At 42.4% G+C, this 285,439-nt stretch overlaps 11 protein-coding genes and 2 non-coding genes across 16 annotated transcripts; 8 read left to right on the plus strand and 5 right to left on the minus strand.

Annotated features, from left to right (window-relative positions):
• The first annotated feature begins 6,018 nt into the window (after positions 1-6,018).
• Positions 6,019-7,023, plus strand: XCR1 (X-C motif chemokine receptor 1). The gene has a single exon (XM_066571871.1). The coding sequence runs from the start codon at positions 6,019-6,021 to the stop codon at positions 7,021-7,023; it is 1,005 nt and encodes a 334-aa protein (XP_066427968.1).
• Positions 7,024-22,729: 15,706 nt separating this feature from the next.
• Positions 22,730-59,436, plus strand: FYCO1 (FYVE and coiled-coil domain autophagy adaptor 1). Of its 2 annotated transcripts, XM_066556070.1 has the most exons (18): positions 22,730-22,844; positions 24,789-24,895; positions 26,008-26,133; positions 29,332-29,438; positions 30,300-30,443; positions 31,172-31,265; positions 31,685-34,315; positions 35,124-35,216; positions 36,244-36,362; positions 37,250-37,417; positions 37,851-38,000; positions 39,429-39,634; positions 39,978-40,122; positions 48,874-48,957; positions 51,800-51,895; positions 53,549-53,759; positions 55,076-55,185; positions 55,614-59,436. In XM_066556070.1, exons 1-18 carry the CDS (start codon positions 22,790-22,792, stop codon positions 55,687-55,689), a joined length of 4,722 nt encoding a protein of 1,573 aa, XP_066412167.1. In that variant the 5' UTR covers positions 22,730-22,789; the 3' UTR covers positions 55,690-59,436. The 2 variants fall into 2 exon arrangements, with proteins under 2 accessions (XP_066412167.1, XP_066412174.1); XM_066556077.1 differs by lacking the exon at positions 48,874-48,957.
• A 3,575-nt stretch (positions 59,437-63,011) lies between these two features.
• LOC136561528 (C-C chemokine receptor type 9-like) lies at positions 63,012-70,697 on the minus strand. The gene is made up of 2 exons (XM_066558263.1): positions 70,218-70,697; positions 63,012-64,175 (listed from the first exon to the last, which is right to left on the minus strand). The coding sequence occupies exons 1-2, from the start codon at positions 70,695-70,697 to the stop codon at positions 63,012-63,014; spliced, it is 1,644 nt and encodes a 547-aa protein (XP_066414360.1).
• Positions 70,594-112,068, plus strand: GLB1 (galactosidase beta 1). Its single transcript, XM_066556087.1, has 16 exons — positions 70,594-70,749; positions 80,469-80,650; positions 86,308-86,458; positions 86,749-86,809; positions 87,617-87,711; positions 88,928-89,108; positions 90,684-90,742; positions 91,625-91,746; positions 91,828-91,868; positions 92,331-92,443; positions 95,603-95,677; positions 101,166-101,255; positions 102,368-102,481; positions 103,482-103,613; positions 106,901-107,140; positions 110,606-112,068. The coding sequence occupies exons 1-16, from the start codon at positions 70,696-70,698 to the stop codon at positions 110,864-110,866; spliced, it is 1,971 nt and encodes a 656-aa protein (XP_066412184.1). The 5' UTR covers positions 70,594-70,695; the 3' UTR covers positions 110,867-112,068.
• Positions 70,690-77,864, plus strand: TMPPE (transmembrane protein with metallophosphoesterase domain). 2 transcript variants are annotated; one of them, XM_066556098.1, is made up of 2 exons: positions 70,690-70,749; positions 73,423-77,864. In XM_066556098.1, exon 2 carries the CDS (start codon positions 73,512-73,514, stop codon positions 74,826-74,828), a length of 1,317 nt encoding a protein of 438 aa, XP_066412195.1. In that variant the 5' UTR covers positions 70,690-70,749; positions 73,423-73,511; the 3' UTR covers positions 74,829-77,864. The 2 variants fall into 2 exon arrangements, with proteins under 2 accessions (XP_066412195.1, XP_066412204.1); XM_066556107.1 differs by lacking the exon at positions 70,690-70,749 and adding an exon at positions 72,842-72,954.
• A 13,688-nt stretch (positions 112,069-125,756) lies between the features above and the next one.
• On the minus strand, positions 125,757-129,050 carry LOC136571475 (C-C chemokine receptor type 4-like). Its single transcript, XM_066571885.1, has 2 exons — positions 128,888-129,050; positions 125,757-127,599 (listed from the first exon to the last, which is right to left on the minus strand). The coding sequence occupies exon 2, from the start codon at positions 127,581-127,583 to the stop codon at positions 126,507-126,509; it is 1,077 nt and encodes a 358-aa protein (XP_066427982.1). The 5' UTR covers positions 127,584-127,599; positions 128,888-129,050; the 3' UTR covers positions 125,757-126,506.
• Positions 129,051-140,881: 11,831 nt separating this feature from the next.
• On the minus strand, positions 140,882-152,756 carry LOC136571480 (CX3C chemokine receptor 1-like). 2 transcript variants are annotated; one of them, XM_066571909.1, is made up of 4 exons: positions 152,509-152,756; positions 151,178-151,249; positions 147,342-147,418; positions 140,882-142,491 (listed from the first exon to the last, which is right to left on the minus strand). In XM_066571909.1, the coding sequence occupies exon 4, from the start codon at positions 142,475-142,477 to the stop codon at positions 141,416-141,418; it is 1,062 nt and encodes a 353-aa protein (XP_066428006.1). In that variant the 5' UTR covers positions 142,478-142,491; positions 147,342-147,418; positions 151,178-151,249; positions 152,509-152,756; the 3' UTR covers positions 140,882-141,415. The 2 variants fall into 2 exon arrangements, with proteins under 2 accessions (XP_066428006.1, XP_066427997.1); XM_066571900.1 differs by having other exon boundaries at positions 147,331-147,418.
• Positions 152,757-162,485: 9,729 nt separating this feature from the next.
• On the minus strand, positions 162,486-164,523 carry LOC136571490 (C-C chemokine receptor type 8-like). Its single transcript, XM_066571922.1, has 2 exons — positions 164,459-164,523; positions 162,486-163,565 (listed from the first exon to the last, which is right to left on the minus strand). Exons 1-2 carry the CDS (start codon positions 164,510-164,512, stop codon positions 162,486-162,488), a joined length of 1,134 nt encoding a protein of 377 aa, XP_066428019.1. The 5' UTR covers positions 164,513-164,523.
• A 4,571-nt stretch (positions 164,524-169,094) lies between these two features.
• On the plus strand, positions 169,095-177,802 carry SLC25A38 (solute carrier family 25 member 38). The gene is made up of 7 exons (XM_066571932.1): positions 169,095-169,295; positions 170,296-170,417; positions 171,023-171,107; positions 171,613-171,792; positions 172,226-172,394; positions 173,020-173,186; positions 174,055-177,802. The coding sequence occupies exons 1-7, from the start codon at positions 169,113-169,115 to the stop codon at positions 174,175-174,177; spliced, it is 1,029 nt and encodes a 342-aa protein (XP_066428029.1). The 5' UTR covers positions 169,095-169,112; the 3' UTR covers positions 174,178-177,802.
• Positions 177,803-182,143: 4,341 nt separating this feature from the next.
• RPSA (ribosomal protein SA) lies at positions 182,144-187,417 on the plus strand. Its single transcript, XM_066556121.1, has 7 exons — positions 182,144-182,213; positions 182,475-182,642; positions 183,578-183,696; positions 185,563-185,808; positions 186,644-186,772; positions 187,012-187,180; positions 187,278-187,417. Exons 1-7 carry the CDS (start codon positions 182,144-182,146, stop codon positions 187,370-187,372), a joined length of 996 nt encoding a protein of 331 aa, XP_066412218.1. The 3' UTR covers positions 187,373-187,417.
• LOC136567601 (small nucleolar RNA SNORA62/SNORA6 family) lies at positions 184,295-184,452 on the plus strand. The gene has a single exon (XR_010785139.1). It is a non-coding gene; the product is annotated as a small nucleolar RNA SNORA62/SNORA6 family (small nucleolar RNA).
• On the plus strand, positions 185,969-186,127 carry LOC136567522 (small nucleolar RNA SNORA62/SNORA6 family). The gene has a single exon (XR_010785124.1). It is a non-coding gene; the product is annotated as a small nucleolar RNA SNORA62/SNORA6 family (small nucleolar RNA).
• A 13,222-nt stretch (positions 187,418-200,639) lies between the features above and the next one.
• TMC2 (transmembrane channel like 2) lies at positions 200,640-231,329 on the minus strand. Its single transcript, XM_066571940.1, has 20 exons — positions 231,284-231,329; positions 230,924-230,971; positions 228,622-228,973; positions 227,743-227,895; positions 225,452-225,542; positions 224,448-224,529; positions 224,054-224,160; positions 222,146-222,244; positions 218,775-218,917; positions 217,170-217,317; positions 216,554-216,742; positions 214,895-215,074; positions 213,948-214,100; positions 212,456-212,584; positions 210,185-210,252; positions 209,492-209,731; positions 207,799-207,924; positions 203,385-203,463; positions 202,167-202,287; positions 200,640-201,058 (listed from the first exon to the last, which is right to left on the minus strand). The coding sequence occupies exons 1-20, from the start codon at positions 231,327-231,329 to the stop codon at positions 200,805-200,807; spliced, it is 2,808 nt and encodes a 935-aa protein (XP_066428037.1). The 3' UTR covers positions 200,640-200,804.
• Positions 231,330-285,439: the final 54,110 nt, after the last annotated feature.

The following is a 285,439-nucleotide window of genomic DNA, read 5'->3' on the forward strand; positions in this document are numbered from 1 at the left end:
TACATCTCCCTCTGCCTGCACACACAAATGCTGAGGCTGCCCCCATCATCTCTCCCCAGGCCACATCCCAGGCCTGCAGTCAGGAGCCTCAGGAGCAGGGCATATCGGTCACATCAATGGCTGTCAGCACAGTTTCCATCTGTTTCAGCATCATTCCTGCAGCAATGGGCCCAGCAGGAACACTGGAAGTCCCACCCAAAATGTTGTACACAAATTCTTTAGACATATGGCTTATAATCCTCTTGGGAGAAAAAAAAAAGGGTAATATAGATTAACTACACCAGTAGAATGGAATTTTGTAGAAAAATACAACCCTATTGTTCATGTGGTCTCTGAGCTATAAAAAATGAGTTCATGAACTTTATGTGAAGGCTTGAATTTTGCTACGCTTTAGAGAAAGACATGATGTTATTTCTCCCCAAACTGTGATGTGCTCCTTTGCCTTAATAATTGTCTTTGTTTTTTGTCTATAAGAACCTGTGAGGGAATAGAGTAAGCTTCTTTACACACATTTACTTAACAGACTCCTTATTCAGCTCTAAGATTGTTGTTTAAATGTAGTGCAGTGGCTGGTGAGATCTCTCAAGGACAGCCCCATCTTCCAGTATATTGTCAGGAGGGTATGTGTACATCTACACAGAGAAACAAGGAGGGGTCAACATTTTGTTGGCAGCAGAAACCTGCAGATATGCTCTGCTTTAGCAAGAAAAATAAGAAGTGGTTTTGCTTGGTTTCAACTGCCAAGAAACACAGCTACTAAGAAACAAAGTGATGTTTTTTTTCATGGGCAAATAATGGAGCATTTTTATTCTCTATGGAGCAGATGGGAAAGTGGTATGCCATGACACTGCTGCCTGGAAAAGAGAAATGGGCTGGTGTTCTGGGCCTGGCAGGAGTGCTGCTATGAAGAAAAATCAGAATTACATATTAGACACAGAGATCAATGCAAGCTCTTTGCTTGCAAGAAATGCATTTAAACTTGCACTCGTCTACACTGTAGAAAAAAATTGACAATGTCTCCACTCAAAAAAACCCCAGAAAGCTCCTGTTTTCTGTTTCCTCACAGCCAATTATTACAAAAAGGATTACTTCTTATCATCCTGCAGAATTGCTTACTCATCCCACCCCTGCATTAACTACCAGGAAAACCATGGCCAAACCCTACCTGACTGCAAGCAGGGAGCGATGCTCTCGTTTGCACCATCCTGCAAAAATAAGGGGCTGGATTTCTCCTTGCCCTTGCCCTAGGGGAGAATAGAGAATACCCAGAGCTGCAATCCTGCTGGCTCAAAGCCTGCTGCAGGAAACCACAGGCAGGATACCAACCACCTCCACTTCCACACAAACCTCTTTAGCCAAGGTTGCTCCTGCCTGTGCTCTGTTGAACAGCTGCTGCCCAGCTGCTGCCCAGCTGCCGGCACCACATCCGTTCTGACCAGCCTTAGCACAATAAAAATACAAATTTGCTAATGGTAGTCTGAATCCCCTCACCCAGATCACTGGGTCCATCACAACTCCCTGGGGGACACCACTAGTGACTGGATGTGGCACTATTCACCATGACTCTCTGGACCAAGCCATCCAGCCAGTTGTTAACCCAGCAAATACTGCACATGTCCAAGCCATGGGCTGCCAACTTAGTATGGATATTTGTACTCAAATGTGTTTTTCAGGATGGGTTCCAGACTCTTCATTTGGGATGTTTCTGCTTCCATAGATTGTGGTTATCACAGGGCTGATGGCCAGGACTGAGAGTCAGAGCTCAGGGGGAACAGGAGGCCACCAAAATTCCGGGCTGACTGTGCGTGTTGTACCTGCCTTGTGAAACCCATGGGGCACAAGTGGAAGCATTGGTCTCAGAAAATGATCCCAACCCAAGAGAATGTGTTGCTTTAAAAACTGGATAAGAGATTCCTTGATGAGCTGGGCTTCTTGAGGCTTTTCAAAACTGAATTGGACAAAGGAATTCCTACTGACTTTTCACTTTACCTTGATCTTTTGCTTTATCCCTGTCCTGGAAGAGTTTGTTACCACATGCAAATTTCCTCCGAAGCAGACAAAAAGTTCATCCACCAGCACAGACCACACTGTCCAGAGTACACTTGTGCTTTGGACCAAGTCTACCTGCCAGTTATGACTTCCTGTCCATCTCCCACATGTGACTCTGAGGCTGTGCTCCAAGACAGATACCAGTCATAGTTAGTGAAGGAGAAATGTTATTTATTGTATTTTAATTTCCTTAAATTAAATGGCTGCTCCACAAACATGCTTGAAAAACTAAAGCCTTTTCTTGCCAGAAAAGGTCACATCTGGAACAAGAGATTGGCTAAGGAAGCAGCTACCAGATAAATTTAGTTTAGGGGAACAGAAATTTATTTTATGTGTCAATGCTTGTTGCCTGTGTAAACCAGTCTGCAAAAACATCTAATTTTTTTTTCCTGAGAAACATGGAGAACAAGTTGTGAAGTCCAGAGGCTTCTTAAATAAAGTGAAAAAAAAAATGCCGTCAGTGCATGCCTTATGGCAGGGGGCTTCTCTCTACTGTACTCCCTTTGTCTTTTCCAATTAAGATGAGATTAACCTCAGCTTGTCTGTGTAAATGCCAGGAGTCTTCTTAAAGGGGGCTGTCTCAGCTGCCTCTGCCTGGCAAGGAGACTGGTAGAGCACAGAGTGGGGATGATGTGGCTTCTGCCAGTGCCTCTCTCTCCCTCCACTGACTGCAAAGTGAGCAGACAACTCCTCCCAGCCACTCTTTCAAATATTCAGTTTGAAAATGAAATAAACTGATGAATAATATGTACCTTCAGCTGACAGAAGTCAAACTGAATTTTCAGAGAAAAAGAAAATTGAACTGGAGGTCACTCATAGTATCGTTTCCCAATTTCTGTATTAGAATCTTTTTTTAATATGATGCTCCAAGACAAAGCACAGCCCTGCTAGAAAATGAAGGCTTCTGGAGAAGCAGTTTTTCTGGATAAAAGTGAAATGAATGTTGAATGCCTTGCTGAGTGCTCTTCAGAAGGGCAGGAATGACTTTAAACTGTATGATGTGTTTCCCTAGTACTATTTGTCCTGACGACTGAAATTAAGGTAATTTCCTCCTTTCAACCAACTTCTGCTCTCACTTGTACTGTTATATATACATTGAAAACAGTTGCATGATTTGTATTTCTTGTGTGACACTGACATATTTTTCACCTGTTGATCCAATCACTTAATTTTTTATCTCCTTTGATATTTCTTAATTGAAAATCCATACACAGCTTTTCTTACTTGTAGAGTTGAAATGGAGAAGATAAAATACAGTAGAACAAAAACACAGGTTTTGATTTAAGGGGTTTTGAGGTAAAAAGAAAAATATCTAAGTGCCTTAGGTTCCTGCAAGGTTCTCCTTACCATCACTGACCTGATGGAGGGCTCCTCAGCTGATATAAACATAATATCAGAGCATATAATCCTGATCAACCATCCACAAGGTCTGATACTTTGTAGGCTGGAGCCTCCATCTGTAATTCCATAGTCTGTACCAGGTAAGATGTCATAAGATGAAGGAACTTCTTTTGTGAAATGTGGCATTATCCAAGGGCTAACTTTGCAGCATTAAAAATCAACCAGGAACAAGCTACCTCACAGAAGTATTTTCCTACATTCTCTGGAAATGCTGGACACAAAATTAAAGAGAGGACGCCTGTCCCCCTGTAACCAAGCATTCCTCTGGCTCCTCCCAAAGTGCAAGACAGAACCTTTTGGGTCAGGTGGGTAAGATTCCGTGGCATGTGGAAATTTGGAGATAGAAACAGCAAGAGTTACAAACAGGGTTTCCAATCACAGCTGTCTGCCAGCATGAATCAAGTGCTGCACACTCAGCACGTGTCCTTGGGGAAGATGGAGAAAAATAGAGACTTTTTGGACTGCTGAAACTATTTACCATCTCCTGTCATCTGAACTGTGAAGAAAATAGATGTGTTGGTACACTTCTTTATTTTGGCAGTTAACTGTTATCCGACATAATCTCAAAACACCTTTGTAAAATGGTGCTTTCTGCCTTGCAAGCATTGCTTAGCTCCTGACAGCAAGCAGAAGGGTGAGCAAAGCTCCCCAGCAGATACCTGCTCTCTAACCACTGCCTGCCCTGCAGCAAGGATGTGAAGAGCTGAGTGGCGTGATGTGATGAGGGACAGGACATGTGCAGGTCAGAATACTTCCCAGGCAGAGGCAGTGATCAGGGCTGAGGTCTTTGTGAGAAGGTTCGTGTGTCAGGGGCCAGCAGCAATTGTGGCAGAGATCAGGAGCAGCCCAGGAGCAGCCCTGCTGTCTGTGAAGCCCCTGGCCTGTGGGCAGACCTGCTCTGGGGCTTGCTGTCACTGAGTGGTCAGCATGAAAGGAGAGAGTTAGTGGTGAAGACACAGATTAGTACTGTCCTCTCATCCCTGGAGATCCTTGGTTATTCACAAAGAGGCTTCTCTGCTCCCTTAGGACAGCTGCTAAGGAGCAGCATACCCCAGCCTGAGCTAAAATAGGACACAGTGATGGCCAGGACCTCAATCTAAACTATTCATTACTTAAATGTTGTCTGTGCTATCATGTAAAACCAGAGAGGATGACTGCCTTTGCAAGGACTTACCCTGCATGCCTGAAAACTGCAGCATTGTACAAACTGAGGCCCACAAATATCTTTCCAGATAGAACTGAGACTCTGGTGGTAAATGTTCCAGGGCCACTTGCTGTCACAGTACTGAATCCTACACATCTCTTGCCTCCAAAACTCGCTGATCACAACCCACTGGATAGATGGTCCCTGTCCTGTGCTGCCTGTGTCATGTTCTGGCTGACCTGAACCACCTACCCCCACAGATAGCATTAAATTCTGGCAGCCAGGAGTGCTCCCTGATATGCTTTCCTGGTGTAGACATAGCTCTCCTGTCCTCCAAAGGAGGACAGCATGTCTTTGTCTGGCTGTAGAAGGCAGATTCTTCCTTCACTAATTAAAAAAGGAAAATGTCACCAGCAAAATTTGGCCTGAGCTGTGGGGTTTCTTTGTAATTTGAAGGAACTCAGTGGCAGGTCTCTCACTGGCTTCAGTCAAAACAGGATCCAAACATGGTGATGCAGATAAGCCTTTTTCTAGGATAAAGTGTATTTAGACTTTAAACCACTGGTCAGAGGCATGACTGATTGTTCTGTGTCTACTTTTAAGCTTAATTTAATAAAGAAATTAGGCTACTGTAGCCTGATTGTATGCCATCTTCCTAATCCCACTAACTTTTGATTCTGTTGGCCAGTTTCAATTCACTATCGACCTGGGATTAAATTCCTGCCTGCATATAGACAAAGAGGCACCACTCCCAGAAAAGGACTGTGATGTGATCTCTGCTTCTGTTGCATCCCTGAGAATCACCAGGCCAAAGAGGTGCACAGAGCACCCAGCATGATGACACTTCTGCCACAGCTTCAAGATGTTTAGATATCAACAAACCTCAAGATCAAAATCTGTAAGAAACCTGACTTTTCCTGCTCATAGTGCTTACAGTGGTTGCTACCGGTTCTGCTCAACTTTTTAGGTTTACGCAGTGCAGAACTGCCGTGACCAAGGATCATCTATACAGTGAAGTGCTTAGGAGCTGGATACCACTCCAGAAAACTGAAAAAAACACTAGCGTATTTGAAAGTCTTGGCACCTGAGACATTTCTATCAAAAAAAAAATGCACATTCATACAGTAGAAACTTGGTAATTGAAAGTTGTCACCAAACATTTTGGTTCAGAAACTGAATTTCTGACTTATGTATTTGAGGGCTTTGCAATAAGTCTTTGGTATCTACCTGTTCATATTCTAGTCATAAGAAGAAATGAGTCCTTTGTCTCTGCAAATGAAGAGTTTCACTGCTGCTTTTTCTGCCTTAAAACAGAAACCTCCACAGCGGGATTTTAGTTATTGAGTTGATTTTCACCAAAGATTTGATTTGCTGCAGTCCTTTGAAGCAGCTGCTGGAGAACAGCACAAGATTTGCATGGGAAAATGGATGAAGGATTTTATTTAGATGATAATTCCTCATATGAATACCTTTATGAAACCAACGTCTGTGAAATGGGTGACTATTTCACATTTAACATCTATCTCACTGCTGTCCTCTACATTCTGGTATTTTTCCTCAGTCTGCTAGGAAACTCTTTGGTGTTATGGATCCTACTGAAATATGAAAAACTTACATCTTTAACAAACATCTTCATCATGAATCTCTGTATCTCTGATTTAGTCTTCTCCTGCATGCTGCCTTTTTGGGTAGTGGACCAGACCTTTGGATGGATTTTTGGTGAGTTCCTTTGCAAAGCATCAAATGCTATTTTCTCCATTGGCTACTACAGTGGTGTTTTCTTTTTGACTCTCATGACTATCCTGAGATACTTGTTTGTGGTGAACCCACTTTCAACTCTGAGATCCCAGACGCAGTGCTGTGGTGTTCTTGTGTCCTTGGCTGTTTGGACTGTTAGCATCTTAATTGTGGTTCCTGAGGTGATTCACACCACAGTGCAAGCAGACTTGGAAGAGCACAGGTTCTGTGATTATGCGAATGGGAATTGGAAAAAGGTGGACATTTATGTGAGAAATGTACTCTTCCTGTTTTCCTTTGGAGTCATCGTGTTCTGCTACTTCAAGATACTCATAATCCTGCTTAGAGCAAGATCTCGCAGAAAGCACAGAACTGTGAGACTCATCCTCATTATTGTGGTGGCTTTTTTCCTGTGCTGGGCACCCTACAACATCCTCAGCTTCCTGACTACTTTTCCACCACCTACCTGTCAGTATGTGAAAGACTCCAACCTTGCCTTTCACATCAGCCGTCAAATTGCGTTCTCCCACTGCTGCCTCAACCCTGTGCTCTATGTATTTGTTGGAGTCAAATTCAAGAGGCATTTGGCACAGTTATGCAGTCTGTGTTTACACTGCAGCAACGATCAAGCCTCCAGCCCCGGGACCTGCTATGAAGGCAAATACCAGCGTGAAGGGACATCCCTCTATTGAAGCAAGACCTAACTATTAGGACTAATCCTGAATGAACTTTCAGATTTTGCATGCTATGGATAGCGACTAATTCTTAGAGGCACTTCCCTGAAAAGACACACAAATTTATTCTTTGCAAACATGCTGTGTATGAAAAATAACAAAATGTATTTGCAGTGGGATGAAGAGATGAGAATGCCAAGAAATTACTTTACTGGCCTGAAAGTTTTAAGTTCACAATTTTTTGAACAGTGAGATGGATTTTCTCTCACTTATACTCTCTTTTGAAAAGAAAAAAATTGCTTTTTCCTTTGGGCATTAAAATATAGGTTTTAACATAAAAGTTGTTTCATATCTTTTTCTTACCTGACTTAAAATACTTGGATTGTATATAGCAATAGACACATAGGTATTTTTTGTAAATTTTAATGCCTTTCAATGTTCACCATTTCACTCACTGGTCTTTTTTTTGTGGGGAGTGATGTCTCTGGATTAACTGTTCTGACAAAAGCTGCAAGACCTTAGAGTTTCTGAAGTTCTCAGGGCAAATGTTATTTTATCTTTTGATAGATACATAAATATAAAACTAGCTTTGTGTAAAAGTAATCTTTTGGATCTGAAATTGATAACTTTAGGAGAGCCCTAGATGGAACACATATGCTAAACAGATACTTCACTAGGATATCAGTTTTCCTTCTGTTACTGCTCTTTGCCACAGGATTCTTCCAGTCTTTGAATATGGTTTCAGATGAAAATCAACAGCTCATCTCCTGAGCAGAGAGGGAGCATATTTGCCTCTAATTGCTCTTTCCCTCCTTTTCTCTCTTTCCCATGGTGCTGAGAACACTTAAACTTATAAATAGGTTATAGTGCAAGAACAAATGGCTTTTTAAATAGCAGGATAAAAATGGTTTGCTTTATTTGTAAAATTGATTTTTGGGGTTTTCTTTAAGATAAACTGATACCCTTCTATCTAGCTCAATAGACATTTTTAACCCCAGGCAGTGTAACAAATAGTGCATACTCCAGTGTAGCTGAATGACAAAGTCCCTGCAAAGAAGAATATTTAATTTCCCAGCATTTATATAGAAAGCCAAAGTAGTTTTGCAGTGGCACCAAGCAATGGTTTAGTAGCGGTTCTAAGCCAAAATTTGGCTTTTTAGGCATCTGTCTTAAAATGTCTATGCTGTTTCTACCCAAATTCATTTGACCTCTAAAGATTATCTGGAGCAGACAACAGATTCTTCACAGCTGCTGTGCAGTTTACAAAAGGAAGAAATTCAGATAGGCCCATAATACAATATCCTATTTCTGATTATACCCAGAAGCAAGAATACCTAAGGAAAACCATAAGAATGAGGCGAACATATATGACATAGACCTATACAGTCTTCCTAGGGCTTGTCCATAGTTTCTAGTTTGTTTAGTTGCCAGAACAAAGTGTTAGTATCATGTCCCTTATCATCAGATGCACCTTTCTGAACAGATCAGTCCTGGTATCTCACTTACTACAGTAACGGCCTATAACGTAAAAAATTGAAAAGGGGATTTATTAATTCTACAGAGTTCCAATTCACTTGTGTTCAGACAAACCATGGAAAGATAGAAGTTGTCATTTTTTCTGGCTGTGGTGGAGACCAGCGTTTGGCTATTGCTTCCTGACAAGAAATGAGTTTGAATTTCATTTGAAATTAATGTGGCTTCAAGAGACTTTGGGCTGGGGACTGAATACGTCAATTATTGAAGAGATAAATTATTGAAGGAAAAATTAGTCCAATTTCTTATATTCTTATATTCTATTATATTCTATATATTATAGTCCAAATTCTTATATTCTGATAAGCCAGGACTACTTCATAGCAGCACATCTCCACAAGAGGAAAATACTGTGACCATGAGTACAAGAAGGTCTCATGCATCTACATAATTTCAACAAGCTGTCATTCAACTCATTGTCCTGGAGCCACATGACTGTGAAATTTTTACTGTTCATATATTTTAGATCTATCTAAAACAAAGTTGAGAATTATAATAGAAGTACAAAGTCTGAAATAATCCTGCTCTGCCCAGTTTTTAGCAAATTATTTAAATCTGCTTGTAAGTTCAGCATATTTTGTTATTTTGTTTCAGTGTATCTGAGTATGTAAAAAGAATTCTTGATATTACCCAAATGTATTGCTGCCATAACCAAAGTAACTCCGAACATAGATATGCTGCCTCCAGATATAATGAAGTAGTACTAATAAACATTCAGAAATCCAATGGAATTCTACCCTGTGACTATTGTTCTCAGCCTCTGATAACCACCTATTAAGGTATTTTCAATTGAAGAAATAATTGTAAATTGTCGTAGGTTAACTTAGCATGGAAGAGACTTCTGGAGGTGATCCACTGCTCCGTGCTGCTCACAGAAGTTTTATCTGCCTGATCAGACAAGGTCACTCAGGGCTTTATCTGGTCAAACTGATAATCTGCAAGAATGGGGACTCCAAGTCCTCTGAGTCCTTGTTGCAATGCTTAATGACTCTTATGGTGGATGTTTTTGCTTCCACACAAACAAAATTTCTTTTGCTGCAACCTGGTGATGTTGCTTTTTCCTTGCCATCTCTGTGTCTTCACATTAGGGAATGGAAAAGAGCTATCAGATCTCCCCTAAACCTTGTTTTTTTCCTGGGGCTAAACATATCCCAGCCAATTTAGTGTCCTCATACATCATGTGCTCCAACTCCCTGTCCATCTTGGTGATCCTTCATTGGGCTGGCTTCAATCAGTCAATGTCTCTTCCTTACATTGGTGGCCCCAAAACTAGATACTCCACTGCAGATCACGAGACCTGCAGTACTGAGACATTGTCAGTGACCACGAGAATGTCAGACAGAGCGGAATAAAGGTTTCCCTCAGCCTGATGGCAGCACAGGCCCATAAACAGTTAGTCCTCACTGCTACAGGGCCACACGCCTGTGCTGTGTTCAACTTTTTGTCCACTCGAAATCCAAGATCTTTCCTGGCAAAGCTGACCCCTAACCCCATGTTTAAGGAAACATCCTGTTTCCACTAAAATCAATGAAAATTTTGCTTCTGATCATAATCAGAGCAAGAATTAGATGCATAAATGTGTGCAATTTTGGCAAAGCACAGCCTTGTACTTCTTTACTGCCACAAGTGTTTTCACTGAGAGTCAGGAAACCTTCATATTCTCAATACCAAAACATATTTGAGTTTGTTTCATTCCTCCAAACAGCACTGCTTTCATCCAACAAAGAGAAGCAAAAAAAAAAAAAGAAAAAAAAAAAAGTTCTTTATCCCTGTGCCACCCATATAGATGTATATAAAAGACTCTGTTTCATTTAAACTGCACAGTCGAGTCTATGTCTTGGTTCTCCCACATTGTTGTTGGTGCAGTTGAACCAGCACCAAATCAGATAAAATACTTGGTACCTACTTTGTCCACCCAGGAGTGAAATGCAGCCAGTTCTGATTACTTTAGGAACCTGATGTGCTCTGGTGGATGTCAGTCTCTGACCTGATATTTAGCGGAATATTCTTCCAAGCTCCTCAGCCGCTTTGTCTAAAATGCCATATTTGCTTCTAGATGTTTTCTAGAGCTTTGCTGGTTCTTTTTATGTTGCATGCTCCCAGCTTTATACCTAATGACAATTATTTGTCCACCTATTCAAAACAGCATGCAAACAAATGCAAAAAGTGCTTCCAAAGCTTTCTCCCCACAGTCACAGAAAGTTTCTGATGATGAACAGCAGCCTGTTGTTCAGTCTAGCTACAATGGTATGTTAAGCCATTGAGGGTGACCAGGGGAACTGGAGTTAACTACTCTCATAAAATACCTCAAGTGCTAGTGGAAGCAAAGCCCTTCTGTCATTATAGAACATCTATTAACTCTTGCAAAAAAACTTAAAGAAAACATGTAGCACATATAACAATAATGTCAGACAGATGGAAGGAACACCTTCTATGGACACATACTCAGAGACCATCATAAAACACTCATCTGTAGTGCACAGAAGACCACTAAGCAGCAATTTAGTTGTTTTAGTTGATTGAGTTGGCTCTCTCTTATCACCCAGTGAAAAAACTTTTCCCAGCAAAGGCTTTCCTTTTGGGGGCATGACTGACATTGCCTTTCCTAGGTAGTAAAACTGAAAATAATTCCCATCTAGGCCATCATGGTTTATGAAGAAGTTAATCAATAAATTTTATCAGAGTAAACATACAGGAAAGCAACACATGTTGAGCAGACAATGTGGGCTTTTTCTAGTGCAGCTTCCAAAAAAGAAAGATCTCTCACATCTTCTATTGCTATGAAATATGGAAAATTCTAAGGAAGTGTTGGTCAGCTATGGATCTAGTTGGAAACAGCATGTTTTTGTCTGAAGAACTTGATGAATACATAAACAGGCAATACTTCAATAATTAAACATTTCTGAAAGTAGCTTGTTACTACATAATTAAAAAGAGGAACAATCCATTCTAATTGATTATTTTCAAATGAAAAGTAGAATTCCACACAGACTTTTTGAAAATTTGTAAAATAAAATCCATTGCAGTGAAATTCTATGGGATTTGATTTACCATTATTTGTGTCTGATGACCCTGAGATTACTTTTGGAAGACACCCAGTTCCTAGAGATCAATGGAAAACACTCATTTTCAGCAGATGCTCCTGGGACTGCGGCATGATTCAGCAAAGTGTGCCAAGAAAAGTAAGTCTGAGGGTTGCTTCCAAACGGTGTAAGACATCCCACTGCATCCCATGCATCCCAAAGGCATATAACCTGCATTTCTGAGGGCACTAAAATGCTTTTGAGCTATTCAAAAAACATACATTAGATGAAGATTAATCATCAAAACCTAAGGTCACTTAGTCATTCTTATGTGTGAAGGATGATGATGACATGTCAGTGACCACATACTACACATATTTCCTCAAGACTCTTGAAAATTCGATGCTTTGATCTTCAGCTTAAGCTGATGTTTATGACGCTAAGAAAGTCACAAGCATGGCAGCAAGAACTGATGACAAACTGCTTGCTCACAAGTTTAATTTAAAATCTTTTGTTTACCAAAGCAATGTGGGAAAAAAAGCAAAGGAAGTTTTTCAAGTTCACACTTCAAGTGCAAAACAAGAGTAGCCTATTTCAGGCACTGGGAAAGAAATGTCCTTTCAGAGAATCCTTTGCATTGTGGGAGGGATAAAATCTGAAAAGAGGAAACAGCCTGCCTGTAGGAGCCTGGAGCTGGGAGTGTTAGGAACCCTGTGCCCCTGTGCTCCCCACACCCTGTCTCAGGAAGCAACCTCTTGTTCCAGTTTCACACCTGCTTTCAGCCAGTCTCTGATTTTATGTGGACATAGTAATCTCTCCCTACATCTTTCACAGAGTCACAGAATCAATTAGGTTGGGTAAGACCTCTGAGATCAAGTCCAACCCATGACAAACAAACACCACCCTGTCAACCAGACCATGGCACTGAGTGCCATGTTCAGTCTTTCCTTTAATACCTCCAGGGATGGTGACTCATCGACCTCCTTGAGCAGTCCACTCCAATGTCTAATCACCCTTTCTGTGAAGAAATTCCTCCTAATGTCCAACCTAAACCTCCCCTGGCACAGCTTGAGACTATGTCCTCTCATCCCTTCAGTTCAGGGATGAGGATTTTTCTTTCATCAACTAGCAAGAGCAGAGAGGGGAAATGTGCTGTATACCAGATTTATCATGCCTGACTTTTGCATTTACCTCAAGTATTCCGTGCAAAGAGCTTGATGAACTGATGTGCAAATGAGGAAAAAAAAAAAAACATTAAAAAAACCCCAGATACTATTCTGTATCTGTATGTACCCCATACAGATACAGAATAGTTGTAAAAGCAAGTCAGTACTATACTAAAATGTATTAAAACAAACAACAAACATTTATTAAGGTTTTTTTTTTCCTCCGTGGTGCCCAGCAACAGGCCAAGGAGCAATGGCCAATAAGTCTAAACACGGGGAAGTTTCACCTCAGCGTGAGGGAGAACTTCACATTGAGAGTGGCAGAGCACTGAATAGGCTGCCCAGGGAGGCCATGGAGTCTCCCTCCCTGGAGACATTCCAAACCCACCTGGACGCGTTCCCGTGTCACCTGCTGGAGGTGACCCTGCCTTGGCAGGGGGTTGGACCAGGAGTCTCCAGAGTCCAACCCAACCCTAAGGACTCTGTGATTCTTTAAAGAGCGACCTTGCGTGAGGCCACCAGAAACACCAGTCTCCCCGAAAGGAAACCACCCCAAAAGCTGCAGCTGTAGCCGAAAGCGACGATTTCTCCCCCAAAGCCGCTCCAAACCCCTCAGCTCGCCCCGCGGCGCTCTGTCTCCGCCACCTCCGGGCACCCCCGGCTCCGCAGCCAGACACCGCCCCGGCTGTGGGGCGGCCCCTCCGCGGCCTCACGGGAGTTGTAGTCGGGCGGGGAGCGCCGGAGTCTCACTCCGGGCCGCCTCTGCGCGACATGGCGGCGGCGGCCGCGCAGGTACCGAGCGACTCCTCCCGCACACCCCCGAGGGAGCGCGGCGGGGCCGGGGGCGGGGAGGCGGTGGCGGGCGGAGGGAGCTGGCGGGCTGAGGGGGAAGTGACTTCGGCGGCTTCCACTTGTTGCTTCGCCGAGCTCGGCTTCGAGGGGAGGAGCCCCGGCGGGGCGAGAGTTGCCGGACGCTTTAGGGGGGGCCCGGGTCGGCTCAGCGGCGGCGTGAGCGCGGGCATGGCGGGGGCACATCAGCCCGGGGTGGGCTGGATGCTGGCTGGCATCGCCTGGGAGCCCCCGGGAACGGGGGGTCCCCGTCCCTCAGGGCCACCACCTAGACCCAGTCCCCTGAAGTGTCATCATGTCCCGCGGTGAGCGCTGACTTTAGGCCGACATCAGCACTGCCCTCTGTTTTCTGCCCTCCTGCAGCTGCAGGGGGAGCGGAGTCACCCTGCTGGAAACCAAACACCCGCCCGCGTCCGTGCCCTCACCCCAGTGTAAAGTGCTGACAGGCAAATATTTGCTGCGGCCCTAATCCCACTTTGCCCTTGTGTCGGCAAATCTGCGGCGGATGGATAGGGAGAGGGTTTTGCTGGCACACGGGGCAGCTGGGGCTGTCTCCAGAGCAGATGCCGGGTTTGCAGCCGGCCCTCCTCCTCCGGCTTATGTTGATCCTGGTAATCCAGAGTGAGCAAGGAGAAGGAAAAAAACCCAAGGTTTTAGTGAAATGGTTGTCTGCTGCCTTTGGACACGGGATTCCACTCGGGCAGAGGTGCTGCGGTGGTGAGTCGGGCTGTGGAGGGGCTGTGCCGTGTTCTGGAAGCTGGTGAATTCCCTGATGCTGCAGCTGCCCCAGCACAGGGCCCCGTTTTCTGTCCGGGTCACTGCATCCAGCCTGCTGCTGACTTTTGCAAGGTTGGTTTGGCACACAAAGTTGGTCAGCTGTAGACTTCACTCTCCTGGTTTTGCCTGTCACTTGAAACCAAGCTTGAAGTTTTAAATTTGAACTTGAACAGTGGAAGAAGTACCAGGCCTTTGTTTCTTTAATGCTGAAGAGTGAAAGTGGATGATTTTATCCAGCTCTGACTTTGTATGCTCATGAAGGCAAGCCAGGGTGAAACTTACAGGGTAAAACATGTTCTCTATCTGGTCAGTAGCATGGCAACATGTTCTCTCTTACGGCCATGCAGTAGTGTGTTTTATGTTTTCCAGATTTTATGGTGTGCAAGACAGTTTCTTGGAGTCTTCCAATGATCCTCGTGGGAGTGCTTGAATTTAAAAAATGTTCTAGACATTCCAAATATTGTTTCCCAACATTCACATTTAGGAGGCTGTGCTGCAGTTAAAAAGTTGTGTCTTAAGATACTGTGGTGCAAAACAACTGATAGTCAATTTCTCTCTGCTTGTTGTAGTGTACATATGTAATATCTGTAGTATATATATCTGACAGCATTTGTTATAAACCTGGTTTCACTACTACTTCACAAGAACCTGTTAGTTATGGAGCCTGATTTTCATGTATGAAGGAGTCTCTTATGTACACCATTTGATAACAGTGAAAGAGTGTATTATGTTTGCAGTCCCTCTCTCCACTGCTAGAGGGTTACGTAAAAGAATAGGAATTTGTCCTAATATCCTGGAGGCTAGGTTCCTCTTGTTTGGTGCATGATGGAGACCTAAAGAAACAACTAGGGAGACAAAACTAGTCAAGATGTAGTCTGTGAAATTGCAGAAATTATGCAGTAGACTCAAGGAAAAGTAATACTGATTTTTTTTTAACCCAGATTGTTATTTATTTTTCTTAGTTGATCACATTTAAAAATTAACAATTGTTTATTTGTCAGATAAATGTCAAACTCTTCAACTATTCTTTACATGTTTTTGAGATTATTAAGGGAACTGTAAGAACCCTAAGTGTTTTTATTGTTACACATTATCATTTTAATGTATTTATTTGTTTCATTATCATTTTAATGTATTTATTTGTTTGTATTACCGTGTGTTTATTTGTTTGGTTTTGCCAACGCAGGGACACTTACACAGCTTGTATCTAGTCTAGTTCATATTTTGATGTAGTAATTCCATTTTGTTCGTGGAGGGGTAGCTGTTTGTGTCCAAAAATTCTCTAATAGTTATAATTTAAAATCCTTTGCCCAAATGTATTCTGAAGAAGGTTTTACAGTTTGTAACACTGATAGAAAGAGCAGAACTTTTTATGCAAAGTGCCTGGATCTCAGTGCAGGCACGGGACTTTGACTTGTATGCCCTTCCTTTGGCTTAATACTTTTGCCCATGTTGGTATTCTGTGTTGATTGGTGGTATAGTGACCTCAGGAGATATTTACAAACAGTTAAACTCTGAATGAGTCCTGCTGGGAAGAAGGATGAGGACAGGAAAGGTCTTGCTACTGCTACAAGCTAGTTTAGGTTTCGAAAGTGAACTGGTTGGATCAGGATATCCCAAATAACTGGGCTCATGCCAAGCCTCTGTCATCTGTGAGCCTTTATCCTCCCAGCCACCCAGCATGACAGTCTCATACAGGCATCTCCTCCAAACGCTTCTAAATCTTTGGAATTTTTAACTCTCAAATTTCCCCTTTCCCCCAAAAATGGTGACCTTCACTGGAAAACACAACAAAAGAGGGAGAGAGGAAATACTCCATTCTTCCTGCTACAGAGGAAGGAAAACAAGAATTCTTTCTGTTGACTCTGGGCAGCATGACTCACTCAGTGGCCTGTCAGTTTGGGTTGTCTCAGCCTGGTTTTTGCTTGCCTCACCCTCTATTTGGTCCACATGTGTGGTCAAAACCTGTAATTTTCAGTGTTGCAAGTTGGTATTTCACTGGGAACTGCATATAGGCCAGGAGTTATTCTGGGGAGCTGCTGGCTGGAGGGAGGACACATGAGGTGCTACAAGAGGGCAAGGCTCAACACCCGTCTGCCAGACTTCCCAAAACCATTAGCTGGAGGAAGCCTTTTCAAGTACTTCTGAAACCTCAGCTTGGAGGGACAGTGTGCAACAGTAGATACAGAGGTAAAAAGTGCTGCTGAGGAAGGGTCCCATTAAAATCCAGGATTTAATTGTTGTTGGTTTTAACTATCCCGAAGTCTCAGACGTGGCTGAGATACTTTAGTCAGCCAAGCTTGCTGAGGAAGTGAACAAGGCTCAGTGACCAATTTTGGAGACTTGAAAGAGATTTTGACATCTCCAAGCTTGTACGATGAGCAAGTTGAGTTTCATGAATCACCAAATGCTCCTCTGCAGCTGGAAGTCCTCTGGTGTTTCTGTTTCTGTAGGTGTCTACGTGGTGCTCCTCAGAGTAGCTCCTCCTGAGTGTCATGTGCCTGGCTTGAAGGATGTGTAAGGCATTTAAATGGTTGTGTGAGTTGTAGAGAGAAAGAGCAGATTTTGTGGCAGGGAGGGACACAGGGAGAATTGTTTAGGAGAATGAGACCATGAAGGGGGAAAAAAACCTTTGCACTTTTGAATGAATTCTGTCTTTTCAGCTCACCATACAGGCATTGAGACAGCAGGGGGAGTGAAATAGGATGGGAGCAGTGTGGAGAAGCAAGTCTCTGGGAAAGTTATGGTTGGGTTAATTGATAGATGTTAGTAAACAAGGTGTAGCTTTCCTGACATGGGACAAGGTGTGGCGTGTCCTAAGGGAAAAGGGCAGACAAGTTTGTTAAAAGCAATACTTGTAAAATTCCTGTTATCAGAAGAGAGCTCTTCTCTTTGTAAACTGACTGCTTCCTCAAACAGGGAAGTTCTGTCATCATGAGATAGGGCTGAGACAAGGTTGTCTTTGTGAGATGTGTACTAGGTCATCCCTGTGGTGTTGTTTGAAGAAAGTGGTCATTTGAGTTCATGTTGTTCAACAGTTATTGATGTGAAGGAATATCAGAGGCAAAAAAAATATTCTCCAAGTCAGGAATTTGTGTCCCTAGTCTGATGCATCTGTCCTGTTTGGCAGAGTACAATGTAAGGTTTTAAAAGGTTTAAAGCCAGGTATTAGAGTGGAGATCCAATTTGATAGGTGCAGCATTAAAAAAATTTGTTAGGGTGCCAGCTTTGTCCACTCAAGGTTAAAAATTAACTCAGTCTCATGGAGTTCTTATCGTGCCACTGTATACTCTTGTGTGTTGCCTAGTTTTGATCTTTTTCTGAGAAGAGGTTGCAAATACAAGGAATAGGGATGGAATGTAGGTCAGTTGTCCATAGAATAGAGAAGATTGCACAAAAAAACCTTTAAAAACTTTAAAACTTTACTGATTCTTTTGTGTCAGTCTCTTCTGTCACGTATGGGGTACAAGCCATATTTTATTAATGTTATTAGTTAGTGTTCTTATGCTGTAAAATGCAAATATTCCTAGAGCACTAGAGCCTCCCCACAAAAAGGCTTTACTGTAAGGAGTCCTTAACTATAAAAATGCTCCTTTTCTGCCAAGCATTTGTTAAATGTGAATGTTTTTATGCTTTTCATCTAGTTACTCTCTTCTGCTATGTTATGATCCTCTGAGAATTTGTTTTTCTGGACATGTGTTTTCAGCAAGATGCCTTTTATTGCTAATTGTTTATATTCCCAAACCATGTTGTTGTCACTGAAATGTGAAGTTTTGTTGGTGTAGAAAATGAAGGGGAATGATTGATTTGAAAAGAAAATTTCACTTCTCGGAATGGAAACCCTAGCTGTCTTTCAGGCTGTGCCTGCCTTTTGCTTTTAATCCTCCTATTTAATATAGTCCAGTGTGTGTTTTTATCAGTCACATATCTTTGTATGCAGTGTTAAAGCACAAAGGGTTGAGTTGCCCTATAAAAAGCACGTGTGTGCATGACAGAAGAATCACGCTGTCTCTTTTATACCTCAGATCCTTACTTTCAGCAAATAGCTCTCCAGCTTTATGAATATGTGGCTCTATGTGCCTGCATGGTACAAAATAAGAAAAGCTGCAACACAGCTACTGTGAATTTCACTGAGGCTCAGTGAAATTTTTTCAGACAATTACTGGAATGAAATTATTTAACTAAATCAATGCTGTTGCAGTTTTGAGGGTTAGGGACTTTTTTTTCCCCAGTTCTTCCTTCATCTTTGCCACGAGTTTTGCATTCAATGTCTTTTGTCAGTGTGTCCTGTAGCCAGCTGGATGACCAGGTAGGCTGTTTGGAGTTCTTTTCCACTGTGTGCCTTGCAGTTATCAGTCAGTATCTGCTTTTATAGAACATATCGTGTTCACCCTACACAAAGAAATAATGCAGGTAAAGTTATGACTTACAAACATAGGATTTTTCTCAGTATATTCCCTTGCCTGTTTTGTTTCATATAGAATGTTAGAAACAGTGTAGGATTGTGGGCACCAAATAATTAAAGGTCTTGTGATACCATCTGGGGCCATGTGATGAAGTGTCCTTGTTTGGAACAACTAGATCAGAGTAATCATATTAGCAAGAAATATTTCCATAAGAAGTAGAAAGTAGTGGATCTTGGTTTCCAATGAATATTTTTTGCAAATCTGATTTACTGTTTACCTGAATTACACCAAGTCTGCAGTGTGAGCTCTGCTCTTACTGCACATGAAAACACATTTGGGTGGGGAATGGATTCACTGGTATCAGGCTGTAATGGAGATCTCACTGTAGCATTTTTAACAATGCAGAGAGACTTTGCTCATGGACATTCTCCCTGCTTCCTGTTTTCATTGCACATGGAGAAGTAATATTTTGAAGATGTAATATTTTGAAGATGGCTACCTTCTGTCAAAGTTGCCTAAAACTGACCAATTGATAAAAAAATTAAAAGCTAGCTGCAGGAGATGCAGACATGATGTAAAAAATGAAGATAGATAAATTTTATAGAATCAGATTAAATATAGGTCATTGTAGCTACTTCATTAACCAGTTTAATTATAGTCATTATACTTTGTTGCCTGTTTTATATGTGTCTCACTCCCCTTCAGGTAAATCTTTCCTTTTCTTGTATGTGGGCTATTTCCTTTCTGCTTCTTTCTTTAATCTCCAGGATATCCTCCTCTGTAAAGAAGATTGCCACCCCCACACTACCACTTATGCCAGCAAGGAAGGCAGGAACCACCTTCAGAGATCAGCAGGCACGGCCCAGGAGTGTGAGGAGGGAGTGGTGGCTTGCCCTGTCTTGCCTCCTCTGTGCCAGGTCCTTAGTGTTGCTGTGCTGGTGTCATTGCAGCTCAGCACCTCTGGGCAAGTTAATGCCATCAGCCTTAGTCCAGTGCTGTTATATAAGAGGTAACAATGCATCATCTAAAAAGCTCTCGACCCACAGCAGGTCACTCATGCCTGAGGAATGTATCATGCTGTTTTCACAAAGCAAGTATTTACAGGTGTGCATAGTAGGATAGGAAATGCTGGAGGAACAGAGAATTCTGGAGGAACTAAAGAATTCTGGGCAAAATGTTCTGTGATCAGGAAGGACTAGATCAGGTGTCTACAGAAGCTCTTCCTATTTTGAAACCTTGAGAAACCAGTTAAGATACATTATCAACTTTCTTTGCCATGGGAATTGAGAGCTACGCACCTTTCTGTGGGATGAGCTGTGCTTTCTAGGAATACCTCTGGAAGAACCATGGAGGGGAGAAGAGCCTTTCTCCCCATTTTGTAGAGGAGAAGACAAGTAGAAGTTTCAGCACATTTGCCCTATGCCATAGTCCAGGTCAAAAGATCCTCTTCACCTCTGGGAAGAGAAGGGGATAAATGCATGTGTCATCTGTGGGAGCTGATGCAAGGAAGGGGGAAGCTGTGAGACCTTGCTCCAGGTATTGAGAGGCGACAGGGAGTAGGAAGAGGAGTGGGCTGTGCAGCTTCATGCCTCCAGCTGAGTTGTGGTTTCTTTTCAGGGTTCTCACATTCTAACTAGAGATCCAAACAGGAATAAAGATGTGTATCTTTGGCTGTTTTGGCTCAACAAGATCAATCCACTGGGAGCACAGAGCCTACTCTTGCCCTGTGCCACTGAGCTGTTGTGCACCCAGTAGTGACTTATTTGTGGCTTCTGGGCATACACACTGTTTTAAGCAGTGCTAATGGGACTGGGGAAACTGAACAGCCTTAGTCCCCAGTGAATGTCTGCCTGTGCACCCTGCTGGGAATTAGCACTTGACAAGGTCCCATGCTGTGCCTGGCTGCCATAGGATGCCCCGGGTCCCACTCCCTGCTGGTTATTGCTAAATAAAGGCTCAATTTCCAACTTCCTACTCTCTCTGTAGATGCCTGCAGTTGATCTGCTCGCTGTTTTCCTGGCATGCCTCTTTCAAAGCCTTTGTGTCTCTGGAGCCTTGAATGGTAGCTTATTCTGTCCTTTGGGAAGCACAGGCAGGACCCCTTGTTGGTCCTTGTTCTTTTCCCTCTTTGTGTGAGGAAAAGGTTTGGACGCACTTTTTGTCTTTCATTGCCCACACGGCAGAGTCTTCCCACTTCAGCTCCTTTCTGTAACAGTTGCCAAGCTGAGCAGATAGGCTGATATTACTGTGAGTGCTTAGAAAAAGAAACATTGACTCACTGAGTTTGTTACTCTTGCTTTTTTTCAGTAGTACCCAAACTGGTCCCAAGAAGTGTGGTACTTTGTGTGGTCTCCGGGTAGCATCGAAATAGGAATCTTGGATATGTCACATTGTTGATTTAAGGTAAAAAACTGTGTTTGGCACCACAGGTCAGGTAGTCTATGCTGTTCTGGTCTCCTGTCCCCGAAGCAACTGGTTGTGGTGGGGATTTTGCAGGCAAAAGCCTTTCCCCAGACAGCACGTGGTCCACGTAACACTTGTGTCATAATATAACAACTAACATCAAAACATGGAAATGGAAACTAGTATGTAACAAAGTGCAGGCATGCAGAGAAACTCAGGAGTAAGCCTAGTTTCAGCCTTCTCTTTATACTTGATGTTCTTCAGTCTCTATGACTTTGTTAATATTTGCTTTGTTTCAAACAGAAAAGAATACAGGATCACATTGGGATCACTTCCTAGCAGTACCTTAATACATAGGGTAGGAAGGATGATATGTTTGATTAATTCAGACACTTACTTCAGCCATGCCAATGTAGCTCTTTTGGGAGTGAAAGAATGGAAAGGGAAGGGAGATGTAATAATGTGACCTAATCACATTAGATTCAAAAGTTTGCAAGATTTTAATTATAACTTAATTTCATTGTAGTTCAGCTTGAATCATAACAAAAGCACTGATATGTAACAGCAATTTTTCTAAAGATTCAGTACTTTGGGTGTTGTCTTTTCTTGAAACTTTGGCTGTACCTCTGCAGACAGAATTCTGAACAACCTTTGAATAGGATGCTTAGTATAGGTTCCCTATACAGTTTCTATGTGGCTTTTTTTTTTGAATGATTGTTCCCAGATTAGCATTGGAAAGATTACATCCCCAGGCATGGTTGTTTTATTAAAGTGTTTGAGGCTTTTAATTAATTTTACCTTAAGAAAGATTTTCTGTGAGTGCCAAGTATAACTCATCCTAAGCAAAGAAGGTGGTGCAAGGTATGTTGATCCAGCCAGGGATGCTGTAACAGAGCTTAAAATAAAGTGGTGTCATCTTACATGTGTAGGGAACAGTGGGTTCTGAGAAGGGGTTGTGAGGTGCTCCTTGTGCTAAAATCACACTCCAGTTCTAAATATTTAAGTAGTTCTTGCACATTAAAAATATGCTCCAGTGTCAGAGAGTCAAGCATGTATCATTTTTGACTCCTTGGCTTGTGCCTACTCTGTGTCTTGAAAGTCCTTCTGAAATGGAAAATTTGTCTTACCTTTTTACTCTACAGCCTGTAGGGAAGATCTGGCAGAGAGTTTGGGGAGGGAAAATCACATGTCATTGGAACCTTCCTCAGGGTCACAAGATAGATTGAGTGAAATGCCAGCCAGAGCTGAGCTGTACTACCAACTGTGTTGTAACTCCAGCCAGAGAAAATTGCTCTCTGAGGTTTGCTTGGTTGTTTTGAAAGATATAACTGAAGAAATAACTGAAATGGAAAGTGAAAACTAGAAGAAAACATTAAGGAGATTCCTGGAAAAGGGTTGGCCTTGGAATTCATTACTCAACAGGATCTAAAATGTCAAAGCATCTCTTTTCTACTTGTTTGAGCTGATAAAGACTTCCATTTTATTTTTGACTTTTACAATTGCAGGTGTCACAGAGAAAAATAATCATCATCAACCCAATGGTCTTCAAGGATATGAACTCTGCAGTTTTTATCTAGATGGATGAAAAGGTTACCAGCCCAGGAGGGGAGTTCCTTTTGTTTCCAAGATGGCAGCCACGAGTGGCGAAAGCCAGCTGCAGCGGATTATCAGAGACTTGCAAGGTACACTGAGAGCCATGTTGGCAGATACCGTCTGGAGGCTGGACTGCATCCAGCCTGGGTTTAGATAACAGAGAGTAGGAGTTGTGTTTTCTATTGTGTAACTTTTTCCTGCAGCATTGTAGCAACACAATTCAAGGTGTGCAGTGTGACTGATTTTTTTTTTTGTGAGACAAGTGTTGTACCTTCTGCAGGACCCTGAGTTCTTAAATTCTGTAAATTTAAACATGTAAGAGAAAAAATAAGTTTTACAATTTAAAGAAAGGAGTGTGTGAGGTGTGCATTGTGAACTAGTACTTCATCAGCATGCATAAAGCTGCGCTGCTGCTGCTACAAGACTTCATGTGAAGTAAAGAGAAAGGGCCTAAAACTCAGCCTTCCTTAGTGGGAAGCTGGTGTGGAGTTGATGCTAATATGGGAAGGGAAAAAAACAGGATGTAGTATTCACATTCTCTGAACAGAGAGACACATAATTTTCTCTCCCAGGATTTTTCCTGGGGAAGGCAGTGAGAAACTTAGAGAAGAAGAGAAAACAATTCTCATCTCTATTACTACTCTTGTTGTTTGCAAATGTAAAATGTGTTATAGAGATTGTTTACCTAAAGTGATTTGTTAATTAGACACCAGTGAAAGCTGTTTTGATTCTTTGGCCAATTGGGTCAAAGCTGTGTCTTGACTGTCTCCAGACAGTCACAAGTTTTTTTTTTAGTATCTTCGTAATATAGTATTTCTTTAGTATGTAATTTAGTATAGTATTAGTGTTATATAATATAACTTAATAAAACATTGTTCAACCATCTAAAATCATGGAGTCAGAGCACATTATTCCCTAGTTAGTCACCCTATATCGATTACATTGATACCAGGAGGCCAAACCTAGCTGGGAAAGGAGACCCAGAGGAAGGGTGCTGGAGAATTACACCTGCTGTTCTCGCTGCAGCGGAACCTGTCTTCCACTAGAAGTAGCCAACTTCATTTAAACAGTTCTGTTGCAGGCAGAATTGTTACCAGACTCATAACAGTGTTTCTGCTCCCTTTCTGTCCTAATCAGCTGCCTCTCCCAAGATTCTGATATTTTTCCTTTTAATTTTTATTAAAGAAAAGGTATATGCACCAAAGCTGAAAATCTGCATCTTCCTGTAACATAAAAAAGGAGATCTATGTGACTACTAACAAGAAGAAATTTTAATTTGCAAACGGTTATTGAGTGGGACTGGGACCTAAAGCTCACTCAGTCACCTGAAATAAATATAAGACCAAGGGGAAAGCAAGCTCAAAATCAGTAATTTCTGATGCTGAGAAGTACATCCTTTTGGGGCTAGACTGTCCAGGGGGACAATAAAGTATTTGACTTGAGATTTCCTTACCCACTATGGGTGTACATTTCAGGGAAATGGAGCTGCGGTATGCTTATTTTTTATGTAAATTATTTTTTCATTTGTGTTTCTAACCAGCACAAGCTGAACCTTCCTGAATAAAGCATGGAGAAGATAAATGTGCTGACTGAATGACTGTTCTCGTGTTACTGATCCCCTTTAGCAGATTACATGCTTTGTCCTTTCTAATCAGAATTCTGTTTGTCCTGTGGCAATACCTTAATGTGCACATGAGACAGCAAAAAGTTATTTCTCTTCCCTCTGCTGAGGTAGCAATTAACAATTGTCTGTTAGCAGGTTTTGCTAAGTGTCAGAAGTGCTAGGTGTGTGTTTTAAGAAGAAATAATCCATACAACAGATTGTCACAGTTTGAACTCCTATTTTCTTATGGGTGGTCTCAAATTACAAGCTTATCAGTCATTTCTTCATATTGTCATTAAGACATTTCAGCTAAAAGAAAATGAGTCCACATGCACGAGTGTCCGTGAAGAAAGCATTTATTTAGTTGTTTATGGATTCAGTGCTATATGTCCTCTGCATTAGTTAACTATTTTGCTGTCTTGTTTTAAAGATGCAGTGACTGAATTAAGTAAAGAATTTAAAGAAGGAGGTGAACCGATCACAGACGACAGTGTCAACTTGCAAAAATTCTCCTACAAGCTTGAGTACCTCTTACAGGTAAAAAGTGATTTGTGTCATTTGTAATCCACCAGCAAAACTTGGCCTTATTTTCTCTTGCTGGCTTTTCACCCTGTGGATTTTAACTCAAATAACCATAAATATCCAGTTGAGTCTCTCTTTCTATTGTATTTTGGTGTGTGTAATAAGAGGACTGAAATATGTGCTGCCTATTATACTTATTTCAAGTGAAAATTAATGTAATCAAAAGGCAGTGCTGGAAGTTTGACTTGAGAAAAGTAAGGCATTTCTTTATTGATATGAAAGATCTGAGCTTGATTTGAAAGATACATCTTGCTAAATTATCCTGAAAAAACTGTGGCAATGATATCTTGACATTTTAATGAAAAATAAATACTGGATGTGAGTAATTTATAGAATTTTCAACAATTTTGCTTTAGAAAGCTTTTTTGATTGAATGGACTGCTTAAAGCAAAAGGCTGATTTTTAATCTGGACTGCTGCTTTTTGTCCACCCTTAAGGTTTAAGTAAAAGAGGATGCTGCTGGGCAAACTGAAATTCAGTTTGCATAGTGTGGTGTCCACATATACCGTAATCATGCCACTGATTGCAACAAACGCTAATTTGCAACAAATGCTAATCTAGCCTTAGTCTAGGCAAGGGAGTTTTAATAGGGTTGCAGAGCAGAAACTGGAAAATCCTTTGGGATTTGGATGGTCCAGGGTTCAGTCCATACACTTGTTGCATTGCTGCTCTGAACATGATTTAACTAGAGCAGATTTTTCTGGTACATACACTCATGCTACTGCCACACTTAATTGTAGGTCTCTGAGCAGCTGGTTGTTAGTGCCTTGCTCTTGAACAGATGCTGAATCTGCTGCCAGTCTTTGTCTCAGGAGTTTTGAATGGATGTCTGTATTTTAAAGAGACCCAGAACATTATTATCTCTTACTGTCAGTTAAGTAGCTTTTGTAACTGCTGGATTGCAGTGGTACAGTGCAGTGTCTCTTTCCTTTGTGAATGCACTGGCTAAAGCTAAGAAGAGTTACAAAAGCACATGCTGCTGGGAGAGGAACAGGATTCCAAGTAGCTATATATAAGTATATTTCTATTTGAATTTTGCTCATTGTATTTTGTTTTCCTGCTTTAAGTTTGACCAGAAAGAAAAAAGCACATTGCTGGGGAACAGAAAAGACTACTGGGATTATTTCTGTGACTGTCTGGCAAAAATCAAAGGAGCTAATGATGGAATCCGCTTTGTCAAGTCTATTACAGAAGTAAGTATATCAGTTGAGCATCAGAATATGTGGTTTATGTTTTGCCATGTTTTTTCAGAGAGCAGTAGCAACAAACCAAAAAAAAAGAAAGCTTTCAACATATAGCAAAAAAACGGGATTTTTTTTCTAATTTTCACATGAAGTATCAAAATGCAAGATTACTTTTTTTACTAGGGCACTAAATTATGTAGGATTCAAAAGCATGATTCCTGTTTCAAATACCACTTACACAAGTGAATGGACTTGTTTGTCTCTGGTTGTGCCTTGTGTTTTCATAAATTTATGTCGTTTTCTCTAAAAAGAAATGAAAAATCAAGTCGAGGGTAGAGCCTGCCATCTTCAGCAAAGCTTAGAGCAGTATCTGGCTCTAAGTGTAAGATGAAAGGTTCACCATATTTGACTTTTGTTAAGATTTTTTAAACTGGTCCGTAGAGTTGAGGAGGACTGACTGAGAGCAGCAGTTTCATCTTCTGTCTGAACTCTGTTCCTCTGTGTGAAATAGCATGATGAAATGACTAGGGGTGATTGTTATTATTCCCTTGGGTAAGCTGTCCGGAACAGCACAAAAAGCCTTGTTCCTGTTAGATTTAGATTAGTAATAAAAGCTTAATCTTGTAAAAACCACGTTATGTCTTCAGCTCAATGCATGGGTGAAATAAAAGCTGTGAGAAGCTTTCTGTGTTGATCCTGTCTGAGTCTTTAGAATTGTTTGAAGAAGATTTTCCTTGTGGATAGAAGAGGCAGTGGTCTGACGATTGCAGATTTCTCTGCAAAGGTGGCTGTGCTGTAGTCAGCAGTTTGTTGCCTGTGGTATCACCTGCATATTGCCACATGTAAAGGCTGCTCTGCTTTTTCCTTCTTCAGTATCTCTGGCTGTTAAATTGTTAGTACAATGTCAGAAATTATAGTTTGGAAGCAGGATATTTTCTACTTCAATTTATGTGCAGCCATTGAAATTAGCGTATAGAAGGCTTCCTTAATCTTTATTAACTTGTGGTTTAGAAATATAAACTCTTAAAAAAAGAATCAGTGATCTGTTTTGGGTAAGTGAGCTGGCAGACTTGGGCCCAGAAATTAGATGACACATGGCATAAATATATATTTGTTATTCCCCTTCATTACAGGTAGAAATCAGCAGCAAATTTTTGAACCTGGCTGGATAGAACATAGAGGTTTCCAAATGTCCTTTATTTGCTTACTGAACAATACTAGTTGACTTTCAAACCTGGAAATGAAAAAAAAAGGAAAGAGTAATAGCAGTTAACTTAAAGAACAGTCAGACATTCAACAGCTTCTGCTCTGCTTGCAGTGCTTCTAATATTAGGGTGCATGATATGCTATAGAGGTGGAGCAAGGAAGCAAATAAGAATACCCTGGAAGCTGTTATCTGTTAATTAAGTAGAGGGCCTTATTCTTGAGAGCAGTAGGTGGCAGTGAGTTCTGGTCATTCCCCTTTCCCTTTCCAAAGGTGATTACACTTAATACACATCTTTCCAAATGTTTACAGCCATACACTGCACCTTAGGTACAGTGTTTGCTGGCAACATGGAAATATTGTCAATTCCAGACACTCTGCCTCCCTGATTTCTAACAGGGCTCCAGCAGGAGGTGGCATGGTTTTGTTTCCTAGTCAAATAGTCTTTGGCTACTTTTAGCTGCATATATGTAAATATTTTCCTCTGGTTCTCATAATGTACCTTTTTTTCTGATGTCTCCATATTGCTTATAGAAAGTATCAGAATTTAAATTGATAAACCAATGGGAGTAAGGATAGGATTAATTCTGTGGCTTCCAGGGTTTGGAGGTTTTTTTGACAGTTCTTAAGATATTCACTAAATATGCCTAGTTAGGAAAAAACACTTGTAAGCTCCTGTGCACAGAGTAGGGATAGCATCTCCCTGAAGAAATGTTCAGATACCTGCAGGGTGAATGAGGGTGAAAACCAGGGGGTAAATTAAATTTGCTGTTTCTGGGATACTTAGTGCTTAGGGACCATGGCATTTTGCACTTTCCATCCTGTAGAATTCAAAACAAAAATCAGTAATAAGTGTTGCTGTCTTTGCTTCACATTTCATTCAGGTTCCATTTATAAGGAACATTTTTGTATGTAGTGGGTTACTGAACTAAATGAAGAGCTTGTGTTATTTCAGAGCAGAAGCCCAGTAACAGCAAAAACAGGGAAGCTCTCACTTCAGCACAGTGGAATACTGATGGCTGGGAAAGAAAGCTTGTGTGGCCTTTGAGCCTTCTTTCACACTAACCTTTCAAGCAAAGTTTACAGTAACCTACTAACTTGTGCCTCAGCCTCTCTATTATTTGTCTTGGCTTCTATTTTAAAACATAAATGTGTTTGCTTTGTTAGTTAGATGAGCAGTTAGGTGAGAAATTCTTTCATCCTTTTCCATTTCTAAATTGATTACTGACTTTGATAGAAAGAAGAAACACCACTATTCAGTGTTTCACTATTTTGCAGGACAGAAAATGCTTCAGATGTAAAAACAAAGTATTGATTTTTCAAGTCAATAGCAATAAAAAAATTCAGTACTGAGCTTTGTGATCCCCCTTATGTTGATTTAACAGCTGTTTTCATTAAAAGAACCATTAATTTTGGTCGTGCAGCTGTTCTTGGTCTGAAAAAATAATTAGGTTTTAATCAACTTAGAAGCTACATATTAAGAAAGGCTTTTTGCATTTATGTGGGGTTACTGTGTCCATGGGGATGTGTATTTGTATATGTGTACATCTTTGTTCTATGACTTAATCTTTCCTAAAGATCTTCCAGCTGTGGCCATACACATCTTCAGTAACTTAAGCTGTCACTTCCATCTTGGCTGGGCACATTGAGATTTGCCTTTTATTTTGAAATGTTCTTAGCATAGTCTGTGCTCAGGTACTCAATATATTAGATGATTCATTGGTCCTGTGGTGCCTTTTATATTATTATAAAGTGAACAATAGCCAGCTGTAGAAACAAATTCATCATTCTGAAAAGATTCCACCCAATGACAGACTTAGGAAAAGGTGTTTCTCAGTGGCAGTTCTTACTGGCTTCCTTTACAACTTTTTCCTTTACAACTTTTTGCTTTACAGGGGCTTATTGTGAGTATTTTTGTGCTGCTTTGTAGGCTGTTCTGGCCATGTCTCTACATGATCACAAATGATATTTAACTTTCTTTTCTTGTGGTTTCTCCCTTCAAGCTACGAACCTCTCTTGGAAAAGGAAGAGCATTTATTCGTTATTCTCTGGTTCACCAAAGGCTAGCAGACACCTTGCAGCAATGTTTTATGAACACCAAAGTGACCAGGTGAATAGCAAAGGGCTTTTTTAACTAATGGGGTGTTTGCTCAATGTGATCAAGCAACATCACCTAGTAGTTATTGAAAGAAGTTGAAACACTTCCAATTGTTTGGCTTAGAGAGCTGGTAATAGGATATGAAGGATCATAGACCTTTTGGCCTGGGTCACTGGTTCATGCCTATCTTGGGCTTGTAAAGATTGAAAGTTATTACAGCTTAATATATGTGGAGTGGGTTGTGCTGATGCTTCTGTACGTCACTTTGAAAGGTCATATATTTGTAAGTATTGAAGATCCTGGGTTTGATGGACTATTCATCATGAGAGAAGAATAATTTGAATGTGTTGCACAAAGCCCAGAAAGCATTTACATATATCTGTGGGTGGTCACACAAAGGACCAAACTTGCCCTTGGCCAGGAAATTCCAAAGATAGTTTGCATTTGGTTGGAGGGGCACTGCTAGGGCTTTAAGAAAAAGCCAGCTATTTTCACGATGTATTTATCTCTGGATGCTGCTTTCTGTTCCTCATTTTTGATGTATTAAATGTATGCTTTAGTTACTGTGTGATTATCCAGTGTATTGCAAATATTTTTTATTGTCAGTGATTTGCCCAAGCACTTGAGGAAAAAACATTTTGTGCAGGGATTCCTTTAAAGATGTGAAATTAATTAAATTTGTTTCATTTCATTGACATTGAAGGGATAGAATATTGTTTGGTGGGTCTAATTGTTTTCATTTGTGTTTAAAATACTGTATCATAGTTTTTCTGTGGTGGAGTGAATAATGATGTAGGGAGTTTTATGTAAGAGAAACTGCTGCTTCCCTTTTGCCTATGAATGAGTATTACTTCTCTTTTGTTTGTTTTCAAGTGACTGGTACTATGCAAGAAGTCCATTTCTGAATTCCAAAATGAGTTCTGACATTGTGGGTCAACTCTATGAGCTCACTGATGTTCAGTTTGACTTGGCATCAAGAGGCTATGATTTAGATGCTGCTTGGCCAGCATTTGCCAGGTAAGATGGAGCCACATTGTGATTTTGTATTTACAAGGCCATAAAACACCTGCTTGCTAAAGAATCTGTAAAAGCTTCTGCTTTTGTGGGTAGGAACACTTGTGTTTGAGCAGGTATATGCTTTTTCCATGACCAAATTGTCCTGTTTGTCCTTCAGTATACTGAGAACCAGGGATCAGAGATGGTGCTCTGTAATATGGCACTTCAGTAGCTGCAGTTTTGGCCCAAATCCCAAGCTATTCTCATCTATACACGCACAAGAAGAAATCTTCTTAGCTTCCTCTGTTTCAAGAGCTGAGACATGTAGTGACTGCACAGCCAAGCCGTGTGCTTCACTTGCAGCCACAGAGATCCCACCTACAAGTGGGGGATAGCAAAAGCTACCAGGTCTGGTCCAGAGCCATTTGTATCCATGGGGGTTTCCGAGGGCCCTTTGCTGCCATCCTCTGGTTGAGCTGCCACCACACAGCGATGTAATTCCTTAGAGCAAGGCTGCGTAGTTCTTGTGGATGAGGGAAGTGACAGCTGCCAGCCTCATCACCTTTTATAGATGTCTCCGATATCCCTATCTTATTTTTCATCAACTTCAGTGGTTGCTGGCCGAGACTGCGGGTGCAGTTATATCCTTTTTTATGTGGTAGTTACCACTAGATCAATCTTACATATACAAGTAGAAAGATACATATATATGTGCTTAGACTTACCTTAGATATTATTTCTCTAAACAGGAGGACTCTGTCCTCACTTGGATCTTCAGCATATTTATGGAAGCCCCCAAGTCGCAGTTCCAGCATGAGCAGTTTAGTGAGCAATTATTTGCAGGTAAGCAAATTGCAAATAAATGTTTATATGTCATGGTAGGTCCTTCGTTGACAGTTTCTGAGAACTTTTATGATGGTTATGAGTCTTATAATCTAAACTGCAAAAAGCATTTTAATTAAAAGTAAAGGGAAGCATTTTAATTAAAAGTAAAGGGGATTGTCAGCTGCTTCAACTTAACATGCAAATCTTGTAAAAGAAAGAAATATGATCATAAGACTACCTGCAGACAGGCATGTTTTCATTTATTTTTTGAGAAAACAAGCTTCATTTCCTACAAGTTGATATCTTGTAGTGCTATAAAGGCAACACATAATGTCACTGTACATTAAGAACCTGAACTTGCTTTCATTTGAACACACCATTTGAATGAATGTTTAATGCTGCTTAAACTTTCTGATTTTCTCCTTCTGTTCATTTAGGCACAAGAGTTTCCTTCCAGCCCTGATGTGAATAACTCACTAAATGTTGAACACCTTGAGGGCTACGAAGAGATGCGTTTAGAACTTGACCAGGCTGAGCTGAGGCAGAGGGAACTTCAAGATCGTATTCACCAGCTAGAAATGGAAAACCAGGAGCTCCAGGCAGCTGTCAGCCTTCAAAAGGAACAAGTACAGGTAGAAAAGGAGAAGAGCAATAATTACAGTGAGGAGAACTCCCGGCTGACAAAGATGATCACAGAGTTACAGAAGCAGTGTGAGGTCTCACACTTCACTCAGAGCACTGTGCATGACCTGCAGAAGTGCCTACAGTCACTGGAACTGAGTGCAACGGAGCAGCTGAAGGAACACTCAACAAAGGTGGAGCAGCTGTTGACCAGCAAGGAAGATTGTGCCTCAAAATTGCAGGTTTCAAATCAGGAGCTGGAGACCTCTAGGGCTTTGATTGCTGTGAAGGATCTTTGCATTGATGAGCTTAAAGCCAAGCTGAGTTCCACAGAACAGAAGAACCTCAACCTCCTTGCAAAAGTTGATGCTGCCTTGGACGAAAAGGGACAGCAAGCCACAGCCCACTATGACTCTGCCCTACAAATACGGGCACTGCTAGAGAAGCTTCAGGAGATGGAAAAGGAAAAGGCAGATATGCAAAGACTCAATGCTGAACATGCTTCTCAGCTGAAAGCAGCAAGGGAGGAGCTGATACTGAAAGAACAGGCACAGAAGGAACTGGAATCCAGATACAGTAGCCTCACTGCTAACTCCAAAGAAGAGAGTGAAAAGCTGACTGGGAGCCTGGAGACCATGGCAAAGGAAAAGGATGCACTTCAGGAGACCCTGACTCTGAAAGGAAAGGAGATGGCTGAGCTTCAGACCCAGGTAATGGGGTCGCTGGCTCAGGTGGGTTCACTGGAAAAAAATCTTGAGGAAGCCAGGAAGGAAAAAGAGAAACTTGAGGAGGAGTATGGTAGGAGAGAAGGAGCACTGAAGCAGGAAGTCCAGTCACAAGCAGAGCAACTTGAACTACAGGAGGGTCGCTTAACAAAGGTGAGTCAGACTGTGTGTAGCCTTCAGGAACAAAACCAGAAACTCATGTCTGAGAAGGAGCATCTCAGGCAGAAAGTCAAGGAGCTGGAGGAGCAGATGGAGCAGCAAAACTCTGCAGTGAGTGAATTGGATGAGGAGAGCAGGAAAATGAAAGCAGAGAATGAGAATTTGCAGCAGTCTAAGAAGAAGATGGAAGAGAAGCTGAAAAATCTGGAAGCTTCTAAAGCTTCCCTAGAAGCCGATGTAGCCAAGTTGAGAGCCTCTGAGAAACAACTTCAGAGTGAGATAGATGATGCCCTGGTGTCAGTTGATGAAAAAGAGAAGAAGCTCCGGAGTGAGAACAAACAGCTGGATGAAGACTTGCAGAATGCCAGGAGGCAAAGCCAAATTCTTGAGGAGAGGCTGGAGGCTCTGCAGTCAGAATATGAAGAACTAAAGCAAAGAGAAGAGACCTCCAAGGAGTCTTATGCCTCACTTGAAGCACAACTGAAGAGTGCCAAACAGCATAGTTTACAAATGGAAAAAAGCTTGGACACCTTGAAGGAAAGCAAAGAGTGTCTCCAGTCACAGCTCACACAGAAGGAAGTAGAACTGCAGGGCATGGAGAGCCAATGTCAGCAGCTAAGAGCAGAAGCTGAAAGACACAAGAAGAAAGCAGAGACTCTTGAGATAGAAAAGCTCAGTGTTGAAAAGACATGCCTTCATCAGACAAAACTTATAGAATCTCTCACATCAGAAAAGGAATCAGTGGAAAAACAGCAACTACAGCAGGCAGCGTCCCTGGAGAAGGAGGCAAAAGAGTTGGCCTTCAGACTGACCATGAGTGAAGAGCAGCTGGAGGTCAACAGAGGTGAAGTGTCCAGGCTGCAGGCAGAAGTCCTGGATCTGCGAGTCAAGCTTCAGCAGGCCACTGATGAGAGAGAGAGGATGAGAGGTGAGCTGGCAGTCACTGAGACTGTCTTGAGTGAGCAGAAGACGCTTGTCCAGCAGCTGAAAGAGCAGAGTGAGTCTCTCAACAGAAATCATGTGCAAGAACTGGTGGAATGTAAAGAAAGGGAAGAAAAGCTGAAAAAAGAGCAGGAGAGAGCAGCCCATCAAAAAGCTGAGCTGGAAAATAATTTGATGAACCTAAAGGAAGAGCTGTCTAAGGTTAAGCTGTATTTGGAAAATGCTAGAGTGGAAAACGAAGAAAATAAAGATCTCCTCCACAGGACCAACACTGATATGGCTGAACTTGGCATTCAGATTTGTGCCTTGACCTCTGAAAAAGTGGATGCAGAAGAGCAATTGGCCCAGGCCACAGAAAGGTTCAAAGAACTGGAAGAACAGGCAGCAGAGCAACAGGAGAAGCTGAAGCTTGACGTCTCTAATCTCAGAGAGGAGAACAAGAGCCTGCAAGAGAAATTAGAGGAGGCTCAAATGTGTGCCGCAGCTGTCCCAAGTCTGCAATTGCAGCTGGAGACAATAAAGAAACAGGCACAGAGTTTCCAAGAGACCAGCCAAGAAGAGCTGTCTGCAATAAAATTTCAAATGAGCACAGAGATTCTAAATTATCAGACAAAATTCAAGGTAAATTAATGTAATTATTATAGCTGAGGGAGCTGCTTTACCATCTGCTACAGCAATTACTGCATGAAATCCTGAGGTTTGTGTGGGTCAGGCTCTGAGACTAACTGCAACCTGCCTTAGCCTGGGAATCTGAAAATATCTCTGTGCTCATGACCTAGGCCTATCTAAAGTAAAAGAGTGATGATTTCTTACACTGGCGGTGAAGGTGGCATCTTCTGTCCCTCTGGTCACAGCTGTGGTTGTTTCCTTTTTTCGTAGGAACGTTTCAAGACCTGTTCCTCACACCTATAACACTGCCTCTTCTAAGAACTCATTTTTATGAAAGGAAACTTAGACACTGAGACCAGTTGCTTTTGCATTTAATTTCCTCATGTATTTTTGCTCTCAGCTGCTCAAGGTAGCAGCTGGGAAGATCAAGTGTTGCTTCCAAAAAAGCATGAGTCAGCCCTGTGTATATGAAACCGCTCACCTAAAGGCTGAAGATTTCATTGTGTTTCCTTTGCTATTCTGATAAATTGTCTAAGATTGGTGGTTGATCAGAGGCTTATGCCACTGCATGGGTTTTACCTTCTTTTTGTTGAGATTTGCAACAGCCAATGCAAAGTAACAGTAAAACACAGTCAATGTGCCACCATAAAGTGAGTTTGCTTGATTCTGAGTGTGTCTTTTAGCTGTCTTTTATGAGCCAGTGGTGCTGCATTTTTCCCATGCATGGCAGTAAAGCACTCATAATTCACAGCTGGGAATTTTATAGGTGAAGGGGTGGCTGCTGGAGGATTATTAACTACTGGCTCAATCTCTCTGCCAGGCTGTCAGTGAGGAGTGTGGGAAAGTAAGAGAGCAACTTGAGGAACAGAAGCGACAACAGCATGCAGCGGAGGAAGAGATTACAGAGTTACAAGTAGGTGCTTGATCTGAATTAAAACTAGAGGTATTTGTGTCAGCAGGCATTAGTGTTACAACTGGGAAGGTGAGCAGCATTTCTGATGACTGGCTGTGAGTCTGCAGACAAAATACCGGGCAGGTGCTGCAGACAAAATACTGGGCAGCTGACAGCCACTGAAGCAGAAATTATGAAAAGCATAATATCACTTAGGATTTGTCCTGCCTTGAAAGCTGGTCAGGTTTTATGTAAGACCTGGCTGTGTGTTCTCTTCCTAAATGGGGGTGTGGGTTTAAGATGTGTTTTTCTTAGGCCCTGCATTCCCATACAGCCACATGTATAGATCCATCTATTTGCAGGCTGCAAAAAGCACTGAATTAGAGAATTAATGTGGCTGAGAAATGACCCAGCCAGAAAAAAACAGAACTTTTGCAATAAGTTTGTCAAGTGGTTGGGTTAGAAGGGTCATACTGAGTTGTAAGGAATCCAGAAAGAAGAAATTTAAGATTACTGGATGTGGCCTTGCCTGCTAGGAGAAATACATATCTTTAGATGTGATTAGCTATGTGCCCTGAGGACTCCAAATTTGGCAGACTTCTCTGGAGAGTCTAGCTGTGAAAGAAGTTGGGTTGTTTTCGATTGTCCTTCCTATTCAATATGGGCTTTAATAAACAACAATTTCCTCTTATTTAATTTTTATCTTTTGAAGCTTTCAGGTGGTGAAAAAGCTTTCAGGGTGCATTCTTTTACCATTATTTTTGAGAGATTTTTCTTGATAAGGAGGCAAAACTTCAACTGACATAGACTAACAAGAATTACAGGCTTAACACTGTGTCACTTTAGCGTGTATCCCTTATTCAGTGTGACAGAAGTAATCAGTCACTAGTACACAACTAATTACTGCCTGCTTATACAATAATATCTTAATTGGTCATTTGGCTGTAACTGATTTTTTTAAAACATTGTTGGCTGTCTTGGTAATTGTCCTGTGCATGGTAAAATCTTGTTTTTATATGTAAGGAAATACTGTAATTCATTTTACTAGGCTGCAAACACGAGTTTGTGTAGAAAGTTGGATGAAGCTAGAGAACAACTGTCAGAATCAGAATCTGCTCGGCTGCAGAAGGAAGAGGAAGTGACTTCTCTTAGAGAACTCTTGGAAAGGTGAGAGTTTGGATTCTTTAAAGAAGCTATTAATTTGTAGGCCAAGCAAGAGGACAATAATCAAAACATATTGAAAATCACCATGGTTTATGAAGTACCATATCTCACAGAACAAAGAGCTCATGGGCACTGGCAGGGAATATCAGATTGACACTTCACATAAGAAACGTGGAAATTATACAGCACACGTGAATGCATGGCTTCATTTTTACTGTATAGTTAATTTAGCTGATATAAATTAATGAGAGACATTTTTATAACCTCTTTTTATCTTACAGGTTAAGCACAAAATTAATACTGGGGTTCTTTGTAAGAAATGGAAAATTTGTACTTTTGGACAGTTTCTTTTTTCTCTCCTCTTTGTGAAGTTTCAGGGAATCAGTAAGGATTATCTGAATGGGGCCACATCCTGCATGTCTTTGTCAGGTTTCTTATCAGCTTTAATAATTTAACTCAGGATGTGTTTTCAAAGTCGGTAACTGTGTGAAGCCTGTGTGGTGTGGATAATCTGGCAGTCAGAAATAGATCTTCATGGGTGTGTGGGCTCACACAGAGTCTAAAGGTTAGCCAAAGCCTATGTATTTTTATACATTTGTGCTGATATCATATGTATTATCTCTAGTTGATACCATCAGAAGCTTTACTGTAAGCAGGGCATCCAAGAAATTTCTGGTTGCTGGCTGTGTTCACTAGATAATGGATCTATGTGCATTTTCAGTGATGCAGAAAACTGGGGAGATTCTGCCTAGCTCTAAAAAATATGCACACTAAGAAAAATTTCACTGAAACTACCTGCTTATTGGGGTGGAAGAGCCCTTCCTTCCACAGGGAAGACTTGAATTTACATGAGCTAAAAATGATTAATAATTGCCTTTGTATTTGATCAGGATCCAAAAAGAAGCTGATGAAGCAAAAGAGAAGATCCTGGATTACACTGAGAAGCTCAGCAAGGTGGCAGCAGATAAAGATAGCAGTGACCAGAAGTTATTTGCTGAGCTGGATGACCTGACAAGAACAAAGCAGTTCCTTGAAGAACGTTTGATAGAACTTATAAGGTTGGCATCAAAATAAACAGCAAGCAGAAATTAAAATCCTTGCTTAGGTTGTTCAGGGATTCTGCTTAGGTCATCCAGGTTTATATTCCCAAATTGAAGATACAAGTGAAGGCCAAATTCATCAGCAGATGAAATTTTGCATTTCCATTATATAGTCAAAAAATGTAACACTCAATAATATCTCCTTAATTTCCTGTCTGTTTTGAAATAATATGTAGTTCTCTGCATGGCAAGTGTTCTTTTCCCTATCTTTGCAGAGGCTTCAGTAGGTTTTTTGGTCTATCTTTATGTCTGAAAGCTTCTCAGAATTTTAGGAGCAAAGGAATTTTTACTGTGAAGCTTTCACCAGCATTCCAGTTGAGGTTGGTTAGCAATAAACCAACACTGTGACAACTTCTATGTGTTTTTCTTTCTTTTAACTGTGTCACTGCAGAGATAAGGATGCTTTGTGGCAAAAGTCTGATGCTCTGGAGTTCCAGCAGAAGCTTAGTGCAGAGCAGAGGTGGCAGGGGGACACAGAAGTTAATCACTGTCTGGACTGCCAGAGAGAGTTCTCATGGATGGTGCGCCGACACCACTGCAGGTCAGTTGTTGAACTGTATTGCACTGTTCAAAAGCAAAACTCAGTATGGTTGTCTGTGTGGAGGAAATATTTCTTGATGTTCACAGTTCAGTGATCAAAATTGTTGATACGTGACATTGTAGAGGCTGAAAGAACACGTGAGCTTATGAGGGGATAAGACATTATTGGAAAGATCCCTTGACATATATTAAGACAAAGATCAGGATGCAACTCTGACTTGGAGAGTCTGTTAATTTCTCATTTCTGGAAACAAAGATAATCAAACCCTGTATAGTGTGTTGCTTTGAAGGACTGTGCACTGCTCTGTTCTTCTCTACACAATATTCACTAGGATGGCTTTGCTACTGTGGTGGAAGTATTCCAGAACATGTTTCAACATGCTGTGCAATTATAAATTTGTTTACTTACACTAGGTATGTTCAGAGATAATCAACTATTGCATGGTAATTTTTTTTAAGTAGATATTAAATTATTTCCCCTACAGTTAGTGTTAGTTATCCAATCTAGATTTATTAAAAAGTACTTAAATGGATACATTTCAGGGTCCTAGTGATATGTTTGGTTTGGCTCTTTACTGTTCCTTAGCCTCATGACCTGATTTGTCATGTAAGGAAAGAAGGAAGCACTAGAACTGTTTCCTTTTCACGTGAATGTAAACAACATTCTATAGGGATTAGTGAATGGTGAAGTCATTTTGGGTAACAGCTTCCAAATTACTCATTTCTGCTAAGGTCTCTGAAAGCTGCTTGTGTCTTCACCCAGTAATGATTTAAATGATTAAGAAAAGCAAAACCATTAAAATTTCCTGAGTAGCAGTCATCCCTGTTGGGTGCTTTAATTCATGAAAATCTCAACATTAAAAAGTAGTTGACAAGTTTAATACTGCAAGACTTCAGACTGGAGAGGGCAGGAGGAATGTATGTACACATATGTGTCCAATACTGGATTTTTTTCCTTTCTGAAGGGAGGAGGGGTCATTATGAAGCAGAGACATACAGATGTGTTTTTAAAGTTCTTTTAATCAAATCAAGTTTTGTTCTGCCTATCTGTGAGATTTGGCCTGTGTAGTATTAAGTTAATTTTCTTCTTACATACTTAATATAAATATAATTTGTTTGCATTGTATATTTGTGAACATTTGATTGTTTTATATTTTTATATTTATTTTTTGTATTTTTAGTTTTTTCTGTTTTACCTGTTTATTAAGGTAGCAAAGCATGAATGTGAATTTCTATCCTGTGCTTGTCAAGAAGACTTGCTTCACTTCAGAAAGGAGTGTGGTCTGTTATGAATTCTTCCAATGGGTGTAGCTTTCATGCTTTTGCAGAAAATAAGACCATTATGAGAGAGCCCCAACCTCTGTCACAGAGATATGTTCTGGCTGTGTGTGGTATTTTTCTAACACCTCTGGTTTTGAATCATTTCTAGAATGTGTGGCCGCATTTTCTGCTACTACTGCTGCAACAACTACATGGTGACAAAGCTTGGTGGAAAAAAGGAGCGTTGCTGCAGAGCTTGCTTTAATAAGCCTAGAGTGATTGTGGACAGTACAGATGACTCTGGATCCAGTGCCAACCAGGAAGGATCACCAGCTTCATTGGAATCACCTGTGTCACCATCTGAGAGGGCTTTTGGTTAGTTTATTGTTTGCATGCTGTGGGGATATAAGTACTGTTCTTTGACAGTCTCCAAGAAACCACACGGTCACCTCCTGCTCCAATGACCTGCAGGAGGTCATGGAGAGTTTTCAGGGTGGGACTGACTCTGTCTTTGAACTTAATTGATATTGAGAGAAACATTAATGTATTAAATGAGTGTCAGTCAGACCAAGATTTTCCATTAATTCTAATAGTTATCTAAAGCTTCTGTAAATGAAGAGGAATGGCCCAGGCTTGCCCCTTAAGGGCTTTGCTCGTTTGTTTTCCAGACAGCCGGCTAAGAGTGTTCATGTTTCTTCTCATGTTTTTTTCTGCACAGTTGCAAGTGAAGCCTCTAAACCACCAGATGATGCAGCTTTTGATATAATCACTGATGAGGAGCTGTGCCAAGTACAGGAATCAGACTCTCTCCACAATGAAAGTCAGATAGAAAGAGACTCTCTGGATCAAAGTGTGACAGACCTGTGAGTAAACACTGCTTCTCAAAGAGGAGACTCTTTAGGATTTGTTTAGAATGTTCTCCTTTTTGTCCCATTCAGTGAGAGTAGTCAACCTCTGTGTAAAGTGAAGATCTCTGTTCCCAGGCCACGTGTTCAGTAGAGCAACACAAGATCATTTTGGTCTATTTGCACAGCCAGCATTCAATCTAGTAAATCTAAACCACTCCATGCTCTCTCTCCACCTGCTTCACCACAACACAGGGGAGTAGTCCCAGCTCTGTGCTGTCATCAGGCCAGCTTTTCACCATTAAAGTCAGCATTCAGGCTCTCTGTGTCTGTAGACTTCCTTACTACCTTAGAGATGACAGCTTACAGAAAAGAACAATTGTGTAACTACATCTGGCACAAGTTTGTTCTTTTTCTTTTTGAAGAAAATGGGAGTGAGTGCAGATTTCAGTAATTTTTTAATATTTAATTCTACCTAAATTACCAATGAAAAGGATTTAAGGCCATCTGAATGTCCAAATACTTGGTTTGCAAATGACATTGTATTATTATAGTTTAATTTGTATCTTTATTTATTTATTATGTTTAATTTGTACAGTTTAGACAAAATATTGTTTTACTATTGTTCAGATATTTTCAAATGTTTTACAAAAATTCTGTTCCTTAAAATATATTGTCTTTTGAGTAGAAAAAACAAAAAGACAAATTTCACCTTAATTGTGTACTTGCTTTTCTTCCGAGCAGAAAAATAGACAGCATAAATATAAATGCTGAAGTGAAAATACTCATAGAGTAAATAGTCTGCTGCTGAGAAAGCAGACCTAGACTGTTTTACACCCAACAGACACATTTCCGGTATAAACCACAATGACTTGCAGTTTGGGTTGAAGACAAACAGTGCAGACTTGTTTATTTGGTAAAAAGACTTTTCAAGATTCTACATATTTGTTTCTTGGTAAATACCTTAAATGTGTTCTGCCTACTTTGTAGACAGTTAACACTGACAGTGTATTCCTGCTTATCATGTGCTGGAATGAGCTGAGCTTCACACTGCCCTTGTGAATTTAGTGTTTTGCAAAAAGACAGTTTTTGGTGGGGAATTTTTGTTTGTTTGTTTTGTGAAGAAAAAAAGTGAAGTGTACTACTTCTTTTAATTCATGCTATCTGTGGGAGGTATGTTACAGGTGAGGTAGCTCTGGAGAAAACAACCAGGAGAAGAGAAATAAGTGTGTGTCACCATTTGTTTTAATTTGAAGTTGGTCTAAATTCATCTTGTCTGACAAAGTATTCAGGCAGGAAGGAATGATTGTCACTAACAAGAGGATACTATTCTTGAAGAGCACCCATGGAACAAGTTACTTGCGCTATGTAAACTTTTATAGGTTGTCCAGCTTCCCTTGTTGTCAGATTATAAGCAGGAGAGCCAGGAAATAGTGCTTTATGCTCTGTTGTTTTTTGTTATGAGTTTCATGAGCAGGTGGATGAGTCTTACTGTGGCTGTACTTGGAACTTGAGACATTCTTTGCAGAGAACACAAATGACACCTGCCCTTTCCCATGACACCTGTAATGTTTGGAAGGCTCAGGCTCACTAGCCTGAGCAGTGGAGAGGAGAATGGCCTTCTTGCATTGCAGATGACTTGTTGATTGTGGGTTTGTGTTATGGGAGAGATCTAGAAATTGATATGTGAGTCAGATGATGGTGTGGTGCATGTTAAAGAAAAACAGCAGGGCACAGTGCTGACTGTGACAGCACACAGGTCTTCTCACTTGTTTCTGTGGTGAGGAGTACATGTGTACCTAAAGCTTGAGTGTCACTTAGCACAGGAAGGAGCAGGAAGTGCAGCATGAGATACTTGGGTTGTTTGTGAGTAAATGTGCCAGAGCCACTGTATTGTCTGTTCACCCTCTGTCCTATCTTTGACAGCAGCCATTGAGGCATGTACTGAGAATTTTCCACTGTGTTTTCTCCCACAGTTCAAGGACCTGCAGTTTAGTGACTTTCTGAGCTACTGGTTTGATTGCTGCAGATTTCTTGGCTGTACTGGGCTGACCACCTTGAACTTCACGTAGACTTATCATCTTTATTCTTTCTCTTTTAAAGAGTCCAGCTAAATGTGGCCTGATTTCTAGGTGGAAACTTCACATAGTCTCCACTGGCATTCCAATAGTGTTCTTTTTGTATTAAATTGAATATTTGGAGTAGAATTTGCTTAGATATAGTGTCTGGGGAACACACAAAGGATCCAAGATTGTAGTTGCTGGATGCAGGTCTGAGGAAGGCATACAAATAAGTCAGTTTTCAGGCTAAACTTCTTTATTGAGATCTGCTGAAAATAATCCAAGCTATTTTGGTTTTGCCAGAGATTTGAACTAGCTGGTGGAGCTTTAAAAATGAAGGAGATGAGCAGCCAGGAGAGGGAAGAGAAGGGAGGTTTTCTGTCCAAGTAGAAGATCTGGAATTGACATGCTCTGCTGACATAGTTTCTTAGGATGTCTCTCTGGCTGACAGCAGAGATTTTCACACTGACCATACCTAGAATACTAGGTGTGAGTCCTTGCTGGACTAAAAATGCAAGTTGGTCCTCAAAGCAGTGAATTATCTTAAAGGACATTCCTGTTCCTATTTGTCCCGCTTTTGGTGCCTACTGTACATTTACTCTATTTTTCATTTGGTGTCCTAGCCCTGCCACTGTTGTTCTTTCCTTGAAGTGACATGAAACAATTACAACAAAATTATTTCATAACAGCAAATCTTGAGAGTCTGCCTTTATTGGTATAGATCAGTTGAGAATCAATTAAAACTCACCTTAGTCACCAGCTGCAGAGGTGTGTGGCAGAATAAGAGAGATGACTATACCAACATAACTTGACTGACCTTGAAGTAGCTATTTCCTAAAGGTTAGGATTAAGCAGCAGTTATTTCAACCTTTCAGGTTTGTTATTTGTGTTTGGACCAACCCGATCAAAATCTTGAATGTGAGGAGATGAGATTAATTGTGCAATTGTGATACATCCTGCTACTTCAAGGAACATGGGTTTTCTTTTGAAGTGTTGTATTTCTGAACTCTTATTTCTAAAGCATTCACATATGCAAATTGTGTTCTAAAACAAAGGGCCCCAGGATAAACCAGTGCACTGTGTTTCCATTTTTATGTGTTGTAGGCATAACATGCTTGTAATAAATGTTGCAGCAGCAAAATCAAGATCACAGACAGCAGAAGACTGAAAAAACCCCAAAGTTGCCACTAGCCTGGTACAGGAACAAAGAGTTTATTCACACCTTGGTAGTGGTAGAAAGAACATCTCTGCCTGTCTGCACAGTGGTTGCTTTGGTTTGGATTGGATTTTTCTTGATGACTCATAACACTCTTGGCTGGCCTAATTACAACTCGCGTGGCTGGGCAGGGTGCAGTGTTGCCGAAAGGGGGAAGTGAATGTGGTCTGAAGAGTGCCCTGCCCCACGCAGAACCAGCCAGGAAGGAGAGGGGACAGCAGCACCACTTGCCACCCTATGCTGGTAAAGCCTGCATTGCAGGTGTGTGTTGAGATGGCACCTTTACACATGCAGTCACACCACATTGCTTCATAACTTTGTTTTTAAGGATATTTCACTGTGGGAGAAACAAGAAATTGTGTAGTAAGGAAAGGATTGCCTAAGGAGCTGTTTCCTAAAGGGAAAAGTGGTGAGATGGGCACACTGCTGCCAAAAAGGGTCAGGTTCCTCTGAGCTGCGAGGCTCTGATAGGAAGGCCCGGGTATTAATGGGGAGTAAAGGAACATCCAGGCAGTGTGGTTTTTGCAAGAATGGTTTGAAGCAGTTAAAATTGGTATTTCAAAGCTGTAATGCAAAGGACTTTGACCCTTTGGGCCGGACCCAACGCTGCCTTTATTGCAAGCAGCCCACAGCTGTATAAAGTCCTCCCTTTGCTCCTCTGCAGCATCCCTTCTTTCTTTTCCCTGTTCCAGTCTCCACACCTGCTCTACTACTTTGTGCAAGAGCTTTTGCACACTTTTCTTCCCCCTGCACATCTTTTTCCCTCCAGCTTGGAAGTGAAAAGACCAGAGGTGGAAAGGGAGAACTGGTGGAACAAGGTTGGAAAACAACCAAGAAATCTGCAGTTTCATGACAAGGGAACCAAGGTGCCAGGAAAAACAGACTGGAAAGATGTCATGATGCAAAGAATGTGTGGGGAATCAGGGTGTGAGAGTTTGCATCTACAGAAACACTGCTCAGTGTTGGAGCCCCTGTGTGTGTGATATGATATTCCTGCTGTTCACATGGGCCCTGGTAATCTGGCAACATGAGCTCTGTTATCAGATATAAGATACAAATATGTGTATGGGACATTCTGACTGTGAACCTGATAGCAGGTGAAAGGCAGATGAAAATGCTGCTTTATTACAGAAATTTTAGATGAATGCTGAAGGATTTTGTGTACAGACCTTGTCCTAGATGGAAAAAAAACCCCAAAACATCCAAAAAAACCCAACCACACATGAAACCCAGCATGAAGATTCAAATATATATGCTTAAAATTCAGCAAGTCTCATGAAATGAATGGGCTGAAGGTATTACATAAAATATGTAATATATTTGAAACAACTCATAAAAGCTTTCAATAAAATAAACACCATTCATAGAAAACCAGCAGGCCAGAGGTTTGGGAGTCAGGAAATTTAAATTACCTTTATGAAAAGTGGAATTTTATCTCATTGGTTTTTATACTTTCTGAAGATCTTCTGCACTGTTAACTCAGTTACCAGCTTGGACTGAAAAAGCAGGAAGCAATGAAGTATCATGATGAAAATAGGTTGGTTCTAAGCTGATCACAGTGTTTTTACTAATGGTATTTCCTCTTTCACTCAGACTCCCTACATCAGTATTTGCTAACAAAACAAACAGAAAAAAAGAAGCTGAAAAAGAGTTCCCAGATTTTCCAGGCAGTTTTATAGTGGGTACATGTTTGTGGCATCTGCACTATATAAAGCAGTAAAAGATTTAGAGTCTTCCTCTTCGGTAGTTTGCCACTGTTGAGCTGTAACTTGCCATTTGGCACATCGTGATTTTTTAATAACTTTGTGTTAGTACTCCCTGATTTTCGTTCCCGTGAAGAAATAACAGGTTAAGACAGGCATAAAAATAAGCAAGAGCTTTTGTTATGGTAATTGCATATTCAAAGCTGCTGTTCAATTTAAATCTCCAGTCTGTGATTTTTATCAATCTGAAGACAGTATAGGGTATCTGGGTAAAAATAAAGAGGACAAGTACAGAAAATATTTTTTATACATTTGTTCTTTTGAAGACTTCTAGCACACAGTAAGGTTTTAATAATTAGTGACTAGCAGATGATCATGGCTAGCATGGGAATAAAATAAGCAAGAGTCACTTGGATTACTTCAAGAACCAGTTCCGTGCGACAGTTTGGGTATTCTTCCTGACATATTGCCTTATCAAAATTAACACCTCCTAAAAACCAAAGTGTGGTGCAGCAAATGCTTATGAGATCAAGACAGAGATTCATTTGCCCCATATCATTTGTTTGGTTTGACACATGTGCTTGGGTGGCAAAAGTAACAGCAATAAGCTGGTCAAAGGTGACAGACATTAGAGTTAACATTGAAGTGTATACAAGCCCCATGACATGCCACAGTGCCTGAAATCCACTCTTGAGCAGCAGAGTATTCCCAGAGTGGCTGCATCCAAAGAAAAATGCACTTTGCTGTAGCCAAAAGTACTATCAGTTTCTGTCAGTGTGTTCAGTTTCATGTAGAAACTTAGTATGACAAAGACCGGTGCATTTCCTGCTAGGCCAAGGATGAAAACAACAAAATACATATTTGGCAGGAAGACTCTTATTAATATGAAAATTCTCATTTCTGTTTTTATAGGGGTCAGTGATGGAGAAGTTATAATAAAAGTCAGCAGTATCTGTAGTTGCCATGTTGCCATCTTTTTAAAGGCAGCCTGGAAGGAGACATATTGGGATTTTTTACTCAGCAAATAATTAAATCCTAATGCATCCAGGAGACAGACAAAATCCTAAGTGCTAACAGATAAGAGTTGTAGTAAAGCATCCATGACAGACAAAAGCAAATCAATTTATTTGCTGAAGAGGATTGTCTTGACAGTCAAGACCCAAGCACAACAGCTGGGGGATTTGAACACATCATCTGTTACCAGATTTATACTGATGGGGACTCAAAAGCATACTCAAAAGACAATTACAAAGAGGCTTCTGAAAACAGTATAAGGATTAAGCTTTCTAATACATCCCTGATTTAGTGCTTGGATTGAGGTTTCTGGGGAAACCCATGAGGGAAATAAAATTTGTTTTGCCAAATTTACCATTTAGGCTCAGGTTGCATACTCTGAGCATCAGCGTTGTTTGGCTTGGGTTGGACCTGTCCCAAAAGGCAGGGTTTGAGTCTCAATGAGTACTTTGGAACCTGTGTTTCAGTTGAGCCTCATCTTGTTCTTCAGATATCAGTCACATATCAGATGGCAGCACTTTTTCCTTTCCCCATTTCAAGTGACTTACCGAAAGATGGAGGATTTTCGTTAATGCACTACATTTATATTACTCTCAGAGGAAGGAGTGACCAGTCCTCTGTCAGCCCCTTCCATCACACTCCCTCTCAAGGGCTGATGGTGTTAACGCCTTAAGCCTCTCCTTAACTCAATTTAACTGCAGTCAGGGCTGATGCTAGCACATAAAAGTAACAGCCCTAAGACTACTGATCTTTGCAAGCTGTTTACCTGGTAAACTAAGTCTTTTGTAAGATAGGTTTATTGGCTTTTTAAAGATTTAGCCCAAAAGCTAAATGCCCTCTCTTTTGAGCTACAAAAACCATGTTTCTGTGAGATTAATCCTACTACAAGATACTACCCACCATAACATTAGCAGAACTCACCTCTGATTCAAGATTGCCTTAAAGGCCTCACCCAGTGAGTTCTAATGTACAGCAGTTTGAGTGTCCCTTGGTTCTGCAAGAGAGGGAAGCTCTATTAAGAGAAAAAAGCCCATGCAGGCGGATCTTTGCAGCAGCCTGTGCTACCATAGCTGTAGTGCTTCTGGGACTCTGATTTGTAGAGCAGTGAGCTTGTATCTCTGGCTGCTTGAGTTTGGTACCTGGAAATGCATATGAAGAAAAACAGCACCGAATTTGTCTTACTTCTGCAGCATCATTTATTGAAAGAACACTACTGACACAAGAAATGTAAGGCTGTGTAATGCTTTTTAAAACAGTTCTCCCTTGTGCTTCATTGCATGTGATAGAAATTTCTCTGCCTCTAAGAAACAAACTGGGAGCAAGGTGCTAAATATTCACAAACTGTTCCTGTCAAACAGGGGAGCTATACGTTGTGATAACCACCTGCTTTTATCAGTCATTTTGAGATGCAGAATAAGGTATGAGGATGACACAGCAGTGGCTAAACTGTGTGGTAACATCTGGATTGTATGAATTTATCCCGTATAGGGAGTAGGCTGAGAGACTAGCTGTTACTCCTGGATGAGTCAGTCTGAAGAACATTTGATTGTAGAGCTGTGAAGGACCTTGGTTGCAGAAACCACCCTGGCTGCATGGAACCTGCAGGCTCTGGGATGGAGCAGCCTCTGTGGAGCTACAGGCTGGGCAGGGAGGGTTGGGCAGGAGCTCTGCTGAAAGGACATGGGGCTCCTGATGGATACTGGTGTAAACTCAGGCCAGAAACTGCTTTTGCAATATCTCTCCTATAATTCTGCCTCAGTTTCCCTTAACAGCCTCTAAAGAACTGTGTGAAAAGAAAATTCAAAGGTATCTTAACTAGTGTTACCCACAGAGGTGGTTGTAGCCTTGGTGATCTACAGGCTGCAGTATTTGGGCTATACTGGCAGCAGCTTGTCAATATTTTTAATGTTGATTTCCAGTCGTCTGCTGCCTCCTGCTGGGAAGGGGACTTGAAAGCACCTTGGTAATCCCTAACTGCTTGTTCTGAACATTTTGCAAATGCAGTGTTTGAAAGCTATCTTCATCTCATAGCCTTTGCCAAACATCTTCCCTATCACAATAAAAAAACCAAAACAAAACAAATTAAAAAATAAAACATACTTTGCATGTTGTCACTCGGAGCACAGAAAGATTCCTTTGTCATGATTGTTTCCCTAGCTTGCTTTCTCTGTATTGTTTCTTGTCTTGAAGATAGAGTGTGTCCAGTTTTAAGGCTGGGGAGTCCTTTTGTATTGTTTGTTGGTTGTTTTTCTTTGTTTCATACAGAATGTGGCATAGCTAAGTCATAGATACTTTTTTGAGAAATAGCTGAGATTTCATTTATAGCAGTAAGCATCTCACCCATTGTACACAGTGATGGATCTTCATGTCCATCCATCTTTTTCTGTGTAGTTTTGCAATTGTCTGTGTGATGCTTTCCCATCTCAACATATGCCAGGGTTTGCCCTTAACACTTCCATCCCTTTCCCACCCATACAACTTCACGCAAGACACTGTCTTGCACCCTGTTAAAAACTCAGTGAGCTCTGTATCCCCCTTACTCCCTCCCAAATCATTCCTCTTTTCTTGCCCATGTCAAGGGCTGTCTGTGGTATCCTTTCTTCTGATCCTTTGCTGTCCTCTGTCCATTTTTACTGCTCTCTGTTGGGTTGGAGAGGAAGGCTAATAACTAAGTTAGGGTGCCTGGGGTGGGTCTGACCTGCTAGATAACAGCAGGCCCAGGGAATCATTGGTGCACTTCAGCATAATGCCTTTGATTGTTTCTTTGCATTTTCAGATGTGTTTGCTGGGCTAAGCAGCTGTTAGGGGCTCTGTACAGCCTCCAGTCTCCGTTTCAGGTTTCTGCCTTTCACACAATTCGGTAAGACTCTCACCTGGATGACAGAAGTTCTCTCCAGAAATCACTGGACTGCTGACAGGCAGATGGCTTCTGGGATTTCACTGCTCAGCCACATGAAGCCAACACCTCTGACATGTAGCTACAGCTGTCAGAGCTCAGGTGTTTATGAAAACAGAAAATTGCTGAGTCTAGATTTGAACCATCTTTTTTCCAAGTTTTAATTCTAAAAGTGACTTCTAACTTTTAACTCCCCAAGCCATTTATGATGTTTGCCACAGTATTTTCAGTATAATTTGTAAGAAATGCTATCCATGTATAAGAACAGGCACAGTGGGCAAGGCTTAGGGACCTTAGGGACCGTGACCAACAGCAGGTGCCTGAGGAATTGCATAAGAGCAAGACCAGCATGAAGCAATAATTCTTCGAAATGCTCTATCAGCTTCCAACAATCTGTATCTTGAGGCTTTGCTGAATCAGAGCTGTTCTCTTCTTGCTGTAGTGTCTTTTCCATGTTTCACTTCTTTCTGCTTTTAGTCCCACTTCATTTCACTTTTAAAAAGAAGAAGTGAAAGAATACAGACTGTTTAAATAGATACACCAGAGGCTGCATATTCATAATCTGGGGACCTGGCAAACTGTAGGAACATCCTTAGTACTAACACAAAAGGTGAATGGGTCATGCAAGAATAAATTCTCTTGTCAGGGGAAAAATGCTCCACTTGAATCATGATACTGTTTCTTATATTATAGCCTACCAGACCTTAGTTTAGACTGTTAGACTCAGTGAGATATCATAAAGAGAAGGAGGATTTTCTTTGTGATTATAAGGCATTTTGGTTTAATACACAAATCAGGAGACTTAGCACTCCCTTAACCTTAGATGTGTGGTGAATATATTGGTTGGTAGAGCCAAGTGGCAAGGTAACCACCTAACCATGTACTGGGTTACAGCAGGAATAAGGAAAATCTTGTGTTAGAGGAGAACACAAACATATATTGGTCCTGGGATTTAATTTACGTTTCAGGTTTCCAAATGAAAGATGAAATTAATGGACTAAATCAAGAACTCTAATGGCATTGTGTAGTAAATCACGGAGTTTGACACTTCTGAATTGTGTAGTTGCCTGTAATTGTGTAGCTCTCTTGCTCTGCATGAATTCAAGGCTGTGAAATTAGCTAACCTGGTGGGATGGGAGATTTACATGGATCACAGCATGAAGCTGGTTGCTCTTCCCACTCTGCAAGCAAAATGTATGTGTAGGTTTACAAGCTATAGTTCAGTTTTCTAGTTTGTTGGTTTGAGGTTTTTTTTCAGAATCAGTTTTCTTATCTGGTTATATAAAGATAGTTAACAAGAAGTTATTTGTATCAGTAAGTATTTGCACAGATATTATACTAACCTTTATGGACCAAGACGTTGTAAGTACTTCATGCCTACATTCCTTGTGTCTGGGTACAGCTCAGGTTTTGGCACTTATTACAGCTTTGAGTCTCCCATGCACATCCCAGCTGTCACTTCAGGGTATTAACAGTAGTGGTGTGACTGAAGAAGTCAAGAGTTAGTCAAGAGACTGCAAAAATAAAAGAACGGGAATATCAAGATAACAGTTCAGGAAATGTATAGACAGTGGGTGCAGTTTAATTTGCAGTAAATTTGTCCTGTTTCCAAACCATAATGTCACTGCACTGGCATGTGATTGCATGTTGTTGACACAGTATATTCAGATGCTGCTTATGACCACCTGAAGGAGATATTTTCTCATGCTCTTCTGCTCAGCAATGCTGCTTGTAGAGCAATATCACATTGGATTTAAAAGAAAATGCTGAACTGTGCATTAGTTTTGAGAATTGGTCAACAGCGAATATGGCAATTACGCTCTCTTGGGGCATTACTGCACTTGATGGTTCAGAAGCAGATATGGTATTAACATTTTATTAGATTCCACTGATTTTTAGAAGGAACCAACCAGCTGGTTCCCTGTAAATAAGAATCCTTGGCATTTTTTCTGGGAACAACAGCTTAATTTTCTCAAACTGCTGGAATGCAGAGAAACAAAAGAAGAATCAGTCAGAGAAGCTCTAACTTGGAAACTATCAGCGTTTGTTTCCTGACTCTCAGACTCATCCTTCTCTCTGTGTCCAGCCCCATAATTCATACCTAGTGCTAGTCCAGTGTTCACCTTGAGCATACACCTTTTTTGAGGTAAGGAATGAATAGCAGGTTCTTCCCTCTGCTTCACTGCTCACTGGGACACATCATGGTGTGGAGGAAACATACTGCTTTGTCATCTTGTAACAGTATCTTTGGTGTATTTGTGTTTGAATCATGCAGTAGTTTTTGTAGGAAAAGAAGACACATGGTAGCAATTCTACAGCCATAGTCTATGTTTTGTGTACAGTTGTCAGAGTAAGGAACTGGATAATATGACTGTAAAACACCTCCCAGATTAAATCCAGGGAGACATCTTATCCTTTTGCAAGCTTTGTTTAAGGTACAAGTGCAGACTGTTTTGCTTGTGTCTGCCCCTGAAGTTCCCACCTGCCAGAGAATCTTCAAAACCTGTCATCATCTCAATAAGAAATTTATGTTATAATTGCAGAAAATATTTTCTGGATGTATATATGTATTCCCCTTAGCTCATGAAACCAGGATAAAAACAATTTTATGTTTGTGCACAGTCGTGAGCAGAAGGGGGCTGTGGTTTTGCCCAGTTTTCTCACTAGAATGGGCCAATTAAGAATCCTAGAATTTGGTATCAGGACTATCAAAACATTTCTATTTTAGGAAGGCATCAGCATGCAGATTCTATTTGATCACATACTGTTCAGAGAGTCATGATTTTCCTTCTTTTCCTTGTTCTAGAAACAGCACGTGTAATTCTTCAACTTTCGATGAATCTGAAGACTGGCAAGTTGCTCAAGATGCTGAGATATGCTTGTTGAAGTCAGGAGAAATTATGTAAGCAGAACGATTTCATTGCTATAGGTGAAAGCATAAAGGCTGAGCTCAGATAGCAGCTATGTGAGCACAAGCCTTGCAGGCTCCTGGAAGAGCTGCTCACTTGTGTCCCATGGTAGAATTTGGTCTGAGTGGGATAAGAGGGTGTAACTCAACCACACAGAGCAGCAATGAGCCAGGTCCTCTCTCTTCAGTCCCAGTGCAACGGGGAAATAAGAAGGAAAGATGCAGGTCCAAATCACATGAGAAAACATTTCCTATTTTTATTACAGGAATTGCTGTCAACACGAAGGGGGTTTAGAGAAAAGGCAGTGCAGTTCTAACAGTCTCTGAAAGAAACTGCAAGGGCAAGTCAGGGAATGCAGCTCTAGCTGGACCTTTGCCAAAGGGAAGGAATTCATGGCCTTTTGGAGCATGTATCTGTTATTTATTGGTGGCTTCCCAGAATCTGTTTTGCCTGCTCTGGTTGATACATGCCATGGCATGAATCTTCATCTAAGCCTCAGCTCAAGCTCTGTGTGCGCGCAATTCTCTGCAGGTGTCCTGCTCTGAAATTCCTAATTACATGCAGTAGTGATACAGCATGTCTTGCACAGCCAAGAATAGAATCCAATGTGGGGAAATGCACATGACTTAGAGAAATTCACTTTTGCTCACTGTCCCCTTAACCTAGCTTTGAAATTTTGCCTTAGTTATGGGAAAGGTTTTAAACTTTTGACTGCAAGGAGATAAATCAGTCCATGTTTCAACCTTGTTGCTGCTGTTCAGAGATCCAGGTAAATTAAGCAGTAACTAGAATCATAGCTGGGCTGTAAGGCAAAACCAAGAATGATATTTAGTTTATTAAAATCAAAGATCACCTGAGACAGGACAGGACTGTGGTTTACACTGATCTCATTGATTTGCAAACAGTTTTTTTGGCCTGAAAAGTGACAGATGAGATTAGTTTTAGTTAGGGTAATGTAGGTGAGATCCCACAGATCTTAGAAATTGCAGGTTTCCCCTGAAGAAAGCAACCAGTGTTCTCCTGCTTCAGGGCCTCACTGATCACAGTCTTAAACAGATACCAGAATGAAGTCAGCTCATCTAATGCTGTAGGACTCAGCATCATCTAGATGATAAGAATTTCCTTTTTAACTGGAAGTATTTTGCGTCAGTTTTTTTGCAGCTTAGTTGGGTAAAACAGACTCAGATGTGTTAAGCATTTCAGAACAGAACTGCTGTTCATATTTCATCCACCTGTAATCCTGATCCCTCCTGTTTTCCTGTGCAAATTTTTATATTCAACTAGGAAGGTGAATAAACCAGGTCACTTACTTTTTGTTTAAAAAGAACAGTAGAGGGCGGCACTCCTTTCTTATCAGTAGTAATTCTAAAAACTTTATTCCAGCACTGTTTTTCTTCAGTTGAAATGAGATAAATAAGTGAACAAAATCCACTTGTGCCAGAGCAGTGAAGGTTCTCAATATCAGTCAGCTTTTTTGTAGCTTTTACCTTCATCTGAGGCTGATTTTTCATGCATTTTCTGGATGTGTCCCAAATACACTGTGGAGTCTACCTGAAATAGATGGAAAATAAAAATCAATGATTAGTGGTTTTGTCTGAGTGAGTGGATTGGATCTCTTCAAGTAATCATATATTTCTCCCTCACAGGGTGAAATTACCCCTTACAGTAGAAGAGATCATGAATTTTGGAGAAAGCAACAGAGAGCTGTTCATCAAATCCAGCACCTACAGTATAATTCCCATCACTGTTACAGAGATGGGACTAACCATCAGCTGGATCTTCTCATCAGACCCCAAAAGCATATCCTTCAGTGTTGTCTACCAAGAGGCTGAAGACACGCCGCTGGATCAGTGCAAAGTAAGGCCTTTGTCTCCTTACTACCTCAGAGGTTCTACTGCTCTGCACTCATCCTGCCTACAGGAATTGACAAGTATTGCTAGGAGGTCTTCACCAGAATGCCACTTGCTAATGCATTTAGGATTTGTTTCTCCAGTTAAGCTGCAGTTCTGCTAAAGGCAAAGCTACATCTTTAATGTTGCCAGCAAAAGTTGAGTTGAAAGGCCCTGTAGCTTCTGTTGGTTGCATCTGAAATTCACCCTGTATTATCAAGCAGAATTGAACATCCAAGTATGCAAAATTCTCTTTTTTTCTCAATTTCACTTGGTTTGTAAACTCTTTAAGGCTGGTTTTGCCAGGCTCTTGAGAAGAAGCCACAGGGAAACAGTTTCATTTCTTGGTTTACCTACATTTCTTACAATGAAGCATATACTTAAGTGTCTGGATGGTGTGCAAAATCTACTTAAGTGTCTGGATGGTGTGCAAAATCTCTTTGCCAGTGCCCAAGGTACTCAGTTTTATATGTGCTGTCCGTATTTCATGAGTATTACAGATTAGGTGAATCTATTTTACTCAACTAATTGCAAAGTTTTGCTGAAGACAAGGCAGCTGTTAGTTTAATTCACCGTGGTAGGGTGAACTCTATGGCTGTGATTAACTGGGGGAATAAGACATTTATATAGCTTGTGTTAATTCACTGCACAGTTATTAACTCCATGTAACATATCTCTTTTTCTTAATCTGAAAGCTGAATGAAGTGTGAATGCTGCTTTTGTCTTGTTATATTTCTTTGGTAAAACTTTGTGTTGTATAGGGTCATCCTTGATCTATGTCAGCTGCTCTTCTGGCAGCTGTGCTAGGGTTTTACAGCCAGACTCACATAGAACCACAGATACACACATTTTTTGCTGTAAGCTCAGATAAAAAATACAGATTTGCTGAGAAAGCTTATTTTATAACACAGGGAGTATAAAAACGTATATCAAAAGATATATTTAGCTAAATCCTGCTCTTGGATATATGGATTTAACATACCACTTGATTAAGTTATTAAAGTTTCTTAGATTAACATTTAAAAGTTCAGGAATTTATTTTATCTCTAAAGCAGAGATTAATAGCTATAGGTTAGTGCTGTAAAGATATAATCCAAGGAAAACAGATGTCTCACTGTGAGATTTTAGTTTCGGGGAGTTCTTAATGCTAATCAGAGTAATTAGTTTTATAGGCATAGATGCACTTTGGGACTTTCAAGGTGGCTGAAATCAAGGCTTTATGAAAGAAAATGCCAATTTATAGGGTAAATAGCAAACTTCATTTTGATTTGTATTGAATTCCAGGTTCTTATCCCTATGACTCGCTGCAACTCTCATAAGGAAACTATCAGAGGACAGGTGAAAGTCAGAAACACTGGAATCTACACCCTGATATTTGACAACACATTCTCTAGGTAGGTCCTAGAAAGGCATAAAAGGTGAAATAAGCTTGGTTTTACAGGCTGTGGAACTGATCATAATGTGTACCATTATTCTGCCATTCAGAACTAAGTATAAGAAAATTTTCCTCGCTTGCCAAGAGGTCTTCAAGACTGAGTTTTGGTTCTTGTTCTTGTTTGGGTTTTTTTTCCTACCCCCAGAGCAGAATTCTGCTCTTCTTTCTGAACCTCTGGGAGGGTTAACAGAAGTAAGCAGGTCATTGGTGACTCATTCCAAGACAGTTCAGTCAGGATTGTCATCTTTTTAACAACAAGCCTGATGGCCCTTGCACAGGCATATTTTTGACAGCAGTGAATTAAAAGACTAAATACATTTTTAAGGCTTCCCCTCTTTGTTGGCTTCAGCTAATGTGATCTTTTTGCTCTGTTTCTTTCCTTAATAGGTTTATCTCAAAAAGAGTGTTTTATCACTTGGCTGTTGAGCGACCTGTCATCTATGATGGAAGTGATTTTCCATAGCCTTTACTATACTGTGTATTTTTAATTAAATTTTTAAGATATGCTATTATTTATGTACATGTGTAAGCATTCTGATTACCACTGTGTTTGAAGACTTTGAAACTATGCAATAGTTCTAATGCACTTAAGAGGAGATGTGTACACTAAAAACAGAAGCCTTTTCAGGAACACTAATGGTTCTGTACTGTGTACAGATTGCTGAAAAGCCATGTTGTTTGGTTTAACAGGTCAGTAATAACCAATTTTTTTTTCCGTGAGGAGAAAAATAAGTGTGTGGGTATCTAAATGCAAACTGAAATTCTCTGCTGAAAATTGAGTGATTTTCTCTTCCAAAAATATCCTTCAAAAGGAAATGTAAAGAAAAATGCCTATTTTGACCTCTTCACTGAGGTGTAAACATAACCATCTCTGTTCTGCTGTACTGCTCTTACAGTCAGAGCAGCAATTATGCAATACTTCAGTCTTCACAATTATTGTAATCCATCTAGAATTTTTTATCTTTTCCAAGTTTTATAAGCACCAAACCATAGGAGTTTTATATATTTTGGGCTAAGATTTGGTAAGTCTTAACTGGCTCTTTCCAATGCTTTGGCACTGAATACCAGTTACACAAGAATAAGCACGAAGCAGCAACTCCTTTCACTTTGGCTCACCGTGCTCTGTACGTTGGCCCACAGAACCCAGTTCCTATCATGAGCACCAGTGGCAGAACACAGAACATCCCCTGTGGAATAAAGTTCTGCTCACTGGGTGATACTGGGAAGAGGAGCATTCCTTTTTCCTGCCTTAGCACCTTAGTCATCAGCCTTCACAGGAAAGCACAGTTTCTGAGGAGATCAGCAACGTCTCTCTCTCTAGACCAAGTGGAAGGCAGCAATAATGTTTGAACAGGTCTCAAAACGTCCATCCAAAATGGAATTCATATCCAGGCCCGGTGAGCTCTCCACCCAGTGGTGTTAGTGCATTCTGTCCGTTTCCTAAGCCTTGCACTTGCCCTAACCAATTGCTAGCTTTCCATCTCAGACTTGTGGGCTGTTACACTGCCGTTTAAGGGAAGACTGCGTTCTTGCTTATACAAAATTTCTACGCAAACCATCTGCTTTCCATATAGAATTTCAGCTTCTTGTCAAAATACCCAAAAGTGGATTTTTCTGTACAAAAAAAACTGTCTTCCAATAGAATGGCAAAACATTTGGCAGGAGAAAGAAGAAAAGCTCTTTCTCCCAACCAGCCCTCCTCGTAATTAAAGTGTGTCTGATTTCTCATATTACTGTTCTCCCAAGAAACCTCAGACCTGAAAAGTTTTAGTGCAGCAGTTGGTAGAAGACCAGCAAAACCTGTGAGGAGCCCTGTAGAGACTTGATGCCAGCTGTAGCTGACATACAGCGTCCTGGTGGGAGACAGGAAATAAAGCATGAAGGGAAAAAATAAAAAGGGCAAGCATAAACTGCAGCAAATGGCTTGGGGAGAGGAAAGGGGCAAACTTGTAAAAGCAAGGAGAGGGAATAGGAGGGATGAGCTCAGGTAGGGAAGGTGGTCAGGAGAGGCCGGCTGGTGTTTATGTTTTGCTGGTCCAATCCAATACCCATAAGGGATCTCCCACCCCAAAGGACTGGTTGTTTAAAAGGTGGAGATCACCAACCAAGTGTTGGACATTTACACAGGAGCAGCTGAGGCAGAGGGAAATTTCTGATCATAGAAAAGAAAATAATTGCAGTTAAAGCTAAAGGTTGCTCATCCTTTATTCCACTTGTTAACAATCTATAATACAGTGATCCTGAAAAAGATTGTGAAAAATGACTACTTTTCATGGAGCACCTAGGATTTAGGTCTCTGGCTCATCAATAGCGTTCCCTTGCCTTCAGCTGCCTTTTTCCCCATGGTGGTGGTGTGCTCCCGACCCTCTGCCAGGCAGAGTGGTCAGTGGAAGGTGCAAGCCCCTGAAGGCTGCAGTGTAGTTAAGCTCTGACCTGGTTGTGTGCATGAAAATGAGATGGACAAGAGGCTGACGTGGGCAATAAACAGCAATAAATGGTGTGGATCAGTTCACGAATTACAGGTTATTTCAATCTTGAAGCTATGTTTATATTTAATTAGGCAAGTAGAGATTATTTATTGCTTAAAAATGGAGTACTGTGTACCATATGCTATGCAATTTCACTGAGCTGTTACTGAAGTCTGCTGCAGTTTTCTTTTAAGCTTTTAGGTGTGGTTTTTAAAAACATTTTGCTGTTGTTTACTTAGAATACTAATTTTACTTAGAATCCCTAACACCAAGGATATCTTTCTAACATGCCAAATGTAAGGTAAAGGGACACTGTCAAGTATCTTCAGCCAAAATATGACATCTCTGTTAAAAAGTATTTGAAGTCTCTCTACTAAAAATAATTTGACAGCCTTGCTTCTTGATTTCTCTCCGCATCCAGTTCTTGACATTTTTTTATCCTGTGGCAAATATTTTTAAGCCCCTGTTCATGTAGGTTTCTAAATAATTGTCTCCATGTAGTAATCCAGATGTTTTTCTGGAGGTCTCTTATGTAGGCAGTCCTGAGACTGGGTGAAGTCAATGTTTGAGAGAAGGGGAGTAAATCCACTGCATTGTTCTCGTTTAGCATTTGAGTCTTTGTGGTCCCTTTTCTTCAGGTTTTCCTGCCCTTTGAGAATAATTTTGTTGCTTTTTTTTCTCTCTCTGAAAGAGGACTAAGAGTGGGAGTCAGAACCTGTAGTTTAAAGATGAAAAGAAAATGTTTGTTTCTGACCAAAGACAATCCTTAAGGAGAAAAAGTTTCAAATGATGAAATATCAGGCTGATAAGTTGCAAGTGGACAGGAGTGCAGCTGTTCAAAGAAGCTTCCCAGGAGCAGTAATCCCATCATAACTGCTGGAAGAGACTGTGCAGCGACAGTAATGGACCTGACATTAGTAGAGACCTTTTGTTTAAATGTCCCAGATAGTTCATTTCTGGAATCATGGAAACCCAGTAAAGGACTTTGCACAAGGGCAGGCTTGTACAAGAGATTATTTCATTCAAGCACTTAATTCTTCCATTCATAAAATTCTTGTTCATGTGAGCTATGCCAGCAATGCTGAAAAATCTGCTTATTTATAGGTGCTCAGGTGATTTGTTGAATTGGGCTTTTTATTATCTGCAGGAATGCAATAAAGAGAAAAATATTTTTAATTGATCATGAAATTAATTTAAGGAGATGTCACATTCATAGGACATTGAGATTTTGCATTGTGGTTAGCATAAGTAATTAGATGCTTTTCTGGGTGCTGGAAAGGGTAAGGAGATATGGAGGGTAAGATTTTTTATTACAAAGAGGTTTATGCAAAGGAAAGAATGTAGTTTCTTCAAGAAAATGACAGTGTTCCTTTACTCAACATTACTCAATGTTTCTTTATGAAAAATGAAAGAGGTATTGCACAAGAGTGTACCACATTAAAAAATAGCAAAGCTACAAAAGCCTGACTTCTTTCCTAAAACTGAAATTGCACTATAGTTTTAATTATGCTCAATCACTGAGGTTGTAACTTGTTCAGAAGCATCTTTTGGTCTTAACTGCCAAAGAATTGCAAGCCCTGTTCACATCAAACTTCCTGCTCCAGATATGGGAAAAATCATGTATACCAGTGTCTGTACAGTTACAGAAATGTTAATGGTTGTGTTGGAATGTTTTTCTTGATGCTTTTTTTCTCCTTTTTTAACCTCAGGAATTTAAGAATAAAATTCTTTATCACTGCGAATGTTTGTCCCTTTTTTGCCTTGTAGAGATAGCATTGTATGGAAGATAAATCTGATAATTATATAATCTACTTGGGGGTTTTATGAAATTTATGTTGTTCCATCCCCTCATTTCAAAGCTAAAATTACCAATAGAAGGTTCAGAGCATCTCCAGAGGCATCTGGAGTCCTGGCTCCACATTCAGAAGCTTCCCTCTAGGAGAGGCTCCAGCAAAGCCTAATCTGGAGTATGAGGGACCTGCAAAGAGTGAGTTTTACATATAGCCAGTACATGTGTAAGCGACCATACCTTGCTGTACCTCCTCAGCTCTGCAGGGAACTGCTGCAGCTATTTAAAGTCTTTGTGTTCATCTCCAGTAGTGCATTTTTATCCATCCTGGGTAATATCCCCTCCCTTGGTGCAAGGGAAAGGCTCTCCCAACCCTACTTCTGCCTTATTTTTCTCGGTCTGTGCCCCAAGAACAGACCTTGGCACACACAGGATAGCATTTTTCTGTGGGGACAACATGAAGCTGCTGCAAGGCTGTCATATTCTCTGCATTAGTCCTTGAAGTGTCACAGGGATGCTTTGAACTCCAAATATAGTAATAATGCCTGTACTTTCACACCCTTCCATTACTTCCCTGCTCTCTGGAAGAGGTGCTTCTATAAAGACATTTCTGTTTTGGGAGAGCAGGCAGCAGGTAGGCAGGTTTGCCTGCAGAGAGTGGAAGTTGCCCATGGCTCTTCCAGCTTCCTCCCTCTGTACCACAAGCAGGCTGGTGCTGCGCTGTGTGACTGCCTGCTCCACGGTGACAACGCAGCGCTTGGGGCAGGGACGAGCCCAGCTGCCTCTTCGAGGAACAGCAACAGCATAGGAAACTACAGCCCAAAAGTGGGAACATCTAGGAAAAACTGGCCTCAAAGAGAAGGGAGGGGACCCAAGCTATGAAGATCTCAGGCCTCTCCCAAGACTTCAAGCAACTGCTGGGTGCCCATCCTGCTAGAGCTGTGCATAAAACATGAGCAGAGTCCCCTGGGACTGCTCATGGAGCAAGGGAGGCTCCTTTGCCTGTGAGGAAACCTCCCATCCTGGAAGAGAGGGTCTGGTGAAGATTGGGGACACTCTAACCAGCCACAAGAGGGATTGTGATGGGATAAATCAAGTAAAATATCAGGGTAGAGGGAGAGAGGAGCCCAAGAAGGGTTTGACTACAAGGAGCTGTGCTGCTGGCAGACGGAGGCCCCCAGCAGATGCAGGAGGGAGTAATGGCTGAAAACAACTCTGTGACTGAGTCCCTGCTGTGTGCTGACCAACAAGAAGGGTTGCTGATGAGGCTGCAGACAGAGGGGTGCAGGGAGGCAGCTTCCCCCCAAGTTTGTGGTGTGAGAGCAGCTTGGGGAGCCACCAGCAGCTGCTGGACTGCAGGCAGCCTTGGTGGAACCAACCCCAGGAGGGAAAACCACCTCCAGGGAGGTTGGTTGCCAGCTTCCCCTGGCACAGTGATGGGAGCAGCCTGACTCAGAGCAGGATGTGCATGACCCTGGGACAACCCTGTCACCCCAAACTGCTGCAAATTGCTGTTTTACTACCCTCAGCAGTTTCACCTGCTGATTGAGCATGAATGTTCCCCACTGCGTTTTGGGGACTGAAGAAGCTTTATTTCTGTGAGATGGCCACAAAGTTCAGTTTCCTGGGGTTGGTGAGATGTAGTGCACAAAAGAGGAGCTTGCAGCAGCTAAGGTTTGCACACTAATTTGTTTGCATAACTCAAGGGATCTTTGGGAGCCAGGAGAACCCTCTGAGAAGAGCCCTATCACCCCCAGCCTCAGGAAGGGGTAGTGGGGCTGAGCTGCTGTGGGGAAGCATCTGCCCCCAGTGTGCTCCCCCATCCCCTACTGCAGAAACCTGCCCTGCTTCCCCAGACTGCACCCCAGCCCTCGCCTCAGGAGCCTAAACCTGCTCTGGTGCCTGCAGGGTTATCAACTGCAGCTTCCACACCACAAGGGTTAGATATTTGAAAGAGACCCTCTTAGCAAAGTTTTCCTTTGGCCTCTTTTGAGAGGGATAAATGCTGTGATTGCAAACAGGTTATGTGTATGGATCCAAACTGGGAAGGATGTGTGGGCAAGAAACAATCAGTTCATCCCTTTGGTGTATGTGGCAGTGCCTTTATTTAATTTTGGCTTCTGTTTGCTGAGCACAAATTACAAAAACCCCCCACACCCTTCTTATACATACAGTGAAAACTATATACATCTTTGACTATTTTTCTTTCTAAGGAAAAGGTAAAAAAAAAAATCCTAATAAATGTATATGAAACTTGAACCCCATCTGCCTAGGTATACCCGATTAGCTAGAAAAGCAGCACCAAACTGTGCAGAAAGCTCTTGTTTACCAACATGCTTTAATGATAAATGCACAATGAAAACCCTTTTTCCCTGGAAGAGCTAAGTACCAGAAGGCAAACCAGATTAGATGAGATTATTTAAAACAAAGCCTCCTGAGCACTACAACCTGCAATTGAAGAGTGGGAGGTGCAGGCTGTGGTCAGGCAGGACAGGTGAGGCCATGTCCCTGGGAGGGGATGAGCAAGGGGGAACAGATAAATGATGCCCTGTGGGCTCAGTTTTTGGGATGCATTACAGCACACCACTTCTGGGAAGGGCAGCCTCCACAACCTGATGTCTCATTCCAAATTTCATTAGGTTTGACGCTTAATTACTCCCTGTCTTGCTGGTCCTAGGTTAAATACACTTTCCAAAGATATCGGTGCATTACTGGTGGTCAGCTGAACCATGGGTTTGGTTTTTCTGTTCTGGTTTATGACAGCTTTGCACCATACAGCAAATATCCCAGGACAGAAAACTCAATGTCTCCAAAGCCCTTATTTATTATTGTGAAGTGTGATTTCTTTCCAGTATCAAAACACCAGCCATCATACCTGACATCACACAGCTAAAATACAGGAGAAAGACAGACCACATTCTGCAATGCCCATTTTATGTACATGAACAACTGGCTTTTCTTTGCAAGAAAAAACACCTATGCAGCCAAACAGTGTTGCATTTGCCCAGGCACAGAGAGTAGCATTTGGTCACTGCTACAAACCAGTGTCAGAGCTAAAGGCCATTCTCCTTTACACAGGACGGGATCTGGTGTAGGAATCTGGCAGGGCTCCCAAGTCAGGCTACATTCATAGGGGAACCTGGTGTGAAAGCAAATTAAGGCTGGGCCCCCTCTTGCTGCTTCCTATGGACAGAAAGCTTCATCTGCCTGTGTTGCAGCCGTAGCTGGGTTTATCACCTGCTGCGAGACTTGTTATTTCAGGTTGTGGTCTGAGCTGCAGATGGGCCAGCTGTCACAAAGATATTTTTTGTGACAGTTCTGTTTATAGCATATAAATGTTTATATGGTTCCATTTTGCTCCCATCTGCCAAAGGTTTCCTGTTCTCCCAGCCAGCAACCCTCAGTTGGTTCCCACACATCAAAGGCAGGTCCCCAACCCTTTCTGCACCTCTGGGATAATCTTTGGGGTATACAGAGGGTTTCCAAAGAGCTTGGTACTTCTCTGGAGAGGAGAAGGTGAGGACTAACTTACAGGATGACTTTGCAAGGAGGGGACATGACAGAGGAGGTCCAGTGAGTGTTGAGGATCAGGGAGTTCCTGACTCGCCGCCCCCCCAGCATGGCAAAGGACCAGTTTGAGCTGTGCTCCTGGCTGTCACAGGCAGAGGTGTGCTCCTGGGCCCTGCTCCAGCAGCAGCCACAGCTTTGCATCATCCTGCCCAGTGCCATCCTGAACCGCTCACCAGCAAAGACATAGAGGAAAGGGTTGAGGCAGCTGTGGAGGAAGGCAATGATCTGGGTGACCTGCAGCCCTATGTCCAGCTGGTTGGCAACCTGACAACTGTGCACCACCCCCGTGTAGGTGTTGATGGCTTTGACCAGCAAAACAATATTGTATGGGAACTGAGAGAGGAGGAAAGCAGTGAGGATCATGGTGATGATCTTCAGCGACTTCTGCTTTTGAAATCTTTTGGCCTGTAGGAGGGTGTTGATGATAAGGGCATAACAAATCACCATGACAAGGAGCGGGAGGAAGAATCCTATGATGACTTTCAAGGCCAGGACCGTAACTCTGAAGATCACACTGACATTTGGTGGGTACATAATTTTGCAAACTGTTACGTCACCCACCTGTGTGCTCTGGCTGTAAATGAGTTCTGGGATGCACAGGCTCACAGATGTCAGCCAGACAGCCAGGCACATGAGCCTGCTGTGCAGGAGCCACCTTCGCTTACAAGTTTTAGCTTTCATCGCTTGCACTACAGTGATGTACCTGTCAAAGCTGATGCAGGTTAGAAGCAAGCTGCAGCCATAGAAATTGATCTTATACATGCTGTTGACCACTTTGCACATGAAGTCCTTAAAGATCCATCCGTCGGAAGCAGCCTTGGCCCAGAAGGGGAAGGTGAATAGGAGCAGGAGGTCAGCGATGGCCAGGTGCAACAGGTACAGATCCATCATGCTCCTCCTGAAGTGGTATTTGCAATAGACAAGCACGACCAAGGTGTTCCCCACTGTGCCCACAGCGAAGATGAGCCAGAAAAACACTGGCAGGAAGGCTTGAGCAAACTGCCTGACCTGCCTCTTGTCACACATGAAGTCTGTACTGTTGTTCACTGGGTTCTCACACAGGGACAGCACCATGCTGTCATTCCTGTAGTAATCCAAGCTACTCTTGCCAGGATGTGTGACCTGCAATACGACATCTAGTAAATTTGTGTTGAGAGGCTCAGTAAAACGTACATTTGCCCCTCTCCACCAGATGCAATTAAAATGCTTAATTTATTCCATTTAAATGAAAAATTGCAAGGGATGCCAGTGAAACAGATAATTTCAGATTGCTCTGGGTGTGCAGCACAGCAGAGATTTATAAAAATGACCCACTGAGTGAAAAACTCACAAAAGAGCAGTTCACGACATCCAGCCAACTTCAATTATGAAAATGGCTGGTGGTGAAAGCATTATGTCTGTCAGAATTCAAACCATGGCTTGCTTGGCTTCAAATACATAACAAAAGGCAAAATGCCCTGCTTGGAAAGAGGTGGAGAAGAAGTCCTTGTGTTACTGCTACATTGGGATAGTACCAGTGGCTTGAAAGAGGCAGAAAACTGATGGAGACAAAGAGGGGGGGAAGGAAAAGGAGATGAACAGTGACATAGCTGTTTACTCACAACATTTGCAGCTGCCATCTTCAGCCAGATTGCTCCTCAGTCCTGAAGGAAGCTCCGTAGCCTGGAGAGGAAAGATGGGGAAAAATAACTGATTTGAAACAACTCTGAAGCAGGACTGTGACCCTCTTCCTTGTATTTCTTCTTCTTCTACTTTTAATAAAAACCTCAACTCCTTGAAACAGCTCTGGCCGGAAGATGAACAAACCACATCGAAATTGATGCTGCTGATTTGAATTATTTACTTATTTCCATTTTACAAATTTACATTTAGCCTATATTAGGTCTTGAGCTTCTCTGTGGCACTGTGCTGATTAAGTCCTTGGATGCACTACAGTTACCGCTATCTCATTTTTATCAAGCTATAGGCTCCCCAGTGTGCACATGTAAAATGTAATCTAAAAGTACTGTATCTTGCAAAAGATTCATGAGAAAAATTGAAATTTTCCTCTAAAATTATTTAGCAACTAAGAAGGAAAAGTACCTGGCTTTAGTAGTACTTAGCAGTCTTAAATACTTGCATCCTCTGCAGCAAGTGATTAATCTCTACCTGCAACTTCTCTTTCTTATCTGTGAGTTTAGGCACGGTGCTCATTGCTGTTGGCCTGCAAAGCTGATCATTGAGCCCCAGTAAACAAAAAAATATTGGGCTTTTTCTGCTGTAGATTGCTTTTCTAGTCAGTCCATCATCACAAACGGTAGCTGAGCCTGGTGAGCTCGATGCAACACAGATGCACCTAAGTATTCCACATGTTCGGCACCAGCTTGTACAGAATAATGCCTTGTGACAACACAAGGTGAGTCAGTGCTACTGGGGACCTTCAACTAGCACAGACCTTTCCTCCAGACCCGTTCAGAAGCAGCTCATGTAACCAAGAGGTTGCCTTGCAGAAACCACAGCAGAAGCGGATGGAGCCAAACCTCCTCCATGGGGAAATGGCCCATGTTCATGCTCTGACTTCCCTCTGACTGCTCGTTGTGGGCTGACAAAAAGCACCTATGGCTGTGGCTGGCAGCAGTCAGTAAGCTCCTGATTTCTCCCCAGAACTTACTTTTAACGTGTCATTGAAGCATCTGGTGAAGGGTGCAGAGCTGTGTATCCCCAGGGAGCTTTTTTATATTATTTTCTTCTAGCTGTCAAACCTACCTTAAATTGCAAACAAAAAGATCATTGTAACTGGGCCAGTTCGGTGGGGAAAAAAAAATAGGTGATTTGTAATTTAGTTCCTTTTCCATGGAGGCTGCTCATGGGAAAGAGAGACATGAATAGCGGAGGAGTGAGGGGACTCATCGGGACAGTTGCTGCAAGGGGACCAGCCTGGATGTGGCACCCAGGAGTCACACTCTGCATGTAATGTTTGCTCTTTACACCTACAATTAACCTCTTAGTAGGCTGAGCTGAGTGTGTGCTCCTGGGGCCTCAGCCTGATTAGACCTGTCACAGACTGCTTACTCTGTGGTTTTCATGTTTTAGGTGGCTCAAACACATGTGGTAATCTTCTCTTTCTTTTATTTTTATTTTGGGTTTTTTTCCTGGTAAGCTCTTTTGATACCAAAAGGACAATGTCTCATACCATCAATTTTCTGCTCATGTGCATCATCTAGCACAGTGCAAATCAGATATTGCTCCTAGGCTGTGTCCTGCTGCAGAACACTTTCACCGGGCAGAAAAAGCACCCTTGAACAAGAAGTGGGCTCCTCTGGGCAGCTTCCAGTGTCTTTTTGGGAGGCTGGGACAGGAATGAGCAGCCGGGTCTAGTGCTGCCCTCTCCAGGTTGACCCAAGGTCACAGCTTCCCACTGCTGCCTGCCAAGGCTGCCAGCAGGTAGGAGTCAAGATTGCAGGGTCTGTCTCATGCCCTGCAACACCACGTGCTTTGCAAACAACAGCAAAAGGGAGCAAACCAAAAGTATAGCCGGGCCTTCAAGAGGAAAGGCCAGGCTATTCCTGCTGCAGAAAGTGGGGAGACCCAGGGCAAGATGGCAAACAGTCCCACAAAGTCCCCACTGGTGGCACATCTTTATGTGACAACCATCCAGAAGAGTGTGGCAGGGAAGACTTTGAAAAGGCAGTGAGAAGTGGTTAATAAAAGCATGAACTTGCACCTCTTATGTCTTCTTTCTGGTAAGCTGGCATGCAAATGATGCTGACTTAAGTTCCCCTCTCTGCAGGAAGTCTGAGCACCATGGGGCTTTGCTTTAATGATGGCGTTCAGCTGTGACCAATGCTCGTTTGACTGAGACTTCAAGGAAATTTCCAAATCACAGTTCAGGCTCAGTTCAAATTATGGAGAAAACAGTGATTCTGGCTAGGTTTTGGGTTGGGCTCTACTGTTACTTGGCACCATGCTCATGTCAGCAGCAAAGCATCTCCTTCCAAGGGGAAGGAGCCCAGGATGCTCAATGCTCCACTACAAAATCTCCCCTAAGGTGTCTGTGTATCTCTAATAATTGGTTGTCATCTTGAAACCCCTCATGAAACTCATGAGCTCCTCCTACAGGCATAGGTCTTTATGATGCTACCACTGTACAGGACTTGGCCTCTTCTACCTCCTGGGCCATCCTGCAGAAAAACAGAAGAGGGGGAATAGATCTCAGCCAAACCCCAGGGCACCTGCTAAGGAAAGCACATGTGAAAACACAGGCATAGACTCTGGGATTAGGGACGAGTTACCCTGAGCTTCCAAATGGCTGCCTGATGGTGGATCCACAGTAATTATCTGTAATTCAAGCTCTCTTGGCCCTTGGTATAATGCAAGCTGATTCAGCATTGGGAGAGGTACATTAACTGCAGTAGGGTAAAGGCATGCCCATGAGCAAAGCCTCTGATGCAAAGGATCTTCACATCCTTTGGTCTCTCCTTCGTGAATCTGAGCCCTCACATTCAGGATTTAAGTGACTTTAATCAGACTTAGTTTAATTCTCCCTGGAAGCAAAGTAATAAGTATAATTTAACCCACCACTTTACAGAGCCAGTCCCACTGTACTAAAAGCCCTCAGGGTAGATAAACCTCCAGACCAGAACACAGGCAGCTGCTAATCCTGTTCATCACTTTTCTGCCACATGACATTTATTAAGTGAGTGTTGCTGACAACAGCAGCTTTTTTGCCCCCAAGAATGCGAACAGAAGCAGAACAGTGTGAATGTTTGTCCTCTTACCAAATTTCTGCCAAACTGGTTCCTGATTTGTATGCTTACTCAATGCCATCCATAGTTAGATCCTTTCAAGCAAAATCAGAGACAAGGCAGTCAGCTCTTGCAATATCAGCGTGCACTGTGAGATAACTTGTGATTTCCCTTCAGCTCATATTGGTGCAAAACTAAGCACCTCTGTTTTCCTTACAAATATATTGCTTTCATGTTCATCAAGAGAACTTGCAAGTGAAACACTGTTTTTTGTTTTGTTTAAAGTGAGAAAACTAAAGCCACCGGCACTTCTTCTGTCTTCTTTTTAACTTTGAGGTGCTTAAGCATAATTTGGGGATGATTTTTAAAGCTCTTCATTTATTACAGGTACTATAGGCAGAGAAGTACTTAGCTTGACATTAGCTTTTACTTAACTGGAAAGATTTCGCAGAAATAAAACAAAACTTAAGGTTATATCCTCTTCTGAGCATGACCAAGAAGTTTCCTTTTTTCACAGTGAAAATTGCACCATGTTTGCAGTAAATCTGTATCTTTTAACATGCCAATTTTCCTTTCCTTGGGTAAAAAGAGGACATCAATCTGCTTCATTCCAAGCAGGCTGCTTGAGAGGTTCAAGAACTCCTCAGACGATCCGTTTAGGGGAGAAGCTGTGGCTGCAATTCACTGTCCTCTATGAGATAAGTGAGTCAGTGAAATCAGTGCCTCTGATTGCTATTTCAGACAGGTTACTTGTTTATGTAGATTACACGCAGGGGTCCCTGGGGATTTCCATAAAGAGGAAAAAAAAGGGTCTTGTTCCAGCATGGGTTTACAGTCATTAAACTTTTCCTTCTCTTCAGAAGGGTGGGGAGTTAAGAGTAGAAAACCAGCTTGAAAACTCTCTGACTGCCTCTGGCAATTAGAACACCCATCACAAAAATGCATCAGCCCAGCCAGGTAAACTTCTAAAAATAGCTGAAATAGTAGTTTTGGCTGTAAGGATGGGTTGCAAACACAGAGCATGAAGGAAAAAAAAGTATTATTTACGTTACCCTAAGTGTAGCAACACTTTTCGTCCACAAAAATAGAACAGGTTTAAAGTCTAGGTACTGAAGACACGCACTTACCCAGTTTTTACCACTATATATATATATATATATATATACATATTTCTGTGAACCCAATTCCTGTTTGCTGGCATGGAATGTTTTAGCAATTCCTGTAAAGAGCTATGTCACCAGCAGCTCCTTTTACAGAGCTCTTGGTAAGCAGGGACAGACAAACCAGACCCCAAAGGCTGGTGTTAAACATTCTCATTTCTGTTAGGTCTTCATATACCTGTGCTGTGTATTCTTAATTAAATTGGGAGCTGCCTGTGCCTGCCTGCCTAGTTTGGAGTACCCATTTTAGAGTAAACATTCTTTTCACTGCATCTGTTCCCAAGGGATAGAAAAACTTTATAGGTCTCAGGTCCAACTACTATTTTAGGAGAACCAATGGCTTTGTTACTCACACTGCAGGCTGGCTCATACTGTGACTTTTAACTCTTGAGTTAACTCCCTGCAGAAGTGTGCAGGGCAAAGGGATAAAATGAGACTCACCATGAATGAGCAAAGGAATGGCACACCAAAGATTGAGAGGCTGTGTGCCAGTGAGATTCTTAGTTGGCTACATGCAGCACTGGGTACCAAGAACTGTATTTGAAGTGCTTCTACACACAGCATGAGGAAAAAGCAAGAGGAGCTTAAAAGCCTTGGCTCAGCCCCAGAGATGCACAGTCACTGGCATAAGAGAGCCTCCAGGTAAGGATTAAAGGACAAACAAATAAAGTGGGTGTTATTGTGGGAGGCTACTATAGGCCACCCAGCCAGGATGACAACACCAACAAATTAGTCTTTAAGCAACTAAGAAGTACCTGTAAATCAACATAGCTGATAACAGGTCCATAAGATTCCTGAAGCACCTATACCTCTTGGTGCAGGTACTATGAGAACTGACTGGGAAAGGTGCCCTCCTTGATTTGTTGCTTATTAACAGAGAGGGACTTGTGGGCAAAGTGATGATTCGTGACTTTCTTGAGTGATGATTTATGGCTTTTTTGGCCAAAGCAACCATGAGGCAATCAAGTTTAAAATCTCTGCTGACAGGAGGAAAACTGCCAGCAAAACTTCAACTCTGGATATGAAGTGAGCAAAATTCAGGCCGTTCTGGGAACTAGTTAGTGAGGTCCCCTGGGAAAATGCCTCTTTCTGCCCAGCCAAGGCGGCAAAGGCTGCGGCTGTTCTGTCATTCCTCTGGGGAGCTGGGGCAAGCCCTTGGCCTTGGACCAGCCGGAGTGTGTGTGCTGCTGCAGATGATGGTCTGAGCACTGAGCACAAAAGGCCAGAATCAGCTTTCTGTCCCGGCACTTATTGTGTGGGAGCAATCTTTGGAGATGTACTCCGCATTGGCGGCTGTCTCTTAGTTTAAGTGCAGGGCTCTCGAGAAAGGATGACAGTGCTTTAACATGGGAAGGAGAGCACCCAGGCCCCGTGCTTCCCGTCAGGATGATGGGCTGCCCTGGGGAGACAAAGGTCAGCAAGACCTTTCCATCTAGGAAACTTCTGTGCGGGAGAAAACCTTGGATGTATTCAGCATCGGAGGTTGGATCCCGAAGTCTCCTGCGAGCTGCTGACACAGCACGGCAGTGCCGGAACACGGCAAGCAGCGCGCCCAGCCGCGGGGCATCAGGCGGGGCTGCCGGGGGGCGCGTCCCGGCAGGGGAGGGCAGGAGGAGGCCGGGCTCGGAGGGGTGGAGCGCCGCTGCCGCGGTGCCGGTGCGGAGGGAGGAGGAGGAGGAGGAGGGATGCCCGTCCTGCGCCGGCCGTTTCCCGGCGGAGCCGTCAGCTGACGCCGCCGTTTCCTGGCTGCCGCCCGCCATGCTGCGGCTCCTGCTCCCGCTGGCCGCCCTGGCCGCGCTCCTCCGGGCGGCGGTGAGTGCCCGCCTCGCCTCCCCCTCCGCCAGGGACACCCGGGGGCAGCGGGGGCCGGCTCTGAGGGGCGCGGGGGCCGCCGTGGCCGAGGGAGGGCTGGCAGGGGCCTCCTGCCGCCGCTGGAGGAAGGCGCTTCGCCTCGGTCCATTTTTAAACCACGAGCGATTCAGGGCTCATGGGCGGCGCACAGGACGCGGGTGCCGGGCTTGTGGCTGCGCCGAGGCGGGGAGAGCCCGGAGCCGAGGCAGGGAGGGGTCCGTGCCCTTCTCCCGAGCAGGGCGGCCGCTCCCGGCCCGCCGGAGGTGTGGAAGGGCTGGCGGTGCCGCCCGGCCGGAGCGGTGCTGCCGGCGCCGGGACTCCCTGCGCGCCCGGGAATCGCGGAGGCCTCGCTGAGCAACCCGGGGCCGTGGGGAAACCGGTACCGACACTGCTGGTAGATCCCGTGGGAAAACGTGCTCATCCTGTGCTGTGTGAGGGGAGGGAAAGAGGTTTTTCCTGTTCTGCATAGATTCTGTTGTAGCCGCCTTGTCCCGGGGGACACAATACCACAGCCTAAGGACGAATCCTCATGCTCCACAGGTCTCGTGGTTTATGCCTCGAGTTGAAGGCAGAGTGATCCTATTACCGTGGTAGATGTTGTAGTTGGATGAGGCACAGGTGGTTAAAGATGTTTGAAAAATAGAACAACATCATGCGAGACCTTATGGAAGGGAAGATTGGGCCACAGTTAGTTGTGCTTTCTTAAGGATGAGGTTGCTGAGTCTTCCAAAATTTTGAAGGTGGCAGGCAAGAACAAATACTCTTCAAACTTGGTAGTATTAGCACTTATGGGGGATTTAATAGGTTCGTTTTAAACAGATAAAATACTGTAAAAATGCATCGTTGCGAGAATTTGCTGCCATGGGAGGTTGTAAAACCAGATAGTACTCAACAGATTTAAAAAAAATGGATTTGCCAAATTCAAATACCTCATGCTCATAAGCAACATCCAAGACTTTCCAACATCCATTTTCACAACAAATGACTGTGCAAGGATTTGCCCTCTAATATCCCTAGTGTAGCAGCTGTTTCAGCTGAAGGACTACGAGGGAGCAGACCACAGACTGTGGCCAGGGTCCTGTCATTTATTTAAACAGTGTTTCTTACTGCTGTTGTCCAGACAGAGTATTGCATGGTGCCTAGAGGACCTATGGACTTGAATCAGTAGGGCATTTATTGTGCTCTTATCTTCCTAGCTCTGTGTGTTTTCTGTAGAGACATACGTGCAAAATAGCACTATTTCTTAAGAGTAGTTTAGTAACAACTGAGAGGGTTTGAGGAGCTGAGGCTGACAGGCACAATTTCCTTTATCAGCCCACAGTTCCCTGACACAAGCAGTAAGGGAAGGGATTTTTTAAAAACTTGGTCTAGTCCTCAAAATAGATCAGGGTCCTGTCATCACAGATGTGCTAATATTCTTTTAAATTAGCTTGAGAGGACATATGCAGCAGATAAGCAACCGCAAACTGGGGTTTGCAGACTTCTGGGCTTAGGCTCACTGCTGAGCCCTACAATGCTGGTTTTGTGCCCTAGTTCTGAGATATTTTTGGCTGTAATGATTGCTTGCTTTCTCTAAGTGTGGCAGGAAGTGTTTTGAAAATAATTGTGCTATTATGGGGCTGTTATGTCAGACATGGTCTCTGTTGTATGTTATGAAAGACTACCCAAACTTTTTTCATCTATGATTAAAATAAAACAATAGGTTTCTTCTAAATAGAAATGTGCAACCCTGAGCATTGATAGAAACACGTGACTGAGCAAAATACAGAGCAAACCAGGGAATACTGCTACCATTCAAACATAACTGATCCTTGCTTGCTTGTTTCCAGGCTGTGAGCAGTCATGCATTAGATTCTGTGCTCCCATCTAAAGGAGCAGGGTGTGGTATTTTAACCTGGTTGCATCCTGTTAGACCAGGATATACTAGAACAGGTGTTGAGTCTTGGAAAACTCTACATGTAGTGGAAGTGAGCTGGAAGTGAGTAGCAAAACACAGTGTGAGTTTCACTGATCCTACTGATTTCCAGGGCTTTGGAGAAATCTGATTCACAACGGCAGGCGAGGATATCTGCTGATCATCTGCAGTTTCTGGGACCACAGTTACATCTGTTCCAGTGGGGATTTCACTGCTGCTGTAGCATGTGTTAGTAGAGCCTCTTGCATTTGGTAAGAATGATGTAGGGTGATGCCTGCTTTTCAGATGGAGCCAACTGCTTGGCAAGAAGAACAGAAATCATGTATTAAGTTAATATCAGAAGCAGTCCCAGAACATGTATGGGATTTACAAATGCTATAATGTTTTTTCCCAGGACTCATTGCACCCCTGTTGCGATGCATTGCCGTATACTATTAGGAAGTCTTGATGAGAAAAAAGTGTTTAAAAGAAAAGGGGGTATGGGGGAGAAATGATTGAGGGAGGCAGACAGGGAGCTTGGAAGGAGACTTCCAGCATCCAGTCTTTTCTGTTGTCTCATTTACTCCACTTCAGGACATCTCCTCTATGTCGTTACAGCAGTGATTCTGCATGACCCAGCATCTTGTGTAGTATCTAGAGTAACAGTCCTTTATTGCAGTCTGGGAAAAAGGGAATGTATATAATATTTTAAAGCGGCTCATACTGGTTCCTGGTTGCAGGCTTTGTTGACCCAAGGCACCCCTTCATAACCACATTATTGACTTCTGGAGACTTCTGCAGAACAGAAGAGAACAGACAGGAAGCAAGGATGATCTCCTTCAAGCAACTGCCCATTGAAGCCAAGGCTGCAGTGGCTGCAGGAGTGGTTTTCTTCTCCATGATGCTATCACGGAGTTACCTGGCGGAAAAACTCGATTTCAGGACACGGCGCTGGCTTCTAAGGCTGCAAATGGCACTATTTGCTAATACACTCATGTTGATGGGATCTCTTCATGTTTGGAGAAGCACAGTCACCACGTTCACCAGATCTTCAGCTGCCAGCTCCTTCTGTTTCATGCTGTGGAAAATAGCTGTGTTCATGTTTCTAGCTTTGGCTCACTCAAGCTTCTTTACATTGCTATTTCTTGTTGCAGAAGAGCCCTATTTCTTTTCTTTAGCTGCCTACACTTGCTTGGGGGCCTATATTATTCTCATCTTCTTCCTCTTCACTCTAGGCTCTGTAGAGCAGGCTTACAAGTTCTTGGCTGGGAGAGGCGCTAAGGCAGGCACTGGCAACAAGAACAGAACAGCACTGAAACCAGTTCTGGCAGTCTTGCTGACTGTTGTGCTGACTGTTATTGGGCTGTTAAATGCTTCCCAGCCCCCTACTGTGAATTCAGTGGAGATTCCAGTTCATAAGCTGCCCTCAGCAATGAATAACCTGAAAGTGGTGTTGCTTTCAGATATCCATCTGGGGCCTACAGTTGGGAAGACCAAGCTTGCCATGATAGTGAGAATGGTTAAGGCTTTAAAACCAGACATCACCGTGATTGTTGGGGACCTGTCTGATGCTGAGGCAAAGATCATACGACCTGCTGTTGAGCCTCTTGGAGAACTTGATTCTCCTTTGGGGACTTACTTTGTCACAGGAAACCATGAGTACTACACCTCAGATGTTAGCAACTGGTTCGAGCTGTTAAAATCATTTAACATTCAGCCATTGCATAATGAGAATGTGAAGATTGTTTCACCAAAGAGCACTTCTGACTGGTTCTGCCTGGCTGGCGTGGATGATATTGAAGCAGATGTGTTGCGCTATTCGGGACATGGCATGGATTTGAAAAAAGCTCTCAGAGGTTGTAGCAGTGAGCATGCAATAGTGCTCCTAGCTCATCAGCCAATTGCTGCAAAGTGGGCCCTTCAGGAGAGACCAGACATAAATTTAATTCTCTCTGGCCATACTCATGGAGGGCAGATTTTCCCTCTAAATGCTGGAGCTTATCTGCTGAATCCATTCTTTGTTGGCTTGTACCAAGTTGGGCAGAATACCTTCGTCTATGTCAGCCCGGGGACGATGTACTATGGAATACCCATGAGGCTGGGCAGCAGAGCTGAAATAACAGAGATTATTCTACATTCTCCTTGAGGAGTTTTTTTTGGTTTTTTGGCCAGTATATTGGCTCTTCTACTATGAAAGCAAATCCTTTTTTGGGGAAGCCGGAGAAGATGCATTGGGCTGAACTTTAGAAGGTTCTGTTAAGTTTGAGCAGAAAACACTAATAGTGTCTTGGGCCTATGAAACAAATTTGGGACATGTTAAATTACTGAAGTAATTATGTCTTTGACTTCATTATTTTTGAGGTTCTGCACTTAAAGATAACACTGATGTCATGGAAATAATGTGTGTCCTGTGCATGTTTAGTAATACCTGTGTCCTGCAGCTACTTCATGTTCCACTGTTGGGTGTCCATCAGGCAGCTGCCTTACCAAATCTCAGGCAGATGAAGTTCTGAGCTTGTGCAATGAAGTCACTGATGTGTCCTTTGCAGAAAGGCCTGCAAGAATGTGCACTGAGTATGTAAACTCTGGGAGGCTTATGCTAGAGTTGTTGTGGGAAAGGAAGAGTTTAGGGTTGCTTTTTTTTTTTTAGTTGAGACTGGGTATTTTTATCCTGCTAGCTCTCTGCAGCATGCAAAAAATTTGGTGAGACTGACACCAAAAGGTGAAAGTAGCTGTCTTTCTCAGGCATTTTCCCCAGAATAGTTGGGCATCCAGTAATTGTTTACTGAAAATAGCTCTAATAAAAGCAAATTAGGAGAATTCCAAAATTAACTTCTTTTGCTGTCTGACCATACAGTACCTCCTTATATAAAGCACTAATTCCAAAGCTGAAATACTCAGAGTCTTTTGTCTTCATTCTGTATTTTTTTTCTTTCTGCCTAATTTCTCCTCCATCATTTTTCTCTTGCAAGAGTAAGTAGATGCTATTTCAATACAATGCAAATAAGTTAATGCTTGAAATTTGTTAAAGGCTTTAATATTTAAGTAAATTATGCCCTCTTTTAATGAGACTAAACTCTGCAGCAGGTGACTTTCCCTAAGAGCATTTGCATGTCAGTGTCCTGGTTGTCTGATGGGCACATAGGAGAGACACTGCTATGCGATAATGAATAGAGGATTTCTTTCCCTCCTTCATAGGAGGGCTTATCATAAATTAACATAATTGTGGGATTTTTGAGGTATTAGAGAATAATTGATACAAACATTCTTGTTTCTATATCTTTGCATTCATGTAAGAAAGCCAGAATGTAAAATAATGTGTGACTTTTGTCCAGGCTGATGAAACACTTTACTTTTGTGCATCTTCACTCTCCTCCTCTCCCACCTCATTTCTGCTGCATGAAATATCACAAACCATTAGAGCCTGGGAATCCTGCCTCTGTAGTCTGCAGCTGTAGCCACAGGGTTTTCCTTGCTCTGCCTTTGTGGCCAGCAGTGCCCGTGTTCCCCTCAGGCAGACCCACAGCATGGGGCAAAAGAGAGTGGTTCTTATTCAGGAGACTGAGGATAGGAGACCAGAGCTGTGGTATTCAGTCTTTTCTTGCCTTCCTGTGTGATTCTGAACGAGACAACCACAAACACTTGGTTTCATTCTTCAGCTTCTGTTCTCATATTGAAGGAGATGGGTAGGGGTGTGTTTGAAAAGTACCGTAGTCTTTGTAAACTTGAGGGTTTTTGTAAGTTAAATTTTGAGGTTTGACTTCATCCACTCTGAACATCTCCAGGCAGAGCATCTAATTCCTAGGCTGGTTTTGAATCCTGCTCCTCTGTACAAACATCTTACATTTTTACCTAGGAATAATGAGAAATACTCTAAATGTGTCACAAAGGTTAGTGGAATTGCTGGAGAAGTCAGTCCTCTTCTGAAAGACTGAACATCTTACCAGCCATGCTCTCTGCTTGCCAGATTAGATAATTTCTGTTTCTCACCACCTATAATTTTGTAAACTTTTTTTTATGATTGTGTGATTATTTCTACTTAAGTATCCTAAAGTTTCCATGTGTATTCAACACTGCTTTTTGCAGGTGGTGGCATAGGAGGGAATGAGGAAGGAATTTTGATTGCTTGTAACCCTCTGGTTACTTGTCACCTCGCCTTCAGTTAAGAGCTGTGTTCAGGGTGTAGAGGTGCAGAGTATTCTCACCTGGCCAGTAGTCCAGGAGGCTTTTTACACTTTTTGCACTGAATGTTCTTACCATGTTAAGAAGGCCAATTGTTAAGCCAGTTTCCTCAACAGGAGGCATTTGTGGGACTGATTTTAGATCGTGTCAGTTTCTCAGCGAGATGCTAGTATTATTTACTTTTTTCTCCCTGCCCTTTTTATTTCTCTCTTCATTCTGATCAAGTGTGTGCAAAAACATAGCTAAAGGGGTCCTTCTATCTCAGAATTTTATCATTACTTTGTATGTGCCTCTCTTAGAAGATAATTATGTATCCTTTCAGAAGCAGATATGTATCATTTTAGGAATGGTCATTGTCATTTCATACGTTCGTTGAGTTCTCCTGATGTAATTTAGTTCTTGCCCCCTTTTTTTGTATCTCTCCCTCTGAAAGGTTGTTTACTGGTGTTTACTTCTTACTTAAAATGCTTTCTTTCTGTGCCAAAAGGCTTTAAAGCCTTTTCTTATTTTCCTTTTTAATGATGAATGGAAAGTATCCTATATCAACTTTCTGTTTGATAAAAGGAATGAACCGTTTCTATAATCTCTCTAATCAGCAATCTCTAACTGTCCTTCAAAGTTCTTTCTATACTTTTTCCAGTTTGATTTGAGTGTACGCAATGCAGACCTGTGTTCAGTATTTCAGATGAAGAAAAATTGCTGTGCTGCTTATTTTTTAATTTTTAATTTTTTTTTGTAAATTTTATGTGTGTGTGTGTAAAGTATTTAATCTAGAGAACTTAACTAAATGAATATATATTTCATCCTTTAAAAGGCCAGTTCATTGGGGGCTGAGGAGGAGTTAATGTCAGAATTAATAACAGAATATAATAGTATTGTCACTTTGTGAAAATTATATTTATTATATAATTACTGTAGAATGGATTGGAAAATATGTAAATTGTGGTATAACAAATGCTTTAAATGTTGGGATTTAATAAAACTTTATTCTTATAATCAACTATGAGGCCTCTAGTGACCTTTTATTTTGTACCAGTATGCATTGTAGCAGTTTGTGCTGAGTAGTTTTAACACACTCATTCTATTTACCAACAAAAAGCTACCAACAATAAACCTGACTAGTTTTGTTAACTCTTACACCCTTACTGCTTAATCAGTCATGGTGGAAAGTGGGAAAGACCACTATTGCATTTGCCTAAAGCCTACTAGGAGAAAAAGGTGCAGACGGCAGGGGTGAGGATGTGATGCTGAGAAAAGGACCACTGAGAGGGCACAGAAAGGTTACTAAGAGAATATTTTGGAAGGAACTGAAGAAAATGAGTGATTTGTGGTTCTCAATTTTGATACTTAAGCTTTGAGGTGGAGAAAGAGGTGTTCTGTGACTGGTCTAAGAGAGGCTAAAAATCTTCAAAGATGGAGGATTTGTACCTGCATTTGTTTGCTTTCTAAATAAGAAAAAAAAAAAAAAACCCTGGTTTTGTAAATTTGGAGAATGAGAGATTTTTGCCACTGATAAACAGTTCTGTGTGTTGAAGATGGGAAAAAAAAATTGTGTCAAGAGGCATGCACATTATTAAATGTTGAAATAGCATTAGGGTTGCAAAAATAAACTCTTACTTGATTTAAGCAAGGACAAATTCTTTAGTTCTTCTCATTTCCATATGAGTATGCTCTGAGGGTGTAAGGTGCAACATGATATCATTGCCTGGCACTGATATGATTTGGTATGAAGGAAGTGGCACCTCAAACAGTGCTGTTTGTGTTGCTTACCAAACAAGCAGAGCCACTACCCCATCTTCAAGGGCGACAAAGTGGGAGTGAATTCCCTGCATATTCACAAGGGTGAGTATACAGTACTGGCAGAGCCAGACATAAATTCATGAGGACAGCTCTCTTGTTTTTGTTGCAAACTCTGGATCATCCACTGGCGATGAAGTAATGCTGAGGAATTGATCATGAAGGAAGTCTGTTTACAGTGAATGATGAATGAGGTGAATTCGAGGTATTCTGGTAGCTTCCTCCCTCTCCTCACCCACATAGTATCACTGTGTCACAAAGTGTATGTGTTGGGAAGGTGATTTACACCTATGGTCACAGCTTCAAAAACCTGACTTCCAAATGGTAACTGGTTCAGTGGTTACCACTTTCATAATTAATACCTCCCTTTAATTGTTTTAAGATAGCCATGGCTCTCTGCCATAAGTGTCTCTCTCTGAGGGCGTGTAAACAGTTTTTTTGACATTCATCATCTCAACAGCTCTCTGCCATGAATGGAACTAAGTGTCTTTTCCAGACTTCTTGATGTGGTTAGTCTGAATGAGGAAGCTAAAATCCTCTTACAGAAGGACACCACAGCAATTTATTTCACCTCTCCTTATTTCCAGGGATAATGGCCTTTTAATGTGTAAGGTACTTCTATCCATAGTGGTGCTTTTTTTTGGTTTCTTTTCTATGTTGTTGTGTTGGGTTTCAGAGTTCCACTTAGTCATGTTCATTTTGAAGCACTCAGCTCTGCATTAGTGCTGTGACTTGTCACAGTGCCCTAGAGTAAAAACACTTGAAGAATATGAAACAGCTGCTTGGTGTCTGTAAGGGTGTAATAGTTTCCTTCACAGGTACACATGGGACAATTCCATCCTAGTGCAGCATGTCCAGCTGTCAGGATGCAGGTTATAAATGAAAGATCAGGAAAAAGTCACATACATTTAAATTGAACAGGAAGTAAGCAGCGATACCTACGTGTACATCCTTTTCAGCAATAGTTTGCTTGAGGTCTAACAGCCTGGAGTTACTATAGCATCATAATTTCCTATGGAGAATCCTAACCCTTGGGTTACATTTATTCCAAAGCAGTTGGTTTGTATTTCTGAATTCTGTGTGGTTGTGATTTTGGAAAGGCCTGACATGCCCATACCTTTGTTGAATCAAAATTTATTTATCTTAATAAAGTTAGGTAATCTTAAGAGTGGGTCCATGTTTGTGGAAACAGAGCATAAAAAGCTTGTGCTGTGCAGGACTTAGCAGCCCCTTGCTTTTCATGTTTCCCTGGCAGCTCCTTGCTGTATCCTCTCATACTTATTGCTACACATCCACCACACAATTTCACTTGTTCCCTGTTGGCAGAATGCTTTGAATTGCTATGTGTATCTAGGACTATTTTCCACTACATTTTTTTGGTTTTCTGTAAAATAATGCCTTTGTTGCTGATGGAACATACTGTTGTCTTCCTCCTTGGAGTTTGTAGTCTTGAAATGATTGTAAAATGTTATCTCAGTTGCTGTTTAATGACAGTGTAGGGATAGGCATATTGGCTTAGCAATTTTGTCCTCCATTTTTCAGGAGGGAGTGTGTTTTCTTTGAACTATATCTGCTGGTTTCCTTGTTCTTTTATCCTGTGACACATTGCACTGGCTCCCTTTTGCTGATTTGTTGTGCTAAGACTCAGGTGGGATATAGATAGCTAGAGGAAAGTCATTCACCATCTCTTATTTTAGGACCATTATATCTTCTATTGTAGACAACCCACAGATGTTGTATAGCCTATTCTCTGTGTCTTCCAAGGCAGAAAAAAATTATACCGTGTCTTTTTTTTGTTTTGGTTTAGTTTTGTGTACAGAATGTACCTGAGAGGAGTTTTGGGATTGATTATGAATCCAACAGCTTTGTCAAGGATGGGAAACCTTTCCGTTACATCTCCGGTAGCATTCACTACTCGCGGGTGCCCTCGTACTACTGGAAAGACCGCCTGCTGAAGATGAAGATGGCAGGGCTTGATGCCATTCAGACGTGAGTAGCTGTTGATTTCCGAGGGATTTGTGGTCCTGGGAGCTATATGAGAAGTCATTAAGAGCCTGCCATTGTTATTTGTTTATTATTTTTCCAGTAATAGGTGAGGAAGCTCTGGAGAAGTGAAGGGTGGTACAGGATGACTTTTAACCACATAAATGGGAGCAGCTGGGCAGGTTGTAAGCAGCAGTCTGTTTCCCTGATGATAGGCAACTCCTCTGGCTTCACAACCCAGGGTGCAAATGTGACCTGAAATAAATTGTTGGACTATGAACTTTGGCAACTATGGAACAATTGTACATGCTCTGCCTCTGCCAGGGGCACTGTACTCTCTGGTCAAAAGGCAGACTAGGTGTGAGGAAACAATAACCTGTTAGTACAGCCGGGGTTGGTATCACTCAGAAGCCTTGAAAATGTTGGTGAATACTGCAGTAACATTTAAAAGCTATTTCAAGCTATTTCACCAGAAGCATTTAAATTTAGATAAATGGATGGGGAGCTAGGTGTACTTCTTAAAAAAAGAAAGCTTAAACAGCTTTCATTTGTGTGTGTGTGTGTGTGTGCAAAACCCTTAGTCCTTTTCTTTTCTACCTGGTCATGTACTTAATTCAACAGATGAGGCACAAATTTAAAAAAAAAAATCAGCTTTCTCTTATTTTTGCCATGGCTTCATTGACAAGGGAAGTAGTACTGTGTAAGGCACAGTCTTTTCAGGCAATTATTTTAATTCCCAAACAGGTTTGTTTTCTTTTCTTAAGTCATTGCAAGGCTTAGAGCTTCTCTTTGAAACCACCTGCTTTTGTGCTGTAAAAAGTTCAGCTTCTGACAGTGCAGAGCTTATAGGTTCAGTAGGAGTGGTTTCTCACCCTTGAAATCTGTATTGTTGTTGGACCTGCAAGTTGCATGGTTCCTTTGTACTCTTGGGGATGAGACTAGTCAGAGTTAGTAGCTGAAGAACAGACAGCAGGGAGAGAAAAAAAAGTTGAATTTTTCCAAATTTAGGGTTCTCTATTTTTTTGCATATCTTAAGACTCTTGCCTGTGTTGGGATGATGCAGTCACTCTGGTGAGTGGTTTTGTGGTTGTTTTTGTTTTTTCTATTAAGGCATCAAGTTCTGTCTTTGCTCACATTAATAAGAGCAATGGGATTAAGTAACACAACAACACAACAACTTGCTCAGGACCAGGTTGCTGGATTTGCCCAAGTAATTACTTTTTGCTGAAATAAAAGTAATTTAAAGTGGACCTGGAAATTATGCCTTTTGGTGTCTGGCTTGAAGGTCAGCCTGGGACTGACCCTATGATCAGTGACTCCTATGATCCATAGTGTCTCATACTTCCCTTATGTCTCATTAATTTTCCTCCTCCTCCCATCACCCATGTGTTTTCAATGCCCTTTGTTCATTTCCAGCTTTCTCAAATATTCAATTTTTTTTCTTTTTGTTTTTTTTAAATTGCCTTTTCATGTCTCTGATGCATCACTGGAATTGAGATAGATATATTTTTTTTCCATTCCCTTTGTCACTGTTGTTCAATGGCAAAATTGCTGCAGGGCCAGTTTGGGTTTTTTCTTGTTGCTTTCTCCCTCTTCATTTGTGATCTCCCACTAACAAGGTGGGTTTTTTCCTTCTTTCTTTTCAACTTTTTTCCCTTGTTGAGACCTCTTACTCTGCTTTGCTGTTTTGCATTAGTATCTCTCTGCTGTGCAGGAAGGAGTGAAGATTTGTTGTTTTGCTGGTGCCAGCTGATCTCTGTTGGTCTTGGGAGAGCTGAGCTGTGTCTGTTTTGGCACAAAAGGTGCTGTGCAGCTGGCAAGTGGTTATGGCAACTGTGGCTTTAGATGTTGTTGCTGGATCACATCATAACAGCTTTATTAGTCTCCTCTTGTTTTTCTAAGAGCTGACTGAGATTCTTTGACTTTCTCTCCGATTATTGCTCACATCTGGATTTTTTCTGCTATGGTGAAAGACAGATCTGAAAGTGTACTTTAGAAGCAGAAAGATAAATCTGAAAGTGTACTTTAGAAGCAGAAAGTGCTCCTGTGCCTTGCATTTTCTACAAGAGTCAAATCCATGTGTCTTTCCATTTGACACTAATCACTCTCTCTCCTGATGCTAAAAAAGCACCTCACCTACAAAGAAACCCTTTTGTTTTTCTTTGAGGTTTGTCAATAATCAAGTCTTTCTGCTCTTGATTATTTCTGATAAAGCTATGAGTATTCATATTACCCCAAAGAAATCTTCTGTGATTCTGTATGATTTTGGTAAAAAAACTGGAAATTGGTCTATTTGATTGGGTTTTTGTTTTCTCTTCTTCTGCATACTCTCTCCTGGATCAGTAATACTGCTAGCAAGGGACAGAGATACAAATTTTGTGAAGTCATTTTGGAATGAATGGGCAGCAGCACTGCCAAACTCTCTGGCAGAATGCGGTGGTTGGACTCCCAATCTTGAGGCCTCATCTGAAGACTGTGATTTTGTTGCTTGGGATTTTTTTCCATAAGACAGGGAATGGTCCTGCTATAATTTGAAATATGGGAACCTTCCTTGTTCTTATCAAGGCATTCCCAGTGAGGTTTACCACTTCAAGGAAAACAGATCCTTATATTATGGGATTGTGCTTGTAAATACCTTGTGGATAAAGCCAACCAGACATGTTCTCCTTCCTGTTCTCTGCAGCCTTTTTTCCAAAAGGCTGTCTGTGCCTTGATGCATCATTCAGCTCATGACTGAGGCAGCAGTTCCTCCTGGTCTCTGGAATAGGTGAAGTCTGTACATGAATATAATTGTCTGCGCCTGGTAACACCTTAAGCAATAACAGAACATGAGAAAACAGATGACAGTAAGCTTGATCTTATATTAAAGCCTAAGAGATCAAGGCTTACCCCTTCTAAAGAGCAGGTTTAAATTTAATGTTGTGGTTGGTGTGATGTCCCAGAAGGTGGTGGAGGAGGATGCTGAGGAGCTCACTCCTCACCTCAGCAGAGGTGTCTGGTCACACAGGCAACTGTCCTTGTTTTCAGTTTCTGACCTGTGTCTGCCAGCTGGAAATGAGTGCTGGCTGAAGAAGGCATCTGGAAAGCACGGGAGATTTGGGGTTTGTTTTGTTTGTGCAGAGCAGATAAACAATTGCCACTAGATGGGGCAGAAGATGTATACAGGATTTACTGAGCAGTGGAGATGCTTCCTGGAAGAATCTACAGTTACGTTTACAGGCTCATAGAAAGTTAAAGAATGTTGAGCATTTTCTTTGTTTTACTCTATTTGTTGACTAATGAACAGAAGAGTGTAAACCTGTACAAAGTCCTTCTATGAAGGAGCTGCTGTTTAGAATATGGAATATTTAAAATTTAAACACAAATTACTGTTTTTAAAGACTCATATATGAGTAATTTAACTAGCATGCTCATTGATGAAAGTAGTACAATTTATTCAATTTTACACTATTAAAATAATCCCACTCTGATATTACAGAGAGAATTATCTGTACATTAAAGAAGTTAAAGTGTGATTTTTTGCCTGTTGATAATATCTGAAATAGGAGAGGAAAGCTGTAACTTCTAAAGAAAGGAAGGTTATAGCATGGAGCTTAGAAATTATGTGTAAATGGAAAGTAAACTCATACAGAATAAATACTATATTTCAAGTTTGAAAAAGGATGAGATTTTCCTTTATAAGTTCATTATTCTGTAGCTAAAGCAGTACAGGATTAACAACTGACTGTAAATTTTGACAATGGTACGTAACAAATATAATCATTAAAGATAAAAATTTCAATTATTTCATTTGAGACCATCACTAGCTGTAGAAAATATATTGCTGGATTAAAGTGTCATAGTAACCATTTTTAGACCAGTGTTTAAAATAAATTTTTATCGTGATTCATTATATAAAACAATGGTTTCAGATCGGTCTTTTTCTTGTGCTTCTTCCCTTTTTCTCTGTTAGAATCTGTTTTTTTTCCAGTCTTGTGGTCGAGCATGTGACATAAATGACAACTGTTTCTGGAAGGATTTTTCTATTTTCTTCCATCTTGAGCATAAGGGAGCTGGAGAAACCCTTTCATTCTCACCTCAGACAGTATTAAATGCATTTAAACCTTAAGACTTCTTTCTGAACAAGTTCATAATTCAATGAGTGTATTTTCACATGGTTCATTATTATTATTCATATATTAATATGAATAATAATATTATTCAGTTATTAATATATTCATTAAATGCACATGTAGGTTTTTTTACAAGTGAGTTAATTGTGCTTCAGAAACAATTAGAGCAGCTTGACACAGAAATAAAATATACCACAAAGAAGAAAAATCTGCATTTTGATGCCTGAGTGCATTGCTTTGACTCCATCCTGGCACTCAAATTTGAAGCTCTATCTTTTCAAACAGAGGCTTAAAATTTTGGCATTTGAGATGCTATAATATTCACGAAGGTTAAAAGATTATAATTTTTGTATTTGATGTTCATATACTTGTCTGTCCATGTATGGCCATTTTAGCAGTGTACTCATGAGTGGGTTCCTGTTTTTCTTCCTTATTGAAAGCATTGTTTTAGGGACTTTCTTTCCCTCTTGGGTGTTTTTTGCAAAATTAAATTTGGAACATACTAACAAACCCAGGCAGTAAGGAAAGTGTTGCCTTAGAGGATCTTTGCTTGACTAGACACAGTTGTGGTAATTTTAGAAACTTTAGAGGAATGAGTTTTCACATTCCCTTGAATCCTTACTCAAGTGTACTCATCCCTAATTTTAGTCTGTCTGTGCTAGACTGCCATTTAGTACCATGGCAAACACAACACGGTTGTCAAGCAGAGTTTATCAGCTACAACACTGCTCATGATATTTGGTAGATTACTGTCTCTTTGTTGTCTTGCAACCTGGTGGTTTTTTTTTTTATTTGTGTGAGATGTTCTGTGCTGAGGCTGTGGTCTCCTGAATCCTAGAGGTAGGAGAGACGTGTTCTTTCAAATGGTGATGTGCTTGTTTGACATCTTTATTACTTAGTTGAAATTAAGCTTTACTTTGTCCAAGTTCTTGGGCACCTTAACATTTCTTAACTGAGGTGTTCTTCCAGTGGTGGTTTTCCAGGACTTGCATTGTTCTTGGTCAATGAAAACTTTTGGGACCTTGATGCAATATGATTTGAGGCTTAGGTGTTTTTCAAATTCTTTGCAGTGGTAGCAGCATAGACCCGACAGCCTGGTTGGTGTTTCCTGTGCAAGCTGGGTGATCCATTCATGAAGGGTCATGTGCTCTTTTGTGCTTGTTCTTGGCCTCCTCCTTCATGAGTGGTTTACCACATTCATCTCCTCATCAACCTCCCACCACTATACAGCTGCCAGCTGCCTTGCTAGCTTCAAAACTGTTTATTTAATTTTGGAACAGATATCATGGTTTCACAACGGCACTACCAGAACCTGTTCTTGCTCTGATAGGGACTCCTGCAGACATAACCCTAATTTCAGTGTCAATTTTAAAGCCTTCTGCTGTATGAAATACCTGGCAGAAGAAAGGCCAGAGAGTTACTCCTGTCTTCTACTGATCCAAAGGATCAGCAGCATTACTGATCTCTGGGGCATGTAGTGCAAATAGCTGTTTTCCAGAATTCTGGTTTAGTCTCAGTTTCCTAATGGAAGGTGATTTTCTCTCTTCATAGGTATGTCCCATGGAACTACCACGAACCCCGGATGGGCACGTATGACTTTTTTGGTGGCAAAGATCTAGAGTATTTCCTGCAGCTTGCCAATGACACTGGATTGCTTGTTATCCTGAGAGCTGGACCTTACATCTGTGCAGAATGGGACATGGTATACAACCTTTTGTAACAGCTCACTTCTAGGGTAAATCTAGTGCAAGTATTTCTTAAAGTAAACAGACTTACTCATTGATGTATCCTTTGACAAGAGTCTTGGTGTAATGTGTTAAAATGCACCCTAAGTGACTTCTTACCATACAGACTTACTCTGTATTTTTTTTCATTAGAAATTACTACTTTCTTGTAGAAAATCAGTTTTCCTGTCTCAGTATATGGATTAATAAGCAGCTACATTCTTCTTAGGGTTCCTAAATATGTCACTGTTTCCCTTTCTTTTCCCAGGGAGGTCTTCCTGCATGGCTGTTGGAAAAGAAATCTATTGTTCTCAGGTCTTCTGATTCAGGTAGAGGCATCAGAAAAGGCCATTAAAAATACACTGTAGCAGCAAGGCAACTTTCTGTTTGAGGCCATTACTAGATAATTCATATTTCAGCTCAAGTTTTCTTGTGAGTAAAATCTTCAATACTTTTAATTAGAAGTGTGCATTCAAAAAGTGTGTAGAACAATCAAAGTAGGGGAGAAAGTTTCCAAGGTATTGTCAAGTTGGTGCCAAGAGGGGAAACATTGTCACCATTGAAGAAAAGAATGCTTCACCTTTGAGGTTTTTGGATTTGCCACAGCCACTCATAACGGGGATCCTTCTTGGCTGGTCAGCGTGCAATCCAGAACAAGTTACAGCATTCTCATGTGCTCCTGTTTAAGAACCAGACATGGGAGAATAAGATGAGACAGGACAGGTTAATGTGTTTATTGGAGTGAGTGTAGGGGATGAATATATAGAAATCATATCCAACTTCGGTTCTGCTAACTGTGGTTAAATTATCTATTTAAAAAATAGTACATAGATCAACAGCTGAGTTTGTCTTCCTGTTGAAATGCATTAGGACAACCTGTGAGACATAATGAAGTTCTTTTGATAATTTTCCAAGTTCATGAGTATTTAAATGTTTTATTTTTTAGTAAACAGTGTTGGAAGCATTTACGAACAAGTAGAAGAGCACATTTGTTCATATATAAGAGCAAACTGTTCATTAAATGCTGTTCATAATTTACATAATTAGAACAATATGTAAAGATGACCCATATGTAATTTAAAACAAAATTAGAAAAAGGCAGAAAAGTTGTGAAACATATACTTTGTGTATCACAGATTACCTGGAAGCGGTAGAGAGATGGATGGGTGTCCTTTTGCCAAAGATGAGACCTTATCTCTATCAAAATGGAGGTCCAATCATCATGGTGCAGGTAACTTTCTGAAAATCAGATGAGCCCAAGCAGCATGAATGCTTATACTGCTCTTGCAGACACACATGGGTCTTGGGTGGTGGTGTCACAGGTATTTCTTAAGTTTCAGGTAGCTGCAAGATTCTGATGAAATACCTTATCCTAAAGAACTGAATCCACTGTTTCTAGGACTCAGAGGGCCCTCATCTGCTCTATCAAGGTTGTTTCCCACAGCTGTTTAAAGCAATAGAGGGAACTTGTGTAACTTTTTAGATCTGAGGTTTGTGGCAATTCTCACATAAAGCCAAAATGCATACAGTTGCCTGAAACAGTCTGATAAGAAAAAGGGGAATAAGAATACCCTTAGATAGAAGCAAAAGCAGTATGGAGTAAGCCTAATTTAGCATCTAACTTAAGTTGTAAATGTTTCAGAGCACAATTTTGTATGTTCATAGTGAGTAGCTTCTGTCCTAAACTCCCTCTAGATAGATGTGTGGGAGTGATTGTCCTATATTTGTAGTATTTGATCATAACAAAGCTTTATTTCAATTTCTTTTCAATTTCTGGCACAGGATGGGTTAAAAGACCCTTCTTGTAATATGTCCAAGATAATTTTGTTGACCTGTTGAGCAGAAGCACTTGGCAAAATTATCCTTTGGCAGAAATAAGATGCTTATAACATGATTTTCAGAAATAACCTTCAGGATTGGAACCTAATGTATCTGGAGCTGAAAAGTTCATCTCCTTGGAAAAGGGGCAAGATGTGTGCCTCGCAGTAGTAGCACAGTTGTTCTCCCTTAAATCCTTTTGAGTCCATTTCAGGGCTTTGTGGTTCATGTGAGCCCTTTGTAGATGTCTCTGTTCTGAATGTCCAGTTTTGTTGTAGCTTTGATCATTTCACAACCTGTTCTATGGTTTTATTGGTCTGCTTGGAAGGTGGGTTATAGATCTCAAATTTTAATAGAGACTCTATTATGATCACTGTAGCTAAACAGATACTTTGGGGGGGGGATGGAATTTTGCAAGAAAATGTCTTAGCTCTGCACAGTGATGGGTGCACTGTAAAGTGCAGTTGAGAGGAATGAGTCTTGTCTTCTCATACTCCTCACACCTGGAGTTAGTGACATTTTCAATATTGCTATCAAAAGAAGAAGAGGGTTGAATTTGTGCTTTCTGTTTTGTTATCAGATGCAGACTGAATTGGCTATGGCTTTACTGACTTGCTTTTGCTCTGCAGGTAGAGAACGAATACGGAAGCTACTTCGCTTGTGACTACAACTACCTGCGCTTCCTCCTGAAGCTCTTTCGCCTGCATCTTGGGGATGAGGTGGTGCTCTTCACAACTGATGGTGCCAGCCAGTTTCACTTGAAATGTGGTGCTCTCCAGGGTCTTTATGCAACGGTGGACTTTGCTCCAGGTTGGATACTGCTGTTTGATTCCAAAAATTCTGAGCTCTGTGTGTTTGTTGCAGGACAAACTTACTTGGCTGCTTGCCAAACTTGCCTGCTTTGTTTAAATGGGGTAACAGGCATTTATGTGTATTTGACATACTCTTAAACATTCAAGAATCACCCATGACCACTCAGTTAGAAAGTCATAATCACTTCCTTCCATCTTGGAATCATGAATAGCCAATTTACGCTGCTCATAGCACATATATCCTAAAAATTAGCAATAATAGTTGGCATTGATTCCTTGATTCTTTTAATATTCCTTTTTGGTATTGGGGTTTTTTAATGTCCTCTGTCTGTCCTGGAATCCAGCCATCCAAATACATTTCTTTTTATGCCAGAGGTTATTAGGAAAAAAATACTGTTGAAGATCATCATTAGAAATGTGCACACTGCTACAATTTGCTGTTATAGGTCTTAAGAATGGCTAAGCATTAGTAGTGTGATCAGAGAGTACCTTTTTGATAGACGAGTTAAGGATTTAAATGTTTCTATTCTGCATGGACTTGACAAAATAGGCTTAAGGCACAAGAAACAAACTCCAAGACAGATATTTTTGATTCTTTTATTACACATATTTTTTTTTAATTTTTATTTTTTTATTGGCCTCTTCTCTACCTTATTCTCTCTACAGCCAAGCACATGTGCTTAGCAGGGATCTGTTTTCTTGCAAGTTGAATGAAATTGTGGACGTCTTCATGTATATCCTTTTGTGGGATTCACATTCTCTGAACCTGAGACAAGCAGTGAGAGAAGCAGAGAAGAGAATTATCAAAACAATTCTTATCTCATTTGCTGCTCCTGTGTTGTGCCAAAGTAGAATGCAATATGGAGATTGTTTACCCAAAGTGATGCTGTTTTGTTTCCTTGGCCTATCAGGGCCAAGCGCGTGTCCAGACTGCCAGTCAGCAGACAGTCACGAGATTTTGTTCAGTTGAGTTGAGTGCTTGTGCAGTTTCAGTTTAGATGTAGTGTAATATAGTATAGAATAATAGTATAATAAAGTAATTAATTAGCCTTCTGATATCATGGAGTCCTCCTCATCATTCCTCCCACCAATCAGGCAAAATTACACCGATATCCTTTATACAAGAGAAGTTGTTTCCAGCCACTGTGGCTTGAGCCACCAGGAGTGATCAAGAGTGAAACACCTCTTTAGAGATTGCCTGGTTTCTACTCTTGCCCGTAGCCTTGGTAATGTAACCCCAGACTTAGACTTTCCAATGATCAATAGCAATTCTGACACATCTCAGACTTCTTTGTGCCAGGATGTCATTTCTGAGAAAAGCTGGGTTTTCAAAAAATGTGTCTCAAAAGCAAAGACACTTACATAGGCATACGTATGTGCATGTATATATTTAAAATAAGTTTTGCAAGTTAAACATCAGAATCAAAAGTATTGATTCCTGTGTTTGCTGGAGCAGCTCTCTTGTTGTAATTTTTGCTAGGCTGGAAGGGATATAAGACACCAATTTCAATAAAATGATGGACCCAGAAAATCATGGATATAGCAACTCAATTTTATTTCTTTCTGTTTATAGGTGGCAATGTCACAGCAGCATTCTTAGCTCAAAGGAGCAGTGAACCCAAGGGCCCTTTGGTATGTGTTTTCACTTAAACTTTTTGTATCATGTCTAATCTTGAAGTTGTTAATCAGAGAGGGATTGACAGCAGTGCTTTAACAATTTTAGGGACCTGTTGACGAAGCTATAATTTCCAAGTCAGAAAAGTGAATAGAGGAACTTCTCTGTGTGTTTGTCAAATCCACATTAACTGCTGCTCCGCAAATGCTATTTTAGTCTCAAAAAGTAATGATTTTGCTTCAGTAGTTTTCCTTGCTAAGACAAATGTTTACAAAGCAGCGGAAACGCTAAGGATGGTTAGACAAGTTAGTGAGATATGCGTGTAGGTAGAAGTTAAAAGCAGAATTTAAAGGGCAGATTAGAAGTTGTTTCCTGTTTTCAGCTACCCTAGAGGTTTTATACAAGCTATAGTGGGATGTGAGAACACTGGAAGCCATTTTGAGAAAGGGAGAAGGCCTATTGAAGGTACAAAATTATCTCTGTGCTAAGGAGTTGTTTAGAGAGCAATTTGAAATATTTTTCATTACATCCAGTTTGTATATGCTATTCTGCAGAGAATATGTTGATTCCATCATTTATTTGAATGCCAAGCATCTGAAACACATCCTTGTTGCCAGGTTCCAAGGAAATCCAAACTCTTTGATGCTTACGCAATTGTTTTCAAAATGTCCCTATAAAATTATTGAAACAATCCTTTAATTCCTTTGACCTGTAATCTGCTGAAAAGGACTGATCTAGTATGTACTTTGCTGTATTTATAGTAGTTTAAAAATGGCTCAAATTAGTCAAGATGCCTTTTTTTCTTTCCCTCTTACAGTTAGGAACCTTAATTCACATTGCATTCTGTTCTTGTTCCCTCTTCATGTTTTCCCTTCCTCTTTTGCCCTTCCTCCTTTCAGGTTAATTCTGAGTTTTATACTGGATGGTTGGATCACTGGGGGCACCGTCATTCTGTTGTGCCCGCAGAAACTATAGCTAAAACACTTAATGAAATCCTGGCACGTGGTGCTAACGTTAACCTGTAAGTGTGTGTTCAGTAGAGCTTAATTTTGGGGGGATTTCTTTTCCCAGTTCAGCAAAACCTGATTTTTTTTCTTTTTAGGTACATGTTTATAGGTGGGACTAACTTTGCCTATTGGAATGGTAAGAAATTATTTAAATTATACTAATGGTGGAGGGGAGCTGTTTTTGAATTAGGTAGTAATGTATTTTGTGAAAGAATGAGCTGTGCCTGCTTGTCCATGGCAAAAGACATGACTGCACTAGCTGTTCTTGGTTTATTGCCAATGTGTTGTACCAAACCTACATGGTATTTGTCATTTCCAAGGCTACTTCTGCTTCACTCGGTGCTGTGAAACAGTTGGAACACAAATAAATGTGTTTCTCTTCAGAATAGTTCACAGAATGGTGTAAGCTCACAAGGACATTGTCCTCCTTCAGGAACAGTTTTTTATGCCAAATCCCAAATGTCAAGGCCTACACTGAATCTAAAAGAGCAGCAGAATCTGTCTGTAATCAGAAAGAATTCTGACAGTTGATACCTTTGGGAAAAAATCCATCTCTTCCACTGTTTTTATTGCTTTTTCTTTTTCCCTTCTCCCCTAGGTGCTAATATGCCTTATATGCCTCAGCCCACTAGTTATGACTATGATGCTCCCCTGAGCGAGGCAGGAGATCTGACAGAAAAGTATTTTGCCTTGAGAAAAGTCATTGGTATGGTGAGTATCCCCAGGACATTTCTGGAATGGTTCTTTGAAACATCCTCCAAACTCTCTTGTTCTTGTGTTGGTGTAAGTTACTCCTCAATGTACTATTTTGTGCAGTTGGGTGAAGTGAAATGGAACCTGACAATTAGGCCAACTTAACTGCACCTCTCTAGCTGTTCTTTCTGCCCCAATGGCTTCCTCTTTCCTTTTAAAGGAGAGGGTACTGGTTTAGGTCTGACTCTGACATGGTTCAGATCTTCTTTTTTGCTGTGTTTGTTTTCTCTCAAGGTCAATAAGGTGAATCAGCTCACTCAGTAGGATGAGAGCCAGTGCTGCCATGGGGGGAGCAGAGGGAGGTGGGAAGGGTTTGGCTGGGAGTAGAGATGGAGGAGGAGTGTACAGAGCTTTTTCCTTGCAGCATCAGTCAGCCATTAAGTCAGCTTAGGCTGATGTCCTGATGTCAGCCCAATCTGTACTGCAGTTTAGTGCTTTGGCTGTCTATCCCAAACTTCATGTTGAGGTTTTGGGCCTCTGAGAAAGACCAGGCTCACTCAAAAGAGCACATCTTCGTTTTGTGTTTTCACAAACTGCAACTAGTGGGTGGGACCAGCTTTGCCTTGCTGTAAAAATTCACAGTGTCTCCACAAACTGGAGACTGAAGTAGAACATGGAACCTCTGTCTGTGTTTTGAATAGCCTTGCATTGGAGGCTGTTCAGATGAGGCTTAAAAACGGGTTCCATGTGAATCCCAAGGCTCAGGCTTATAGTCACTATCCTGTTGCATACCAGCAACATTCCTATGCACTAGAAGACATTTTTATTCTAAGAGCAGGTCTCCCAAAAGTGTACTACACTTTCTCTAGGGTTGAGAATGCCTTTATCTCTTGAACTGTGGAAGGCCTGCTGTGGATTTTTTTTCTTCAATTTCACCATTATCCCTAAGCCTGATGGGATAAATTGATGGGATAATTTTGATGGCCTTTCCAAGGGGAGTTTCCTGTCTTGATACAGCTTTTCTTACCAGAGAAATCCACAAACTTCCTGATTTTGAGTTGTTTTCTTCAAGGTGCAAGACCCCTCTCTGAGATGTAAGTAGTAATCTAGTGCAGTGAGAGAGCTTTGATAAGATGTGAAATGTTCACGATAACCTCAGGTGTATTGGGTCATTTTTTGCTGTGGTTGGTTTGTTTCTTAATTTGCATGTCCATAGATTTTCAGTGATGTTTTCCTGTCACTACTGTGGATTCTAAACCCGTAACAAATTATCTACTCAGTTGCAGTTTGAGGTGAAGCTGATGAACGAAAATAAAGTTACTTGTAACAAATTACTATGTTCAACATGTTAGCTGTGCTACAAGGATAACATTAAAGTCTTTCTTTACAGCTTCCATTAGTTAAAAAATGTAATGAAGAATTTCAGTCTACAGTTTCTTTCAATTGCTGATAGCATTCTTTAATTTTTACTATTGGGTCTGAAATTTCCTGCTTTTGATTTCTCCTCTTGGGTGAATACAACTTTTGTTTTCTTTAAATCTGGGAATCTTGATTGTGTTCCAATACAAAGAAGAAATTAACTTCTTACTGGAAATGTAAATCAGGCTTTCATCCATCCATGACTGACACGTGACAGGGTAGCAATGGGAATTTAGTGCTGTAGTCTGTTAAAAACAAAACACAAAGCCTCCAGCTAAATCAAATCCCTTTCAGCCCCTAATAAAATTTATTTGAACAAAACCCTGACAAGGTAAGCACTCCAAAATTACCAATTTGCAGATGGAGACACTCTTCACAAGGTTGGTCTTTTGTACATGTTTATTAGAATATAGGCTTTGATTGCATGTTCACATGGGTATCTCATCTGCAGAAGTTTTTTCTCTGATGTGCAGACAGGCCATGTCTTGTTAATGAAAGAACAGATGGGAAGAGTGGCTATTAAATAGCAGCAGGAGGGGAGAAGGCGATGATGGCAAGGAGAAAAGAAGGTTGTAGGCACAGAAAGGAGAAGGCCAAAGTACTGGGCAAAAAGGCACTGTCTGGTCTGCCACATCTCAAAGGTGTCCAGGAAAGTAGTGAGTCTTAAGAGAACAGGACAAGAAGCAACCAGGAGTAGGTGGGTGGTCAGCATTTCTTTGTCACGTTTCCCTGTGACTGACTGGACAGTTGTCTAGAACAGGAACAGAGGGAAGCTAAAGATGGGACCTCAGGGATTTCATGGAGCTGTGGTCTCCAGGCCTGTTTCTCAAAGACCCCAGCCAAGGCAGTAATGGAGTTGCAGGTGGTGGTGGTGGAATATCATAACACTGAAAGGAAAGGCACAAGAGACTAGTAATTTGTAACAGACATCTTTTATGAAAAATCCTTTCTTTAGGATTTTTCCTCCTGGGAAACTGAGAGGCCTCAGGAGCAAAATGTAAAGAATGGTTATCTGCTGCTGTGGAATGCAACAGGTAGATCTTTGATTGGCCCATGTTGGTTGTTTTTAATTAATGGTCAATCACAGTGAGCTGGCTTGGACAGAGAGTCCGAGCCACAGGCTTTTGTTACCATTCCTTCTTTTTCTATTCCTAGCTACCTTTCTGATGAAATCTTTTCTTCTATTCTTTTAGTATAGTTTTAATATAATATGTATAATAAAATAATAAATCAAGCTTTCTGAAACATAGAGTCAGATCCTCGTCTCTTCCCTCATCCTAAGACCCCTGTGAACACTGTCACAGAAATTCCTATAAGGAAGTGTTGCTCACAAAGAGTCAGAAGGAAATATTGTCTTACAGACTTTTAAAGGTTCGCTCAAGCTCCCATGGACTGGGAGAGGACTGCAGAAAAGCTGTGGAAGAGACTAACTGAGGCTATAGCCACAGGAGGGCTCCAAGGGCATTGGGAATTTTGGTAGTTCACTTTGTTCATTATGCTTTTTACCTTTACCTAATGTTGAATGGTTATTAAAAATTGCTCACCATATGTGATCAAGTCAATTTTTTTCTTTTGAAAAAGAAAACCAAACAACTTCATCTGAAGACTAGATGCAGCTGTAACCTTTAGGGAGGTTATTTACTTTTAGCCAAAGTTATAATTCTGTACGTTGTGAAGTGTAAAGTGAGAATTCAGTTAAAGTGTGTTTGTATTTAACTTGTGTGTGTTTGTGTGTGTTTTTTCTCCTTCTCTTTCTAGTATAAGGAGTTACCAGAAGGTCTTATCCCTCCAACAACACCCAAATTTGCGTATGGGAAGGTTCGCCTGCAGAAGGTAAATTAACATCTGCAATACACTGTGTATCTTTTCATAATGCTCCCTGTTTGCTTTTTATTAAAAATATTTATGAGAGTGTCATGACAGGCTCTAGATATTCTACAAAATAAAGAGGAAAACCTTGAAAGCAAACTTTCAGGAAGGAGGGAGAGTTTGGGAATTAGGAATCATGCCCATATTAGAAAATGATCAAATGCATCTTACCTGGCTGTAAAAAGATAGTGTTTACAATATGCAGTATGTGCCTGAAGCTTTGCTGAACTGAAATTAATATATTATTCATAGTTGTTTAAGATTATTCATGTATCAGTAGCTGTGGGATTACTCATGTAGCTGGGGGAATGTCACCATGAGACTTACAACAAAGTGTTTCTGAAGCTGGTGATGCCTCTAAAGTGGAAGGAAAAGTAGGATATATGTATTTTAAATACTTCCAGGCCTTTAAATTTTGAATGTGGAATATTTTTGATAAATTTGAAAGTTTTATTGATAAAGTTTCTGACAAGAGCTGTAGCTAATGAGAGAAATTAAATTGGTTTCCTGCTGAGGGAAAAGCACACACAACTAAGCACTCAGAACCCAGCCTGTGTGACAATAGTGGTATAGCTGGTCAGCTCACAAGTATCTGGGGTTTGACCATAGCACCATCATTTTAGGACCAAGGACAATTTTTTGTGAGATACATTTGAGAACTAGGTTCCTGCAGTGAGTGAAGTGGATGGTTTAATGGGCAACAGAGGAGACTGCAGGTATGAACTTGGCTATATTCTTTCTGCTGGGCACAGACAAGTTTTGAGAGGGAAGATTACTGCAGTTGATGTGCTGGATACTGTAACTCCTAATGCTCTGATTTCACACTCTGTAATTTCAATTTGGCAGTTATTTTTCCAGTTAGTCAGGTATCTCATCTCTGCAGCTGAAGCACTGCAAATTTTAGTAGCGATAAGGCTTTGCAGACATTTTCAAGTCATTCCGCTCAAGTGGTGGGCAGAAGAACTTTTTGCATAAAAGTGGTTCATCTGTGAAGTTGAAAGAGATCTGTATCACTTTCAAGAACCTTTGAGTGTCTTCTTCCCATATGAGGTTTCACTGAACTGGCAGCAGTGACTAATTATAGGCTCTTATCGTTACACCCACTGTGGCTGCTGTCTTTGGTTGCGAGCACTTGGCAGCCCAGTTATCAGACATTGACTCTCCCATCTTGTCATGGGTCGTGGCTCTCAGATAAGACTGTCCAGTTTCAGTAGAATGATAAACTTTCTCTTTCATGCCTTCAAGAAATGCTGCTGGACTCTTACAAGAGTCAGATGACCAAACTTGCTCAAATATTGCATCTTTGACCTGATCTGCCCATTCTACACCTTGTGATTTTTTGAGAGGAAGCATTTCACTCTCCAGACATCAGTTTTAGGAATGCAAATGGCATGTCTAAACTGCCAGATGTAAGGTTCCTGTCATGCTTGTACATATACTGCCATCTGCACTGAGAGCCTCTGGAACTGTTTTCTGTGAAGAAGTGGCCTATTGCTCTGTGACCCACTGCTTAGCTTTTGCTCTGCTGAGTTACTCTACAAAACAAGTCGAGCCTCCAATCACAGAGGGTTTGTACTGTGCCAGCCCAAAGGTGCCTTCCCAACTCCTTTCTAGCTCCAGCTGGAACCAGCTCCAGTACACCTTATTGTGTGAAGAAGCCTTAATGTATTTTGGTGACTATCAGAGAGGGAATATTCTAAATAATAGCACTTAGCTTTGGTAACAGTAAACTTCCTAGCTATGTTATTTGCAGTCACAGTCAGTGCTCACATATGTACTGTGTGGATCTTCACTCTGCAGCTGAGGTCCAGCAGTCAGTCTGCCACAGAGAGCATGGTGTCTACTCCAGTGAACCAACTCCTCTGACACTTTTGCAGAAAGGATGAGAGAAAGGAGACTCTGGAGTATTTTTAGGGGTCATACGATGTACTTTACAGACATACATGTAACCAGAGCAAGATGTTCTCTATCTTTGTTTTCCTCAAGATATTCTGTGGTAGTTCAGTCCTTAAGTATCAACTCCCCTGACAAGACAGTTATTCATTCTGAGCTATTGATTTATTTTAAAGAATCCTCCTGGGTGGGAAAAATACAGTTTATTAAAAGATGCTGGACACTGACATTGCTATGTAAAAGCAAAGGCAGGAAAGCAGGTGATATGGAAAAAATCTTGTTGCACAGATGCAGAAGAGAAGTGTTGAAGATAAGGAATGAGGGCAAGCAAAGGCAGAACCACAGTAAAAGTGTGAACAAGATGATAGGTTTTAAGGACTTAAGCCCCAGAACTTGGGAAGCATTGTTTCCAGAGGGGGGGGTAAATTAATCTTAGTTCCTGCAGTGTATCCACATGGCTATGTAGGCTTGTGAGCAGGTGATAGTTTCTGGTTAGCACCTGAGGGGCCCTGAGAAATGCTTGGTCACAAGGAAGTGCTTGCCATAGCACAGCAGCCTGCAGACTTGTAAATTCTGGAGAAGTATTCAGCTCTTAAAATGTGGAGAGCCCAAGCAATAGCAAGTAGCAGGCAGTGCTGGTGTGTGTTGGGTCTAGAAAGGGGTTAAGCAAACAGGATGCTGCTTGTAGTTGATATTCCTGTTGGAGCTATTTCATTCCTTTTTTCTGTCATGCTTGACTTTACACTTGGGTTTTGAAGACTTTGCTTTGGAGGACTAAATAAGTATTGCTTTTATTTTTAGCAGTCATCTATTGTTTTACAGGTTGTTTTTAAAAATTCCTGACAATATTTGTAATTTTTAAGTTTCCTAGTAAATTTCTCTTGTGGTACTGATTGTCCACTAAGTAGCAGTCAACAGGAGTTTGCAGCAAAACCAGATCTTGTCTGGAAGGTTTTTTTTGTATGTACCACCGAAGACTGAAAAGCTGAACAAAAATAAACTACTGAAGTTTCAAAGAAACAGCCTTCTACCAATCCCTGAGTGAATCATACCTGGTTGACCCATATTCAGAAGAGAAGCCCCTTTGGTAGCAAGGACTTAAAAAAAAGTCCAACAGGTACATGTACAAGCTGCTAATATTTAGGTCAGCAAGGCACAAAGCAGCATTCATTGTTGCTTAGCAGTTCATTCAAGTCACAGCCACGTCTTAATGCTGCTTGTATTCATTTCTGGTTTTGCTGTCCACCAGGGCTAAGACTATTAATGCCCATAGAACTGTTCAATTCTATAAATTACCCTTGTCAGTGTTTGCTCATCTCTTGCTTCACAGCTCTTGTTGAGGACCTGATTTAGCTAAATCTCTTCTGTGGCCTGGCAAGTCCTACATATTGCTGTAAGATTACTGGCTCCCTTGGAGGAGCACAAGATAAGGAGTGGACCATTATGCAGTCTGGAATGTTTGGGAAGTTGTACTGTATGAAAAATTATTATGATTTTAGGTACGACTTTTAAACTGAAAACATAAGAGCAAGCAACTTTCATCAGAATTTTGCAAGCCATGTTTGACCAGCAGTATTCTTGCACAAGTGAACATGCTTAGCTGTGGGCTGGTAAGGGTGACCCAACCTCCAGACAGTGTTGGTGTTACCTTTTATTTACTTATGACTTGCTTGTTCCTAGCTAGAGTTAAGACAAGCTCATTTCAGAAGTCTGTTTAGATCTGTGTCTACATGGTCGTTGTGGTTTAATCCTGGTAGGCAGCTGAGCACCATGCAGCCACTCATTCTCTCCCAGTAGGGTGGGGGAGAGAATAAGAAAGGTAGAGGTGTGAAAACTTGTGGGTTGAGATAAAGACAGTTCAGGAGGTAAGCAAAAACTGCACACATAAGTAAAGCAAAATAAGGAGCTCGTTTGCTACTACCTTTGCAGAGAGAGGCACTCAGCCTTCCCAGGGAAGCAGGGCTCCATCATAGAATCATTAATGTTGGAAAAAACCTCTAAGATTACTAAGTCCAAGCATTAGCCCAGCCACTACTGTATTCTTCACTAACCATGTTCCAGACTGCCACATTACACACCTTTCAAACAATTTGTGTGTGTTGGTTACTTGGCAAGATAAACACTGTCATGCCAAACATCTCTCCTTCCTCCTTTTTCCTCCTTTTATTACTGAGCATGACATCAATGGTACAGAATATGCCTTTGGTCAGTGGGGGTCAGCTATCCTGGCTGTGTTCCCTCCCAGCTTGTTGAGCATCCCCAGCCTGCTCTCTGGTGAGAAGAGCAGAAAAGTTCTTGAATCTGTGTAAGCTCTGTTCAGCAATGACCAAAATAGCCCTGTGCTATCAGCAGTCTTAGCAAGAATCCAAAACACAGCCCCATGCTAACTACTGTGAAGAAAATTAACTGTATCCCAGCCAAAACTGCAGACTTAATTATGTGTACATGGACAATTCGTGCTGGCTTCTGTTGCACCACTGCAAAATAATGTATGTACATTTTAATATTTCAGTATAACTTTCATGGAAATTCTGCAAAAGTTCAGTTTTCTGTTATTGAATATTTCTGTTGTTTAAGTACCTTCAGAAGTTTGTACTGCTGTGAGTACTCTTACAGTATAGTTTTACATGCTGTTAAACACCTTTTTTTCTTCTTTTTTATTAAGCATTTGAATGTAAATCTGGTATATGAGAGGTGTCTGAATGTTTAATATGTAGCTACCACTGAACAGTGACAATAATTCTGGGGAAACAGACTGACATCTTTCATGAAAAATCATATGCAATTGATTTTTTGAGCTTGTGAGACATTAGACATATTGTGTGCATTTTAAGTAACCTAAAACTGATGATGGTGTTTGAGAGAGAATCATAGATGGGTAGAATATTCCATATTGGCAATTAAAGGCAATTTAATTGTACATATCTACATCCTTATTCAGCAAGGTATTTATGTGTGTGACTAGCCTAAACCTTGCCCCCAGTCTCATTAAAACCAGTCCAGCTACTTACATATGACAACTTAATTACAGCCTTAGAGTTTCTAAAATAATTTAAGACTAAATAGAGTAAATTCATCTTGGATGGCTCTTGATGGAATTAAACTGTATCCCTACTTAGTTGAAAATGATTCTGGAGTAACTCAGTGGGAATCACTGGCATTTTCCCTAGTTGATACTAAGTATAACTGAGCAAAATTTAGATAATGTATTGCTTTGTATTAATCATCCTGAGCAGTTGTGTTTGTTTATACAACTTTTGTGAGAAACTCCTGGGGTAGTTCTAGTTAAATAATAAAGGGTCACTTTTATTTTTATGAATGCATAGCAAAATTAGAGCATCTGTTTTTATTAAAACACTGCTCTACATGTGGCACGTTTCTTTCAGAGTTCATCAGTTGTGTCTGCTATATTGTATTTTAAATGTCTGCAAGGATGGTGTAAATATTTGTTAACCTTCTGGACACATGGAGCTAGCTGACTTGATGGCTGGATGTGCAAGCTGTTCGATTTCAACTGAAACTTACTGACTTTCATGTATCTGCCTTTTCTGTGCTGCAGGCAGGCACTGTGTTGGAGGTTCTTGATGGACTGTCACGTTCTGGACCAGTGAGAAGTACTTACCCATTGACTTTTGTTGAGCTGAAGCAGGTGAGGATTCCTCCAGTAGTCACTTTGCAGTAATTTTGTGGAGTTTATTTGAACAACCCTCTGTGGTATTACTCTTCTTATGTCATGTCTTACACTTTATCTAGGACACAAGTAATAGTATTATAAAGGTATCCTGGATTTTTGCATTGGAGGCCTTTTCATATTCTACAGTGCTCCTGTTTTGCACCTGAGGCTTTCTTCTTCCTGTGGATGTAGGTGTCTGTGCTGTCTAGGCTTTCACCTTGATTTCTCTCCTCTCTGAAATATTAATTTTCAGGTCTTAAATGGCTTTTTTTTTTAATCATCTTCATAGCCCTCTCCTGGATCTGCTTCAGTAGTTCTGTGTCCTCTTTTCCTGAGGAGCCCAGAACTGAACACAACATTCCAGATGTGGCCTCAACAGGGCTGAGGAGAGGGTGGGATCATCTCCCTTGACCTGCTGTCCATGTTTTTCCTAATGTCCTTAGGATACCATCAGCCTCCTGGTCCCCAGGGCACTGCTGCCTCAGGAACAGCTTGTTGTCCACCAGGACCCCCAGGTCCTTCTTCTCAGAGCTGCTTCCCAGCAGATCAGCCCCCAGCCTGTGCTGGTACATGGGGTTATTATTCCCCAAGTGCAGGGCCCTGCACTTGCCTTTTTCTGAAGTTTGTTACTTACCTCTCCACCCAACTCTCCAGTCTGCTAAGGTCTCAGGAATGGCTATGACTTTTATATTCTTTCCATTCCTGATGGAGAACTTAGTGAAAATTATTCCAAAATGTTCCTCATGTAAACCATGTAGTATTTAATGGATAACTATATAATGTTGACTTGATGGATGTATCAATTTCTGGGCACTGGGTGAGAAGTGAACTTACAAGTTTTTTATATAAGCTCAGTTATAAAGGGATTTTCACCAGTTTATCTAAAGGTCACCCATTACCTAAAGGTCAAAATAAGCTCTAACCTGAAATGATGTCTGTGATAGTCACTGTCTGAAGTGAATGAAAGTTAGCATTTCAGTGCAGGCATGTAGGCAGAAATGTGCGATATTTTTAATTCATGACCTGAATTGAAACAACAGAATTACTTGGTTCATTAATCTGTTGGGTTTTTTCTTTTCTTTTCCTAGTATTTTGGATATGTATTGTATAGAACTACACTTCCAAAGAACTGTGTGGAGCCAACACCACTGTCTTCAACTTTAAATGGAGTCCATGATCGTGCCTATGTCTCTGTCAATGGGGTAAAATCACTATTTGCTGGTATTAATTTTTGCCATCAGTGGCCTTCATGAAAGTTGAGGATGAAGACTGGGTTGTTTTTTTTTTTCCTCCTTTCTTCAGATCACCAAAGCAACCCTGATCATATTTAATCACATGAGGAAAATAAGGAAGTATATACTTGATGCATACCCGATGTTCAAATTAGTATTGCAGAAAACATGACTATCTATTATCTTGCCATTTTTGACATATTTGAATGTTGATGCATATTCATGACTGAGGTGAATAAAAGACCTAGAGAATGGATTTACTTGCAGGTTTATGGAATATGTTACTGATATATATACTTGGTGGCTTTCTGCAATATTTGCAAAGATTTTTTTATTAGTTTTCTCTTATTTCTTCCTTTGAGGGTAGAAGAAGGAGAAAGTCTGAGCCTTTGTCTTACCTTATAAAACTGGCTTCTAACCACAGTTTCAAAAAAAAAAAGTTTATTGTACAGAATGTAAACTTAGTCTTTCTTTCCATAAGCAGGGTTTTGGCCTTGCTTAATGAGATATAAATTCATGTATTTTACAGTTAATTAATATTTGATATATATTGACTCTTATCACCTTTGTGTCCAGATCAAGCTCATCTTTTCTTGTGTTGTAGGAATAGGAATAAATAAAACTAAATACTGTTGCACACATAATTGGAAGATGAAGCCAAAGATTAAATCACTGATATTGCCAAAATCTTTTCAGTCACTGGACCAAATTTGGGAACTTGCTTTTGTGAATCAGATGCATCAAAACTCACTATCACATCCAGTTGATGTAGTGAAATGTGAAGGTTGATGTAGATGCCCTTTGTGTACGCATGTACTCACATGCAGGAGATGGAGAGGAAAGGGATTTTCTTTACTCTTTGTTTTCCTTTGCACTTTTAATCTTTTCATGCAAGTTGAAAAAATAAGTAACAGGGCATTCTTGGTTTTCAGAGTTTATTGTTTTCTTCTTCTTGTTGCAATTCATATAGGTACCTCAGGGTGTCCTTGAAAGGGAGAAATCACTTAAGATAAATATAACTGGGCAGGCTGGAGCAAATCTGGACATCTTGGTAGAGAATATGGGCCGAGTCAACTTTGGTAGATACAACAATGACTTTAAGGTAAGTGAAATATATTGAGTTATTGGATTGTGATGACTTTTCATCTTTTCCACAGGTTAAAAAGAAAATAGTGAATTAGTAATAGCAAAAAGCTCAGGAATAGACAGCTGTAACTTTACCTAAAATATAACTAGTCAGTAGTTTCCATCTGAGTTTTCCAGACACCAAAATCAATGTGAAATTAAAAGCTGCTAGACATCTTTTCAACTTTTTTTGTTTGCTTGCTTACTTGGTCAGCCAAAATGCTACCCACAAGATTTTCCAGTTCAGATGAGTTTATAAATAATAATATTAAAATTGTTTCTATAAACTCCAAAAATGAGTTGGAAATTGGTCCAAAACTTGATTGCACTTTGAGGCCTGTGAATCCTGGGGTTGCTTTTGGAGGCTGGAGGGATGTATGTATGTGTACATAAATACCCTGTTGTATCTTTCTTCTTGTCCCATTTCATTTGTCAGCAGTGTACCCTTGCAGTACTCTGAGTGTGGCTGGGAAAGGCTGTCCATGAGCACTTCAGCATGCAAAAGTGCCAGTTCACCCAAACTGACCTGGTGTTACTATTATCACAGAGCTTGCCTGTGCTTCTGGGTGTGTGCTACACTTCAGGACTGTCACCTCCATGCATGAGAGGCTGTGGTGGGTTGGCCTTGGCTGTGCTCGTTCTGTCACTCGTCCTCCACCAACAGGAGAGGGGGAGAAAACACAATGAAGAATTTGTGGTTCAAGATAAGGACAAGGGGATCACTCAGAAATTACTGTCATGGTCAAAACAAACTCAACTTGGGGAACTCAATTTATTCTTAAATATGTCATCAAAGAGTTGCTCTCAGAATCACTGATGGGCTCAGCAGTGGGTCTGTTCCAGAGTCAGCTGGAACTGTCTTTGTCTAACATGGGGCAGCCATTGGCATCTTCTCAGAAGAGTCCCCACTGCAAATCCCCTTGCTAACAAACTCTTGCCATGTAAACCCCATACCATGGAGGTACCACTAATGTAGCCCTAGGAAGGGCAGGGGCAAAAAGTAAACTTTTCTGGTTTTAGACTTAATGGGATCCCCAGTGCTGTGTAACAGTCAATAAAAGACAGGAGTGCTTTAGAGGTGAGTCTTGTCTTATGTTCGTGTACAGTTCACAGCATTCCTTTTTCTTGATTTTTGATATTATTAGGATGCAGTAGGTAGCAGTAGTGCTAACTGTGTTCATACTGTCTCTTCAAGGTACTTTTCCTTTATCTGAGTGGCAGGGGAAGGAAGCTGGTACCCCAGTGTTTCGCCTTCATTTTGAGGCAGCAGAGACACTGCTTTTATTAATTTATTTATTTATTTATTTATTTATTTATTTATTAACAGGCCAGATGATAAGGAAACCTATATGCTTAGTTTTAAATTAAGGAAAGAGAGTAGAGGTTTAGAGGTTGGATTAAGGAGGTGCTCAGTTGCTGTGGTTGAGCCGAAATTCACACTTATACCTTTTAACCATATAAGAGTGAAAGCAGGTTTAAGAGACATGTCCATAGGGAAAATAATCCTCTAAAAGCAGGATCTTTCTGAGTAGAAAAGGCAGCCTTCCTTCAGTAGCTTTGGACTATGTGCATTGCTTCTTTCTGTAGACTCCATCCCTCATGCTCTCCTTCACATTGATTTTGAAAACTGGGTGTAATTATACCTTGGGTTTTAAAAACCTGTGTGGTTTTGAAAATCAGTTAGGGGAGGAGATTCCTGTGTTGTGAAGCCTTGCATTTTTTAACAAAGAGGATAGGTTTTCAGGGTTTTGTTTGGCTGGAGTTTCATCACTTTTTTGAGCTTGAGATGGAACTAGGCATCTAGCTTTTGGGATGAAAATCTTGAAAAGGATTTTGGTTTTCAAACATCCTGTTGATCTAAGTCACGTCGTTAAAGGACACAAAGGAAGGAAGAGTGTGGTTTTTGTTATTTTATGTGTCTTTTCACATGCACTGGCACCTATATCTCAGTTTTACTCAGAAAATTTATATCCACATCTTGGTACACTGAGTCACTAGCCCAAGACATTAACTTGTACAATAGCAGAGAAAGTGGTATTTACTTTCTATAAATTTTCTCCAGATAAGGATCATTGAATGTGTATTCTTATGCAGACCTAAGTAAGAATGTTTAGTAGGTACTTAATGTAATTTGAAAAATCACTCTGTTGATAGTGCCTACGGATGAGCTTAGGGAGGCAGGTTAGAAAGTTCAGGCTAAAGTTATGTTGCATTACTTCAATTGATTGCTAGAGAGAATAGAGTCTAGGTTGTATAGAGAAGTTTTGTCACTTAACTTTTGACACTTGCAGATATTTTATTTTGACATAAGCAAAATAAGCTCCTGTTCTGTAGTGGACATTAGGTAAAGGAAGAGGAAACCGCTTAGTGCTCATACAGGTGGTGAACTTTTTGGAGACAGTGCAATGCTTAGGAGATATCACAGCAGACACACGACATAGTATCAGCTCTCCAAAGCCATGGAAACTGGTTTGCTTGTTCCTGTTTGACATGTGATGTTTGCAACATAACTTGTATTGCACCAGCATTGCACTGAAACACTGCTTTAGGAACCATTACTGTAACAGAGTTAGGGTGTGTGCAGGAGTAACTTCATGTTCTTTTCATCCTTCTTAAATGATGACCTTACGTTGCTTTGACATTCGGTGTGCAAGCACCCCAGTGTGCTGTGAACCCCTGTGTACATGGTCCCATAGAAATGAGATGGGATTCCATGGGCTTGAAGCTGGCTGTAAGCTGAAAGCATTTCACTGAATTGGGCATGTGCATTGATTTTATTGTACTGTATCTTGTCTGGAGAAGATTTGTGGGAAGTAAATACCACTTTCTCTGCTATTACGCAAGTTTAATGTCTTGGGTTAGTGACTCAGTGTTACCAAGTGATGGTATCTCAGGCTTAATGACATTTAATGTTGCTTCTCCTTTTTATTAAGCCTCAGGTTTTGGAATCATGTCCATGTAAAAGCAAAGCAGAAATTTTTCCAGTTACAGGAAAATAATTTGAAAAAACTCTTGTGTATCAATGAAAGCCTGTAACTCTGAAGAGGAACAAATCTTTCACAGAGAATAAATGAAGCCCTTTATTTTTAAGCAAAGCTTATAACTTGGTGAAGACCAGATGCTTGTGTTTTTTGTACACAGATTGGGAGCCAGCTGTTACTTTGATTCAGTTTTTATTTGTGACTGATTTATAATTACACGCAAATAACTTCAATAACATCAGCTAATTGTATTTTTGTGTTGTTTCTTTTTTCTTCCTCCTAGGGTCTAGTTTCAAATTTAACTCTTGCTCAAGATATACTTGTTGGATGGGAAATCTATCCTCTAGACATAGATGGAGCAGTGAACTATGACATTATTTATCCCCTTCATAACCAGAAGACATCTGCTGTCAAAGCACTGAGTTACGAAGTACCTACATTTTACACCGGTACTCTTTCAATTCCTGGAGGGATTCCAGACTTGCCACAAGACACCTATGTCAGTTTTCCTGGTTGGACAAAGGTACACATTTTTTGCTGTAAAAACCTCAAAGTCCACTTAGAAAGCTACTGAAACTTCTATGGACAATCAAAGTCCACCTCTCCTAGATGGGTAGAAGTTGGTCATAGAGGTGGATGTGTCAAATTTATTTAAATTACTAAGAAATTGATTCTTTGCTTTAAGTAAATCTGGGGATGAAACATTAAGAAAAGGGAAACATATTCAAAAGATACATAGTGTTGATGTAGAAAGTGGAGCATCACAAAAAAAACCCCAAACCAAAACAACTGAACCAATCCACCCAAGTTTTTCAACAATGAGAAAGATTAACTGTCAAGCTGTTTAGAAGTGTTGCATTTGGTTGTGCAGGGTTTTTTTTCCTTTGGATCATATTTGAGGTGCTGTGTTGGGAACTATGGATCCTGCTGCAAAGCATAAAGTGTGTTGGACTCTGTGGCTGGTGGTGTGCCACAGATATAGATCTAATGCATGGGGAAGGTTACCTGTAGCTGGACTGAATGGATGAGGGAGCACTGCTGTGAGAAGCTTGTGGGCAGATCTTTGCCAATGGGAATTTCTCACAGGGTTAGAGTGTAACTAGAGCAGGAAGGAGTGTGTTTTCATAGTGCCATGTCTGAAGCCACCAGCATGCAGGATGGGTGAGGAGCAGCTCAGCTGTTCCCGGTGGGAGGCACAGGGAGCAGCGTGTGTGCACTGAAGTGCTACTCTCTTGGAAGCCTAAGTGTTTAAGTCCAGGCTTTAGGGAAATGCCTGTGGCAGTGTTAGGTAGCAAAATTGTTCTTTTCTGAAACAATTAATTTACTGCTATTAAAATAAAGTAGGAGAAAGAGCTGCTTCTGGTCTGTCTCCACTGCCAGTGTTGTAGTGGTTAAAGCACTTCACAATAGGCAGAAGGCTGTGATTCATTGCATGTTCTTGGTGTTGCTGACACTGAGCTTAGATGAGGAAGTCTGTCTTAGTCCCTGTTTCTGTATAGTGCATGTCACACAATCACTGAATAAAATTGAAAAAAAATAGCTTTTTTTCATGGCAACTGGAATCTTAGACCTTTTTTAGTAAATTCTGTGACCCTATCAGTCATAAATCTTCTTCAGGAAGTGAGGTGGCCACACATGCCAGTTGGCAAACTGGCATATTTAAAATGGCAAGGTTGTCCAAGAATTCTTAGGTACTGGTGGAAATCTTTTACTCTGATCTATGGAAATCTCTGTTTTATGTAGTTTGCATACCCTGTAAAGCAGTCCTGGGGAGAGATTCCAGATGAACTTAAGTTTGGCTGTTGAATTTATCCTTCAAGCTTTATATGTATTGGATGAGAGTTTTAAGTAAGATACCTGGAATCTGAGACTTTCAGATAACTTTACAAATGAGCAAATGCCTTTAAGGTAGATGCGTATAAAACCCAGTCACTGTATGTGGGCCTTAGTTCCTTGCATGGCACTGTGTAAATTACTTAAGTGTGGAGTGGGATTCTTAACAGGAGTTAAAATTCACCTGTCTGAGTAGTTGAAAAACCACAGAAGCAGCACTTACCAAGAAAACTTAAAGTCGTAATGATGGGTTCTGCCTTTGCAAAGGCAAGGAATATAGCATGAGGGACAGCCTGGAAGGAAAGGTACAGTATTAACAGTGTTAATCTGTGTTGTAGCTTGCTTGCCTTCAGTGCTTTTTAAACCCTTTAGTATTAATAAAACTTACTCCACCCTCCACATGAGGAATCACCATGCCCTTAAGTATACATGCCACTGAGTGAATATTTAGATTTACTGGACCTTTTTTTTCCTCAAAAGAAAAGAGGATTTGGAGTCAGAACTGTTCTTGTTTTCTGTGGAATCATGGACTATAATTGCTGTCCCTGCTAATGGAAATCTTGCTGGTGAAGATGAAGTTCCTCCCTCTTTTATTTTGTCTAGGGCATATTTATTAGTAGGTATAATGTCATAATTTGCTTGTTTGGGGCATACAAATTCCTGAGTATGGAGTCTTTAGAAACTGCAGTGTTAATAAAGACAGTTTGAAGTTGAGAAATTTGATTTCTTAGCTTTACTGGAAAAAGGAGTTACAGCCAGTGACTGATTCAGATCAGAAACAGAGACCTGTCTGATCATATCTCCTGCATCAGAACTCTAGTGCATTTGATTCCCACACTAAACACCTACTTCCCACAGATTACTGTCATTCTCTGTGAGAGGAGGGCCACAGTCTAGTGGGTACATTCACTCATCCATCTTGTGTGTGGGGACCTTGCATTCATGCCATGTTTTCTTCTAAACCTACTACAGAAAGTAGTGTGTTTGAGTAAAGATAAACTTGATTTTAAAAGGAAGTGTTTGAGGTCAAGGTTTATTAACACCTTGGCAGAACAGAGCAAGATAGAATCTTATACCACGGAAGTGGATACAGATGTGAAATAATTCAGCTGTATTTGCATGTTACTAACTCCTTAAAAAGTTTCTCTTGTGAGTTCATAAAATTTATTTTCATAAATACCTGAAAAAAGAAACACTAGAAAAATACCACTAAAGCAGCTTGAACCAGCAATACTTGTTATGTTATATTTGTGCTTCTGTAAATTGTGTTAAAATATTCTGATTTCAGCTATCCCAGGCAACTTTAGAAATCACTGAATGCAGTAAAAGTCCTACTTTCCACTGATTCAGACAATTTTATTATGTTTATCAGTGTACATCCATGCCATGAGTCTGGTTTTCCTCTATGTTTTGATTACCAAAGGCCAATGCAAGAGGGAGAAACAGGGATGCAGTTATCTGTTTCCGTCCCTTTTCTTGACACTAAACTCTTATTTGATATACAGTGGAAGGACACTTTGGAGGAGTAAAACCAAATTATTTATGCAAATCAGCAGTATATCCTCCCTCTGTCTTGCTTGAGAACCAAGACTCAGCTCAACTCAGTAGGAGTCAGTTTACAGTTTTACTAAACATTCTGCAGCCTGCCAATTTATGGACTTTTGGAAAAATCTGCATTTATGTCACTTCAGTGTGTCTATAAATAAATTAGTGTTTTGACTTTTTACTTTTTTCCTTGCCCATTTATTTTAATCTTTTGAATTTAAGGTATTTATGATGTTAGTACAATATTTTGAGCTAGGGGTTCTGACCACCTCAACTATAAAAAGCAGTTTTAAAAATTTGTATGCCACAATTTCATTGTACTTAAAATAATACTAGGAGATCCCAAGGCTTTTAATGGTTGTGTGTAACTACATCAGTACTTTATTGCAGTGTGGTTTCACAAATACTTTTGTCGGCCAAGCTATTACAAGTCAAAGAGAGATCTGAATTTCATGTGTCTAGACAAGATTTTCTATCCTTGTGTTCAATCAAACTGAAAGGTGGAGGGAGTTCAGTTACTATATCAAGAATGTTATGCTTAAGCCAATTTTGTCATTTCACCTCTGACAGATTATTAAAATGTTGTTATTTTTTCTTTCTCTCTTAACAGGGGCAAATTTGGATCAATGGCTTTAATCTTGGTCGCTACTGGCCAGCCCGTGGTCCTCAGCTGACCCTTTATGTTCCAGGGAATGTGCTTGTTGCCTCGGCGCCGAACAACATAACGGTGTTGGAGCTGGAGTGCTCTCCTTGCAGCGCCCAGGCGTGCGACATAGAATTTGTAGATGAACCTAATATCAATGCAACCCTACTGCATGAAACTGATAAACCCCCACTCTTTGTTAGAGAGATGTGGACGAGGCATCTATAATGATTCGAGTATTTGCTTCTCGGTCCTTTGCTTCTCTTTCCCTAAAACCATACTGTGTAACACAGGGTCTTAGAAAAAGGGAAGTTGTTTAGGTGAGGCAACTTCTTAAATCCTTCAAAGACATACATTTTTTAAAATCTCTCAGTTAAATATTGAATTTCTTTTTAAAAATAAAAGCTGGAGCTTTGAAATTTGCCTTGGACTGTGAAATTGAACTCAACTGGAAGGTAATGTTTTAATCAGCCTAGTAAAAATGTAGTTCTTGTACTCTGCTTATACTGCAGTAACCTTCCTATGCTTTTATTTTTCACCATGTTTTGCAACTGGAGAGAGGAGCCACAAAAGTTGTGCAGCCCCCACTACCTTGCTGGTTTCACTTAAGTGGACTGGTAAGTCAGAGCTGCCAATAGACAAGACCCTTTAGCTTCTCTAATCACTTTATTAGAGTATCAACATCATTTTAGTTTCATTTGGCTTACTGCCAGCATTGAGTGGACCTCATTTTTTAATGCAAGTGACTTTCAGAAAATTTCAGTTGATTTCTTATAGGACCAGTGAGAAAGACTGTGGAAGAGAGAGCATTCAAATGCCAGCTGGTCCAAACAGCAGTAACATGGAGTCTCATCTGTCCCCTCTTGGAAAGCCAATTTACTGCTTCCCTGTTGCTATCTCTGAAGACTTAAAGTAAATTGATAAGTACAAAGACAAGTGAAATTTAGGCTGCTTTGATGGAACCACAACCTCTGACTAACCTGCCTGAAGAATGTGGTTTTAAAATGACCAATATTTTTCTTTTTTTTTTTTTTTTTGTTTGAGTTGGGTTTTTTCTGGTTTGTTTGTTTGTTTTATTTCTTTTTTTCCCCTATTGGTCATGGTGTACCTGCTTTTCCTAGGCCAGCACCTTGGAAGTGGAATGCTTTAAGTTAAAGAATTTTATTTCTCTTTTAGTCATTAATTCAAGTCAATTGTTTTGTTTCAGTAAACTGGTGGTCTTTGTAAGTGACTGATATTTGCAAAGATGCACAAACTCCATCAGTACATTTGACTTTCTGCAGACAGAATCTTCTTTTTGATTCTTGTGATTTTGGTGTCAGTCATGCAATTTAAACAATCGAAGATTATCAAATCAAGCATTTTCATAATCTGTGATTTCTTCCTTTGATTTTTGTCTAAAATTATTAAAATTGTTCTTTAAAGATTAAGTTCTTCCTCTGTGTGTTTAAGAAGGAAAAAAAGGATGAGAGAATTATGAGCATTTATATTAAGAGAGAAATGAGATTGTAAAGTCTCTGTGGATAAGGAGTTATTCTTGTTAATGTCTTGTTTGTTTTCTCTGTTATGAAGATCTGTTCAAAGAAAAATGAAGCAGCTATGATGAGCTGACCATATACTGGAGGTGTCACCCTTTTCTGAGATGGCCAGTGCAAGATGCTGGCTATTTCTTCTGATGAGGACCAATACTATCACTGGAGAAGAGGGTGTAAAAGAGCACCACCCACTTCATGTCTGCTGCATGTTTGGCATGTTTGATGGGCTTTCAAAGGAGACAAATGTGGCTTATCCAGGATAGAGCGGTTCTGCTCTTAAATTCGGACCTCAAATGTCAGTTCCAGGGTCTGAGGGCTGTGTGTTCTGTACCCAGACAAGATTGATTCTTGGAATGGTCTGCTCTGACCACAGATTTTTTTCTTTCTTGGCACCATCCCTATGGTGCACCTGGAATATGCTCTGCATGCAATTAATTATCAAGTATTAATTACCTCAGAACTAGGCCTTGAAAGTAAAGGATGAAACAGAATCAGTTTTTAACTGATGGGTTTTGTGGCTTGGAGTGTGCAAAATGGCAGTACTATTCATGTATTTTTTAAGCTCAGTGCTGTTACAGCTGGAAATATTTTTATTTGTATGGCAGTTAGTGCTGTGAGGGCAGTGGAACCGTCTAAGTTAGGTTCTCACTCTAACTTCTTTATGTCATACTTGTGAAAACGTAGTGTGATCTGTGAGACTTCGCTTTTCACCATGAAAATTATGTAATAGTACCAGCAGAAGGGCTTTGCATCAAGAATTATAAACATGCATCTGATTAGTTCTAAGAATAACAATAACAACGTGGAAAGAATGGGTTTAAAGTTTTTCAAGTAGGGCTCTAGATAGCTTCTTTAGCATACTTGCCTATTTACTGCTTTTAGTGAAGTGGTCTCCTGTCCACAGAAAAGAGCTGAAAATTGTGGCCCTGATTCCTAATCCTCTTCTACCTACATGGAAACACTGCTGGAGATATTATTTGAGTATTCAGAAAGGAGGTCCCTGTGAAAAAGGACCTTCAGAATAGAGCTCTAGCAGGAGAAACCTGTTGCCAGTTGCTGCTGCTTTACCAAGGATGTGTCTGCAGGTGCTGCAGCTGAGTGTTCTGCCCTGCCTGTGCCCACACTGGGGCACTGTGCCCACACCACATGCCTGGGACTTACCTTAGGTTTCCTAGCCTGGGCATGGAGTCCTGCTGGGATTGAGTGTGATACAAAACAGGACAGTGTGGCATTTCCTCTTTTGCAGCCTCAGGCAGGTCAGTTATTTTAACCTGTCCTCAAATGTAGTTCAGCCATGTCCAAAGTGGAGATGTAATCAGAATTAAACCTTCTGACTGAGGGAAAATGAGTACAAGAAGAGGGGTCATAGGGAGTTACCTGGCTGACTTTGACCCAGTGGGCAAGGCACTGGTGGGCCTAGTTTCAATTTGTTTTTGAAAGGCAAGGTGTGAAAGCATTGTCAGACTCCTGGCTGGTATGTGTGGTGTAGTTGTATGAACTATTCCAAGTGCTGGAGTTCAGCAGGATGGTCCCTCTGGTGGAGGCAGCTGCCTCCTGAAGGCCTGGCAAGAAGGAATATTCCTAATGCTAAAACTGTGGGTCCTCTAATCTTTCCTGGTGCATCTCCTTGGAATTTGCAAGTGCGTTGCTTGCACAGGAGCTGAGTAATGAGCACAATATTCTCTCATTTTGGCAGACAGTGCAAGTACGGTATTTGGTCGGAATTAGTTCATAAAAACCAGAAGTTTTACACTAATCCCCTCTGGAAGGTAGGCAGATTCTTGCAATTCTGTAGGGGGATGCCCTTTGAAATCTACCCATAGAGTAGCTGTAGTGGCTCAGCTTACCACAGATTTATTTTATTTTCAGCTCTGGAGTGGAGTTTGTAAACTTAGTCTATAATCCTGTTTATGCATGAATGAAAGCCTTTAAATGTGGCTATTTGGGATGAATGAGCAAATAGAAGAACAAGAACTGACTGTGTGCTATATAGTTGAATTCTATTTCTTAACTTATGTATGAGACTCTTTCATAATTTAACTATCTTACTAAGTGTTAGTCAACATTTTCTAGTCCCTGAATGACAGCACTGAGACTTGACCTTGTCCTCCTTTAGACTCACTGTGCCTTTTGTAATTCTCTGGTGCAGACAGCTCTCCAATCTGCTGCTCTTTGGGAGTTTCACAGTGCCTGTTGTTTTCTTTTGCAGTTTTTTGGATGAAATACTAATTTTTGTTTGCACAGTTTGAATACTTGCAGGAGTGACTAGAAATAATCCTTCTGCCTGGACAGGAAGCACTATCCACCTGACAGATGTGTGTCAGGTGCTCAGAAATGAGAACTACAGAAGAAGGATAATCCTGTGGTTTGCAGTGTGCTCTGAAGGAGGTGATGCTGTTATTGTACAAGCTGAGAAGGTGACAACATTTTAACAGATAATACATGATGAAAGGTTTGTAAGAGATGATCTAGCCCTATGTCTCTCTACCCTAAGGCAACATCATTTGTATCTTAAATATTCTCAGTGTGTTTCTTTAACCTAGCCTTCAAGATTCCTTGTGATGAAAACTCCAGTCTTTCCTGACCAAGTTATTCCAGTGTTTACTATTAGGAAACTTGTTAGTAGTAACTAAGCCATCATTGCTGTGTGTAAGCCAGTTATAACTTCCACTGTCCACAGCCAACACAAAGTATTGTGCTCTGAGGCTGTTTTGTGCCCTCTCACTTACTTTCTTATCTCTTTTAACTTATTTAGAGAAATTTTAAGAGGTGCAGGGTAACACAGAGAAGATTTAGCAAGGATGTGAAAGGGCAGCCAGCTCCTGAATGACTTGGTCCAGGTGTTACAGCATCTCTTTTTGATAGAAATTACTGAGTTGCAAGAAAGTTGTCTTGCGGGCTGGGACTTAAGGCATAGCAGTTAACCTCAAAGTCCTGGCTGGGAGCTTGTGTGACAGAAGAGACTGGAAACTGCAGGAGAATGGGGTCTGCTTTAGTGGTTCTCCTTCAATGAGAAGGCAAAACTAGGCAGAAATAGATTATCCTAGAACTTGGTGCCATGGGCTGACTGGAAAAATGTTTGAAAAGTACATCACAAGGATCTTTCTTATGCTTTTGCTGAATAAACTGTGTATGTTTAAAAATCCCTTTTCAGAAGATATTTGTACTGCTTGTTATGTTATCAAATATGGGAGTAGTGACCTTCCCCTGCTTTGGGGGAAATGTTGAAGGTCTGTGTTACCTCAAGACATTTCACAAAACCAGAGCTTATTTCAGGTCATGCAATCCCTTTTTACGAGGTTATATGGTGTGGCCAAGGAATTTGGGATATATTTAAGAACTCCTGTTTTGGCTTTAGCACATGCACCTGTCCCTCAGGAGGTAAGTATATACAGAGCTCCAAAGCATGGGTCTTAGGAAGGTCCCGCATTTCACTCCACAGAGTTGGACTGGGAAGCACAGACTTGTTCCTGAGGCTCCCCAGCACACTTTGATAGCAGACCCTGTGCCAGCATCATGGTTACCTCGCTGTCTTGCACTCTGGTGTTGTGCTTACAGTTGCATGATCGTAATTCAGCCTTTTAAAATCTTTTGGTATACAAGAGAGGGGAAAAAACTTATGAGGTGCCCTTATGAAATTAAGAATTGAGTTTGAAACTCCAAATGGAGGTGTCTTTGTTAAGTAAAGTGGATTTGTTTAATATCAGTGCAAATTCAGTAGGAAATTGCAGGCAATATCTGTCATCTGAAAGGCTTTTCCCATTTTCTTTTTCAGTGTAAGTATATGCACTATTTTTATTAAACTTAGTGCTTCTGTAGGGCTCATGCTTCTATACTAATATTAACTGATCATTTTCAGTGTTTGTAAATGTGCGCGAGAGCACAGATCTGGGGCAGAGTGGGCAGATGCCTAGCAAGTCATCCCTCTGATACTGTAGCTAAGAAATTCTTACCTATTTCCTGTTTCATTCTTCCTGAACTCTTGCTCGTTCTTCCTCTCACAGTAGGGAAGTCTTACATGTAGAGGAACTGAAAAAATTTCCTTCAATATGTCTTTATTTGTCTAAAATGGAGTTGATCTCAAATCGTTCCACCTACCCATTGGCAGTTTGCAAGCTGGATGAAGATGCCTGTGCATCCAGCTTGCTTATGCCTGTCTCCTTTCTTTCATATTTCATTCAGAGGTTCCTTTTCTCAAGTTCCTCTTGGTCAGATGTACAGAGTGAACACTCTTAATGGATCTCTAGTCTAAATTTTGACAGAAGTCTGCCCTGGCTGTGGGCTTGTCCAATAACACTGTCCAAAGCACTTGCCCTGGGAGAGGGTGAACTGCTGTTGTGTCTTGTGGCTGGGATCTGGTTTTGTTCCTGTGCTATGGTTGAAGGGGCTGTCCAAAGCACAGGATGAACAGTTGAGGAGAAGGAAGAAAAATAAACTCCTAACCTTCCTCATGCCTTGCCTGTTGCTGAGATTTAGAACTTTTTTCTGTTTGCTAAAAGTGTTGGTTACTCTTTTCACAGCAAAGAGAAATGGAATAATATAAAAACTGTGCAGAAGAAAAATTTGCACTCTTGTGTCTTCCATGTTAAATTCCATTTCTGGATGTTGAAACATCAAGGCTTCCTGGAAGATTTAAAACTCTGAGAGATGGGTCTGGATCCGGCATACACTTTACATATTTTCTTTCAAGCTGTTTTGCTTTTTCCCCCTCAATTTTAGAATGTGGTCTGTACTAATAATAAATAGGTAAATTCAGTGTGCTGAAGAAACCAAGAGCCTTATACTGAACTCACAAAGTGTTAGCATGATTTCCTGCAAAATACTGTCTGTTGTCTTCTGCATTCCGGTCTGTGTTGCTTTGCTGGTCCTTTGATCCTGAGCAGTATCTACTTCAAAAGCTGAAGTCAAGACAATGTGAGTCTTTTGACTGTGACCAGAGATACTTTCAGATGTGACTTTGTTTGAAGCACTGAGTCCATCTAGCTTGTGCTGAAGTAGAGGAAAGTTTAACAGAAACAGCTAGCAGCAAGCTGCCTATTTTTATCTTTTTCTAGTCTAACCCCTCAGGTCTGTTTGCTTTGATTCAAAGGCTTCAGAGGTGCTGGAAAAAAAAAAAAAAAAGAAAAAAAAATAGATCCTCTCTGGATTAGCCAAATTTTATACTCTTCTTAATGTCTTTTATTGTGATAAGAGGGACCACATACCGTTACCACCCCAAAATTAAACTTTTTCACCCATCCTAGGAAATAAGGAGAACTTGGACAGATGACAGTAATTTAGATGCAAGAGCAGACACTACCTATGCTGAAATGAGCCAGGAGGCTTTTTGTTGTGGTTTTGTTTTTTTCTTTTAAATTCTGAAAAACTCAGTCCATGCAAAGATACTGAAAAGAGATCACAGTAGTAGTATACTTGACTTGCATGAAAGTTGTTTCTCCTGTTCCTGTAGATACAGTACAAAGTGCTGTAACTGGGGATGTTTAAACACTATGAAGCTACAAGCTAAAAAGAATATTCAGTGTTACAAAGCATGATCTGGATGTGAAGCCTAGTGAGGATTGGGGAAGGAATAATAATATGTTGGGTAAAGGGTAGGTTCTTTTTTGGTTTTGATTTTGGTTTTGCTTTCCTTCATTTTTTTGTTTTTTGGGGATTTTTTTTCTTTTTAAACTAAGCAGGTTGGCATTGGAGAGGGGAAGGAAAATAATTTCCCTTTCTAGTACATCCAGCTACAGGCTGTGGCCTTGCATCTCACTAAACTGGCAAAGATGAATGATGCTGAGCTCTGTAGTTTTCAGATTTCTTAGCTACAAGTGGAGAATTTTTACATGAAAAAAAGGAGGTGAACTGTAGTAAAGGTTCAGCTCCCCTGGCTGGATGTGCAAAGTTGGGAAGATTAATCCAAATCCTAATAAAATCTGCCTAACTAAGAATGGGCAATGTCCATCAGTACCAGCACTGCTGGTACTTTTTCCTTACCTGCTCGTCACCATCTTGTCTTTCATTTTATCCCAGCAAGGTAGAAACTGTGCTGGTCATTAATAGGCATCTGTCAGTCATTAATAGGCATCATCTATTTTCACTTCACAAAACAGTAAGTTGGATGATCTCTGGTTTGCTTTCACTGTGGTTGCTGGTGAGCAAGCACCTTCTCTGGACACACAACCATGCTGTTGCACTTCTCCTGCAAGGTGAGTGAAAGAATCTTCAGAGATCCCCAAGGTTTCTTCTCTCTCTGAGTTTGTTAAGGATTTGGCACAGCTCACAAGAACCCTTTTGTCTCAGAGGCTGAGGGCTTTAAAAATACACAAAGATCAGCTCATATTTTTTGTGGCATTTGATCTCTTTATCTCATTTAGTAGAACTTTGTTTTTTCATATAAGAATAATGGCATTGAGTTTGCCTAAGGTCCATCTAGCCCAGTATCATGTTTTGAAGTAGAGCATATCAGATCATCTTCTTTTGAGTTTCAGGACTGGGAAATTGAAGGTGAAGTCTTTTTTTGTACAAAGTTAAGCTAGAATTTCAGTGTTTTTATGTTCTTTTCAGTACAACAGACTCATGCTTTGACTGCTGATTCAGCTGCTCACTTGCCATGACTCAGTTTGCAAAAATAACACCCCAAAACTCTGAAGTTCGTGCTCTGCAAGGCAAACTGGAGTACAGCAATTGAAATAATTTAAAAGTATAAGTTCTGTTCAACAGCCTTGGTTGGTGCTCCATAGTGTATTCTGGTTTGGGAGGTTGCTCATTTGTTGTCAGGCTGTAGACCTTTTTACGCAAAATTGTGATGCTGGTTTGGCTTTGAAAGAATGTTCCTATCCTTTCTTGTGAAGTTCTGTTTTTTCCTGTTACCTGTTTTAGTGTGTTCATGCAAATTGGTGAAACCCCCTGCTGATTACAAATGTCAAAACTTCAGTTAAATTCAGCAAGCAAGTTAAAAAGAGATAGGGGTTTAGACTTCAAACCTTCATGATTCAGGACAATCACCCATTGGCTGAGAAATGTTTGGAAGAAATTGTTTAAAACTGAAGACTTGTGTTTAGAATAATGCATTATGAAATTGTTTTCATCTTCTGTGGAAGGAGATTAAACTTTCTGGGCTGTGAGTAAATGAGAGTGCATGGTTCTTGATGTCTTGAGACAAAGCAAGGAATCTAGCAAGTAATACACAGGTTTTTGTTTCTGTAATACTATCTAATTGTAGTACTTTTCATCTGCAAAATGCCTTGTTTTACATAGGAGGGCAGAGTTTTGATTTCTATGTGACAAATGCAAGACTCAGATTGACCAACATCCGTTGCAAAGCTAAAGGTTGAAGCTCAACAGATTTTGTTCCTTTGTTTTCAGGGAGAAGTACAGGACTAGGGTCCTACAGTCTGGTTTGCATATATTAACTCAGATTGAGAGGTACTGATATGGCTGGGTTACTTCTGCCTGGTTGACGTCTGCACCACCATCATAAGGAAGCCAGTGCAGACAGTGGAGGGCATTTAGTAAGGATGTTAATAAAACATGGGGTTTTTTCTGAACATGACCATTATCTGCACAAATACAGCTGGTGCCAATTGCATTCTGCCCCCGTCCACCACAGTCTGTCTGTGTGGGACTCTCTCCATTTGCAGTCACAAAGGAGAAACAGAATTTCATCCAATGTCACATCGGACTGCTGAGTCTGTATGAGGTCTCACCTTCCGGGTCCTCAGCTACTGCTCTCGTGCCATTCCCTGACCAGGCAGCTGGGGCTTTTGTTGTGAAGGATCCCACTGATTTTTTTTTTTTTTTAATTTCTTTTTTTTTACTGTGTTTCATTGTGCTTTTGCAAAAGCAGTAACTTTTAGAATCTTGTGGCCTCAGGTCTAGAAAACATGGAAGACTTTTTTAAGTTTAAAATTAACATTGATACTAGCTACCTATTTGTTCCTTTGTTGGGCGGTGTCAGCCCTTCCACAGCTATCTCTGTACAATTAGTTGACAATTATAAAGACTTTTTTTACATTTCTCTAGGGACCTGGAAGCCTATATGTACCCACTGAATTATGCTGGTATGACAATTAAAGGATTTGGCATGTGCTCTGCTGAAAATTCAGGTCTCATTCAATTGTATCATATTATGACTGAGGTCTTCATTGTGAATTAACTTAGAGAAAAGGTGGGCTGTTTTTGTTCCCCCCTATTTCTGACACTATTAATAGTTGCTCTGCCTCTGTGCAAACCCGTTCCTGGAATTAAAAAAAAAAAATATGCAAATTGAAATTCAGCAGAACCTTGTGTATCTAGTACTAACCTTGCTTTCTCAGTCTCTGACGCAAATTGTAAATAGTTATCACTTAAGAATTGACCTTTCATAAATGCTAATATGATGTTTGATTCTTTAAATTTTATTCAGTTTCGTGTTGATGGAGTCTATGAAATACTGTAGTCTTTTACACTATAGGCAGTAGATTAAAAAAAAACACAGAAAAAAAATTCCAATTTTTATCCAGTAGTCTTCAGCACTCATCACTTCACTGAAATTATGCTTCTAATGCTGGCTTTTTTCCTAAGTTCTGGTACCCTCATATGGATATGTGTAATAAGATACTTATTGAGCAATGTGGTGGACTTGTTCTATTTAAGCTGTTTAAGTGTGTTAAATAAGACAAATCCTTGATTTTTTTCTACAATTTTTGGTTACGTGAGGACTTCTGAAATTATTTCCCCCATCGGAATAAAACTATAATAAGAATTCAGAGCAGAATTTATGAAATACTTTGTTGCAGTAATGTTGACAAATAGGCTTGACTTACTCTAAAATTGTTTTAATGTGAAGATTGTGAAAATGTGGAGGGAATTTTAGGCTAAAAGATGTTTATCATTATCCACTGCATCTGCCATCAAAAATTTGCCCTTTCCATATTTTCTTCAAATCATAGAAGTGTTTGGGTTGGAAGGGACCTTTAAAGGTCATCCAGTCAAACTTGCCTGCAATGAGAAGGGACATCTTCATGAAACTGCCTTGTCAAAAGGAAAACACTCTGTGGTGTTGTGACAAGACAGGTATCCCACTGTGTGACCTCTGTGTGCAGAGAATGTGAGCTTAAGCCAGTGAGGAAGTGAATGGATTGACATGTGAATGGATTCCACGTGACTGTGGAGATGAGGTGATGGCATGTGAGGTTCATGGAAAAAGCCAGAGCAGCAGCAGACAGGGCCAACCTTCCCGTGGGAGATTTTGGAGGTTCCCTAATATTTCTGAGGAAAGGAAGCAAGTAGTGACCTGTATTATGCAAGGATGGGCTGGTAAAGCAGAACTGAGGAGAAAACAGCCAGAATCTTTCTTTTCGTAAACTCTTCAGCCCCTTCTCTGTAGGACTGAGGAGTTTTGTGTGACACCTCATACTGTGGGTTTCACTGTTCTAGAAAGCATAAACAAGATTCTTGATAGCAAGGGCAGAGCTGTTCTCTGCAGCTTCTCAGTGCTATTTGTCTGCAGGGCCTGCAGAATATACCATTACTCCCTGCAATCAATCAGACATATTTCCTTTCTGTTCCCAGTGCTTGTGAAAGAGCAAAAAGGGCATAAGCAACAGCAAAATCCATCCTTATATTCTTCTATGCACTTTTTGCAACTTTCCCAATACTTTGATACCAGAAAAGGCAAGTCACTCACTCAGCCTGCAGTCATGGTCTTGCTTGGGGTCCAGTTTCAGTTTACCAGTTATAAGCAAGTACAGAGATGTGTTGTGGTCTTCCCTCACTTGGATTAAGATGCTTTTGTGTGATTATGAGCCAGTAGTGCTCTCTCTGTGAGTAATGGTGACAGGTTAAATGCTAGGAGGGCCCCTTTCTTCCATTGTGCTGCCCAAACCACAGTACTCCCTTGGAGGTTCTTTAAGGGGTGCGAAGTTCCTGTGCAAAAGAGACAAATATGCTTTTCATGCAGGGATGTCCACCCGTTGTTCCAATCACTGTCCCAGATACAAAAGTCTCTCCCTGAACTTGGCTGCTTAGACCTTGGAAAATGCTGATTGTATGCCACAGTCTCTTTTGAGAAGAAGAGTGCATTTAGTAATGTCAATCTTCATTCATTCTCTGTCTTACATGTTACTAACATCACCAAGAATACTTTTTATGAGTGTTTTGTATCTCTGGAAAAAGACCTGATTCTTGCAGATCAGATTCTTGATTACTTGCCATTGTTGTTAAATGCAAGCAAGCAAAAATCTTGGAATTTAAAAAAATTCTTAGTGCCTTAGTATTTTTACTTTGCAACACTTGAATTGACAAAGAGCTTGCATTATACAGTTACAGAGCTATTTATACTGGATGTGTTCTGTTACTTGTTTTGAAACAAGAAATTAAAACCCAGAGAAACGTCAACCCTTCAAACATGACTTGAAAAAAAAATTTAAAAAGTACAAAAACTAAAGGAGTGTGATCCATTGATCAATCATGTATTTGGCCTGCATTACCTGGAGGACTTGATTTTGTTGGCCTGAAACAGATAAAGAACTTCTTTGTTTTTGAGCTTTATTTCTGTGAGAAGTGTCTTTGACTCAATCAATGACTGTCCCATAAGATGGGATTTTGTTACTTTTGTGATGGATGTTGCTGCTGGATAACTGTGAGGAAGAAAATCATTCTGGGAGCTTCTAACTTGATGATTGCCATTGAGACTTGCTGTGTCACAGTAAGATAATGGCAGATACAACCACCACTCCTTCTCCTTTGAATGGTCCTATCAGTTATACAAATGCTACAAATTTCACCACTATTGTATCATTTCCAGTCTCCTCCTTTCATGACTGGAGTAGCAAAGTTGAACTTTCAGTAGGCATTGCCTTAAGTATTATTTTAATGATTATTTTGATTGATATTATTAAATGGCCCTTGAATTCTAACTGTAAATCAAGTCAGATGGAAATGTTGGCATAAGAGACAGGATGTGATGAAACTTGTCTCTGGTTGTGTTAAGAGAGAGATGTTGGATAAAACTGCAAAGAAATAAGAGCTCTTGCAGGAAAATGTGTGATGTAGATCCCTGCTGGCAGTTTAGATGCATCCTGGTTACAGAGGAAGACTCTGGTGCCTGTGGAATTGTGCTCCCCTTCAGAGCAGGTGTGCAGAGCTGGGACAGTGACAAGCAGTCACTGCTGGGACAGTGCTGGGACAGTGACAAGCAGCTGCAGTCTAGGAAGGAGAAATGCAATTTCTGGCTGCAATTCACTGGCTGTCAGACTGAGAGGAGCAGATTGACTGGGAGCAGGCTGCTGGCCACGATGCTGCTTCTGCATGATTAGAAGGGGTAAAGCTGTCCTCCAGAGAAAATGTGTAATTTGGCTTTTTGTTTAGGGAGTGACTGTGGTAGCCTAAGAGCGCTATGAAAACCAATTAACTTGTTCTTATCTTTTCATCATTATTTGTATTTAATCTAATTAGCTGATTTCCCCCTTTGTCTACCTTTCTGTGGCTGCTTAGCATAACTGAAGAGCGGATGCAGGGTGGCCTTCTGAGGAACCTTGATGTAAAAATGTGGCTTTAAGAATGAGTCAGCTTTGTTTCACTCAAATGTCTATCCATTGTATTTCATGGTTCAGTGGGTTTGTACAAATATTCTTCATTGCTGGAAACTCTTGTTCAGCTAAAATAACACCTTTGTCAAATGACATTTTGAAAATCCTTACTTTATTTTTGTCTGTATTAGTACTATCATCTCGTCCTTTCTCATCAGCAGATTTCAAAACGCTCTCTCAAAAGAGGAGTGGCATTGTCCACTGCAGCTTGGTGCATGTGGGAGGGGGGGTTTGTTCAGGTGACAGAGGAGGAAGCCACCCATATTCAATGAGCTCCAGCCTCAGGACCTGATTTCCTGAACCCATCAATTTAACATGAGCTCCTCTTTGCACCCAATGCAGCAAAGCTGCTCAGAGCTCAACTTTCAGCTCAGCTCAGCTCAGCTCAGTTGCTTGTGCAGCAGACACATTGAGCAGCTGTGAATATTACTGGGAGAACTGGAAGAGGCTATTTGGCACAGAGCAGCAAGACAACATTCACCTGGGAGGATGGGAGGAGTTCTGGCTGCACCAGGCCCCCTCTGCAGCAAGGGAAACGTGCACGGGCCATGGGGTACAAAGCTGAGCGGTGACGTGAGGCACATTTGAGTTTCGTGTGGGAGAAGGGCCCTGCACTGGCTCTGTTTGTGGCATTGCTGCATGGCTGCTGGGTGCACCCCATTAATTCCACAGCATCCTCCCTCACCACAGAGTTTGCCCAGACTGGACCAGCCTGCAAGCCATTCCCTGATACCACTCTTTGCCCTGGATGTCTCTTACATCACAGCTGTCAAGAGCTTACAGCTTGCTTGTTCCTTGCTGACCCGCTGACCCTCATTTTTGCCAGCCCAGCACAGGCAGCCTTTCCCTTAGTCTGGAAAGCAAGGGCCATTCTTGGTGACCAGAGGGATCACAGAGCAGTACAAAGGGAAAAGAAGCTGCAGTGGAAGCTGTCTGGCTTCCAGGGCAGTCTGTGCCCCAGACAAGTGCACAGCTCAGCGCCTCTGCTGTCAGCATCACCAGCTGTGAGGATGATGCTGTGCTACCTTGGGATGTTATGATGGCTTCAGTGTCATCTGTGAGAATTTGAAGCATCTCACACTTTAAATTTGCCTTCCTTTTCAAAAAAGGTGATGGGTGGCATAACCTACTCTTTCTATCAGTTTTCCTAAGTGATTTACATAGTGGATTCTAAGGTTTTGAGTATTAAGAATTTATAGTCTTTTTCTTGAATATAAAGACTCTCTCTTACTTCAAGTAATGTCATCCACAGCTATTGTTATCTGCATTAATGCAGATCCTTGCTTGTCATTCTCAGCAAACTGCAAATGGTAGTGCATTCTCAAAGTTATGATGGATACATGTGTGTATCCATTGCATGGAAAGGTTACATGGAGATGAGCTTTCACTTACGTCTCTCATTTAGAGTGATGAGCACAATGATTCTACAATATTTTTACATTTCTTCTTCAGCCCTTTCCTGATGCATTTTAATGCCTTGTTTGCTCTTTGCAGCCTTGGCTGAATGCTGAGCAGGCACTTTATTACTGACAGTGTAAGAAAAGAATTAATCTCTTACTATAAAATTCATCTTTTATAGTAAGAAATATGAATTGTTGTTGCCAGCAAAAAGACACACCAAAAACATCTTCTAATACATATTTCTCAACTCTTAATTAGTCTGCCACCACATTACTGATTTTTTTGCCTCTTTTTAAATCATTTTTGTGCCAAAATCTAAACACTGCTATGTGAGTTTCCTTCCTGTTACAGATTTCTGATGAATTAATATCCTGTGAGCAGCTACTGGGTTATCACACTGCTTGCATTTTGCTGTTATCAAGTGCAAGGATTCTATGTGTGGTTTCGAAGTTATGACATACCCTTTGTACACAATCTCTGTTTTTACTTTCTTTTGTTTTGCCAGATACATCTCCAGTGAATGAAAATCGAATTTTGAGGTTAAATACTTTTGGAAGAAAGGACATTTGTTTTAAAATATATACTTTTAACCAAGATGGTTCAAATTTATTCATCCATGCTGTAAAATAAGTTTTTCTAAACATTTTTATTCAAAATTATTCAAAATATTTTCCATTTTCATTAAAATACAGAAGTGCTATCCTGAATTACAGTGATAAAGTAATTCAAAATGCCTATATATACACCGACATATAGGTATATATGTCAACCTGAAAGAAAATGCACCTACAGTGAAAAGTAATGGCTTTGCTTTGAGTCTTTGTGCACATAGAGAATATATTTTGTGCTTTTTCTTAATGAAAAGGGATATATCATCCCCCCTGAAATGAAACATTTAAAAGTAGCAGGTACTGCTAACAGCTGCCTAAGAGTCACAAGTGAACAAGTCCTACACAGATCAACTGCAGAATAAAAAAGTATGGTTACAATCATCCTTCTTGAGTACATGAATATATTTTCTAAGTGCATGTGCTGATAACAAGGTGCTGTCTCACCTCTGCCCCTCCATGCAGGCCAATCTCTCGATGCTGGTGACAAAGGCACACAGTGCAGTGCTTTGCACAGAGCTGAGCAGTAATTTGTGCTGTAATCACAGCAGAGAAACCTTGCATGTCCATCCTCCACATTCCACATTCTGTCATAATACTGAGAAAATCTAGAGGCACAAATAAAGCTGAAGTAAGTAATTATCTGGCACTAGCTTATTGTTAAATCTGTTTGCTTTTGCTTAGCTTTTCAAAATTCCTGCTTTTCAAAGTTCCTGCTGTTTGTTGTCAGTTTGCTTGCTGCTGAGTTCAGTGGCTGGTCTGAAATGTGTTACAGAGCATCTTGGTCCCCTGTAGACTGTGTGTGGAACGAACTGGTAGATTCAGTGTGGTAAGTGATGTGAACTCCACACCACTTGCAGAAATACCCTGGTAACTGCCAGTTCTTAAAGAGCATCTTCAGGTACTTCTTAAATTTCTCCCCCATGAAGAAGTAGATGACTGGATTGAGGCAGCAGTGAAAAAGGCCGAGGATTTCCGTTACCTGGAAAGCATAGTCTAGATTCCTGCTCACTTGACAGTCCTTAATGACTCCCATAAATTCCAGCAGTTGTAAGAAAATAACAATGTTGTAGGGGGTCCAAAAGAAGAAAAACACAATCATGACAACAAAAATCATCTTCACAGCCTTATTCTTTTTGTCATTTCTACAATGAACTAAAGTTTTAATGATCATGGAGTAGCAAAATGTCATAATTATAAAAGGGATTAGGAGCCCTAAAATGTTGACTTCCAAAGTGGAAAAAAGCTTCCATGTTGTGAAATTGCCAGTAAATCTCGGCTTGCAGGTAGTAAAATTATGTTCATTAAAAGACTCTCTAAATACAAGCTCAGGGACTGAGGCTGAAAGAGCTACTAGCCACACAACAAGGCTAGTAATCAAGCCATGAAAGGTGGTCCTTGCTTTCAAGGAAAGCACTGCACGAACAATTGCCAGGTATCTGTCTATGCTCATAAGCATAATAAAAAATATCCCACTGTAAAACCCAACCAGGTAGATCCATGAAATGATTTTACACCAGGGAGTTCCAAAAACCCATTGGTCTACTGTGAAATAAGACCAGAATGGCAAGGATAAAACGAAGAGCAAATCTGAGATGGCGAGGTTTAGCAGGTACACATCAGTCATGCTCCTAAGCCTCTTGTATTTGAAGAGGACCACGATGACCAGAATGTTTCCAGCGAGCCCGACCAGGAATACCAGGGAATACAGAACGGGTAGGAAGGAGGCTGCAAACCTCCTGACGCCTTCTTTACTGCATAGTTTTGGAGCATCGTAATAACTATCGTAATAGTCATAAAAGGTTGAGGGTTCAACTTCAAGGGACTCTGTACTTGAAGAACTCATGGTTTTTCCCCCGGTTCTGAGAAGGGAAGAATATAAAAATGTCAGAATATAAAAATGTCAGTGACTTTCAGTCCCTCAAGACTACATGGTTACTCCACAAACCTGAATCAGAAGTGACAGCTTGGGACACGACTCACTGCAGGTTCTCAGACATTATGTAAGCATTATGGGATGGATGCATGTGCACAATTGAGCAAGGTATTGTCCTTAGCATGCATGTGCTTAGTCCTTGTAGCACTATGTGACTTGCATGTCAAGCACGAAGGGATGTTCAAATGGATGACAGGGAAGCAAATAGGAGTGGAAGATGTGGGCCACATCAGTGTCAAATCAGAGAGGGTTAAGTTCCATGTAGAGCAAAGTAAAAAGCAAACTCACTGTTCATACCAGTTCAGAATTTCACTCACCCACCTTTCCCATCAGGTATATGTCACCCACCATAGGAAGACAGTGATAAACATTCATCAGACTTTTCTTATGAAATTACCTTTACTGAAAGCTGTCATGAGCTTTCAATAAAGGCTTATTTTCAGTGGCTAAATGAATAACAGGAATTTTTCATCTTCATATATGTGTTCTTTTCTAATAGGCAGATACAGAGTTTTAAGTGATGTAAGTTGGACACAGGGAAAATATCTTGCTAACATACAAGTCTGTATGTTATTCTTATCACAGCATCATTTTTTTAGCTTAACATACCAGAAATTTTAAGTCTGAGTTCTGTTCTTCCTTGTGTGTGTTATTCACATCACAAGTGGCATTTTTTTAGCCTATCATATCAGAACTCTAAGCCCGTGCTATTTTCTTCCCCTTTGTCTTCATTTTATGAATGTAAAGCAGAAGAGAAGTGAGTTTCTTAGATTTAATTCTCTTAGTCCTGTGTGTTGCTGCTATGTACCAGCAAATGTTGATAATCATTAATCTGAGACCTACTGTGTATGTTCCCAAGCATGACACCTTTCCAGCCTACAGTTCCATTCCATTCTACACAGAGAGGAACTTAATCTGATTTACAAGTCACAAGGACAGAACTGTTTGACACCAGTGATGTAGAAATGACAGCTTTACAGCAACTGCACCCAGACATACCTGAATTTAATCTAGGTTCAACATAATACATTTGAATACTTAAAAACATATGCTCACAGAATATACCCACTTCTGATGATGCAAGAATTCTTAAAACTGCTTTAAAAAATTACCTGAGCAACTATAAAAGGTAAATGAAAAAGCATTACATTCACACATATCATGAGTGTACATGATACAAAAATGTTTGAGCAATTGCATTTTATGAATTTTACCTTTTCTCCTCCTTTCCTCTCAGATGAGATGAAGAATCTTCTTTGCTCTCCGGGTGCAGAATCTCTTGCTTTTCTTCAGGTAGCTCTGCCAGTGAGGTGCTATCCACAGATGTAAAAAGCAGATAACACTAAGTAGCTGTGTCTCTTAGCGGAAGCTTCGACTTCCTTAGACTCACTTGTATCACAAGTACTTCTCTCCTCAGTGCTCATCAGAGATAGTCCCTTTAAGTAAGAAATAAAATTAAACACATAATGTTTAAAAAACCCCACAGTTTCCAATGGGAGACTGATTACTGAGTTAAAGTATTTTCATTTCATCGAACAATCATTAAAACTGATGTCACTAAGCACAGATGTCAGTCAGCTCTCATTCAACTGAAACCTTGTTTTATTCTTAATCTCCAAAAAAAAAAAATCAAAGAATCCTCTGTAGAGTGCAGAGAGGAGGCAGGCACTTGGTGGGTGTGTGGGAAGTGTGTTTCTGGTCCTCTGACAGATAACTAATTTTGCAAGTTGCATTATGTAATTGTAGAAGAGAAAAGCTGTATAGATAGTATAGGGAGGGCTCCTTCTAATCACTATTGCTTATCACTAACTCCTACTTATCATACTAAAAATAGAAATGAAGATATGTTAATTCACACTACCTTTTTTCTTGATGGTTTCTGTTGCAGATTTTATGTAGAGCAAATCTACCTTCTACCACTGCCCAGGACAAAATGTAACACCAGTCAGAATACTGTATAAGTAGGATGTTCGCACGTGTGTGTGGTCCAAGGGCAGAGCGTGCAAAGTGCTGAGGTTTACCGAGGCTTTCTGTCACAGCTTCTGCTCAGCAGCTTCTATGAATTTCTCTTGAGAGTAAGATGGGCCTTATTTGTCTTTTGGAGGATCCTGAGATGGGAGAAGAGAGCATAGAGGACATATGGTAGCCAAGCAGGATGGTTGTGAGTCCTGCCAACAGAACAGCTGTACTGGCAGCTGGCAGGTGCTGGTCTCCTCTGTTTCCCAGAAAAGGCCAGCCAAGAAAAAGTACAAGCCATTTCTCAACAGGGGAACTTGCTTTCTTGTGATCATCAGAAACTGAAAATACACAATGAGAAGCAGAAACAAGAAATCTATAGAAGTTGGTAGTGAGAGTAGTAAGAATCAGATATCTCTGTCCACAAGAGATTTTCTTGTTTGCTCTCTGGTGTTATTCCAGACACAGGTATAGCTTTTGTTCAGTTATGCCATTTGCTGCTATCTCATATACCTCTGACACTGTTACACTGCCCAATAACTTATGTTTGGCTGAAGAGCTTGATGTGAATGTAATGCAAAAAGCCTGAAGCATGAGATGCAGGATTTACTGGTCTCAGGTTTTGCCAGAATAATACAACTGTGTGGGAAGGACCTTGTCGGTCATCTTTCACAAGTTGGATCTGTAGATTTTAAAAGTGGTCTCTGGGAGATGTTCCTCCTGTACTGGTTATTGCTCTGCAGATCACTTATATTTTCTCTTCAGTTTACTAGCAGTCCTTAAAGGATGTGGACATCAGATAAGCAGACAACACTGCTGTACCCATTTCATCAGCTCTGCTCACAGAAACCAGAAGCTGTTCCTCTTGCTGTTCTTTTGTCTCTCTAAGGGCCTCCTTAATCTCTTCTTTGACATGTTATTTGTTGCACTAGAGCCACGAGTTCAGCTCTTCAGCCACAATAACTATGACAGAAAATCTTTCTTTGAATACATGCTTTCCAGGAAAAAAACACCTCTTGCTCTTTACAATGCTCTCTTAGGCATTGATGTTTCTTAGTTCTGGCTGTACATTTTTTCTCCTCAATAAGCCACCAAGCATCTGCATGCTTATCTTGTCCCACTCATTATTTTCAGCTCTATCAAACTAGGTATCTTCTTTGAATTTCATCAGTGATGATTTTTCTTGATTTCCAGATGAAGACATGAATAGAACTGAATCCAGATATTAAATCTCTTTGACTCTGTAGGAACCCTGCTTGGTTAAGGAATGATTTCCCATCAGCAGCAACATTTTGTGAGAGGTGTTCACCATCATCCATCACCAGTCTTTCGAGACCTATCCTTAGCACACAGGCTGCACTTCAGACATGCTTCTGATCTGTCAGGCATACTGTCAGCAGGGAAAAAGTCTGCAGCCATGTGAATTCCAGTTTAGAATGATCCATATGGCACTAGTTTGAAGAAAGCACCTGCCTGGCACAGTGCCTTTTGCCCAGTCCTTCTTTGGAAGGCTTTTGAGTAGCAAATGCACCTGCCATAATATCAACTCACTTCATGCTACATTGCCAGATGGGAAGGGCTGTCTTTGTAAGGAAACTGAGCAAGAATGTTTCTGCAGAAAGAGGAATGCTCAGCCGCAAAAAAGAGAAAAACAGTTGCAGTTACAGATGCTGAAAACCTATGATGTGTAAACTCCAGAAAATTATGATTAAAAAATTTATCTGCCAGCTCATGAAAATCAAGAGGATGTGAATGAATTCTGGAATACCTTCTGACGGCTTACTAACTTATTATGAACAGAGTCCCTGGGAGAGCCTGCATGGAAAACTGGAGAGAAAACAGGAAAAAAAAACCCAAAAGAAATCTCTGAGCAAATGAGACAATGCAGAAATTAGAGGAAAGGTGTTGTGAGTGCTGGTCCTGCAATTGATTAGAGAGAAAAGAGTGGAAGGGGCTGAGCATAACTAGTCTCCAGTGGGGGAGCTCTGAGGTCCCTTGTAAGACATGGCAGCCCGTCTTTTTCAGATGCTTTTTGGAAAACCTGGCAGAGACTAAGAAAAGGAGAATGGCAGGAGATGGCAAGATTACAGGGGAAGGCATTCTCAGTGATGCTGCTGCAAAACTAAAGGTTTTGCAGGGGAAGAGAAGAAGAGGTCATTTTACCTCTTTACTAAATGGTATCAGGATGTGTGACAGCAGCCAGATAAATCACGGGGTGGACCGAACCTGATTGGCCTGACTGGAAGGAGATTAACCTTTTATATGGGATGGTGTGTGTGGGGGGGGTGCATTAGGTGCAACAGGAAGGAACTTAATAAAAGCAAAATGTGGAACAACCCATACCATAAAAAACTTTGCTTTCCACCAAAAGATTATTTCATCCCCTCCCATTTTTATGGGAAGTCTTATCATTAATTTGCCATTTTACAGGAGGCATAGGAGTTTTGCCTAAGGAAGAAATGGAGATAGACATGTGCCTAACCCCCTAAGTAGATACTTACCACTGATATGCCAGTGCACCATCCATTCTGTCTGGTCTCAGTGCTGGCCAGGGACAGATTATTCAGACAAGTCCTTGTTTGGAAGAGGCTGGCCCACAAGAGAAGCAGATGACAGTAAATAAAAAGGGACGACTATTGCAAGAATTAGTATTATGATTGATTATGTGGTTTGGTGCAGGATCCAGGCTGCCAAAGTCACAGATGGACAAACATTTACCTTTCTTATCAAACCATTCTCTTCATCAGGTAGCCAGCCCCTCTGTGTGTAATCTCACCTTGTGGCGTTCTTCTTTTGCAATTCAGGTGAATTTGAATCACTTTTTGCACATCTGTAGCTCCCATTCTTCCTTGTTAGCAAAGTGTTTGCACTACCAGTTCATTGTACGGTTCCTTTCTTTGTAATTTCTTAATGTATTCCAAATTTCCTGTAGCAAAAAAGAGCAATCTGACAGAGAAGGTTCCTTGAAAAAGGAAGTGAATAATTTCCTAGTTTTAGAAACAACCACTATTGTTGTTTCTCAGGTGATTCACTCACAATTTACTTCAATCTTTTTAAATGCATGCATTCCCTTTGGCTAAGATAGCTGTTTGTGCTGACGAGGAAATTATTAAGCCAAAAACATCCTTTCCTTGTTCAATGCTAAGCTGCAATTCCCCTCATTTTTTTCTTTCACTGGACCAGTCCTGTGCATTCTACTGTTTCTATCCTCTGGTGATTCTGTGAATGGTGTCAGTCATCCTTTTCCTCAGCCTCATTTGCTTTCTTTCTACATGCTGTGTTTGCAAAGCTGCTATAGACAGGACTCCTCATTAAAAAAAAAGAACTGAAACTTCTTACCTCAAACATGACAGAAATAGTCATTTTGTATGCTGTATTTTGCTTAAAATAAAAATCACTGATGCAAAAACATTAAGGGACACTTTTAGGGGTGATGAGTTTATTCTTCTTAAATGTGAAATGGCACAGCAGGAAGCTTTCTTTGTCATGTTCAGTGATCTCTTAAATGTCACCAAGCAGTTTCTACAGGTAGGTAAGAGCTCTGCGCTGTTTCCGCTCTGAGGAGTAGCTGATACCTGAGATTGAATTTTTTTTTCTAAATGTCTCAGCCATTACCTAATCATCACTATGAGGTCCTCTTAAAGGCTGGTCTTTCTGAAAAAAAAAGAAAAAAAGAAAAAAAAGGCAGTGGTGAAAGCAGAAGTGTTCTCAGGCCACTTTTGTGATGAGTTTAGATACAGAGGAAGGATGACAATGTGGTATAAAGGCTTTGTGTTCTGTGTGCTTTGTCTTGGTGCCCCCAAGTCTCAAACACTTCAGTTGCTGGTAGCCTTTAAAAGCTTATTAAATGACTGGCCTTTTCCTGAACATCTTCAAAGTCTTTCCCGGCTTGTTCCTTCCATGGCAGATGTAATATAAAGGAGGCTAGTTAAAAAAATTAGGGCATTTGCAGAGGATCAAAAGAGAGAAAGAACTAAAACTTATCTTAATGATTACTAATCTTTCCATGTTTGCCAAGGCCCAGGCACTCTGTTATCCCACGGAAAAACTGATTCGTTGCAAGATCTGTTCAAGACAATCTGTAGAGCCAACTTATACAATATTCAGTTCACTTTTAGTAGCAGGAGAAACCACTCAGGACACCAAAATAAAACTGTGACAGGTACAACAAAAGGTTTTCATTGGAGCATCTCTGTCATCTTTGTGACTCACAGGATATTCTGTTGTGCTTTGTGAATTGTTGGTGAAACTGCCTGTAGTTAATTTTATATCCACAGACTTTCATTTGCTTGCAAGCAAATAAATAAAACCTCGGAGAAATTGATGTTTCTTCCATCAGCATAATGTAATGACTAATTTTTTCTTACTTTTCATAAACATATATTTTACACTCTGTACTTGCTCATCAGTGACTCCACTTGCTTGACTGGGGTGCCCTGCTTTAACCATGAATGACTTTCAGGTCCAATGGAGTTTAATAATGCCACCTTCTGGTGGAAATGCAAAGAAAGCACTAAAGATGGGCAGAAGGAATGATGGAGCGAGCTCAGGGCTGTGTGAGCTAGGGTGATTACAGGGATAGTGAAAGGTGTGGTGACTCTGGAAATATTTGGCTCCAGGTGCTGTTAGCCTTGTGCAAAAAGACATATGCCACTGTCTACAGTTGCACCTTCTGAATCTGACTTGAACTGTAAACCCTGGCCTGGGCATTCTCTGTTGCTTTTGTTGTAACTTGAATATTGTCCATCCCTTCACTGTTGCCTCCTGAAACCCGAACTACCAGGAGGATCTGGAGAGCAGAGCTCAGCAATGGGACCAAGAAAAAGGAGCTGAACAAGAGATGAAGTGAGGGCGAGCCTTAATGATTCAAATGAGGGCTCCCTTGAGGGAAAAAAAAAATCAAAATCAAAACAAAACAAACCACAAAAAAACCCCCAAAAACCAAAAGCAAAAAACAAACCAAAACACAAAGCAAAACAAAAAACACAAGAAAAAACCCAAACAATAAAAAAAGGAAATAGAAAAAGCATATCACAGTATGAAGATACCTATTTTCTAACACAGGAGTCCAAGGGGGAGGGGGACTACAATAAAACAGAGACTCACTAAAGAGGTGCACTGAAGCCACTTAGGGGTTATGACCTGGTAAATTTTAGTCAGCTCTAATACTGCCATTTCCAAAACAGGCAAACCTGGCTTTGAGCCTCCTCAGACACAATCCTTCCGGGGCAAAGAAGATGCGAAGTGAAGCTCCTTCATCTGTACCAGGAGACCTAGGTTGATTCTTTCAGGAAAGGAAATGGTATGTTGCAAAACGGAAAAGAAAGGCTTAAAAAACACTCTGGAAAGCAGATGGGATCAAATGAAATGCAATTTAAAAAAACCCAACAAAAAGCAGAAAATCGGAAGATGTACTGCCTTCAAAAAATGGTCTCTGAGGAAATGAGCTACAGTGCAAATGACCAAACCAGGCCAAAACAAACCTCACAGATGTTGCAAAAGCAGGGTAAAAAATCAAGGAGGAAGAAAAAACTTGGAAGGGAAGATATAAGCGACATGGCATGGATACTTAAAAAAAAAAAAAAGAAAAAAAGAAAAATTCTTCACTAATAGCAAAGCCATCAAAAGGCATGGCATACCATCAAGTACAGGGACATGCACCAAAGCTTGCCCAGCTGATCACCCTTGAAATTGCAAGATTTCATTTCCCTTCCCAAAAGGAAATTTCATTGAAATAGAAAAGAAAGACTCTGGAAAGGAGATATGATCAAATGAAATGCAATTGAAAAAAAAAAAAAAACAAATCAGAAAATCTGGGGATTTAGTGACTACAAGAAAATGATCTGGGAGGAAATGAGGTGCAGTGCCAAGGACCAAAAAAGGCCAAAACTAACCTCACAGATGTTGCAAAAGCAGGGTAAAAAATCAGGGAGGAAGACACAACTTGGAGGGGAGATATAAGGGACATGGCATGGATACTTAAAAAAAAAAAGAAAAAAATCTTCCCCAAATTCAAAGCCACCAAAAGGCACAGCATGCCATCAAGTGCAGGGACATGCACCAAAGTTTGCCCAATTGATCCCCATTGAAATCGCAAGATTTTGTTTCCCTTCCCAAAAGGAAATTTCATTTCCTTCATCCTTCATTTCATTCATCCCTAGGAAGTGCTGAAGAAGCAATTCCTGGGCACACTTAGCCAGCTTCCCATACCTGGCTTCTTACAGGCCATTAGCACTGCTGATTCCCTTTTTCCTGTGGGAAGAGCTCCCATTGCTTTGTTCTCCAGCCATGGCCAAACTGGGATCTATGAACTTGATCTATGCTGCTCAGCAATTGCCTGGGCTGAAGTGGGGGGTAAAGGGCTGTGGACAAAGGTGGTTCAACAACCTGCTCCAGGTGCATTTCAGATTTACCATTTCCTTCTGGTTTGCTCCTACTTGGTTGGAGGCTGGAAAAATCATTGAAGCAGCAGCTCAGGGTTTCAAGCAGCTCTTACCTGTACGGAACCGTCCTGCTCTGGGGCACAGGAGATTTCTCATGGGGACAGCAGCCCGTGTCTGACACCAGGGGGAACTATCATGTCACAGGAGCCATCGCCGCTCTGCTTCTTCAGCTTTGTCCGTGTCCTCAGATGTACCCTGCAAGTTTGGGCCACTGCAGTCTCTGCTGACATTTCTATGCCTCTCGGTGGCGCTGGCTTTAATTTTAGTGTAGCAAATTGATCAGCTAAACGTGAACTCCTCATGGGAGAAATGCAGCTTCTCATTTGCCTGCGTTATCCTGGCATATTGGACCTATGTGTTGTGGGACAGCTGTGCTGCAGCTGGATATGGGGCAGTGACAAATGCATGCAATTTATCAGAGACTTAAAATCTGAGTGGGGCAGGAAACAGACTGTTCCAGTGACAGCAGCAGTTGGAAAATGGATTATTCCCTGTATAGTGAAACAGCAGTGCCAGAGGTCTTGCTGGCATTCTCTATCTTATACACCAACCTCTGCCTGCAGTAATGCAAAGTTCATGTGCTCCTTCCTGCTGATTGAAATATCATGGTTAGAAATGTGGTAAATGCAAATTGTTCTTCAAAAGCAAACCATTTTCCTCATGTCCAATGGGAGTTATTTCACAGTATTTCTTTAGGGAGAGAAATGAAAAACACAATGTATTAACATTTTTGTGTTGCATATTATTGTAACAAGCAAAATCAGACAGGAAAAATGGGTGGATTTTTTTTTTCCATTTTGAAAACAATGTGTTAACCCTGGCCCTGTAAAACACAGATCTTGAGGTTTGGGTGTGTATATGGTGAAAGCCAAGTTCTTACAGTGGCTACCAAATAAATTAGGAAGTTCTGCTCACAAGTGACAGCAGAATTATTGCTAACTTCAACAGAAACCGTATGTACATGGTTAAGTGTCAGAAAAAAAAAATTAATAGTTAGAAATTGTTCTCAATTTTTGCTTTCATTACCCAACTTCAATTTCAAAATAATAACTCTGGATGACACAGAATTTCATTAGAGTTTCGGGTGTCCTACAGAGTTAAGAAACTGAAGTGCAAACAGTAAAACTTTGAGCAGGACTAGGTATGTTCTTAATACAGAAAATATTTCATTCAGTGGCTATTTTAGAAGTGGTGTGTTAATGGCCTTTGGCAAATATGCATCATGCTTGGGCTATAACTACAGAGGAAAGACATTACCAGATGGGACCTGAAAAAGCAACAGTGGGTAGAGATAGTGCAACTTCAGATTTTCTTTGAAAAATTCTCTTTTTTTTTTTTTTAGTGATAGCAGGACTTGGGACTTGCATAGATCAGACTTGTTCCCTCGTTGTCCTACTAAGACAAGAGCATTATATCAGTCACAAGATCACAGTGAGGGACCTCACAAAGGTTATAGAGACAAAACAGAAATGACAGAGCCTAACCCATAACCCATTAATTTATTAACAGTTTCTCTGTGAAGAACATCATTAAAATTTCAGACTACCCTGGGCCAGGACTTCAAATCCACTTCCACCAAATTCTGAACCCAAAGGAAATATGTGGGTAGTGACTGGTCCTTCTGGTGCCAGTGTTGGAAATGTCAGCTTTCACTGCTGAGCAATTTCCTAGGCCAATCTGATGCTTTGACTAGCTCCACTTCTAAGCTTTTTGCATAAGTTTTTTTTTGTTAAAAAAATCCCCAAGAATCACAAAAAAAAAAAAAAAAAAAAGGAAGAAGAAATGTAAATCCTATTGTTTTGGAACTGTGTTGTAATATTTGAATGAGGTGCATTCACAGTGGCACCTAAAAAAATACTGATGTCCATGTATCTCACTGCAAGCAGTTCAGCTAAATATTGGTCTTATTTATTCTGGTTTTTTTTTTAAGTAGAACGTGAAATATAGTCATGAACCTGCCAAGGACATTTGGATTCAGGTTTTACTAGTTCCTCAAACTTAACCCAGCTGGGAAAAGATTTATAGTAAGTGTCAGTGTGATTCTCAAAAAGGAAAGAAGTTGATAATAATGAGAAATTAGGATGCAAAGATAGCTCATCAACCTCAAAACCCCAAAGCCCAACACCCACCCCCCAAACCCAGAGATTTCCTCACCTAGTTTTTGCACATCTAAATTCTATTCTGTGGATAGATACAAGTGTGTGTCCATTTCCATGTGTAAATTGTGACTTGCTAAGGAAGCAAGAGTCTGTCCTTAATTTTTAGCAGATTAAAAGGTTTTATTCCATACTGAGAGAGTGATTTACTTTCTCATGGGTAATGGAGAGGAACTGGATGTTGCTGCTCCTCAGGGATGTGTTGATCCAGTGTAAGGATAAATGTATCATTAGTGCTGTACATAGAAAAGCTTTGCAGGTCATAAACTAACCAGGCAGTTAGAAAACACCAGTTTCCTACTGCAGAGGTTTTGAAAGAGAAGTTGTGTCTTTAAAAAAAGGCTACAATGACTGAAAGTCCAGTTCTTAAAGAGGCATCAGTGGACTATCTGTCAGGCTTGAATGGTGCAGCGCAGCAAAGGGCAGCAACGCCTGACTCAGCTTGCAGCTGAACCCAGAACTGGTAAAGTTTGCTACTTGCTGCTCTCAGAGCACAGGTATGTACCATGGATGCTGAAGTTTTTAAGGAACAAAAACTTTTACAAGAATACTCTTCCTGTTAATACGAACAAAATGAAAATGGTGATTTTGGTTTTCACTTGGATTTTCAAAGATTTACTGCTGCTCCTGAGAGGAGGAACCTGTAAAAACTAGCAGTCTGTGGTGGAGCCAAATGCCTACAAACCCCCTAAAGTCTTTAATCTCACACAAATGCTCACATATTGAGCAACAAAACCATGAAAATAAAGGGCAACCATAATAACTTGCAAATGCATGGCATAAAACTTGATAATGTTATGCTGGCAATCCTTGGAAGTATTCCATTTCACAGTGTGACAGAGAAGACAGGAGTGCAGGATTTCAGGAGGGGTGCTTTGGAAGTGAAGTGAACTTGGAAGTGAAGGTTTTTGGCAGCTTGCAGAGGACCCAGGGCTGTCAAGGTACTTCTGACTCACAGTAGCAAGTCTGCCCCGCCAGAGGGAGATGCATCTGGAAGGAGAGGGATGCATTGTGCTGCTGATGGGTAGCATTGCTGGGGAACCACTGGGTCAAAGCAGCAAAAACATCTCCTTTCCTAGAGAGCTGGCATCAAGCTCTGGGTTTCCACCTTCCATTCTGCAGACAGCACATGGATCATATTTAAAGGTGCCTTTTCCTTTTCCCACTCAGTAACTCACCATTGTGTGAAAAATCAAAGGGAAGTTAAATAAACCAAGCATGATTGCATTGCTCAGTTTGGCAATCCACTGTCTTCAGGCTGACTTCAGGCTGATAACTTCTTGTTTAGTCTCAGAGTCTTCCTCTTTCTTTCTGCACATCTTGGCATTTCTTTAAAAAACATTGTAAAAATACCATTTCCTAAAATATCACCTTCTCGGAGGGAGTGACAAACAAAATTGCCTTATATCACTTGATTAGGCAGACTGAATTTTGAAAAATAATTTAATTTCAAGTGACACTCATGCTACATTTAATCTTAGACAACAAGTCTGGAGTCTGGAAGACTACTTATAACTGAAAATTACAAAATTGAGCATAGAGAATATATGTCCACCAAATACAAATAGCTTTAGGAAAACATTGGGTTCAGTTGGGTTTTTTAACTGTAGTTTGTGATGAATGTTCAGTAGCAAAAAATGGAATATTTGTGTAATTATGGGAAAATTGCTCAATGGACACACTCTCCTCCACATTTTCTAGGAAACAAGGTGATACTAAGGTTCACAAAGAAAGGCCCTACTCCTCCCCCTGACAGTCTGAATCAACTTTTTTGTTTTAGTTCAAAAGTGAGAGTGTTTCTTCAGATTTGACATATTGCCAGTTCCATCAGTGTACAGAAATAGGGTTCCACTGTCATGGACTTGTTTTGTAAGACTGGTCCTTGATTTTTCCTTGTAAGGTGATGTCAGCTTCATTACTGGCAACAGTTCCTTTTTCCACTCACCTAACTCTAGTCCACAGTGCCAACAAATTCTCCTTCATTTTTGCAGCAGATGATGACAGGGATGCCCAGGTCAAGGACTCCATTTTCTGATGGACATTTTGCATCCCCAGTGCATTGTTACTGCAGGAGTAACAAGAATATTTGGAGTCTGTGCAGTGCACATGGGAAATGTGTCCTCTGGGATGCATTAAGTCTGAGTACAACTGCAGTTTTCCCTGGGGGAATCAGCTGTGGTGGGAGAGGCCCCAAAACCTGAGGAAGGTTATGGAAAGGAGAATGGACAAGTGATTATTTTGTCCCCAGAGCCATTGTCTGTGATAGTGTAGTCATGGCTGGTGTTTACAACATGTGGCAAGCAGGGCATGGGTGAGAGTCAGGGACTTTCTGTGCTCAGCTTGATTGTGCTGTATTTGGACCAAGCACAGGGATATCCAAACCCATACTTCTAGTTCCCATTGTTCCAGAGGCTGCTGATGTCCACTGGTCAGAGCCCCTGGGGATGTGCACTGTGAAGGGCTCCCCTGAGCTCTGGCATTTGGCTGAGGCCAAGCCAAAATGGAAATCAGGAGATACACCCACTGGCACATGTCTAATCCTAAAGGATGGATTAGAGATCCTTGCTCTGACTATTGCATGCTATAAACACAGAGTGAACAGGTGACACTGAACACATGTTCAGAAATAACGCCTTCTTTTTTTTTAAACAGTGCGATTTTATTACAAATGAAAACACAGTTAAAATATTTGTTGCAATCAATAACTACAAAATCACTTACTTATGGATATATAGCATCAAAAATACACCCCTTTACTATCAAAAATATTCCCCTCTCCTAAAACTTAGTCACCATTCATTAAAGAGATTTCTCTTCCCTTATAAAAAATGAGTTTAGGTCTACTACATGAGTATCACATGCAGATACACTGACACATGCACACGTTCCAGTGGTGGAACTGTTCAAAAGGTTCCCTACCCTCTTCCTTTTCTAGGCACAGAGCACTCCTTTTGTTTCTACTTTCCCTCTTCCTTGCTCTTGATTCCATTCCATGTCCAACACTGACATATTGTATTGCTTTTGTTTTAAAAATCTTTGCTGTTTTAGAATATTTAATGGTTAACTAGAGGCATGTCAGTAATTCAGGGCAGCCTTTAAGGCTCTTCATATGGGTAAATGGAACCCTTCAGTGGCTGCTATACCTGCAGAAGACGCATATTGATACATTTCTCCTTCTGAGACCCTTTTAGACGAAGACAGAGCCATCCTGGTCACTGGTGTTCTGGGTTACGTTGCTGTTCACCACACTTTCTGCATAACTAACTGAATGAGAGACCTGGTAGTGACTGCAGGGCCCACAGAAACACAGGAATGGACAGTACTTCAAGCAGACATGATAAAGGTATTTCCTGAATTTTTCCCCAGCAAATGCATAGATAAAAGGATTGAGACAACAGTGACTGAATGCAATGGTTTCAGCCAGGTGCATTGCGTAGTCCAATGACTTAATTTGGCTGCAATCTGTGAATAACTCATAGTGCTTTAAAGTATCTAGAAAAATCAGTACATTGTAGGGGGACCAAAACAGAAAAAAAACCACCACCACAACCAATATCAGTTTTATGGCTCGGGCTTTTTTCTGATTTTTGCAGGACAGAAGAGTTTTGATGATCCCACAGTAGCAATAGAATATGATACAGACTGGGATGAGAAAGCCAATGGTGTTCAGCTCCGTATTGCAGAACACTGGCCAGATGTTCTCCAGCTTCTCTGGGAAGACAGCAATGCAGTAATTTTCTATGAGCTGGGTGAACACAAATTGTGGCACCGACACTAGAACTGCTATTGCCCACACTCCACAGCTTACAAGAAAGCCATGTCTTACTGTTCTGGATCTCAGAGAATAAGTTGCCCGGACAATGGCTAAGTACCTGTCAATGCTGATAACAGTGATAAAGAACATTCCCCCAAAGAAACCAATGTAATACAGTGAGGAAACAGCTGTACATGCAACAGTCCCAAGGGTCCATCCACGGACCGTGCTGGACGCCCAGAATGGGAGGGAGATCACAAAGAGAAGGTCAGAGATAGCCAAGTTCAGGAGATAGATGTCAGTGATGCTTTTTTTATTGCCTTTCACAATGGCAAAAACCACCATTAGATTCCCTGTGAGGCCAAGAGCAAACACGATTATGTAAAATAGTGGCAGAAATATTTTCCCAAACTCTTGGATGTCGGTTTTATTGCAGGAGAAAGCATCTTCATCGTAAACGTATTCAGTTGTTGCTTGTGAGTATGCTTCTGTCATGCTGAATTTGCTAGCTAGAGGCAAAATGGAAAAAGTAAAGAAAATAACATTAGAGCAATCTTATATGTGCTGTGGTAAATACTGAAAGACTGCATCAAGCATACTTTGGGATTTTGTCACTATTTATTTTAGTGAGGGTTGTATTACTGTGGAGCTGATGGTAGTTATGTTATGACAAAAGTCCAGACTCTGCTGTTACATGTACTTCACTGAAAATTAACTCTTTAGAATAAGAAAAAAATTAATGACATTTTCAAGGGCTGTCACATAAGCCCCTACTTGTTGAAGTGCAGCAGGAGCAGCAGCAAGGTGAGAGCTGGCTGAGCTGTGCATGTGGTGCATGGCAGCACCACGAGCAAGGCAGGTGCTCTGCTGGTCTGTGGGCAGTGCTTGGCAGGAAACAATAGTTCACAAGTAGATGTTGAGCAGACTCGGTGCCTGTCAACACCCCAACAGCCCCATCTTCCCCTCTCACCAACCCTGGACTGGAAGGGTACAAGGGACCCAGTTTGGCCAGGCCTGAGCTGATGCTTGCTGGTAAGGGAGGAGCAAGTCTGCCCTGGGACATTGCTGGCAGCAAGCCTATCTTTGATGAGGCTTTTCTAAAAATCATCCTATGATCAAAAAAAGAGAAAATATATTGACTCTTTTCCTCAAGTAACAAAGCATCTCATGACTGCTCCTGCTCTGGCTGTGAGGCTGGAGCCAGGAATTCACCTCGGCTGAGTCCAAAGAGACTATGGGGTGCAGGTGTGTGACCTCTAGGCTCAGTGGTCTGCACACCCAAAAACCCAGAGCACCTGTCATTTCATCTGCTGTCCTTTAGGATGTGGTGTTCAAGTCCCTGCAAAGATTTCTGTTTGCAAGGAATCAAAAATCCTATAGGAGTGCAGATGTTGCTGTATTTGGTCTGCTCCCTGGTTGGGTAAAGAGCTTGAAAGTATCCATTACTTGGTCTCACTCTAGGAGATGAAAGACAGTGAGTGTGATGCATGGTCCAGAAGCCAGCCTGTTAAAGCTGAGACCGAAAGAAAAGGCCAGTGATAACCAAACTGCAACTAACAACTACCCCTTGGCCACATCCTCTTACAGGAACCCCCTGCTGCCTGTACCGAAGGGACTCAGTACAGTGACCACAGACTGCCATTGTTTACAATCTCCTGTTAGTGGGAGATATAATCAGTACAGTCAACAAACAGCAGTGCATCCAATGCAGGTCAGGCCAAATCTGCTTTAAGACAAGACAGATTGCTTTCCAGACTGCTGACCACACTGATGAAAGCTCTTTTCCTGAATATAAGGTGAGCATGGACACACTGCTCAGTAGTAGGTGCTGATGGTGTATAGCTACTCTGACTCCTGACACTTATAGCTAAGCGATTGGAATCCACATTTCACCAACAGCTTTATAACTTCTGTTTCAAATAAGCCATTCAAAATTAAACATGAAATAAAGATGTCCTCAGGTGTGAGACACTTTTCTATGACATGGTGGTAACTACAACAATCTTCCCCATGAGTAGCTACTATGACCATACTGACATTTTCCCCTAATGCCTCATTGCCAGAGCATCGTTTATGGTATTGACTGTGAAGTTCTGGCCTCTTATTTTGTAGCAATATCTTAAAGAGTGTATTTTTTGTCTAATGCAGGCTCTCAATTTAAAAACATTTTTAACCTGAATGTTCAAATTCTAATGATTACTGCCTACAGACTCGAAACACATCTTTGTGGTTGCACACAGGAAAAGTGGGCTAGAAAAGGCTGTCTCAGCACTGGTAGCGCTGGGGCATGGGCACAGTATGGGGAAAGCTGTTTGCAGCAGGCAGGCACACCCCTGGGCAGAGTGGCTCTCGCAGTATCTATCCACTTGAACTGGTAGCTGAGTCTGCCTTCAGAGTCTGTCCAGCCCCTGCCTGTCAGCCCAGCGATAACAGTGGCTTCAATTCTCCAGCCTCTGGAGAGGAGATATCTGGCACCAGCAGAGTTAAAGGGATACAAGCTGGAAAAGCTTAGGTGCTGAGGCAGAAGCTGACAGCAATTGCAAACAAGATACTTATTTTCTACTGGTGACATAAATAAAGAGTCACCATCTCTTTATCTGCCCTGTTGAGTGATACAGATATGAGCAGGAGACATCACATATAATCTCAATAACCCATCATTTTCTGCCATCCCATCCTGATTTCTTTCTTTCTGAGATTAAATGTATGCAGAAAAAGCAGCAGGGTACCAAGTCTCCTGCGCTGAATATGTGTCATCACTCTGTCAGCCCCCCCAGCTTCTTTGCCACTGAGCTGTTACTGCACCCATCTGTGCACCCAGAGCCTACACCTTTCTCTGTGGGCTCATGTGCTCCACAGCTGGTCCTGCACTCATGCAGCAGTAGCTGAGGGCTGCAGAAGGGACTGACTGGGGCAGGAGCACATGGCCTATGAGAAAGGTTTGGTTAGCCTCAACAAGAAATATCTCAAGAGGGATTTAGGGAGAAGGTGTAAAGGTGAAGCAGACAACTTTCCTCAGGGGAATAAATAGCAATAGCCATGGGAAATCATTACTTTATGTATTGAAAATAAATGTTTGCCATGATGGTGGTCAAACACCAAGACAGGGCTCCAGAGAGGTTGTGGGATCTAATCCCTGGAAGTACTTGAAACTCAGCTGGCCGTGCTCTGTGCATGGGTTTGGACAAGAGACCTCCAGAAGTCCTGTCCTATCCCTGTGACTCTGTGGCAATGCCAGACAGAGATCATGCTGTTTCTGCAAACTGCTCCAGCTTCTTCTCTGCCAAGTCAGCTCCTGTTTCAGACATGTCATTCCTGATATGACAACCAGAAGTCTCATCAGACAAAGAGGAAAAAACTGATCAAAGCTTGCTTGTATCCCCTTAACACCTTTGCTAATTATGCTGTCATTCAGAGAGGGCTGTTTGGTGGTGTTTGCCTTGACTGTCTGTGCTGTATGAAATCCTGCTCTGGAGAGAGGAAATGCACATTGCTTTACTCTCCTCTCTAAGAATCTCGAGCTATGCTGGTTTTTAACATGCTTGCTCCCTTGATTCATATTGAGAAAGGCAGCTTGTCTGAAGAGTTTCCATATGTGTCTGTAGAATTCATTGTGCTCTGTTGGACAGAGGATATCACACATATAAGGAAATGCAGCTCCCACCAGGGGCTAGCCCTCAGGTCTGGCAGAGTTCTGCACAAACTTCTGAACTGGACATTGCCTGGATAGAGAGGTATGGGAATGGCCACCTTCTTCACTGGAGAACATTTACACAGATGTACAGGAGAAACTCCTGGCCTTAGTGAAGTAAACAGAAACATTGCTTGTGCTGGGATACTTCCTGAAATACCTTTTCAGTCAAGTAATCTCCTTTAACTTACTGATGAGGATCATTTATTTCTACAGTAGTAGATTATTTCCTTTACCCTTGGATGGGTGCTTGTGGGGTCTGTGGTACCTACAGCAAAGGGAAATGTAAGACTGTGTATTGCATGTCCAGGGGCAAGCAAGGACTGCACTTACTAAAATGACATTGGTGTTTGAATCTTCTGGCAGTCTGTGGCTTATTCATCTCTGTCTCCTGGATTTCATTTATCAGCAGTCACTCATATCCTTCCAGCACCACTCATGCTACACAGGCAATGCCACCAGCACTGCTTGAATATTTAGCTCCTCTGATACCACTTTGCTCAGTTTCAACTGATGATACTCAGTAGATGGGCTGCAAATTTCAAAGGGCTCCCAAAACCCAGCCCATAGCAGATAGGGATAATATGTTGAAATGATATTGCACCTTAAAGAGAGAAACTTAGATCTGACCATTCTCCATCCTTTCCTGTCACATATTCTCTGTCAGCCTCCCAAAGTCCACTGCAGCACATGCTGCAGGTTTCTCATCATCACCTTCAACACAATTTTCTCTTTTATGCTTACAATAAATGTTCACTTAAGGGACAGAGTGAACTGAAGATGTAGAGGACACAGGAGGACTGCAAGGCTTTGAGGTTTCTCCATCAGATATTTTCCCTTGCTGACTACAGGAAATAGTAGATTCGCTTCTGCTTCTCATGGAACTGCTCAACCACTTTTCTCTCTCTCCAGATTTCCCCATCAATTTTACACCCCACTCTTCACAAACACTTCTGCTCCTAATCATGTTTATAGCTGCCTCAAAGACCATAGTCTGCAAGACTAGGACCACTGTTTCTCAACCCAACCACCATGTGCACCCCATGAAATACAGAGGGAAGTGAAATTGTGAGAGGTCTGCAAACTCCTCTGCAGAACAGAAGTTGCATTTCAATCTTCAAGCTACACTGGCATCAGGCTGGGTGACATAAGAGCAAATCCTGTTTATATGTCTAGATATCAGATATATCAGATTCTTTCCAGGTATCATCCCTGGCACTTCAGTCAAGTGCCATGTTACAGGCTTTACTGCCAAAAAGAGGGAGATCACAAGCAGTCTGCCTCCCTCTCATGCTGCTCCTACCACCAAATTAAAAGAAGTGAAAACAATGACCAAATCCAGACCTCTGCTAGAGGGTCACACTTCAGATTTGCACAATATGCTAATAAAAGTATTTCAGCCTTAAAAAGATTTTCATACCTTAATCAGCATTTCTGAGTGATTACATGCTTTTCTCATGCTAGAAAAAAACATGTTTTCAATGCACCCTGAATAACCTGATGAATCAGCTGGCCCTGGGAAGCTGTAGGCTTTGTGAGAAACCCTGTGAAACCCTACAGGTGTGTGTATATCCCTTTTTCACCCTTAGGTCTGAGCTGCCATCACCGCACACAAAAATAAATGCTCTTGCTTTTTTGCATTTGCAACTACACCCACCTCCTTCTTACCAGTTGTGATTCTCAGCAAGAACACAGGGATGACCTCAGGCACCTCCAAAAGAAATGCTGAAGTTATGGTGGCACTTCTAACATACACAAAAAAAAAGAGATTGAAGTAAATAACCAGAAGTAGGTGAGAACTAGGAGGAGATAGCACTCTGGGTAAAACTTAACCAGCCTGGCAAGCAGCTACCACAGAATCATTAGACTACCACAGACACCTCTACCCATTTAGATAACACACCACCCCAAACTTAGGCGTTAAAATTAATGTATTAACCAGAGATGGGGCCTGGTTGCTAGTCCTACGCCCTGCTAGTTCCTGTAATTTACTTAGTTTATTTTTCAGATCAGAGTGGTTCCATTCACAGGCAATGGCCTGTGGAGCTGGTTGGGACCATGTTAGATAGCCAGGGTCAAAAGCAAGCCCATCCCACCAAATGCAGTTACTTTAAATCTTAAATTTCAGTCTTTCATTCATTCCTGAAGTGGGGAGATGTTTCCCTATTCCACCTCTACATGCAGACCTTTGAAAGTGGAAAGCAAAGTGAGAGGGCTGATCTAACCTAACCTTTAACTCAGGCAAAATGAATTTAAACTGTAAAGGGGCAGAGTGCAGCTAAGGCCAATCTGTGTGGCTTTATAGAAGAGGATTTTTACTTTGGGCATCTGATGGGTTTGCAAGGCTGAAAAAGGGAGCTGTGTGGGTGAGTTGGAGCTCTGACTTGCACTGCATGCTTATTTGGTAATACATGCCTCCAGCCCAAAGAAAGACCAACAAAGCATTGCAATGGGATTTGGACCAGATCTCAAAAGACAGACATCCATGGAGGAAGCCTTGCTGAACTGGGAATATTGCTTGTAAAATGTCTGTGGAAATGACAAGTTGAAAGCCAAAAACTCTTTGGTGTTTTCATCATTGCTCTGAAAGCACATCGGCAATGAGAGCTGGCAGGGGCACGTGATAGAAGGGTTACAGGAGAGTGATTCAGACAATCTGAATAATCTGGGGATTCCTGGATGACTCACATTGGCCCTAATGGAGCCAAATGTAACCAAAATGACATGCTTGGGAGTTAAACAACATGGGCCATGTCTCAACAGAGGAGGAATATCTGAAAGGAAACTAGACTGCAAGAAAAGCTGATGCAACCCTCAGGTGTTAAAAGAGCTTCCAGATGGGAAGTAACAAAAGAGTGATGACTTTACCATAGCAGAGCTTGATACAGGGGATGCAGGCATAAATTGGTAACACTTGATTTCACTTCTGTTTGTGTTAATAATCTTGCTAATTATTTGAGTGGGATTAGATTAAATATCCTTTACAGTGATGCAGGAAAATTCAAACCAGAAACATGCAAGACAGGAATAAGATGAGCATTTTTATTTCTGAAAGGCTAATGACTGAAACAGACTTCAGGTAGGAAAAGGACATTTTTTGCCTGTCTGAGGGTCTTCAATTTGAGAGAAGGTATCAGTCTGAGAAATGGATTTAGGCCAGACATAGTGGAGAAACTCAGTGGGAGGGTGCCGGATTAAATCCTACAGCCCTTGATAGGCAGGGAGGCAGATCAGGTTGGGGAACAATTCTCTGAACAATTATTACTCTCTTCTGGTAATAAATGACTGGAAAAGCTAAACCCTTTGAGCTCCGCCCAGCACCAGCTAGCTCAAATCCTGGGGAGTGAGCCCTGGAAGGAAGCAGGGCCCTGTGAAAACCATGGAGCAGCTGCTGGTGTTGGGTTAGCAGTGAGGCTATCATGATGGCTGTAGAAAGAAAGCAGCACAGTTTGGAGAGGTTGTTATCAAATAACCACCCTGTTGAAACTGGTAGGTGGGTGTATTTTCCCACCTAACCAGCTCTTTTTTCATTCCTCCCTAGCTTCTGAGTGTGGAGTAATGCCACATGCTTGCTGTCCCTCAGTTCTTCCTTGATGACTTTAAGGTGAGGAAATTTCTTTCTTTGGTGTTTCTTCTTTCTTTTGTCATTTTCTCTCAGATCAACTGGGCTATTTCTATGGCCCATCAGAATTCTGCTAACTTAATAATTGCTTTTCAATTTGGGTAATTTAATTTATGGAGGCTTCCCCCAGTAATTTGAGGATAAGTTTTTTAAAAGCAAGTAGTTCTCTGGGATGCTTTGTTATTGAATTTTGCAATTTAAGGTGAAGTTAAAGGTGCAGAAATGTGATGCTGAGGTTTTCAAAGAATTAGGCCACTTACAGTGGCATAAGTGAATAACTCAGAAATAGAAGGCAATAAAACCACTGCCGATAAGAACATGACTGAATATTGCAAAGGTCTTGGATCCCCTTACAACAGTATTTAGGTCAAAGATATTTTAAAAATGCCAGTTCCCTGATCCAATTCTACAGTTTTTACACCAATATCACAAACTAAATTAGAAGCAGACACCACTAGCTGAAAATGATAGTACAAACTAGTACAAACTTAAACCAATGGTTTTTGGTGGAAAAATGTATTTGGAAAGATCAGACTTTGATCATGGATGGCAGGAGGAGATAATGCAGAGTCCAAAATCCCTAGGGTCTCTCTCACCTTTGCCTAGGGCATTACAGTTTTGGAAAGTGCTTTCTCAATGATGCTCCATGCATACCTGGAGGTAACAGCAAGTAATCAGAGCACAAGATTTATATTAGCCCATCACACCAAAATTAGGTGTATTCATGATTTATAAAGAAAACCCAAAAACGTGGACTTGCTGCTGGATGTCTCTGCCAATGTCAAGGGCTACATCACCTGTCTTTCAGAGCAACAACAGAGGTATTATTTTGAACAAGATCTTGCCCTTGCTCCCTCTGTGCACTGACCAGGCTGGTGGCCTCACTCAGGCTGTTTGTGCTGCCACCACAGCAAAGCAGGCACAGGAGACTGAACCCAGATGTCCTGGGCACATCCTGCCCCCAGAAACATCCCCCCACTCGCTGTTTTTTTTCCCCACCAGGCAGACAGGCTGAGAGCCAGTTGGAAGGGACAGCTTTACCACAGCAGCGTGCGGTTTGCTGGGGCCAAGTTAAGTCCTGATAAACCCCTAGCAGCTCACCACCGTGGTTGCTGGTGTATTTATAGAAGGAGTCAAAGCTTTCAGTGGTTTCAACTCAGCTCTGGGAAGACAAAGCCCCTCTGAGTCTGACAGGGTGGACATGCAGGAGCCTTGGTGCCTGCACACTTAATGGAGCAGGGAATAGTTTCATGTCTCAAGGCATGACCAAGTCTCTTGAGCACGTGAAGCTGTTTCAGAAATGACTCCATGCACTTAGGAAAGATGACCTGACAGCATGACTCAGACTCCTGTGTCTCCCCTGCATGTTAAAATTGAGGTTCAAAAATCACTGAAATGGTTCTGAAATTTGCATCCATGTCTCTCAGGGTGGTCTTTATCCTATGACCAGAAGCAAGGGACCTCTGCAGAGCTTCTGCAGCTTGAGATGGTTTCCTGGCAGTGCCCTGCTGCCAGGGATCAGCCAGGGGATAGGAAATTAGGTAAATAGTGAATATTGTTGTAGAGCAGTGTTTATTTTGGTCCTCACAGAGGCTGGGGTGCACTTCAACTCAGCTACTGGGGAAGCAGTGGCAGAGCTGAGGGAGCAGCTGCCCTCCCCAAGAGCTGCCCCCAGGGAACTGGGTGTTTGGGGCTGTCATCTGACAATGGTGACTGGATGGTGATTGCCAGGAGCAGGATTTTCTTGGAAAACTTATTTCACAGTCATTTCATCTAGCCTGTAATTCCCCTAATTGCCCTTTCTGCTTGCACAGTTGCTCAGGCACTCTGTATCTATTTTTTCAAATGTATAGCTGACCTTTTTGCCCGTGTTTTCTCTTACCTGCTCTTCCTCAGTATTTCTTTTTCCCAGGATTTCTCTTCTGAAGAAGCATTCAAATTTCTTTTGTATTTTCTGTTGAAAGGACAGAAAAGCAAAAACAGGTGATTATTTGTAGCTATGAGCACGGTTTGTAATTGTTTATGGTTACTGTTGGTTCTGTCCTCTCACTGCCTTTATTGTGGCATCTATTTGCTTCCTGCCCCCACCCCTTTTTGTGCTTAATAATTTCAAATTGCCTCAGCATCCCTGAGAAAGCAGAGAAGGCTCTTCAGCAGTTGGAGATCTTTTAAATCATCTTCTCCATCATTTCAGAGAGCAGAGCACATTAAACCTTCTTGATTATGTATGACTGAGATTTATGTTCTGGAGCTGCCAGCTCCTTCCTGTGAATATCAAGTTTTCTGCGGGATTTAGTCTCAATTTATTATGCCTTGTCTTTTGTCAAATTTTAGCCTTTTTTTCTCCCTTTTGGACTTTTTCTGTACTGCTCAAACCCTTTTGATTCATTGCAGTTGCCTTCTTTTATCCTGTCATCCAGTTCCCTGCCTCTGGCTGCACTGCCTGCACACAGGGCTTGCCCCAGCAGACCAGATTTTGGAAAAAAACTGCTGTGGATCTGTACTTGTATCACACAAGTACTCAGTGGGTTGCCACCACTGTGGCATTACTCAAATGTGTCACCCAAACCGGCAGACATCTCCATGTAACATCTTTCCTGTGGAAAGCTGAGTCACAGGAAAATCAAGTAGGTTATACAGAAAGGTAAGAGCTTTCAAATGTCTTTAATTTCCATTGCTCTCTTGCTGGTCTGTCTGTATCAGATGCTTTCTATTGACTCTACCAGATTTTCTGCTTTGGGCTCTCTTTCAGTATCAGTGATGTTTTGGACGTTGGTTCACTGACTAAAACTAGAAGCAAGCAATGCTGGTGAGTTGTGCAATCCCTGCAGACATCAAAGAAAAATCTTCTAATGAAGTAGAAGGGCTGTGTCTTCTTGCTCTGTCCTTCTAGGTTAATGTTGCACACTAATCATATATCAGCATTTACTAACCTTGAGGATTTCTATCCAGGGTGAATATTCCTTGTACCACAAGATGCCGCAAATAATTAGTGACTGAGTAAAATTTATCTGCCCTGGTTCACTTCGTTAACAGAAGTGCTTCCCTTTTTACTTTCACAGTTTGTAAACAGTACCCACATCATCTTTACCCAAATTAAATATCATTTAGGTTCCAAGCACTAAGCAGTGAAGAATTTCCTTAAGTTCATGACCCACCATTTTGTCTCGTTTTGTTCTGTCAAATTATAGGGGAAATATAATTGTCTCTTACCTTAATTCATAGCTGCATTGAAAACCAATGTTTTCTTCAAGATGAGCGTGTTTGGATTTAAACGTATGTTTCCTCTTCTCTAATGCTCGTGCCTACGTGAACATGTTGGCTTCCTGGGCTGAGCTTCGGGGCTGAGCTGAGAAAGCACTGATGTGCTGTGCTGGGGTCCTGCTGGCTTCTTGTGAAATCATTAAGTAGGATGCAGCCACTCAGAGAGACAGAAGTGCTTACAGGGGACAGGATTTGCACAGAGACAGAAATGCCTGAGGTGCCGTGACAGCATGTGAAAGCTGTCACCCCCTTAGTTTACCCCATTCTATGCAGAACGAGACATTTTTCACAAAGACACAGAACAGTGTGTAGAAATACAAGTATGGTACAATAGCAGAGTCCTTGAGCTGTGGGGATGCAGGATGCAGCACAGAGGAGTACAGGTATGGGATGGTAGAAGATGGGGCAAAGGCTGGCACTGGGAAGCCTTACAGCTCTACACAAATCACTGATGGTCAGGCAAAAAAATGCAGATCTGGAGATGGCAAAACTGGGTTTAGTGGTAACAGAGAGAACAAAATTAGTATCTAACTTCCATAAGGGGCACTGCCTATGGTAGGTTGTGTATAGACCAGTGAAGAGAGAAGAAGGTATAGAAGAATGTTGGAAAACATAGAAAAACAATCCAAAACAGATCCAGGAAAAAAAAAGAAGGAAAATCAGGGTTAACATTGCACTCATCCCAGGGAAGGACTGGAGGTGTTCACAGCTCTCTCTGACACCTCACTTCACCACAACCACAAGCCTTAGGACCCAAAGGGGCAGGGATAAGGGTGAGCATAACACCAGGAAAATGGATAGAAACTATGTGTGTGCAAAAAATTGAAGCTGCAATAATGTTCTTGTTCTTCTGCAACCAGCAGATTTAAACTGATAACATTTGGAGCCTTGAGAATGCCATTGCACTCACAATAAATTTTTGGCTCTACCTACGATATATTGTGCCCCTTCTTTGCCTGTAAACAAGATTTTAAGCTTATTCTCTCTCTGCAGCCCAGTGGAGTCAGAGGGTTTAAAATATTGGGATGTTCAAAAATCAAGGACCCTTCTTGGCCCCTGACCTGAGCACCCTGCTCAGGGTTGCACGAGTGCGTGCATGTGCTGCACAAGTGCAGCCCAATTGGGATGCTGTGAAGCACATTGCCAGGCACCCCTGGACACAGAAAAGCAGCTCCTCTGGGGTGGAACAGGGCAGGAGGCTGTGCAGTGGGTGTGTTATGAGAAACAGACACTGCATCCAGTTGGCTGCTGTACCAATACCAAGGCCCTCCAGGACACAAGGAATTCAGTCCTGGAAACACCCCCAGGTGTTTTCCAGGTACTGCCCCTGCCTCAAAAGTCAAGGGAGATTAAAATGCCTTCTCCCAAAAGGCAGAGTTGTGTTGTCTTCAGGCAGGCTGACCTTGGTGGGATTTTGTGGATGGAGAGTATCTTCTTCCATGTTGCCTGAGCTGTTGCTTGTGGATTGATTAGCAAGTTACCAGGCTTCATGTAAGTTCAGTTCTGGTATTTCTGCCACATTTTGTGGGTTTTTACTGTATTATGCTTTATCTAGCAAGTGTTACATCCCCAACAGCTACATAGCAATGTAACTAAGGTCAAACCATGGGCCTCCAACATCAGCCAAATTATGCAAGTGATGTCAGCCAGGTGAGCCAGGACAAGCATGTGTGGAAATAATCAGGGAGCTAACTCCTGGATAGGTGTTAGCCAGGGACAGCAAAGATACACTGCTGGAAAAGAAAGTTTAAAGGGTAGGGAATTATAAAGGGCCAGAGCAGTGAATTTTCAAAACTCACCTTTTTCTCTGACAAGTGCCAGCAGACCACTTTAAAAACAGATGTAAAGCACTCTGCACTGTTTTCAGGACAACATCAAAAGGCTGGTTTCTCCCCACATCCTGAAAGTAGGAGCTATGACTACACAAATTATGAACCCAAATTTAACTTTCTGAAAGATGATTTCCTTCTGAAAGATGAGTACCATCTGGTAGATGGTACTAAGGAAATGTTCTCATTGTGTGAGAATCATGAGATTCAGAAAGTTGAATGAAGGTTTCCTCAATGCCAGTGATAGTCTGATTCCAGCAGAGCAGCACTGCCCTGTCTGTAGTTGTGCTGTTCTTTAGAGGACACCCAAATCTAAATTTGTCTCCATGTCCTCATGGGATGATGAAGGGCTGTGTCCCTCCATTCCCCACCTCCCTCAGCCTTGTAAAGAAGGCACAGATAGACCAGTAGGAGCTTCCCCACTGGGGACCTGCTCATGCCAAACTGGTTTGCTGCTGAGCTGTAAAACGTGGGCAGAACCCAGAGAGACACAGCCACCCTCACCTTGGTGGGCACCTGTTGTGGTGTTGGGTCCCCAGGACAAGGTGAGAGATGAGGAATTGAATTCATGTTCTCAGAAGGGTGATTTATTATTTTATTATATTATATTATAAGAAATTATATAATAAAACTATACTAAATAAAGAGAAAGGATACATCAGAAGGCTAGACAAGAATGAATAATAAAGACCCATGACTGACCAGAGAGTCCAACAGAGCTGGACTGGGATTGGTCATTAAGTAAAAAAAAAAATTCACATGTTGGGTAAACAATTCTCCAAATCACATTCCGGAGCAGCAAAACATGGAGAAGCTGAGGCTTCTCATCTTCACAGGAGAAGTAATCCTGGTGAAGGGACTTTTCAGAAAATATCATGGTGACAGGCACCCACTCCTGGGTCACCAATACTCTGCACAGTACCTCTGGTGTAGCTCTTTGCAGGCAAAACCCAAAAAGAAGGAGGGTCAGGACTTCCCATATGTAACAGCAGGAGAGGTTGTCCCCAGGCATTGCTTACCTGCAGGTAGAAAGAACCTCCTAACAATAGGGTTTTCCTGAAGGTGGTCATCAACCTCTTCCTCCTGTGCTGCCCAGAATTTAACTGGAACCAAGCACAGAGCAGGCTATTACCCTCAAAAGGAAATGAAGTTTACCAAATTTTACCCACACAGGTTTTATCTGGAGACTTCAATTAAAGAGAAACCAAGTCAAGCTGACTCACAGAGATCCTCAGCAGTGTCCCTCGGAGACACAAAAGGCATTCTGCTGTATCCTGCTATGAGTGATAAACCCAGTTAAGAGTGCTACTCATTATTATGGTGTGCACTTGTAGTGCAGCATAAAGAGATGTGAAACCAATACTAACTGAAAGGCAACTGCCACATCAACCATATATCTGCTCTCCATCTTTAGCCTCTGTTCACTCATATTGAGGACAGCTCAGAAATAAAAAATTCTGAGGAAGCTGCTGAAAAGATTTTCATTCAGGTCCATACACAATAGATAAAAACATCTTTTGTTTCTCCAAGCTAAAACAAAAAAGACATTGCATCCCTTGTAACTAGAGAGACTTTTCCTGGGAAGGGCTAGGTACAGTGTGCTGCTTTCCCAGCTGGGAGGCCCACAATGATTTTACAGGAAGAAATCAAGAGTAAAGGAGGCATGTGCAGGGACACTGTGGATAAAGAGGGGCAAACACCCTGTTCTTTTTATTCCACCTCCCTCTGAGTGCCTTCCAAATTTGAAAACTCATTTCTCTCAATATCTGGGGAGACCAGAGGTACTTCAACACCACTGGCATCTCCCCCTGCTCTATGGCCAGGCTGCCAGGTCAGCTTGGGGAGGCAGGGTTTTGCACAGTATCACTGGCAAGTTCAAGATTTGTGGACTAAAGCACTCAGTTGAGAAATGTCTAGTCTGAAGGATCAAAATGCTGCTCTCCCCAGCACACTCTGCTTTTGCTGCCATGGAGGAAAGCCTGATGGTGGTGATTTTTTATGAAAAGAGGCTCTCTTGGTTCTCAAGAGTTTCACTGGAGTCCCGTCTGCAGGCCAGTGGGGAACAGTAGTGGCCTGGGGGTACTGCACCATCCTCCCAGGATGGGGCCCCTGAGTCCCACAGGAGTTCTGGGATGCAGAACGGCTCTGCGTGGCACAGCAGTATGACACACACCATAGCCATGGCTGCACTGACCCCTGCTGGACATTTTTTCTCTTATAATTTCTCCAAAACTCTCATCTTTTTGTCAGCTGGGTAGAGGCACTTCTGGAACTGCACCCCTGCCACATTGGCGTCCTGTTCCTCCCATGCTGTCCTGCAGCACAGCCCACCCAGCAGCTTTTAGTGCAGATGTGAGCACCAGCTGCTCACACACAGTCACACCCAAAAATCACAAAAATCATTCCTGTGCCTCACTTTTGAGACAAAACCCAGCAGATAGAGCCTCATCCCTTCATGTCATTGTTCTGAAGACATTCAAGAAGACAACTGAGCTCCAACTGAGCTCTGGTGGGAGCAACGGGTGGGAGCTGCATTTATTCTACATTAAAAAGGTGGGGATGCAGAAATTACCCAGAGTGAGGAAGAGAGAAGTCATGTCTAGGGATGAAAATGTTTCATCCTGAGGGCTGCTGAAGGGAAGAGTGACAGAAAGCTGAATGTTTGCACAGTTTCTACAAGCAGAAGGAGTGTGGCTCAAACAGATATCAAAAATTAAGAGAAACATTTGTTCCCACATTAGAAATGTCACAGAAGGGATAGTGGCATTGAAACAGTTTAGTGCTTAGGCTCACTCATGCCTTGGTGATCCCATTGTGATCCTGAGCTCCAGCTATCACACAGATATGGTGCTGTCCTGCCCTGGAGAGGTGGCAGGGGCTCAGCCAGGTCTCCTGCAGGTGTCCTCCTCCCCTGGGATAGGTGGTGTGCCTGTGAGTTGCTCAGAACCACCTGTTCCAGGGTGTACCCGAGTTACACTGATCACTCACAGTGCGTTGTGAGGCTGCCCTGCTTGTGAGGTCAGCTCCAACAGTAACAGCAAGGCCCAAGAAAGATGAGAAGAAGCCTTTGGCTGGGCAACCATATCCCTTCCCTTCCAGGCTCATCCAGGGAGGAGGAATGGCTGCAGAGCCACACTCCAACAGCAAGCTGCTGTTCAAGATGCTGAATAAAGAAATGCCTTTCCTCCCTCCTTCCCTCCCCCCCCTCCCCTCTCTCTCCCTTGTGCTGCTTATGAGGGCTGAAGCTGTTGGGTACACTTGCACCAGCACCACCCTCTCTCTGCAGGGCTGCAGCTGAGCACACTTCAGGGAGGGTGGTGCTGGGGACACCGAGATGTGCAGAGATGGTGGTGCAAGATGTGCATGGGTACAGAGACAGATGCAGACATAGGGAGAGAGGAGATTGGAAATGCTGTCTGCCTTGCAGTGAGCATGGACAAAGACCCAAGAAAATCACGCAGCATTGCTCTTTGCTCTCAGCCCAGTTGAATACCTGAGCATTAGGGAACAAGACCTGTTTCCTCTACCCCTTGTTGTATAGGAAAGGCAGCTGGTTTGCAAACATTTCTTGCTACACTGATCTCTTTACCTTGCTGCGGGCTGCAGTCAAGGTTGGTGCTGACTCAAACACCAAGGGCAATCAATACTTTTGCAATGTCCTGGCAGTCTTTGTTAGCCAGAGCTCTGTCCTTCCTTCCTTCCTTCTGTCCATCCTCACATTCTGCACGCACATTCACACCTTCTCTGAACTCAGGCATGTGGAGGATCACAGAGACTGCACATCCTCCAAGGGTGCCAGGTGAAGAAAGGGATGAATGTCTTGGCAATGCAGACCTGCATGCACATTCATTAATGTTAGTGGGAAATCTGCCTGGATATCGGAGCATGGGGAGGAAAAGCTGTTTGCTGGGGTGACACAGCTGGCACTGCTGTTTGCTTGGTGGTACCTTTCTCTTGCATAGAGTTCATTCAATGTGGTAAGTCTGACCCAGCTGCTGACGCCAGCATTACACTAGCTGCACTGGCTGCTGGAAAGCACAGCAGAGCTGCAGGGACACCCAGAGGCCCGGAGAGCTATGTGGGGTCAGAATGAGGCCCCAGCAGACACACACGTCAGCAGAGGCTGTAGGAACCTAAATCAGTGCTATTCTGAGGTGGGGATTCTGTGACCTGTTTCCGTACATTTTGGCATTTCAGCCAAGTCAGCAGAAACACAGATTTACCTAGAGCAGAAGCACACTGCTCACAAGTCGTGCGTCAAAACTGACGCACTACAGTGGCAGCTTTGCTTTGCCCAGTATTACTTGCTGCCTTTTAAGGGACATTAAGGTATGTTAACCAAATATAAATATCAGCCCACACATTACAGTTAAACCTGATATATTCAGACTGAAGTTATAATTACCTTTCAACTTCCCAAACTATTTTTATATCTGGACAGAATAGCTAAAGTCATGGGTTTTTTTCTTCTTCTGTCATGAGGCACCTTTCTGGATCCTCTTTTGGCACAGTCAGCAATTTCCATGCTGCTTCATAATTGGTACACATATAGTTGTATATATAAAAAGTGTTTTCAAGAGGCTGAAAATAAAACAGAATTCTCCTGGATATGATACAATTAACTTGGGGAGTCAGGCTTGGGCAGTTTCATGTATGCTAATGTAGAGACCCATCCCTGCACAGGAGCATTCTTCAGCTAAGAGAAGAGTGGGACACAAACACCCTTCATTAACCTTTCTTTTTCCCCTCCTTACAGTTTTGCCTGGTTCTGACCTCCAGCTGTAGCTGGATGTTACCACAGCAGAAAGAGGCAGAGTTGTGCTGCTGGCTGGCAGGGCTCCTCCAGACGGCACCAAGTCAGTCTCATCCTCATCCCCAGACTGCGTCCACTGGCCTGAAGAAGTGACCTGAAGGCCAGAGATTCTGCCAAGGATTTAATAAGTTTGTCTCCATATTGCCTTGGGAAGGAGGCTTCAGCATAATGCCAGAAAAAGCTGGATATGGACTAGTTTCTTACTCCAGGACATTTTACAGTTTTGGGACAACAGACTGTGATTATCTGTGCTAAAGTGGCAGTCCTGCAGCTCAGAGCTGAGATGAGGAACAATCTGCTAGGTCCCACTTGACACTATTTTCTGAGGGATCTAGAAACATCATAAGCTGGCATGTCCTCCCTCATACATCCCATTTTGCTGCTGTAGTTGGACAGCATGGTCCTTAAACATGCCCAAACAACTGCTGCACATGTTTGCAGTGTGGGAAGTGATGACCACCCCTGATGCCACTGCAGTGCTCCAGCCTGTCAAGGCCTTTCCATCCAGATGTTCAGAGAGCATCATGAGTGGCATCAGACAAAGTCTCCATCTTTCTAAGAGACCCTCTGTAGAAGGGACCATCTGGTGCAAGTAACACCAGTAAATCAAAAGAAAACAAGTATGTACTTTAGGTTTAAGCTTGAATGTGGGTAACAGTTACTCTGGTCTCTGTTTTAAAATGATGTGCTGAGGCCAAAACATGATTACATCTGACTGTTTCATGTGCCAACATCATTCTAAATCCTCTTTAACCTGCATTATCTCAGCAGAAAGAAAAAGCAAGATCAGGATATGAAGCTAAGCAGCAGATATGAGCAGGAGCCATACAACAGTTGTGGTGGAACAGCTGTGGTGGAGCAGCTGTGCTGGGTACTTTTTATGCAAGTAGGTGAACAGGCACCAGGGCTGTGCAGGATGGTTTAGCTTCAGCTTCTTGTGATCCCTGCTCTTGGGAAAACCCTAAAATTTGGCATTTTTCTCAAGCTGTCAGCTTGCACACAGATACAGGAAGATGTCTTCTGCTCTCAATGCTCTCACAGGCACTGGAAGGGCAGCAGACTGCGCCAGGCTCTTCCCTTCAGAAAGCAGAGGAGCTCTGTGACCCACAGGAGTGCTTCTGGCCACCCAGAGCAACACAGGGCAGCTCCTGCCAGCAAAGCACTCTCCGGATGTGGGTATCACCTTCTCCCTTTGCACAGGAAGGCAGCAGTACCAGAATAAAGCAGTTGGGCAGAGAGGAGAAGTTGAGGTCAGGTCCAACTCAGAGCTCCTGGTATTGCTGATAAAACCAAAGCCAGCTGCCTCTGGCAGAAAAACCCTTCAAGCTGCAGAAAGCATCTCCTGCTTCCTTGCTAGAAGGTGTTGTGGCAACAACAGGGCAGGATATCCTCCAGTGGGAGCTCAAAAAGTGAAAGACTTTTCAAAGAAGGCTCTGCATGTTTAGGCTACCCTCATGCCACTGGGTTACAGCCCTTGTGGGGAAGCCCTGGATCACAGCCTCCCTCCAACAGCTACATAACAGCAATCAATGAAACCTCTGAGCAGAGGAAGATATCCCCCAGCAGACTTGCTCATAACCAGAGAAAGGCCATCATCATCTTGCCAGCTTGGGCAAATGGGTTCCAGCACATGTCCCAAAGCACTCACACAAGGGGTGCAGGGTGAGACTGCTGAGGCTGCAGAAATCATTCCCATCTCTTGTGCTTCAGCTGAGTGAATCGTGCTCTAGAGGGCTCATACTGTGAACCTGCAGGGGAGAGAGTTGGTGCCACCCTCTTGTCCACCACCCTTTGGCTTTGCCCTGAGTTTTTGTGAAACCCTTTTTAGAGAACCTGAGGGTTTGCATATCCAAAAAAAGCCTGGCAGGCAATAAGGCACCTGAAAGGTAGAGACTGTACTGCTGTGCCAGGCAGTGATCCTGCAGCTGGGACCAGGCAGCAGCTGAACTGAAGAGGGGGCAGAGAAGAGGCAGCTGGAAGGACTATCAGTTGTGTAGACTGTCCAGGACAGAATGAAATGCAGATGCTGACACAAATAATGATGAGACAGGTTCCTCAGATGTAAAGATAGTGCAATTATATTGCACACAGTATCTTTATTATGAAACTTAAAGTATGGTGCTATCCTGTAGGACAAATAGAAGAGAACAAAAAGCTTTAGAAAGCCATTGCATTTATCAAACAGTATTTGCACATATAAAAGTATATATATGGGTATATGGGTGTGTATTTGTGTATATATACACACATGGGCAAGTATAGATATGATGCATATGTACATAGCTCTATATGTACAGATACATATAGATATATCTGTACGAATGGGTAGCCATTCACATATATAAAATCAGTCATTCCAAGGTGGAACAGTAACTGGAATGTCAATCCCAGCTGCCTGCTCAAGAGCAGTGACCACACTGGCACACCAGTTACCAGTTCAAAAAGTTCAGAAATGCTCAGAAAGTCCCCTGACAGGGACATGTGACAGCTCACACCCACTATTTTTTCCACTCTTCAGCCTTTTTCCTGGTAACAATTTCTCCATCCATTCCTAGAGCACTCATTCATTCCCGTAGGGGCTGTTGCTTGACATTCACAGCATCATTTCTGAACTACAGCTTCAAACCCTTCCAGCCAAGAAGCTGCAGGCCCTGGTAGCAGATGGGGAGTCAGGATGATACCTAGATATTAATTGATATTGATTTTACCAAAACATGGCCAGCATTTATTTCTTGGTTGCTTATCCAATTACTCAGTCACTAAGCTCTTCTGGGGCTGGAAGCACTGTTCAGATCTGTCAACTGGGAACCAGACCCTGGCATGACACCTTAAGCTTGGGCCCCATTTCCCTCCAAAGAGCAGGTTCCCACTCCTGGAGCAAGTTCCATCCCTGCTCACAAAGCCAGCACACTCTGCTGAGACGAGGGAAGGAATGGCCAAGTGTCCAGGGTTTGGAAACATAAACAGTTCTTTTCAGTACTCAGTCTGAAGGGGGGATGGTGTGTTTCTAAGGTACCTCTCCATGTTGCTCTGGCAGTGTGGGAGTCTGCTGGTAATTTCATGAAGCAAGCAAGGCACGAGGTGCCAAGGGAAAGGGAGGATGATGCAAAAAAAAAATCTAAAAAGTGAGAACACCAAAATCAACCACAATAAAAGCAAAATCAAGCAGCTGCTTCTACTTTTCATGTCCTAAAAGGTTGCTCAAACAGTCCATGGCTGTGGATGCGCAGCTGAGGATTTCTCAATTTTAGGTCACCTGTCCAGGATGTAGTTTTGGACTTGTTCTACAAGACAGTGCCAACATAAGACAACTGTGAGGACTTTGTGTGCAGAGAGGAGTGCCTGTCCAGGCTGCGCCCACCAAAAGCCCCGTAGCCTTTGCAGTTCGACAGAAAACATGCAGATTTTTTCAAAATGTTACAGAGATGCTTCTTGAACTTCTCACCCACAAAAGCATAGATGACTGGGTTAAGGCAGCAGTGGACAAAGGAGAGTGCCTCAGTCAGCTCCATGGCTAGGTCTAGCCTTTGGCTTGTCTGGCAGTCATCGATGATGGACATGTTCCTCAGAGAGTCCAAAAACAGCACAATGTTGACAGGGGTCCAGGAGAGAAAGAACACAATGACAACAATAAAAACCAGTTTAATTGCTTTGTACTTGTTTTTGGTATGGCACTTCTGAAGGTTTTTCAAGATGCTGAGATAGGAGAAAATGAGGACAACAACAGGGATTAGCCACCCCAGGATGTTGACTAAAAAATTACTGAAAGTCTTCCAGCCATTGTTGCCATCAGGATAGTGAGGGAGGCACTTAATCTGGTTATTGTCATTCACTTCCTGGAAAAAAAGTAAGTCTGGCATTGATGCTAAAATGGCAACTGCCCAAATGACCAGACTGGTGATAAACCCAACGGCAGCTGTCCGAATCCCTTGGACACGGAGGGAGTGGACTATGGCCAAGTACCTGTCAACGCTCATGATGGTTATGAAGAAGACATTGCTGTAGAAACCAATGAAGTAAACTGAGCTGATGATTTTACACAGTGCATTTCCAAAAGTCCACTGGCTCACAATGGAGTACTGAACCAAGAAGGGCAGGGAGAATACCAAGAGGAGGTCAGAGACAGTCAGATTCAGCAGATAGACGTCAGTCATGGTCTTGATTTTCATGGAGACTGTCAGAATCCAAACAACCAAAGCATTTCCCACGAGGCCTGCCACAAACAGTATGGAGTACAGCACTGGAAATAAGGTAGATGCAAATGCTGGAATACCTTCAGGATGACAGATGATGTGTAGTTCTGAGTAGTAGAAGGCATATTCATAGGCTGCAGAGGAGTTAGGTGTTGGTGAGATGTAACTCATCTGTTCAAGGACAATGAAATTCATATGAGCTAAATCCCACATTAGCAGATATACTAGGCACGAGTCAGCTCACACCCAGCTGCATGAGGACAAAATAGATGTGCCACAGCTGCAGTATAAGATGTAAATGAGGAATGAACACGAGTGACTGGCCATCCCCCTGTAAGACCGAGAATGAATCCTGGGGCATCACAGGGGCAGAGGAGATCAAGGAAAACACAGCTGTGGTGGTAGAGATTACCAGCATCCTCCTGCTGGCATCATGTGGGGCCATGGCCCATGCCTGAGTCCACCTAGGGTACTGAGGCCAGAGACAGGGAGCATCCCCAAACCAGAAATGACATGGGCATGGCCAGGAGGCTGAGAGCCCCTGATATGGGTTTTGGGGTCCTATTTTATGTTTCCTTCTGAAAGGAGAAAGGGAGCATGGCCCAGGGAGAAACTGACATAGTAACACTCATCTCCTAAAAGCTTTGTTTCCAGTTAGCTGAGTGCCAGAAATGGGATGCACCAGCAGCAGTGGCATGTCCTCTTCCTGCTCACCAGCCCGTTGCAGCTTGCCCACTCCCCATAGGCAGCCACCACATCCCTGAGCAGGACTTGTGACAGCAAACAATTAAAGAAGATGGATAGCAGCATCCCTGTCGGGATGTCCTCCATAGGACACTCCTAGCACTATCTCTGCCCTCAAGGACAGTCTTCTTCCACAAGCACAGTGTCATCAGCTAAAGATATTTTCACCCTGCATTTTGTTTCTTTCCAGAGAATAACTATCACACTGATTTCTTCTGAATGCCCACTATCTCCACTGTGTCTCATAGGAAAAACTGAACCTCTAAAATGTGCTACTGGCCCTGGCTTGCAGGAGAGCAACCCAGCAGGGAGTGACTCACCAATATGTTCTCAGAGCCAATGCTGCCCAGCAGGTCTGTCAAATTCTGCTCCATAATCCAACACTGTGTCTGAAAGAGTGCAAAAAAACTGTCTTTATATCATGGATTTTTAAGAAGTAGGCATACCTTTGTGTATATAGGCTGGCAATATTTACCTTAGCTTATGCTGCAATGCCAAGTCACAGGTAAGGTCCTTGCTGTGGCAGTGCACAGTCCTAAAGTCGTTTTTCCTCTGTGTGACCTCTGTTATATTAAAGATGCATGAAACCCCAAGCCAGTGAGTTCAGCCTCTGCATTTAACACCTACAGAACGGAAATGTCAGCTTTATCTTCTGTATGATCACAAAGTTTTCATTTTGAGCATTTACATTCTTCAGTGGAAGAAATCTGCAATTTCCTCCACGTCTTTGAAGTGCTCCTGTCTCCCACCTGCATGTCCTGCACCTGCTGTCCCTGCTCTGCAGTTCCAGTGTCTAGGAGAGAGTAAGTAGTGATGTCTCTGCCCTGTTCCTAGGACTTTTGGTGAAGATGGCTGAGGGGGATGGCCCAATGCTGCCAATAGCCAGCAATGGCAAAGGGCCCCATGTTTGCTTTAACATTTCATTTTTCCTTGGAAGGCACATTCCACCCGTACCCACCCAAGCACAGATGGGAATACCTAAGGGAAATTATCATAGAATCATAGCTATTTAGGTTGGAAAAGGCACTTAAGATCCTTGAGTCCAACTGTAATCCTAACACTGCCAAGTACATTTGAACCTTTCTTCCCAGAACATGCATGCTGCAGGATGCTCTCACAGACTAACACTGAAATAAAGCCCTGAACAGCCCTGAATTCCCTCCAACCCTATCACATACTCACTGTGACCTCATCCAGACCCAACACAGCTTCCATCCCACAACTGTCCCCGATCTTCCCCACAACACAAGATACAGGGGAAAGAGCAGCCCTACTGAGCAACAGGGAACATTTGAAGTGTGTGTTATCTCCTTAAATACTGCTGCTCCTCACTAGAGCTTGGCGCATTACTGAAATTCAGGCAAGTAGTGTTGCATTAAGAAACAGAAGGGACTCAGTTTCCTCAAGCAGAAAAAGCCAATTCTTTATTCACGTAATTCATTTTTATACCGTTTTCACAGACCTTGTGTTCAACTTCAATTGGCTTCTAGTTTTCTTGCCGCTCAATTAGTTGGTTAATAACTGGCATTTTACCTTTCCATCAAATCTCTCTATTCTTGGATTGTTGACATATTTTCTTCACTGATTCTCATGGGACAGATCTATTGTTTATGCAGGTGCAAACTTATTTTTCTTACTAGAATAGGTTGTTGTGTTAACTGTCTTCAGTCTTATGACTTTTCCTTATGGGAACTTACAAGCTACTGCTAGCTTAACTAGAGTAGCAAGGCCTAAACCATATTTAATAAGACCTTTTTTTAATAATATTTCTACCTGTCTGCAACAAGTCACATCATCTTTTTGTTCGTTTTTAAACAAACAGCACTTCACTGGGCATCAGTCCATAGAGGTGCTGATGGATGGATGCTAAAATTTCCATGTGAAATGGTCTGTTGTATTTCTCAAACACTTTGGATGTCCACCTTCACTCACCATCACTCCAAAGGCAGAGGGATAAGTTTCTGTGAACCAAGAAAATCTGCAACTATTGCATGTGTAGCAGTGGATAGCTTTCCTCAGCCATGGTGGGCAGTGTGACCTTAGGTCAAAGTTTAATGTGTGAGTCAAGCCATGACAGCCAAGCTCTCCTGGTATTAATTCTTACAAAACCTGAAACTAGGAACTAAAACCAGAAACAAATTCTTCTGTTACAGGCAGTATTACTGGCAGTTGCTGGCAGTGTAGAAGCTTGATCTCCACTGCCCTAATGCAGGATTAAAACGGCACTCACAACTCTCTTGGTGCTAAAGTGGAAAAGAAAACAACCATGAATTATTCAATGTGGAAAAGATGTGTCCACCAAACGAGGATTTGGCAATTCCTTGCCTCTCATCTTTCATCTCCTAAATAGAGATGAGAGACTATCAGAGCACAAGGACAGCGACGTGAAGGGACGCGGCTCCCTCTGCTGGGCATCCCTGCAGAATTGAGGCACATCCCTGCAGAGATGTGTGAGATCAGCAGTGCTGTTTCACCTCCCCGTTCATCATGAGGCTTATTTTAAGGAAGAAAATGCTTCCACAGCAAGATAAGAACCTGGAGACTGCTGTTGCTTCCAGGGTGTCATGCTGGATGACCTCTTTCTTGGGATGCAAGCCATTTGGCCAATGTTGTTGCAGGCCATCTTGCTTCAGAAAATTACAAAAATGTCAATTGTTGCTCCACCCAAAGATACGGAGGGAGAGGATCTAGCCACACCATCCCCAGTTCCATATAGAAACACTTCAAATGCATCACTTGAGTTTGTCAGCCTTACTACAGTTAAGCTTACTCCTCTAAACAATCTACTTACCCAATCCCATCCAGAACAGCCAGAAACACGCCAAAAGAAATAGCCAAAGGAGCTTTTTCAAAATGATACATATATCCCAGACCGCTTCCTTATATAATCAATTGTGTAACAGATTGAGTTTACAAGGAAAAGTTTTGGTAGCAAGGGGGTTGCAGGGCTGCCTGATGTGAGAAGATGCCAAAATCTGCCCCCGTGGTGGTAGTAGCCTGTGGAAGATCAGTAATGGGACATCACACCATGATCAATATGATCAAGTGAAGCTGATTTATTGCAAAAGCAAGCTGTATTTATACTGTTCTCTATTGTTCACGCCTCAAGATAATAAATGATTGGTTAAATCCTTCTACGCACAAATTTTAATATTTCAGTTCATTTTAGTTAGTTTTTCTTCTTCATGCGTCTCGCTGCGGTTTTCTTGCCTGCCTTTGCATCCTGAATCATCTGCTTCTGAGCATGTTCTTCTTTCGTGTCCTTCAAGGGCATTGTGACCTTACTCAGTTTCTATGAAGGCTGGATTGTGCATATGTTGCATACGTCCATTGTCCTGCAAAAAACTTTCAACAGTAGCCAGTTCCAGCTGACTCCAAGACGGCCCTGCTGCTGGTCAAAGCTGAGCTCATTGGTGACATTGGTAGTGCCTCTGTGATTCAGAAACACTGTGCAGCAGCAGCTGTGAGAGCGTGAGAATATGTGAGAGTAATGCCCTGCAGAACCCACAGTTGGTGAAGATGGAGAGGAAGGAGGAGCTCCAGGCAGTGGAGCAGAGATTCTAATGCAGCCTGTGATGATGCATGCTGTCCCTGTGTTGGTGCACAGTGGAGCAAGATGTGAGGTGGGGAAAGAAGCACTAGGAGGGAAGGGGACAAGCTGATCTTTTCCATGAGTCAGCAGACAAAGTTAGTTAATGAAATGAAAGGCATTCACTCACCCAAGGAGGGAACTGCTTAACAAGAGAGGAGCTTGCCAAAGGGAATAGGGAGTCCATAAGGAAGTGCTTTTGCTAGCCTGTCTGTTACATTTTCTCAGAGAAGTGTGTCCTCTCTTTCTTCAGGGGCTGCCACAAGGCAAAGTGAGCACAGGAGAGGAAGTAGTTTGTGCATAATGGCTACTGCTGCACACAGGGTTTTCTTTCTTGGAACACCTGGAGCATGACGTTCTGGACGTGTCATTCTTTACTTGGCCAAGGCCCAGCAAACAGGCAATTCTTAGAAAAGCAGCTTCCAAAGCCATAACTTGCTCCTCCCAGCTCCTCCAGTTTTGTTGCTGATAAGCAGTGTCTGGCTCTGCAGGCACAGTGAAGCCACAGTCTCAGGGCTGGCACAGGTCTAATACTGAAACTCTTTATTTTGGTCCTCACTTCCTCAATGCTCTGGAAAGCCAGCCTTCCTCTGCTCTGGGCCCAGGATGTGGATGAGCAAGTGGAAACACTAGCAACAGGGGTAAGGATGCATCAGTGTGCATCTCAGGTTTCTGAACAACACTATGGGTATCCATAGGAAGCTGGTTTTGTGGGGATGTGGGAGGTGTGAACTGAAGGAAGACATGAAAGCTGTCAGTTATGAACTGACCCTTCCCACTGCCCATGTCTGACAGAGCATGCTGGGGCTCAGTTGCTGGATACAGCACAGAGCACTGGAATATAGAGTACAGCTGCTGGAACTGAGTAAATTCTGGTGACCCCCAACTTCAGGCCGTGAAACTGTTGGAGGTGAGGCCACAAAGTTGGAGCACCTGTTCTATGAAGACAGGCTGAGAACATTGGGGTTGTTCAGCTTAAAGAAAAGGTTGTGTGGGGATCTCATAGAAGCCTTCCATTATCTGGAGGGGGCCTACAGGGAAGCCAGAGAGGGACTCTTCATTGGGAACTGCAATGATAGGACAGGGAGTAGCAGGTATAAATTGAAAGAGAGGGAATTTAGGTTAGCTATTAGGAATTTTTTTTTTTTTTTTTTTTTGTGAGGGTGGCGAGACACTGGAACAGGTTGTCCAGAGAAGCTGTCGATGCCCCACACCTGGCATTTTTCAAAGCCACACTGGTTGGAGCCTTGAGCAGCGTGGTCTAGCGGGAGGCGTCCCTTCCCGTAGCACAGGGGCTGGACCAAGATGAACTTCAGAGATCGATTTCAGCCCCTTTCCGTTTTACGATTCTATGTAGAACGTCCAAAAGCCGTGACAAACACGCGATGCGGGGGCAAAAGAGGCGGGAGGGGAGCGGGCTCCGGGCCGCGGCGGCCGAAGGGTTACGGGAGCCGCATGCGCCGGGCGGGGCGGTGCTCCGGGCGGGCTGGCTCGGGGTTGGGCCTCGCCGCTGCCCGCCGCGCTCTGGGGCTGCGGGCGGCGCTGGGATGCCGGGCCGGGACGCGGAGGTACGGCTGCGCCAGGCCGGGCCCGGCCGGGCCGGGTCGGGTCGGGTCGCTGCGCCGGGCCCTCCTCGCTCGCTCTGCCGGGGAGAGGCCGGGTGCAGCGCCCCGATGGGAGGCGAGGGGGGCTCGCTGCACCCCCTGCGCTGCTGCGCCGTGTTCCGCGGCCTCGGGGCAGCGGGGGGACGGGGGGACGGGTCCAGCCCCGTGACGGTCTGGGTCTGGACGGACCTCGGGGCCATTGCTGGCTCGGAGCGTGCCCCACTCTGCTTCTGATCTGTCCGTGCTTTCTAGTCTGTCGTGATTCGCGCAGAAACTCGTTCTTCATTAGCAAACACCGTTATATGTTTATAATAGTATAAACCCTCTCTAAACACCTAAAAATCTTCACCCTGCCGTGGGCTTTGCGCCTCCTGCGGTATTATTTCCCGAGAGGTGCCGGGCGGCGGCAGCTGCTGTGGGTAGCAAAGGCAGCCTCAGCTGAGCAGGCCGTGCGGGGCTTTTGAGTGCGTTTGGGCCGGGTTTGGGTCTGGGACTGGGTCTGGGCAGGGTTCCCCGCCAGTGCCCCTGGCAGCGGGGGACCGTGCTGTGGGCGTGGGAGGGAAGGGTTGGAGGTGCTGCCAGCAGAGGTGGATTGGATTGTGGCAAAGGTACAGGTAGGTGGTGGGAAGGGGACACCTATTTCCTTTGCTATGGCAAAGGGTAACCAAATGGCTCCTAGTACATTTGATGTTCAGAAAACTCTTAACAAACCACCGAATTTCAGGGAGATTCTGGAACAATCTCTCAGAAAAAGCAGAGAACCCAAAAAACACAAATAAAACTTGATCAGCCTCAGAAAAGGCCTGGAAAACCTTCCTGTATTCCTGTACCCTAAGCAGCTGTCCTTAACATCTGGGGTCATTACACCTTCCTTTCTATAGCCTGTGATGTATTAGCTGAAATATTTCTTCTTGTGCCATTTTTAATTAAATGACCATTTAAAGTTCTATTCTTCCTCTTCCAGATGCATCCAGTCCTAAAGGCCTTTGTGTGTGGCTCCATCAGTGGCACTTGTTCCACGCTCCTCTTCCAGCCCCTTGACCTGCTGAAAACCCGTCTGCAAACTCTGCAGCCTGCTGTGAATGGGTGAGAGGAGGGGGATGTGTCTGCGTGGGGGGCCTGGAGGTGCTCTGCCATAGGCTTCTGCCTTATTTGCTGGCTGGGGCTTGGAGTTCAGAGCTGTAATCTGGGAAATCAGGCTTTGTAAAAGAGGAGGTATATTTTTATATTACGGAGAAGGATTGTTATTTTGCTCCAGAAGAACAAAAATGTCTGTGAGTGGTTATGAATGCCACTGGAATAAGTTGTAACCTCAACATTTGTTCTCATCTGAGAGACTGGTGTTTGCTGGAGTAGCTACCGTGCAGTTTCATGGGGTATCCTCTGCCTGAAAAAAATCCTGTGTGGTTGTCAGGTAATTTTTCATGCGTGCAGCTTGGTGTAGTCAACCTACAATCTGTTGCTGCTAGCAAAGGGAATGAGCAACTAAAACCACTAATGGGTGTTAAAGGTTGTGAGATAGAGAAGGTGATGGAGAAGCCCTGGAAAGAGCGACCAAGAAGAGCAGATGGAGCTGAGGAAGAGCACCTTGGAGGTGCTGAGTTAATGCACAGAGATACGAGTGAAAGAGGTGGCTGTGGAATACATCTGCCAAGGTCATTTCTTCAGTTCCTCTCTTGTCTTTCTTTCAGGTCTGGTCGTGCTGGGATGGTAACACTGCTCTTTAGGGTTGTTCGTACTGAGAGTATTCTGGGGCTCTGGAAAGGTGTCTCTCCAGTAAGTGGCTGGTTTAACTCTGACTTGTAAAAATAAGTAAATAGATAAGCTTACTGTTTATTGCTAATTATGTCTGCTTGAATTTAATAGCCAGCTCTTGTACAATTATGAGTGAAATTACGTGATTTAGATTACATCCTATTTTAAGGAGTTAATGTTGTGAATTTCGCTGATTTGGTTATGGCAGTGCTGAGCAGCTGAACATTTGAATACTTTTGCAAATGTGGTGTGGCAACTGCAATAACTTAATTTTGGTTTGGAATATCTTGTTCCTAGAAAACTGACATTGAGGAATGCAATAAATCCTGGCATCATTTGAATAATTTGTCTGTCAGTGCCATAAATGATTTCTACCTTATTTTCTTTCCTCAGCATGTTAGCTTTAGTGATATTTTTGTCTTCTACAAAGCTTCCTGTCAAGTTGAACAGTCTCAGAAATGTTTTGTAGTATATTTTGTCTTATGTAAGCTTTTCCTTTCTTCATCTGCTTCTGTTTCTCCTGAAGTCCTTTGCAAGATGTATTCCTGGGGTTGGGATTTACTTCAGCACTTTGTACATGATGAAGCAAAAGTTTCTTGTGGACCGTTCACCCACAGCCCTGGAGTCTGTCTTCCTGGGTGCCGCTGCTCGTGCAGTTTCTGGGATTTGCATGTTGCCAGTGACTGTCGTGAAGACCCGATATGAGGTATGACTTTCCAATTAGTCCCCTGTTAATGGTGTCACACACCTTCTTTGTGATGCAAAATAATTCCTTCTGCCTGGACAAGGTTGCTGCCACTTGGGTACAGCCAGGAATGTAATCCTGATTTCACCTCAGTTCACACATTGCACAGGAAATGAAATTTGAGCAAGATGAAATAGAAGTCGCCCTAAGATTTATACGTTTCAGTTGTATACAATGTTTGTGTAGCATCTTCCATATATTACCTCCCTGAAGGATTCTTTTAAAGGCTGAGTTAGGTGAAACCCGGTTTTTGCCTTGGATTGTTCTCTGTGTTGCCATCTTGGGCATCACATTAAGTTCGCAATTTGTTTGGATATTATGTCCTCAGGGTGCGTGTAGGGCTCCTCAACCTGTGCCTGGCACGTGGATGACTGACCTTTGTCTGCTCTTGCAGAGTGGAAGATTTGGCTATGGGAGTGTGTATGGAGCCCTGAAGAGTATCTATCAGACTGAAGGGGCTCGTGGCATGTTCAGTGGGCTCACAGCAACGCTGCTGAGAGATGCACCCTTCTCTGGCATCTACCTGATGTTCTACACGCAGACCAAAAACCTCACACCTCAGGGTGAGGCTGAATGTTGGATGCTGGAGTGGAAAATATTCCTCTTCTCAGATCTTGCCCTGCAGCTGGCAGCCTGCATGCTCTGCTTGTTGCCTTCCACTTCGGAAGTTAAATTAGTCTCCTTTAGGGCTTTGGGTCACTCACTCACTCACTCACATTTGCCTGTGGAGAACTGTAGACCTATAGCTGAGGTTAGTGCAGAAATGGAGACTGGCCTTAAATTGATTGATTGTTTTCATGAAGGCTGATGCATAACTCAGTTAGTGAACAGTTGAAAGACAGGGTGTCTTAAGCACTGCTTGCTGCTTCTGCTTGTCTTGCTTACTGCTCAGTTTCCACTAAACTGAGGCTTCTCTGGTATTGGAACTCTCTGGGGCAACTTTTGTACAAGTTTTTCTTTTCTGATTTTCTGTCAAATTCTGTTCCCCAGCAAGTGAGGCTTCTTAATAGTGCTAACTTTTGACTAGTAGCCACTTTTCCCCTTGAAAGGTTTCTCTAGCTGCATGGATTTTAACTTCTCTTTGGTTCTGCTGTTGATCTAACCATTCAATGGCTTTCACTTTGTCACACAGCATGAGTGTTCCTGGCCTGAATGGTGTCTGAGTGTGTTCCATTTGCTCTGTTGCAGACCAGCTGGATCCAGTGCTCATGCCCTTGCTGAATTTTGGCTGTGGGATCTTTGCGGGGATCTTGGCCTCTTTGGCAACGCAGCCTGCTGATGTCATCAAAACACACATGCAGCTGTCACCCCAAAAGTACCACAGGACAAGCCAGGCCATTGCCTTTATCTACAAGGTGAGGTGAATCCCTTCTGACATGCGCAACCACATCCTCAGTTCTGATCCCCTTGCTCAAAGCACAGCTTTGATGGGGAAGTCATTGCCTTTTAAAGGAGGTGAACAAGCGTCAGTGCTTCATCTGCTCTTGCAGTTGGACTATTCAGTGTCAGCATTTTCGAGATGATGAAGGGGGTCATGCTGTGGTAGATCAAGACTATAGTGTGCAGTGTGAAATGCTGGTTTCAGATACAAACCAGCTACAAAATAATTATTTGCTCTTTAGGCATCAGAAGAGAAATAAATGCCCAGGTCTTTATTGCAGGAATGGGGTGGAGAAGTAGTCAAAGCCCACCTTTCCCTTCCTGCTGTCAGAAGGGCAGATCTTGGCAGATTGACTCTGTTTCCATATTGAACTCTATTCCTAAGCAGTAATCTGTTTATTTGTGTATGCATTTTTGTGTATACCTTTTTTTTTCAAATCATAATGTTTTTTGCTTCAATACTTAGAAATCTCAGAATAGCTGAGAGACTTTTGTAAATACGAAGCTCTAAAACAAAGACTATTCATTTTCCTGTAGTGTCTCGAAATGATTAGACTCTTGCCTTCTCTTTGTTGGACTTGAGTGTGGCTTTCTCCATCTGTTGTCTCCATCCTGGCCTTCCTTTTTCCCACTCACTGCTCTTCCTGCTTTGCTGGGTAGCCCTGCAATAGTGCAGTGCTACAGATTCTTCCTAAACACTGAAAGCTATTTAAGCCTGGGTCTTTCAGAGACTGATCTGGGTCTGAGCTGAAATACATCCTGTGCTCTTCCATGTAATAAATGATGAGAAATTAAAACCCTCTAGGCAGATTGGGATAAATTGCTGTTTATCTCCCGTTGCAGGACTTTGGGCTGGTTGGCTTTTTCCGAGGCGGTGTGCCCCGAGTTCTCAGGCGCACTCTGATGGCAGCAATGGCATGGACGGTGTATGAACAGATGATGGAAAAAATGGGCTTGAAATCCTGACTGAGCTGCATGAGAAAGGACCAGCTTCACTCCTTCTCCCGCTTGTTGTGATCAACTGGCACTGAGAAGTTCCCAGTTCCACAGAGGAATAAGCCTTCCTCAGCCAGGAAGGAAGCCCTTCTGAGACAGGGGATTTGGCCTTTTGGCAAGTAGAGGAAAGGAAGGATTGGATCTTTGCGTTGTTTGATCAATGCATTCCAGAAGGACTGCCCTTGCAGACTGCCATGGGAAATGGTAGGGTTTTCACAGCCTGGTAACTATGCTGAGAAGCCCCTTTTAAAAATAACTCTGTGCTCACCACCTTTATGCAATGAGACAGTATTAGAGCAGAAGTGTTTGAGGAGAAAACAGTGATGGCAGAACCTGCCAGCGTGTTCCTTGCGGGCATGGCCAGAAAGGCCACAGTGACCACCATCTGATAGAGATCCTCCTTCCTCATAATGCTTTATTCTCACAGGGGAGTGCTAGGCCCTGGTGGGAAACTGGATGTGTGTTGTGATGCTTACATTGTGGGCATGGGTGGAAGAGAAATGAAGTGCAGAGGAAAAACTACAAATATGGTCTCTGCCATCACTTTTGTACTGTGGTTGATCACAGAGAGAGTAATTGGACCCTCCTTGCTGTGTTATGTGTTATTATGTTATTGAGCACCTTAACATTCTTGAAATGTCCTTCTGTCTCTACAGCAGAGTTTGCACAGTAATTAAGAAGCATAAGGCACTTTAGAATTGATTGCTACCAAAGTTCTACTTGTTCTCTGAAAAAACAAAAAAAAAAAGCTGCTGGTCTAACTGCAGCAGGAACACTCGAGTGGGTTTTGTTGGATTTTTAATGCAGTTTTCATAGAGACTTGTTTGCTTCTTATTCTTTATTTATTAATCCTTGATCAACATCCTCAGTTATTATAGTGAACTGGTCCTTAGATGTAGCTTTTAGGGCCATGGCTCATAATGCATAAATGTATAATGGAAACAGATGTAGATACTAGCACTTCAGATTTCCCTTAAAACATTGCTGATTGCATGTGGAGTATGCTTTCATTTGGAAAGAAAAGGTTGCTATTTCTGTAAGCTTTCTCCAAGGTTTGAGTCCTGTAGGTGCTTGGTAGTGATCTTTAATTCCCTTAGGGCTCCACACAGACCCTTCCCATTTTCCTGGCTGATCCTTTTCTCTTATCAGGTAGTCCACGTTCAAGTATGCCCGAGTTTAAATGCACTTTTCATCCTCTGTGCCTTCTTACTCTTTTGTGCTGTGTTACTCAGACCTCACAGTGTGTGCCAGGTGCAGCCTGATCCCCCCTTCATTTGTGCCTCTGTGATGGGTTGGGTCCCTTGCAGCTCTGTTAGCATAGCCACGAAGCTGGTGTGGAAGTGTGCATCCTGTTTTGTAGTGTGCCTTGCAGAAGACTTAGCTTTGGCTTTTATTTTCTTAAAGATTTAGGGATATTGCAATTTGCTTTAGAACCAGAGCACCTGTCTCTAAACATGAGGATACAACACTGTAGCTGTATGAACAACCAGTGCTACCTACCTGTTGTTCATAAGTTTTAGAGTGTATTTTGGACAGTCCCTGCCTGCCCAGGCAACTTTCCGAGTGCAAGAACAGAGGGGATGTGGGTTGTTAAAGGTGTTCTTTACCAGATTTCAACTCCAAGAATGCTTGATGACTGATGTAAAAGTTGAGGGAAGTGTAAGAGGACAGAATGGAGCCTTGGAAAGTGCTGCCTGTTTTCAGACTCAGCCCATCTGTGAAGGAAGGCTGGTGCTCTGCAGTGCAGGAGTCCCCAAGGATGGTGGTGGAGGGTTCTGTGTGCACATCTATGTGTTAGCAACAGAGCACTGCATCAAATCAGGCACATGGCACGTTATTTGCTAAATCCTAAATGTGAACACCTGTTCCTTTCTTTTGCTGTTCCTTCTGCCCTTAGTGACCAGAACTTGTGAGAGTGCATGAAACCATGGTAACTGCACATCCTGCTTGTTTGCTGTCCTGAGCACTACTGACACACAGCTGGAGAACCAAGTCTGGGATTGCTGACCTGGCAGAATAAGGTGGCAATTAGATGAGTTACCTCATTTGTCTTTTATTCCCCTGTGTATGGGATCAAACCAGCATTGTGCTGGGAGCCTGAATTTATTTGGTGCTTTATAAATCTGGCATGTGGGTTGGATCTGTTGAACCTCCTGGGCTGTGGTAGCCAAGGGTTGTGTGTGGGGTCACCTGCAAGGTGCTTCACACATATTTTGTTCCTGGTTTAGCAATGGCAAAGCAATGTGCAACCCGTGCAGACAGAAACTTAAGCTCTTAAAAATGAGGCAGGCAAGCAAAGAATGTGAGGTAATCTGGAATTAAATAAAGTCCTCATCAGAAACCTGAATTTCAGGAACACTTTGGTGGCTTTTATGTCTCTGTACTCCTGCCTGGTCAAGTAACAAAAGAAGAAGTAGGGAGTTTATTTCCATGCGCTAATGTTTTAAGGTCTGCTGTGAGGTTGTTTGTTTGTTTGTTTTAAATCTGGAATCAGGCCTAAAGTAGTGTTAGCTTTTACTTTGGGAAAGTTTTTTTCCATTCTGGTCTGGTGCTTTGTTATTGGAGTAGAGTGAAAAACTGTATGGTTTTTGTCTTGTGGATTAACCTGGGCTCCTCTGGGTTTAAGAAATAGAGAATCTCAACTGCACTGTGTTTCATCTACCATGGGTGCTGCAAATCCAAAAGCTTATTTACCTGTGAGTTGGGGAGAATGAATCCTGTGATGCAAGCTTGTTTGTTTCTCTTTGTTATTTCTTTTGTTGGGTGTCATATATGGGGGAAGGGAAAACCTGAAGTTCTACTTCACTCTGTTCTGAAAGCTTTATCACATGGTCAGGCATAAGACTATTTCTCAGCTCTGATCCTTACTGTCCTTCACCCTTTCTCCTCTTCAAAAACATTCTGTTTCTGAAGTGATTTATTGAAGTTTCTCCTTGATAGCTATAGCAAGTCAAGACAATCAAGTGCATCGACTTGAAGTTTAGATGTATTCCCCTTGAGGTTTAATGCTTCTACTTAACAACAAATTGTCACTGTACAGCCTAAAGGTAAAGTAAATCAAATAAAAGATCTGGACAGAGGTGGTTAATCACCTACCTCCATCATGCCAGCAATTCAGCACTAACAATCTTGTCAGATAATCGTTTCCAAAGCCATCTTGGCTTGGACTCCAGAGACAGGGGTGTGCTCCCTCTCTGCACTTCAGGATGGCAGTGGGATCCCTCTTGGAATGACCTCTGTTGCTGGCAGTGCACTGTTAGTGATCGTGCATTGTCTCTGCTTGCCCCTGCAGCTGTGGCTAAGGACATAGCTGGCTGGCATGTTGAGGCAGGCAGTGTTTAGGTGAGTTGTAAGGACACAAGAGAAATAGTCTTGAATAGTCTCGAATTATTCATGCTTTAGAAACTTCATGTTTCCACTTCTCCTGTGTGATGATTTATTTGGGTTTTTTCACTCAGTCTCTTAAACAGAACTGGAGCTTTGAAATATTGCATAGTTTTGAGTATTGTGAGTCTATATAGTTTGTGTCTATATAAAATATTTATGTGAAAAGATGTATTATATGTTTCTATTAAAAACTGGTTGCTAAAATTAAGGATATAATCTCTTCAGTGTTTCTTTTAAAAAACCCAAACAGAGAAGCCTCAACTGATTAAATGCACAAGGGATTGGAGGGAGTAGAGACCTAAGAATGCAAAAGGAGTTTCCCAAGAGGACAGGACTGTTGCATGTGTTCAGAGCCCATAAAAAGCAAGGAATATTCTCTCTTTCTGTGATGTATAATCTGCACAGGTTGTGCTAGTACAACCTAAATCAACTTTGCTTAAGTAGAAAAACACAGCACTGGGGAATGTTGCATTTTACACAGCTTCCTCTGCCTGCCTGCTGTGTGTAAAGACAGATGGCTGTTGAATCCCTGTACTAGCTGGTGAAATACCTGCCTTCAGGACAGTGGGGTTTTAAGCTCTCTAGGGAAAAACTGTTTTTAGTATCCTGCTGATCAGGTTTTTGCTACTCAGACAGTCTGATCTCAGCAGGGGACCAGAAATTGTTCCTGGGACACAATTGTGTCCTGCAAGGCATAATGCAAGGAAATGCTGGATTGCTGGGATCTCCTCTTGCTGTCACAGTATGGTCCTGGGATTCAGTAGCAGGCAGGTTGTGCTAAGCAAAACTTTGTTGATACTGAGATGTGCATCTTCCAGATGTGAGGATCCCAAGCCTCTTTACTTGCTTAGATAATACATTCTCACATGGAGCAATTTTCATGGAGGGTTATCTGTCTGTAACAGACCTACCAGACAGTGCTGAGATGCAGCCTTGTGCCAGCTGAGCCTAAATTGCTTGCGCAGGTTCTGGTAGCAAGTTAGGCCTGGGATAGTGCCTGCTCCTGTACACAGAGCTCCCCAGAGCTCTCCTGCTGCCTTAAAGAACCACCTCCTGTGTAGTGGGTGTTGCCATCCATGCTGCTGACAGCTGCCCCAGCTGTGAGAAGAGATAGCAGACAAGATCCCTAACCCTTCTGGGTGGTAGAAGGTGGGGAAGGTTGAAAGTTTAAAGGCAGTATGGTTGTAACAAAACATTGAGTTACAGATCTCCCTTCCTCATTAAAAATGGGTAAACATTTTGCTTGCTTTTTTAATTTTAATGAGTTTTGTGCCACACATAAGCACTGACACCAGAATTGAACAGAAAAGATTCTTCATCCCATACAGGCACATATATATGTGTACTTTTGTGAACTCCATGTGGGTTTCTTATGCTTATAAGCATAAGAATATGCTTATCCCTTCTGGCTTTGGTGCTTATTTCAAAATAGCAAGATGATTTTCCACATTGCAGTTTCTTAATTTGTGATTTTAGCACTGTAAAATGTTTTAGGAGTCTTTATCATAATGCATTAAGGAGTTTTAGTAAAAATGACAAAATCCCGGTGAGAGGTTAAAATGTGACCTCTGCAAGTTTTTGTAACAGGCATTAAGCAATTCTAACTTTGTAGAACTAGAAATAAATTTGCCAAAATATGTTTTCCCAAAATGTGTAAGAAGTAATATCAAACCTTTAAAACACAAGCCAAAATGGAATTTAAAGGGAGTCACAATAACATTAGTGCCGTTTCACTGAAAGTGAGTTGATCTTCATAGCTCTTCTTTTCCTTCTCCAGGGATGCTACAGGATCTCTCGGGTGACACCCACTGTCATGTTTGGTGGGATAGATACTGCCTGAAAGGCTTTCTGCCTGAGCTTCCTCCCCAGACACACAACCCAACCCCTTCATTGCAGGAGCTGTCCTGGCAGCACAGAACACCTCCTGTGCAGCCCTGTGAGGAGCCCTCTCTCCCAGCACTGGGGTCCTGGTACAGCCCCCTGCTCCGAGGCTTCTGGCCAGGGCTGCTGCTCTGCTGCAGCCTGGGCTAGCTCTCTGGGAGATGCTCTTTCTGGGGCTTTGTGACCACCCCAGGCACCTACTTGAAGTCCTCAGTGTAGCACCCAAAGGCTGGTGGTAGCTCAGTGACACATCTCTGCACCTGTGGGCCCCAAGTCTCCCTGGCTCTTCAGGAGGACTGTTGCCTCAAATCCACCTTTCTTGGCTTTGCTTGCTGCCGAGCAAGGCTGTTCCCAGGGGCTGCCAGAAGCTCTGCATGTAATTGTGTAACAGAGTTCAGTGTGAACTTTGGACAAGGGAAACCTTGTCTAAAACATGTGATAAGATAGATACACTTTCACTTGAGGGACATGTCCATTAGTAATAGATTATTTTAAACTGTCTCAGCACGCAGATGAAAAATAAAGGCAAGCTTTCAGGTTATTTAAGAAAATATTTAGAAATACTATATTGTCCAGCTTCATCACCACTTTTCCAAGCCCTCTCATGGGCTGTGGGCCTCATGGTATACCAGAAAGGGCCCATAAGCATAACAATAAAAAATAAATGAAGTATTAGTGATGCCAGAGGAGTCCATAACACTGACCAGTGTCACTCTTTTGATAACATCAGACTTTCTGCAATATTCAATACTTAATTTACAATCATTATGTTCAAATACATTTTTAATACAGATGAGTTTCAATAGCGCAGAAGAGCTCTCCAAGTGAAATCCACATCATGGTGACATCACCACCATCTCTTCTCTTCCTTCCCAAGCTAATATTCACCCTGCTCCTGTCTTCTCAGGAGAAACACAGCTTGTACACAGCCCCATCAGGTCAGCTCTCACCATCCCCAGTGCACTTACCCAGGCGCCACAGATGTCTGTAATCTCTCAGGCAGTAATAGATCATGCTCTGGCTGAGGGCTCACTAACCTGTTGCTGCGTTTCATTTTACCTACTTTGTCACCACCATGTGGCAAATGTTTGAATTACTCTCTTACAGCATATTCTAAAGCTGATTTTGTAATCTCTCTAATTAACACCACCTAATAAGTACGAAGAAAAGAAGGATAGAGAGCCATTTTCCAGCAGAAAAAGAACATACATGAGATTATGTTGTAACCTGCTACTTGAGCAACTCTTCCCCAGAGTAACTCAGGGCTCAGGCATGGAAAAGGAGAGTCCAGGCCCAGTCACACTGATGTGGTTATATGAGATTAAAATAGAAGGGAGAAAACTAAAGGAGCACTGTTGTTAGAAAGATATGAAGATGAATTATCACTTGCAGAAGGCACTAGCAATAGTATTTGCACAGTCCAGAAATCTGTCCAGAAATGTATCCAGATGTTGATGATAGCAAGCATAGCAAAGTAAGTATCACTACTTTTTTTTCCTAGAGATTCCTTTCTCAGGCCTGTGTCTGAGAATAGGACAAGGAAAATGAGAAAGACCATGAAGATTCTTAAATCTCATCACTTTCTGTGGTTTCTTAAAAGCAAACAACAACAAGAAAATCCTAAACCCAACAACACTCACAAAAAAAATGGGGCAAGTACCACAAGAATGTCTACTGCAGAACAAGGATGTGTAAGTTCAGTGTCAATTTCATGTCTTTTTACTGTCATTTCTGCAAAGGACAGGAACAGCCTTGGCTGCTCAAGCTCTCTTGCGTGGTGCCAGAGCACTGCCCCTGCAGGGAAGGGAAATTGGGTGCACAGAAGATGCTGCAGTTCCTTAGAAGCTTCCCCCCGCAGCAGGCAATATAGAGCCTAGATATAATTCATCAAACAATCACCAGCCCTAAGAGCATATATTTCACTTTCAGCAGGAAAATGGAATTGTAAAATGTTTAAAATAAATCTTTGCTTTCTGTTCCCTTCAGGACCTCAAAAACAGCCTGGATGTTGCTTGGAGCACAAGCCTCAGGATGCTGCTGTGAAGCAGCTTCAGACTGACAGAACCACAGAATCAGTTCAGTTGGAAAAGACCTCTGAGATCACGGAGTCCAAGCCATGAGTAAACACCACCCTGTCAACCAGACCCTGGCACTGAGTGCTTTGTCCAGTCTTCCCTTACACACCTCCCGGGACGGGACGGGACAGTAACTCCACCACCTCCCTGGGCGGCCCATTCAAAAGTCCAATCATTCCTGTGAAGAAATTCCTCCTAATGTGCAATCTAAACCTCCCCCGGTGAAACTTGAGTCCTCTCGTCCCGTCGCTGGTTGCCAGGGACAAGATGCCGACCCCCACCTGGCTACACCCTCCTTCCAGGCAGCCATAGGGAGCGGTAAGGGTCACCCCGAGCCTCCTTTTCTCTGGGCTAAACACCCCCAGCCGCTCCCCACAGAACTCACACTGCAGACCCTTCACCAGCTTTTTTCCTCTTCTCTGGATTCGCAATCCCACAAATCCTACGAGGTTCGTTCAGAGCCAGCTTCGGGAAGGGGCAGGAGCAGCGGGCGCGGCCCGGGGATGCCAGGGAGGCGCCGCCGGAGCGCGGCCCTGCCCCCGCCGCCGCGGAGCCTCGCCCCCGAGGCGCCCCATTGGCTGCCGAGGCTATATATGGCCGTCAGGCGGGGGCGGGTTCTCTTTCGGCTCCGCGCCGTCCGGGCCTCCGCACGGCGTTGTCAGCGTGAGTCGGGGCCGCCGGGCGGGGGGGCGGCGGGGACGCGTTCCCCGCCCTGCGATAACACCGGGGGGGCACTGTGCATCCTGCTGCACCGCCGGCGGCCGGCCGGGCCGGGCCGGGCCGGGCCGGGCCGGGCCGGGCCGGGCCGCGGGGAAGGCCGAGGCCTGCTGCTTGTAGCGCGGGAGGCGGCCCAAGATGGCGGCCGGGGCGGCTGGACCTCGTGGCGCGTCCCCGCCGGGCTGAACCGCGTCCCTGTGCCCGCAGGTTCCCTGTCGTTGCTTCTAAAGGGAAACCCCACAATGTCCGGAGGCCTCGATGTCCTGCAGATGAAGGAGGAGGATGTCCTCAAATTCCTCGCTGCCGGGACCCACCTGGGAGGTACCAACCTGGACTTCCAGATGGAGCAGTACATCTACAAAAGGAAGAGCGATGGTAAACAGGCGGGATGGGTGGCCCGGGTTGGGCAGCTGGGATCTTGTGGGTACTATTGGTAGACGCAGAAAAGTCCTAGCGCGTGATCTCTTTAGCATGGTTTCTCCGTGACCTTTGCATACCAGTGTTAACTCACAGAAGTAGAATAAAATGCTGATTTTGGAACAATTGTACTAGTTTTTGACTATCTTGATCTTAAATCTGGTAAATCAATCACACCTGGTTTCAGTGATTTTGCTAGTTCTTGACTATATTAATTATATGGTTTTAGTATCTCAGTAACGATTTCTCCTTGTTTGTATTGGTCTTCAATATAAACTGCCCTCTTTACAAGATAAAAATTCATATGAGGACTAGCTTTTTGATAGTAGATGCTGGAAGCATGTGACAGTAAAACCATAAAGGGAGAATTTTCTTAAAGATAGCTTTCCATTAGCTAGAATGAGACTAGAGTGTTGTCATTTCATAAAGGACATTGAGGTGCTGGAGCAATGTCATGGCTTGGACTCAATGTACAGAGAAGGGCAAACAAAGCTTTTGAAAGGTTCAGAAAAATGTAATGAGGAATGACTCTAGGAGCTGTGTTTGTTTAGTCCTGAGAAAAAGCAGCCTAGGGGGATCTCACTGGTCTCTACAGCTACCTGAAAGAAAGGGTCACCCTTTTCTGCTTGACAGCAGCCAGAGGACCCAAGAAAATGGGCTTAAGATGAGATAAGGGAGATACAGATTAGATAATATTAAAAAAAATCACTGCTTGGATGGTCAGACAGTGAAATAGGTTGCCCAGTGGTGTTTAAGAGGGACCTGAATACGATGCTGATTCTATGAATTTTGGAGTAACCACAGCCATGTGGCAGGTTTAATGGCAGAGGAGTGGTATCCTGTTTTAGGATCTTGTATTTGCTGGTTGTTCTAAAGCCTTTTGCTGCCAACAGGTATTTACATCATCAATCTGAAGAGGACCTGGGAAAAGCTGCTCCTGGCAGCTCGTGCCATTGTTGCCATTGAGAACCCAGCTGATGTGAGCGTCATTTCTTCCAGAAACACTGGACAGGTATGGACATCAGGAAACCTGCAGTCTTAGGAGCAGGAGTCCCTTGCCTCACATGTATCACTGCCTGCCAGTGACAGCTTGGTGATAATAGGCAATAACACCAGTTTTACCTGTAGGAATGTTTTCTGTAAACATGGCTTTTGTGTTGCACTTGGCAGCTTAAAATAGATGAGTTGAAACCCACTCCCCATTTCAGGGCGTTTGATAACTTGTTTTTCTTCCATATCCATTTTCTTGCTGGATTTCTGTCATATTAGTGGTCAGTCCCCTGGTGACCCCTTCCTCCCAGAAGGGGAGTGTGCCAATTACACACTACTGTGTGTAATTGGCACTGATTTTTCTGGGGACAGTAAGCACCTGATATGAAAGTTGTCAAATTTTCTGTTATCGAGCAAGGTATAGTAACTAGTATATTTTTTAATTTTGACTCTAAATTTTTAGCACAAAAACATTCTATTGTAGAAAGTGATAACCTTTAATTAAGTCACTGAAGTTTGTGAGGTTAGTTTGTTCAGGTAGCTGCAGGTGAGGCCACAGATGTTTAGGGAGATTCAGGGGTGGATTTCTGAAGGAAAAGCTTGGTATCCCGTGGGTTTGATGTGCACACTATTAAAGCTTGATGCTGAGGTCAGTTTCTGGCCAATGAGCTCTCAAGTGTCGGAAGTGTGCAACAGCAAAGGATGGCAGGGTTTTCGCTAACGCCAGGAGAGGGGCTCCCTCTAGGATTGGAGTTTGATAGTAGGCCCTGCCACATGCCTGTCAAGTTGGAAGCTGTTAAAATTGAATGAGAACTGTCAACTGCAATCTCAAAGGACAAAGCTACAATTTGTGTGTATTTATTATTGAGTTTTTGTGTAGTTCCTTGAAGTTCCTGGATAATAAAAAGATGTTGTTGTGGTTTAGGGCAAATTTGGAGAAGAATTTCCAAATTAGGGCCCCTCCAGTAAGCAAACCCACACAGCCCCTCCCCTCAACCGGTTCGGGAAGGATTCCTCGGAGAGGAGTGGAAAGAACCTGTTTATTTAACAAGCACAGCACCCCCCAACACACAAAATGAACAATACCGGATGACACCGCTCTGAAAAAAGATGACAAATTCAGAAAGTCTCTCTTGGGGGGTGGTCACTCTGTTCTCAGTCCCTCCAGCGCTGGGGCAGCTGCTGCAGGCCACAAGATGCAGAATCTTGGTGTTTCCCAGGTCCCAGTCCGGAGCAGGTTCGAAATGGTCAGAAAAAGGAAAGGAGTAACAGTCCAGGAAGAAATTGGACAGTTTAGCTAAACTAGCTAATGAGCAAAAGCAAGCAGAAGCGAAGCAAGCAAGAACGAGAGAGAGCAAAGCGAAAAGCAAAAGCTGCAGTCTCTGTGTCCCGCCAGGCTGATAAGAAAACCAAACCAAAACTTTCCCTCTTCAGAGCCAGGCTTAAAGGTACAGAACATAATATCCAACATTAACAGAACACATGAATGGGGATACAAGCATCATAACGTCACCCTAGGACAGATGTAGAAATAATGAAAGAAAATCTGCTTTGCTTTTTTTGTAAGCTTTTTGTTTAATTCACCCTTCCATGATTGGATTTTGAGAGTTTGGAGTAGAGCTTGCCAATAACTTGAGGGGAAGAGAAGGCTTTTTTTAATTTTCTGACTTTGGGCTTTTAAACTCATGGTGTTGCTCTTTTCAATAACATTTTTATTTGTCTCTTTCTGAGGTGGTGAGCCCTGATTTCACAGGAATGGAAACAAATAGTTCAGTTAAATTTCATGTAAACTCACTGGCAGTGCCTGTATGACGTGGCTGAAATGCAGTTTTCTGGCTTGGTTGCAATGCAGTTTTCCTGCTTCACCTTTGCTGTGTCCCTTTTGCAGCGTGCAGTCCTGAAGTTCGCTGCTGCCACTGGGGCTACTCCCATTGCCGGGCGTTTCACCCCTGGCACCTTCACAAACCAGATCCAAGCAGCTTTCCGTGAGCCGCGGCTCCTGGTGGTTACGGACCCGCGGGCTGATCACCAGCCGCTGACTGAGGCATCCTACGTCAACATCCCCACCATCGCCCTGTGCAACACCGACTCCCCGCTGCGCTACGTGGATATCGCGATTCCCTGCAATAACAAGGTAACCCTGCCCTGTGGCGTTCCGGGCAGCTCCTTCCAGAGCGTGCTGCGTGCTTCCAAGATGGATGCTTTCTGCAAGGGAGGGTGGGCTCGCGTCTCACGTGTATCTTGGGGGATGAGCTAATTAGTGTCTCTTGCAGGCGGGGGGGAGGAGGAAATAAACTGCACACAGTTGGAGCTTGGAGCTGAGGCTGGTTTCTGGCCAAGGAACTCTCAAGTGTAGGACGTGTGCTATAGTAACCTGGCAGGATTTTTCGCTGACGCCATGAGGGTCTTTGTGACCCAATGAGTGGAGTTTGGTAGTCATTCTTGCCACAGATCATGAATATGAATGAAAGATAAGTGAACTAATGGAGAAACTGCTCTGAGACATTACCTTGCCAGAAATCTCCTGAAAGGTAAAGTCTAGGAAGATAGAAGCTATCTTAGATCTCTATCAAGGTGTCAGTCACCAAAACTAGTCGAAGCCATGTGTGAGTATGTGTGTAAGCTTTGTTTATTTTGTCAAGTTTTCAATTTCTTCATTCGTGAATATGTGGTGAACATCATCCCTGTCTTTTGGATGAGACTCACATGAGGGCGGCGAGCAATGTGAAACTCCATAACAGGAGAGTTACTTCAGGCCGTGTTGTAATGGCATCATAATTTCTGCAGTCCTGAAAATGTCACTGGGAACTTGAAAAGTTGCCCTTTTTTCATGTTCAAGTACTTGAGTCCGGCATTGGCAAATGGGTTTCAGCAAGCATGAGCCTTGGATAGGGTACAGATAAGTCTTTTGCTCTTTCTGCAAAGGTTTTGCTTTACAGCCAGCTCATACCTACTTTCTGCTGTTCCAGGGAGCCCACTCGGTGGGCCTGATGTGGTGGATGCTGGCTCGGGAGGTCCTGCGCATGCGTGGCACCATCTCCCGTGAGCACCCGTGGGAAGTCATGCCTGACTTGTACTTCTACAGGGATCCTGAGGAGGTAGGAATCCTCATGGCAGGGAGTGTGTCTCTTTGGGATGTTCTGCCTGTGCTCATATCCCATGGTCCCATGTCTGCTGTCGAGGACAGGTTTTGCTAATGTAATGATGGCACTTCACACTCTGCCATGGTGGTTAATTGTATCCCACCCAGTTGGTGCCTGTTGCCTGATACTTGATAGTAAGGGTTGTGTTCTGGGATGTGTTGCTGGGAGACTCAGGCTGGGCTCTTCCATTGCAGATTGAAAAAGAGGAGCAGGCAGCTGCTGAGAAAGCAGTCACGAAGGAGGAATTCCAGACTGAATGGACGGCCCCAGCACCTGAATTCACTGCTCCTCCTCAGCCTGAGGTTGCAGATTGGTCTGAGGGAGTGCAGGTCCCATCTGTGCCCATCCAGCAGTTCCCCACAGGTCAGTTTGGGGGGATGTCTGTGGGGAGGAGTGGAGGGTGTTGTGGTGGGTGGAAGGAGCTGGGGACTACTAAGTATTGTTGTGTTTGTGATTGCAGAGGACTGGAGTGCCCAGCCTGCCACCGAGGATTGGTCAGCAGCTCCCACTGCCCAGGCTACTGAGTGGGTTGGCACTGCCACGGAATGGTCTTAACTTCAGCCCTGCTGTACTGTGAGAGAAATAAAGGCTGGTTTAGTATGCGCTGTGCTGGTGCTGCGTTTGTAAAGTTGCTGGCTGGTGACACGTGGGTAGCATAGGGCAGGGTCCTCAGGCAGGAGTGGGCATGCCTGTTACACCCAGTTAAATGGAGCTGGGGGCTGGGGGCTTTGCCCCTGCCTGCAGCAGCTTGCTGGGCTGTCCCTCCTGTCTTTCTCTGTGTGTGAGGCTGGTCTCACAGTCCTGCCTTCCCTGGCTCTGCCCCAGTGAGAAGGGAGCAGTGTGTGTGCTCAGGCAGAGCAGTTTGCTTTTGGTTTTTCTTTTTTTATAGCAGCCCATTTGGGTCCACCCAAATGGGCTGCTTTTGTTCTCTGCCTGGGGTTTCACAGGTTTGCAGGGTGAGGATGGTTCTGGTGACCAGGTGTGGATGGTGGCCTGACTGAACAGTGTGGTGAACAGAGCCCTTAAGTTGGGAGCTGCTCCTCTTATAGATTCCCAGCTTTTGCATCAGTATTGCCAGTTTCTTCCTCAAAAATACTGCAGTAATTTCAGGAAAAAAACCACCATATTAATTCATCTGCTTTAGTTCTTGAGGATTATATTGCTGTGATTATTAGCAATAATGGGAGGTAGACCAAGAAAATGGGGTTTTGCTTGTTGGGGAAGATTGTTCAGATTGGACCCTGTCTTCCGTATCGGTGTGGTTGCAGATGCTCCTTTTTGTACCTTCAGCACTGCCAATTAACCTGTAAAGAGCATTTTCTCTTGGTGCATGTGCTCATTTAATTTGTAATAGTGCATATTAGCAGTAAAAACCTAAAGCAAGTTATGCACATTACTGGACGGTATCTGTCCAAAGGAGACTGATCTTTCTTCCTCTTGTCTTTACCTATTACGTGCAAGGTGACTAAAAGCTTTGTTAATTATGAACAGGTGAGCACTTCACCATTTGTTCCTGAAAGAGAAAGAGAAGCTCTGATTGTTCACTGCATTCCTCAGAAGTGCTTGTGGCACATCCTCTGCTACTTCCCAGAATCCAGCAGGGGGAGGCTCCTTCCTGCCACCTGAGGTCTGTCACGTGTGTGTCAGGGTGTGTCAAGAGCCTGGTCTTTGGGGACTGTGTACCTGCTGTTTGACTCCCCGGATCTGAGATTGTCCCAAAAGATCTGTTGGCCTGGAGTTTTTTTTCTCTGCCACATTAAAAATTTCCAAACTTGGAGCACAGTCTTACCCCTTGGTACATTGAATCTCTGCTGTTACTGTTGCTGTTTCACCGTTGCCCCTTTTATCCGTTGTGTAACTTCTTTCCTGCAAATGCATTCCTGTTAATGAGTATGTAGAAGTCATCAGACAGCTCCTGTGTGGGTGATGGTGCTGTTTTAAATCAATTGGTTCTGGGTAATTGCTGCTAAAATATTCCTGCCATGTTACTGCAATGTGGTTGTTTTCATTTAAGTATTTCCTAAAGTATCACTTTGACTTTCATGAATCTCATTCTTGGAACCAAGGGGCTGGCAGTGGCAGGTGGATCTGCACAGCCTGGTCAGGAGACAGATCTCTGCATGTGGGTTCAGAATCACCTTATTGGAGCAATGGGTAGAGTGGGAGGGCTCGTTTGCCTGCAGTACTGCAGAGGGGGTGAATAGCACTTTTTAGGAAAGGAGGCAGCCTTGGCTGTGACAGCAGAGGACTCAGTGCAGGAAGGCTATGATTCTCAGTATGCCAGAAGAACAGGGTGGCACAGGAGTGGAGACAGCAGCAGAGATGTAGCAAAAGATCCTGCGTCTGCCAGAGCTTCCCTTGTGGTGAATACCTGGCAGGTGTAATCCACAGAGACAGTGTAGAGGAATGAGGAGGTAGGAGCAAATCCTTGAGACACTGGCTTGTTCATTATTGCTTTTTTTTTTTTTTTTTTGGTAGGTGCAGTGTTGGTGTTGAATAAGAACACCAAAAAATTGTAACTGTTGCTCTGGACTGATCTGATTTGACCCAAAATGGCTTAGACAGAGGTCTCTCTTTAGTGGCAATTTCCATTGAGGGTCATGATAGTGTTTCCTTTCTCTGTGGCCTTCTCTTTGGATTTGATTTGGGTTTATGGAATTGGGTTGAATGGGGCTGGGTGAACTTCTTAGGATAGCCTTCTTCCAAAGTTTGTCTCAACAGGAGTGGGCTGGGGTTTCTGAGCATCATAGAACCCCTCTCGACAAATGAGCTGTTGAAGTCCTTGCCAATATGGTACTGTGTGATCCATGAGTGTCTCATACATACAGGCTTTCCAGTTCCCTCCCTAATTTATATGCCACTATTCACAGATGTTCCTTTTCCTCTCCAGTCACTCCTTTGCCTAAATAATCACCATATTTTTAGTATCCACGTATTGTCAGATTACACCAAGGTTTTTCTTTTGCAGGAAGCAGAAGGTTTTATGCACAGCTGAAGAGATCCATCTCTCTGCTTAAATCCAGGCTGCAGAAATGTTCCACTCTTTGCATCTGTCTATAGGATATTTGATGCTGACTTAGGAGTATAGTATACTCATATTGTGAGCCTGTTTATTCAAATCTGTGCACTGTGTAAGTATGTAAAGGAAACTAAGATGTGTGTGATGAATTAACCTCACTAGTCCTCTTAGGAGGCTTCTTCCCCACCTAGGACTGTGAGCATGCTGCATGCAGTTGGAGTGGATCTTGTAACATTTTTTTTTTCTTGGATTACTAGCATCTTGATGCAGATAGACTCTACATGGAGTAAAGCACATGGTAAATCTGCAAATTGAATGCAGCACTCTCCCAATCTGTGTATCTTGTACCTTCTTAGGACAGATGAATCCTGGCATCTTGAATATATTTTCTCTCTGGCAGAGGGAGAAAAAAGAAAAGCATTCCGGATTTATTGCTGTAGGACCAAGGTGTTGCTGGAGCTTGTCCCCACTGCCCTGCAGCTTCCAAAGAGACATCAGCCGGCATTTCAGGCAGTTTTTTCTCTCTAGCTAGTGCTTGGCACTACCAGCTCCCAGCCCTTGCAGCCTAAAGCTTGTGAAAACCACAAAGCCTCAGAGTTGGTGAAAACCTGATCTGCATTGAGTCTGTATGACAGGTGAAGGTAGAATAGTGTTACAGTTATGTGTAGCACTGGGAATGAAGAACATCACTGATCATCAGCTCTGCAAAGAGGCAGACTGTGATAAACACCTTGGGCATGATGGGTACAATCTTATTATGTCACAACACCAATTTTCTCAGTTTCTTGCTTTATGGGGCACTGATTTCTGAACCTGTTTTTATTTAGTTTTTTTAATACTTGTGATTTTAAGAATACTCAATGCCATTTTTCTGCTGTCCAACTTTGGAAGCATGTCATTTTCAGTTATACATTGTTCATTTATACACTCAGTAGTCACTGTTGAAAAGAACTACATAATGAAGATACATTTTTGATATCTCAATAGCTGAAAGAACATGTCTTTTCTGGGCTGCTGCTTAAACCCTCAGTTCATCAAGTGTTTAATAAAGACTTGAGTTTACCTGGTATGTCTTCTCATGTGATGGAGTCCTAAATATCTGTCAGTGTTTGTTTCACTGGCTACAAGATTGCTTTTATTCTGTTCAAGCATGAATAAAATAAATTCTGAAGGCATGCAGGTTGCGTACTTTAAAATTATGGCTCCCTAACTCTGCTTTGAAGGCCATAGAAACCTGCTGTGGTCGAAAATCTTTGGCATGCTAAATGCCAATGCACCACATGCAGAAGGGTTCCTGGGTTTGAGTCACACAGCTCACTCTTTGTTTTGGTGCTGTCTTGCTGGTGACATTTGGGCAGGACAAAGGGTACCACAGTGTGGAGGGGTAGAATGTAAGAAAATAAAGGCAGTGCAGAAGGTAGTCTCTCACACCTGAGGAGTTGCAGCTGTACTAATCACCAAAGATTAGGAACAGGCCTGCCCTTAATAGGCCACAGCTGTGTCCAACAAGAGGAGTGCTACGAAAGAGTGGATTAGCTGGTTGAGGAGAGAGTTGGAGTTTGTTGGCTGTGCTGTGAGAGACAAGGAGTCAGTGCTGCAAGGAGCTGCCCCTGCGAAATCACCGAGAAGGTACGGAACTTTTGCAATAAGGTGACAACACCACAGTGCACAGGGACAGCCTGTGCCCACTACCCTTGGTATGGGGCTTGGGTTTTAGCAGCTCAGAAGAGGGGAACAGGGTCCATTGAATGGGCCAGAGCTGGATGCTGAGGACTGAAACAACATTGTGGCTGCTCAATGGGACTGTGCACCCTCCCACCAGGTATGTGGGTCAGTCAGGTATAGGGGTTTTGCAAAGCAGGGAGCTCAGTATGACAGGTGTGGCACAGCTCAAAACAGAGCTGCTCTGCCACGGGGCACACAGTTGTGCCAAAGAATGGCAAGCTTTTGCCATACGAGGGCGTGCTGGCACTGCTCCTCCCTGTGCTGCAGCTGGGAGTGTTAGGGTGCAGCCACACAGGAAAGCTGCTGGGAAGCTCAGGCTCTCACCTGGAATGCTGAATTAGCATTGCCCAAGGAACTGGTTCCAAAGTGTTTGCCGCCTAACTTCTTGAGAGCCCGGGGGCTGCTCAGAGTGAAGGAGGTGGTCTCAATGGTTTGCCTTTTGGGTCTGAACCGGGTCAGGGTGACGCTACCAGCATTTTCCGTCAGACACTGGCATGGTGACACAAGTGGCTTTCTGGGAGCAGGCTGACACCCCAGCATCGCTCCCACCTGGCAGGTGACAGGAGGATGGCGGTGGTGCCTTGCACAAGTGCAAAATACGAGTGCGTGGATCCTTCCCAGTGCCCAGTAGATGGGGCTGTGGATCCTGCTTTCCCCGCGTGGCAGGAGGGCTGGGCAGAGCGGAGACCCGGGGAGGGAAGGTACAAAGCTGCCCCTCACCTGGCTTTTTGGCCTCCCTGTACCAGAATGGTGCCGTCTCTTCAGGACCATAAGATACCTAAAAAAACCCCAAACGACCGAAACCCTACTATTTTTCTCGAAGTGTCTGAGTGTTAAACTTTTTGCCTCCATGCTGAGCTGCAAACCTTGATCTTGACTGTAATTTCCCTAAGGGAGCAAGTGTGGAATGCCGCTGGCTGTGAGTGCTCCAAGCTGAAGAAACTCCATGTTGGAAAGCCATGCTTCTAACTCATCTTTCCTCTTTGGTTTATTGCTTCCAGCATTTTCTAGAGTGGTTCATCTTCTCCCTAGTACTCCCAAAGCTCCCAGGTATACAATTCACTGCACCTGTTGGCCTTGTTTATATATGAAAAAATTAAGCAGCACATGCAGAGAGGGAATCAGGTGTGAACCATTTTCTCTCACTTGTTATTTTGCTGTTAAAGGCTCTAATTTGAGAGGAAAGATTAAAAAAAAAAAAAAAAGACACTACCACTTCCTCTCTGCAGCATGTTTTCAGAAGGCTCCTTTAAGCCTCATTCCTGCTCCCAGCTGGGTAAGGTTTTACGAGCCCCAGGTGCCACGGGCTGAAGTGTCTCCTACCATTTTCTCACAAGGACTGGTGTGGGGAAGGAGTGAATGTGCTGTTTGTTGGCTTTTCTTCTCGGCTTTGTGAGGCAAACCCACCTTGTCTGTGTGCTGTAAGCAGGTAGGGGTTCTTCATCACCTCTTTCAGTAGGGCTGAGAAGTCTAGCAACTTGTTTTTCTGACTTCAAGGGCTCAAGTCCTTTGAAAAGTTTTGAGGCAAATTTTAAGTCATAATTCTTTTCCCTAAGCCTGTCTTGGATTTCTGCTTGATTCCTATGCTGCCTGTGCTCATTTTATATTTTATTTTTGTTCTGTGAAAGCTGCATGTTTGTGTTTATTGTTTCAAAATGGGAACTGGGATTTCTCAAACCATACCTTGAATATAGAAGAAGGAACTTCATTAAAATGTCAAATCTGCAACTTGTGATTTAAAATGAGCCAAGTTATCAACTCTGCATGGTCCCCAGGTGGGATGAGTGCTCTGTGAAGCCATTCTTTTGTGGCCTGTGTTGTCTCCCCCAGGATCTCAAGGATGGAGCTTGCTCTCTTACGGTAAGTGTCAAGCTTTCTTTAAATTTTATCTTAAATCTTCTATCATTACAAGAATAGTGGATTGACCTTGTCTTCTAGCATCCATTTGGTAGGTACTGTTTTTCTGCTGTTAAGATAATTGCAACACAAAATACAGAGGTGAGCAATGAGTGCCTCCCACGGTGCAGTGTGAGCCAGAGTGGAGCAGGGTGGGCATCAGGCACAGAGCAGCTGCCTCCTTGCTCTCCTAGGCTGGGCGAGCTCAGCAGCTGTGGTAGCTGTTTAGGCAGTAGTTGCTGGTACCACAGGGACCCCTGTGGCAAACATGTGCTTGGCACATCTTCCTGGTTAGATGAGATTTAAGGGACGCTGTCTAGGATGCATCTGGGTGTTGTGGAGCCCCCAAAACTGCCCAGAGGCTCCCTGCTCACCTGGAAGGCCAGGTGGAACAGCAGTTTCACAAATAGTTTAAACCAGACCTTACTTCCAGAGGCTCTGCCTTGCCTTCTATGTTCTGTCCTCTGAAATCGAGGTCTGGTGGTGGCAGGAAAGAGGAAACCCTTTATTTTAGGTGGAGATTTGTTTTTCCTTCTGGACATTGGGTTGGAGGAGTACTGTGAGCAAATGTGATGGTTTTGGCTGTTTGGTGGATAACCAGTTCATATACGGTACTTGGCTTCAGTGGCACCATGGTAGTGTGGCATACCCAGGTGGTGACTTGTCCTATTCCAGCAGGGCTAGTTCAGCTCCTCAGAGCCAGCTAAAGGTCTTTAAAAGCTACTTACCCTCCATGTTACTGGCATAGGTGCTGAGGAGGACATAAAGCACTGAAAGGGCATCTTTGTGACACTGGGCTTTCCCTGGAGATGGATTACAAGAGATTTCCACCACTTCTGCACAAAGGAACTGCTTTTGTCCATGGATCAATGCTCAGGGTGGTGCTAAGGCAGATGTTTCCCCACTGTTGGCTCTCTGTGGCTGTGGCACAACCCCATCCTATGTGGGCATGATGGCAGAGGTGGGGAAAGTTGGGCAGAAACTGTGGAGAGTTCCACAGGCAGAGCTGCAACTGCTTGTGAAGAAAACCTTGCCAGTGGCTCATTTGTTATGTTTGCAAATGCAGTATCAAAATGCTTTTGCAGCCTCTTCCTCCAGAAATTGCAGGGCTTCCTGGGGAGCAGAAGCTGAGTTTGCCAGGGCCCTTTGCAAAAGCCCTGCAGCCCTGGCCACTGCAGCAGCTGCAGATGGAGCTGGGGGACCTGCAAGCTGCAGTGGTGCTGCTGTGGTGGCAGTGAAGCTCCCTTGGTGTTCAGGCAGTGTTTGTGTTGCTCTGTCCAAGCTGCTGTAGCAAAGTGCTCTGGCTAATGAAAAAGACATGGCTTTTATTATAGTGTTTTGGGGTTTTTTTCCTGTCTTCCTGGCCTTGAGCCCTTCAGGCACCTTATTAAAATAAATCTGATAATAGCCTTCATATTTTGAAGATCCTACATATCTGCCAAGGCACTGAATTATTTGCTGCTGCTGCTATCCAAAAAAACCCAGAAGTCCCATATGTGTGAAATGTTTCTTAATTAGACGAAGGTTTGGATCTGCAGGCTTTTGTAGGAGGCAAGCCTTGGCTCCCCCAAACAACTTTGCTTTGAGGGAGGGAGAATGGAGGAAGAGGGAGAACTCAGCTGCTTGGGGTGTTTCTGCAGCTGCTCTTCCCTGGAAAAATGAGTTAGTAACACCATTAAAATAATGTTCCACCTCCTACTAACCTGATCTGTACACTTGATCACTGTGGTGGTTTGTCTATCCTCTAGCAGTCCAGGTAACAGTGCTGCTATGGTTGTTTTCATTTTATTTTCAACTGAGCTGAAGTTATTTTTTCTCTCTCCCGCATTGCCAGGAGAGGGATGGCACTGGCAGTTTCTGCAAGCACTGCTCGGTTCTGAATGGAGAAGCTCTGCTGCTTTTATATCCTGCAGCTGTTTCCTTGCACAGCTTTTTCACTGCCTTGTGTAGCTGTGGTGGGTGCAGTGTGCCCTAAGGCAGGTGCAGGGCTATTGAATTTCATACCCTTCAGATTTCCCAGCTCTGTGAGCTGGGTTAAAGGATGCTAAATCCCACTCTTGTTCCTCAGACATGAGCCTCCAGGGAGCACAGCTGAGATCAGCACTGGGGATTCTTGTGTCCCACTGTTGTTCTCCTGCCTGGTCTGGTCCCCAGGAGGTGAGGAAGACTCTCAGTGGTTGTCCCTCTCCTCCCCTTGGCTTCTCTGCCACCTTCAAGTGACTTTTGCCAGTTGGGTCTTTGCATGGAGGTTTGATGCTGATGCACATAAAGCCTTTGCCTGCTGGGAAATGGCATCTGTCTATCCACCCATCCCTGGGTGCCTGTCAGCTCTCTTTCCTCCACCTGTGTGCTTGGAGCGGCAGCTGCAGAGTGAAATCTCTGTGCTTCAGTGCTTTCTCGTTCTGCTGTCAATCATGGAGGAGTGGTGCAGAAAATAATATAGATTCTGAAACATTTTAAAAATCCATTTATCTAGATCTCAGTGCTTGTGTGGATACAGGCATACCCAGACTGTCTCCTGATACGTGGGAGGTTGGTGGCCTTTATTTGCTGAGGTCATGGAGAACCTGGGTGTTCTCTGAGTAGCACCATGTGGTACCAATTTAAGATTTAGAGACAATGCTCACAACTGGGTTTGGATGTTTATAGATGTTGGAATGGAAGAGGACCCCTGGGAGTTGTGTCCTGTGATTGCAGCAGAGCCAAGCCTGCCTGCATTAGCTCAACACAGCCCAGCATTGTGTTGGTACAGTCCATTTAAAACACAAGGCTGAGCTCTGATTTAGCACTGATGACTACATTGTGTGAGAAATGGGCCAGGACCTAAAATCCTGGGGTTTCAAAGTCACTTTTTTCCCCAGGGGAAAACTGAATCTGAGCATTTGGGAGTGATAAAGCCTTGGCTGCAGATGAAGCCAGGCTGCCACCTGCCAAAGGACAAGCTGCTGCCTCAGGGCTCGGGCAAAACCATGACAGAGAGCAAAAAAATCCCCATGGCTGTCAGGCTGGAGAGCTGATAACATTGCATGCAACATGAATCAAAAATGGGGGGAATCACTAATTTAAAGTCTTTTGGCAAGCACTCAGGTTTTTTTTTTCTTTATCCAGGACATTTTTACTTTGAAGGGATGTGATTTAGAGAGGTGGTGGGGTGAGGATCAAAGGTCCCTGTCTGACCTGCTTTGGTGCCAGCAAAAGCACTGATTCGTGGTTGCAGAGAGTGCAGGGAGGGGTCTGAACATGCTGGGGGAGCAGGAAGGTGGGAGACCTGCTGTTGTACCCATGGCCTGCTGGGGTCAAGGCAAGGGTCCACAGGACATTCCATTAATTCTTAGGGCATCTTCACCAGCATAGAAGCTGCTCTGGTGCTCCTGACACTGGCAGGGACCTTGCCTCACTGGGCTTCTGCCAGTGCCAGTCTGTGAATGTCCTCCTTTGAGTGGGGCAGCTATTTCTAGAAATAACCTCTTGGCTTTTCTGTATTTGAAAGCAAAACTCAACCACCTGAATTTTAGAGAAATTCTGAAGCTTCTTTTTTATCTGTCTCTTGCTTATATTTCCTGAGGGTTTTTTTTTAAGGTTCTGGTGCCTTTTATAAGCCAAAGATATAAAGAAAAGAGCTAAGTCTCTACAAATGAGCACAACACTGTATTTAAGCTGTTAATTCCTGTGAGGAAACAGATACTTAAGTGGTTTTTTGGGGTTAGACCTTTAAAGCAGAATCTTTTTAGAATTTGCCTCATGTCTGACCTAACCAGTGTCCTTTGCTCAGTTCCCTGAAGGTGGATATTCCCAGACTGGCACTGATGGAGCTCCTGCCCAGCCAGACAGGAGCTCTTGGGGCTCCTCAAGCTTGTGGGGCAGAATAAACTGATAAAATCCCAGTCTCCATCATCAGAAATTTTCTCTGGGAAGTGGTTTTTGGCTGTCTTTCTTACCTAGATTTGTCAGAGGAATCATTTTAGGGTAGATCTGGGAAATTGGTGTTGTGTTCTTTGTCCCTATGATGGCTCTTGTGGTGTCTAGAGCCTGTTTGTAGGTGAGAGGTTTCTTTAGCCTGGATGTGCAGCTGAAAACCCTCCTCAGCACCCTGAAAGAAACTACAAATCTATCCCCAGAGCTCTGGCTTGTTAACTGGTATGAGAAAACCCTCTCCCCTATCCATGAGCAGAGAAAGATTCCGAAGAAGAACAGAGATGGGTGACACACAAGACTTCTGCAGCTCACATTTTCAAGCAAGGTGACAATTCTATTTCTGTGGAGGTTCAGAATGTGTGATAAATGGCTTTGTCATAGTGCAGGGTTAGCTATAGGAGAAGAGGATAAAAGCTCAAGACAATCTTGACTGCTTGTTTAGGATACGTGAGGTCATCAGGAAAAAGAGTGCTGTCAGTAGTGGTGACATCCACTGCTTGTTTCCCTTTCTCTCCTTAGAAAGCTTCATAAAGGCCACCTAAAAATACAAGTTCAGGTGTTTCAAGGTTCCCTTTTGAAAAGAACTTACTGTCCTTCTGCAGCAAAAAGCTGATTTTTCTGCTTTGGAGAACCTAAGGTGCCTTGGTATCAAATACAAAATCAATGTATTCTTTGCATTCTTTTCTGGGTTTATGAGCAAACCTGCTTAATGGTTTCTACTGTTTTTTGTTCATTGAGAGTACAGAAAGCACCTTATCTTATATACAGCTGGACACTTTATGATAGAAATATCTGAATTATATTTTCAACCCTAAAAGAGAGGAGTGCACATTGTTATCCCCTTCACAGTTCATGTTTAGCCACGTGTTTTGCAAAATTGCCCTTTAAATTTTTTTATTTTGCTGAGGTTCCGGATTATTAGTAACACTGAGCAGATGCTCTGCCTGGCCATGCAAACTAAAAACTGATGCCCATGAGAGCTGCCTGTTTAAAAACAAATCTCTGATGAGAAGAATAATAAAATTATTAAGCTTAGATATTTCCTTGTGTTTTTTTTTTTTTTTTACCAAAACCTCTTGGCTGCAGCATTTGAGCTAGTGGCAGTACAAGATGAGAAAAATTTGCAATGCAGAGGGCTCTTCCAGTGATCTATGAATGCAAGCTGAGAGCTGTGAGAGATGTTACTAGGAGGTTCCCAGTACTCACCACTGAGGTTTTCTCTTTTTTTTTTCCTCTTTCCCCTTGAAGTTAGACTGAGCCCTGGAGGAAGATTGGGATGGATACAGTCTTTCAACAAATGTTAGGGGGTTGGAAATCAATGTTCAGACAAGGGCTTTTTGCTGTTTCTAGCAATAGAAAAATAGGAATGAAACCAAACACTACTGAATATTCCAGTGATTTGTGGAGTTTAACCTTCAGTTGCATGTGAATAACTGGTAAATGGACTCAAAGCTCCAAGAGATAAATAATCATTTCAATTAATATGAGGACTGAGGGTTGGCATTTTTACACCTTTGATGACTCTTGTGCTCTGACAGAGGACCCCACATTGGATTGGATTGGATTCAGGGCAGAGAGTTGCCACTGGCCTGCAGGAATTGGCTGATAATATCACCCTTGTATCCTGGAGTCTCTGAGCCTGCAACAGACACTGATCAATGGGTGAGCCTAATGTATTATAATTAGAGATAAACAAGCCTTGAAGGAGTAATTAGCTAATGGGCAGTTGTGTGCTCCAGAGATGACACAGTGCTTTGGAATGCTCCATATTATTGCTGGTCTGATTCAGGAGCCTGATTCAGAGAGTATTCAAGTCTTGTAAGGGTTACTAATCTGGTCTAAGTCTGCCTCTGCTTCTCTGGTTTTCAAAACCTGTCTGGAGTTCTTTATGTCTTCTTCATAATGCTTCTTGTTGCCTTTATATGTGTGCGGGCATGTATGCACACACATGCTTCCAGCCTCTTTCAGTTTGCCAGCAGAGGTGAGTGAGATCTGAAGCCACATTCTCCCCTTTCCAAATTGTGTTTCAGTGAGAGCTGAGGAGTGAAGAGTAGGAGAGTGCTCTTCCTTGATATGCAACCAGTCCCTAAGATACCAGAGTCTGCAGGGCAGACAGGCTGTGCCAAAATCAGGACACTGTGTTGTTTCTGTGACATCCTTCTGAGTTGGCAGGCTGGGAACACCTTCCCCCAGCACTTGCTGACCAATATGGATACCTCCAAGGAAGGATGTCTCCTGGAAAAGGCCTTCTCTTGTCTGACTTGTGTCCAGTTCAGTGAATGGGTATCTCTGCAGAGAGCTCACCACACCTATGTTGCACCAGCAACTCTAACAGTAAAGAGGCAAGCCAAGACATTTTCTGTGGGACCCAGATCAGAGAAATGTCCCTCCAAGCCCAGGAAATAAATCCAATGAGCAGCTTCTCAGGTGGAGGCTCCATGGGAGAATGACCAACCCTGACCACAGCAGTGTCCTGGGAACAGCCAAACTGACTTTGAGCTGTACACCAGGAACAGCTGTTTCTAGAAACAACCCATTGACTTTGCTGTATTTGAAAGCAAAATGCAATGATTTCATTTTTGAAGAAATTCTGAAGTCTCTTTTTATTTATGTCTTGCTTCTGTCTCCTGGAAGTACTTCTCTACTGTTCTTAAATAGCAACAGGAATTTCTAAATTGTTATAATCAGAAACTAGGCCAAGGCACTGTTAGTCTCTCAATTGTGCTGGGTAGTGTTGCCAGACTAGGAATCATATCCAGGGATTGAAACAATGGTCCAAGCTGCTGTCAACAGACTGTGAAAAGAGGAGTGGAGTGGGAACCTAGAGAAAGTGGAGGTGAGACTAAAAGATGAAAGTTTGGAGGAGGTAGAACATAGGAAAACTGTGACAAGGGACAAAATGCAGCTGCCAAATTCCTCTGATAGGAATCTTATACTGATAGGAATCTTCTACTCCTTGTAGTATCTTCCTTGTGGCTGAGCAGGGACATTCCATTTTTAATAAGAACACTAAATTCTTCAGGCAGAGGAACAACTGAAAAAACCCACAACAAACCTCTGTTTAAATGACAGGTAAAGTCACACCACTTTTATTAATTAAAGAAGCCTTTGAAAGTACTGGCAAGCACTTGCTCCACAGAGCAAGTTAGTGGCCACAGGCCTGCATCCTGTGTGAAGCATTTCAGCAATGTCACGGCTGATCTTTGTTCTGACTGCCTCCCATTTCCCTTGGGATCAAAATCAGCACAGCCTTTGGGGGTAACAACTCAGAAGTACTCCTAAGTGTCTAAACAAATCTGTATTAGAGAGTGTTGGGTAGATACAGAGCACCACGAGGGGATGTCCAGCATGCGGGAATCATTTCCTACCAAAGCTCCAGCAGTTCATGCAGCACATCTATTTCAGTGTCAGACAGGAGAAACTTTGCTGAGGTTATCGAGCAGCTCGTGGGTAGCGTGGCTGCCCTCTCCCCCTTCCAGGGACTGGTCCCAGGGGGTGTCCCCATGGCCTGGGCTGGCCAGGGTAGGGTGCCCGAATGCCCAGTGTCCATGGCTGTGTCACAAACACTGGCGATGGCGGGGTGAATGCTGCTCCCCTCCCGCCGACCATGGGGCTGCCAGCCAGGGCTTCTCCTCTGCCTGGTTTCCTGGCAGGGCTGGATCCATTTGGAGACTCTATTTTCTTGTCTAGAGCAAAGATTATGAATGTTATTTTCTTTGTAGCAAGGACTGCCTTTCATCCTCTCCCCAGTGGCTGCTGTTTCTTTTCTGTGCAATGACCAGAGTGTCTGGGGATTTGTGTTTGAGCATCTGAGTGAAGGAACCAGGAATAAGAATGTTCTCCCCCACAGCTCAACAGCCATTACGTGTCTCTGCTGCCCAACCCTTCTTTTCAGCTTCCTAAAGAAGCATTGATAAAACACAATAATCCTACCAACCATGCTGGCACACACCTAGGCATGGGGTGTAGTGGGTAAATCCTTATTTTAGTCTTTATTTTCAGTGCATTCAAAACACTGCCAGCACTATATCCATTTAAATGAATGCCTTGAGTCTGCTTTGGAGAGGATCTGACCTGGGTTGCTCTGAGTCTTCCAGTTTTGTCTCAGCCCATCAAATTCAAGGGGGTTATGGTGGCACTAGTCTGCTTTTCTCACATGTACCAGGATAAAATCAAAATCTTTCAGTTGATTTTCACAAGTGAGAGCCAGAGGCTCTGATAGTCAGGAAGTGGCTGGTTGAGATTGAGCCTGGAGAATCCATTTTCTTTGAAAATGACCCAATCCTGGTGCTAATGCCTCCTCCTGATTCCTTCTGCCCATGCACCTCCCCAGCAGATCTTAGAGCATGCATTTAATTACCCTAAGACTTAACCCAATCCTGTGAAAAGTTTCTGCCTCATTCATGATGAATTTTCCAATGAAAAGCTCAACTCAGGAAGAAAAAGTCTGACTCAACTCACCAGCCCTGAAACAACACTGTGTTTAAACACTATTCCCAGAATAAATTGCTGGTTTCATGAACAGCATGGTTAATAGCTGGGATGTGAATCATAATTTTAGATTACAATTCCCACTGTGACATGCCTGTGTGAGATATAATCCAGTCTAAAAATGTGTCCTTCCTGAGTGTCCATTGGCAGGTAGACTTCTGCAACAGGACAAGACATGTGCTAGTGATACTCATCCAATCCCTTCCTAAGGTGTATCCCTCCAGTTTCTCAATCCTACCAGTCACTTTGGTGGCTAAATGAGCCCTTTTGGAAGTGTTATGGGGAGATTGTTTCAATTTTTACCTTCTGCTTGTTTGGGGGGGCTTTCAGTCTTCGTACTTGGTGTAAGTAAATCCTCCAGATCTTGCAGCATAGGGTTTGTACTGGCTTTGTTGTTTCTCTTGTTTTTCTCCTCTTCTCGTTGCTGCATCAATAAAAAACATTGGGTTTAGTTAAAAACTGCAGGTGTAATCTGGGAAATGGTGGCCTGATGTTGTGTTTGCCTAGCTAAGTGTTTGTTGTTATGAATGAATCTCTTTGCCAAGTTCAAGGTGCTGAATCCTGGTCCAGTGATCAGGTGTTTCCAGGAAAGAAAGTACATCCCACACAGGACTGGAAAACAGTGGGTCTGCTCCAGTTAGGCTAAAGCACTTGCAGATAACATGGTTTAGGTCCATCAGGCTGTCTGTGTGTCCTTACAGCTACCAATCTGCCCTCTCTGGTGTATTGGTTAGTTTTAAATGTGAGCCCCTTGTGAGAGAGGGTGTCAGGGATAAATGCCAGAGGAAGAGGGTATGGCAGCACAGGGATGGGCTGTAGGGCTGGCTTTGACATTATTTGCATACATTTAGGGCTACAAAAGATTCTCTTCTGGATAGTGGAGGGAATCTGTACTTTTGTATAGGGCTGAGTCCTGCTTTGTGATACCTTTAGCCCTGATCCCAGCCAGGTTGTGCAGTGTGAAATTGAATGCCCCAAAATCTGAGAGTGCTGTAGCACAGATTCACCTCCTTCAGTACTCAAGGGTGCCCTTTGCACCAGGACACTTCCTTTAAGCCGAGTGATTGATTCTGAGTTTGAGCATTTGAATGTAATTTGTGGAGTACCATTTCTCAGTGCTCACATCCTCACTTTTAATATTGCACCAGTCTCTGCTTTATGTGATGTTTTGCTTTATGTGGCACTGCTTCCTTGGCCTGGATCCTGTCTCGTGCCAGTAAAATGGGTGTGGTTTTCATGGGCTTGTCATTGTTCCTGGGAAATCTCAGACACCAAAGCATTGTCTGAACTTTGAGGTAACTTATTCTTGTAGGTAAAAACCACAGTTTATGGCAAAGCCAACTGTAGTTTTGATGTATGAAATAGCAGACTATTATGGGATGTGACCACTCTGCACAGCTAGACATTAAATGCCATCAGAGGGGATTGAACAAGCATAAAATATGTCATCTTCTTGTGTGCTATGCATCAAGATTTAAGTGCATGGTATTTCAAAGGTGGTTTTGCCAGATCAGTACTTACCATTTGCATTTTCTTCTTCAGCTCTGCATTGGCGCGCTGATATGCTTTAGACACAGCATTCAGGTAATAGATGGTGAGGCTAGAAAAGAAAACATGTTGCTGTAGCGATATGATTAGGGGAAAGAGAAAGTTTCACAAGGAAGGAACATGTAATTTTTTGCCTACCCTCTAATTCTTAATTTTCCCACCAGCTGTCTCCAAACTTCTTTTAGAAGCTCAAGGTTTAGTAAAAATTTGAGCTGACTGTGGCATGGTTAGCCAAGACAGGCTGAGCCCATCCAAAGCTCAGTTCTATCAAACAGAAGAAAAATGACCAGCCTGCCCTTGTGCCTCCACCTTGGCTGGCCATGGGCTCTCTCTGCTTCCTTTGCACCAACCTTGGGGAAACCAAGCACCAGCCTTGAAATGGAACTGCTACCACATAACACAGGGACCTTAGGAAAAACTGGAAAACCAGGGAAATAGTGGTAGAATAGGGCCTTGACAACTCTCCTGAAAAGCAGTGTTCAAGGAACAGCTGCATCCTCTATCCCTGGACAGGGCCCTTGAGGGCAAGAAGAAGCCAGGTTGGAGCAGAGCCATGGGCTTTTGTTTTGATCCTCTCTTCTCCAAAAAGGGCATGCCAAAGCCAGGGGAAAGCTGAGCCAAGCTGGAGGGAACTGAGAGGCAAGTGGGGATGGGACAGGGCATGCTGGCTGCCAGCCTCTGGCACACAGGGAGGCTGTGCTTTAAAACATGCCCAGGTGTCTGGGTCTGTCTTGCCACCTCTGACACTCACCAGCCAGTAATATCTTGGTAGTAAAAAAAATGTTCCCTCCTGCTTTTGTGGAGTTATAACTATCATCTGCTCAGTGACTCCAAGCCATTACCAGGAAAAGTACCAGCCATTCAGTTCACTGCTATAGTTGTTTTGGTTTGTTTTTTTTGTTTTTTTTTTAATAAAGTAGAAAATTCTCTTATAGAAGGAAAACAAAGGCAGGGAAAGAAAAATGGTTTCCTGACAGTTCATAAGCTGTGTGTGTTGCTCCAGCCCAGGTTCATCCAACTCAAACCAGACTCAATGATTTCATCAATTGAGTGCCTGACCCTAAGCCCAGCAAGGCACCTTGTAGTGGCATGTGGGTTTCCAGGTGGAAGATCAGGAAGTGGTGCTTAGGATTGCCTTTCTACAGGGGTCTGTTTAGAGGAAACACATTTGTTTCCTTTTGTCTAACATTAACCCAAAACTCAGTCTTGGTGATCTAGGCTCTCTGTCCTGCAAATCCTCTTGGAAATTGTTTTTCTTTTTGTTCTTCTGTAAAGGTGTGATAGTTTTATTTCTTTTATGTTATCAAGCTCATTGTCTAGAAAATACTACTTTGTAATCAGGGCTGTGAATAAGAATGATGTTGATAACACACTGATATTTTCGTTTTGCTAATTCTTGTTTATCCTAAGTTGAGCATGGACCTTTGTTTTTGTCTCCAGCTCTGCCAGTGAGGAGGTGCACAAAAGAAACTGGGAGGGAGCATAGGTGGGACAGGTGACCTGAACTGACTAAAGGGATATTCCACACCATACAATGTCATGCCTGGTGCACAAATAAGGGGGGTTACCTTTAACAGGGGCCAATCTGGTGTTGGCAAGGGGGGTCTGGCATCAGTCAGTGGGTGGTGAGCAACTGTATTGTGTGACACTTATTTTTCCCTTTTTATTATTATTATAATTTACCATTATTATTATATTTTACTTTGATTTTGATTATTGAATTGGTCTTATCTCAATCTGCAAGTTTTTCTTTAATTCTCCTCCTCATTCCACCAGGATTGGAGAGAGAGAGAAGAGGTTGAGCAAGTAGCTGGGTAGTGCCTAATTTCCAAGTGGGTTTAAACGATGACACCCTGGCACCCCTCTTCTCTGATGTATTGCTTCCCCACTTCTGGGGAGACTGTGGGTTGCTGTTCTTTTCTAGCAGAGGAATTTTAATTTTTCCCCCTTCTTGATACAGTAAAATGCTTCTATCTTCTGCCAGGAAGCTCTACAGGCCACAGCTTTAAATCCTACTCTCAGCCTGACTGGGATTAGGTTATGTGCCCATGGACACAATATCTTTCATACTTCTTTCTCTGTATTTCCTATTTCCCTTGTCCTTGGGCAGTTAAAAGCAGGACAGTAAGCTTGACCCATGTCACTCACTGGACCCCATCATTGTTTGGAACCAGGAGCTAAGAACCGAAATAAATAGAAGATACATTTTGGATTGCACCTGGATAAAAGAGAAGGGGTTGTCATGGCTAGAGAAAATTACTTAAATTCAGTCCATAGTGAGTGGAAAACACATTTTTTGAGAGATTGCAATCAAAATTAACAGACTGTCCATTTATGATCCACCTGTTGCTCTTTGTAGAGGCTATTTTTAGTTAGGCTGGATTACAGGTTGCCTTGCCTGCTGCTTTGAGAGCTTGTGGCTCCATGCTCATCAGGACTAAATGAAGCTTTTGCATTTCCCTGGTTTCAGCCTCTTGGAAAACTGGATGGGGTTCATCACAGAGACTAGTTCCAGCTTAACGCTGTCTGCCTGTCAGCACCACAGCAGAAGTTGAAGATTTTCAGAGACAAAGCAGGAAATTGGGCACTTGACTGAAAAGGAAGAGAGAAAAGGGCCAAAGCCTTAAGAAACAACCTTGTTTGTTCACTGTGATTTTGTCTGGGATTATCACAGGCAAGGTGAGCACGTAGATAACAATCAGTGCCTCTGCAAGGCACCCAATGCTCTCAGGGCATGTGAGAGCTGCTGCCAAGGGGCCGTAGGTCTGACTGGTCCAGGCACCACGAGGAAAGCCATTTCTTTAGGGCTGTGACTCTCTTGGGAGCTGAAGAGCTGGAAATCGCAAGTGTGTAATACATACAGGCAGTGCATCTGGCTAGAAAGTGAGATGTTTTGGGTAAAATGGGCATAAGGTATCTCTCAGTTTTCTGAGGGGAGTCAGGGCAGAAACAAAACTGTGTCTTGAGGAGAGTTGGACTGATGGTAAAGCTGTGGTGTGGGAATTGCCAGCACTGGGAAGGTGTGATAAAAGGTGTCTCTTCAACAAATAAACGGAATTTGTGCTGTTACTTTTCCCAGCTGTCAGTGGAGGAAAGGGCAGGAGATTGTGACTGGAAAAAAAACCCCATTATTTTCAAAGATATTGCTCTCTCCCATCAGCTTTTTTCAGGGTTGCATCAAAGCCTCAGAAACCTGGCCTGCAGCCCTTTTGTTAAGGTGGCTCATTTGGGGTGTTCTGCAGTCTTCGTTTTGTGTTTGCAGTAGTATCTGCCAGTGCTGCTGTGAAGCCCACAGGGCCAGAGTTTTTAATTCAATATATACTTGGCCATGCTGGGGTGTGGTGTGAGACTTCTTGTCTTCTGCACTGACCTGCTCTGGTCTGTACAGGTGTAGGATCTGCCTGCAGAATTTACAGTACCTGATCATCCTTTTGTGGTTAAAAAGAGCAAGTAGTTTAAGGCAGGTAGAGGGATGACATGTCATTTTCAGTTTATTTAGGATTTTTCTCAGGTTGTTTGTATAAGAAACTTTGTATGGAACTAGTATTCTATATAATTTAATGGCATTACCTTCAGTGTAGCTATGCAGGATGAAGCATCACAGTGCCCAAGGATCAGCCCAGAGGCTCATCTCCAATGTGTGGACACCCCAGAAAGAGTCAGAACAGGAATCTCTGTATGCATCAGGCTCCCCAGCTCTGTCCCCATCTCCCATTGATTAGTCTGAAGTGCTCAGAACTGCCTACAGAATTCGGCCACAGCCCTCCTACTCATTTTGATAGCTTTGTAAAGCCTCAAGAACAGTGCCAAAAATATATTTTCAAATAAAAGGAGAACTAATCCTAATACTGATGAAGGTGCTGGGGATTTAAGTTTGATTTCAAAGCTGAAATGATCAAACGGCACTAAAACAAATACCAGATGTATTACTTGGAAAATGAAGAAGTAAAACCCCCCAAACCCAAACAAAGCTCACAACTCTTCATATTTTTGGAACATGTAATTTTTGAATGCCCTGTCTTGGCTGTGCTCTAAATACCACCAGCTGTGACAGAAATTGCTTCTCCAAAAGGCACCAGGCTGAGACTGACCATTTATTTCCTGCTGGCTAGAGAAAATTTTTCATATGGAAGCTGTGACAGCTTAGATATCTACAAGGCCTCTGTCAGCAATGTATTTCATCCACAAAGTTGTGTTTAATTGGGTCAGGTAATTAAATTTTGGGAAATTGGGTTAGGCAAAGTTAAGGGGTGTAGGGAGCATGTGTCTGCTCTAATCCATGCTGTTATCTCAGCAGAACCTGTATTTAGACCTGACTAATATACCAGAACTTTTTTTCCAACCTTCTCCCCCAAGCCAGGCATGTAATATTGCAATGAAAACTTACACCATGAGCAGAATTGCAGGTATGATCAGTCCTGGATTTGCCAAATAGCTGAAGATCTTGGCAACAAAAAGTGGGAAATCAAGCTCGATGGTCTCTTGAATGACATCATACATCCTTTTCTTTCCACTGGGAAGACAAACAGCCAGTTAAGGAGTGTAGGTATCCTCTGGAGGGACAAAATGCCCCATAGTCTCATAGTGCTAAGCAGCATGCTTCACCTCTCTTTCAATGAACATCAGCTTGCTGAAGGCTTCAAAGGAGTTTAAAATGCCTTTATTTGAAATTATCTATTGGTTCATTCATTCCCTCACTCTCTCCCCTCATTGACTATACAATTAATCTTTGCTAGGCCAACTTGCTCCTGGAGTCAATACATTTATTTCCACGCTTGACTCCTTTATGAGTCCTGACTATTTACCCCTCTGAAATAGATAAAACCCTACAGACTGCAGTAACCACATATTTCTGATGAATATCTTGTTAAGTTTGGCCTTTTCATGGTAGAGATGACTTTCCATATGCAAATTCCAGCTTTCTGAAATAATGAGCCAACTTGAAGAGCTGCTAAGTAATGACAAAAATAGCAAGCTGTGATTATTGCTTAATAGGAGACTCAGTGAAAGAGTAATTTCAAACGGGATTGATGAAGCAGATGAGAGTATTCTGTATGAAAGAAGAACAAATCTGTAAAGGGCTGGATTATATAATTGACCTTTTTCTCTCCCCAGCATCTTTGGGTCTGGGAATTCAACACCATCAGGGCTATCCCTCCCATTTAGACTTGGTGCCTCCTGGGAGCTTGCAGGATTCCCCTCAGGAGGGTGTTGGACTCTCTGTCTCAATGTTGAGAGTCAATAAAGAAAACTTGGATAAACAGCATCCCAACCTCATCTACTGCCAGGAGCTCAGGAGAGCTGAGCTTTCAGTTGAGCTGCCAAGGGTCTGAATCAGGCTGAGTGGCTTTTGAAGGGTTGATTGGGAATTGAAATAGCTCTTTCACATTGCAGATTAGTCATATCCCAATGATAGTGTGCATGCAACAAGTTACTTGTCAGATCTTCTGACATTACTCGTTGACACCTGTCCTTGTTAGAGAACTGAGGGTATTTTGGTCTCTTGCCTTTCCCCAGAGTCTTTGAGCTTTCTGATGTCATTCTCCATCAGCAAGCAGATAACCCAAAACATCTACAAGAACAATTTGTTCCAAGCTGGCTCCTTGCTGAGTCAGATTCAGCAAGCCCAGGAAATGGCGTTATTCAATCAAATTAGATTTTATTGGCACGTTAATCCAGTCCACTGAATGCTTTGTGCAGTGCTGATTCTGTCCTAATTAAAAGAAAAAAAGCACCCCATAACATTAAAAAAAACCCCAAACACCAAAGAAGGGGAAAAAAGGCAGTAATTTTACAGCTCACCCCTATCCATTTCCTGCTATTTGCCAACTAAAGTCAACATATAAAATACATCCTTTGGACTCATTTTGTTTCCTCAATGTTCCAAAGAGCCTTTAGGATACTCCAGTTGGGTTTTTGGGGTTTTTTTCTGGGACTGAGACTCCATCTCTGCTGGAGTCCAGTCCTTCTAACTTCATGAAAATATGAGAATTTTGCTTTCAAAACATGAAAGCAAAAATGAAAATTTTGTTCCCATGTACCAGAGGACACAAACATCCTTTTTGGTGTTTTGGTAATACCTGAAAGGTCCACAGTCAAAGGAGGGAGGCAGGGACATGATGGTGTAAGCCACAGGCAGGAGGCTGAGGAAGAGGATCAGCAGCAGCAATCCCATGTAAAAATTGTTAGACTTGGATGCTTTGAAGACTCTTGCATGAGGGACATTGCTGCTCATAACAGCCCAGCACTGAAAATACATGGAGGTTAATAAGCGCAGCACGTTTATACCCACGAGCCCTGGGGCGTAAAAGGATCCCATCCTGAAAAGGAAAAGAGAAGGACAGGAGCTGTTTTTTGACAGACTGGAAGGTTTACTCTTTTCAAGAACAGAAAAGGAGGTGTTTGTGTGGTGACAAGTTTGCTCACAAACAAAGGCTGAGCAGGCTGATAGGTGCTACCAACATGTCCCCACAGCAGAAGTCACCTGCACCCACAGGTGCAGGTATGGTCCCCCTCACTGAGAGCAGCAAGGCCTCAGACTGCTCAGGGGTTGCAAAGTTTTTCAGCTTGTGACAAAAATTTCTTGGAGATGGCTTGGAAAATATTAGGTGAATGTAACCAGAGGAGAGAGACACGCTTTTATAGTTAAGCACAGAAAGCTGATCAGAAAAAACAGAACCCAGAGGTTTATCTAGTTGGCCTGGAAGCTCTCTAACTCCACTAACAGGTTTTCTCAATAACATGAAAAATAAAATAAAAGGAAATTATCTTACCAAATCATTCCCTGGTTGAAAACCAAACCCAAAACGTTGCCGCTAATGTCAAACTCTGCATAGGACGGCTGTGTGGGGAAAGAAAGGAAAGCGTGCTGTTGCTGGAGGTACCTGCTGGGTTTCTGCTGGGTGCATGATGCTTATTTAAAGCTGGCAAGCAGAGCTTCATGGGAGGGCTCCTGCTGCGTGCACACTGCTTGAATGAGCAGCAGCAGGGTGGGGAAAGCAGAACTGGAGCTACTGCTCCTTCTCTCTTGGCTTCCTGAAAACTGCTAAGATAGATGGCGGTGCTTAGATCTGCTCTGTGTTTCTCTCTCTCTGCTAATATGACACCAGCTGTGAGCATGGCACGGGACCACGTTTAAACTCCAGCTGGTGCCTGGCTATGGACTTACAGTTCCACCCTGGTAAAATATTGAATCTTGAGGCAGTGATAATTATGAGCTGGAAGGCAAATGCTATGCTGGATTATGTCCGTGTCCCTGGGTCCAAGCTGCTGAAGAACAGAAACACAGGGAAAAGGGAGAGAAATACAAGGGAATATATGACCTGATGGGTATTAGGTAACATTTTACTCTGTGCTCTCCGATCTATTGCTCCATATAATGCAGTATTTTACCTATCTGATGTGGGTGCTAATGGTGGCAGGTCCAGAACAGGCTGGTCTGATCTAGTGGCAGTATTTGTTGCTTTATAAATTATTATTTTGTTAGATTTGCCTATGATGAAGCTATTTCTTCTATAGATATCTACTTTTGTGTGCACAAAACTTAGGTGACTTTTGGCAGATGAAACTTTGTGTAAAGATTTTCATGTTATGTTTTCTTGAAAAAAAACTATTTTTTTTTTTAACTGCAATGCAGAAAACAGAATTCTAAGAAATGGTAAGTGATGCTCTTATATCTTTGGAATATCCTATGTAGTATGTCTGTCTTTTATGGCATTTGCATTTACTTAATACTGTCAGCAATTCATAAAGTTGAAGATGTTTGTGCTTTATGATGAAAACTCAAGGAGAGTCTAGTCAGAGTCTTTCTTTGCTGACTGCTCACAGCTTTGGGAAGGGATGGCTGTAAACAGTTTTCTTTGTTCTTTTGATTCTGGTCCATTTCTACTTTAAATCTTCAGCTAGAAGTTAATATTAGCTTCTTTTTTTGCATGAAAATAAAGACAACTTTCAGTGTCTGTTGTCCTCTGCCTTGAGTATTCCTAGGTGAGAAGGCTGGGTTAAACAAGAAGCTTATTCATTATCTGCATTAGAAAAACACATAGAAAATTGTGCTGGTGTCCCTGGCTAGGTTGGGTTAGTTGGCTATCAGCAAACCATCTTTCCACAAGCAATGGAAGTAATTTCATGCTGCTTGGCTGCTGGGGGGACCCTCCTAGGCCACCCTGGGGAATGTCCTCTGCCTCCCTCAGAAGAAACACAAGATCTGCACAAGCAGCAAAATGCCTGTTGTGCCCTGTCTGCTCTTCCTTGACCAAAGCCCTCCTTTTTGCTCTTCTCCAGACCACTCCTGGGAGCCCTGTCACTATGACAGCTAGGCAGTGGGTGCACTGATCTGCTTGTAATCTTGCAAGGTATATTCATCTCTGAATCCATCTGCTTTTGTTTCCTCTCCTGCGAAGCAATGGACTTCCCTCCATCCCTCCATTATTTTATTTGGTGTTTTGTGCAGCTCCAGTACTGAGTGCTTTGTAATGCAGCCTTTATGAATACCAGAGTTCAGTGCTGTTGTGTGTTAGACACACGTGAGAGGGGAAGGAAATGCTCCTTGTTCCACTGCAGAAGAAGAAACACCAGGAGCAATCTGGAGCTTCTAGAGCTTCTGGAGCAGAAGCTTGCAGGAGCAATCAGGAGACACTGCTGTGAGAAGAGCAGGGCCTCCAGGGTGGCCAATGAACAGGAAGGTCTGGGGCTTTGAAAGGGGATATAGAAGGGTCCAAGGTTTTGGGCCCTTCTATATCCCCTAAATATGAACTAAATGAACACCAGATTATTTCTTTCTTAAGTCAGCTTTATGTCTTAAAATTCTGAGATGGGGAGGAGAACTGCATTTTTGTAGAGTTCTTACTGGGATGGAGCTGATTGACCCAGAAAAGTGATGCAGACTATGGATACCATAGTGATATGGATACCAATTATCCAGCAAGATCAGATGGCCACTGGAAGCATTCAAAACAAATTCATTTGTAGTGTTTGACCAAATGGCCCTAAATTACTTTTATCTTCTTGGCTATAAGATACTGACTGGGCTATAAGATACTTACAAATCCAGCCTCTAGGTCCCAGCACCAACAGTAATTCACAAATCTGACAAAGCAAGCTCGGATGAAATCTCCCACCAGGATGGTTATGTAGGTCACCAGGATATCAGACACAGTGAGCCTCACGAACTCCTGCAATTTAAAAGAAGGAAAAAACCCATTTAACTCCTATAATTTCAGTAACACATTCAGGACTGTATTTTTTATTAAGCTATTTGTCTTTATATGACAATAATCTTCAGGAAAGCATGCCATGAGCAAACTCCATGCCTGCTTTCAAACTGTGCAGTGCTTAAGCTTCACCTCTGTGCTTGGGAGCCACGAGCTCTGTTATAGCTGTTAGACCTGATAGCTGCTGCTGGCTTTATTGACTGCACTGCATGCTGTGGCAGCACAGAAAGTGGGAGCAGAATGCTAATGCTGCAGGAGTGCTGCTGTAAAATATACATATGCCCTCAGTTGGTTTGATTGTGCATTGCTCTGGTATGGCTCAGCCCCATAACTTTCACGTGGACTCCTAAGAAAATTGTTCAGTTGTAAACAAGAGCTGTGTGTAAGTGTAGAGAAAGGAGATGTGCAAGAGAAAGAAGATAAAATTGCAGGCAGAAGGAAGACTCATAGGGTGGAAATAGCTGGTGGCCCAAGGATTCAAAAGAAAATAGACTTATAAGAAGGGTTTTTAAAGTATGAGGGGGGAAAAACAAAGATCTGCTGAATGACAGCTCAGCTGCACCAAGGATCGGCTCCTTCTGATGGGTGACAGTGGCTGGTCTTTTCCCACATGACTGAGAACCACCTGGCTTTTGAAGATGCCTTGAGTGTGCACAGGAATGCATAGCCTTGTAGCTTGGCAAGCCCTAACTATCTCTGTCAGCCAGTAAACAGCTACTTTTACCTTTTAAGTTGTGCATAGTCTGGCTGCAGATTTTCTTGGTGCAAGGTAAATAATGCAGGGTGGATTTGTCTGGTGAAACTCTGAGGACTTGAAGGCCACCCTGTCTGCCTTTCAAGGGGGTTACTTTTGCCTAATTCTGCTTTCATCCCATGGCCCCATGCTGCATTACTGATTGGGACATGTCAGGAGCTCTCCTGAGGCATGTCCTCTGGTTGGGTTTTACACCTGCACCAAAGCCTCTCTGGGACCAGTGCCACAATAAATGGAGAAGAGAGGTTTGCTTCAAAGGCACAGTCATGATCTGAACAAGAACATGGTGCAGGTGTGGCTGCAGACTGCCTGGTCTTTTGTGCTCTTCACAGCCAGTGCCTCAGAGCTGTGCATGCCCTGGCTGCTTCCAGCTGAGGATTTCACCACCATGGCTTGAGAGCCGTGGCCAAGGGCTGGTATTGCCTTGGTGATGCTGTATGAGAGTGGGGGAAATACCTGCTCTTTGTGAGGAACACTTCAAGCCTGGAAATTTTAAAGACATCAGTTGCAAAAATGTAAATGGACTATCCCAAACCAACACAGAGACTTGGTACATAATGGGTTTCTTACGATGCCAACAGTTGTCTCCCAGCAGGGTCCCCTGGGCACGTCTGCAGGGTCAAGGGGAGCTGGGGTGACGGTGCTGTCATTCCCTGCAGACGAATTGTGGTGACCAAGCAGTGTCCAGTGAGTGATGTTTTTTACCACATCCTCTTCTGCCAGCTGCAATGAACAGACACACCCACACCCCCCCAGACAAAACCATCAGAAAACATGGAGGTGCTTGAAGAAATCCAAGGCATTGAGTTTCTCCCTGCTCCTTAGCAGTTACCACCTCTTGTATAAACATCTGTTCACAATGGAGTCACAGTGCTGGCAATAGCACAGAAACTCCTCTTTTGCCTGGAGCAGGGGAACAGCTGAGTGGGTCAAGGCTCCATGAGTTTTTGGGGAACAAGCAGCATGCTCCCTGCACGTGGAGGAGTCAGACTTCCTTCAAGACTCCTGTATGCAGATGTAGCCTTCACCCAGTCCTCCTCCTTAATTTTTCAGGGCAGAGTAAACTGCCCTGGTTCTTCTAATTCTTCTCAGTTTAAAACAGAGTAATTTTTTCTGTGGATAAGTTAGACGTTTATCCTTTCCTGCAGTTATCTGCCCACAACACGCTACCAGGATAATGTTAAGGAGGGGAGGCAGGGGAAGAGGATTATAAACTGTATCCTCAGGGTCTGCAGTAATAGAAATTGCAAACAATGTCAGATGGAGAAAAAAAATAGAATTGCCCTAACATGCTGTGATTATAGGAAGACAACAAGTATGGTCTTTTCAGGTCTGTAAAGAGAAGCCAGGGACTCTGCTTGGTGAGTCTCCCTGGGGCACTGCTCAAGAGGATTGGGAACAGAGCAAGCACCTGCTGCAGAAGGGGTGATTGTCCCTGCTGGCTGTGAGGACAGAGTATGCTCACCCTCAACTCTGGGAAATGCTATTTGACCATGGCTTTTTGGCTCAGCTCTTACTTTTTCGTTGACATCATCCATCAAGGCCAACAAAAATGTGTAGAGGTTCCCGAGGAAGAGCGCGAAGATCCGCCCCAGCTGCCACTTCAGCCCAATGCGGGGATGGTAATTTTCTAGGGCAGCGATGGTTTCAAACAGCGGAGGGCAAAACATGCCCAGCAAGGACATCACAATTTCAACCTGCCACATGAGGAAAACAAGATAACTGCTCATAGTAACAGCAGTGACTATCTTACTTTGAGCAGAGCGGGGGCTGCCGGCAACTGGTTGGAGATTTCTGAAGGATTTATAAAGGGGAGGGAGTCAAAGAAAACTCAGCTTCTGGCTTTGCTCAGCGTGCAGGCAGCACAGCGTCAGACTTCAGGGCCGGGTTGCATGACTTGCTCTTGCAGGAGCATTTTTGCTCTTATCTCAAAGGGATGAGCTCCAAAGAATTTGCTCCCTGTCAGTCCAGACTCATGAATATTTAGGTTCCTCAAGTACCTTGCAGTATTGCTTGCATCAGCTCCACGGTTCTTATTTTAGTTTCAGAGGAAGCGCAAGACTTGGCTTGTGTGCATAAAGATAATTAGTCAATGCTAATGTTTATTTTCCACGTTCAGCACCTTTGCTTTTGCAGAAGGCATTTACCTACTTGAACAGAAGCACATCAAGATCTCAGTTTTGCAGCTCAAGAAAATGTGCCCCAGTGGTATCTTTGTTCCTCTTTATCATGCCAGATACTAAGCTGTACTGTAGTAAACAGGGTCATTGGCCAGTCAAGGTTAGCTCAGGCATGACTTAAAGGCTTTAAATCTTTTTATAGCCCTTCAGGCCCATAGCCTGCATCTGTACAGGCACAGGCAGTCTCTGACTCCTCTTTGTGCTTTTCTTTCCAGAATAAGTAACAGTACCCAGCACTATATTTGTTCAGATCTCACATTATCACCAGGAAAGGGTCAGACATTAAAGTTTTTTTAATAAGATTTTTTTCTTTGGGAAAAATCTATAGTGATAAAGCATTTGGTAAGCAAGTGCTGTCTTTCTAAAGTTTTCTGAATGAATTTTAAAAATGCGTGGCTTTGGATTTAATTTGGCTTTGATATATAAATACATGTTAATGTAGTAGACATTGAAATTAAACCTTTGCATAGGTTGAAATATTTTTTGCTGTATGTAAAGAGCTTAAAGATTTGAACTTCTCATTCCAAAATCAGACAAAGGGAAACTTTCACAGTTGACATTTTTTTGCAGGTTCTAAAATTTTATTCCCATTATTCAAGGTGAATGACAAAGATTTGATTTTAGAGTTAAGTCTGATTACAAACATTTCTAACACCCAGAGAGCTTTCTAGTACAACAGAGTTTGTAAGTGTTATGATGCAACTTGATTCTTAAGATGGTGATTGGTATTGGAAGTCCTGAAAAGCCATTGACTTTTCTAGTGATTTATTATAAGAGTATTTTCCCTTCTCTGCAGGAGTTGTTAATTTGCCCTAGGAACTTTCAGGGAGATCGATGTGCATTGCAGCTACAACCAGTGCAAAGGTACTGAAGGGCACTCCTGGTCCCTGATAGGGAATCCCCTGCCTTAGATGCTGTCCTCAACCTGTGACAATTAATTTGCTGATGTCCAAAGAAAATTATCCCAGCAGAAAACTGGAAGCAAAGTTTCCTTACCTCGTTTCTTTCATACCATCCAACGTTTTGCATTTTGGAAAATGTCTGGGAGCGTTTCACCACAAAATAAATGAGGTAGCCACTCCCACACAAGCAGCATATGATGAGGACATTAGCCAAAACACGCAGGAACCTCCTCAGGTGGATATTCTCATCCTTGTTGCTTTCTTGCTCATCTACAATAGACTCCTGAAAAAAACAGGAGGGGTGCTTAAGAAATTGGGATGCATATCTTGCACTGCTAAGCATGAGGCAACACCACAAGGTTTTTCACCCTATGAAATTCAATCTTCTGCTATTCTGGCTAGATCCAGCTTTTGGTTAAATTCAAACTAACCTTCATAGAGGCATCCTGGCTTGACTGAAAGATATCAAATGGCAAAGAGTCTGAGATATCCCAGGGGAACTGCATTCTAAATTAATACAAATTCTTTTAAAGGCCAAAAAAAGGGAGTTAGGGGAAGTGGGTCACAGAAGCTGGAGCTGCCATGGATCAGCACCATGCCCTATTCCTTTGGAGAGATGCTGAGTAGGTATCCAGATTTCCCCTTAAATCTCTGCCATTGGTAGGTGCTGGCAGTGTCTCCAGGAACAGGCAGAGGACAGTTATGTTTACCTTGAAGCTGGTGGTGATGGATGCAAACTTGTTGTCTGCTGTCTCTGGGTTGCCAATGAGGTAGTCCCAGCTGGTGAACATTTTCCAGCTGAAAATGAAGTTGTCATCATCCCCATCTGCTGTGCTTTCGTTGGCATTACGAGCCATCCTGTATGAGGATATGAGCAGTGACAAGGTCAGACAGTGCTCCACAGAGCCACCACACACCCTTCAGCTTTGCACAGCTTGGGTAAGATGGAGTGGGACAACCATTCTTGTGGCTTGGGAATGACTAAAATGTGCCACTGGACTTTAGGTCTAAGGAGGACTGAACTGTCAATTGGCAGGGCCATGCAGGCCTTCTCTTAAAAATAGTTGTACAGAGAAAAACTAGCACAGGTGATTGAGGAGGTTAAGTATTGCTTTGTCTAGCTGGTGCCTGAAGAAAGTCTGTTTATGGTGCTTCTGGGTCCTAGGCTGCAGTATATGTCTATGGCTACCTTTAGTTACTTAAATTTAGTCAAAACCTCCATGTCCCATCCAATACACTGCAGCACAAAGGTTTAGTGAGACTTCACTTGCTGCACAATGCTGGAGCCAAAGAGCTTGCAGGAAGTCATGCAGGGAGGGAGAAAGGATTATTCTTGTTAATCAGCATAGGAGCAGATATGGCTTCTGCTGTTCCTCTCTATTATTTGATCCCTGAAACCCTTCTGTAAGTCCCCCTAGAGCTCCTAGCACTAGTCCCTCAAGGAAGGCAAGACAACAGATGCTGCAATTTCATGGCAAATGTACAGCAAATCCCCATGTCCCACTCCAGCCAAAGGCTCAAGTAGCTCTTCCTGCTGCACAGCAATATGGCCTGTTTCAGGAAGCTATACAAATCCGTGGGCTTATCCTTTCTTCCAAAGAAAGGAAGAACTTTTCATGGCATGTCCTTCAGGCAGAGATAGAGGGGCTTATTTTTTTATTTTTAAATTTGCAGAGACCATTACAGCACTGACAAGTGCTTTGGCTGTATCCTCAGTGCCCTGAGGATGCTGTGGGAGCCTCACTGAGGCTGGGAACAGTGCACAAGAGACACAGAAATTGTGGCCACTTCTAAACTCCACTGATTAATTTAGGGACTCAACAAACACAATCTAGTAGCACTTGGCTCTTTTCTGCAACCCTTGCACTGTCTGTGGGACCCATGTTGTCTTTCAGGAATGTTTATTTTGCAATGAAAGCATGCAAAAGGAACCTTTGAAATTTATTGCAAGTAAAATCCTCCTTCATTTACAAAATCTACCTGTTTGGTGGCCCTGTAGTAATGTTGGAGGAAGGGTTAAAGAGATCTGGAGGGGAGGAGAAGGAAGAAGATGGCTGGAGTAGGGAGGGTTCAGAATAGTGCACATGAGCACATGGGTGAGGCAGGGGAGTGCCCAGGTCCCCTCTGCCCACCAGAGCCAGGTGGTGGATGGGGAGGCCGAGTGCATGAAAGCAGCAGGCACACACCCCCCTTTCCCCACATTCCCCAGCCATCCAGCCAAGGCTAGACCAAGTCTGGGTGCCCAGGGAGGGGAACCCAGGTGTGAGACACATCTGGGTGGATTTTGCAGAGGGGTCAGTGTCGGCTGCACTTACGATCTTATAACAACCATCAGGCTGTAGCCAAATACGCTGATCCCAACCATGAAATATGCCATTGGCAGCCTGTATTTCAACCAGCCAATTGTCCTCTGGTTGTTGTAGTAGCCATAAAAGAGCGCTGAGTATTTGATGTAGCCCTGGAGGTAAAGCAAAAGAAATCCTGTGTCAGCTGTGCAGCTTCTTCTCTGCAGGAAAGGGGTTTCTAGAGAAAACTGAAGATTTAAAACAAGGAAAATCAGCCTGGAAAAGTTTTTAGGGTCTCATTCTTGTCTGTTTGCTGCTCTGGCACCTTTGAGAGCCATATTTTTAAGAGTTCATCTTCCTAAGAGAGGTAAGATGAGGGAGACCATATCAGAAGATAGTGGCTTAAAACTAAAATGTGGTTTTGATTCATCACTGTTTCATGCCTCCCAGAAAAACATTCTTATTGCTCTTTGTGGCTGCAGCCCACCTGCTTCTCTAAGGCAATAATCAAACACTCAGATCTTGTATAAAAGCAGTAGCAAAGGGCCTTCCTACCATGATGTGAAACTTTTCCTTTCAGGTAGGAGGCAGCTGATGCTCAGTGCCTTGCAGATTTAGTTCCTTTTACTGGTTGCCACCTGCAGAGCAAATATAACTAAAGAGTGAAATCAAAGCATTACTTTCCTGTGGAAAGCAGAGCTCAGACACAGTATCAACCATGTTGTCTCAAGTAATCTTTTTTTTGCTGTGCAATCTGTTAGGCATTCAACAAGCGTGCAGATCACCTAATCCGCATTAGCAATCTCTCCCTGGTTTTCTGTCATGTCTCATCCAAGTTGATGTGCATCACTGCACATTGTACTTCTCTGGTTTTTTGCCCCTTGTCTTTCAGCTCCTAAATTAAGTGTACTTAATCAGTCTGGCCACAATAGTTGAGCAAGCTCCCCTCTGATCAAGCCTTTAGAAAGACACAACTTGAAGCTCATATCAGAGCCTAGTAATGGATCTTATCTGGAGACATTGAAGGGTTCACATGGAAAGGGGCTTCTGGGGGCTGTCTAACCAAGCCCCCTGCTCAAAGCAGAGCCAATTGGAAAAGGAAGTGTTGTGGCTCGGGGCTATGTCCACCTGAGCTTTGAAAAGGAGCTCCCACGACCTTTCTGGGCCTCTCTTCCAGTGTTTGACCACCTTCCCTTGATCAATCAAACTAAGCTCCCCCAAAAACCCTTGACTTTTTATCCCTAACTTAAGTAAAAGCTTTGGTACCCTCAGGTGCCACAGAAGCTGCATTTTTGCCCTGCACAAAGTGCTGTGTCACAAGTCCAGGACCACTCTGTGTGTGTTTCTATCAGTGCAGCAAGCCTGTGGCTGGCACAGCCCCGCACGGCTGCTTGGGGCTTGCTACACACAGTATCTGCTGGGGAGGAGTGGTGGAAGAAAGCCTGGTAAGATATAATGTCCCTGGAAGGTGCTAGTGAAGTTTGCTTCTCAAGCTGTAATTCCAAACCTTTGTCTTCCTGATTCATCAGATGCCAGGGACTGAAAAATGAGTTTCTCCGCTCACATCATCCAGTATGTTCTTTAAACTCCATTTGTGAGACATGGTGTCTGGTGTCCAAGTGAGATTTATTCCTTTCTACTCCTCTAGAAATCTGTGATGTGACCTCCTTCCTGCCAAAGCATACATTTCCCCAGCTCCTCTCTCCTGAAAGGTATTTTTCAGGGTAACAGCATTGACTCTTCATTTATGCCTACTCTGATTTATATTTCCCCCCTGCACCTCTCCTGTGGAGCATGCTGGAATAAGCCTCTATTCATTTTCAAAGGGCAAACCTCTGCACAGGGCTTCATTTGACATCTCCTGGCTGCAGAGGGTGTTGGTGTACTGTGCTGCCCCATGGTTGGAGATGCTTCTTGAGTTTGGATGATCGTTCCCTGATGTCAGATAGGAAGGGAATGGGTGCTGGATGGGGACCTGTACAGCAGAGGGGTTCAGAGCACCAACCCCTCAGTGACAGCAGGGGAATGTAGATGTGTGTACCAAGCCAGAGGCAGGAGACTGGCAGGTCATGGGAGTAAACGTTTCCTGGAAGCATACAGCCTCATCCAGAGACAAGTTTCCTTACTGATGGGTCTATTACTTATGGTCTCCCAGAGAAAATCAGCCGCTGCATTTAATCAACACTCCTTCAGATTTTTTGTTTGTTTGTTTGGGGGTTTTATTTTGCTTTTTATTTTTCTGGATTAATGAGTTTAAATGCTACCTCTTGTATTTTTACAGTGCACTACTCAAATGAGTTTTTCATTCCTTACACTTCTATTAAAAATCTCCCTAATTCACCTCTGAATTCTGGATTCTGACAGTGAGGGAAAGTGCAGGGAGAGGAAGAGTTGAAAGGATCCTCAGCAGATTATGGGGAGTAAATGAAGGCCTGGCCCTGGCAGGTTCCTGGACACCACTATTCGAAGCCTTATTAATAGATTAGTTTAAATAATCTGGTTTACAAGAAAGTAGCTTTTCTTTTTGTTTGGTTGTTTTTTGTTTGGTTGATTTGGTTTTTTTCTTTTTTTTTTCTTTTTTTTTTTTTTTAGCTAAAGAAATTGCAAAGGGGTTTATTACAGAAGGACTGTAGCATGTCGTCCCATGCTTGTAGCATGTGGGCCAGTGCTGATAAAATTTAAAAAAACATTTCCAGAATTAATTACTTTGAAAGTCAGATCCCAAGGCACCAGTTACATCCGAAAGTCTTCACCCCCTGCACATATTTTTTCTTGGGCTGTCACCTAAAAACACTTAATCCCTTTGGCTTAAATCTTCAAAGTAACTGAGGTGGGAGGTGGATTGATATTGCAGGCAAGCACCCAGAGATGGCTGGAAACTTGGATATTTCCTTTGGGTGCAAGTCCTAAACATTTGTTTGCATTTCAGGCGAACAGGGAGGGCGGGCACATGGGGAGCAACTCCCTTTCCAAGCACTTTCAGTGGTCTGGCATGGTGGTTCCTGCTTGTGAAAGGGGTCTGCAGCTTGAAGTCTCTGTCTGGCTGCCTGGTTTGGAGCAGCTCCAGCCTCTCACCGGGATGCTTGCTGCCTTTCCAGTTGGAAGCAAAATGTCTTTTGTGTCTGCACACACAGTGTACACCAGGCAGCACATTTGTATATGGAAGTGGTTCAAATCCATATGCAGGTGTCTGCACGTGGACATGCTGCTTTGGGCAGAAATCTCAGTATCCACAAAGATTTTGTTGCAGCTAAAGGCTTTCAATTTCCAGACTTCTTCTGGAAGAAATAGGTGTTCCACTGGTTTAGCTTGGAACAAAATCATCCTTGTAGCACCACTAACTTCAGAGGGGTTTAGGAGGTATTCAAATTATCTTTTATGATTAACACTTACATGCTTACCTCAAAATCCCAAAGTACTGAAAAATCCATGGCTGTTGCTTGTTCAGCCCGGGGTACAGTTTTCCTTGGCAAACTCCCATATGGCATTCCCATCAAGACCTGGAGAACATTCATAACAATGATGTATGTATACTATAAAACACCAAAGAGTTTTTAACAGGTTTTTTTTTTCTTAATGAGTCTGTCTTGGTTTGCTTTTGTTGGCTTTCCTTTCCTGTTGATTTTGATATATGTTTTATTTCTTAATGCTAGAACAGCAGTTTTTAAAAACTGCTTAGCATTAATTTAATTTATAATTATTTATTATTAATTATACTTATTAATATTTAGTACTAAGTATATCTATTAATTATTGTTTATACTTAGTATTAATTTCACTCAAATAACCGGAGGACTTCCTTTTCCCTGGACATATCCATGGCACAGGAAATGTTTTTTGAAGAAACTGTATCCTCAATCAACACCTGCAGTTGAAATGTCCTTAGTTTGGCAAGGAGTTCTTTGCTTGAACTTCATGGGTCTAATGCAGTAAAGGGATTAGCTCCATCTATTTATGCAGAGCTACTCCTCTGAGAGAAGTCAAGAGCACCGGGTCAAGCTTGCAATATAATTTGTATTTTTCAGTCCTGAATTGAAAGATGTTGTCAAGGTGAGGTAAAGGGCAATTAGGTTTGGGGGAAAATAAAAGTATGACAAAAAGATACAAAGAATAGTTTTCATGGCCCAGCCTGTCCTGATGGCACCATGCAAAGCAGGTCTTGCAGCTGGAGCAGCAGTAGAAGTCCAGACAGAGAATGCCAAGGGCTATGGTGAATTATTATATTTACAAGCTGACTGGTGCCAATACCAAAATATCTCATTAGCATTCAGAGCCTAGAAATGCATATCATCTATCACTTATTTTTTAGGGCTATCTAATTACACTCAAAATAATTTATGATTAAATGTTTATTGCCCAGCTACTCTCCCGTATCGTAACAGCTCAGTAGGCAGTGAGTAACAGTGTGCACACTTCAGAGAGGAGAGCTCCTGCCATATGCGTCGTTCCTAACCAAACACATTTGTATTGTTCAGTGCTAATGGTTATGTCTCCTCGTCCTGGGGGGAAACTGAGCTTTCCCTTTCCATAGTGTGAGCCAGCACATTAAGGAGAACAAAAGCACGGTCCTCAGGAGACATTCTGCAGTGCATATTTGCTCCATAAAATTCTGCATTGAACAGAACAGATGCCACTGTCTGTGGATTGCACAGCCTTTAAATACTGCACTGAGTAATTTAGCCAGAGCTGTAATGACTACATTAAAAAATTCTTCAATAAACAATCATATAAATTTGGCTATGAGATCCTTTTCATTCTCCAAGAAGAGTGAGAAATAGAAAAACTAAAAAGAAAATTATTGCTTGTGAATCTTATGAATTGGAACTACAAAAAAGGGTTATTTCCCAAGCAAGTGTTAGTTGGCAGAGTGCTGGCAAGTTGTCTGTTCCCCGAGGGGCTGTGCCATGGCTGCTGCCCCATGGCCATGCCCCTCAGAGAGCCCAAAACTGATGGCACTTAATTATTTTCAGAGCACAATCCGTTTCCTGTGGCTCGTGCAGACCAGATCTTGTGCCTAGGATTGGAATGTCATGTTCTTCACTTTATTCAAAATGTAAAACTAGCCTTGAATTAGATTGATTGTTGAGCCCCTGTTTCAGCTGCTGGATGAGCAGGATCTCTGATAGCATTTTATGTCTCCTGATATCAATCCGACTTCTGCTCCTGTGTCAGTAACTCTTTGTAAATAATTGTCCTCAGGCATTTCATTTATCTAAAGTGATGCCTGTTATAAGGCATTTGTCCTGTCAATGCCATGTTTGTGTCAAGCAAAGGGCAAGATATTACTGAAAGAAGAATTAAGCACTTACCTCTGGAATTATAACCAGTCCAAATATTAACCCAAAAAGGACAAGATTTACTCCATACATCCATCGCAGAAATATGAAGTAGGAAGCAACAGAGGAGCCAAAGTGACCTTAAAGCAGAAGACATTTTGTGGTTAGGAGTTTAGGAGGGTTAAACTGTCCTCAGCAACCCTTTGCCCTCAGGTCTCCCCATGAGAGATTCCCCATGAGCCTCCCAGGAGTCCCCACAGCTGCTGGAGAGCAACACCTGGAGCTGCCAGGGGCATGTGCTCCTTGTCTGGCACTGATGCCCAGGGCAAGTGGAGACTGTGGACCAGGAAGCTGGAACATTGCTTGTATGAAGACAAGGCAATCTTAGAAAATGTCCCACTGCCACCACACAGCAACTTCAACTTACTCTCCACTTCCTTTATCTTCATCTCCCAGGGTATGCACTGAGTTTTAAAATTTTCAAAGTCTCTCTTAAATTTCACCCATTTCTGAAAGAAGACAACATTGCAGTGAACAGAGAGGTGTGAAGAGGGGGTCTGCTCTTAAGCAGGGCTTTTTAACATCAGAGTTTAGTAGCATGATTAGGTGTGGGTGTAAAGTCCAAAGTAGGAGCTCTGGTCTGGGTCTTATCTTTTGGACTATTTCAGAAACTCCCTTCAACCAAAAATCCCCCCCTCCCATTCCCAAGTGTTCACATTTATGATTTGAGTTTTAAGAGTTTTAACCTTTCCAGGCTTTTGGAAACCTGCAGTTGTGCTATGGCTTGATCAGATTATATAGGGGTGGGAAATTCAGACCTGCCTCTGGATTGAAATAATTGGTTCAGAACAAACTCTACTTAAAACAACATTTAGTTTGATAAAACACTGAGCTTGAATCTTTCCTCACAAGGCCAGCAGCTAAGCTCCCATTGATTTCATAATCTCAGGTCTGGCTCTGTGTTGCACTTCTCAATATAATCTCCATGACAACATGCAACTTGGCTACCAACTTCAAAGCACAGCCATCATTCTCCCTGTTATCTCCTCATCACTGAAGAAGATGAAATTTTACAGGATGAGGGGCAGGGCAAGAGTTTGGCAGGGCCTCTTTCCCCTTTAGGGATATCTTTTCTTACATATCAAGGTTTTGGAGATTGCAGCCAGAAAGCCATGGTTTTCCCTGCTCCTCTAAACCCTCCCTTGCTTCAGGAAAGGTCACAATCAGGTTCAGGTAGGTGTGAATTTCCCCCTGTTCTTTCTGCAATAGTTGTAGATTTGAAGCCAGCTAGTATTTTTCTGAAGGTGGGCAGTAAGTTTTATTCTGACTTCCTTGTGCCTCTTTCACCAAATAGAGGTCAATAAACCTAAAAATGTTCTGAATACATAACTGAGTATCCAAGCCCTTCGCTGACATCGCTGTAGCACTTACCTTTGCCATCATCATCTTATATGCATACAACTTTTTGCCCTTTCCTTTTCCCAGTGCTCCTTCAAACTTCTCTACAAAATCTTGTGCCTCCCTAATTGGAATAAAAACAAGGAGGTTATTAAAACAGCAGAGGGGTCTTTAGCTTTTCACCTCTGCCTGCACCAGTGGGAAAAGCAACCGTGTTCGTAGGAAGGTGGGGACTTGGTCTCTCTCCCCACCTGCTCTCTGCTGATCAGTTGCTGTGCCATGTAGAGCTCAGACACCCACCCAGGATTAGCTGTCAGGTCCCCAAAGCACTCACATTCATATAGAAATGTTTTATATTAGCTTTAAGTATTGTTAGTGCCCCAAATCTTGCTCCACACTTCTCCCTGGGTGCAAACTAAAAGCCTGCCCATTTCTCTCACTGCAGAGCTCTCTCAGCCTGCATGCCTGTTATAATTTTTCTCTCCTGATGCATTGGTCAAGGAGAAAATAACCTCCAAGAAGATGCAGAGCTTACTTTTATGAACACATCCCAGGATAAATACCAGAGATGTGCAAACAGCCCAAGGGGATAATCTCAGTGCCAGAGGAATGAGTGTATGCTAGTCAGGAGTAAAATCAAGCTGCAAAATGAAACTAGTTTTACACGAGGATATCTAAGGGAAATACAGAAAAAATAGTCTAGGTAGCTGCTGTTATGCTGAGTATGCTGAGCTTGTGAATAAAATTATATTGTATATTGGCATTGCCAATGAAAAGAGATTAAATTTCAGGAGCTGGGAGGTTTTATGCCATCCTAAGCCTGTGGGAAAGATAGACTTCCTCTTGGTATAAAGAGTTGGCTAGGTCAGCCTATAACCTTGGAAAAATCACCTGTGACTTCATTTGCAAAACTAAAGTGAGATTTCTAAGTCCTGAACATATTATTTCACTCTCTTTATGTTTTACACCCCTCATCTGTGCAATGGGGTTCATAATTTCTTCTCTCAGGGTTGAGTCCATGCAACCAAAAATATCTAATGAATGTACAGTGTGCTGACAGCCTTTCTGGAGACCCCTGGACAAGCAGTGCAACAGTTTTGTTTCATTAGTGGGTAGTGATGACTGCTATAGCTCAGAAATAAGAGGAAAGTATGGAAGGACATTGTCAAACATGATCCTAAGTAGAATTTTAGTCAGTATCCTCCACCACAGGGGGAAAAAAGCATCAGAAATAACTCTGCTTTGCCCTTTTTTTTTTCCTTACAGAAATTTGTAATTTTAGGGCCATAAGAATTTATTTGTTATGAGCTCAGGCTCATAGCACAGCTGTGAGGTGGAAAAGTTACTTTAACACAGTTTCCCTGTTATAGATCTTTACCCAGATTTTCAAAAGTAATTGTCAGAGTTCACAATTTCTGATTTTATTGGAAGATGGAACAGGTCTTGGCCTTCAGGGCATAAAAGAGAGAGGCAAAGACACATGGTGACTGTCAGCTTTGATAGCACAGTCCCTGCAGCTCTGAGCAACCTCTCAGCAAACACAGAGCTGGGGCATCACCACTCCCTCTGGGGCTGTGTCATGGTTTAACACAGCTTGGTTTTTAGTTAAAAAGAAAATGTATATGTGCTTTGCAATGCTATTTTTAAATCTCTCCTGGTAGAAAGGGGTTTCAGAAGTTCCTTAAGCAGTAGAGCTGGGAGCTGAATCATTGCCCTGACAGGGAATGGTTTGTTATGAGCCATTCCCTATCAACCCGTGGGTTTTGATTTCTCTGGTCTGCTCTGCCCCACTGTTCCCCATTGCCCAGCACTGAGGGGTCTCTGCTGCTGCCTGAGTTGTTCCCACCTTCATCAGGGTCTGTGTGGCAGATTTCTCTTTGCTCCATAAACCTCTGAAAATAATACAGCATTTTTTCCAAGAAGCCCTGTCTCAGGACTGTGCACTAACAGGGCACTGTGCTGCTCTGATTTCTGTCTGACAAAAGACATGAATAAGCAAGCCAGGGTACGGAGTTTGCTTTAACAAGTAGCCTGACTGTAGTGAGTCATTTGGTTTTAAACACGAGGGTAGAATGTCCTGGCCATGGGTATCAGTTGAACAGATTTGCACTTTGTCTGTTCTTTGGTTACAGAGGCTGAAAATCAGATTGCACATTTTAACTCTGATCATTTTTACCCAGACAGTCTGGCCAGGTTCTGCCACACTTTTTCTGATACTATGGTGTTACAGCAGCAGCAAATATGTAATTTCAAGGAAAGACAAAGTGCATCTCATAACAGTCAGCAGAGACCCAATGAAGAGGGGTTCCCATTTTAATGGGTACCTGAGCACCGAGAGCTTCTTCACCATCCTCCAGGGCTTGTTCCTCATGGTGGAAATCAGTTTTTTCTTTTGCTCCACCTGCTCCTTCAGCATTGCAAGCTCTTCCTCTGACAGTGACTCCTCATCAGACGAGTTAGAGGAAGCAGAAGAAGTACTGGAAGACACACAAAATAAAGGACACAGAAAACCTCCCAGGGGTTAGAGGGAAGGCCTTGCTTGGGGTAGTCAGACTGCAGCTCTGGCCTTGGGGATTCCATGCCAATGTGGGCACAGCGCCTCAACCTCCCCTGGCTCAGTGCGATGCCAGCGCCCATCGCACTCTGTTTCCAGCCAGGATAGTGAGGAGCCATTTATGCCCCGCTACAATTTACTCAATGTTGTGCTTTGGGCCACATATCAGCTAAAGAACATTGCCTACAGCTTCCAGGGCTACAGCTGGCTCCAGAAAAATGGTTTTCATGCCTTCATAACAAAATGGGAGAGATATGGATAGAAGTCAAAGGTTGGGACAAGCAAGATTTGGAAGAGACTTGAAAACACAAGGGATACATTTTATCTGGAACATTTCCATAGACCAACCAAAAAAAGGTCTCCATGCCCAAATTTCTCCAGGTACCTTCTTTAGGGGTGCTTTTCTACCCCTGGCTGTAGGTACTAAGACTCCACAACATGCATAGACCTGATCCTGGTTGAGAAATTATAATAACTTGGAAAGAGTTTGGTTTTGTGGCATTTTAAAATGTTTCCACTGTGTCTCTTTAAGGAGAGCAGGAACTTTTTTGCAGTCTATTGGTTTTGCCATTCTGATCCATATGCCACTGGCATGTCAATATTGCTGGCAGTCTGAACAAGGCACCATAGTCAGGGATTGTTTAATTACCTGCTTTTCCTGCCTTTCATGTGTTTATTCTCCCCCTCCTTCCCTCTCTTGGTTGTTTTCTTTTCTTTGTTTTCTGATTCCTTTTGATCTTTGTTAGGAGCCGTTTTGCCTCTGTCTTTCTTCTGGCTTCCTTCCTCTCTTGCCTTTTTTCCATTTCTGTTTTTCCTTTGGTAATTTTTTCTCCTAGAAACTCTGTTTTGTTGGCTGCCATTGTCTTCCTCTTTACTCTCATCTTCTTCTTTGTCTTCTTTTTCTTCTTTGTCTTTCTCTTGCTTTTTGCTTTGAAGTGTGCTTGCTCTGCCAGTTTCCCTAAGGCATTGTTTGTTAGTTTTCTTGTCCTTTGCTTCATCTTCTGCAAGTGATAAAAAACAATTACATTGGGAAATCCATGCTGGCAGAATAAAGATTCATCAGAAGAGCATGGGCAGGCAGGACACCTGATGCAAACCCTGGCAAATTCAAAGAGCAGGTGCCTGTTGATCTCAATGGGCTTTGTGTTATGCCCTGTCCAAGAACCAGGTGGAACTCTGGTTGTGCAACTCCCATTTAGGACACCACAATTTAGCACATCAGTGACTTATATGTGACCATAAGAAGATTGGAAATTAGTTACAAATGCAAAAGCCCATCCATCAGGCAGCACAGACAGATATCTCCCTGACCTGTAAACACACCAGAACAAAGGAAACAGAAATTGCAGTCTGTTACACAATGTGTAGTTTGCTTGTTGATGCGATGTCCTTGAAAGATGTTTACTTTTCAAGGCTGGGAATGGAGTTCTTCTATTTATAGAGAGAAAAGGCACAGCACAGGCAGTATCTGGTTTTCTTCCTCTCTCTCAGTTTCCTTTTTTATTGGATGGTCTCTATTCAGAGAAGAAAAAGACCAGACAGTCTCTGAGGCACATTTCATTCTTACTGGCATTGCAAGCTAAAAACCTCCTCTTTCCAGAAGTCAGAAATGCTTCCAGCTTAAAGGATTGAAGTAGAGCATGATTTAATTGCAGAATTTTATGGAAAGGGGGAAAAATTTTTCAAAAGCCCCCAGGTATCTCTATCTCTTACACTACCAAGCCTATTAAAATTAATAGTAAGTTTTCCAGAGTATTCTGGCTTCTCTTTTTCCAAAATTTCTGTCTGATGAAAGTAAAGAGTTGGAGATATTGTAATAGAAGAAGGAAATTGTGTTGGAATGGGATCCAGAGTGTAAAATGAGGAGCCTAAAATGTGAGAAAAAGAAGCAAATAATAAAAAGAATTTGAGTATTTGCATTTTTGGTTTGGTGAAAAGCTAGAAATTAATTATAAGCAAATAGTTTCTGGTTTTTAGTGGTAAAAAATTAGTAGGAAGTGGTTGTCACATTTGACACTGGGAATGAGAAGGAGCTTCCAATTAATTTCTCAGGAGGCATTATGCAGGTTTCAGTTACTATGTAATGGTCCATCTAAACTGAATTTTGAACAATCATCTAGATCAAAGGACCACCTGCTCTCTTTGGGAAAATGTTCATTTTGGACAGCCAATGTTTTAGGGGTTTTTTTATTTGCAACCTCTCAAGTATTAGGCTAATTATGAAGCATTAATTTGTAACCTTTATCTTACTGCCTCTTTTGCCTATATGGAAAAGATGGATATGATTTAAAAAAAAACAAAACCAAAAACTTCCAATAGTTTGCTGTTTACTTTCTCATATTCTCTGACTAATACAGACACAGTTGTGAACTGTTTTTGCAGTAACAGCTACATGTGTATCACCAATCCACTGCTGTTATGGTCTTACCTCTGAGCTCTCTCACTTCAGATATACTATACCTGCAGAGTTAAAGGTGTTTTTAGTCCTGTCATGGGCTTTTCCTGATTTCCCTCACAGCCATAAATCTCCCTTCAATCCATTTTCATCACTATCTTCTTATGGCCATGACTGATGAAGATCCCAGTGTGTTATGGTCTGAGCAAGCATTACAGAGAGGGCAAGCAGGACCTCAGGATAGTGCAAAGCAGCCCCAGCCCTGCACAGGGTGGTGCTTTACTGCAGTGCCTGATTTACTAGGGGCTGACTCCCAGGGGATGTGGGCTCTGACAGCCTCCAACTCCGGGAACATGGATAAAACAGGATAGACTGCTTAAGAATGGCACTTTACGTATCACTGTTAGAAATCAAACCTCAAGGGAAAAATCTGCTTGCTTGCAAGTAGCTCATGAAAGAGTTTGTGTTGTAGAGCAAGTCATAAGTCAGAGAGAAAAAGAAAAGGTATCACCTCTTGTATTTCAAACAGGACCACATTTGTTAATCTCTACATTACCTTCACTCTCTGTGTCAGTTTCCACTTCTCCATCAAACTCTATTCCGGCTGCAAAACAAAGAACGAAGAGTAATTGCATTGTTGCTGGAATTTACACATGTGATGCTTGACACAGCTGACCCTTAAGTTCCAGCTGAGCTTGGCAGAATATCCCTCATTGATTATACATTATATTCCTTCCCTACAGCAATGCTCTTAATATTTACTTTAGTCTGGCAGACTGACAAAAGTCCCCTGCCCAAGCAACCTGAAATTGTATGGTCTTTGAGAGATACAAAATGGCGTGCTCGGGAAGCCCCAGGAGGTTTAGTCAAGTATTTGGCAGCATGCAAACTGAAATGATCTCACAGTGATACCAACCATCTTCCAGGATGACCTGTAGAGTGCTTTTCTTTTTCTTCCCCATGGCAGCCTCCCGTCTATTGCCCAGACACGGTAGCTGCTGCGCTGCAAACACACCCCAGTCATACACAGCTTACTCCCTCTTCCAGTGCCCATGTGCTTGTCTCCTTGGCATTGCAGACAGGTGGGCACGTCCAGCCGTCAGTGACCTCTTGCCCATGAGCCATGAGGACAGGGAGGGGTGGGAGAGGCAGGGAGAACCTGGGCTCTGCCTCAGCCTACCCAAACACTTTCCCTTCTTCTCCCTTCTCCCTGTGAAAAAAGCACCTGTTGGCATTGCATTGCATTTCATTATTTATACATGAAGGAAAGCCCTTTGGTGGGTACTTGGTGGTGTCGTATGAAGCACAGACACAAGTCACGTCTGGTTCTGACATAAGCATGTGGCTGGAGGCTTTCAAAGGATCAATTTTCTTAATGCCATATTCTTTACTGACCTGCGACAATCTGTGTAACCCCGTTAGTCATTCTCCTGCATCTTATTAAATCTCCCAGCCAGTGGCCCTTGGACACAGCTGTGGGTCACCTTTTTTCCTCCATGCGTGTCACTTGGAGGGGACTCATGAGCTAATAGATGCAGCAAAGAGTCAGGAGTCAGGATACCAGGATCTCTCTTTCCTTCGCTCCTCTATTCTGTGTGACCTTTGCATACTCATTCCACTTGCTGGTAAAATAGGATAGATTTTCCTTCTAGGTGCTCTGAGGCTTAATTAATTAATGTGAGACCCTCATTTGGAAGGTCCTTTAGAACCACAAAGTATTGTATTGCATTCTGCAGCTTGCAGTTTTTCAGTGGGCCAAGAATAGTTTTGTCTGAGTGACATCCAGAGTAAAACCTGCTCCATCTGCCTCAGCTGTAGCTTCTGCAGAGAGTGCCCAAGGGTGCATTCCCAGTGTGGGGTTTCTCTTGGTCTCCCAAAAGGAGAGCTTACCCACACACCATCTCTGAAACATACTGCAGACCCCTGGCTTGCACAGGTGTCCCTCGGGGACCTGGCATGATGACTTTTTTCCAAGGATTATCAGGGAGAGTGTTAATCCCTTCCTTCCCTCCCAAAAGAGAGAACTGTTGCAGAGATCAGCTTGAGGCTGCTGCCACCACTGGCATGTGCTGAAGACTCCTGCTTTGGAACAGGTGTAGTGTCTGAGGGGATGTCAGTCTGAACCTCTCAATTGCTGCTTTTTCTCATTGAATTTGGGTTCAGGAGTACCTTTCAAGTACTTTAAATCCAATCCCATGGATTGTTTGATCTATGTTTGACTTCAGCTCTCCTGAGCTTAATACATAATGGATGGTATATGCCCATACATTATTAACAGCTCTAACCCTACAAGTTCATTGCACAGGGCATTTTCACTGTGTGTTCCCCACACCCGTGGGCTTGACTGGATCTGAAGACAGTGATAGTGCCTTTTGAAGGTCTTCCCAGTGAATGAGTTTCACCTGTAACTCTATATGTTGATGTGGTTTGTTTCCAATGCGATCGCTAGGTCATTGAATTAATACTGCTCCAGGAAAAAAAGGAGAAATTCCCAGCTGCTGGAGGCTACTGGAACAGATCTTTTGCAAGATGCTTCAGTTGCCTCAGTCCCAAGCATCTCTATCCCAATCAGAAGATGTAGGGGTCTTCTAGTTAAATGAAGACCGAGTTTCTGAAGAATTTTGTGGCAGGATGCAAAAGGGCTGTGGATGCTCATCACACCCCACACTCCACCCCCTGGCACTGTACTCAGTGATAGCACTGCTTCTGCCTCATGGAATCACAGAATAGTTTGGGCAAGAAGGCCATTTAAAGGCCATCTGTTCCAACTCCTCTGCAGTGAGCACGGACATCTTCATGTAGACCAGATTGCTCATAGCCCTGTCCAAACTGACCTTGAATGTTTCCAGGGATAAGACTTCCACCACCTCTCTTGGCAACCTGTGCCACTGTTTTACCACCCTCATTGTCAAAAAAATTCTTTTTGTACCTAATCTAAATTGGCCCTCTTTTAGTTTAAAACTATTACCCCTTGTCCTTCAATGGACCTTACCCCTTCTTTCCCACCAAGGATTTTGCATGCTCAAGGCCTGTTCATGTGGGCATCTCATTGGCAGAGTTGAGCGTCCTGGTTTCCACTCCACCACAGAGTCAGTGATTCACCCATGATCTGCACTGGAGCTGGGACAGCTGCAGGCTCCAAAGCTGCCTGTGCCACTTGGCATGCCCAAAGGTACCAAGCATGTGATTTTGAAAAGTGATGGAGACTGTAAGTTCATTTTACTACCAAAATGTGTGGCCAGGTAATATCTCTGTCTCCTGCCCTGAGATGAAACACCTGCTCTTTGATTTTACTGTCTGCTCACAGCAGTGGGGGCAAGGTGTGGTGTTTCCACAGCAGCCACAGAGGCCCTGGGCACCTCTGGCCACATAAGAGTGCCCTGCACTCCCCTCACAGAGGAGGTGGCAGCTGAGGGGTGCCAGCATATGGGACAGAGCAGGAATGGAGGCTGTTTCACATTGTTCCCATGAAGCAACACTCATCCGTGTGGATAAGCATATTTGCGATAGGCTCTGCTTGGCTGTTGCTTTGCTGCCCTGTACCTGCACTGCCAAAGGCTGTAGGACTGGCCATGATAAAACTGTGCTGTTACAGGCTGGGTGGCAGCATTTCACTCCTGTGTAGGTAGGGACCTTTCACACTTCTGACTCCGTAGCACTCCCTCCCATGGAGTTGCATAGCGCCTGGCAATTATTTCCTAATGAAGAGTGTTATTAAAATGTCTGCCCAAGAACTTACCCCTAAGGAGAAATCCCTACATTACCTTTCCAACTCAGCCTGTGGTGCAACAGATCCTTTGCATATGACAGACTGCTCCCTTTGCCTTAGAGCCTCAAGAGAAATAAATAACCTCCCTCCATCTGATGCTGTCTGACTCCTCTGGAAATGATGGTCCCCCTGAGGCTGATGTGCAGCCACACAAGTATGATGAGAAACCTTGGAATCTTGATTCCTTGTGGTACATGTCCTTGGGGGAACATGTGGCAGACTTGCAGAGCCACTGTCACTTTTGGGGTGGGCCAGGCAGTGTTAGAGGCTGTGATGCAGAGGAAGGCTGGGGAGGAGAGGAGTGGGATTCGGTGCAACAAAGTGGTGTCACATATGATGAGACCAAGAACCTTAGGTTGCCTTGCCAGCCTTGTTTGCCTTGTTTTTTGGTAAGTGCAGAGAGATCTGTAGTTTCCCCCCAGGATTAGGCTGGCGGGGATCTTGCCGTACCTCTGGGCTGGTTTTGCCTGTGTGATAGTCTGCTTGTAGTTTGTGGACACTGAATAGCATTGGTCAAAAAAAAATTAGTTTAGAGGAAAAAAGATATGGAATTATTGGAACATGGAATTATTCATGGTGAAAAAAACCTTATGGTGGGATATTTTACAAAATGCTGTGTATGAAGTAAAAAAAGTGCACTTCACATCCTTTTGACATCCATCTTTGATGGTAGAAGGTGCTCCATTAAAGAAAAAATGTACACAAAAATTTTACAATGAGACTCCAGCACAGCAGGCCTGGGAGAGCAGCAAGACACCTTATGGGCTGTGAGGGAGGTGGAACACATGGAGGACTTTCCATGTCTGTGTGTGTCCATCAAACAGGTGACAGACCCATGCAGGGCTCACCAGGACTTGCATAGCCATACAATGAATGGGGAGTTCATCAGCAGTGCTTCAGCACCAAGCACACCATCATCCTCAGCTCACGGGCCTGATTTTCCTAAGAGGATCAAGTGTCTTGCAGGGCTTAGGATTTCTTAGGATTATAGACTGGGGGGAGGAGATTAATGGATGAGTCTTTTACCTCTTGAGTTATTCCACACAAGGTGTGAATAAGTAATGGACAGCCACAAATTCAGCTATTAGTTATGTAAATATCATGTGTATGCAATTGATGGAGATGTAGCACAAATGTTTTTTACTGTGTTATTTAGTATTTTTCTCCTCACACTGGTGATGACTAACACTATATAATTTGGCAGTTTTGAGTTTTAGCATAGGAGGACATTGGGTGTCTCACACACATCCAAGTGTTAAATAAAAAACAGTTGTGTTATGGAGAGAGGGTAACTGAATCCTGGAAGCACATACAACATACTTGTAAATGCTTAATGAGCTAGTGTTTCTCCCTTTCTTGCTTTCTGATTAACATAGGGCTTTAGCTAATTAATCCATGGATTACATTTATTCAATATTCATCTCATCTATAAGTAATCTTTAATTGAAAGGGTTTTCAAGCAATAATAATAACAATAATACCTGACCTGTGTGTGTGTATTTTGATGAGGACCTAAAACTTGTGAATTGCTGCAGCCAACTTTAACAATGTATCTGAGAGAGACATTTAAAAGTGAGAGACCACTTCCAAACACATCCTTGCTTCTGTTGAACTGTTAAAGAAAACCAAATTATTATATTTTTAAAAACCCAGACCAACTCATGTTTTCCAGGGTCTCTCAGGCATGCTTCATAAAACTGGATTCAACTCCAACCTGACTTTTGACCATGTCTGAGTTCAACTTTGCAAAAACAAAGCCATGAAAATCCACCAGGGGCTACATGCTAACCTGAGCATCTATCTATGCAGAGGTCATCCTTGCCCTCACATAATCTCTGCAATGCTGCAGTTTTATTCTGTATTTTGATACCGGGATCTGGAGTGCACTCTGACAGAGCGGCATGAAAATGCTCAGAAAGGAAGGACCCACCTGCAGCATTGATTGCAAACATGTGGAAAGAGAGTCTCATTACCTTAAAATAATCTGGGAAAGAAATTTCTCAGCTCTTTGCAGACTTTGAAAATAACCCTCTGGCTGCCATAGGGAATGGTAAGTCTGGACTGTAGCTGAAGGCAGTAAAATGATGACAAATATATGCCCTATGCTCTCTGTTCAGAGTGGGCATTAGTTATTTGTAAAGATGACAAAGTCCCAATGGAAGAAGTTATGCAACATTAATCTTGTGGTGTTGGGGATGCTCAAGTCAGTGCCTTGTTATCTTGGCCCATGGAAATGAGCTTTATCTGTGTAATCCCAACCCAGGGTGGGGGCACAAGGTCCTCAGAGACATAACTATTGCTTTTTTATAACTTTCCTGTTGTTACTTCATAACCTCAAGGCACAGCCAGGAGAGTGCTGAGAAGGAACACAGCAAGGTCTGTTAGCCATTAGGTCTCTTAGCTGAAGGTCTCTTAGCTGAAGAACTGCCACAGAACAGTGGGATTCAGGTGCCAGGTTCTTCAGTTTAGGAAGACATAAACCAAAACAGGGGGAGGAGGATGTGCACTGGCAGGTCCTGGAGGTGTGCTGGCTCTGAGAGATATCTTGGAATGTCAGATCAATCATAGGACAGAGCCCCTCAGTCTTCCACAGTCTTCCACTGATTCTTGTCATGTAGGAAAAAGTAAAGATTTTTTTTCCCCAAATGTGCTCATATCACCCAGCTGTATAAGATTAGAGTCCCCCATTTGCAGCAGCCTTGTGGGAAACGCTGCAGTTATTAAGACCCCAGATTAATGCAAAATACAAGCCAATGTCTGCCAGCTGTCTGCCATCTTCACCTACTCCATGTCTCAAACTAAGCACATGCTGGAAGTCATCCTGGATCCAGGTGAGCTTGTCAGAGTTCTCCAAACACAACATGAAGGTGTTTAGCAGTGGTGCTGGTCAGACAATGTGTGTTGCTGCTACATCATCCCTCCTCGTTGCTGCCAGTTTTGGGGACAGGCTTTGAGGAGAACAGGCTCTTGTTCATCCAAAAAATGGAATGCAACACAGTCATTTGAACCTGGCACTGCTGGCACGAGTAACTAAGTGGCATTGGAAAAACTGTTCTGATTTCTAACCAGATATAGACACCCCCTACCCATGTCCCAGACTCCTTTTAGGGAATGGAGGCAACACAAGATATTTGCCAACGCATTACTCCATTTATGCAGAGTGAATGAAATCCAAAAATGAAGTTCTTGTGAAGTTTCCAAGGACAAAAAGAGAAAAGTATTAAAACAACAGTCTTCTGAACTAATCTAAAGCAAGAAATGAGTCAACACTTGCATGCAGGACTTAAATGGAGAATGATTTTGTCATATAGGATTTATATGAGAAGATTTGTGGTTTAGAGAACATGTGTGCAAAACCAGAAGATGGCATTTTTTTGCACAGATTCTGAGGTAGGAGGGGTTTTTTTGGAAGAACATTTTTGCTGGGCTCCTTTTCCGCCTTTTACTCCTGCTCTTCTGGAGGAAAGCAGCTTTGTAGGAGCTCCCTGAAAGGGCATAAATGAAGGTCACAGTGTGAGAAGATCAGAACACCATTCACAGGAGTTGAGCCTTTTGTGTTGACTCCTGTCCAGCCCCTCCAGACACAGAGGAGCTGCTGCTGCTGGATTTCCCCTTCTTTTCTTCTGGGTTTGAGAGGATTTCTGTGGGGGGGGGGGGGGAAACCCCACATTTTTTCTAGAATCTCTTTGCCTGTAAAGCAACTAATTTCCTTTTTTTTAGAAATTAGAGAGAAAGCTGCCTGACCATCCAGTCATGGCAGGAGGATCTTGCATGCTTTAACCTCCCTCTTCCCAGAGAAGCTCTGCTTTCATTTGCATCAGTCAGACCCTCTGCTGCTACAAACTCTTAAAGCTTTAGTGGTTTCCGTGAGGATTTACCAAGTCACACCAGCCGTGGGTTTGTGCCAAATAGCACCCTAGGGCTGGATCATAGTCTCAGAGATGCCTAGGATTTTGAGGGGTCTCCACATAATGCTGTTTCAGAGTTGGATAGTCCCTGTGAATGTGACTGCTTGTGTCAGAAAAGAAGAGGTGGCTGGAAGTCAGAATTAGGATTTCTGTTTAAATGATATCAAAGCCCTGTACATCGTTGGTTTATACTGGATGAAAAAGTCCAAACCCACAAGGTTTTGTGCCATTATTAGAAAGATAAAGACATGTTAATGAAACATGTTGGATTACTTTTTTATTAGGTTTTCCAGGTAAGTTTTCAAAAAGAATAAATCACAGCATCATGGTGGAGGACAGAAGTCACATAACATGAGAGACAAAAGAGGACGAATTTGTTTGAGGAAGCGGACTGCAATGATTTGGCATCCAAAGGGATTCTTTTAGTACATTTATATCATGCTAAATACCTGCTTCCTCCTTTTCCTCGGTGTCAGTGTGATGAACAGTTGTGATGAGCAGATAGTGCCCACAAGGACTATATCCCTCTCTGCCCCTGCAAAAGCCGGATTGCCTGTGCCGTGCTCCCAGTCTATTCCCAGCTAGCTCAGCAGTGACATCTCAGGACTCTCGCTGGTCAGAGTGATCCCAAGATGTGTTAGAAAGTCTCTTTTCCCAGCCCGGTAGTCGAAGAAGGAGTCAGAGCTCTTCAGTTCTCGGTCTCAAGGTTGTTTATTGTATCTTATCTATAAAATTCTTTCTCCTGTCCAGCCGAGGTCCGCTCAGCAAGACAGTCAGAGGCACTCTGCCCGCCCCCCCGGCTGTGTTATCTTTTTATACTAAAAACCACGTGTACAATAGTTACAATTACTTTCCAATACCTATCACCTATGTTAGACAGTGAGCTTCTACTTTAAACCAATCTAAAAGTGCCAACATCACAGCAGAAGATGGAGGCCAAGAAGAAGAAGGAGAAAGACAGGACACGCCCAGATTCCTCCATCTTGCCCCCTGAACCCCAATTCTAAAAACCCCAAAATATCTATTTTTCACCCTCTGATAAATTCACTATCATTCTACTTATATTCTTCATATAAGGTTGGTGATTGTTTTTTCCAAGGGCTAAATCAAAGGCACTGGGGTCTTGGGCTCTGTGCCAAGGTTTCTGAGCCCCCTGGGCAGGGACTCGAGTCCTCCAGGGCAGCCAGAGGAATTTCCTGGGTTCTGACAGTGACGTGCCACCAAAATGAGTTTCAGGCCACGGAGAGTTTCTGCACAAGGCAGGGAGAGGTGAGATGAGGTCCCAAGGGAAGGGAGCGCATTTCAGGGGGATGGCGTCCGTCCTGTGCGGGATGGGCTCGAGAGCAGCGGGAGGAGCAGGAGCGGCGGCCCCGGGCTCTGGCTGGGCGATGCTCACTGCAGCACAGGTGAGCGAGCCCAGCCGGCTGCAGTGGGACCTCCCTCTTGTGGCAGCCCCTTGCTTGGCACAGCAAATTCTCCGTCTCGGCTGCTTTACCGGCTCCTCCGACAGAGGCAGCACACTGGATAAACGAATGGGGCTCGCCCTGTGAGAAACTGGTATTTCTTCTTTTTCCTAGCACGCTAACAAGCCCAAAGACTTCCTATATCAGTCTCATCTGTATTAACATCTGAAATTAGCACCTTCTGCTCTCTTGGGCAGAATTGGAGCTACAGCCCCCAAAAGCAGAAAAGAAGAAAAGAAAATGAGAGGGATTTGAGCGCTTAAACTTCCACTTATCCCAAATGGCTGACATGCCAGGCCATTTGCAATATTAATTTCATATCGTGTAAGTCATTAATAGAAGACTTTTTATATTCTATCTCTTCTATTTTTTTTCTTTGAAGTACTTCTATTAAATTAAATGAAATGAAAATTTTCACCAAAAGAATAATAAAGTACTGGAATGTTCTTCCCAGGGAGGTGGTAGAATCACCATCTCTGGATGTGTTTAAAAAAAGACTGGACATGGCACTTGGTGCTATAGTCTAGTTGAGGTGTTAGGGCATAGGTTGGACTCTATGATCTTAGAGGTCTCTTCCAAACTCATTATTCTGTGATTCTGTGAGATACCTTGCTATTGAAGGATCTGATTTCTTTCTTTTTTTTTCTATTTTTAATAAATTCATGTTCTTAACAAAACAGAGATGGGGTTGGAATTCCCACTTTGTTAACAAAAGCAGATGAGAAAAATCTCTTAGGACTATTAACCTGAAGAGTTTTCAAAATTTTCATTTATCACAAATATTTTTAGGAAGAACCCCTAACTAGTGGGGGAGGGGCTGGAAGAAAATAAATTTGTTATTTCCCAGCAGGATGGTTTGATGAGGCATCCATCACAGCTGAGCTCAGCAAGTCAGCCAGTCTGCACAGGAGGGCTGAGCCTGGGATCTGAGGTCAGTAATTCAGCACAATGAGAGAAAATTATTTAGATATGGGAGTAAGGCTGTGCAAGTGTGTGAGCAGCTAAGTAACTCACCTGACTGCAGCCATGCCATGGAAATACTTTGTGTTAGGCATGGTTTCAGGAACTTGGTTGGTCTGAGTCTCTGATGGCACACAAGGCCAGAAATTATACCCTTTTGATTTTAGGTGTAAAGGCACAGGGGTCTTGGGCTCTGTGCCAAGGTCTCTGAGCCCCCTGGGTAGGGGGCTAGACTTACGCCTACTTACTAGGTGTAAGTCTAGTGATGCTGGAAAGATCTGTTACAGAAATATCTAAAGCCTTTTTGAAGAAAAATTCTGGGCTGTCTCTCTAAATGATCCCAATTTGCTTTTATGATGTCTCATTTTTCAATATAAAACTGACACACTTAAGTATCAAATCTTAAATGAGGCCAGAGTGTCTGCAGAAACATCTTGATTCTCATTCATGAAAAAACATTCCTTAAATTCAGTGGAATCATTTGTTGTTTGGTCTCATGAACAAATTAAATTTCCAATAAGTGGCAAAGGAAGAAAATTGCCAAGTTACATGCTTTTAAAATGTTAATTATTTCCATGCTTATTATATAAAATGATTGTGTATTATTAAATAGTAACTAGAAAAATATAATTATAAAGGTCTGTCCTTTTCTAGCCTGGAGTATGTGGCAGATATAATTGGTTTATGAGAAGCTATTGTTTTCATCTGGGGTTTATTTAAAGTCACTGAGTATCTGCTGTTGCACTTAATCCCTTTTGATGGTTTGTGATGAGGCTCCCTTTGTTTAGAGAAGTAAGAAGAGGGTGATTTGTTACTATTATTAATAATAGGTGTGTGTGCCTATATATTTGTGATCATGTGTTTTGTGTGTGTTTATGTGCTGAAACTTCATGGCTATCATTAATAGAGTGTATACAATAATTAATATAATGTGTCATGTAAAACATATCTGCATGCCTCTCCTGCTGTGTGGCCATGGCTTCATGTTCATATTCTTTTGAGCTTACTGGAGGAATCAGGTTTTGAGTTGGGCAAATCAAGTGTTAAAACTAAAACTGAGCTGCTGTGGATGAGGTTTCCAGTCTCACAATGAAACTGGATTTTTTGCAAAGCTTCAAAATAAATATTGAATGCAGGTATGTGCAAACAACTTTTTCCATCATCTTGTCTGTTTTACCATTTGGGGCAATTCAGGATCTTCTGGAAGCTGAAACTGGCTGGTTTTAGGCTGGAAAAACAGTTTCTTAGGCAAACTCCTAAGAAATGTTTTGTTGTTCACTGGGCAGATCAGCCCGAGTGTTATTGCTGAGCCACTGCTGGTAAACTTGGCTCATGTGGTAGTGTAACAAGGGGAAATTTAGCCTGATGCTTTAAATTTTCTCAAGTACGTAGTCACTGGCTCAGATTTTTGGGTGCTTCTCTGATGAGAGACTTTTATCAGAGAATTTGTTAAGTCACCCTTGAGTGAGATTGAGATCAGGTGAACTACACTGTCATGAAGATCCAAATGAGAGGGTTTGAAAGATAGGTTATTTAAACAAGACAAAACCCTGTTGATTAAACTATTAATCTTGTGTGTAGAGTGCAGAATGGATTTTGGTTTTTATTTTTGCTTTAACTGCATTGGCCTGCTCCTGAGGCAATTTGTTAGCAAGTGCTCATTTACAGTGTCACTGCACAGTCATGCTTTTGCTTTAATAACCTGCCTTCTGGTTTGTAGTTGCTTGCTATGACTGCAGGACTCTTGTCAAAATCAGCATTAACTTGCTCTAGCCATTGAAGAGAGAGCTCAAACTGTATCTATCAAGACCAAGTGGACAAAGTCCTAGGAAACCTAGTCTGAACTCCTCTTGGACCCTGTTTTGAGCAAGGGGTTGAACTTGAGACATCCTGAGGTGTCCTTTTAGCCTAAATGATTTTACTTTAAAATATCATGCACTTGTGAGCTAATGGGAACTGTTCTGTAGGGCACGAAGGAAGAGCTGCTAATCTAAACTATATAACCTAAACCTTTACTTTGGGCTAGAGTTCTTAATCCCTCCTTTTCTTTGAAAAAAAGGATGCTAGGGTTCTGTCTGTGTGACAGAGAGAAATGCTGATTACACCTGCTGCTTCCAGCCTGAAACCTTTTCCTGTTTCCCCAGAGCAGCAGACTGTTTGTTTTCTTCGGTTTTATAGGGATTTGAAGAGTTTTCTCAAAACCTCATGCCTTTATGAATGTGAAAAAGATGTGCAAGGCCTTCATTTTGACCCACAAACCTCAGAATCCTTCTGGGGTTTGCCTAAGACTCAAATTTTTATCCTGTTAAGTTATGCTAAAAGAATTTTCAGTGTGTGGCAATTTAAGTTACCAGAATGCTGCTGCTCATATATATTGCATTTCTATAGAGAAATATCAGTAAAATTTTTCACAGGAGAAATCCAGCTTTATTCCTGTTTTGCCACAGGGAAAGTGAGCCTGCAGGGTGTTAAACTAGGAGTTCCTGAGGGTTAATGAAGTCTTCAGATTTGGTCTTCTAATTCCCAGATTTGTCTTTTACCCACATTTACTTGCAGGTTTTGCCTCTCACCTTTGGTTTCATGAACATGTGTTTCTCCTGCTAGAGATTTCTGAGTAGGACCAAATTCCCATTTTATTGAATTGCAATTCCTAAAACTATTATTAAGACATTGCCCTGCTGAATAGGCCAGGGTGAGAATGCAAACTATGTAGAGCAAAAATTTAGTTTGGAAGCACCTATAGTATCAGTATCTGACCATGGCCAGAGAGGTATCTGGAAAAGTGAATGTGGAAGCACCATCTTGGGGCCAGGAGCTCCACTGACTCCCAGCACCTTTTGGAGAGGCAGCATCTTCTGTGAGAACAGCGCTGACCAAAAGGAGATGTTATGGTAGAGTGAACTAAAAATGCAAATGCCTCAGGCGTGTTGCCACTCCTGGCTGTATCCTGGGTGGGCTGAGTGCAGGGACAGATGAGTAACAGCCAATGGATCCCTCGTTGTCCTTGGGTACATGAGGTATTTGGTGATTTCCACAGCTCAAACAGTGATCCAGTAGCCCCAGGAGGGCAAGCTACTGCCTTTTCAACCAAGACAGACCTAGATGAAATAAAAACTAATTCTATGTGCTTATTTGAGCCAATTTATTCTGCTATAGTTATGATGATATTGACTATGATGTATGGATCTGAGAAATACTCATCATTGATGGCAGTGTACCACTTCAGTGGGGTTTCACTTTTGACCCTTCCTCCCCTAGATGCTGCAAACTGGTGCTGTCTCAAGTGGGTTTTGTTACATTGGAAGGTAGAGGGAGGATTCTTTCTGCTTTCTCAGAGAATTAGTGTTGAGTTGTGTTACTGCACTCACTGAAAACAACTTGGTAATTTACTGGGAATTAAATGTTGCTATTATAATAAAATATATAAATTATAAAAATTAGATTGCTCTGTCAAGAAACTCAGAGATTCAAGTGCCTATTTGAATATATATATATGCAAATCTAATGGATGCAAGGCTATAAATGCAGAGGAGAGAGAATTGCAGAGATTGCAGCAGTAGATTTGTGTAGTGATCAATTTATAAAAGTCAAACAGCCAAGGCATTTTTAAAGGAAAATTAGGATATCATTAACGGACGAGTAAGTTTTCAGACAAGATAAAAGGAAGATAAACCGTGATATTTGCCAGATATAAAAGGAAGATATTTGTTTTCAAATCTTCAGGCCCCTCCAAAGTTGCTTGAATAGATTCACACCTTAGAAAGCATCTCAGTCTGTCTGTCAGAAGGGCCCTCCTCGGTCCCTACAGATAAAATCCAACCTTTTCTTCACATAGCAAACTTCCTTGCTGTGTTTATCACCAGCAGCAGCTGTCAGGATGGAATTCAGGCTGCTCTTCTTTACTCCCTGGAGTTTCTTACAAGCTTGACTTGCTGGATCTTTTTTTTTATACTTCTCTCAGTTTTGAGGCATGCAAGCATTGTTTGTGCATTGTTTTAGCAGAGTGACTCCACAAACAAAAATTGCAAGCGTGCAAATTGGTAGCAGAGGTTGAAAGCACAATAGAAATCCTGTGTGAAATCAGAACAAGCTCTTGTGGATGATTTCAAAAGGAAATTTTGAAAAGAATCTGTTTCTAAATGTCAGTTTTTTGAAAGATGCAGGGCAGGATGAAGAGAAGATTGCTTTGAGGAAATAGGATACTTGACTTTAGGAATCTGCAAGCCATCACATTTTAATAGAAGGTAAATGGCATATGTGTATATTCTTATACTGACTAACACAAGCCAGAATTTTAATTGTATATGAGACTGAAGTAGAAAAAGGCCAGTATAGCTAGGTCAAAGAAGATTAACTGAAGAACCACCCCTTGGCAGTCAATGGCACTTTTTGATCACAAGCAAATACATCAATAACCAATTACAATTTACAATCCCCATGCCACAAAAGCCTATGCATCATATCACTGTACTGGACTACAGGCAAGAATGATGCTGGGGCACCTACTGGCTTCTCAGTACTACTTGGAGGAAATAAGGATATTATGGAGTATTGTTTTGTTAATTTGCTCTCAATTAAAATGTTATGCTAGAGTGAAAGCAGTCGCAGGAAAGTAAACCATCACAGGGAGTGCTGCAGTGAACAGTGACCACAAAGCACTCGGAAATCTGCAGTGTGAAGCATGAACTCTGACAGGGATGATCCCTACACTAGTAGGGATGGAAGAATGTCCAGTGGGGTGGCCAGAAACATTCTGGGCATTTTAAATTTTGGGTTTCATGGTGGTGGGACACATTGTTCTTTTATCTGAATTTATTTCTTCCTGAGCTTCTTATCACAAGTTCTGTACATGTTCAACCAACTTGCTGTGACATGAAATGCTTTGCAAATTCTTCTCAAGAATCACAGAACTGCAAAACAGAAAGGTTATTCTTCTGAGTTCTTGCAGATTCCTTGCTCTGTGAATATATACATATATATGTGTGTCTCTGTGTGTATATATATCTCTATTTCATTCATGTGGAAATAAGGTTGTGATTCATATATAAGGATGAGGACCTCAATGATGCCTAGAGGTTCAGAAAGTATAAATCATCTTTCTGTACTGAAGAGTATTACTATTCCTATTCAGTGTTGGAAACCTGGCCAGATCTGTATCCAAAGACACCCACGCTGCCTCCTTTTGTTAGCTGTGCATTTCCCCAGACAAGTCTAGTTTAGAAATGCTGGCCAAAGCAGAGTTAGTGTTGGTTTGAGTGCAGTCAGTGTTTTTAGGAGATGTCATTAATAAATCACTGTCAAATGTTCAAGTCCATAGTTCAGCTAGGCCATTTTGTTAGCATTAAGGAAAGCTATGGTCAATCTTCCCAGATGGAATTTAAATATGGGATAGCACAAAAAGAATCAGCTTTGGATACAGTCTGGAAAATTGGAGGTGTTAATTCTCTTGTTAAGCACTGTAATACTACTGCAGTATTTGTACACTTTCAAATATCAATAAATTATCTTTCCAGCACCATATGAAGCAGGGAAGTCCCTTCATTCCCCAGAAGAAAGGAAAGTTGATATGTTTGTTTGCTGCCTTTACTGCACTGTGGTACAGGACAGGTGCAGGCTGGCTGGGCCATGGCAGTGAGGACATGGGATTCTGCAAGCTGGCTGGGCAGAATTCACTCTGGGTCATTGCTGTCACTTCTGATGTGGCCTGTGTCTGACTTCTGTCTTCTTTCAAGACAGTTAGCAGAAATGCACACAGGCTTTTCTCTCTGGCTGCACTTTTTCTGGCTGATGTGTTGAATTTTAAACAAGCTCTCTGGCTCTTCCATCAGTTTGCTGTGGAGGGAGTGTTTGCTGCTTGACTATTGATGTGTTATTCTTAAAATGGAATAGAAATAATTACAGTATCCAGTATTTCAAAATACATGGCTGTCTAGCATGGCCTGTGAGGCATTTCCATATTCTCAGTAGAGAAAAAGCAAACCTCTGATTGTAGTTCAGTGTGTTTAATGTAGGCACGTCTTTCTCTATGTGGAACTTGAGGGTTAGAGAAAGAAAAGAGGAAATTATTGGAAAGACTCCTGCTGCATCCTGGTTTTCTTTCTTTCCGTCCCCCAATGTTTGAAAAATTACTATCACTGTTAATGGCCAGGCCCTCTGATCCCTAATTAGAGAGAATAGTCAAAATGAGAGGCAAGATTTCCTAGAAACAAAACTAACCTAAGTCAAAACTTCTTTCAGTCTTTGTCTGGATGCTGAGCTCAGGGCTAAGGTATGGATGGGCTGCTTGTGATGAAACGTCCAAGGTCACGCACAGCAGAGCAAGCAGTGCAGATTTGGAAATGCAACATTGACCATGCAGAGAAACAAAATTTCCAAGGAAAAGAAAACAATAGTGTGAATTAAGTGTTAGCTCCTGATGTTGGAGAGCGATGGTCTGCAGGGAGCTTGCCCAGCTCAAGGGGCTGAGCACGTGGTGCTGCTGGCACAGGTCAGGGTCATTTTCCCAGAGGGAAGGAGGCAGAACAGAAGTCCCTCTGAGTTTTTTATCCTCCCAAAATTAGGTTGTGACAGACCCACCTCCTCTGGTTCTACCTGCATTTAAGCAGATGAGATCCATAACTATTCTCTTGGTTGTTGCATAAATACTCCTGGAGTGGCAGCATCCCTCATGTGTGGAGCAATATTGGCTGTGCCCTCAACTGGTCAGCTGGGTGGAAAATTAAAAAAATCAGCATCAGGTGGAAATGGATGGAAACTGGGAATTAGGGGTAAAAAAAACCTCTGAAAGCCTGGAAAAGTATTTGAAAAGTGCTGGTGTGCTCGGCACTACACAGCACTGCCAACACCAGTGCTCTGTGTGCAGTGCTTGCTCGTGATGGCTTGGCTTTCTTGGAGTTTTTCATAGTCCCATAAAGGATATAAGCTTCTTGTTAGCTAACAAAACAAGCTGTGTAGTTTAATTAGCTCCCTGGGAAGGGAAAATCCCCGTGGATTTAAAATATGGCAAGACTCGTGGATTTAAAGAAGCTCTGCAAACAAAAACCAGGTTTTTGGCTGATCTCCTGGCTTCCAGGCACAGAGGATTTTTTTTGTCCCTCCTACTAGCCCTCTGTGCTGTCTTCCTGTGTTTTGCAATGTAAAGGAAGCAATGCTTTTACTTAATGTGTTTTTTTTTTTCTTTTTTTAAATCAGCATTTTTGACTGAAGTTAGCAGAAGCCTCCACCTTTCTGCCCCACCACCTTCAATTTCTGTGTCTCAGGAGGAGGCTGCTACCCTGCTGACTGGCACATCACTCACAAAGCTGTGTGCTGATCTTCCTCCATGGGAACCCCTTCCTGAGAATCCCACTCAATTCTTAAACATCTGGCAACAGATTATGGTTAACTGCATTTTCAGCAGTTACATCCAAAGTTGCCTGCCCCAAGGGACTCAAAAAAAGGAGAGAGCATCTGTTAATTTGTCTTGGGCTGTATTCCTGCACCACCTTTGTGGCAATCTGTTTCTTAGTTCTGAAGTGCAGTATCAAGTATCCCCACACCCAGCACAAGAATCAAAGAGCCCAGAGAGGTGGGTCCACCTCCATCACCCTCTTGCTTTTGCAGTTCCTGTCAGAAACCGCTCTTCAGTCTTGGAATTTCTGTGTTGCACCTTGTAGTCTGACCTCTGCCTTAGGGAAAGTATCAGAAGGTGTCTTATTTTCTGATCAGTGGTCACAAATTCATTTCTTGGGGCATTCACTAGTAAAGACACCTGGTTTCATTGCTTGTCTTTGAAACAGTCAATATCTATTAATCAGTTTGTATCTGGTTTCCTATGCCAAAAAGAAGACTTATGTATGGACTGAAAAAAATATTAGTACTTCTATACAAACCTGCATAAACCTAGCATTGGATGACTTTTAGAAATAGTCTCTGTGGGAATGGTAGAAATCCTGGTTTTGGGTAGTTCCCAGATCATTAGGGAGAACAGGTTTTCACAATTGTGATGCTGTAAATTAATATTTCTGAATGGGGAGGTGCTAAAAAAAAATAATCCTATTTTAGCCCTATTCAGGGGGTTTCCCACAGCAGCTAGAGCCTGAGGACCTCCCATCCCTGAAGAATTTCTTCTGGAAGATGTCCTAATCCTGACCACCAGTGAGAGGTATCAGTCCAGTTAAATGCTGGGCAAATAATTATGAATCTTGAATTTGGCTTTCCCTGTCACATGGGTCAAGTAACTTCATTTTACTTATTAGTGAATGCCTAGATTTTTGGCTGGATTCAAGTATCTCTTTCCTGGAAAGCTAAAGACTTTGCACAGCTAAGATCCAGCATGTTTCAAGCCACCTTATTCCGACAATCATTGTAGAAATAAAACTTTCTCCTTCTTTTTAGTCTTTACTTGGGATGAATCTTACTGTCATGAATATATTCTTTTCGATTTTACCTGATAGTTCAGGTTCATCTGTAAATGTATGTGTGTTTTTCTTTGTAAATCCTAGAGGATTCTTACCAAACCAGGTGCAGATAAAGTTCTGGATACAGTTTCTAGATTGAATTGCATTCATTGAAAGATTTAAGGTACAAATTGCTAGATCAAAAATTATTATTTTCTGAGCTTTTGCCAATTAATAAAAAATCTTTGAAATGCATGCAGAAGCAGTATCCTGTTATATATATCCAGAAACATCCTGTTTCACAGCCTCCTTCATTGGTATGCATAGAAATGTTCACAGCTTATTTCAGCTTGAGGTGTTCCTTTTCTCCTGTCCCAGACATGTCTTTGCTGTCTTCATAAGTGCATCATTTCCCACCTTCTTCACAACTTTGCTGGCCCCTTCATGTTGAGTGCTTTGTGATGGCAAGGAGCCTGGAAATCCCCCCCTGTAGAAGTGCAGTGCAGGGAAGGTTCTGTGGCAGTGGCAGCCTGAGCTGGGCTCTGGGGCAGAGAAACAGTTTGCAGAAGGTACAGCAGCACAAGGGCACTTTATGGCTGCACAGTTGCCTGGTCCTTGCAAGCTCCTGTGCACTTGGGCTTGGGTTTACCTTTGAACATAAACCCTGTGGTGCTTTTGCTAATCATGAACTGGACTAAGTGGGTACCTCTAGGTAACCAAACTGCCCACCATGTGAACTGTAACATCCCCACAGGACACTGATGCTTGGGGCTGCTGTTCAACAATGGATTAAACTCAGAGCAGCTTTGGAGAAGATCAAAACTTGCAAATTTTAACCCCCTGCCATGTTCACATCCTCTCTGATCTTTCTCTCTCATTCTCTGACAATACAGGAGACAATTGTGTTCTTTTTGAGCTTGTCCTATGGAAAAAGCAGTCAAGTTTTCTGATCCCATGACACACAAAAGAAGCACCCTGCTCTCACACCAGGAAAGACAAACACTGCTGTCACATCCTTCATGCCACCTCCCCAAGGCAAATTGTCCTTTAATCTAGGACTAAGTGGTAAATTGAAGCAGAGGACCATGAAGCAAGCTCACAAATTAGTCTACTTAGAAGGCTGTGCTTTACATATTTGAACATAATTGAACCATCATGACTAATTCATGGAATAATTCTATGTTGACAAAAAAAGAGCCATCCATTCTCCTAAGATTAAATATCAGGAACTACTTTTTAATCCCTTTCTTTCTATCCTAATGGATGTGATCATGAAACAGATGTATTTACTCCTTTTTATACATAAAGGAGTCTTTCTCAATTCTGCACTATAAAGGCATGACTAATGCAATGGACATCAAGAAGAGGCTTATTGTTGTTTATGTGTCTTTGTAAGAGATGTCAAGGTCATTTTTCCTTTTGTATCCCAGGCTTGTTCAGCAATGAAGTAAAAAAAACCCCTCATGCCACAGTTTTTTCTGCTTGAATAGTGCAGCAATCATATTTGTAGGGAGAAGCCTTCTGTTATTCCTACATTGGCTGCATCAAATTGACAGCAATTCTCTTGTAGATGGATATCTGTCTTGCACAGCTCCCTTTCCTTTACAGTAGGCAACAGCTGGCTCTGTTGCAATGGGGCTCTGCATGGAATACCTTGATGCCCACAGTTACTCCCAGAGAATTTCTTTCAGATTCCTTATTAGCCATTCTGTGCAGGTGCAAAAATGAACACTGAAAAAGATTTGATAATTCCTATAAAAGCATCCTGCTGTATAAAAAGGAATAATTCTCTCATCCCTCTTTAATGCCTCTCTATAGGCTGATCCTTAGATGTGATACAGTGCCTTCAACACCGTGAAAATCAGTGGAAAATTGGAAAGAGGAAAGGAGGCAAAATAGCAAGAACCTCAAGCTTCTGTGCCTTGAGGGTAAACAAGCAGTTTTGCTGTAATCAGTGGCATTAGATAAGCAGTGTGTGATACAAGACATCAGTGACTTTCTTTCCAGTCTTATTTTTAATTATTCTATCAGGTCTTAGGACTATATGTTCAGCTATATTAACTGACTAAATGCAAATTAGTAGTGGAAATACAGTTTTGTCTTTGCTGAATTATTGGGCTGATGAAGTACAAGTCCTACCCTCTATCAACCCTTGGTTTACTTCATGCTTGCTAATGCTCTCAAACCAGTTGTATCTGTGAAACAGAGGTTCCCTTGTATTGAGTGGAATTTTACAGATCTGGACACAAGCATAGGAAAACAAAAAAGATTCTTCACATCATCTTTTCTCATATCCAGCATCTCTTGGAGACTCTTTTAAAACATTTTTTTTTGAAATCCATTAATGTCTCATCAATCTTTGTTGCATCTCTAGAGGCTCTGCACTATAATATGTCTGATGATCTTGTATCTTTTCACTTCCAGCTATTCCAACTGATCTGTTTCCTTCAGCTGTTGCTTTTAATATTTATTCTTCTCCTCAGTCTAGCCACTGTTTTTCCAGCTCTAACACCTTTGCTTCTTCCAAGACAAGGCTTGTCTGATCTCCCTCACTGTAATTCTCTCCACTATTTCCTCTATCATCTTCCAAACCAGGTATCTTCACCTTCTTCTTCTGTGCCTAGTTTGAGGTCTCCCTGTCCAGGTTCCTGGCACCTCTGGTAGTGCCACCCCACTGTCTGTAGCTCAGATGAGTGGCTGGGCTTGTGCACACCATGCTTCTTTTTGATCTGCAAAGACACCAAGGCATGTTGCTGCAAATCCCTTAGGTACCACAACCTGGGAGTGCAGCCAGGGCTAGCTAGCATCCTGCTCACACAGGCACTGGTAGCCCCAGCCAGGGTGCACAAGGTTATGGTTAAGGGGCCTGGAGCTGTGTGAGAAAAGAGTTTGGGAATAGCTTATGTTTCATAAAATTTTTCCAGGAGACTGAACTTCACCCGAAAGACCCTGCTCACAAGTGACTGATTTCTGGGTCTGTACATGTATTTTCCTCCCATGTATAATCAGAAGCAAAGTGAGCTGCCTTTTCATCTCAGCCACAGGTTTTCCCAGCTTTGTCACACCAATCCCCACTTCCTCTCTTTCACTGGGTAAGTTTTAGAAAGCAGATCTTGCATCTGGACTAGACTTTGCTTTTAACTTTCCAGGTGAGCCAGTGCCACTGCTGCTTCTCACATTTCTAGTTCGAGCCCAAATGCTTCCCCTGGTGGCTGCATGGGGCTGCTGCCCAGCCATGGTGCTGCTCACAGGTGCATGTGGGATCTTTTCCTCCCCTTTCCCAGCATGGAGAAGGCCACATGATGAACATAAAGCCCTGCTGTGAGCCAGAGGTTGTGGTGTGACCTGATTTCCCCAAGTGCTGCCCTGCCAACCACCCCAAGAAGACCTGCTGTCTCCCCTCTTTCTGATCTGTGTTTTTCTTTCTGTGATGAGGAGCCTGCTCATCAGCCTGTGCAACCTGACTGCCATTAAAACTGCAGGTAGCTGTGCTGATTTGCACCTCCCAAGGAGCCAGCCTGTCCTGCTGGTCCATTATTTTAAATGATGAAAGCATCAAAAGTCCTTGACTTTTCCTAATCAGAACCGCCATTATTTTCTGTGATGATGTGATATCACTTTTAATTAATTAATTTAATTAATTAACTTATTTACTTGTTCTATTTTGTTGAAGAAATACTGTGAAGGTAAATTTTCTTCCCACCAACGCCAGATTCACTGTGACACAACTAATAAAAATTGGGGGGGCACCTCTGTCCTTGTGTAGTGCTGATGCAAAAGGAGCAGGGTTTCACTAAGCCCCCAAACAGCAGCACAAAGGGGTGCTCCCTTGGAAGCTCACCTGGAAGTGCTTTGGAGCAGCATCAGCCCCAGCACTGCTGGGTGGTCACCCCTTGGGGCAGGCAGGTGGCCACCCCCAAGCTGCCACCATTGCCCCTCCTATGGAAACTGTGGAATGTGGGAAAAGCTTGCAGTGTGGTTTCAAGCAGCCAGACACAGAGTGGTTCATTGCTTATGCCAGGGGGAAATGAAAAGAAATCAGTCTCCAAGGGGCAGCTCTGGGAACATACGTATTTCTTTAAATAAAGATTTTGTGTTGTGAGAGCAAGTGATGCCATAGGTAGGGAGTGATGGGCTCGTTGCCATGGGAACTGCTCTTTCTACTTGAATAACAAAATCAATAATTGCTGAAAACCTCCAGTGTGTGTTTGGAGTTTGGTCCCCTTTTTTCATGTAGGTTTTATGAGAGGGGACACGATGGGTTCTGCAAGAAACCAAAATCTCTGTGAGTGCTCTGTGCTGTTTCCTGCCCATCTTGGTCCCTGTGTGGAGATAAATTAATGCCATGCCTTAATTTAAACAGATGGAGGCTTTATCCTGCCATGCTGAAGGCCTGATTCTCTAACCCTTGCCTTTATTTGAGGGGAGCAAAGCCTGTGCTGCTGGGAATGGTAACCAAAATACCAGCAAGGTTACCAGTACTGGTCTAGATAGCTGGCAGCAGTGAAGACTGTGCAGACAGACTACAACATAAGGATTGTAGGGGTTGCTGGGTTTGAGCCAGGTGATCACAGTAATTACCTATAGTTCTGAAGTTCTGAATCCCCCCCTATGGAGAAAGGAAATTCTGTTTGGGAATAGGTGAGTCAGGCTCTTCCCTGGCACAACTCCCCAGAGCTGTGGGCATGGCTCCCTAATGTTCCAGAGCCCACCTGGGAGCTGGCACTCCTCCATCAGCATGGTGCCAAAATAAGGTGCTGCTCCAAGTGCGTCACACAGGTTTCTCTTTCACTCCCACTTTGGTCAGCAGTGAAATAATTCCCGGTGTTTCTGCGTTGGAGGCTCTTTATTGGGAACGCCGCTAATGCCCCCCTGAGATGAGCAGAGGTGATTCATGCTGTCTGAACTGCTGGGTTTGCTTGTTTACAAACTCAAGCTGCTGCTGTGACAGCTCAGTAACATCCCAGGTTATCGCTTAGATTTTTCTTATAGTGAATTTCCTTTCTGATTATTTTTTGGGGGGGGAAAAGCCTTGGAGGGACCTGTTACATTTCTGCGTATGTTTTGTGTGTTTGTGCTAGCAACGTGAATAGATAGAGGAATTGATTTATATGTAAATATTTGTGTTTAGCATCTTGATGTATTCAGCAAAATGATTTAATGATGACAGGATGTTCATGAACATTCCCTCCCTCAGCTACTTTCAGTAGTGCTGATCTTTCACACCTGGGAACCCCAGGGATCTATTTAATCTCTGCAGTTTACAAAATATATCAACAACCTGAGAACAAACACCCAAATACTCAGAAGAAAAAGTGATTTTATACCCTTCTTATCATAATCAACTTGTTTATACTGGTAGGTTATTTTAATTTGTCAGATTGCAATATCGCACACTGGGGGCAATTACACTGTCAACATATATATTTTTTATTTAAAAGAGAGACTAGATTTTATTGTTTATATATTATTTATATTATTTTATCCACAAGGAGTTTGAGGAAGGCAGCTGTCAAGGCCTGGAGTCCCACCAGAGCCAGCAGACAGGATCTGATCATTGCACTGGTGCAGATGTAGGTGCGATGATAAGGAGACCACTGGAAATGGCAGCATATGGGATCATCACACATTTTCCAATTGGTTGTTTTCCCAAGGCTTTGCCTGGGCATGCATACACACCTGATGTGAGCTGTTGCTTAGTGTCTTAGTCCCAGTCTTACTCTACAAATTTCTTGCAGATTGGTCTGACTGTTTATGTGGTGTCTACAATTGTAGGATGCTGGCAGTGAATCTATCAGGAGTTAGTTTCCAACTTGTGAAATTTGTTAAGCTCAGTCAGCTTTGTAAATTTGACAAATTGTTTGTTTGTCACCTTCAAAACATTAATGCCATAAAAATGGTCTTGGACTATGCAGGTAATGGAAATATTGAGTATAGCATCACATATACTGCTCTCCACTTATTTTACAGGGTTGGGGAAATTCACTAGGTTGACAAACTGGCAAAGCCTGCAAATTAGAGTTCAACTTCAAGTTGGCTTTTTTAGTCATAGTTTTAAGTAATTCATGTGACTCAGACAGCTGGGTCCTCATCTGCTGCACAGCCTGCTGAGGGCTGATGGAACTCTGTGGGATAAGCATAGCATGGCATGGCATGAGCCAACAACACCTAAGCTGGTGCAAACCTGTGTCAGGAGAATCTTTAGAAGCCTTATAAATTCAGCAATGGCTTTACATTTTATGCCTTATTTTGGGCTGGCAAAACAACTCTAGAAATCTGGTTTTTCCAGATGAGTGACTAGAAGCAGAAGCCCTTTCATGAGGGATCATATTTTTGGGTTTTTTCAGTTTACTATATTTATTAGTGGGATTATTTCATAAGGAATATGAATATTCCCATTGATTCATCTTTCCAGTCTCACTGAAGGGAAATGTTGTATTCTGCCTCCATTTTCTTTCTGGTAGGGGCAGAACTCTGGTGTGTCCCCCTCCCCAACATCTGGTTTCATAGTCAGGGATTCACATTCATTATTTACCTTTGTCTAGCAGGGTATCTAGCTGAAATATCTCTTGTTGCTCTTAGTGATTTAGACTGTTTTTCACCAACTTCTTAAATTTCCAGAAAGAGACTGTTGAGGAGTTTCAAACATGTGGGAGACTAATTGTTTTTTAAATTTGTTTTGTATTGTTTTGATTTTTGTTTTTTGAGAATAAAATGGTAAGTTTCCATCTAAGATGTAATTCAGTGTAATGAGCATACAAAATGAACAGGCATCTGTAATTATGACGCACCAGCCCTGAAAATCATGAGTCACAATAATTGTTGTTATTTTAGAAAAGACACCACCACCAGTCTGGAAGAAGATGGAGCTCTAAAAATGCAGATCTCCATCTTCTTCCAGTTCCCTATGTCTACCTGGACTGAGTATCTCCTGGAGATCTTGGGGCTCTCTTTCTGAGGAACAGGAAAGGATAAATATGACACTGAAGAGATTATAGAAGAGTCAGTCTGATCCTGTCTCACAAGTGTCTGTGTACCAAGCTGTGGTGTCATTGTGTTCCAAGCTGTTTTCTTGTACTTATTCCCCTCCAGAGTACACGGATCCCTCAACACCACGGGCAGAGATGTCTCCCTGTGTGCCAAAACAAGAAGGGACAAGATAGAGAGATTTAAAAATTCCTCTCTCCCCTGATTTTGAGAGCAGATCTAGGAATATTCCTTTTGAGATTTATTTATTCACAGCTTCCTCTGAGCCTCCCCAGGTCTTCCTGATGTGCTGACCTCGGCTCAGGCCACAGAAGAGCCTCACTGACATGTCCCCCCATCCAAACCTTTTGGAGAGCATCTTTTTTGCTATTACAGAGCTGTCAAGTTTGCCAGAAAAACAAACCCTCTGACACAGAAGGCATAAAGCTGACGTGAAGCCAGCATTGGTCTTTATTTAAACCATACCCCCTCCCGGATAACTGGGAGTAATTGAGGCTTTGATGGATGAACTCTGTTTCTCCAGTCATTCACTGATGAACCTTTGCATGTACTTGAAATTCATAGAAATTCCTGTTACTGAGCCTGTTTACTGTGTACATGATGAATATGGGCCTGGCTTGCTCTAATACATTTTTGCAGTTTCCCTTAAACTTTATTTTACTGAAGATCTCCCCTCTCCTTTGTCTTGATGGCTGGCAAAGAACCAGTTGCTGGAGCAGCCATCATTCCTGGGGGCTATCAGCTTTGATTTTTCTCTTACACGCTGCAATCCTGCTGCCTGCACACTGGAAAGCTGTGTTATAAATCTAAAATCTGTGTCTAAATCAATATGATTTCTATCCCTGCTACTGACAGGAGCTGCTACCGAGCTTGCCAGTACATTGCTGTGAATTAGAGAAATTGCCATCTAAATTTCTTCAGGGAATGGAGCAAAGAAAACAAGAGAATCAGGCAGGACAGTCAAGGAAATTGGGGGTGTGTTGGCCTGGGAAGCCAGCAGTTCAAATTATCCCCTTTATTACAGAACAGCACCAACACACTTGGTAGAATAATGGCATTGGATATATGCTTCAGATTTGCATAGTGCAGCATTTATCATTAGGGAAATGGAATTATGTGTTTTCAGAATGGTCTGCAGTAGTTGCTCCACTGCAGTCTTACAGAGGGAAAAAGAAATATGCTCAGGTTGCTGAGGGCTCATTACTTCATATCTGCATGGGATCTTAGTGCAGAACTACGTGAATTTGTTTCTGTGGTGGGTTGGCTCTGGCTGGATGCCAGGTGCACATCACATCTACTCTTTTGCTCCCCTCCTCAATTGGACAGGGAAGAGAAAGCATAACAAAAGTCTTGTGGGTTGAGATAAGGGCAGTGGCATGGCCATCTTCCAGACATCTGGCACTGGCTCTATTGGACATGGAGAAACTTCCAGTGGCTTCTCACAGAAGTCATTCAGAAGCCTCCCACTACCAAAGTCTTGCTACTCAAACCCAGTACAATTACATATTTTGGGACTGTCTGACATCTAAAATGATTTTGCATTTTTAACAAAATCAGGGGTCAGTCAAAGCTAATAGTATACTATCAAGGAGGTAAACAGTTTTTCACTTATTCATATTTTTCTTACAGAAATAATATAGAGAAATTCAAGTGACTATATACCATGCAGTAGCACAGTTTTAGGGTAGGAGTTTCCCTAATTTCTACTAACAGCATCTGTGAGAAAAATCCTTGGGGACAGCAGAAATAAATTACGTGGGAAGTCACAGTGCAGCAGCTATAAGTCACAAATGTATTTGCTCTTTTCTAACACACAGACTGTGCTCCATGGCATTTTTTCAGCTTAGTTGATAGACAAGGCAGTGATTCCAGTGAGGGCAGGATATTATCACCTTCTATAAAGTGATAATCTTTCATGTCTTATCACCTTTATAGACTGCCTCAGTCCCTGCTTCCCAGGAGAGTGTGCAGTGAAGCACTTCCATGGACTTGCCCTATTTCTGCACTCTGCTTTGGGCACTTCTTATAGCAAAAACCCTCTGGGAGGAGCTGGGTCACCTTTGGTCCCACACTGTACAGCCATTCCTATGTCTTTCCTTTCATTTCCTGACCTAGAGACGTGGGGACAACCACTTGCAGGCTGAGTTAGCATTTAAAACAGGTCCCTACAGCCACAGGCCCGAGGCTTTACTGTTGCAAACTACCACATTGAATAATTCCCACTACCAATGAATCCAGATCCACTTTAGAGGAGCAGTGTTTTTCAGGCAGTTTGGATTACATGTGCAAAGATACAGTAATTCCAGAGGAAAACTCCAACTCAGAGGGGAAATCAGAGGGTTGCCGTGCTCTTCTCCAATGAGCTGTGCATGATTGCAGCCCCCACAGTTGCTGATTTATAGAATATTTATAGATCATATGAAGGCTGTAAACTTGAAAATACGCTAGTCCAAATAATTTGGCCTATTTTATTAATTTTGGATGCTGCTTTAACACCAGAGTTCTCTAGACCCCAAGTTAGATTTATTCCTGGCCAGTTTATTCTCATGTGTTGTTTCACTAAATTCTGTGCTTCCAGCCCTTCTTCACTGAGGGCAGCTATGTGTCCACTCCGTCCTGTCTCATGGCTAGAATGGAACAAACCAAACCTTAGATGGCAATTGTAAACCAGTTCCCTCTTCCCCACTCTCCTTGGCATCCAACTGAGAAGTATCTGATTCACTATGGCATTTAAGTGCACAATCTACTACTTTTTATAATTAAATTTCCACTGTTTCCTCCCTCCAGGGTTCTCTAGTTTTTCTTAGACAATTTTCAAATTGTCATCTTTACTAACTGTGAGTTCTCACTTTGAAATCTTGGTAAGAAATGTGCTGATTGCACAATGTAAGCAACAAAAACACTAATGAATATGAATAGAAAAAAAATTGAAAAGATTGATCAGTAATGAATTCTGCTTATAATCTTCCTCTGGCCTGATGAAACCTTTCTTCAGCCCAGCTGGTTGCAGTCACTTCAATCACTTGAAATTTCCTGTATTAATTCTCAGTTCATGTCATAATACTCCACAGTGGTTTAACAAAGTTCCAATGAATGCAATTTACCACATTTTCCTTCATCTAGATAATAAGTTTTTTCTATCAAAGAAAGACAAGAATCTAGTCCAACATAACTGGAATTGCTAAATATATGCTAAATGTTATCCCCTTTTTTATCTTTAATGACTCTTTTTCTTCTCTGCTTTCTTCTGAACACTTGCTGGTGAGACCAGACTGTTATATCTCAAGGATGCTCTCAAAGTTCTGTTCATCTCTTTCTAAAAAAAAACCAAACAGTGTTTGCTCTTCTTCCACGTACTGCTGCACAAATCCCAGTGATGGAGGTCACTGTGCTGCCTTTGCCTCTTTAACATGATTGTCTGGAAAAGGGCAAAACAATCTCAACTTAGATTTTGGATGAATTCTAGATATCCCTTAATGTTTTCTGCCTCCTATCCCATCCTTGGTTTTAGCAGGCCAAATGATCTGTCCTCCTTCCCTCTGGGAATGCTTTCCCTCAGGCTTCTTCTCTGGCTTCATGTGGAAACTTCAAAGAGCACTTTTTCCCTTGGATATATGGAAATATGAAGCCTCTAGCATTCCAAAGGCTCCAAGCATTTCAGTCCAGCAGACTTACATTTCCAGAAGATCTCCTTATTTTTCCACATGTGCCTTTGTAAGACTCCCATCTCTCTCTTTGATTCTTTAAAGATAAACAGCTCAGGATTTCTCCATCCCAGACTACTTCCTTCAAGTGGCTCTTTCAGAATCCCTTCATTAGGTGCCAAACCCAACTTTAAAAGAGCATCAGGTCTTGCTGGCTCAGTGCCTGCATCTTCTGCTGTCTGTCAGCTCTCACACTCAGACACCCACCTCCGAGGGGAATCGTGCACAAAGCTGAGCCTTCACTGTCATGCCCAGCCTAACAGCAGGGCTTGATCTTCACACACACTCCAGTTCCTAGGCAGGAGGTGTCACTCTAGCTACCTGGCAACTATGTCAGCCAAAATTATCGTAAAGCACTGGATGTAGCTGGTGGTTTTCCAGGCCAGGTGTCAGAAGGTACAGTACAGAGCCAAACATCTCGTGTTGAGGACAGGAGATGAGACCAATTCTGTGATGACATCAATCACGTCAATAGTGATGAGCAAACAAAAGGTCATAGTTTTTTGGCAAGGCTCCTGGGGCTCAGGAACAACAGTGGTTAAATTAACTTGAGGCTTCTGGAGCTGTGAAATATCATCATGCTCATTTTGGAGAGGCAATAGCATTAACTGAAGCCTAGATGACTTGTTGAATTTGTCAGATTAGGGCAATTTGCTGATATGATTCTATTTTCATTCACTGTAGTTTTGTCTTGGAACATTTAACTTCATGTATTTATTTAATCCTGTTTTGCAATTGAATCTCTTATCTTGCATATACCTAGCCTAGATTCCCAGGCCTTTGGAGAAAAGAGGCTGTTATTTTCACACCTGATTTGAAAATTTTGATATGTTGGCTGCATTTTCAAAGTGTTTCTATGATCAGGGATAAAAAGACTCACAGGATTTTTTGGAGGGTGGGGGATTGCTGAGAACTCACAAAAAATCCTCAGTGCTCCCTTCAGTGACATTAACACTTGTCGAAAGCCTGGCCCTCTGGTCATGGGAATGTGCCCATGTGTGAACTGCTAAAGTCAAATTAAACTGCCCCTGAGCTCCTAAATTGACTGATAAGCTGCCAGTTTCACTCTGGCCATCTAGGGCTGTTGAGCCCAGATCACTTGGGATTTGGATGGGGTGTGTTGACCATGTCTAGAGACTGGATCCTGCACCTTTTCTCATTCTCATTTTGGTTCAGGCAGAACTATTTTTGGGTTACTCTTGACAGCAACTTTGGTACCCCTTGTGTTTGAAATGCCTTATGATGTTGACAGAGATGGATCTGCTTCAGGGAAACCATCCTTACTGAAGAGCATGTCTCACTGCCTTTCAGGAAACAGATTCCCTCTTGATCTCAGAGCTTTGGGCTGCTGGAGGAAGGGAGGGATAGCCCAGAGTATTTACTGTCATCACAGACATCACAGTGTGCAGAGGACTGGGCATGTAGCAAGAGTGAGAGCCAGTCCCTTGTCATCAGCGATGCTGTGTCCAAGTGAAATTCAGTGCATAAAGGAGGCTGGAAAATGTGAAATTGAGGGCTTAAAAGCCTTTTCCTCCCATTTTTTCCCCCTCTGGAGTCTCCTGAAAACAAAGCCAATGCCCCTTGGCTTGAAAGGGTCTATGACTGCAGGATGCTATAAAGCAAAAGCATTGTGTTCCCTTGAAATAACATTCTGCACAAAGGCAGCTTGAATTACATCCCTGCTTGAATGCTTTTTAGAGCTACTCTTGATCAGCAACCTCTTGTAATTGCTTTAGGTCTGCTATTCCACTACTGCAGGTCCAATCTTTGTCTTCAAAGTAGTGACAGTGGTTGCTCAGAGCTGCATGCAGCCTTCAGACAAAAACTTCATCATTTTGGCACCTAAAATCCGTGGGTTTGGCTCAGGTATCCTCAGTTCCACTTCTGTAGGTAGAGTTTGTCATCAGTTCAGTCACAGAAAAGCCATCCACATGTCTGTGGGAGCCTGCATGATGTAACCAGAGTTACAGCCCTGGATCTAGCCCTTTTGTCTGCAGGACAGAGTTGTTGTGACATCAGTGCAACTGAATATCCAGAAGTGTGAACAAAAATTTAACTTTTGCTCTGGGGTTTGCTTTGACTGAAGCTGCAGTTTCAGAGACTTGCTAACTGATTCTATTCTTCACAGAGATGACATTAGAAATAAGAATTTAAATAATTTTGAATGATTTTTTGATTCTTACTTTCAAAATTTGTAAAGAAATCTGATTTCTAGAAAGGACACAGCAAAAACTGTTTCTTAAAATCATTCCTTTTACCTTTTAGAGTATTTCAGACTTTGGTACCTGAAAATTGGAGGCATGCAAAACCTCTAATTACTCTTGGTATTCTACTCTGTGTCCTATTTGCTTTTCTTCGTAGGATAAAATTTGCTGCACAGAACTCATGTGGGAAAAAAAAAATAAATTGAAGAATTTTATAATGAACACAAAATCTGAGCTTACTTCGACACTGAGCAATTCAGATCAAAATTGGTGCCTCTAGGTTGCAATCTCTGTTAGGAATATTTTTATACTCACACAAAAGCAAAAGTTTCTACTGGAAAAGATGATCAAATAACCTTAAATCCTAGTTTCATAGCATTTCAGCTCTGTGTTTGATATTTGTGCCACATTTTAGCACCCACAATGATTTTGCTGCACAGCCCTGGGAAAGGAGAGCCTGGTGCCTGCACATGTGTCCTTCCCACCTCTGCCACTTCCCCATCAAGGTGTGTGTGTGCTCCCTGCCAAGCTGTGTCCCAGCAACCAGTAAATCCTGACTGAAATGCCATCTCCCCTTGCACTCCTGCCTGCTGTGTTACAAGTTCAGCAAAGTGCTGTCAATTTAAGCAGCTGTTATTCTGCCTCCTGGAGAGCAGCTCCTGTCTGCAGTGCTGTGAGGCAGCAGCGATGGGAATCCAGCAGTGTGAGAGAATGGGCACAGACTCCTCTGAGGTGAAACTCTGTGAGCACTTGCGTAGGGTGGCAACAGGCAGCCTCATCTCCTCCACTGTTCTGATGTTCCCTCAGTCCCCTTCCCCAGGAATGGGAGAATATTGTTGTATTTGACTTGAGACCATCCACTCCTCTCTTCTGGCAGAGCTGTTCCCAGAAGTATTTGCTCTCAACTTACTGCAATGCCCCCATTGTATATGGGGACTATTGGAGAAGTAAAACCTGTTTCAAATCACTCTTCCCCAGCAGCTTCCCTCCTATGTCTGTACCCCTGCGTGGCAAATCCTTGTCCATGCTCTCTTAGCAGGGATTGCTTGTACAAAAGATGCTTTCCCATGTCTTTCCAGGCTTTTCTGTCCTCTGAAAGGTTCATGGCAAGCTATTGTCTGGTGTCAAATTTTATTGCTTTTTCTCTCCTTCCAGTAGAGTCACTAAGAGGCAGCAAAACATTGGATGTTTGTGTTGTCTGTCTTACAAAGTCATTTACCAAGGGAGGAAGTGTTTCAGTCTCTCCTTAACACAAGTGCAGACATATATTACCTTCCATTATCTGGATCAATGGGCTGAGGCAAATTGCATGAGGCTCATGAAGGGCAAGTGCCAGGTCCTGCCCTTGGCTCACAACAACCCAAGGCAGCACTACAGGCTGGGGGAAGAGTGGCTGGAAAGCTGAAAGGTGGAAAAGGACCAGCTGGATGACAGCTGCTGAACACAAGCCCCAGGGTGTGCCCAGGTGGCCAAGAAGGCCAATGCCATCCTGGCCTGTGCCAGCAATAGTGTGGCCAGCAGGACCAGGGCAGGGATTGTCCCCCTGGGCTGGTGAGGCCACACCTCAAGTGCTGTGTCCAGTTCTGGGCCCCTCACAGCAAAAAAGAGACATCGAGGTGCTGGAGCGTGTCCAGAGAGGGCAATGGAGCTGGTGAAAGCTCTGGAAAATAAATCATATAAGAAGCAACTGAGGGGGCTGGGGTTGCTTAGCCTGGAGAAAAGGAGGCTCGGGGGTGACCTTATCACTCTCTACAACTCCCTGAAAGGAGATCATAGCCAGATGGAGGTCAGCCTCTTCTCCCAGGCAGCCAGAGACAGGACAAGAGGACTTAGCTTCAGGCTGTGCTGGAGGAGGTTCAGATGGATGTAATGAGGAATTTCTTCACTGGAAGACTGGTCAGGCATTGAAACAGACTGTCCAAGGAGGTAGTGGAACACCACTACTGTCCCTGAATGTGTTCAAGAAACAGCTGGATATGGCTCTTAAAGCTGTGGTCCAGTTGACAAGATGGTGATCTAAGGTTGGACTCAGTGATCTTGAAGGTCTTTTCCAGCCTTACTGGTTCTGTGATGAAGGAAACCTCTTACCAGCTTTCAGTTGTACTTTGCTTTCGGTTGTGCTTGCTTTGCATTTCTTTCTTTTCCTCAAAGATTGCCAAATATTTCCACCCAGTTCCTGGAGTATTTTTCCAAGTTTACAGATTTAATTTTGATTTGTTTGTTTCTCCTGATATCATGCCTTTTGAGACCATAGAAGCATTTTGGAAGTTGTTCAAACATTATTTTTTGACGTATCTCCAAGCCAGTCTTGGAGAGCCAGTCTTTATCTGCTTTGCATTTTCTGATCAGGCTATTCATCATGAAGTTATTAGTTTTAAATTATCTTCCCTCCTGCTTTCCAGGTCCTCTCACTGTTATGAACAGAGTTCTCCACTTCTTATTTTTGCCTGCAGATACAATGCTTTATTGAATCTCTGAGTCCTGAGTTCTCAGTTTTATTCCCACTTGTCATATTTATGCTCTGAAATTCCAGCTACTGAAACCACTTTATTTGGCAGAATCTAGCACTGCTTCTTGAAGGCTTCTGCATCTGTAGGGGATTTTTAGCTATTTAACCTAAACTGAGGAATAGCTTAGAAAAAGCAACTGCATTCTTAATGATAAACTTTTATAGTTGATGATGCATACATTTTTAGTATGACACCAAAGTATTAGGTATTTTATGTACTAGTCAAAAATAATCTCTGCATATCAGGAATTAGTTAACCCACCCCTCCAATGACTGAGTCATGAGCAGGTGACTCAGTTTACCTCAGCGTGTGACAGGTACTGTAAGGCAGTTGCAGGACATTATGGACAGAGTTTGTATCCTCTGAGTTTATCTACCTACTGCTCTGATATATCTGTCTTTGTTTCCTTTTCTGGGCTTTGATAGAGTCATGGCAGTAAAAGATGGTTCTTCAGAGGGCAAGTCAGTGTATTACAGCCAGCCTCTAGCCCTTTTATGCAGCAGTAGAGTTCAAATACAGTTACACTTTTTTGAGAAAAATATTTATCAGTTTTCGTGACGAACGTACAGACCACATTGGTCTTACCTTGACATTAGAGAGCCAAACTGAGGTCACAGCAAAATACAATAAGGACAACACAGAACCAACAGACTGAGTCAGAGTTTTCCTAGAAGCATGAACAACTGAATGAGCCTGATCACAAATAACCAAATAGATGTCCTTGCTTTATGTGTGATAGAGTAGCTTTATTTTAGTAGGTGTCATGGTTAAACCCCAGCCAGGCAGCCAGGCCCCACACAGCCACTTGCTCACTCCCCCACCAGCAGGACTGGGGAAAGAATCAGAAGAGCAAAACCCAGAAAACTCATGGGCTGAAATCAAGGCAGTTTAATAGAGAAAGCAAAAGCTGTCCATGCAAAGCAAACCAAGGGATTTACTCAGTGTTTCCCATGGGCAGGCAGATGTTCAGCCATCTCCAGGAGAGCAGGGCCCCATCACACACAACACTGACTTGGGAAGACAAGCACCATCACTCCAAACATCCCCTCTTCCTCCTTTCCCCCCCACTTTATTATACACTGAGCATGATGTCACATGGTCTGGAATGTCCCTTTGGTCACTTTGGTCTCCTCCCAGCCTCCCACACAGCCCCAGCTTCCCAGCCAGTGTGGCAGTATGGAAGGCAGGAGAAGCCTTGGCTGTGTGCAAGCCCTGCTCAGCAATAAGAAACAGATCTCTACATTATAAACCCTGTGTTCAGCACAAATCCAAAACACAGCCTCATTCCAGCCACTGCGGAGAAAATTAAGCCTACCCCAGGCAAAACCAGCACAGGAGCACAGATAATAAAGAACAGCCCCACTACTGGGTGATCCTTATATATTTTTTTCATCAGTGCACATGCAGGTTCTCTCCTGTGCACAACACCAGCTCTCCACAGAGAGCTAAGTGAAGCTTCTGAGTTCATTGCATTTAATTTCTTATTCAGCATATAATTTGATATAATTTGTCTTCACTCAGTGTGCATTACATACATTGCATTTTTGTTTCTTGAGCCCTTATGAAGAGTAGTTAAGGTTTTTCATCAAGTATACAGGTTGATTTCCTTTTCTTCTTTTAAAGATTGTGAAAGGTGGTTTTCTCCTCATGGGAGGGGCATTCTTTGAAAATTTCTTGAAATTGTACAGGAAGGTCAAGAGAAGGAACTGATCCCATTTTGGAAAGGAGCTTCTCCTCCTTCACTGACTGGAGCAGAGAGGGAGCCACAAAGGCTCCCTCTCCTTGAAATAATAAAGGTTATTATTAACCTTGCCAATTTTTGTGGATATCCCCAGGCAGATGGGATAACTCCTCACATGTTTGCTCACAATTTAGCCTAAAACAAGAGTAGCTAGGCAGCAGATTTGTCTGCTCATTGTGTGTGTCAGGCTTGGCAGCTTGGGTAGGGGGGACAGTCCCGAGGGAGACAGTGCTCCTTTCTGTCAGCAGTGATTATTCCCTGTGTCCTGGTAGGTGTTTGCTGTGGCACAGAAGAGCTGATACTGGTACCTGCTGGTACCTGTTGTTGAACTGGGATGCTGGATGTACTCTGCTCATTCTCTGTGGCATGGGCTGGCAGCTCTTCAGTGCCTAGGGTTCTGCAGACTAGGGTGGGACATCTTTCCTCTACCAATCATGGTCCTCACATGTCTGCCAATACTGTCCCAAGCCAAGGTGCAACTCAGAGGAGAGAGTTTTTTAAAAATTTATGTTATTATTTAAATGCCAGAATAAGATTTACCTAGTGTGGCATTTTAAGATTATTTAAATACCACATTGTCTTGATCTAGTCAGTATTAACGACTAGAATTTATTAATGATTTCACAACACATGGCAAGAAAACACGCTTCAGTGGCATATTTTCTTTTCCACATGACAGAATAACAAGTCCCTTCAGGAGCATATCAATGGCTTTATCTTGGCTCATCAGTGCAAGTCTTCCATCTGTCCTGTTACAATCACGTAAAGGAAACAAGCAAATTAAAATAGTTTATATACACTGATTATTCTTTCGCGCCTCAGACCTGAAAAGACTACATATTATTTCACTAAAATAATGGTTTTGGCAATATCCAGAATTGAAATAGCTGATTTCATTGTTTGCTTGAAAGTACACCCAACAAGCTCCAAGTTCTTCACCACTTAGTTCCACAGACATGACGCATATGCTCCAGACCTTCAGTAACAATCATGTTTATTGCAAGCAAGTCTAATGTTCACCAAAACATGTAAATAGGAGCAGTAGCAGCAGATGTCCAAACAAAACCAGTACTGTGCTATCCAAGTTTCAGCTTAGCACCCATCTTAAACAAGCTCTTCACAGAGAAAGGTTATCCTATCTACAAAAACTATGTTAAAGCAGTGAAATAAATCTGTCCAGTTCAGCTTTTGCCATCTTAGAAGCCACTGCTCTAACTTTATACTAGTTCTTCCAAAATTTGTCATCCTTAAATGTAGGTTTTGGCACATTAGCCCATCTTGCATAGTGTTTTCCTCATAGTCTAATTGATTTTGTTGCTCAGCTGTTTCCACATGATCCTGTCAGCTACAGAGTCCCACAGCATGTCTTACTGAAGCTGACTCCAGCTGGAGGCTTCCCCTTCAGGTTTCCAAAGAACAGCAAACAAAGAAAATTTAGAAGAAACTTCAAGACAAGAGACATAGTGAAAAAAAAGCCTCCTTGGAGAATGTGATTGGCATGCAAGTAAAATATATGACTGGACCATCTTGTCAGAATCTGATGTGGGCACCTGTCTTTGCACTAGATACCTTATAATGACAGCACAGGGCAAGTATTCACTCATCTCTTCTGGTCTTCACATTTCTGTGTGATGTAGTCATAGGATATGATTTATGATCACTTCTTCTAGGCAGGTGGGATGACCCAAGACACTCTTCACTAAAATGGTTTGAAGCAAGGAGGCAAGGAGGACTGCCAGGAGAAAGTGCAGAGGGATTTAGAAAAGCCAAAAATCCTTAAGGCTTGAGAGCCAAGTTGAGCCAATCTTCAACTGAAATTTCAGTAGTGTTTAAGATTGATTTATTAATAAAAACAAGGTTGACACTCAGCTGTTCTTGAAGCAGTACAAGGAGGCTTGGCTGCAGGGCTTTCAGTGTTATTAGACTGATTTAACTGGAGAACAAGGCTCTATTTCAAAGGCTCCATATTGTATTGAGGGCTGTATAGTAGCTATTTAGTTGCAGTGTATTTCTTGGTGTAGTGCATACAAGGGGCAGTGCTCAGATGGCTCATTGGTTTACTTTCCCAGATATTTTACCAAATATTGTCCACAGCTCCTCTTAAAGACACAAGTGGATTTTGATATCCCTTTTCTAGTGTTACTTTCATGGTATTCCTCTGAAATGCTTGGCAAAGCTTTCTCTCCATTGTAGGTTTTTTTTGTTTGTTTGTTTTTATATAGGAGTGCACTGAATATGTGAGACATAAGATTGAGCCTGATTCCATCTGTGGTTTTATAGCATGGGTTCAACTCTCCTGACAGTAGCTACCTTCTTGATTTTGACACATGTCACTGGAATAAGGTAAAAAGATGACATAGGTTTAAAATCAGATCCAAAATCTTAGTTCTTCTGTTGCCTATCCTTACAGACTTTTCTGCAATCATGTTCTTATACACACTCATAAAGATTGATCATCTATTTGGTTAGATTTTTATTCAGCTTTATTTTTATTCAGCTTTAAAACTTTTCTTAGGAAAAAAAATGTGAAATGTAATTTCACCTTTTTGAACACAACTAAATATATACTTCAGGCTATAACTATTTGACAAGAGACACTCTGAGTGAGGGTTGGTGAAAACATTCCAATTGTTGCTTTAGCTCACTGACAGAGGTGTCTAGAAAAGATGCAGGGAAGGAACACAGTCTTGTACCTGTTTGATGTATTGTTCTTGGTTCTAGAAACATTGCTGCCCCTCGGTTCTGCAGTGCTGGCAAAGGCATACCTTGTGGAAGATGCAGACCCTGACTTAGCAGGAAATAAACCCTAGGTCCAACTCAGACCAGTCTGCAGCCCAGAGAGAAAAGTGTTATCTTCCTCACTGCATTCAATCTAATCATCTCTCCAGTGTAAGAAAAAGGCCTGTCTGTAAATCACTGTTTGCTGTGAAGAAATCAGCACTGATGGGGATTCACTGTTTCAGGGTAGTGCTCTATTCCCCTCTCCCCCACTAGTTTGCTTCTAAAACAGAAGAAAAAACACAGATACATGCTGTGCAGAATACAGAAGGCAGCAATAATCTCTTTCTTGCAGAGTACCTTGAGAAAATTTCCCCTGCAATAACTTTCTATGCATGTACTGCATGTATTCACTCACCTCCTTCCTCTGCCTTTGGCTGTTTTCTTTTTTTTTAATGATTGCAGCTTCTGGTTCCGTTGTCTCAGATTTTATTGTTTAAAGCTAGAACAGATGGTGTTATGTCTATTAAATACTAAACTGTGTCATGTAGGAATCATTATCTCAGCTGAATTGGCTCCTTTTAAGAGTGGTTTTATCGTTTAGAATAGATTAAAGAAATTCACTGCACTGCTGGATGCAAGTGATGGACTAAATGGATGACACCACTCTTGGCCAAAAAACCAGTGTGGGTGGACAATCAGAATTCTCTCCTACAGGATCAGATTTACCACAGGTTTCTGCATTCTCGGGTGCAATGCAGAGTTGCAGCACTGAGAGGGCAGTTGAGCTGGAAAACTTCCCCTGGGGCATGGGTTAAAAGCCCTGCTAGATACTGAGCTGCTTGCTTGCTTGTTTTGCATGGACCAATTGATCTGGGTTGCATGACTATTCTTCTGCAGGAGCCATATTTTCTTCCATTTAACACAATTTCCCAGGAGTCCCTCTGCATAGGTTTGCAGAGCTTTGAGATATTTGGGGCAAGAATTATTTCTTCTTTAAAATTTGAAATATACAGTGGCTGGGTCAGTGTGCCCCAGTTTATTCTCTCTTGATCTCTCATCACTGCAATGCAAATAATTAATGAAAGGACTGGTTGTAAAATGCCACAGGAACTGCAGTCCTCTGAGTGATAAATTACAAAACAGGATTCATTTGCTCTGGGTTTGACTCCCTGAAGTATAATAATCATGCAATTCACTGTCTCTGATGCAATGGATCAAAATATTCTTTACAATAAAATGAAGACATTTCCAAAGTACAGGACTGTACTTTAATAAATGTTGCCAGAAGAAATCTCATTTTAACAGCAAGACTCTACATCTTTTATTTCTTTCCTTTCCTCTGTAAAATCCAGTTTGCTCTTGAGATATTTCAAATGTCTTTTCTCTGCTTATCAAGTGACACCATACAGTGCAATAACTACAGATGGAGAGCTTCACATCAACAACACACTGTGTGGAAATGTTTTTCTGGAGTCTGTCTCTGAATGGGTCAAGATGACATGTCAGACAAGGGCTCTTCTTGTATCACAATCCAGGGCCTCCCAATTCAAATAGCTCCAAAATACTTTTTCAAACATGGCCTTTACAGAAATCTCATTTCAATTCTCTTATTCTTGTGATCATCTGTGCTGAAGCACCAGCCAAGTTGTGCTACATGCCTTGTGTATACTTGGAAGCATTTCTATTTGGCATGACTGTTTCAGGAACTCTCCAGCACAATGGGGCAGTGGCTGTTCCATCTTCTTCCCCTCCACTACTGAGCATTTTCCAAAAATACTTTTTGAAAGCTCTGTTGAATTTTTCTGAGTTTGAAAATCCTTATACTGGGCCAAGACTGCATGTTCTGTAGCCACCACAAATGAAATTACATTTCATTAGACCACTGACTCGGCTGCCTCCCAAAACTATCCTGCACTCTACCAAACACTTCTGTTAGCCATGCTCTTGTAAAACAATGGAAAGGGAATGAAAAAACTCTCAAGGCCCAGTCTCACAAATCATGTGTGTGATTATCTTACAGAAATTTATATTTCATAGAAAAGAAAGTGGCAGTAGTTAGCCTACAAAGCTATCCTAGCAATAAGAGTTTTTCCTCAGCTCATTATTTTAGTTTCCCTAGTACTTTGCACATCAAAAGATTATACCAGATCAACTTCCAGTCATGGACTTGAGTAACAAAGTAGAACTCAGCATGGCATGTCAGATCCAAGTACTTGGACATCTAAGTATACCAAAGGGGATGTAACACTGGCCAGCACTTTGGGATTTCTATTTCTTAGTTTGTGTGTGGCTTCACCAGTTCAGCATTCCTATCCTAATTTCTGTATGAATCAGAAAAAAATGCTGTTCTTAGTCTGAAAAATCTGTGATTTGAGGTACTTTGGATTGACTCTTTGTAAAATTCAGCTGTGCTGTTTTGCTCTTAAATTTTGAAGCTGAGATGTAAATGTGGAGTTCTTGAATGTTGGCTTAACTTTCTTGTGGATTTGATGAAATCTAGCAAGCAATATCAAATCCTTGTCTTTCTCACTCCTTTATTGCACAGTAAATTATATTTCCCTCCAAAATGAGAGCTCTCATTTAGTTTTTTCCTTTGTATTTCACTTCGCTGTCCCTCATATGGATGGGCAGACTGGCTCCCACGTGGTCACTTCTGTTGGTTGATCTAGAGAGAGCACATGTACAAGTAAAAAGCCAAGTTTTTTTTCAGGCGTGCATACAGAAGATGAAATCCTCATAGAAATTTATTGATACAGCTCTTTGGGGATATAAAAATGTAGGAAATGGGAAGCAAATTCTCTTTGTGACTATTCCACCCTTCTAGGTCTATCATCACTAATTTCACTATTTTATTGGTAGTGTTTAACAAAGTTTTCTCAAATGAGAAATATGAGCCAAACTCTTCTTGTTCTAAAGATTTCTACTAAGCAGGCAAACTTTAAATTTAATTAGATCCTGGCAGTACAGATCTTGTTATCAATGCATTTGAGACACTGGCAAATGTCTGAGGAATAAATTGCATTATCTATTGATGAATGACATCTCCACAGATAGTTCAAACTACACAGACCATTGCATTCATCTTTTTTGCAACCATAAGTCCTTCTCTGCAGTGAAATTAACTTTTTTCCCACTCTGAGATTTTCTTATTAGATTTTAGTTCAGTATTGAGGGCTAAAAACTCAATGAGTCATTTGCTCAGCAGAGAAATTCCTGAGATATTCACCATTCTTTGAGGTATATCTTTGTTCCTTGCCTTATTGAAAAAATGAGATGATAGGGAAGGCTTCCAAAAATAAGTACTTTTGTTCCCTCTGGTAATGGGCAGGCTGCCCGGACCCCTGCTCAAATGCAAGTGTTTAAAATGGCTGTGTTTTGGTCATACTTAAAATCCCTCCTTAAGAGACAAGGGGATTTGCCCCTTGTGCATGCAATCACATCACTCTCCACTTTTTCTCAGTAACTCCTCACCATGCCAGTCTCCTCACTTACTGCTTTAAATGGAAAAATGATTAGCTCAAGGCACCAGTTCTCAAATTCATTCTTTAAAATGTCTCATTGGAATAACATGCTATAAAATATACCCTGAGTATAAAAGTGACAGGATCCTGGATCATCAGAGGGAGGCAGAACAGAACGAAACACTCTGTTGGACAGGATGTAAGTAAGATCCAATCCTGACAGACTGCCTTCCTCCTAATGTGGCCTGTAGCTTCCAAAGATGCTTTTGTTGTTTGCATTTAAGGAGTTTAAATAGAGCATTAACCTAAAGGCTTTCCTTTGGTCTGCAGTAAGCAACATTTTCCCTAGTCTCTTGGGCCAAATAACCAATTCACTTGCTCATATTTAAAAGGGAGAGAGGCCACAAGATTGAAGTAATATGGTTTTGGTTTGGTTTATTTTAGTTTTTCTTACATAATGCAGCATGGAGCAGGTCATGGAAATTTAGGTTTTTCCTAAACACAGGAGGGAGTGCAAGTATTCCTATTCCTGAATGACTTTGTCCCCAGGAGTTCTTGCTGACAGAATGCACACACCTCAGTCACTAAATGCCATTTCTGCAGAGTTAACTCAGATGGGATTAGTTGCTTCTGTGCTTGGCAATTAAGTACTACCTAGTTATTTCCCTCAGCATTTGGAAGTTGATTTTTTTTAAAATGGAAAATCTAGCTACTTGAAAAGCCTAAATAGATCGACAATCTTGCAAATGGGCACCAGGAAACATTAATTAAAACACACTGGTGCCCAATTTCTTATCTGTCCTCTGACAAGTAAAGATAGGAAATGCCTCAAGCAATTATACTCTACTTAATTTATCTATTTGCAAAGGTCTTTTAAAATTTTTTGTTCTGTTACAGCAAAGTACACTCTAGGACAATTTTATTTCCTGGTGGGGCTTTGCAAGAGAAATTTGTAAACTAGTAGCTGCTATTTTTGAGCACTTCAGTGCTAGTATTTCTGAGTAAAAAGGAGTTCACAAACATGGTGATGTAACCTACATCAATATAGAGAGTTGTGTGTACGGACCATGCATGAAAAATTACTTGTATCATCATCCAGGAGAACTCAGTCAAAAACTTAAAAAAAGCCAGGACTTGAGCCTGGGGTGTATGGGTTTTACTCTTTAAGAGTCTTGTAAATCCCTTTCATTCTTTTCATTACATGCAGCTGGTGAAAATATATGCAAAACAACTAAACTGCTAACAAAGTTTCTGTGAAAGTTCCTATTGATAAAATGAGTCAATTACCTGTTGTAATAAGGCTTATTGCAGAGACTGGTTTGACATGAGATAGGCTTTAAAATTCAGCTGATGGTGCCTGATCTCAAGGGCCTGTATTCAACCATTAAAGTCTGCTCAGCACAGTCATTAACCTCTGGGAAGATACAGTGATGTACAAGAGATTTTGGATTATCTCTTTGACAAACATTGTTGTGGCTAGGAATGTCTGAGGAAACTTTGGGAGTTGTAGGCTTCATCAGGGACACACCCTCATTTCCAGACAGCAGTGATCAACCTCAACCCTCTGTAAAGCTCTCCTGTAAAAGAAGTGGCTTGCACAGGAAAAGGCACTTAAGATGCCTAGAAATGTTTGAACCTTACTTTTATCTCCTTGAAATACGGAGGAAAGGCGTCTTCTCCTGTATTTATACAAATTCCAGCCTCTAACTTTAAAATAGTCCTTTATGCTAGTATCAGTGTTGATTCTTTTCAGGATGGCACTGAGGTCTCCATGGGGAAGGGAAACTGCTGACACTTAAAAAAAAATAAAAATTAAAAATTGAAGTTTAAAAGATACTAGCAAAAAAATATAATAGCGTGAATAAAAACAGGTGTTCTCCATCCTCATGGCTTATGCTGACTCCCTGATTAGTCAAGGTCTCCAGAGAAGGCTGAACAATTTGCCTTTGGTTTCTAAGGCATAGGCCCCTCTGTCCTCCCACAGCCTCCTCTTTGCCCTCCTTCCTTAAAAGCAAAGGTAAAATATCTCACATTCACAGGCAAACATAAAGCATAAGGAAGCAAACCACTCACAAATACACATTTTCTCTTTTCAGTGACCTTTAATCTGTTTGCTTGTGTTGTGGGAAGCGATTCATAAAAATATGAAAACAGTGTCAGATTTGTCACAATATTTTTTCTATTCCAGATGGCTTGCTCTTTAGGCCTTTTGTCAAATTCATGGCATTTAAATGTATGAATTCACACATCTTCATGCAAAGGGAAGAGATGATTATTTTAACAATTAAAATCACAGATGAGATGTTTATTTTCACACTGTACACATCTTGTATTTAAGCTGGTATTTAAGACGTTTGAAGGGAGGAAGAAAGGCGTCTCCTATGCAGCTGAACGTTTCTCTTATTTCTTCTCTGAAAATGGCAAACCAAGGCCAGGTCAAAGGTCACTTGAATTGGTCTTTTAAATCAAACATCTTTGCACACTCAGGGTCTGATTCCCAGTTATGTGAGTGAGATGGGAAAGATTCACAACCTCCTGGCTGTATCAAAGCAGAGAAGGGAACAGCACATACAGCAGTCAAGGGATCTGGCTGCAGAATGGGCCATGCAATCCAAATTCAGAGAGGTTTTACTTTTGATCTGTGCTTTTTCCATTTGGAAAAAGAAGCTTTGTAAACCTGATCAAAAGTTTGCTGATACCAACAGAAGTCTGCAAAGTACTGATAGCTATATGGTGACATCAATTTTTTTCTCCTTAGCATACTCAGTCCCATTCCTCTGATCTCTGGGGACAGAGATTTTTTCCCCTAACCCTCCACGGCCCCTTTTGCCTTGGCAGCTTCCACAGGAGCACTGCTGAGACTGACAGGGCACAGGATTATTTTCCAAGACTTGCCTCTGAAAAATGCCACACAAGCACTGAATATTGCTGATGTGGATTCCCAAAAGCACAAACAGCCCAGCAAGGAGAGGAGGGAAGTGGTTTGCAAGAAGAGTGCAGAGGTAGCAGAAACCCAGGGAGCCTGAAGTGCAGGGGGGACTGAGCTGAATGTAACTTCAAGGCTGTGTGCAGGAAGTTGTTCCCACCACAACCTGGCTTCCTCTGTCTCTCTTCCACTGGGGGAAATGCTGGGCATCCCATAGTGACATCTCTGAACACATACCTATGCTGGAGCAACACAGCCTATACTTGCTCTCAATGGCATTTGGGAGAAGCCAGTCTGAGTTTTTTGAGGTTTGGACTGGAGATCTTTCTCATCCTGCACCTTACATGCTTTTCCTTTAGGTTCTCCACTTTCCCAGGCACTGTGAATGCCCCCATTTGCTTTAGCTGCTTTCTCTACTTGTCTTTTCCATTTTTCTTCACAGTGCTGTCAGATGAAAAATAATTCTGGGCAAGAAGTATACCTGTCTGATGTGTTGGAGGAACAGTCCTAATTGCATGTGACATTGCAGCACAATGTAAGATAATTGCTAGAGGCAGATCTTCTGTATTGTAGATACATTCATGATCCCAAATCTGAAAGTGTCTGTAATGATGAAGGAAGCAAACTTCAATGAGAACTGATATTTTTCCTCTTCTGGTCAGGAAGGCGATTGACTGGCATGTCAGTCATGTCTGAAACCTCTATTTCTTAGCAATCTGTTCCCATATCTCAAAGAGATTTGGGATCCCTATGACTGCTATCTGTGTAGTTAGTTTAAAATGTGTGATTAATTCTACAGGTCCTCAGGATGGACTGCACTAAACTGCCAGTCAAAATCATGCTCTACATTCAAAGAGATTTATGAAAGTGTGTGTGTACAGGATCAGATCATCAATTTAAAATCATATCAGTTTCCACTTGCATCAAAATGAATTGTGTTACACACAAACCAGGTCTCAGGCACCAGACCTGCTGCATGCCCTGTGGTTTTTGCTGAACTAAACCAGAAGAGTTTTGATTCAACTGGACTCTGCCCACACCCAGCTCACAGACATGTCCTGAAGGTCCCAAGTGGCCCCACAGCCTTACAGGAGGAGTTAGAGCTGTGCTGCAGGCACCAGCCTCAGGGCCTATCTTACCCTCATGGAAAAATGAAAGTCCACGTATTATCATGTGTTACACTCCTTATAATGGCTGGAAACATTCACAGGTGCATTATGGCTGCTTGGCTGGCAGGCAGTGATTTTATAGGATGTGCCCATGTGTATGAGCTTGGCAGAAGAACCAAAGATAATTATTATGCCAGCATTTATGCTATGGAAGGAGAAGGGAAGACTGAAGAGACTGGGATGTGGATGGTAGTCTCTTCTCTCAGGCCAGTGTCAGCTGGTGCAGAATTCACAACCACTGCCTCTCTATCAGATTATTCATGGCCATGCTGTCATTTACCATTGCTGAGCTCAAACTAGATGCAGGAACCTATGTCAGATGAGACCCAGGAGACATCCTGGGAAAATGGTCTGGTCTGTGCCTAAAAGCACAGGGAAAGCAGTCTGAGATTACCTTTTTAGGTGTTGTCCCTCAAACAACTCTTTTTCAGTTAAAAGTGTGCTGGAGTTAAGACCTGGGCTGTGTCTGGTTAGCATTCTGTAAGAGGAGTTTCCTGTAGGTGAAACATTACATGATTCCAGTGTGGGACTGGGACAGGTCTGCATGTATGTTTGTTACTTCAATCTTGATTTGGAGAGGCTGAGGTTGGGACTAGCCAAACTCACCACCTTTACACTCCATAAAATCCCACCTAGTTTGAAAAGAGCAGCTGAACTCAGCTTGCCTGGAACAGCCTCTGCTAATAAAGCTTAAGCCATGTAAAAGTTGATTTAGAGGCAATTTAATGTAAATAAGTTAGAGTGGATAGAAACCAGGGCCTCTACTCCATGCTGAAGGCTCAGTACACATTCAATGTACTCTCAATGTGTACACTGTTGGTGATCTCCATGATATAAAAAGCTGTGTCATGCAGGTAACAAGAGATCCAGAAGAATGCTTTCATGTGAAGAAAATAAGTTAAAAGCTCACCAGTTTTCATATTACCCTTTTGTGGATCCTTGGCCCCATTTTTGCTGGAACCCATGTGTTCAGCTCATAGGACATAAGTGTATTATGTGATAGCCCCTCAATTTCAGCTTCTAAATATTTCCAGCTTGGAAAACATTTGTTGTCTTTGTAAGAATTTTGGAAATTGAAGGGAATTTTTGGCCTCCTCCCATGTGCCCACACTTGAGTAGCACCTTCCATAAGGAAAATGGAAAATGCTCAGAAGTTATTAGACTTTAAGCATCACAGATACAATGTGCTACAGCTCTCAGCATGATGCTACTTAATTTTTAAAAGTTTAAATTCTCTGGTTAAAATTTTAATTCATCTCCTGACCATTTACATCACTCTTTCTCTCAGTTGTTTATTTACCATTTGAGAACAGAATATAGGAAATCTTCCTTTTGATGACATTCAAATATTCAAAACAGGATTTAATATCTTCTTGTCTTTAATTCTGATATTTTTTCTGACATTAGACTCCTATCATCTTTCTTACCTGTTCCTATCAGTGATGGATGGAGCACTTCATTTTAATGTACTATATCTCAGCCACAGGTTGTAAATTCTGTGCAATCCTTTTGGGGCAAAAAGCACTAGGTAATGATAGGTATGAATCATTTTATGTAATACCTATCTGCAGTTATTACTGTTTTAGATATTCATCTCACATCAGTGCACAGATGTTTAGAAGACAGGCCTAAATAAAGCAAAATTAAAAAGCATTCTGCCTGTTTTAGGAGTTTGCATCTCTTACTGCTTTTTGCACTAGTGTAAGTAGAGCTGGGCTATTTTTACTTCTGTATTAAATCCTATTTTCTACCACAGCTAATAAGTTTAGGTTTCATGCTGCTCATTGTAATTCTATTTCTTAATAAAACTGAAAAATAATTAGGCCCCTTCTCCCTCCCAATGGATTGAAAAATGTATTTAGATTCTTATCCAGAAGCTATGGGAAGAGGTATTTAAAAGTTGCCAAAAATAGGGTGTCCAAGGAATATTGTGAAATGCTTACAGTCAATGAATTTCCTCTGTGAAGCATCAGTTCGGTGTGAGTCTTCCTTGGCAGAAAAAAGCTGTCACACCAGAAACAAATGGTCACTTCAGCTTTCCTGTTTGGAGCTGCTGGCATCTCAGCTTATGCACATGCATATTTTGGTGTCCACTCCCAGTGCCAGCAAAGCCACACAATCTTCCAAGCATTTATGCACCTCCTCAAGCCACTATTAGTTTCTGTTTTAACCTTGTTATGAACAAGAGAAGGAATAACATTGCTGTCTGAAGAAGAACTGCACAGACAATATTAAAGCATGGTCAGGGACAGAGGAAAAGGAGCTTCTCTGCAGCTCCCATCATGTGGTCCAAAGATTGGCATAAAGGGGAAAGGCAAGCATTGGAGGAAAACTGAGGGAAGCCCATAAATGAGCAATGCATCTCCCAGCCAGCTGGGACTTTCTACTGTGCTCCCAGCATCCTCTGGAAAACCCAGTGCTGTTCCTGGGGGCGAGGGCTTATGTTCATCAAAGATGCATTTAATACTTCTTTTTTTCTTCTCCAAGCTTTCCTATAAAGCCCAACAGTGGTCGTTCTTGGTGCTGTTTATCTTGAAAACATCCCTGTGATGCCATGAGAGGTCTCTCCACTTTTAAGAACACAAATTGCAGTCTAGAGTGACAAGAGTAGCAGAGGTGTAGGAAATGGAGGGATCAACAGAAGGAGAGTCTGTGCAAACCATAAATGAATTATATGAAATCTCAGGGGAAGCTGAGGAAGCAGAAAAGGTTTGAACCCATATCTGTTGAAGTGTAATGACTACAGAATTGTGTTCATCTTCAGGTGTGTTCCATTGAATGCACCCTTTTGCTCTCAGCTCAAACCCATTTTAGGTGCGTCTGTCTTGACTCCAGATGTATTGGAACTAAATAAGTAATAATATTAGTAACATATGGTTTTTTTATTTGAATGAGGCTTTGAGGCTCAGACAACATTTCAGTTTTCATTTCTAGTTTGTCATCATCAGGCAAAACATGATGGTGGAAATGGAGACCAAGTTTAAGGACTGATTTGAATCCTGGGTGTCCTTCACTGATAGTCAACTTCTCTTGCCCCATTCCTCTTCTGTAAAACTTCAAGTAGGACTACCAGGAGAGAAGACCAGCTCACTTGGGAGTGTTGTACAGCACAGTGTTTAGAGCACATTCCCAGAATACAGGGAGCTCTGGCTGTCCTATCTTACTCCTTCAAGGGTGACAGGAAACTGAGCCAGCTCTTCTCATCCACTTTAGGCCTTTAGTCTTAAATATACAGCAAGCTGGTAGTGACCCTTTCCCCTCCATTTTTTGGCTGTAGTTCACCTAACAATTCTTATTTTAAACCCACTGCTGAAGTTGACACAAACAATGGGTAATTTTTAATTCTTGATTTTATTTTTTTACTTAGACCAATACATTACTTGCAGAATTTTATTTCACCTTTTTTGGCAAAATCTTGAGTTTGATTTAATCTTGTAATTCAGGTGTGACTAGGGAAACTGGTATCTTGGATCCAAGGTGGAAAGCGGGAGGGGGAAGAATTCCACAGCCCAGAATTTTGTTAGCAGGGGAGAGGAGGGGAGTCAGGTGGGCTTGACTTGTGGGCTTGACTCCACCTGTACCCTGTCTTGGGATCCCACACACCATTGCTGGTTTTACACACTATCAATCCTGCTTGGGTGCCTCCTTCTCCAGGATAGGAGCTGAGGAGAGCTGGAAGAAATGTCCATCCCAGCAGTCCCAGCAGCAAGTGCCAGAGCCAGCGGGCAGTCAGGGGGAGGTTCAGTGCAGGGTGGGTGTCCCACAGCCTTCCTGCAGAGATGTGTGAGTGTGTCTTCAGCTCATCCAGGGGCACATGGGCAGAGTACCAAAGAAATTAGTACTGCTACCCTGAAGTGCTGTGAGAAAGGGAGCATCTTCTTGCTAAAACACAACAGACTTCCATGTCCAAATATGACTGACAAATCCGGTCTTGATAACTCTTTAAGGCAAATTACTTTTACACTCCTAACTTGCACTATGTCTCAGCATTCTGTAAATTGGATTTTGACGGGATTTTCATTAGAACTCTAAAGGGACAAAGCAGCATTTATTTAATAGTTCAAAGGAAGACAGGGAACTTTCTGAAATCCATTTAGATTGTCACCATTTAACTTATTTATATAAAACAGGTTTGTCTTTTATTAGGAAACTGGGAATAATTTTATTTATACATGTTTCTAGCTTCAATTTTGCCATAAGATGCATGAAGCCATTTTATCATTTATACTCAGCCCACTGCAGTGGCATTTGAAGATCATAAAATCCGCTCGCTTCGCTCTTACCTAACACAGTTTAGGAAATGTTGCTATTCCCTTTCTTCTGCCTGAGAACACTTATTGTGCTACTATTATTTTTTTATTACTTTTTTAATGCTCGAGATTAGAATCTAAAATGTCTGCCCACTTTCTCCTTGGATCTAGAGGTAACAAAGGGATGAAATCAAGCAGGACTGCCTTTCAGAGGCAGTGGTTTCTCACACCAGAGCTGTGTTGTATGCTTATTTTCCCCAGCTCCCAGACTGTGTATCTGGCAAGTCAGCCATCCAGCAATCAGCCAGAGATGCTGCATGGGATATCTAAAATCTGAATGAATCCTGAGACGGTGGCTGGCTAGGTAAGCACCCAGTGCTGTCTGATTAACACAAAGGAGAGGTTAAGAGGAAAAAGCAGTGATAGGGGAGCTCTGGAGAGGATGGGGCAGCAGTAGAGAGAGGCAGTTTCTGACTCACATACTTGGATGTTGACTCCATGCAAGCTGAAGATGAGGACGTGGGACAGATTCCCAGAGGTGAGTAGCCCATGGGATGTACTTGGTTACTGTTTTTAGACCTGCCAGGACGAGACCTGCTACAGGACCTGCACCCAGAGGAGCAGCCTGTGACATCTCATGCCCCCTCTTGCCTTGTGTGGTGTCCATGCCCACCTGGTGCCTCTCAAATCTTCTGTTTGCACAGGGGAGCTGGAGGAGGTCATGTAAGGCTTTGTACAGGGGCTACAGGCTCAGTGCCCACAGAGCAGAACCTGGCAGGGTCCCTCAGCACTTGGTGTGGTGGTAACAAGTTATCTGGTCAATAAAGCCTTCTGGTGGGAGAGACCAATGTGGGGCTATTCTGTTGTTCATGAAAATGATATTTTTTAAATTTCTGTTTGTCCCTTTTGGATGGTAATGCAGTGCTACATGGCACAGCAGTAAGACCAGGAGTGATGGTGTTTTTAAGCAACAATAGCTGACTGTGACCAAACGAACAGCTATGACCAAGAGCATCCCTGGCTGTGCCAGAACAGTGAGCCGACTGCTCTTGACAAAACTCTCAGGATCCTGAATCATTTATGGAGCCTGGGATCATAGCTGTCTCCTTTTTCCATTTGTTTTAATCTGATTGGGTTGGAGAGGAAGATGAGTTTTTGGAGGAGAGGGACTGGCTGCTAGGTTTCAGTGACTGGGGCTTTACTTGCAGGTACTTGGATTTAGTCTGTGCCACAGGCTGGGAAAATTTACTTCAAGGGGCTGAAATTAAAGAACGAAGATGAGATATTTTCTACATGAAAAAAACACAGTGTTCTCCTCAAATGTTGCACTGAAAGCTGCTCAGATACCTGCCTTGGGATGGCTTTGCTCTTGGAAAGGGTGGGAACATCAAAACCCAGAAGCAGAGTCTGATGCTGTCCAGAGAGCAAAGACTTGCACAGTGCCATGTGCTGTCATCAAAACATTTTAAAAGCAAGGCAGTCTTGGCTTCAAATATATTTTTTCTCCTCAAATGTCTTTCTACTACTTTTTAAAACCTGTGCATTTATATGTTAATAAGTGCAGGATAATACCTGCTGAAGGGTAGGCCTACAAGGAAGCTCAAGAGGAACTCTTTGTCAGGAAATCCAGTGGGTGGACACAGGGTAATGGCTTCAAACTGAAAGAGGGGAAATTTAAATTAGATATGCAGAAGAAAGTGCTTTACTCTGAGGCTGATGAAGCACTTGAACATGTTGCCCAGAGAAGTTGGATTCCCCATCCCTGGCAGTGATCAAGGCCAGGCTGGATGGGGCTTTGAGCAACCTAGTTTAATGGGTGGTGTTCCTGCTCATGGCACAGAGGTTGGAACTAGATGCTCTTTAAGATCCATTCCAACCCAAACTATTCTATGATTCTGCTCTATGATTCTGTATATTAAATGGAATTAGTGTGACTAGGTGGAGCTATGAAACCTATTCACAAAATTCATCAAAATGCACAGAATTTTCGTTTTGTTGTCTTTTCCCCTGGTGCTAAACTGGTGCTCTTTCAAAAGACTCCCTCACTTGCTTCAATTTACATATCCTTCTAGTTTACCTCTGATATTTGGTCACATCAGTATTTAATTGCTAAGAAACAGCAATTCTTTCTTTCCTTTCTCTGAGAAATGGCACATTTCGGGTCACAGGTCAGTAATTGTTATTATTAGCCTTGCTAATGATTAAGTTGTGATTTCTTCCTATTAAGAGGGGGGGATTGTCTCTTAAAAGTAGTTTGTGCTGCAGCAGATGACAAGAGGCCATCATGCATTTTATTTTGGGGAGATACAGACAGACTTGGCTGAATAATGAGTAAAATTCAGTAAAATTCATGAGCATTCATGACCTGCCTATGCTGAAGGTGACATATTGAAAAACTGATGAGCAGCAAAGATAATTACAGTTGTATCTGAAATGGCTGTGGTAGCATAAGGGGCATACAGCTTAAAGGGGAAAAAAACAAACTAGGGGTGGCATGAAGGAATGGATCTTTGATGGTAGATTAGAAACTGGGTCATTTGGTAGCTGCAAGGTGTGAAACACCTCGTGGATTTCCCAGTCAGATACATGCAGAGTTGGAGATACCTACAGAGGGGGTCCCTAAGAAATAGCAAAATGTTTCCAGTGCTGCAGTTTCACTACATGCATAAAATGTACAGTCCCTTTGGATGCTGCAGAAGGGCAGATTGTTATTTTCTCACACACAGATTACCAAAATGGCAGAATTCTATTTTTTGTGTGGTCTTTAACCAAGTATCCCCAAACTGTATGAAAATGCATGTGGAAACCATCCTTAAATGAGAATCAGAAATAATTACCTGCAGGCAGTCCTGAATTTCTAAGGATTACTTGCAGCCAGATTCTAATTCACAGGGACTTTCCAATGAAGCTGAACTAAAACCTTTTGGACAGCATTACTATAAAGGAACAAGTTACATCCTAATGCGCCCATCTAGCTAAGAAATGAGCTTGGGAGCATTGTCTCATTACAGGATAACCACTATATTCCACCTTTCAGAGTTATTGCTTGCATATAAATAATTTTAATGAGGGTCAACATAGGAAGAAGCATTTGGGATGAGGGGTATATGGGAAAAAAGGGGTATATGGTATTATATGGGTTTTTCTTACTTTGCTATTGATTGACTGATTTCTTAACTATCTCCTATTTTCAGTTTGGAATTGGGGCTTTTTCTCCTATTTCGTTATTTTCTCCTATTTCATAATAGAGCTCACTATTATTTTCTTTCCTCAAATATTCTCTGAATATTTGATGTCATTGATTCCCATATTCTTCCTGACATGTCAGTACATATTTATAGTAGTTATTCCATACCACCAGTCAGATGCTCTTTTGCTAGGGTAAAGACTGCCACTTTTCAGAAGTTTTCCTCCAAGGATGAATGTGTGGGTCCTTCTCTCAGGTTTTTGTTTCTGATCATTTGATGCCTGTTTGTAGCAAATAAACCACCAGATTCTGGTAGGGAGCTGGCTGCATATTATGCCATTGAGTCATGGGGACAGCAATCAGAGCCTGGGCTCTGGTCTCACAGATACCCTATGAAACAGACCCTGTTTAATATTCAGAGTTGGTTTTAGGGATAAGCAAGTGAAGAAAGCAGTGTTGGTACACAAATGGGATGATCTCTGCCTTGGCAGTCACAGATTCCAGTCTGTGCTCTTCCTCTACCCAGCAAATCCAGAGGGCCATATCAGACAGATGTCGATCACGAGCTGGTGGCACACTTTTATCTCTACCAGCATATAGCAGTATATTCTTCTGAAAGAAATGAAATAAAACCTGAAAACCTTCTTCTTTCTACAGTTGGTAAATCTTTATCATTTAACAAATGCCCAGACATTAGTTGCAGCACTCTTGTCAAAATCTGGTAATGATTTTGTCTGGAAACCTTTTTTTATCACTTAACTGTGCCTTTTTTCTAATCCTACCCTCATCTGAAGCAGCTGAGCTGCTGTTGTGCATGTTGATAAACAAGATGTAGTTTTTGGGCTATAGCACCAGAAGAGATTCAAATTAACTTCTTGCAGTGGTAGCAACAACAGCAGCAGCTGGGACCCTGTGAGGGTTCACAGTAAAAGCATTTATCTTTTATTAATCCTTTTTTTATTGCACAGTTGAACTTGTGAATGGAAGAGCAGCACGCTTATTCTGACTTTGGCGATAGATTTTTAAGAACACAATTGTTTAGAACAAGAAGTTATTTTTATTACTATGAAATACCTACTCCGGTTAAGGAAAAGTGATTGTCATGAGAAATGATGAATGATGTTCACTCAACTGCAGGTTTTCCTTTAATATTTATGATAGCAGTCCATTTTTTGAGCTGATACATTTAAAAGTTTTAAGCTTGTTTTTCTCTACCACATTATGTTTCCCCGGTGATGTGAAGACAGTTATGGAATAATGCAGAGAGGTGATTTATTTCAATGTGTAAAATATCTTTAATGGCTCATTGTCTGGCTTAAGGGGGCTGTGAGGAAGACCAGACTCTCCAGGCTAGTTAGCATTCCTGAATAACTTTTCTCAGTGACATTATTGCAGGTTCCTTAGGATAGTCATACTCTGAATCAAAGCTTACCATTTTATTAATTTAGTTTCTTTTGTAACCTGCAGACCTTTGTCTTATGTTCCAAATCCAGTCTTTTTTATCCTGTCCTGCACTGAGGCTTTAAAGAACAGCAATTGTCCTCAGGAGATTGATTATTTGTCTTTTGTTAGCCTATATTGTCTTTTGTTACCCTATATTTGATTTCCTTTTATTTCCTACTCCTTCTTACTCTGTGTATCTAAATTATTTTATTTCCCATTCTGTCCTCTCAAGTGATCACACCAGAAATTAAAAATGGGCATGGTACAGCCACCTCATTGAGTGAACAGCTG

This window comes from Molothrus aeneus, chromosome 1, assembly GCF_037042795.1.
Source record: "Molothrus aeneus isolate 106 chromosome 1, BPBGC_Maene_1.0, whole genome shotgun sequence".
Lineage (NCBI taxonomy): Eukaryota > Metazoa > Chordata > Aves > Passeriformes > Icteridae > Molothrus > Molothrus aeneus.

Coding starts and splice junctions, on each gene's coding strand:
- LOC136561528 (XM_066558263.1), bottom strand. CDS start 70,697: ATGGCGGGCGGCAGCCAGGAAACGGCGGCGTCAGCTGACGGCTCCGCC. Junction 64,176..70,217: donor GAGACAGCCGCCAATGCGGA/GTACATCTCCAA, acceptor GTCGTATTGCAG/GTCACACATCCTGGCAAGAG.
- LOC136571480 (XM_066571909.1), bottom strand. CDS start 142,477: ATGACAGAAGCATACTCACAAGCAACAACTGAATACGTTTACGATGAA.
- FYCO1 (XM_066556070.1), top strand. CDS start 22,790: ATGGCAGCCACGAGTGGCGAAAGCCAGCTGCAGCGGATTATCAGAGAC. Junction 22,845..24,788: donor GATTATCAGAGACTTGCAAG/GTACACTGAGAG, acceptor CTTGTTTTAAAG/ATGCAGTGACTGAATTAAGT. Junction 51,896..53,548: donor TTGAAGTCAGGAGAAATTAT/GTAAGCAGAACG, acceptor TCTCCCTCACAG/GGTGAAATTACCCCTTACAG.
- GLB1 (XM_066556087.1), top strand. CDS start 70,696: ATGCTGCGGCTCCTGCTCCCGCTGGCCGCCCTGGCCGCGCTCCTCCGG. Junction 89,109..90,683: donor AACGGTGGACTTTGCTCCAG/GTTGGATACTGC, acceptor TTCTGTTTATAG/GTGGCAATGTCACAGCAGCA. Junction 92,444..95,602: donor TGAGAAAAGTCATTGGTATG/GTGAGTATCCCC, acceptor TTCTCTTTCTAG/TATAAGGAGTTACCAGAAGG.
- TMC2 (XM_066571940.1), bottom strand. CDS start 231,329: ATGGGGAAGAAAAAGAAAAGCACTCTACAGGTCATCCTGGAAGATG. Junction 212,585..213,947: donor GGGAGACAACTGTTGGCATC/GTAAGAAACCCA, acceptor TTTAAATTGCAG/GAGTTCGTGAGGCTCACTGT. Junction 207,925..209,491: donor TTTGACTGTGGACCTTTCAG/GTATTACCAAAA, acceptor TTGTCTTCCCAG/TGGAAAGAAAAGGATGTATG.
- TMPPE (XM_066556098.1), top strand. CDS start 73,512: ATGATCTCCTTCAAGCAACTGCCCATTGAAGCCAAGGCTGCAGTGGCT.
- LOC136571475 (XM_066571885.1), bottom strand. CDS start 127,583: ATGAGTTCTTCAAGTACAGAGTCCCTTGAAGTTGAACCCTCAACCTTT.
- RPSA (XM_066556121.1), top strand. CDS start 182,144: ATGGCCGTCAGGCGGGGGCGGGTTCTCTTTCGGCTCCGCGCCGTCCGG. Junction 182,643..183,577: donor CTACAAAAGGAAGAGCGATG/GTAAACAGGCGG, acceptor TGCTGCCAACAG/GTATTTACATCATCAATCTG. Junction 186,773..187,011: donor TCTACAGGGATCCTGAGGAG/GTAGGAATCCTC, acceptor CTTCCATTGCAG/ATTGAAAAAGAGGAGCAGGC.
- LOC136571490 (XM_066571922.1), bottom strand. CDS start 164,512: ATGGAGCAGAATTTGACAGACCTGCTGGGCAGCATTGGCTCTGAGAAC. Junction 163,566..164,458: donor TTGGCTCTGAGAACATATTG/GTGAGTCACTCC, acceptor GTCCTTGAACAG/ATGAGTTACATCTCACCAAC.
- SLC25A38 (XM_066571932.1), top strand. CDS start 169,113: ATGCGGGGGCAAAAGAGGCGGGAGGGGAGCGGGCTCCGGGCCGCGGCG. Junction 171,108..171,612: donor TCTGGAAAGGTGTCTCTCCA/GTAAGTGGCTGG, acceptor TTTCTCCTGAAG/TCCTTTGCAAGATGTATTCC. Junction 171,793..172,225: donor TCGTGAAGACCCGATATGAG/GTATGACTTTCC, acceptor CTGCTCTTGCAG/AGTGGAAGATTTGGCTATGG.
- XCR1 (XM_066571871.1), top strand. CDS start 6,019: ATGGATGAAGGATTTTATTTAGATGATAATTCCTCATATGAATACCTT.